The 288,358-nt window shown below is 41.9% G+C and overlaps 2 protein-coding genes and 1 long non-coding RNA gene across 16 annotated transcripts; 1 reads left to right on the top strand and 2 right to left on the bottom strand.

Moving 5' to 3' along the window:
- Positions 1-32,935: 32,935 nt before the first annotated feature.
- On the bottom strand, positions 32,936-46,167 carry IL1R2 (interleukin 1 receptor type 2). Its single transcript, XM_013954115.2, has 9 exons — positions 46,154-46,167; positions 44,192-44,322; positions 43,842-44,100; positions 41,249-41,423; positions 39,693-39,867; positions 38,203-38,268; positions 36,815-36,950; positions 34,428-34,573; positions 32,936-33,075 (listed from the first exon to the last, which is right to left on the bottom strand). Exons 1-9 carry the CDS (start codon positions 46,165-46,167, stop codon positions 32,948-32,950), a joined length of 1,230 nt encoding a protein of 409 aa, XP_013809569.1. The 3' UTR covers positions 32,936-32,947.
- A 7,142-nt stretch (positions 46,168-53,309) lies between these two features.
- Positions 53,310-73,809, top strand: LOC136991680 (uncharacterized). The gene is made up of 3 exons (XR_010883896.1): positions 53,310-53,386; positions 62,927-63,013; positions 73,614-73,809. It is a non-coding gene; the product is annotated as an uncharacterized lncRNA (long non-coding RNA).
- A 743-nt stretch (positions 73,810-74,552) lies between these two features.
- Positions 74,553-242,649, bottom strand: MAP4K4 (mitogen-activated protein kinase kinase kinase kinase 4). 14 transcript variants are annotated; one of them, XM_067294708.1, is made up of 32 exons: positions 242,541-242,649; positions 242,106-242,171; positions 163,765-163,821; positions 135,022-135,147; positions 134,125-134,235; positions 131,065-131,155; positions 129,370-129,500; positions 127,173-127,227; positions 124,675-124,753; positions 122,528-122,703; positions 121,752-121,824; positions 121,053-121,263; positions 113,597-113,758; positions 111,354-111,440; positions 110,487-110,699; positions 106,969-107,130; positions 104,703-104,933; positions 103,689-103,795; positions 102,619-102,770; positions 101,674-101,771; positions 100,232-100,407; positions 99,579-99,699; positions 98,192-98,383; positions 95,674-95,791; positions 95,234-95,404; positions 91,212-91,355; positions 85,404-85,538; positions 81,867-81,967; positions 80,952-81,101; positions 80,154-80,313; positions 77,903-78,042; positions 74,553-77,744 (listed from the first exon to the last, which is right to left on the bottom strand). In XM_067294708.1, exons 1-32 carry the CDS (start codon positions 242,595-242,597, stop codon positions 77,661-77,663), a joined length of 4,137 nt encoding a protein of 1,378 aa, XP_067150809.1. In that variant the 5' UTR covers positions 242,598-242,649; the 3' UTR covers positions 74,553-77,660. The 14 variants fall into 14 exon arrangements, with proteins under 14 accessions (XP_067150809.1, XP_067150813.1, XP_067150821.1 ...); XM_067294712.1 differs by having other exon boundaries at positions 95,234-95,401; XM_067294720.1 differs by having other exon boundaries at positions 104,703-104,927.
- Positions 242,650-288,358: the final 45,709 nt, after the last annotated feature.

Genomic DNA, 288,358 nt, shown 5'->3' with positions numbered 1-288,358 from the left:
GAACCTGCTGATACTGTCTGCCCCCTCAACCACCCGTGGTAACTATTTCCAGAAGGTCACTACCAACTGTACAAAGCACTGTCTTTTTTTAAGCCACTCTTCAGTTGCAATGAGTATCTCCTAATTCTAGTACCGTAAGATCTGGTAAATAAAAGTTTTGCAGTCATCTTTTCCACTGCCTTCAAAATTTTGTAAACCTAAGTCACATTCCCTCTTCCCCCCCACTAGCCACCTTCTTTCCAAACTGAAAACTTTCAGCCATTTGTATCCCAGCGTGGGACTGTTGTATCACCTCCTTCATCATCATTTTGCTGATACATAATTCTTTGGTACACCTGTATATTGAAGTATGGATACCAGACAATACTCAATTGTTCAGACAGTACTCACTATGTGACACTACAGGTTCACCAAGGTTTTATATATTAGCAAAATGATGCTTTCTGTTTTATTCTCAGTACATTCAGTTAGGTCTTCTAGTTTCCACTGCACATTGAGTTCTTCAGAAGACAGTTAATGATTACTCAATAATTCTCTCTTGAGTTATAAGTGGCAGTTCTGATTTAGAATTGTGTAGGCATGGTTTAGATTATTTTTTCCTAGATGCATTATCTTACATTTATCTACATTGAGGTTTATCTGCCACCTTTTTGCCTTCTGTCTCAGTTTTGTGAGATGCACCTGGAGTTCCTTGCTACAATCTTTATTTTCTTGAAACTCTGACTTCAGTCCCAGTCTCCTTTCTTGGGCAGTCTTATTCCCTCCGCCTCCTCCAAAACACCCATCTCCAGGCTCCTTGTCATCTTCTTGTTTCTGGAACCTCTGTAAGCACAGCTGTCTGTGAACCCCTCCCCAGCAGTCATCATTTCCAGTCTCTCCTCTAGCCTCCCACTGCAAGCATCTTCACCACAAGCCTCTCTCTATTCTCATCTAGTTCTCAGTTTCCTTTTCTCCAGTTCTTACACCCATTTCTTTGTCTGTCACTGCTTGTATACCTATCTCCTGCCAAATTCTCCCCTTCCAGTTCCTTTCCCCCTGCAATAATGGCTAATATCCGTCTCCCTATCTAGATGCCACTCTCCATCTTCCTCAAAAACATCTTCTCTTTATCAGATTCTCTGTTCTACTCACCTAACCTACTTTCAGTTATTCCTTCAAACTGCTCACCTGAACATGAACTACTCACTCCAAATCTAACTTTAACTGGAGGTAGTCCATTTCTCAGCCTTGTGCTCCATGTTCAGGCTGCCCTGGCTCTCATATCTCATGTCATGTCCCCCAGCCATGTCCCCCAACCTCTTCTCTGGGATTCATCACATTCTTTCTCTGCCTCATTCCTGCCTTCTGGCACAGGTTTAGTCCCCATGTGCTCATGCAGATTGCTTCCTGCTGTCTAGTTTCCCATAGCCGGATGGGCATGGCAGCTGAGGAGCAAGGTTTCCCTCTCTCATTAGTAGTGTCCAGTTTCTTTGTGGAGTAAATATAGGGAAAGTCAAGTTTTGTCCCTAGACTGGAGGGTATTATTACTCTACAGACTTGTTCCGTCTGTGCTCAGCACCGACAGCCACAAAGCAAGGGAGCATGTTGGCTGAAATCTTCATGTAGGCTGAAATCTTCAAAGTCATAAGTTGTTAAACCTTAAAAGTTTCTCCTGAACACTATATTGTGGGAATTTTACATTGTCCATCAGCTCATGGTATTTCTCCAAATGCACTTAGTAAATGAGCTATCAATACTGAATGTTTCATGGTTTATAAGTTTAAAAGTTCCTGAATTCTCAGTGACCAAAACAAGTGGGGCTGGATGAAGCCAATTAGACCTGAAGAATGGGGGCCCAAACCTAATGCAAAAAAGAAGAGGGGAAAGGAAGTATTTGAACTAGTTAAGAACTGAGGGTATGAGTGGAGAAATGCCATGTGTGCATAGCTTTATCAGAGAAGCAAAATAAAACACAGAAGAGAAATAAGTTAAAATAGACAGAAACAAAAAATTGTTCTGAAGACGTTATGATATCTTAGTCCAAAAAAGCCCCTGAAATATTTAAAATTTCATATGAAGTAGCAGATGAATATATAAGGGACAAAAAAGGGAATTTTGTATTAAGATAATAAAAAGAGAAGTGGAAATAATTGAGGTAAAGAAGAGAAAAAGAGAGCAGAAAGAAGGTGATGGCTACAAGAGGAACAGGAACTATTTTGGAATGTTCCAAAGTATTGCTGTAAAGTACACAAGATGTAATTTTCTGAGAAGCCATCAAAGAACATGCTTGAAGAGGAAGTAAAGTGTGTGCCTTGTGGCTAGCTGACCCAATTATTGATGGAAGTTGTAAGGAAATGACCTGATTTAGTAGACAAGAGATTTACTTTTATAAATCATATAATTGATTTTACTCCCATTTTAAAACACAACACAAAAGCCGTCGCTTCTTTGATGTAGGTATGTTTGTGCTTTCTGTTGGAGATAGATTGCTGGGGCATTTTTTCATAGCTACGGTGCTAAACAAGCCAACATTTTTGCATAAGTGTGTACTTCACAAAATCTTTACTAAAAATAATGGACTGTGTTTTCATTTTAAGTGACACATTGTGAATTCTCTTTATCTTATGGATCAGATTCTGGTACATTGTTCATTTTGAGTAGGTCAATGTTCTATCAATAGAAGAGCCAATTTCAAATATAAATATTTCGTACCTTGATTTTACAAGAGTTAGCTGTGATGGATGGTATCATTTAGTCTGATTCCAGGAGCAGAGAAAAAGTTCTCTGAAAAAGTTTCACCAGTTCTTCCTTTGTATGTCAGTGAGCATGAGATGAAAGTTACATAATTAAAACATAAACTATGATGGTTATTTTAATCTAGAATTCTCTTCCAGAATTACAGCAAACCACATTAAACAATACTTTTAAATAATTAAATGAGATTATTTTTGCACAATATGAAATCCAGCTGTTCGACAGAAAGGGATATTGTCCAGGTTATAACAGGCACTGCTTAAATCATGCAGTGACTTTGGCAATACTCAACAAATTTTGGTTAAATCTTGAAACGTGTGCCTCAAGTTTCTGTCATCATCCCATCTCTTATGCATCCTTTTCCTTCCCTACCTTATCCTTTTCCTCTCTCTTTCATGTGTTAGCACTTATTAACCCATGCATAACTTATAATTTAAAGATACTTATAAAACCCTTACAAGTTGGAAATTGTCATTTTCACTGTATGAGTATATCAAATTATGAGGAACTGAGATTGTTTTGAAGTTTCCTGAGATGGTGTTGGCTCTCCCTCTTTGCCCTTCTCTCCCTCATTTCCAGGGAATTGAAAAAATATTTAACAATAAAGGGATGTGTTGGACATTCCTGTCTTAATTCCTTGGTTCATGTGCAGCAGGAAAAAAGACAAGATACTGCCAAGCAGTCTTCCTCTGTTTTCAGTCTGTGCATATTTTTAGATTTGAACAAAGCATTCAACTTGAGAGCAACTCCCTCAGTGCCCAAAAAATTTCCAGTGTGCCTAAAAATTTCCCAAATTCTCACAGCATTCACATCCCCTGAAGAAATCCCATTAGTCCTCTTACAGCTTCAAAATTTGGAAAGTGGCCAGGAGTTTCTTATCCGCTTGTGCTCTATGGCTTTACCTCGACCGCGGATCCTGGGACTGCCCCTGACCTCCCAGTCACGGCTGAGTGCACTCCCAATCATAGCATCCTTCCTTCATGCAGCTGCCTCCACACACGCATTGATCTTCTCTTCACCATAATTCAGGCTTGTGAGAGAAAATGAAGCAGTCCAAGAAAAACCCAATTAACTGGTGAGAATATTTGCACCTCCCAGCAGATAAAGGTAGATGCCCTCTAAGAAGCCCAGCAAGCATCTCTGCTGTGCCTTGACAGCCCAGTACTGCCCAAGTGTACCATACCCTAGACTGGCTAATAACTTCATCATATCCTTTATGAAGGATATGAAGGATGAACGAGCAACTTGCTCTACATGAGAGCAGTGCTGATTCCACTTGACGTTATTCCAGTTTGATGCTGCTGTAATTAATGGTGTGCAGTTTTGGGGGTGCAAATTCTTTTTAGATGCAAAAACCTATCTTTGCTTCCCTAATAGGGAGTTACAGCTTTGTCCAACCTAAAAAAGCATCATGTTGCAGACTTCAAAGCTGCATTTCTTATCTTTTGCCATGTTCAATCCCTGCCCCTTTATCTTTTCTGTCATATGCATGTATATCTTTAACAACAAAATTAAAAACTGCTTTATAGACCTGCATCGCCAGTTATATTAACACAAAAAAATGAATGGGCCAGAGAACAGGCTCTCTACGGTCTCTCTCATTGTGGCTAAACTCTTTTTGCCCTCAAAATGGTAGCCTTAGCTTTACTTCTGACTTGGCAATGTCCCTGACCCAGGCTAGTCCCTATACCATACCCAGGTGTTTCCTATGAGAGCACTTACGAGTGCAAGTCAAAACTGTGCCAGGGAGCAAGCAAGTGGAAGGAACAGTCATTTGGACAGTGCTTGTGCTTGTGCCATGAACCTGTTTAATTCACTAGCCCATATTTTTGAATGCCGTCAGAGACGCCTTCAAAGAAAGGCTTTTAGCTTTAAACACCCCTATGTACAAGAGAATGAAAAAGAGCAATAGAGGTGTACTTAATTTTTAAGATGCTTCTGGTTTTCCTTCTGAAGTTTGCTTAATGCACATCAAAAGGATTTTTGGAGGCTGATAATCTGTAGCAACTGAAGCAAGGGCCTTGCCCTCATTGCTGCGAACAGCAATTACTCTCTGTGTTGTACCAGCATAAACAGTAACAAATAAGAAAACTCAGTAAGCAACACAAATCAAAACGACAACCCCCATCTGTTTCCTGAAGCTTGGTAATGAGCCAGGGGTCAGGTCTCTCTATAGTCCGTTTAAAAATGGAGTGGGAAGGGAGTCATTGGGTTTGGTATGAAAATGTCAGGAAATGATAAAACTTCCGTCTTACCACTTGCCCCCTGCCAACAGCTTTATACATCTTAAACGAGCACAGACAGAACATGAGCAAGACTTGTTATTACTCTTCAGAGGTCCTTTAATAGGAGCAATTAAGAAAAAAAAAGCATGATCAATTCAGTTCCAGACAATACAACAGATACTTTTGCTCCATATGTGACATAATGTGTTTCTCAGTCTCAGATTTCTTCCTAATGAAAATAGCAAAACCAAACCAAACCAAACCAATGAATCCCTTTCCCAAAGCAGTGGAAGAAATCTAGTGATGCCTGGTCCGCTTCTGCAACCAGATAGTACACTAGTCTCTGAAATTTCAGTAGGTTTGAATGAGATGCCATGTACAGAGCTGCCTCTGCCATATCAGAACATTAATTTGGCATGCACATACAGCAGAAATACCAAGTCCAAATCCTTAACAGAAGCATTCAAGACACTGTATTTTGACTGATCATGATTTCCCTAGTTAGATCCTGAAACAGCTATCTGAAATGAGTCTTTGGATTGATTTGACTTGCTGTTTGACATCAGCAAGATACATGAAAATTGTAGAACTCTGAATCATCTTAAAAGAGGGGTGTTCTGGAAACAATGTCAGATATAAAGGTTTTTGCATCACTAATTAAAAAACTTAACAGCAGTAGTCAAGAAATCCTGTATATTAATTATGTGAGCCATGGGTCTGTATTGCATAAGTGATTGATAACACAGCTTCATCTGATGTAACATCAACTTTTAACTGCATTCCTGTACCTAGCTATAGATAGAATTTTAAGTTTTCCTTTTTTTGTTTGCTTCTACATTTTGAAAAGAAACTTTCATTATTGCAGATAACTGGAAATTACAATATAAATGAATTAATTATAAATTATAATATGAATTATTGCATCTACAGGACAGACTCATGAACCGTTAGCTAATTACTTTTCTTGTTGAGTGTAATAATTTGAAGACATTCAGCATAATAAGCTGTTTCTTCACTACCAGCTCCTGGGCAGATATGTAGAGTAAAAAATTTTTGTAAAACTTTGTATGAGCAGTGCCCTGCTGATCAGAATCTAATCCTTGTAAAATAACTCATTTTGTACCTTGTAATTTTTTTCTACAGTTTTAACATTATTTTTCTCTTCCACCCTTTTAAGTGGGATTTATGCAATATACAGTACTTGAAATCTAACTTCAGTTCCAATATTGCCCACAGTGCACAACTGTGCAGGTTTGTTGAATATTCATCTAAAAATGTCTGAATATCTGAATCTTAAATTCAGAGAGGAAGGTAATAGGAGTTTCATGCAGGAAGGTTTAAGGTCAACTTGCTGGTATTTTCAAGGGGAAATTTCAGGTGTGACCAGTGCTTGAGCCTCACAGAACACAGAGTGAATGGTCTCCATCTGCCTTGTAGTAAAATAAGACTAAAAAGATGGTTTGAAACCTTTCTTGCATAAAAAGGTCCTTTTTGAAAGGATTCAGGCATCTCCAGATATCCCCTGCAAGAGTATACAATATTTCTAAACAGCCTGAACTCAGACTGAGTTCAAAATGCCTATGAGATGTCAGAACAAAGTCAGAGGCTTCTTTGAATCCAGCACATTTCCAAGAGCCCTCAGGCAGCCACAATGCAAACTCACATACTGAATGCCACAGCCAAACTCCCTTGAGTTAAGAGCAGCAGTTCAGTGCAAGTCTTGACAGGCTGAGCCAGAAATGTCATTTGCCTGAGAACAAAACTATTTCAGTATCTTTGAAAGTCCCTAAGTTTCAGCCCATCAGCTGATTTGAACATTGCAACAAAAAAACCTCTCTCTAATAATATGTATTTTTTCACAAAAGCTTACAATATATAAACTGTATCAGTAATATAGTTTTTAACATATAGTTCATATATTGAACTCTATATCTAAATACGGCCTATCTGAGCAATATAGACAGAGAAAACATCTATTACAGAAGCAGGTAATTTTAAGTATTTTTTTTTTAAATTTGACATATTTTTTGCTTTTTCTGGTGTTTCAAACTTACTTAGGAGTTTCCTTGCTAAAAGTTAAAAATAACTGAACATGACGACTATGCTCCCCTTGACTACACATAAGGGAGAGAAGCTCTGACAGCTCATAGACAGGCAGGAAGTCTTCTGGCTTTCAGAAGAAAAGAGTAATGTCAAGACATGGAGGTAAAGAATGTGCAGTCACTTCAAGGCCTCTAATGGCTGCATCTCCTCTCCACACCTGTGAATCCAGATAAACTGAAGAACTGACAAAATCCCAAATCATGGCCCTATTAGAAATAAGCTGAGAATTCCACCAGGACTCTTCACTTTTCATTTTGCAATACTCCCTCTCATTTATTTTCTTTCATATGCTAAATAAATTTGTTATTTTATCTGACATCTTCCAATGTCAGCCAAAAACTCAGGGTTTTCCTGCTGAAAATACTGGGGTACAATTCAGCGAAAAGAAGGTCTTACTGTTCTGCTGTGTCCATGTAATCCAAGTACCTATATATGTGGGTTTTGCTCACAGAAGGCCCCACAGAAGAAGGGGAGAAGGAGAATTGTTATTATGCTATGTTCAGCTTCTTTCCCTCTTTATGTTAACATTTGAGCACATCTTTCTATTCTACTCCAGCTAAAAAGCTGATGGTTTTGCTCTCTCCCTCCCCCATACTTTCAGGTTCAGATTAGGTGCTTCCTGTTAGACAGTTTGCGCTTGAAGTTCACTGATTATTCATCCTTGGAGCTTTTCCATACTGTTTCACAATCTTGGTTTTGCACTGTATTAACTGCACATCAAAATACACTCACAGCCCACATGGTGGGAATGCTCAGTGCTTAAAAGACCATAAGAGTCTTTTATCCTGCGTCCAGTTCCAACAGGATATATACACTAGCAAAAGCGTCATAGCATCCATCCTAGGTTATGTTAACACCACTTGCCCTCAAATCCATGTCTGCTGAACGTTGGTGTGGTCACACCGTCTCTGAGTCCTGTCAGCCGTCCACCCCCAGCCTGGAAACCCTGCTAAATGGCAGGCTCTGAGACTGAATCTTGTCCTTTTCTGTAGCTCTTATATTTTACCCATTTTCTGCACAGCTTGAACACGGGAAGACAACTTTCTGCAATGCCATGGTTCTGGGTCCTATATTATATCCCTGCTTTAGTAGAAGGAGCTGAGACAGAGGGGCAGACTCTTGGAAGAGCTCTGCAGGAGAACCTAGCATGCACTATACTCATCTTCTCAACAGTATGGGCATACTCCATACAGCGTGCAGAAACTGTAGCACAAGCAGCAAGGCATGAAATATGTGGAGATAGCTCATGGACCTCAGATTGCTAAGGAGCAACCACAAAATCTAGGCAGGTAACAAGGGGCTCACACAGTCTGCCTGGAAATGTCAGCCTTAGAGTATTTTGATGTCTACAGACCGCCATTAGAGACTTTCTCAGACCAGCAGATAGACTCAGTGTCCCTTCTTTAATGTATGTCCCTGCCAGGTGACATCTGTATTAAAACAGAAGGTAAAAAGTCAGGTCAGCACTGCCTTCTGTAGCCTTTGGTTCCAATTGAAGATATCTACCATCTGTGTCATTTTCAAGAAATATTTGCAGCTGTAAGGATGCCAAATCTTACAGGATTAAGGAGGATCATTTGTTCTGCCTTTCCTCTGTTCTCCAGCCAGTTCCCGGTGATTCTGACAACAGTTTCTAGTACTGCAGACATTCTAATTTTCAGCTTTTTGTTTAACAAAATATTACTCAGTGAGAACCCATGCTTTTGTTGCTGTTCTCTAACACAACATTGCTGGGCAGTCTGATTTTGTAGGCTTGCAAGTGGTGCTTTCTTGTCTTGATTTTATTTGCTGTGAGCCCACTGGGTTTAAAACAATTGGAAATGACAGTGACCATTCTAAAACTCTGCTTTCCTACAAGCTCTTCAAACATAATGTTTGTCAAACAGCAGCTAATTGTCAGGATGTTATATAGCAGATACACAACATATAAATTAAATTTGCAATACACAATCACTTTTTAATCTATAGTTTAATAATAAATCTAAAAAACTCTCTTATAAAACTCACTGACACAGGATTTGGAACTCTGAGTAAAGACACTGTTTCCTACATGAAGCTCTCTGTGGTCAGGAAATAAGACTTCATTTGTAGAACATGAACAAACAGAACTACATCAAAGATATCTAAGTTCTTCATCAATTTCTCCTCCAGTAAGATACAACCCACAGAATGCTGAGCTTTGGTTAACCAACTAGGTCAAAAAAGTCAACGTAAGTGGTAGATTATACAGGTTATCTTTGAAGATTCAAGAGATAAAGTTGTCTTGATTCCCCTGAAACTGGAATGAAAAATGGAATTGGAAACCCCACTAGATAGCTCAAACACTACCCACCATTCTGTGCTTCAGATTCTCATGGGGATGACACTGTTTCTTTCTGCACAGAAGTTTTGTAAGGTATGCTTTTATAAGGTGAAGATATTACAGTAATGGGACCACATAAGCCACAGAAAATAATAGTTTATAGAAACTGAAACTCTTTTGCTCAACATGGCAACTCAAAGCACATTACAGCCCCAAGCATTTAAAGTTTCCTGAGCAACGTGTGGTGGAGAAGACCACAATTTATGAAATGATTATAAACCTAGCTTCCAACTACTTTTGTCTTCCCCCTGCCTCCCATAATCATTTTGCCTGGTTTTGTGAAAAGACATCTATAACCTAACATACCACTAATCTTGTGGTCTTGACACTCAAGAGCCCTATGTCAGGGAGACACCTCAGTACTAGGTGTCTAGTAGGACCCCTATATATTGTTTACTTTGGAAAAGAAACCCCAGTTTGAGGGCTAAAATGATATGTTTCCTTTATTCAGATTCACAATATAGATGCCCAGAAGTCCGGAATTAATGGGAGCCACACAGCATATGCATATCTGAGTTCAGAGAAATCCTGAGAAGGTTAGTTAATTAAGAGTTCATGTACTTATCCAAAGCAGATTGATTGTGGTTACTATGACACATGAAGTAGTTCATATTTTCACCCTTACAGCAGAGTGACCTAATGGTAACTGAGAACCAGGCTATAAAGTTTTTTTTGTGAGATTGAACGCATATAGTCAGTGTCATAGGATTCTTCTGTGCATTGTAATAAAACAGCTGCAAGGTTATGCTATAATGACAATTTAAACATAGCCACATGTTTATGCTTTAAGCAAAACAAATAGGAAGTAACTTTCAGCTGACAGAATGTGGGCTATGTGAATGGGTGTAGACCTACAGCACCAGCCTATCCAGTGCATGACTTGGGGTTTCAGATGGTGCAGTTGAGGTTAGATCTTTTCTGTAAGATGGTTTCTGCAACACTTGTTGGTCAGCCTGTCCAATGACTATGAGAGACCATGGGCTTTTGCTCAAAAAAGTGTTTGTTTTAAATTTAGAAAGAAGAGTAGACTCACCTCTTGTTTTGTTTTTACTGTACAGGTGGACAAAAATACTATTAATAGCTTTCCTGTGACTATTCAGAGTAATGAACTCAACAAAGGAGTAGGTCAACAGCTCTCATTACTTGGAAGTGACAGTTAATTTTACCCCAGCAGAGCTTTCATTTTCTATCATTCTCACTATATAATTATCAGTTATTCATACAAAGTATGACAAACTATCTTTAGTCTGCTTTTCTGCATTCACAAGTCACCTACATTCATTTAGACCAATTAGATGTATATTCCTGTTATAATGCCTGCAGTGATGAGAAATAGCTGCAGAATACAAGTTCACATAGATACCTATATTCACTGCTTGCAGATCTGATCCCAAGTCTGTGATATGGAGAAGACATTCACTGAGTTCCAAGGGCTTTGGTTTAGATCCCAACCAGCAGTTGGAATGCATCGTAAAAAGCTTGTCAGTTTAGAAACACTCATAAAAATTAAATCAGGAGTAAAGCACACATATAATGTTGAATGTTTGACTAACATTGCCTAATGTGAAGGTCTTTTTATCACACGCAGAACAGGATGTAAATCTTCACTTCATTGTTTCTTTCTTGTGTTACAGGTCAAACTTCTAGTGAGGAACGTGGACCTGTAGCTGGTCTTTCAAACAAAGTTCATGACCAAAGCCTATGTCCAAAGACCTCTTTTACAAACAGCATATAACAAAGATTAAAATGTTCCTCCTCCAAACTTATGTGCGGTGTAGATATTGAAGCATACAAGCAGCATGCTGTCTGGCTATTATAACTCCTCTAAATTATTATTGTGTTTGAGGAAAAGCCAAAGCAGAAGAGAAAATGTGCTGATGATAACCCCTTCATTATACTGCATCATTTACTGCTTGTATCCTTTAGGAAGTCTCAACAGGAAACTAAGCCAGACATATTTCTAAGAAGCCCCAAAAAACTGCAAAACATAAGCCTTTTCATCTTATGATAACCAGGAAGTAGCACATTAAGTTGTTTTAGCCCCATTCTCTTACAATATCCAGTAAGTAACTGAACAAGAGTCAGTTTTAGGCACAGACTCATGGCATTAATATTTAATGTGCATTTGAAACCTTTTCGTGTCTCCTGTACACTGTGCTGCCTTCCCACTTTCCTTTATGTTGATATGTGCAGACTGGACAGTATCTTATGCTGATTTTTTATCTGTGTTTCCAGTGAAGCTAATCCTCATTTTTCCAGCAGTCACTGATTAAAGTGAGATCATAGATCTGCATTTATTTTGCATAGTATCTTATGGGTTAATAAAATAAAAATGCTTTAAAACTATCACTTGCTAGATCCAATGTGGCAGAAGAACAGAGAAATGAGACCAAATCCAGGAGTCATACAGCCCCTGAGACAATTCTCACTATGGTCAGCTGTAGATACTTATAAAAAGAATAACTGAATGAAGCAAATATAGAGTTTGTCTGGTTCTGATATATTGTCCTGTTTTCCAGTTAGTGCTTTATGTATCCACTGAGCAAAAGGTCATACCCAGATAATCATACTGAGTAGTTACTAATTAACTTTTCCTTCATGTTTTTTTCTAGTGGCCTTTTAACACTTTTATCTTTCTTGCCTCCACAACATCCATGGAAATGACTTGCACGTTAATCATTAAACATTAATCACATACTGTGATTAAAAAGGAACATCCTGCTGTTTTTTCTTAATCTGCCACCCAATCATTTAGCTGGCACCCTTATCTCTAATTATGTGAGAAAGAATGAATACATCTTTTTCTTCTCACTTTCTCCACTACCATTCATGAATCTATGGATCTTCTCAGGCTTTTCCAAGCTGAAGAGCCCTGTAATGAAGGCACCCCGTACCACTGATCATCTGTGACACTCTCTGCACCATATTTCTTTTGTGATGGGAGGGCAAGAACTATATGCTCTAAGATGCCACTGTGCCTGCTTTAGTGTAATGACTTAACAGTACATTAAATCATGATGATTTTAGTGTTGTTCCTTTCCTAATAATTCCTGATTTGCCTTTAGACTGCTGCTGATCACTGAACTGATGCTTTCAGAGAGCTATTCACAGCAATATCAATGTGTGTTTCCTGAATTCAATTAGCTGATGAAAAGCCAGCAGTTGGTATGGCTAGCATGGTTTTTCCTCAAGCGCTAAATGGCTTTGCATTTTTCTACACTAAATTTAAATCTGTCATTTTATCAGACAGTTCTGTAAGAAGATTTAATAAAATCCTTCCGTAGCTCTCTCACAGTGTTTTAAAGTGTTGACTATCCTAAATAGTTCCATAGCACACACAAAGTCTGTCATCTTACTATTCATGTCGCCTTTTCCAAGCAATATGCTGAAAACCCCAGATCCCAGCACAGATGTCAGTAGGATCCCCCTGAAAGCTCTCCTGGCAGGCTAGCTGCACCAGTGACCTGAACTACTGCATCAGATCCAGGCATGCTGCAATTTAAGTCAGCCAGTGTGATATGCCATCATTTTAACTTAACAGCACTCAAAGGAAATTGCAGACTAAAGTACTTCTATCACCAGTGGGAGGGAAAGATGATGCCTGTCTTCCAGTCCCATGTAGGAATCTGGCACTTCCATTCAAGAAGAAGAAAAGTGGTTCCAGGCAAGAAGTGATTAGACTTTCCAACTTGGCATGGGTTCGGTTGGAGATTAACTCTCTGTACTCTTAGATCATGAAGTTCTTGCTAGATCATGTTCTTGCTAGAAAGAACAAAGTAAGAGGACACATGCAATATCAGAAAAATCACAGAAATCACATTACCGTTGCATGTTCTGGAGCTCAGTGAGCAACATGATGATTAAGAAATTCTGGTGTAGATTATATTCATCCTGCAGCTGATATGCGTGAAAGTGTCAGGTTCGATGCTGCAAGAAGCACCAGTGTTTCATACTGTTTCACACTAGCCTATTTTAGCTGTTGCTGAAGCTACAGCTGTTCTGTTTCAGCAGTATTCCAGATATTACAGTTTACACATGAACTTCTCAGGCTAAAGAGGTGAAGAGAGTTGTGAAAATGCTGTTCTTTCTGATTGCCCTATCAGTACAAACTGAGAGGAAAGCCAAAAAGATCTGCAACAAGCCACACATTCCTAATGATTCCTTGAACTTGGACATGTACTGGAAAAGCCACTACCAGAGAATTATCTGAATTAGTTCAAGAGGCCTATAAAGTCTCGCTCTAAAATTCAAAGAATTTATAAGGAAACCAAAAACATCCTTTTGTCAAAGATATTGAAGAGCTGGATATTTCTGTTCTTTGCACATTGGGTTGCAAATGAAATCTTTCTGAGTTCACCAGAATGCCTAGAGAATATCTCTGTTCCTGAAGAAAAGCCCAGACTGAAGGGGCCATGCTTTACCTCCTTTGGAACAAAGATTTGAACCTGGCTCTCCCAGGTCCCAGGCAAAGATTCCTTCTGGGAATTAATCTGGCCAGAATTAACTCATTTTCTCAAGAAGTTTAAGTTTTAATAAATTGGAATTTTCCAAAGACTAAGGCTTTAATCAAAAAAATTCTCTTCCCCTCCAATTACACTGGTCCCTCCCATAACTGAGGAAAATTCACCATCTTATTTTACAAAGTTACCTAATTAAGTAATTTCCTTTCTGCCTTTTATTTTTAAAGCACATGCAGTCAGAACTGCTTTAATTTGATCCTGACTGTAGCAAAACTTACCCATTGCACTATGCAATCAAAAATGAGTATGGGAGGCTAAGTGCATAAGCACTGAAGTCAGCATCTTGTGGCTTTGCAGAGCCTGTTAAAACAAAAAAAAAATCCTTTGTATTTTTACCATTGATTTCATTTGACAGTGACATACAGAAGAAAAAATGTAGTGAGGGCTGATCTGCTCCAATATGAATTATCAAGACTTTAAATAAGCCACAGCAAACCCAAAGCTCTGGTATGCATGGGTATACCCATTTTACAGCAGGCAAGTCTTACCTGGGGTGGCAATTGCCTGTCCTTAAAAGAAGAAATCTTTCATTCTCTTGCTTAGCTATAACCTTCATGTAGTAGGAACTTAATAGTTAAATATTGCAAGGACTGCTAAAGAAGACTGGGAAGCTGCCAAACCCACATCATGGGAACATAAGTCAAGCAAAGGCTTGCTTTTCTGTAATCTTTTTGTCACATATCCCATTCATATTTGTAATCTGCTACCAGTGCAAATTCTCACTGTGCGTAAGCATGCAGGATAAGCACCTGAAAACAGTGGGACCTTTGCCCTCGTTTTGAGTGGAAAAAGGTTTGGACCCCGTGGTATGCACCAAGTATCATGAATTGCCCAAAACTGCCAATTCCATGCACAGACAACGTGGCAGCCTCTTGTGGGCCTCTCCAGTGAGTGGGAACGCAGACTTGCTTTCCAGGGGCTGACTGCATATGCAAATTATTGAGCCAAACCTTTAGACCCCTCCTACACAAGAGGAGCTTTGACAAGCTGTTCTCCAGCACCAGCGCTCTTTGTTCTGAGCCTTTTGTGCAAGAGCTTTGGGCAAATGGATTTACTGGAAAAGAGACCTATGAGCTCCCTTAAAATTCTCAGAAGCAGTGACTTAAAGGAAGAGCTGTCATAGGTCACAAGCAAATGCTCTTTAGGAAAATTCAATAAGGGGTTATTATTTGCTTTTTTTCTTCACTTTTGAAATCCAGACTCACGGCACAGCTCCCCAACACACAGAAAAATGCTGTGTGTCCCAGCAAAGCATGCCCGTCTTTCACACCGCTTCTTTTACTTACATGTCTGAGCTGCCTCTCACAGAAGTCAGTGAAAAGGCTCCCATTACCTGCAAGGAGAAGTTGATGGAAACCTTGAGAACAACTTGAGTTTTAAAGAGGTTTGAAGAGGTTCACTGTTACTCAGAAATACACATAGTCATATTTTGTAAATTACAGAATGCAGCCCAGATTCGGTTCGGTTTGGAAATTTCAGACACTATCTCAATAGAAATAATGGATAACTTGTGAGCCTGCTCCAGTGCAATTACTAGGGTATATAGACACTCTGCAAGCTACAGCCCACAATAATAATCCGTAATTGCTCTTGAGAATCTCAGGCTCACTTGGAAACATGTGCACAGTTTCTGCTGGAGACGTTTCAGCTGCTTTTTGGGAAGCCAAAATTCTCAGTCATCATTCATTACATGTCTTTCCTGACCTGACTCTTCTCACTTAAACACCTTCGCTTCTGGGTTCAAGTTGTCCACTCAGTTCATATACCCACTGAGTATTTAATTTGGAGATAAGTGGCATTGAAGTTAGGACAGTACTAAGAAAACAAAAAGCGGGCTAACTGAAAACCTGCGGTTATCTGCAGTTACCAGTCATCCTGCTGCCAAGCTGTTTTGCTTTCCTCCAGGCATTGCCTCTTTTCAGGATCTCAGCTTTGGGTATGAGTTTCTAAACTTTTTTTTTCATTCAGCACTAAATCCTATTTTGCTTTTTTAAGGTAACTCATTTGGACAAGGCTGTTTTTCTTGTGCCTGGAAAGCATCTAGCACAATACGAGCAGTACTGCACCACAAGGATTTAATTGGATATTACTAATGAAGCTGTCAAAGTGGCATCACCTTGTCTCAGTTCCTTCAGATGTTATGCAGCTTCTGAGCCCAAGAGGCTCCTGAGCTGTGCTGGATGGGGATGAGCAGTGCCTCAATGGCAGGCATTTTTTGTTCGGCAGCATTCAGCAGACAAGAGATTAACTGAAAGGGCAGCTGTATGCACTTCTTCGGAGGAGATGCAGGCTGTCAGAAATGAAGAAAGAACGTTTTATCTCTGTATGTTTCAGGAGTGAGCCAACTAGTCTTAGGCCAAATTCTCACTGAACAATCTTTTTGCACCATATCTTACATCATAGTTCTATTTTTTAAGAGAAAAGTTGATGAAAACCCTAGGATCTTCCCCAGCACGCTCTGCTGCCATCTGCATGGCTGAGTCAAACGCGGCTCTGTGCTCTCACACCTTACTCTTTCCGCTGTCTCCAGCAGGGTGAACACAACGCCAAGCCTAACTACTAATACCTGGGAAATTCACCCAGCATTTGACTTCTCCTTTGAGGCATTTCAGCCCTGAGGTAACCTCACTCATCTGGATGCCAAGCTTTGTGCTTGCAGCTGGTCCATTTGTGGTGCGTTCAGCAAGGACACACAGGGGACGGGTGTGTGGGCTGGTGGGGAGGTTTCACTCTCCTTGAAGGCTCCCTCTCCAGTTTTCCTCTTATAATGCTTTTCCAGAACAGCTTTTTTCAGCCTCTCAGTCCAATGCACCTGCAAGCACAGCATTTCTCTTCTCAGGCAGAGGGGAGTGTATGGTTTTCTTCATCTGCTGTCTTTGCACCATGAGCCAACCTCTATCGCTTGGACCTCTGAGGGAGGATGGAGGGAGGGGAGAAAAAATTCATCTTCCTTATCACATTGCAATTGTGTTTATCCCTAGGATAGAACTTGAGTTTCTTCCAGTTCTTCACTGATTTTCAACTTTGTCATGCAAAAGGCTCATAAAACAACTGAAGATGGGAAATAAAAAAAAGAGGAGGTGGAGGTGAATTTTATTGTTGTTTTAAAATTAGTTTTATTAGGGAAAGTTACTGCAATGATCTAATTAGCAAAGATATTTCTTATGCCTATAAAATCATTAGAAAGCTGCATATTTTGGCTGCAGCCCTGTACTTCCCAACTATGAATTTCAGACTTTTTTTTAGAAAGTTTTTAATTGCTTTCTCTTTTCCATTTCTTGCAAGCAATATGAGGAGATTTACACCACCCGCAATTCAAAATGTAAATGTGCTCATTTGAGACTAGGTACAAAATTACAGAAGCACAATAGAAGTCAAATTCAATGGAAGAAAATCCTTGAGCAACTTTTACGACTGCCTGATCAATAGAAGTGTGAATGTCAATAACCTAAAGTGTTTGTTAACTAAATGCTGACGCCCAAATTCCTGCAGCCAAAATAACCATTACGTAAATCACTCAAAAAACAAAGTGAGGGAAGAAACTATAGTGTTTTCCTGGTTAAAACAAATAGCATGCAGTAGAAGCTTACACAAAAGCAAAAATACAAAAGAGAAGGTTAAATAAAGGTGTTTTTTGAAAATGCAAAATGACAAAGTTGATTACATAGCTATAATACTACTTGACCATATAGCTATGTACTTGATCTGTGAACTCAAACTAGAATTGAATTGCATGTTTACACAAAATGTGGTTTTATGTCCACAGACCTAGACAGGTAGCATACAGAACATATAGTTATACTGTTACTTGATCTGTGAACCTAAACTAAAACTGAATTATATGTTTACACAAAATGTAGTTTTGCATCCACAGACCTAGAAAGAAAGCATACAGAAGAGGTGCTAATGTTAATTTTGCATATATATATCTAAATGCCACTGAAGTCTCCCAAAGAAAACTTCTCAGTTTTTATGCCATACTGAGCTCAGATATTCATCAGTGAAATGCAGCTTCAGACTACCAAAAGTATACCTGATATTTCTGGGAAGAAGTTAAAGCACATATCTATCCCTAGTCAGAACTAAAAGGAAAATTTGGACTGTTGGAATGCACTCAGCTCTCCCCTGCAGACTTAGCCTCATTTTTGATCACTTAAACCTTCTGGGGTAAGAAAATGTTTCCAACATGCCTTAATAGACAAGACTCAGATGGATTAATGAAGTAACGAAGAATCAAAACTCTCCCTAAATAGGGACACACACAAACAAAAAGTTAACTCTAAAGTGGTCTACAAAAACTCTGATAAAGCAGTGTGAACTACAGAAGCCTGTTAGGTAAGGACATGACATGTTGAAGTGATGTACTGGTACATTGCTGTCTGGGGGAAGAGGGAAAGATCTGGCAAAACCCAGGATGAGTATTTAATGTATTCTTAAAGATTTCATAGTTTTCTCCCTCATAACCTATTTCTATGCTTAATCTAGAAAACTTTGCTTTAACTAGAGAGTTTTCCCTAATGTAGAACTAGGTTTCCCTAGTACAGTACTTTAATTTTTATTTTTCCATGCGAAACTGAACAGATTACTTTTTGTCCTAACCCAGTGAACATGGAAAACAACTGTTCACTATCTTCTTGACATTTTGGAAGTCTACTGTTATGTTATCAATATTCTCTTAGTCTTCTCTTACATAAACAAACTCAGTTGTTTAAATTTGTTGCGAGGAAGTCATATTTTAGAAAACTTTTTTCCTGGATCTCTGTTCTGGATTCGCTCCAATTTATGTGCTTCTTTCACAAAATGTGATTGGGTGAAGTTTGAAAACTTGATGAGGTCTTCCCAATACAGAATAAAGAATTCAGTATATAACTCTCATGTTATATACCAAAGGATCCTGTTAATTCAGGTCAATACTAACTGTTTTTGTTGTAACTGCTTTGCATTGTTGACTCATTCGATTTCTGGTTAACTTTATTTTCCATCTTATTTGCAGAGCTGCTATTGCCTAATCAGTTCTCCCAACACCACAAAGGGTTTTTGTTAGTTATCTCATTTTTCCTTCTAAGTATGGTGTCCAGTGCTTTTCTCTCTTGGATTTATTCTCATGATTTTGTACCATCACTCCAACATACCAGGCTTACTTCAACCTTTGCTGTTCATCTTCAAAGTGCTTCCATCCTTACTTACTTTAATCTGAAGTATAAATTTATGAAGCTATTCCCTAGTGCATCTCCAACATCATTAACCTAAATGACTAGATTAGGTAGAATCAAACCATCTCCAGGAATAAAACTTGCAACATATCCTTGAAATATGCCCCCAGTTTGACAGAATCACTGGTGATTACTCCCTGAATACAGTAATATCCTTACATTCCCATCATCTCCACCATATTTCCCTAGCTTACTTATGACACTGTTCAAAACCTTTATTAAACCTGTGATATATCACAGCTACTGCTTCCTCTTTAACACTAAGCCAGTTATCCTGGAAAAGAGGAAACCAAACTGGTATGGCATGTTTTGCTCTTGGCAAATCCACCTTGTTTTTATTCAACTTCTTATCTCTTACATGTGTTATTTTTCCCTAGATACTCCTCAGAATTTCTTCCAATAATATCCCACCTGTCTGTCTTAAATCTATTTGGGGCTTCCTTCCTTAAAGAACTCTATTGTTTTTGTAGTCTCCTATTACTCAAATTATTGTCTGACCTCTGACTGAATTGAATTTCAAACAAATTTAATTCCTCTTGCTTATCTATTAGCTTCCTCTGCGTCTACAGTAAAAAGTTGCCACCAAGACATTCCCAGAACTTGCTGGATTGTCTGTGTCCTCATCTTCTGCTTTCCCAAAGTGCAGATATCTGAACTTTAACTGTATCTTTACTGTGAGACTCTATCTATCTGTTCTTTCCTCTTTTATTTTTACCTGAAAACATTGAACAGGTCTGCCTCTGTCTCTTTCTGGACTTCAGAAGGATCATATACAATCTGAATGTACAGTTCAAAACCACCTCTCTGTTCTTATCCTCTCCTGTACCTTTGTATATCAGCATTCCAGTATTCTCTAGCTATGTTATTGACCAGACAGTTGACACTTATATATTTCCCAGCGTATTGTGAAAAAGGGAAGAGGAAGAATTGTATAAAAGTGCAGAATAATATCACAAAGAATATAGGATAAAGCTATAGGGATAAGTACTATATGTTTTTTGTTGTTGCTTTAATAGAATCACTTAAGAAGGAATCTCTCTTTTTGGAAAGAATGGAAGATTAAATCATAGTTTAAAATCAGATATTAACTACTGGAGATCTTTTAAATGTTTATTTTGGAAACCTTTTTTAATGTGGAACATATTTAGCTTGCTGACACAATCTGTGAGCTGTAAATCAACTAACAAAAAGTATATTTCTCATTTACATTTCTTTCATTTTCTCTAATTTTGTCATTATGCATCAGGAATGACACAAGTAAATTAGCACCACAAGTTGCAGAAATCTGTGAAAATATTTAATCTGAAAGAACAGTCAGTCTAGTACCCATTTGGAAGGAAATCTAAGACATTTCTGGGGGGAAAAAAAGGAGTACAGAAGAGCAGCCAGCTGCCTGAAGAACTTGCCAAAACATCAGATTATCTCAGTGTAAAAGAAGATCTGAAGATAGGTAAGGACCAACATGGCTCAGTAAGGAACTCTCTAATGAGTTTCAAATGCAAAATAAATTGTACAAAAAGTGAGAACTAGGTTCAGTAGCTATGGCTACTGATAAATACTCTGAATCCATAAAACCAGAGAAGCTAGCAGACAAAGCTAGATGCAGCTAGTTTATTCCTTCAAGTGAAGCACTGGGAAAGGAGACTTAAGAAGGGCATGTCCTTCCCATCCTTCCCAATAGCTCCCCCTTCCAGGGAAGGAAGCGGAGCCACTCTGCAGTCAAGGAAAGAGGCCAGAAGAAAGCCAGGCAAGAGGGAGTCTGACCTCCTTGGGAAGCAGCAGAGCTGGAGCTCCACACCCTGCTCCCTGGGATGTGTCTTATATCAGCTTATATCAGCTGTTCATCGGCAAAAAACAAACCATGACAGTCGCAGGACCAGACACTCTCATCCCCCCGCCCTTTCCTCTGAGGGTTGTAGCATGCCAGGAGGGGTAGAGCATCCTGGCACGTACAGTCTGCAAGTTGTGGCACTCTTCTGCAGCTCACTCTAAAAAACAGCTTAGATCTGGTCTTTCCCCTTCTCAGGGGAGATCTTTCATGCTAAGTCTACCATGCCAAAGGCAGGAGCCACCAATACCTACAGCTGTGACAAAGTCCAGCTTTTCAGGCTTCTCCTTGGTGTCAAATGTCTCTGTGCATAAGTCTAAATATCCGCACAGGTCTAAATGAGACCTATGCACACATCACCCTGCAACAAGCACTTCTGAGTACGTATCAGCACCTAACCATAGACACTTAGGAAACTTCCAGGCCAAGTAGAAACACACCTGCAGGGTTAGACAATGCTGGAAATGAGGACACAGAGTTGTTGTTGTTGTTGTCTTGAACCTACAGACCAAGGTGTAGAATGTGCAGAATGTAGGCACGCTGCAAGCTCAGGGAGTCAAAGTTCACATTTAAAGATGACGGTAGTTCAGTCTATGGGTGTGGACGGCCTAGTGCAAGTCTAAACAGAGAATAATGACAGATGACCTCTGTCTTGAGATGTAGATGAGAGGATATATTTCAAAGCCAAAGGCAATCTCTCTCCTTTGTATCCCGAATGTGCAGAGATTTGTTGTATATGCATTGTGACACAAGATAACATGCAAAGTGCTTAATAGTTCCTTCAAAAAGTAACTTGAGACCACAAAGGCCTTCAGCGTTAGCTTACACCTTTCCTAGGAAAAGCATAGGTTTGTTCCCAGATGAAAAAGGAAAAGTATCTCTTTATGGGAATTAAGTAACTTGTTTCCAGTCATCAGCAGGCCAACGTTTGTGGAAAAGCTTTCCTTCTCAACTGAAGCCAGGAAAGCAATACAGAGATACTGTGTGAGAACATATGGTATGATTTCATATTTTATCTCCTGGTAGCCAAATTGCAAGAGACAGCTAGCCCAATAACAGGAAAGACAGGTGTGGAAAATTTCAGGGTGGAGACTGAGATATGAGACTAGATATGCGATCAGAAACAGCCTGGGACAGGAAGTCACAAGCTGTAGGGGAGGGGACAGGATAGGTAGGTAAAGTAATCAGGCAACGGGCAAACAGAAAAAGGTAACGCCATAATCCAGCATTTTGAATGGCACTATTTTTTGTGCCCACCAGCTATATCATGGTATACAACACAGTATCATTTCTCTAATTCGCCTCCTCCAGCTCCCTTTGACCCCAGCCAGGCCTGTCTTGAGTAACATACAACTTACCATTGCCCTACTCAGGCCTCTCAACTCAAGTGTCAGCAGGCTTCTGCATAGCTTCACACTCACTGATGATGCAAATGGATGTCAGTCTGAGAGGAAATATTTAATGTTTTAGCAGTCTGAGTTCATTTTTAATAAAGGAAAAGCTCTCTTAGGAAAGCATACACAAAAGTTTTGTGTTTAAACAACAGGAATAAGATTGCAAAATCAAGCCTTCTGAAATTAGGCAATATAAGAATTGAGGTTGAAGGCTTAACGCCACACCTTTGTTCAGACTCATTATGATACTTTCCTTAAATGTATTATATTTTTCCCCACCTTACAGGGCACAGGATAGACCAAGCCATGGAGGTGAATCAGGCCTCCACTGTAAATGTTCATTCACTGCAAAAGCTGGAAGCTGGCAAGGGATGCAGCAGGGGCTGGAGGAAAAGAAAGAGCAGACTGACTTTTTTAAGGAAGTGAATGTTTTCTTGGAGAATTAGGTTTCATCCTGAGCTCTCCCACAGAGCTCCTGTGGAGTAACAAACAAGTCATTTATACCAAATACACACAGATGGTCAGTGTGTGTTTTATGTACTTTAATGTCCAGTTAGATCATTAGCTCATTGCTTGTAAATGATGCAGCAAAGAGACTTTGAATTTATTGGCCAAAAAAGGTTAGCTGTGTGCATTACTGAATGGACACCTGGTTGTTAATGTCCCAGGTAAGCATAATGACACCGCAGATAAGTCTAGCTTTTGAATACCTTAAGAAAGCTTTCCTAAAATTTTTTCTTCTTCTTTTGCAGTATAATATCATCAGAGTTACTCTGTCATAAAACAAACAAACAAAAAAAAAAAAACAGAAAAAGTTTTCATAAGTTTTTCCTAGATGAAAATAAGGATAGCTGTCAAACACTCTTCCCTTCTGTCCTGCACTTTCATGTATTCATTATGAGGTACTGGAAATTGTTCCCCAAGCCCACAGTACAAACACAGCTTTGGAAACTAGTGTTTGAGACCTGACTTTAAACTTGGGGAGAGCCACAAGGTCCAGGCAGTGGGTTCTGAAAGGCCTTCTAGGCCCTGTGAGACTGCAGCAAATAGCTGGAAGTTCATTAAAATGTTTGGAAAGAGTACATCAAACTGTTGAAGAGTAAGTTACGAAAGCCTAAAATACTTCAGAGGGAAGCATGTGTCCACCAGGCTAATGACTTTCCAAACCAAAATGTCCAAGCTCTCCACTAGTGTCAGGTTTTACTGAAATTCTGCTGTGTCTGTAAATATAAAGGTAAGCAAAAATAAAGGTTTTTGAATGCAGGGAGGTCAAAAGATGGGCAAACAAATTACATGTGGTAAAAAATAGCTGTGCTAACTTTGAAATGGGCCTTTTCTTTAGTCAAAGCACGTACACATTAACTATTTATCCTATAAGGAGAAATTCAGACCAAGTAAAAAAAGCTGAAACTACATTAGTCACTACTTGACAACAGAGTGTGTTTCATATCAAGTGTGGCATTTGTTTCTCTACCTAAATTTAGCTCTCTCCCACATGAACTTGGAGTCATCACTCCTACAGTGTTTAAATGATATGGGAAATGCAGAAGTTTGAAAATACAGTAAAATCAATATCTGCATTAAAAATATTGCCATTAAAAACATTGCCATTATTTCACTGTAGTTCACAAAAGAATTGTGGTCTCTGATCACATGCATTAAAGCTATACTTGAGTCTCCTGGAAAGGCTGAATGACAGCATATAACCAGAAGTATCCATGGGTTACTGACATATTTTGATTTGTCTCCAAAAAGTTAGTTATGGGCCCAATTTCATGTCAGATGTACTGGAAGGAGTCAAAGGATCCCAGCTTCTGAGCTAGCCTGAACTGCCTCACCGCTGAGGAAAATACATCCCTGTATTAGGCAGTGAGGTCAAATTGACTGCATCCAAACACAGAGAGGAGCAGCCAGCCCTGGGCCATCCTGTTGCCTTAACAGCACTTGGGACTTTAGCTGACCAGAAAAAGTAGTTTGCAGCACTGGAGAGCTTGAGGCTGGGCCTAAAACGAAGGGAGAGTTGAGCCACGCTGGCAGAGAAGCTGCCCTGGGGTATCAGGGCTTTTCCCTTTCTCGCAAGAGGCTGCCCAAGAGATATGGGCAGGTGGGCAGAGGGTGCTGATGACGGTGACGAGAGTGGCACACAGGGTGCTCACGAAGAGAAGGGAAGGTGAGGTAGCTGTGCTTTTCCCTGAATAAAAGCCTATTTATTTCAGGCAACAGTGACATTATGATCCAATAACACTATGTCAGCAGGCCACTTGTTTTTAAAATCTCTTTCCCCTCCAATGCTTCTCTCAATGGCTGAGTAAAGCGCTTTGCTTCAAAGGGAAGAACTGGGTGCCCGTAAATCCAGAGACTCCAGAGAGTTGAAGAGAGAGCCTGCAAGGCTACCAAATTTTAGGCAAGGAGGTCCTGTTCTGCACCACACATTGTGCGCGTGGTCCCCTTGCATCCTCTTTGCTGAAATATATACTACAAACATAATAAATGAAAGGAAGATGCCACAAAAAGGAACCACTGAAACTGGACCAACTGCCTAGAGAGACATAGGACCAAGAATAATCTCTGTAAACTTTGTTTTGCCTGGGCAAACAAGCTGTAGCATGCCCAGACCTCTTCAAAGCACTGCACCATAATAACTTGTTTTTAAGAATCACAAAACTAAAGTGCCATGATCCCCTTTTTAAAATCATTGTCAAAGTAGCATTTAATCAGGTTTTTTTTAATCGAAAAGAAATGGAATGAATCAAATGTTAAATATTCCAAGCACAAAAATCTAAACTACAGAGCTGGTGACTGATGTATATCCAAAGTATCAGGCTGTTTCTGCATAACCAGACCATGTCCCGTACTGGGTAGGCAGATAATTAAAAACTTGAATTACTAGTTTAAGGGAGGGATCAACATTCTCCTTTTATAATTAAAGTGGAAAAAAAAAATCTAGACACAGGCCATAATTCTGAAATGTGATCTCATAAGCTATAAAGTATTTCTGTCAAACCTTCAGCACTCATGTTCAAGCAGCTGGCTTCCGTGTCCTAAAGCACTGAGACTTATCATTACTGCACTTTTTGCTCCTTGACACTAGTGACCTGACATTCCTGGTAGAGACTTCACTCCTGCTGCTTGCTTACAGTTTGTGAGAGGCTGCTGGCCTGAAGTTCTCAGGTACCCTCACTGGGGTAACATCACTCCATCATCATTCCCAGGGCACAACCAAGAGTGAAAGCCACATGAGTAACCATTAAACAGTAAAAATAAACAAGCAGAAAGTGACATTCATGTGACAGTGGAAAAGGACAGAACAACATGCAAGGGTCTCCTATTCTCTGCATAGTACTGGCACTTGAGTCATTCAGAGAGCTGACTTGTCTGCTACAACACAATTTTAATTAGAGCCTGGAGCACTCGCCCCAGCAGGAAAGCCAAGCCTCGTTAAGCGTTATTTTGCAAGGGTAACTGGCATCTTCTGGCAGTGTCTAAAGCAGATTAGGACTTTGGCCACGACTACAAAGACATATCCAGCAATTGTGTTCAGTATTTAATTCTTTTGATCCTACAGCTCTTAAAAGCTTGAAAGGGCAGTAAATAAGGGCACTGGAGATTTAACTAAGGAAATAATAATAATAATGCAATAACTAAACTCTTAGATGGCATTTTCTTATCTGCAGATCTCCATCCCTTTTCAATGGAAATAAAGAGCACAAAGTTGGAGGACATGATACAACCTTGCAGGAAGACCCCCCCTGTCATCACACGTATTGAAGCCCTTTCATAACTGTACCCAACTCCAAGTTAAAAATTGTTTCTTTTCCTTTCCATTTCTCCTGCTGAGAGGCTCTTCCAGGACCTCACTGCTGCAGTGATTAGCAGCCAACTTTTTTTTGGTTATGTGTTTTTTGTCTCAGTCGCCTCCATTAGCTGCAATAATTCCATTCTCTTCTTTCTGCTCTCCCACTGGATGTATTTACAGGCAGCTGCCATGGCCTGTCTTTACCTTTCCAGGCAGAAGAAGACAAGCTCATATCACCTATCCTCACAACACAAGGTCTCCATTCCCCAAGTGTCCTTGCTGCACCTCACCCCACCTCTCCCTACTGGAAGCCCCCTTCTTCCAGTAATCCTTACATTCTCCAGTGAAATTCATATTTCCAAATAGCACTTTATCTGTATGGTTAAAAATATATATAGAGAGAGCTTATACATTTTTTCCTAGCAAGAAGGGATCAGTCATATAGCTCTGCCATTTTTAGGTGGAGGTGGGAATGTCTGCCCTTTCTCTGCTATGCTTCCTCAGGCATTTTACTGGCTTAAACTCAGCAGGTAAACCATCAGCTGTGATTAAAGGCAGGGTGCCTCTTTCTATGCTGAACTGATAGCTCTTCTCTACTAACAGCACAGAGGCCCTAATCTCCAACATCTGTAGTCTGGCCAGGATACAAAGACAAGAGCTGAGAAAGCACCGTAGTTTGCTCATTGCTGCCTCTGAAGAGTGCTCAAGTTGGCTTCAGACCAGCCATGGCAAGTCAGGAAGGAAAAGAGTGGTAGTCAGATATGGATACATGTAATGATACTCTTTAATTAGCTGTGAGTTCAGTTGTGTCCCCAGCTTGAAAGCCACAAGTCACTTGAGGGTCTTTTTTTTTGTAAGTAAACAAACATAATATCAACTATTTCCAGGCATAGCCTGGCCTAACTAGCACTTATGATGAAGCATATTTGGGAGCCAAAGTAAGCAAACAGGATGATTCACTTATCCTGCAGCAAAGCAGACTGACAAATCCTCCAGGACCAAGGCAAAACAGGACCAATAAAGCCTTAAATAAAAAGTACTGTGCAAGCCCTGCAAGACAGAAATGCTGCATTGTCTGCAAAGAAATCAGAGCCCATCAAGACTTGCATTTTTGTGAAACTTAGATACATACAAGTGGAGTTCCTGCAGCACTGTTCAACAGGTGACAAAACAATAAAAACGATGAAAAAGAGGACTTTCACTTTGTGTCAGGACTGAGAGATTTATTTTTTAATCCACATTACAGAGGAGTTTACTGTTTACACTAGAAATTGTGGTCAGTTCTCAGACAATTTAGTCCTGTGTAAAAACCTAAAATTGGTAAGAGGGACACACAGTTAAAAGAGCCATACTACACTTTGTAGTTACAGATTCACTATTGGGTGAATTTCCCAAGTTCTGACAAGCTGGTTTGGATCCATGTGAGTTTTTGAAAGTTTCCCCTGGGTGCTTGGCTCACCATGTAAGGAACCACAAGAAAATAATGATACATCATACTTCTTGAAAACTGATTGGTGCTATATTAGCTCTACCTGATTTAGCAGTTTGCATCATGTATAGTAGTTAATGTACAGACTGCTACAGAGTATAAGGTCCAGTGTAATGAACACACTAGAGCTGACTAATGAGTCACCAAAGAAGGACAGAAGGAAAATATTTGTTGCCTTCTAGAGGCCAGGTGTTGATAATTAGCCAGTTAAGTGTAAGAGAAGATACCAGTGTTAGAAGGAGACAATGCGTCTTTAAGGAAGGGAAAAAATGCTTATTTTAATTAAGAGATTCTTCTAGAACATCAATCAATCCTGCAGGTAAATAGAAGAAAAATTATTATAGTTCAGGGAGAAAAAATAAATCTGTTCAGACCCTTTGGAAGACTTCAAATAAGATACCGGCTAGAAAGGTAACATTTCATCCAGACAGGATATGCTGTAAGGTATGCAGCCTGTGGTTTAATCTACACAGAGAGACTGAATCCTTGATGGACAACAAGTTAGGAGAGAAAGAGAAGAGAGAGATAGTCCCTATTTCATTTGGTATAACTACATTAAACATGATTTTCTTTCATTTCTTAACCTGTGCCACTTAAAATATTTGTTTCATCCATTTTAGTGAATAAACGCCCTTCTTTGTATCAAGTCATATGTGATTTTAAGGTCCTGGGTTACAACAAGGCCCTCTTCACCAAAAGCAAAGGCAAATCTATAAACTAAGCCAATGCTCCCTAGTATTATCCTTCCCAAGTAGTCATTTTGACCACACAGGTCAAGTGGAGCGCTGACACCACCAAGGGAGGAAAAACAGAACTGTCATCCAATAATCAATGGCAAGCAGGAAGAGTCTGGCAAGCAGCAAGAAACGGGGATGCATGCTTGAATGCAGAGCGCCCAAGGGAGATCGGCACAAAGAGCTTGAGGTGTTTACCGTGCTGCAGGCTATAGTTTCTACTGCCCTCCTACAATGGTACAGATAGGACACTGATATGGAATTTCCTGTAAATATGACTACTTTATATGTCAAAGGATAGTATCTTTTTTTAAAGTGGTGTTTTTATAAACAGTCTCTGTTTTTCCATTGGCAGTAGACTAGTTTTATGGTATACTATTAAGTAACAACATTTTTTCTGGTCTACTAGTGCTGCTTAGCATGGCCTGCTAGGAATACATGGGCGCTAGCTCCAGCTGAATGAACTGGCTGAAGGCTGTGGAATGGCTGGCAGCCCCTTTTGCAGTACGCATGCACCGAGAGCCCTTGGCTTTCCTACAGTCACATAGCAGACTTCCTCCTGCTCCCAGGGAGACTCTCTGTGCTTCAGCCTCACACACGCACACTGCAGGCCTTTGTTTTCTTCCTGCAATAGCTGTGGCATTTCTCCAACCCATGGACCATTTTCCATGAGCCACAAAAGTTTTTCCAAGACATGGACCAGACATTTTCAGCACATCTTGTACACTGCAGTCCGCAAGGCATACCTGGATGCCAGACTTCCAACCTTTTGCAATATTTTCTTTCAGCATGAGTCTGTGTCCTTGATCTGCACAGGGAGCTGCCAGCATGAGAACCATTTCCCAAAGTAGCCCAGCAGCCTCGATTATGTGAAAGGATGTCTCTGGGGTTAAACCTCTCTGATAAACTGCAGTCACATGTTCCATGACCAATCTTTCCCGTAACCAAGGGTGGATCCATCTAACTTTGTCTTTAAATTAGTAGTTTAGTCTGAGTAGCTATTGGAAAAAGACAGGCACCTCTAGAGGGCAATTCATCCCTTTTATTTTAGACACCAGAGATAACTGTCTTTCTCCACTGAGTGGAGAGGAAGCATAAATGGCTAGCTGGGATCAGCTGTATTCCTTTCCGGTGGTCAAAGGTTGGGTGAGGGGCACCCCACCCTTGGTTGTCTTTAGCAACTCCAAGGTTATGGGTGGACTGGGGGTTCTCAACTCAAAAACTCATTCCTTATTTTGTTTTGCTCTCCTGGGACTCCTGCTTTGCAGACTTGAGTCAGAATAATCATCAAATGCTTCACCAGCTATTCTCATATTTAAAGTGTTATTTCTGGCTTTCCTGGCATTTCACATGTTTCTTGTGCCTCCCCCCTTCCACCTTCCCAGCTAATAAAATATAAAATTTGTAAGTTTCTCCCTATCTTGATCTGCCAAGATAAGTTCTGTGCACAGCTTCTGTTCTTATTTCCGCTGCTCTGACATTTATGCAAGGGTTTTGTTTGGGAACCAGCATGTCTAGTTATCTGCTGCTCTTCAGATTACAGGTTTGCTCTGTTTTAGATGCTACTTTTGTTAAACATTATGCTGTCTGTTTGGCTGCAAAGCTGACATCAAGATCACATATGCTGTGCAGAACAAGAAAATGATTGATACCTGAACTCAGTTTTCCTTAAAAGAAGTATTTCCACAGAAGCTGTCACTGCCCTGGACACTACCTTGTGCCAAGACCACGGGACACCAGCCTGTTTCCTCCTGTAAATGTTTCTTTTAAGTTAGTGCAGATAGATAAGCTCTGCTGACCAAGTGCTACAGATCTACACAGTCTCATGAATGAGGTGGCCTGATCGCCTTTACATCGTTAATTTTTCTGAACACAAATGTTGTGACACAGAGCCTGAGTTCTTGATGTGAGATGGCACTCTCTGATTCTGTAATGCTTTTCAGGTCCAATCAGAAACTGGTAAAAATAAGTCCTTAGAAACTGGAGGTTGCCATGAGATTCAGGGCATTTTCTTCTCAAAGTGGGTTGGGACTAATGTCTCCAAACTTGCAGGGATGGCCCCACCCAAAGGGCTACACCTATGATGACTACCAGCATACCATGATTTTGACCAAAAAAAAGGAGACAAAAATTTTGATGTTTGGAAGCTGAATAAGAGTGACACATACACACACTGCTTTGGGGAGCTCATGCTAAATTCCTATTCCCACAACAAAAGCTGTCTGTGTTAGTCCAAGTTTCCAGCCACAGGCTCAAGGGGAGCCAATACTTCGAATCAGTAGCCAGCAAGACAAAGATTACCCAATTCTGCCTGCCCACAGTGAGCCAAAAGCCTCAGGGGACCCCAGATCAAGGACAGCCATGAGCGTAGTGGGTGTGGCGGGCCCCAAAGGGCCAGGCCCTTTGGCTCACCAGGATTTGGTCTGCCTTTGGTGTCAACGGGCACAGCTGTGAGGACGGAGTGGGAGCAGAGGTGGCTGGGGGATGGAGATCATTGCAGAGCGCTGCATTACCCCGTGACACGGGCGTCACTGTGCAGTCAGGGGCTGAGCTGGGACAAACACACCGCTTTGGGAATGGCCTGCCACCCCTGCTAACCACTTCACAGCTTCCCTCCCACCTGACCAGCATGCCAACACTTCATTTTGGGTTTTATTTTTTTCATTTTTCATGAAACATTCTCAAGAACAGTACAGACTATGATACATTTGTTTATAACAACACAGATCAATGTAAAACATTTACATCATTTAGATGACTTGAAGAAGTCTACCTACCATGGAAGCCTTCAGCATGTTAGTATACTAGTAGACAGAGAAGCAAATATCACTTACTTCTGAAAAGACAAACCTTTGTTTCTTTGCATTCCCATTGTGTTCAAGACACCACTGAGTATGTAACATCAGCTGTCTGTGTGCCTGAATTTTTATCTCACATTCACATTTCTTTCCCCTCCTCTAGTCTGGAGGAGGATCAGAGGTATTTAACCTTTTTATGGCACAAATATTCCATATACCAAAAGTTCTATTTCTTTTCTACCACTCAGTCAAATCCAACCCTGCCCCTACAGCCAGATGTGCTATAATGCTGTTCTTGGAAGATACAGAAGGATGGAAAGAATAAATCACCTTTTGAAAGGTTATACTTATTAACAAACTTCATTTGTTTTCTAGTTAGAGACTAGCGATTGCTGATAAAAATGAGCATCCCCAATGTACCTAAAACTTTCTTGTTTTTCTCATGTACCTTCCAGCAATAGTTTCCCTATAGTTTTCTTCCTTCAAAGAATGGATATCCAAGTGGATTGGCTTATTTCCACACTTGCAGCCACCTTTTTCCTATCTGCCCATAAAATGTGTATTTCCTTCTCATCTTCAACATCCTGCACTTGACAACAATAATTCCTATGGTCTTGTTTGGTTATCACCAGTGGTTACCAACTATTTATTACTCCCTCCTGATCTGCATCAAGACTGAAATCTAGTTAGATTAACCTAAATAGGTAGTGTTTTGCATCATAAGTATTCAATCTGTATACTTCAATTTAAAGGATACATGGTTCCTGAAACTGCTCCAGTTTTAGACTGGTGCAGGTTCATTGTTTATGAGAATCCATTCCACGCTTTTATATTCGTATCAGAGAGGAGAATCAGGTCAGTAATAAAAGAATTGGAAGCACAGAAGGGCAGGATTGCACATCATTACTGGTAATCTGTCAAATCACCTCCAAGAATAAAAGCTGGCATTAGTCAAATGATTCTCAAAACAGTAAAACATCCTCCAAATTCTTTTCAATGCAAAGATAATAACATATTACAGCTGCCTATGAATCTCTAGCTGTGAGAGGTCTGTAGATTAAACAGATCTGAATTAGCCAGTGTGCAACCATTACATTGATGAAGTTATCTCTGGGGAGGGATATTCTGAAATAGGACACTTAAGCAAAGAGTAATCCAAATGCTTAAAAAAAAAAAAAAAAAAACCACAGATTTTCTGTGGAAAAGTTCATAGTCGTACAGTTGCCACGACAACTGTATTTGGCTCTGGAAACAGAAAAAAAAAAACAGTTCTTTTTAGATTGAAGTGAAGCAAAGTGAGTCTGGGTGCATAAAAAAAACTCTATTTTCACTCTGGTGTGGAATAGTCCTTCTAGAGCAAGACTTCTCAAATTATTTTTTTAGGTTTTAGGATTTTTCTTTTCCTTTTTTTTTAAATTATAAGACTAGAGGAAGTAGAAAGGGTGAGAGCACCTCCTTTTCCCTACACTTCATGTAATCAGGACACAAATCTGGGATTTTAAGTGCTCCAAAATAATATAAATTGCACTCTAGTTGCAAAACAATAGAAGGAGGTTTCCTGCATCTAGGCAGCATTTTATACAAACTTATAACTTAGTCAGATCATGGAACACTTGGACAAGAGAAAAACAAGCTGATATACTTCCATCCACTGGGAAAGCAGCAGGCCTGGTCTGAAATGTCTCTCTGTCTTATGCGAAGGATATCCAGAATGAAACATTTTCTGTTTGCAGTTGGAGAACACAGCAGAGTTTAAACCTTTGCTATTGTATATCCTTTATCAGCTCTCTGCTTCCAGCATTTGTGTATGCATATCCCCATCAGGATCACACAGGCCAATGCGATGGGAATCATTGCAGTGTACCAGGACATGCCGACAGCTGGAAAAGTAAAGAAATGAAATATTTTCAAAAAACCTCTCAGGAACATAATTCTCTAAGTACAAGGGGGAGGAGGGGAAACCACAACAGAAAGGATGTCTGCCAATTAACCTTTCAGCAGGGTTGATCATCTGTGAGAGGAACAGGCCTATTGATTCAGCGCTTTGGGAAATGGGTTTATCAAGATGGGAGGAAGATATTGGAAAACAATAGAGGGCGAGAATTTAAAGTTCGGTCTTTTTGCGTACATGTGGCTCTTCCCAACCCCTGTTCAGAGTAACTATGGGCTCTCTGTCTTAATTTGGCCAAAGCATAAACACTTCAAACAGGAAATCAAAGCATCACTTGGAGTGCCCCTCACCTCTCCAAGTGGAGAGGGAATATGTAACAGCGAGTCCACTCCAAAGCTCCGTATGCAATTTTCTCATACAGCAAAGCCTATGAATCCACTAATGAACATGCCAAAACTGTGATCTTCTTCCTAAAATACATCTAATTTCCAAGACCAGTGTCAATCCACACCATTTTGGATTATACCAGCCTGTACTGGTTCATGAATTGTCTCCTTTGTAGTAATATCTGTGTAGCTCATGGAAGATGTGAGCAGAGTATCATCTAACTAAATGAGTACAAATCCCTCATCATAGGATGCTTCAGTGAGTCATGAGTTATAACTCGTAATGAAGACTGTAAAAGTTCGTGTGCCTTTCTAACATGATATGAGCAAACTCTAGTGATTCATCAACACCATGCAAAGAAGCAATAAGCATTGCTTCACATTGTTTTTACAGCTGGTTCTTGGCCAGTGGTCTCTCATATTGTAACATTAATTGCACTGAGCTTAGGGCTTCTTTTCCCATCACTATGAGACAAAACAACAACACCCACCATAATTTACACTTGTTTGGAGGCAGTCTGTGCATGACGAGAAGGAATACTCTGATCTTTATTCTGCTAAAGTCTTTTTTTCCCCCCTCCCCCCATACTCGTTGAGGCACTGGGGGATGTCTGGCCTTGTTGCACCCAATGGGAGTTTGCCACTAATCTCACTGGGGCCACCATTTCACACAGTATGTCTAAATTTTACCCCTATCCAATGAACAGATCTAACAGCACAGATCCTTATGTCTGCAAAAAATGTCAATAAGGGGTCTACAGAAAGTGTCTTCTGTGCACAGGCTATTCTAAAACACAATGTAGAGTTGAGTCTACAGCAACCAGTTTTCTCAGGCAATAATTCACCCCAGTAATACTTCTGACAGTATAAATGGCTTAGATGATAATTTAGCACCAGAATAATAAAAACTGATTATCACAGGTTTGTCTCTCAAATAAGCTGCCAAACTAGCTACCTTCCTGCTTGACCCTTGTTGGTAGTACTTGGTATCCATATCCATTCCGGGCCAGACACTTGAAGTCTGTATAAAAATCCACTTCTTTAACAGAATCAAAAATCAATGGCACTTCAATGAAGTTTTCACCATTTTCTATGGTTTCTCTGGAAGAAAAAGAAAAATAAAATTTGAATTCCTGTTATAAGCTAACTTTTCCCTATTTGATATGTTCATTCTAACAGTGCATAGTAGGAAAATGCATTGGGTATTTGCTCAGTTCTGAACCAACCCTTCTGTATTAGAGGGCACCCGTGTCTTCTATCCCAGTTGTTGCCAAAAATTTGAGTCTCAGTACGCAGTATCCCTTCTGCATTAATTGAATCTTCCAAGAAAAAATAAGAGCTGGATTTGTCTTGCCAAAATAAAGAAAAGGGAGGGTAGAAAAGCAAACAGAATTCTGTGTACCTTTGAGCTCTCTGCATAGCAAGGAAAGACAGACTTAATTCCTTCCATCTAAAACCTATTAATTTCTTACTATCACCTGGAAGACAACCTGTGGGGAACATAACCCTGCAAATGTTCACTCAGGAAACTGAACCACCATTCCTTTATAGCACATGCCCAAAACCAAGAGCCTAGTACAAGAAACTGTCTAAAAAGTTTCCAGCTTACTTTAACCTGATTGTATCATCAGCACAACTATTTAACAGGTTTTTTTTAGCTGCAGACAAACATTGCCTCTCAATAACTTCTCTAGCAATGCCTAAAAGATATCTAGCTGCTCTTTAATGATTTGTTCATAAGCCTGCTATGCGCTGTGGCAATGGAGTTCACTGCGGACTCATCCCAGTATTGTACCACAGAAAGGCAGCAACACAGCAGGGGGTGCTTTGCCAGCGATTTCTGCAGACAGTTGGTTTTCCTAGTGACATTCGACGTGTTTCACCTTAATGCCATTCTGAGGGCTTCCTGCAGAACTGAGGTGGTTTGTGCACCATAGACTCCACATGACCCCAAGCTAGAGTGGCCCCTTTTCTGGTGCAATTATACAATACTCTACTCATCTGAGTAAGAAACTACATGGGCTACTCTCTCCTAAAGCCTGCAGTGACTATAGCTATTCAGCAGTATACTTCAGGGCTCCTGAGCATGGGTTTAAGGCTGTCCCATTTACCCACATACACAACATTATAAATGAATGGTTTCAGTCAAGCTGCAGGGAATATCAACATACATAAGGGCTCAGGCTCACAATTTAGTTACCACGACGCCTCTGGCTCCAACTGTGCAATAAATTGGGCGTGTCCAGGTTGTTTTCTGGCACTGAGGCCAAATGGCCAAAAGTAGCCTATGTCCACAATTGTTAAACACTCTCACCCCTTAAAATTTTTGCCACATGTTTGCCACATCCCAAAGCCCTGTTTGGAATGGTTCCTGCCCCATGTTAAGTCCCAGTTCATAGCCAGGATCTGTTTGGGAAGGTGCTAGTTGGAGAGGAACTAGTCTAGCCATTAACACCATGGGCGATGATGTTCCAGAGCCCCAGAGCTTTTCTGGGTTTGACTATCAGTATAGGCAGAGCCACAGTGACCCAGATGAGGGTAACAGGCTTTGTGGACACCCTCAGACCTAGAAGTATGCACACAGTGAGTTAGTGATGCTCAGGTGACAGGTACTAAAATCAGATTTTCCCCCTCCTAGCAGAAAAGCCTTGAGGCATGCAGTTATGAAGCAACTCAGACTGTCTCTGCAAGACAGGGAGAGACAATGGATCAGTGCAACAGGATGTGGGACATCCTCCTTCCCCCTCCCACTAGCATCCCTCCTTGATACTTCCCAGGTGCCAGCTCTAGCACTCACTGGGCCTCTGTGAGTCCGTGTAGCTCACTAACACAGAAAAGAACAGTCCTAAGAGGGAAAAAAATAATAATTAAACAAAAAAACCCCAAACCACTGGATCGTTTTCTGTTGTCTTAGTGTAGTCAAAAGCTCAGTGAAGTATGTCATGAATGTGAGCACTGACACAACGGAACGGATGTTGCAGCTTCCCTAGAACGGGGCAAGGGGAGAGATAAGAGAAGGACTGGGGAGGATCAAATGCTGTCACTTTCTGCTGCAGTCAGCTCTTACATCAGCTCAGCTGCCCATGAAACTACTCCTCATAAGAAATCAAGTGTAAGCGGCTAGGATGGCCCATTTGGCTCATGGCAGCATAACATGAACAAAATCCAGAGATAAAGACTTGATTTCACTCCTCCTGAGGCTTTTTGGTTTGCCTGTTTGTTTGTTTTTCAGCTCTCACATTTACCTCAGAACTGTTCATTTCCCATTTCGTTACCTGACCTCCAGCTGCACAGTGCAGGTTAAAACAATGACCACAACAAAACTCTTTCAGCCTGACTTACTGTCGTTCGCCAACTGTAACTCTGCTTTGCTCATAAGCCACATCAACGATGGTGTTGTTTGCGAGCCATTCCACCTCAGTATAGACATATCTGCTCAGTCCAACAAACACTTTACATGGTAGAGTCATCCTGGAGCCTGTTGTAAAAAGAAAGATAAAAAAAAAAAAAAAAATCAGAAACATATTAAGAACTACTCTTTCTTTTGGTGAAAACCAAGATCTCCAGTGGGAGATCAAGTTCCTACACACACCAGCCACCACCACATTCAAAACTGAAGTTAACCCCTGATTGTTTTTGATCACCTACTCCTTGGCAGCAAGATGGTTCAGTTTGGCTATCCTACCCCCTACTATTCAAATTACTTTCCCGTTGCAACAATCAGTAACTCTTGCACTGGACACATTCATCAGGAGGCAAAACTGTGGTCCTATGGCCCAGTTCTTTCTCATGTATTGCAGTCAAAAGGGCCTGGTGTAATTTACTACTCCAGAGCTTGTTGGAGTACTTGCTTAACCAGCTGTGAAACATCATTCATGGACGCTATAGGCAAGGGCACTCCATTCGATACAGGACCTCCAGTGATAAAGTGATGGTGCAAAAAATTCAGGAATTTTGTTACAATTATCATAACTCTGAGATAAAGATAAAGAGTCTTCACACATTACATTGAAAACACAGGGCTCATTAATGCATACAACTTATTGTTATAGCTGCGCAGATGATGATAAAAGACATATAAACCACTCCAGGGAGCTATGCAGGCAAGAGACTGACTTGATAGTACAACACTGTTGGAAAGAAAGGTGTCAGTTAAAGCTAAGAGTTACAGGACACAACTCTATGTGTAGTACTCAAGTAAAAAAAGCATGATGCAAGATATACCTGGCATTTTCTGAGAAGGGGGAAAAGGAACAGAAATTTCTTGTCATAATATAATCTTCTAAGAAAAATAAAGACCCTATCAAGGTGCTTTATAACTAATCACAAGTGTCTGGGTCAAACATTAAAAAGCAAAGAAAAATGTTTCCTCTCAAGAGAGCTAGATGGCCTGCTCAAAGCTGTCATTTGATAGATCTATTTCAAGGAATATTGAAAATGGAAAGTTCTTAATGGGGGGGAAGCTCTGAATAGATCTAAGGATATAACATAGTTTTCTTGCTTTGTTAGTTGCTAAAATCTCCAGCAATTTTGCTTTAGCTTCTCCTACATGGAAGATAACATCCAGTCATAGACAACAAGAAGCAAAAAATCACTACAGCACAGACCCTCAGCTGATGCAATTGAGATGAACAGAACTATAACAATTTATACCAACTAATTACACTCTGAGAGGACCTGCTTCGATTTTTCTCTGATTAGATATTTCCAAAAATAACATTGGGCCTTACCAAGAGCAGCTGATGTTGTCTTTTGAGTTGGATACACAATTACTGGGGTAATTCTCTTTTCTTGTTCTGAACAGAGAGAGAGAACAGAGAGTCAGTGCTAGCACAACAGAAAATTTGGCCATCCTCCCAGAACTATAAATACAAATGTGCCACATTTCTCAGCATCTTTCATTTCTTAGTTAAGCATTTGATTATACCCACTGTCAAAGAGAGAAATTCCAACTTCAAGTCCAGACACAGGTGTCTGTGGAAATAGTGAGATAGGATCAAGCTTACATCTTGATCCTGAAAGCAATGGTCATATGGTCACCACAAAGAATTTATGGCAGATGAGTGAGTGTCTTTTGGAAGGAATGGTAACAGTAAGCACAAAGCACAGTCCTCTTCATGAGCAGTAAGTGTGGAGATCCTTGCACATCCATTCTCATACTTGTAAAAGTGAAAAGGCCAAAAGTTTAAGCAGGGAATGGATGTGTACATGGCAGTAAAAATTACACCTTTGACACTAGCACACTGGCAAGGTGCTCTTACTTCAGAAATTGTTTTCGCTAATAGGCATCAGTAAATAGCCACAGGAAACAGCACTCACAGGTCTGTCTCCTTGCAGAGTCCTATCTCTGCACTTGTGGTTTTGTGCTTGAGGGCACAATGCTCTGTACTTGGACCTGCTGGGTAGCAGAATATTGCAATTTAAAATCACATCCTGAAGATTTCTCTTTGTCTCTGCAAGTTACTGTATGTAACTAAGTACTCTGAAAGGTTATTGTAAGAAATCTGCAATCTGTGAGCAAATAAATTACATACTGCAAGCTGGGGGGCAGAACAATGGTAACTGCAAGTGAGGACAGGTGAGGAGGCTTTGACCCACCTTGTGATACCAAGAGGATAAAGATGGGTTCAGACCTCGTGGTCTTTGCAGGCTCTAAACTGTGGAGCCCTGGAGCTGCCAAAGCATCGTCTGGGCTGGGTGGACAAACTAGATGTGGCACTCCTGTCCTCTGGTGGCCAAGCTGCGCACTGGCACTGTGCTCACTGAAACACTGTCCACAGCCATACAGCCAGCAAGTCAATTTTGTTTTACTGGTTTGCGAAATAGTGGCTTTCCCCCACCCCTATTAAATATATTAAATGTTTTATTTCCTAAGCCCTTTGAAGTCATTTTCAGTGACCTCCGTGACACAAATTATTCAATTTAACAACCACAGGCACTTGCAACATTGAGTTCTGTCTTCCACAAATGTGCTGCTAAATCCCAGGGTAAGTGCAATGGTTAGCCAAAGTGCTGATCTGAGCTGTGTTGATGGTACAATGGGAAACTCTGTTGGATCAGTACCAACAACAAGCTCCTCCAGCATTCCACTTTTTTTGGCAATTAACTTGGCAGTGCTAAGAGATTGAATGTGAGTTCTCCTCCTGAGTTTCACTAACAAAGACCACTCTGGCAAGACATTTTCTTAAGTGCTATAATGTTGTAAAAGGTGAATATTTACCAACAGTCTCCAGTCGAATTGTCCTGGTGATTTCATACATTACACCTTCATATGGAAAGGACATCTTGCAGGTATAATAGCCACAGTCTGTCGGTAATACTGAAGTGATGATCAGAGTATTTGAACCTTCTAGTCTTACAAATTTTTCATTGTTATCTTCCAAAGGCAACGCATCCTGGAGAAATAACAACTAGTATTATGGCTCAAATAGGTGTGGGTCTTAGAAGACTGGTTACACTCTGTATTACCTCCAGGTGAAATCACTTATCCTTGTCTCTCATAAATATAAGTTCACTTATGACTGTGGAATCTGAGCAGCTCCATTTTCCCACCAAAGAGCAAGTTCTTCAAATGTGTAACCATCTCTAAAATGCTCTGAGGCATTGTATGAAGTGTGAAGAATTGCTATTTTAATATACATAATGTGCATGTACAACTTTTCAATAAAATGCATATTTTAAGACAGAAGATGCAATAGGCTTTTTCCTGAGTCCTCATAAGAGTAATCTCATAAGAGACAAATACATTTCAGTAATCATGCAGGTTTTCACAACACTATTACTTTCCCTACATGATCTCAAAAGCTGTGATAAATTCCTGCTCTGTATCACTAACACTCTGTTCATACACAGGTTGGAGCTCTGCTGGGAACTGTTACACTCCTTCGCCATGAAGACAGGGTAGCTCTTTCTGACAGTCATGACATGGACTATATTGTGGAGCGAACCTTTGACTTAGATATCTAAGTCAGTTATAGCCTGGTTCTGAAGGAAAACCTGAACAGAGAAACTTTGTTAGTATGGTATCAACCATAGCATAGGCACTACTGTATGAAACCACCCTAGGTGTTATGTCCTATGTTAAGAATGGTAGTTGCAAGAGGCAGAGCATATGATCATAGTATGAGTGTAAATGTAAGCTAAACCAAGGTATGAGGAAAGTATGAGAAGAATCCCATGCTGTCCAGTGCAAGATTAGACCGCTGTGGCCAGTGAAGTGAGGGATATTTGGCTTTTCAGGCAAAACCAGGCCTGCCTACCTGAAAAGTCATGGACTAGCAAGTCAGGCAAGAGACCAGAGTAAGCTTTGTGTAATAAATCTGTTGGCAGTACCTTCAAATGCTGTATTTTGACTGCTAATGAAGACTACACTGTCTGAACACAGTTCACACAGGGGACGCATCCAACAGGCAGTCCTGCTTTATGGGATTCACTACAGGGACCATAAAAAGAAACTCACTACCGAAGAGAAGGGCCTAGTGTGAAGTGGCAAACCCTGAGTCAGGGTAATCCAGCCTTAAAAATAGTTACACTCACTGTGAGAGCATATAATGTGGAGCATTTCAGCCAGCTCATGCATCACATCCTCCTAGAGGTCCTGGAGGACCTCTCTTAAAATTCACATCTGTCCCCAAAATCCCAGAATATAATGCCATACTGTCAAAATGTTAATGACTTGAACACTTCATACTCAAGAGAAATGGAAAGCAGAGATACATCTACCTTTACAAGAGGGATGGGATTAGGCTTTGCACAAAGAAAAATTGAAAGCTCTACCTTGTACCATTTGAGTTCCAGGTCTGTCTTATTTTGTGTAAAGTCCCACAGGTCAGGGCAAACGATATTTCCAGCAGTGAAAGTGAAGAGGACTTGGGGATAGGAGATCTCACGAGCAGCCGTTTTTTCCACGACCGTGAGGTGGATGGACACCTCAGCACAGTAGGAGGCATTCCTGCAGACACAGCAGGGGAGACATTCAGCTGTGAGCACACACCCACAACAAGCACTCAAGTTACACCCTTCAAATCAATGGCAAATGAATTTGAAACCCGACAGCTGTGAGTTAAAGCTGATTTGAAACTGGTAACTGCGGGCACTGAAGCTTTCTCTCTAGTAATTGAGGTGATGTGACCCAGGCCAGTGTATTCCTCTCTGCCCCTGTATTTCCTGCTGATGTGACCAAATCTGGACCACCCCATGGTCTGAGAGGTGCCCTCACTTCCACAGCCAAGCCCTCTGCCCTTAAATTTGAAGCCTCTATTTTGTGTCATTCATTTCTTTATGGCTCTATTTCTCTCCTTAGCCATTTCTAAGAGGCCAAGACTGAGGTCATACCAGCAGAGATGCTGGAAAATCATTGATACTGGTTTTGACACAATCTAAACATGCTGATGACACGTTTGCTTCAGAGTTTCAAACTGGTTTTTTTTGGTTTTGTTTTTGTTTTGGTACATCAAGTTTGCTGTGTACCCTGAGGCTAAATCATGATTTTAATTTTGCAAGGAGGGAAAAAAATGTGTCTTCCTAAGTAGTAGCAGGTGCATCATGAACATTCCACCCATTGCTTTCAAAGAAATCTTAACTGTAAAAATCCAAATGATTGGGACGTAAGGAACAAATAAAAACTTAAAGCATGTATTAAAACACATATACAGTTACTATTGCACAACTAATAGGCATTTCTGTGAGTATATGTTGTTTTCCATAGAAAAGAAGGGGTTCCTGCTTTGAAAGTTTAACAATAACTTTTCCTTCTGACACAAGGTGGCAATCACTTCCATTCCTGAGGAGGAACAACCTTCTCTTTCTGTTTAATTGCTTCAGTAACATCAGCATAGATCATGGGGGGGGGGGGGTAAGTTCTTAAACCCTGTCCTTTCTGACCTCTGAGAGCATGCCTCTGAGAAACGCCTTCATGCACGGCAGCATTTAACTTCTGCCAAGGGTCCCTGAAGCAGGGGTCTGTGTGTGCTGGGCTGAGACCCGCTGGAGCATTTCTCCATGCTGCAGGCAGATGGACTTGCACTACTGTGGAAGCGCTCTGTTGGGCTGTCACATACAGTTTGGGTTCCTAAATCCAAAATATTTGCTCAACAGAAGCAGAGATCTGCAATGTTTGTCTCTACCCTCATTTTAGAGAGTGTTGAAAAAATGGAGTAGTTGAGGAACCGAAGCAGAATAGTCCAAAAAAAAAGGGGATAAAAAACAACCCTTCAAAGTCTCAGGCAACCAATCCGTGCTCTTGGACAATGATTTCCAACCTTTCAGTATTCCAGCCTCACTATCGAAGTCTTCTCTTCTGCCCCACCACTGCAATCTCTGCTAAGACATGCAGAAGTACCAACTTATTATGCAGAGCATAATTTATTAGCTTGAGTTTTACCTGCCCTCTCTTCTACTATTGACACACCTCACTCATGAGGTATGCCTTGCCAGCAGAGAAACAGCACTTTATAGAGGCAACTCCAGATACCGAGATATGTTTTACACCATAAATCCCAGAACAACAAGGTGCCAGTTCCCAGGCGTGTACTGGAAGACTGAATGGAAAGCAGAGCTGGCAGGGGACAAGGACACAAGAAGCCTTCCAGAGTTAGGAGGTTCTAAGGTTCAGGCCCTAACAACGACAGTTATTTCCTTCTTCCTCAGTCCTCCACAAATGCAGATTCTAGTTCCTCTTTTGAAACTATAGGGCAGGCTGTCAGACTGTAAAACCTCAGAAATGACCAAGAAGGCTCAGAAAAGTTATGGCTCAAGCTTCACACTATTGTACTATCACAAGTCAAGTACTCTTCTAGTAAATACACTAGCTATCAGGTCTCAGGAGATCTTTCAGCAAAATCAAGGCAATTGAATTCTGTTTTTAAGGAAGAAAAATTAAGATCAGGGAAAAGGAACAGGAAAGCAGCAAGCCACTTCAAAACCACAGTGACCTGGTATATGCTTCATAATGCAATCTGAAATGAGAATGATACTGTTTGCTTCTCTAAAATTGTCAGGTAAGGGTTGCATTCTATAGAATTGTGTCTACAGTACATTTCTGTTTGACGCAACCTTGACTGACTAATAAATAAATTAGAACAAAATCTTATGTATGCTATTTCCACATGATATTGCAGTCAGAATGGCAATATTTGGTCAAGACTTATCCAAATGGTAATATATTTAGTAGGCACACAATGCATTTAACGGTTCTAACTTTCCACATTTTTTCTCTAATTAAGTTGGTGAGGAAATGATCTTATCCAAACCTGCTACAAGATAACCTGCTACAAGATATACAAGATAACTGGATCTTAGAATCAAGCTAAGAATGCATTTTAGATACAGTCATCTTTTTAGTGCACTGGATTTTCTTTTCAATACCTACCTTCTGCTGCAGATATACACTCCTGAGTCTTCTAACATTGCTGGTAAAAACCAGAGTGCATCTCCTTTTGCCCAAATTCTTGGATCTTCCTCTCTTCCTGATATCATGGTTTTTGAATCATTTTTATACCATGTGATATTAAGGGTCAAGGCAGAAAAATCCAAATGTTTGTATCTGGGGGAAGGGCATTTCAGAACCACAGGTTCTCCGTGCAGTTCATAGTAGTGTTTGAAATACACGGTGTGATCTGGGCATTTTTCTACATAAATCAGAGACATTTTTGTATTACTATTAGTCTGTCACATCAAAAAGGAGGGAGAGAGAGATAGAAAAATGAAGCATATCGTTACCTGTGCTTTCCACTTGCTGGATTCTGAAAGCAGAGGCACCCATTGTGCATGCAACCAGGACGAAGAAGAGCCCACACATTTTTTCCCAGAGGAAATAGGAAGGAGAAGACTGGGGGAAAGCTTCTTGAAATCTGCAGCAAAGTTTATTACAAGACACAAGATACAATTAAAATACTCTACATTAACTTGCATATTGTAATAGTTTTTACATCATTAAGAGTTAACTGCTCTTTTCCTAACTGCAGAACCTGGTGAGCTTTGGTTCACCCTTAGTGAACAGAAGGGCTTCTTCATCTCTAATTCATGCAGGCTGACTTGTGGAATAAGAGCATCTGGCTTGGCACAAACACAACAGTTCTGTCACATTCCTTTCATTCCAGGAGATGCCAACAACATACAACAAGATGCTGCTGTCCCCACGGCTTTTTGGTGCAACAGCTAAGGGTGGAAAAACATAGCTCTGCTTATTTTGCAATAAGGTGTGACTGAGGCACAGGCCATCAGATTTGAGTTAGCTGTAGCACAGCTAGTTTGGGTAACCATAGGAGCAAAATTGCAGCAGAACAAACTTTAGCACCCTACACAGTCACTTCAGGTCTCTCCCAAGGTTGTACAGCCCACACTAAAGCCTGTTTTGCTTTACCTTTCCCACTTCCAAAGTAGACAAGTTAGCATAGCTCAGGCTGCAGGCATACTTCCTCATATAGCCAGAGCCAAGTTTTCAAAGTCTTCATCCAAATTTTCTCTTGGGACAAAATACTTTGCCTCCCATGACATACATACATACCCACTTTGCTGCTCGTATGCAAGGGAGTTGTCAGTGTGGATGCTATTATCATCTGTGGAAATAAAAGATGAGGAAAACCCTGAACAACTTGTGCTAAAAATCTGATGCAGTGATACAAGGGGAAAAGAAACTATCCACTGCCAGTCATTCATTAACTATCATCTGTATTGGCTTAGCATGCACAGGACAGCTTCTGTGTACATCACTGAATATTTTCTGGTCTGCCACAAGATTTCAACTGCTGTAACTCAGTTGATTTCAGGAGAGTAAGTCCTGTGGACTTGGTGTATAACAAATAGAGACTTAATATATACCAAGTGCAAAAGTCTCATAGCATGTGTTTATATGTCATCTGAGTGTACAGCATGCAAACTACATGAAACATGCTATATTTGGGCATCAGTTTATGCCTTATATATAAAGTATTTATATACATATCAGCACATGACACACATGGCTATATGTATTATATAGGTAGACACATGACATATGGTCTTTCTACTTGCTGTAGCTATACAAGTTACATATAAAAATGTAAATTATATACATTTAATGTTAGCCTAACACTATGATTGCCCTGTAGGACAATTATTAAATGACTGGAGAACTACTTCAAACTGTATCCAAAAGCAGAAACATATTTCTCACAGTATGAATGCACTCATACTCATAGACACATAGAACCATAGGCATCTTCTGTGTATCCATATTGCTTGTATTTATAATGTGTATTTAGTCATAATTTCTCCCTATTCTGGTGGCTAAATTTAGCTGACATCTAATAGTTTGACTGTAATAAACTATTTCCAGCTTGTTATCGTCTTTACAATAACACAAAAGCAACAGCTATCTCAGTAATACTGTTTCATAACAACAGGTCTTCTCCCCTACTGCTAGGTCTGCAAACATTTCCAGAGAATTGGGATGGAGCAGTATCTCCTCTCCTCACAAAGCTGGTGCCATTGTTTGCTTCACTAGTAAGCCTCATTGTTCAAATGCTATCCTGTGATAGAGAACTTTTTCTTTAGATGGTTTGCCCTATGAACACACTTGGCTATTTTTTTCAGAGCTTTCAAGTCCCTCCAGTTTGGTATCTAGCAGTCTCCAGAAGCCCCTATCCAATCTGAGATTTTAGGGGTGGTTTTCATTCCCAAATTTCCATCACATTCACTTACCTGTGGTTCTGCATTCTTTCAGCATTAGTTTCTCCTGAAAGGATGTAAGATTAAAAATTGTTACCAAAGAGTTTATATAGAGTTTAACTCAATACAAAACGGAAATTTGTCTCTTGTTGCCCAATCAGATTTGTGTCAGAACCAAATGACATTTTAGACACACCTTTCTTTCCTTCCGCAGAGTGACAGTGAGAGAAAGAGGGGGAGAGCAAGAGAGAGAGAGAAAAAAAATGTATATGGGTTTCCCAAAAAAGGGGAAATGACTGCTAAATATGTGACTAAATTTCCCTTTTTTCTGACGAACTGTAGTTTGCATACACTCATATTTTCACATGACTATTTTACATTCTACCTAATATAAAACGTTCTCATGAGGAACAAAAGGTATCTTGCAGCTTATCTGGCACCTAAATAATCGCAGTCTTCATATATTGTCTTTAGTAAGTTTTCTTATGGACATGGATTTTCTTCTTTTGTGATTTCTCACATCACTTGTGAATCACAAATGTGTTGGTTTCTCATCCCTTCCATAACATCCACTTCATTGTCACAGTTTACATTAAGGCTCTCTTTATAATTGAGTGCAGAGAGTTAAAAGAGATGTAAGCAGATTATGGCTCATGAGAAGAAAGGGTAAGACATGGGTTATAAAGTGTGGCAATGTTGACCTCAGCCTGTCTAGAACAGGGCTACTGAGTGGAGAACTTAAGTTGGAACTGGACCACAAGCAAATTTTTCCCGGGTCTTGCCCAGATCCAGGTGCTATTTCCTGCAGGCAGCTCTGTACTTCTTACAGTTTCTTGATCTATCAGGCACCATTTGCCATGCATTTCCATCTGCTAGCCCATGAAGGCAATGCATGGTGTCCAACTGACCTGCCAGAGCTGGAGTCAACACGCAAGTCCCTGCTAGCAGACCTCAGTAAAACGTCCCCACAAACTTGGTAAACCTCAGCTAAGCAGCCCAGATCTGGAGCACCAGGGTCCTAGTCTGAGAGTAAGACTTCGTGGTGCTGTCATAAACCAAATAATGACTAATAAAAACAGCATAACTGTTTATCATGGTAACAATGCATGAACCCCTCATATACCATTTATTAATAAAACTCTAACATAAACCATGAACTGTTTATTTAACTGATAACAGCCTCAGTTATACTGGAGACCTGAAAATATTGCTTAAGAACTGAAAATTTGATGGTTTATGAGACAATGCTGCCGTCTTCTACACAGAGAAGAAACATAAAGCTGATGATATCTGTTAACGTACTGCAACTTTTGGGGATGTGTCATATGTTTGTGTTGCACTTATTCCTTTGCGCAGGCAATAGCCACCACGTTACAGCAATTTCAGTGAGTAAACAAAATGAAAAAAAAGTCACAAAGCCCCAAATTTATATCTGGAATTCTCTTTACAGTTTTTATATCCTGATCAACACAGTTGTTGCAAGGGTCACTGTAGCTACCTGCCCCACGGATGGCTGCTCTTAAGCAATCCTGTCAGCTATGAGCATGAAAGGCTGGTGAGGAATTAAAGTTAGCTACAGCCCTGTGGTGCTGCACGTTCTCTGTCAAATGAAAGGAATCATCTCCATTGATGCTAGACTGCCACATTTGGGGAAAGAAACCACTGGTCTGGTTTTCTGGAGCCACGGCACTTCATTCTGAGAATCTGACCTTATGAATTCTAAAATGATTATAGTTCTTTCTTTGACAGTTCAGGGACAGAAGGACCAGAGAGAAGGACTATCAGGTAAGAAGACCTATTTTATATTAGATCTAATTCAGGTTTTTGCTATATAATAATCTTTCCACTTATGCAACAGAGGTGGGAAACTCAAATGGTAACTTTGTACAACATCACAGGACTCAGACAAATTCCCAGCAAATAAACCCAGACCTTTACCAGATTCAGAAATAGCAAAAATGTAGGAAATGAGGTTTGATGTCTTTAAAAAGCTTACACCTACCTGCAAATTAATTGCATTCAGTGGATAAAGCCATCTGAAAGCAAAATGTTCAATGAACAGAATGAGAAATACTTGCTTTTCTGGTGATTTGTGTTCCACGTCCTTAACACCCACGTGCATACACACACACACATTGTCCACTGCAGCCACTTCAGCACAGATAAGGAACAGTCCTGACTTGCCCTCCAGAAAGCAAAGTTTTGGGTCTCCCATCTGCACACACCACCAGCTACCAATTTTCCTTACATTTCTACAAACCCAGACTCTTTGTGAATACAATCCCTTAGAAAATACAGCTGAAGCTTGCTAAAGGATTCAAAGTGAATTCATAGAGCAATAACGTGTGCTGTCCAGCCTTAGAAAACTAGCGTAAACCCAAGTATCTACAAAATAACAGTGCGGTTCCCAGATAATGTGATGTTTTCTGCCACACCTAACAAGGATCAACACTTTCAATCAACTTTCTTCAGAAGAGTTCCATCCTGGTTATCTTTTTCCCCATAAAATGTTCTGGTCACATGCCCCAGTCCCAGGACTTTAAGTTAGCATGTTATATCTAGAGGTGCAAAAGCCTTGTTTAATATAGCTCAGGAGGAAATGAAAGATAGAACAAGCATTTTTTTGGGAGCTTTGTGCTGAGAAAACCTTGTCACTTTGCGGTCTGTTATTATTGAGTATTTATAAACAGAAATACACAAGTCTAGCATCTATATATATAGACTCTTTTAGGGAACCTGGTGTCATTCTGTGGTTTGGCTGTGCAGCTGATTCATTTGTACAGCTCAAGATGCTGGAGCACAGCTGTGAAATTCCTGATTTGAAGACCAGGCTATTTCCCACATGTGTCACTCTTTGTTCATCTCAGTAGATAGCTATTTCCCGCATCAGGGCTACATGCAACTGCCTTGCTACATTTGGGTAGATTTTTCTTTCCCAGGAAATCCCACTAAAACAACCAAAATCCTGTATAATATCTAGCATTTTCTCAGTTCCTTACAACAGAAGCTTTCAAAAGGCTTTCACAAGTAAGGTCCATCTGTTTATTAACCCTTGTTCATGGAAGGGGAAATCTGGGCATAATAGAGGGAGGGATAAGACCATTTGTGTGAGGAATGGTTAAAGGTGCCAACTTTTTCTACTGACTCCTGGATTCTGCTTTCTTTCCTGAAGGAACTCATCAAAGTGGCTCTGTGGTTAATGCTGAGTATGGCATCCAGGAACTCAACTCACATGAATTTTGCTATTTATTCTGTTACTCAATTTGGCTGAGCCAAATTCACATGATTAAAAATAGGAGAAAAATTCTCTGGTTCACATAAGAATAAGGTGGTGAGGCATTAAGAAATATTGAATATTGAAAGCTGGCTGGCAAGCAGATGCAAAGTAAACCACAGCTATTGCACCAACACATGTTCTTGGGCTTATTGATATGGGCAAACCCGGTTTTGATAATTTATAATGTCCCTGTGCATAGTTCCCAGATGGGCTTTTGGGGACCACAGAAAGGGAGAGGGAAGAAGCTTTCCAGCTCTGAGAAAGACCAAGTAGATGGGACAGAAAGCGTAAGAGTAAACAAAGAAATTAGCTTGATATGCAGCAGACACCAAGAATACATGAATTCATACACTTTGCCAGAGAAATAAATCCTGTCATACACCAGTTGTGTCTAACTGTGACTGAGAGAGACTGGGGGAGGTGGACCAGCCAGATATACTGTTATGAGACAGTACTCATTTTGCAGCAGCAATGACGCCTTGGTAACATATTGCTTCCCTGCTACCCCTTGGTCTCCTGAGTCTTCATAAGAACCTTTTACTGCAAAGCCAACTGGTGAGGCTGTGAAGGAGCTGGAAGGGAGGAGAAGGAAAGCCTCTCTGTAGACATCAAAAGGTTGCATGGGACAAAGTAAGCACTTGAAAGCCTCAGAGTCATCAGCAATTATGCCAGAAGTACTTGAGGTGGGAGAAGGAGGCACTGACCACACGATGTTGCTGGCTATGGCGGGCACGCCTGACAGCACAGGCAGGTGGAAGAGCATCACCAGCATTTCTTGGAACAAGAGGGGTGTCAGTGATCTAACGTAATGTGGTCTCTCTCTCTTATCCTGTAACAAAAAGATGTGTCTACCTTCTTTGGTGTCTCACCTGCCCAAATCAAATGGAGTTTGAGTCAACAGAGGAAGATTGGCGGAGGAGATTCCCCCCCTGTCAGTCTTTGCCATTGGTGTACACATCACACCCATGTTTGCAATCTGTGCTTGGGACACGGGAGGATCTTTATCCTGACCACTACTGTTGCACAGGGGCTGCTGGCAGCTGATTACATTGTCTGTGCACATACACACAGCTGTAGACTGGCGCAATAAAGAAATGATTAGTAAAAAAGTGGGGTTTTCTGGCTTTTTATTTAAGTAAAAAAACCACCCTGACACACGGCCTTCACAGCACAGATGCAGTGTGGACAAGCAATGAAGGAGGATTGCTGCAAGATTGTTCTGAAGTTGAGATTGTTGAAAGTTGTAAAGATAAATGCAGTCTCTATCCCTATATGCTGAACTGGAGAGAATAATCTAAAGCACCAAGTAGTGGTAACCTCACCACTGCCATGTCTGAATGGCTCTCAAAAGTTACAAATGTCTCTTACTCCCCTTCCTTTCCTCACACACAAAATGATATAGATTCATATAGAATGACATATAGTATTCATGGTTTATCAAGCAGCTGGTTCACCAGTGTAAAGCCTCAAATGCTGATAATTACATATTGCAAGTGAAGTCAATAGGATTACAGCTGAAATGAAAACACAAATGCTTGTGTACTTCTTTGCAGATCTGCAGATGATGGCTGAGAATATAGGCAGACTGCAGCTTGCAGTTCAACTTGAGCAGTTTCCCAAGCTACCAACTATTCCCACTGCTCAGATGCAGTAAACCTACAATGTAAGTTCCTCTACCGTGTCTCCGTGCAAGGCTTTAGGCAAAGCTGCAGCACCAACAAGGTCACTGAGCATGTCTGGGCTGACCAGTGAGTGCTACTGATCCTGAGAAAAACAGTGAGCAGACAACTATGGTAGCTTTTCAAACCACAGGCAATGAGTCAGTAGGGGCACCAGGGACATGGTTTGACAGCTAGCAAAAGCAAACCTGAGATTGCTGAGCAGATATATTTTTTTTCCACTTCCAAAATCACAGTGTCTGCTTGCAATCACAATCACTCTTTTTATATGTGAAGCAACAAAACATGCTCTATAGACTTTGATGTGAAAAGTATACAGGGATCAAAAAACACAGCAGTGATTGTGAAAAGCCCACAGTCACAATAGATGGGAGAAGAGTACTCTATACAGTTGAAGAACATGAAGTCATATGGAGTTACATGAGCCAGAAAAACAGCAATAATGTAAGATTTCTAAACCAGTTGTGCTTGTTGATTGAAGTAGCCAATCCAGAAAACAAGGAAGGTATTTCAGAAGCTAAGCAAAAACAAAAACAGTTGAGAAAGACTTTTTTCATGATTACCTTTTTGTTAGCTGAACTTTAACTGGTGAGAAGTTACTTCACAGCTATGAAAAGCAGTGTCAAATATACATCCTACGATCAGGGAAAAACTGAGCTGGTATGGATCCTACATTATTGTAGGTGTACTGGGAGAGTAATGTTAATTTATTTATTTTTTTACATGGACCTGAATGAAATCTTTGTCTCACCAAGAAGATGAAGTTATTTACTTAATGGCAGTAAATCTTCTCATTTATCTTAGTTTTAATAACCTTCTGACACACAAGTGTATTGCACCCACTTGTTTTAAGAAGCAGGAAAGTGAAATACACTTAGTGGATACAGTTACCTGAGGTATTTCTTTCCTAATCCACCACCAAGATGTGTAATTCAGAATCACAGAAGTTGCGAGGGGCTAGGGAAGAGTCACAAAGCAAAACATGAAAGGAAAGATGGTAAAGAAATAAAGACACCAAAGTTTCAGTTGTACTTTGCATTCTTCCTTGGTTCTTCGTCTGTGTTTAACATCATGATGGTCAGCATTTCTGACCGGCATTAAGAGTTGCTTGAGAAAAAAATGAGACAAGATAGGCTTGTTCTGGACCAGTGATATAATGGAAGAATGGATTACAAATAAATGTGTAACAAATAAATAGATGCACTAGATAATGCTTCTCAGGGAAAAAAAAAAACAAAACTCGTGCATATTTGAAAATGGGATTTAGGAGAAATCAAGTCAACTCAGAAGGAAGAGAGAAAAATCCAACATCACCATTGCACCTCCAAGAAAGAAATTCAAGAGCAAGCCTAAAATCATGCTGCAAGATCATGTCTGCTTGCAACAAAGATGGGATATGCTTAGCCTTTCTTTTTATCTTCTTTTTCTCGGTTCAGTATGTGCATGTAGACTGTGGAATGCTGAATAGAATAAGATTTTGAACCATTAATTCAGGTTAATGAACACACTTATTTTAATAAAAGCAATTAACATCAACTAAGCTTGGAGAGTTCCATTATCTTCACAATGGCTGACCACGTAACAGAAGTACAACTACATATGGGGCAGCAAAATTAATTTTAAGTTGATGTCAGACTTTGAGTACACTGAGCTAAAACCTTCTCCAGCACACATCACTCTACAAGCTGCAAAGGGAAGTCTTCATTTTGGCAAACTCTGTGAGGTTTTTGCACATGATGAAGTCAAGACAATATTTAATGTTATTAATCTAGGTCACAGTGTGGGAACAAGAGAGAATTCAGGGAGAAAGATAAGGGGGCACACGGGAAAAACAGTACGTGGCAGCCAAAGCACACCACCCTTTTGCAACATGAGTAACGAACTAGCTGGTGAAGGCCAGACAGTTTGTTCCAGCTGCACGGCGGAGGAGGGAGCGATACGGAGGTATCACGGTCCGCCCCTGACCACAAAGGGTTGCATCCCAAAAAATAATTGCTGCTCACGGACTAACTGTTGACCTATGGTGCCCCCAGCCTCATTATCCCTGCTTACCATATTAAAAATCACGCCCTTTGCTGCATAATGATATGTAAATAAGGGGGGGGCATACCCCCAACAACCGCGCAAATGGCAATCTGGCCAATGAAGTATGTCTGCCGCGCTTCCACATCCCACCGTCAGCAACTATAAAACAGAGGACAGCTCACTAAAGTTTTTGGAAGGGAAGAAAACTGAACGGCCGACCTGTTCACTGGAGATTGCTGACGAGCGAGCCTCCTTCTCCCTCCCCCAAACAGGGACGCCTCTTTGGTAAGACTTGCGCCTCTGACAAACGTTGGACGTTACCCGGGAAAATATATTATTATTGAAAGCGCTTAATCATTAGTTTGAGCTCATAGAAAGAAAATTTGTAGCAGCAAGTGCATTTATCAACAGCAATTCCGAACCTGTTGTATCTGTCGCTTTAATAAAATCTTATTCTTTTTACTTTGCGAAACTGTCTCAGGGAAAGTCCTCACACAGGGGGGCTCTGGCAGGCAAACATAAATTATAAAGATAAGGAAGGGCCTTCCGTCCCTCCCTTTCGCACGACACACAGTTATAAGTTCCATGTTGGAAAGAAAGAGCAGAGGTTTCAGCAACAACAATATGGATTTACTACACGTTTTCCTTAGTCACAGTCTGGAAGACTTCACTGGGACACAGATAACTGGAAATAGAAAGAACCCAAAACAAGGGTTTACAGTTCACAGGAAAATTTGGGAAGCTTTAATGAAAGATTGCCACTTTTTTTTTTTCTCTCTTCAAAACTTCCCTGGATTCAGAGCTTCCCAGCAAAACTGAGATCTTTGTTGATCCTTCTGGCTGTAACTTTCAGGATCTGTTATCTCAGGGACATTATTTCACCAGTGTCCTGGCAGGGACCAAGCAGAACCCCGCATTTACTTTAAGGACAGCTCATCAAACCTGACCTTTTCAGAAGTGCTGAGCCATTCCTCTTGTGTTCACAGAAAGCTGAAAGATCTCAGGACCTTTACAAATCAGTATCTTGATTAAAATACAAGTTCTTATGAGTAGGCTTCCCAGGGACAGTGGTTTTGGCAGGATGTATGAATAATTGATACAGTTCTTGGCTTGATACCACAGTTACAGGAACAAAACAAAAATGAGGAACTGAATTTAACCATGTAATGCCCTAATGATATGGCAGTACTGCTTGGAAACTTTAACCACCACTGGCTTTCTTAGAAGCTGCAACTGGCCAGGTCTGCACAGCAAGAACACAGCACCCAGGAACAGGATACCTTGCTGCTGCTTGGCAGCTCAGAGCTGCTGCCTGTTTCTTGACATGTTTATGAAACTGGTCTGGGATGAAAGGTCTGTCATTCCATGTTCCACATGGAATTCACAAATTTTTTTGCTGTGTTTTAAAAGATCCAAGAGAACTCCTGAGAGAGAATAAGTAAGCAATCAGATAATGCTTGGCACTCCAATGGTAATTTTTAGATTCATTAGAGTCTCTTTCTCTCTCTCAATATATAGATGGAGAGGAAGAGAGAGAGAAATATTTATAGATATATATAGATATATCCATAGATGGAGATGTATAGAGGCTGCCACCTACTGAGAGGAAGGACATGTATTCCAAGTGCAAAAGTTCCAAAAAGAATCGAAGAAAGATGAGAAAAACAAAAGAGAAAACCAGGAAGTACAAAAGTAAGCCCAAGCAAAACCAGCAGATGTCTTGGTGGACACAGTTTCACATGAGTCTGAAGAGATTTTAGGTATTGCATCTAAATCTACACTTTGGCCCACCAGGTCTGGACAAACATTTTCCATCTCATCAGAATGCCCTCCTTCATAACTTGGCACTTTGTGAGGATGAGCCAGAGGACTTTAGACATAATTCACATTGCTTTTTGAAAATGCGTTACACAGTGCCGACAGTGTGGGGAGGAGGGTTTGATTTTTGACAGCACCAGTCAAGTTCCACTGTACATTCAAAACATCTCACAGATCTTTTATATTTCTTGTAGACCTTTTCAAGGTTGCAAACCTCCAGCAGCAAGAAACATGTTCTCACACTCTGCGAGTGTAGCTTTGTGCCCTGCTTTGCTGCATCAGATCTTGAAAAAAGAGCAGGAGAAAAGGACCCACTGATTAAAATCTCTGCCTGGAGGGACAGAGATCATCTGAAGGCTTTTGCTGTTTCGTGTTGATCACCAAGCTCAGTGAAAACCCTGGAAAAGGGTGACCTTGGTCATCATATCCTGTCTTTTGCTATCACAGACTGATGGCATGTAACTCCTTCCCCAATTATCCGTATAGCCAGACTGTTACAGTTTAATTCCATCATTCTTAAAGTGGAGGAGACCAAAACTGTGCTGGGTAAGACCTTCCCAGCACCTGTGTGTGGGCAGTAATGCTTCCTTGCCCACCCAAAATGCCCTGCCTTAGAGCTACTAATTTTGCAGACACATTATCTTGGTAGTTTACAGTCTATGTCAGCACCATTTGTGACTGATGTGCTTCCCACAGCAGCAGAGGTTAATGAGGACCCAGCAGCTGGCCCTGCCTTTGGCACAGCTGACTTTCAGCCCATTTCCACAATTTTAGGATCATTCAGTTCTCCTCCTCTCTCCTCCCAACTCCTTTGTTATTCAGAGTCTTTAGGACAGTCAGTCGTGAAAACATCAGCAAGCAACCCCAGAACCAATCTTTGAGAAATTCCACTCATCTTGCACTCCAGCCAGATATCCCCGTTTCAGCATTCACCTCTCATCTGGCTCATGAGTTACCTACAACTCTTCTCCATACTCCAGCCTAATAACATTTTCCTTGCTGTTCATCTTTCTATCCACAATATTTATTCAGATCTTCAAATAGGTAGGTGGCAACTCAGAAAGACTATGAGGAAAATGAGCACATCTTCAGAAAATTGCTGCTAAGAGGTCTTTACAGTATTCTCCCCCTTTACAGTCAGAACAGTCATTATTAGAGCAACACCAAACACTACTACCAATAATTAAGATGATTGAGACTTTTAGTCTGAATCGTGGGGCTGAACCTGAACCTCCCACAAGGATCCACCTACCCTCTTTTATAGCATCTCAGTGTCTCCTGCTAAAGCAATTCTTTTTGATCCAAAATGCATATTCTTTTCTTGCTCTTCAAGAAACAGACTTGGACAAGGAACCCCTGCACGGTTTCAGTTCTTGCTCTACTGCCTTTTTTCGTTGTTCCACACAAAGTGAAACAGCTACAGGACATTGGATGTGCTAGCCAGGGAAATAATCTGGCTGAAACTATTTGCCATAAACTGGGAAAAGTTTTGGGAAACTCAAAACTTTTTTACAGTAAAACACCAGCTAAAAAAAAGGCTACTTACTATAACACAATTAGTAGCACTTTAGTGAAGTTTATATGTATAATGAGAACTTGAGGACTACTTTAAAATGTGTTTATTTTTTATGGTTCTACTACATTAGAAAGTTCAGTAGCAGCAGTGCTGTGTGTTTTTTAGGTCAAGATCAGTTAATGGCTTTACTGGTGATATCATGCTTACTACAGGATGACAACATCTTGAAAGCCCTTGTAACTAAGTTCATGGAGCCATCAAAACTAGGATTCCCCTCTCAAAAGCACACTCAGACAATTTGTCTTTTCCTCTTCAATAAATTTGCTTCTTCACTTTCTAGAGTCATTTCCATAATAGAAGACAGTGATTTTTCTAGCATATCCTCAAGTCCTCACATGTTTTATAGCTGAAAGTTTGGTAGAACAGGAGAGGTATGAAATTTTCTGGCACTGCAGTCTGCAAAAGGGAGCTATGCAGTGTTTTCTTAATGATTTAAACAGCTACCATTTTTAACAGACTTCTTAAATAAGTGTTTCAAAACCTTGTAATGTTGTAACGAAGAAAGGCGCCTGGCAGAACCGTTCCTTGAAGCTGTACTTTCTGAGAAGATGAAGAAACAGCACCTTGAGGAAAGGATTCTGCCAATGTGTCAACTTTGATGTTTTTGTAAGAGGGGTTTTCATCAGAAGTTGGCGATTTCTCCGGATTTCATCAGGAGAAATAATTATCTAAAGAGACAGTGCTTTCAAAAGGGCTCATCTCTGACTCAAGATCTGTTGTGAGTAAGCTTGAGTTGCTTTGAGTTCAGCTGTTCTATGTTCAGCAAACAAAACACAGTGTTTACAAACCCTGTAGTATTTTATGCACATTATCAAACCCATTTCAGAAACAGATTTTCCTAGACAGGGGACAAGTTTCCCTGCATCAAAGTGGGTGCAAATTCATCCACACTCTAAGCCAAGTTCTGCTGTGCCTCTGACAAGTGTTCTTATCCATGTTTCACCCCACTCTGCTCAATAACCCTCACCTCTCTGCAAACCTGTCTGTTCTTCTTCCGGCACCCTGATCAATCATGCCCTAGGCTGCTGGATCATGTATTGAGATGGAGGACTTTATTACCCTTTTCTATTAAAAGAAGCTTTATTTTGTACAGAGGCAAGTTGCCTGCTGATACTTCTACAGTAAAGGGTAAGTCATAAGCAGAAGCAGTACCATGACACCAAAGACAGACAATGCATAAAGTTGTACAAAGCCAAGATAGACTGTTTTTACCAGAAGGAGTTCAACTGTATCATGCCAACTGTACCACTGTAGAGAGGCCTCTCAACCATGTGCCTGCTTCCCCCACAGAGGCTGCCCACATCAAAGCAAGCAGCTCTTATGATGTTTCCCAGCAATGTTCAGCCTTCATCACAGTATGTCTCTTTACCTTTCTTTCCTGCAAATACATATCCCACTGTGTACATATACACGCACATATGTATACCTTGCAGCCACTCAGGATAGAGTTAACTCTTTTGCCAGTAAAAGTCTTTGTAAGCCAAGAGCAAAAGGTGTTCTGGACCTTCCACACATCAGGAGGAAGACCAACACCATACATATATGTATAGGCAAAAGCTCCTTAGTGAATAGCAAAAGTGGCGGCAATCACCTCTACACCTTCTAAGGGCCCTTATGAACCTTCACAGGCCATCCAACCATGAGGGATCAGGGCCTGCAGCATCACAGAGAAATATCTGTGGTCAGATGGCGAATCTGAAGCTGTAAGAATATAAGAGCTGTCACAGTGGGTAAGACTGAAGGTCCACCTAGCCCAGTATCTGATCGCTGACAGCAGCCTGCAGCAGATGTTTAGGAAGATGCAAGAACAGGGCATGTGGAGTGTGACCTTTCCCCTCACGTTTTCTGGCAATCCACAATTTAGGTCATCCAGAGCTTCCAGAAAGGGTTGATACAGATCCCAATGACGTTTGGCTTCCAGGAATTTGTTGAAGCCCTCTTTCAATCCATGAATACTTCCAGCCTCTACCACACCCTGTGGCAATGAGTTCCACAGCTTAAATATGTTTTTTATGGAAAAATAATACTCCTTCTTGTACATTTTAAACATGCTGATGATAATTTCACTGGACGCTCTCTAGAGCCTGTAGTGTAAAAGCCAGAAAACACCCATTCTGTATTCACCTTTTCCATACCACCCCAGGTTTTTAGCCATAACTACATCCTCCCAGTGGCAACTCTTCTCTGTACTATTGAGTATTTAACCTTGTCACAGAGGGATGCAGCTCCAGGTTTTCTCTCACTCCTGCTACGCACCTGCATACTTTTTGTAATCCTATACCTCTCTTGAGGTAGATGGCCAGAACTGCACATAACATGGATTTTAGAAGGTCCATAACAATATTTTCTGGTTTGCTCTTTGTTCTCTTCCTACCTCAGTGCAGTCCCAGAAATCCAGCCATGTCTAGTCACTAACAACTTCCTGTTTGCCACTTAGGCTTAATACTGGGCAAAGGCACTTCATGATGGCATTGCATGTCCCTCTGTCATGCATCATCTTCATCTACCAAGTGGCTTAGCAAACAAGGGATGGCAGGTTTGCAAAGAGCAAAGTCTACATGCAGCAGTTCTTGTGTTGGCAGGCCATTGCAGCAAGCTCTACCCACAGACCTAGGAAAGTGGCTTTTGACATAAGGGAGATCTTCCTCTGCTGCACAGCCCATCTGACCCTCGGCACTACACCCAGTGCCTGCTAGCTGGGTACTCTGTTTCTTGACCCTTCCCAGAGGTAGGGCAACCCGATGGCTTCCTTTCTCATTGTCTTCAAATTCAGTTGCTCGCCAGTTCCCTTTTTATATGCCTGACTGCAGGGACCACAAAGTACATCAAGACTTTCTCCAAGCAACCAGGCAGAATTTTAAAAAAGCACCGGTTTTCAGGAGCAGTGGAGCTGCAGGAACAACTCTCGTAGGCCCCAGATGTCCTGTACTTTCTAGGGTGCACCATAGAACATGTGGATGTTTCCAGAAAATGTCCAGGAAGGTGCTGGAGCAACTCGTCATGGGACAACTGACCAGAATGCAGAGCATTTATTGGCAACCCACACGCAAGTGGGACATACTGAAATGAAAGCTATGTATATTGATTGCAGAACAGAGTGTACTGTACATACTCTACTCACGCAACCGTATGGAGCTCCAGCACAAATATGCAGCTGCAAATGTAGACATGCCTCTGAGAATGATCTCATTTTTGAAACCAAAGGGCTGTGGATTCACCCCTTGCACCATTTTGTGCCAAACTTCATGCTTTGCACTCTGGCGCATAAGGCAGGTCTCAGGTTTTCTACGTGAAAGAGGTAGGCATAAGGTACCCAGAGTTCATTGTGCAGAAGGCATCTGTACAGTACACAGATTCAGTAAAAATGCTTGTGAAATAAGACCCTGTGACTGTGTTTACTTAGGCAACATCCCTGTGCAAGTATTCATTGATCTGTTTTCCACAGGGGCCGTCCCAGATTGCGTGTAGCCTGCCCTGTTCCGGAAAAATTGCCACATACCGAGAAGCTTGAACTTGCTTCCTCTTTACAAACCTGATTTTGACAAACATGCTACTCTCTTTGACAACAAAATCTCGCCCTGTTTGACTTGGTCTAAATTTCAACCAGTTCACTCCCAGGGGAAGTCAGCAACGCTGAAGAGTGAGATGATGGGACAGCACCTGAGAACAATTAGAATCTGCTTTTGGAAATGTTTCCTGGTAAATACCAGGCCAAATGGCCATTAATAATTGCACCTGTCATAAATTTTAATATGGCCTATTGATGTATATTTTCAAAATTTTCTGCTGTCCTTGAGATACAGAAGTTTGGAAAACCTGGCTCAAATTACTAATTATTACTTCTTGCAGGATATCAGTTATGATCATCATTGCCTACATGTTTTTCCCTAACAAATATGACAAGGAATTTTTTCCACACTGTAGGATGCTTCCAACCTACATTTCTCCAATTTTGGTAGATTTTGGAAGTGTTTCCCTTTGATGACTTCAGTCATCTAAGAGTCTGCACAAAAGTACTGACAGCCAAGAAATGGCAGTTAATGTGAATGGCAGACACCTTAACATTGCCCTAAATATGACCCAGAGCATTGGCCTTTCTTAACAATAACCCAGCAGTGTTGGGGTGACCTACTGGAAAGCAATGCATTTCAGGATATGACAACACAGATGCCTAGTTTCAGGGCTCAGCACCCATCACAACATGGTGGGGAGAGTAGGAGAAGCGAGGATTTTCCTTAATAGCACATCAGTTTCAAAAACAACTAGTGCAACTGTGGACATGCAGTTTTAAGAAATAGAGGTCACTGTTTCCAGACATGATCTACAGGTGAGAAAGAAGAGTTATGAGCTCTCGTTATCTAGTCTGGATGGTAGCATAATCAGTTCAACATAACAGAATGTATCAACAGAAACTGTTGGGCTTTTTAAAAAAAATTATGCACCAACTTTCCTGTCTAATCATTTCCTTCCAGCAGCTGGAGCTGAAAGAATATCCTATTCAATAGTCATTCCTGCTGGTAAGGTTATGGGTATTGAATCAGTGACTACGCGCATCCAACTAGTCCAAGTCTAACTGTATTTTGAATGCAAGTACACTGGGGAAGAAAGCAGTAGAAGCGGACACACAGTGCAGTTTGTCATGTCAGTATTTAACTTACCTCTCCTTTCAGCCCTAATTCTTCTTTCTTCTTTCTTTTTTTCCTTCTTTTTGTTGGACTCTTCTCTCCACTTTGCCAAGTTTGAATACGTGATATAAAATTGATGTTTTCCAATGGGTGGTCTTGTTCTTTTTTGATCCACTGTTAGTTTTCTTTTTGTGAAAGATTTAATCAACGTTTCAACAAAAAAGACACCATGTATCATTTTGCCTGTCTCCAGAAATAATAATTCTCTTCCCCATCTGTGATCCACAATAAATATTCATTTTATCATGTATCCAGAGGTTTATCAGCAGTATTAGAGACAGGCAACTTACAACTTGAAATGTTTTCCCATTCAACGTTAAAGAAAAACATACACTTTGCATCAAATATGACCCTATTTATTTTAGAAAAAAAAAATCCAAGTTTCATAAAGTTTTTTACAGATCTCCTTTATCATTCTATAGGGTTAGCAGGGTTCAGTTCCTCTTCCCCAGTTTATACCATATATCTTGGTCTCTCAGCAAAAAGACAGCTGGTACCATCTGTTTGTGCAAAATGCTGCTTACACTGCTAACTTAACAAGCTCTGTTTTAAAATGCTTGCTCCCTCCCCTCCTTTCTCGTATCACACACTGTTCACTTCAAGGATGCCATGCTTTCCTTAAATATGTCTCAAATACATCACTTTTTAAACATAATTCCCAGCACTGATCAAATAAATAAGTTTCAGTCCATCAGTTTAATTAAGTCTCAGCACATCAGCACAGACGTGGGGGGGTTGTCCATTGACGTATGCACCTGCTCATGCACCCTTGTGCAAAAACCTTAAATAGAGACTCAAATCTAAACATTAGGCCTAAACAACTGCAAATGAGGGAAGTGACAGAATCTGAATCTGACCCTGTCCCAGAATTACATGTCTCAGCACTATCACCAGCCACGGGGAAACCTCCAACAATCAAGGCTAACCAGCTTTGCTTCTCTAGCCCAGCTCTTGTTGTGCAGCATAAACCATTCATACTATTCTCTCAATGAGGAAAAGTCTAGGTTTCTAGACAGGGTTCATTTAAGGTAGCATTTTCACTTTCTTGCAGCATCTAAAGTGTTTTTTTTTTAATATAATAAAAAGGTTTACATCAATTTTCTTTGAGTAAAGCAATATAAAACATGCGAAGTATCTTCCTGAAAATCTACTGACATTTACACTTGTGCTCTTTTAAGATTGACATATGAGCTCACAGTTGTACAGTATCTGAGAAATAACAGACATGCTAGTTGCTATACCTGGAGATCAGAAACTTAGCAGAGAACAAAACACAAGATCACTGTAGTTCAGGAAGACCTCTGGTAAATAATAGCAAAATGGACTACAAACCTTCTGTTTCAAATCACAAAAAAATAAAACTATTTAACCTATGAATACCAAGCATTCTGCAATAGCAGAAAGTATTAACAAGTGTTTGGTTACTTTAGTATGTTGTGGACAGCATTATCAGGTCAATACATCACAAGCTTGCCTTGCAGAATTAGGAATCATGTTCTTCCAAACTGGATGAATCTGACACTTAAATTTTGTTCAGTAGAAGTAGTTTGAAGCTTTTAAGTGTAGTAAAGTGAGAATTTTAATCTTCTAACATGACAAAGACAGCAGAAGGGGTTCCTAACACATTAAACCGATAGGACTTCAGACATAAACTTTGATTTTTTTTTTTTTTTTGGAAAAGATAGAAAGAAGAAACTGAAGGAGAAATTAAAGGGATGTCTCCAGCTGTACTCTGTGTCTTTTTAGGGGCTGTTCCTTGCCTGACTTCTGCAGGCAGCATCATCACTCCAACCCCTCAACTGGCAACACATAGGCTTAAAAGATCTTACACAGGTAAGATGGGGAAAATACAAGCTTTTGATGCTGAGCCACAGGTAAGTGTGCATGGGTAACAGTTCTCTCTTTGAGATTTTTCTGCCACAATACAAATCACTTAAAGAGAATGCAAGAGTACTATATTCTGTGTAAGGGACTAATACTGTCCATTTAAAATGTAATACATTTCTACTGAAAAAGGATTGTTCCCTGTTGTCCATTACTAAGAATTTACCTAAATTAATTGTCAAAGTACCTAGACAGCAGCAGCCTTCACAGATCCTTCCAAGAAAAGTGTTTCTACTTTAGGAAGACCACAACGGACATCCCAAGTGTGGGAATTAATTAAACTGCTTTCTAATTGTTGATGAATGAAATTTTATTTTTCTCAGAGGCCTTTTCAGAATAGGCTTAACTGGTAAAAATCTTATGAATTCAAAAATAAATACAGTCACCATTAAACCTTTTTGAGGCAAGATATATGAATTCACAGCCTCTTCATACTTGCATCCTGACAACACATACACACGGATAACAAAACCTCCACTCCCAAATACCTCTCAAGTCTCCATGGTCTGTGTGAAAACTCTCACTCTCAAATGGCAAAAAAATGTACTTTATCTGAGACATGAACCCCTCCAGGCTGTGGCTTAACTTAGTTCATCAAGAAAAAAAGGGGGAAAATACTGGCAACATGCAGAGTGGTCAAGATACTGCAAGAAGTAGAATTTGCCCATCTTGACTAGAAGTATTTACATAAACAACACCAATGTGCTTCAGCTGAACAGCAAAAGGCACACTTTATTTTTTTTACCTCTGACACCATCCTGACATCCAGAAGTATTAACCGCTGCTGCATCTGCAAACTGCAGATTTGTCAGCACCTCCCCACCTATTTTCATTGCACAAAACCTGCACAAGAACCTGTGCAGCCTGCCAGCAAATTCCTTCAGCTCCAGTCTTACTGGAAGCCAGATACACTTTTCTATGGGCATCTCTTTATGAGAATAGCACGTGCTGGAGCGAGATTAGAACTTGCAAAATGGGCTTGCTTAATAACGCCACATTTCAAATCCAAAGGAACTTCTAGGCCTTTGCATTCAGTGTTTGAGAAATGTCAGCATGGAAAATGCTTTCCAGAGAAAGTAGTCAAGAAGGCTATTACGAAATGTCATTAGTCAGGCCTCAGAGTTACCACAGCCAACCTGAACCCAAGTCACGTACATGAAGTTATAGCATTTGCTGATATACATTTTGTAAACAGATGGCCTATTTAGGAGCAAGAGTTGGATTTGGCCTGTTCAAAACCCCTTTTGCAGCTTCATCCCTTCATGTAACTCCTCTATTATTTGCACAAATTTCCATATCAGCCCAAAGCTGTGTGATTAAAAGGTAGAGTTTTGGCCTATCTTGGGGAATTTTGTACTGGAATGAGCACACAGTAATACACTGCAGTGCAGAAATGAAATCACAGTGCCACACAGAACGCATTTTTGCTAGAAGGAGCAGGAGCTGCATTCACTGAAAAATCTTCAGTGTAGAATTGCTTCAGCCCATCACATTGCAAAACAAACATTGCTTTGGGCAGAAACAGAAGTAGGGTAGTAGTTATTTCAGACACTCGGATGTTAGATCAGTACAAGAACTCTGGAGGCAAAGATATGAAGGATGGACCGAGGCATCAAGGAGGAAAAGCAGCTGCAGGAGGGAATGGAACTAACACCACTTTTCCACAGAAGGTTAATTTCACAGAAGCTGCAAAAAGCCAAACTTCTAAAACTTCTGAGATGTTAGGAGTCCTGCAGGCCCTAAAGGCATGATTCCCAGAGGGAAAAAAGCTGCTTCCCCTGAAGTGGAAGCAGTCAGGTTTGCTAAGGGACAGGTCTTTACTGTGCAATGGGATCTGATACAGAGAGACTCCCCTAACTGGTGGAAACCTCCTTGGAAGCCCCCACAGTACAGCACAGAGCATGCAGCCTCACCAGCTTAGGCCTGGCTTGATGCCCTGAGACTATGGAGCATGGCCCTATCCAGCACCCAGCCCCAGTGCAGCTGGCATGCAGCCCCTGGTGTCTCAGCACCCTTCCCTAGGAGCATCGAGAGAGGAACTTGACCTCACCATGAAAACAACTCCCAGTCCCTGGGAAATCATGCCTTCCCTGCATTCAGTGCTGTTACTGCAAAAGAATGGGAACAAGATCTGAAAGCCAGTCATTTAACTAACGGGAATAAGAGTGTGGTGCACTCAGTACTACTAGAAATAAAACTAAAACCGAAAGGGTGACCTGTTCATAGAATGGGAGCAAAATAAAAACAGCAACTTCACTTGGCTCATTTTCATGAGGAGGTCCATCTCTTTTCCTCCTGCTCCCTGTGGCTGAGCTGCAAGGTGGAATAGGTAAGGCCTGGCTCACAACAGGCTCCCCTGGCCAGTGCTTGCCAAAACCAAATCCCTCACCACGGTCTAGGTTGCCCTTTGCAACAGTCCCTCACAAGGAGAGCTGAAATTCCTTCTACATGATGCACAGGAGTCTCAGGGCACTTTACGACCTTCCACAGGGAGAGTAGGTAAAGGCCCAGGCGGACTTGCTGGTGTTATTTATCTGAATTAATTTTCATTGTCCTGAGGTATTTTGGAGTGCGGTTGACTTGAGAAAGGAGCAGAGATTTGCAGATTTCTTCCAGTTTACACTCTAATTTCCTACAGAATCCAGATTCATAGATTTCACTTCCAGGCAACAGTTCTGACTGGAAAAGGCATAAGGGAATGTTTTAACCATTAGTCCTTCCCTAAACCCTCTATTCTGACTGGTCTTTTCAGAACAAATATTTTGTTGCAACGAATCTTAACTGTAAACTGATCCCAGGAGATCAATATCTCGGATCAATTTCAATTAAAAAACACAACTGTGAGGCATTTTCTGTGAAAACATGAAAAACAGCTCTGAATAATGATCTGTCTGAATCGCAGCTACATGCACATGTGCAACAAGAAACACAGGGGATCTTTTCCCCCTTTTGCCCACATGCTGCGGTGCCCACCTTCCATGTCACCAATGCAAAGAATTTCTCTTTAAAAGCTCCCAGGCTGTATGTCATGGGAAAGCTTCTTTGTCAAGCAGAGTGGGTGGAAAAGTCTATTTCACACCATTTCCCAAAAAAAAAAAAAAAAAAGAAGAAGAAAAAAAAGAGAGAGAGAAGGATATGAGCCTTGTACTTCTATACAGAAGATGCATCTTTAAAGGCAGTGAATAAATCATCTTCCAAAGACAACCTTGAGAAATAGACAGCAGAAATGGCACAATCACCCTTTTTCCTCCTTTCACCCTAAACCTCTCTCTGTTCTGTTGACCGCACATTTTCCCCTTAGGAGACAACCAGCTTATCTCCTCTCTAATTAACAGCCATCTCCTGCAAGCTATCTTTCCTCTCAACAAGTCTGAGGCAGCCAACTGAACTCAGAGGCCTTGTTCTCCGTTCACATTTGGCCCACCTGAGGAAGGGCTTGTGTGCTTGGCAGAGTCTCTGAGTTATTGTTTTTTTCCCAGAAATATCCGTTGTTCTAACAAAAAATATCACCCCAGCCTACAAATCCTGTCTGGTAAACTCTTCAACAGCTGTCACACCGCCTCCCATATCCCAGCAAGGACCAGCATGTGTTGTGCATAACATTTTTCCACCCACTGAGCGTGCCACACTACTGGTATGTCTTTTCCTTTTACTGAGGGGCCGGGGCATGGGATCAGATGTAAATCTCCCCAGAAGTTTTCAGGCAGTCACATCAGCCAGCATTACTACTTGTGAAATACTACCCTTGTCATCCAGTGCCTCTTACCATCTGTCTTCGTTCTTCTCCACGTTTGTCCTTTTCAGACCATCCTTTGCCAGCACAGCTGTTTTGCTCATTCTGCCATTTCCCCTTTATTGAGGGCACCTTTGGCTCTTGCTGTTGTTCACAGAAGAAGCAGTTTGCTCTGGTAGAGATGTTGAGATGAAAAAGATTTGTGACATCTATTGTTCCACCTTTCATGTTTCTAAGTGAATTCATATGTTCATCTGTTCATTGACTTATTCATATGTGCTGGTCAGCTCGATCATTGCCAGTAGTTTCATTAAACCAAGAGAATTTGGTTTCTGCTTTGTTTTCAGATCCCTCCTCAACTTCTGTAAAAAGTGTTACAGTAAACCCGCATCAAAACTGGAGCATTTTGTAGCTAAAGCTGGAATTGAGCTCTGCTCTGGTGTCTCACATATACCAATTTGATTATTCCACGCTACCCATTGACCTCTGAAAACCCAACAGCCACATTGGATCTGCAGTTCCATGAGAGAAAGGTAGAAAGCAAACAGTTCTGACAGTGAAGGAGTAACCTTAGTGTGAGCTCACTTGCCTCTGTTAATTAAAAGAAATGGAGAACACAGCATCACTGTTATCAAGGGCATTGCTTGATAAAGTTTGGAAGCACTGCATTTTTGTGGAGGCCCTGAGGGTGCAGGCAAGACTGACCACTGTGCCTTGGAGAATGCAATGTGCTGGTCTGCAAGGCAGGACTGTCAGGATGGCTTCAGTCAGATAACCCATCTTGCAAGAATAGCCCTCGCTGCTTCGTGAGCATGAGAAATGAATGGCTACATATAGAGTAGCTTAAGAACCAGAACTAGGCCCACCAAAGCCAAAAATAAGTGAATGCGGCTTTAAAAAAAAAAACTACCAACAAACTTTTTTTCCAGTTCTCAGGGTGTTTCCAGTGGGGTTGCAAAGCTCTGCCTGATGACTTTGTGAGGGGATGCATTGCAGGGGCAGGGCGGGGGGGGGAGGGATTCACCTGATCACCACAGAAACCAACATCTCTGTTATTCAACCTTGGCATTCTTAGTAGCCACTGTTACAAAATAGGTGGTATTACAAAAGACATTTACCACCTCTCATGTCAAGAGTTAAAAAAGGTCAGATGAATGATGCTTGATGCCCTACCCCCAGAAAATCGGATTTCACCCTTCTGGCTTCTACCAGAGATCCTCCCAGCCCATGTAAATGTCTGTGGGCTTGTTGCTGTGAGCTCTTCTCTTCTAGGCACCCACCTGAAATACATGTGACTGGTCTGCAGCCCTCAAGCTGCAGCTGAGATCTGTAGGTGCTGTGGTCTGAAGGTAACTAAGGGCTTCTCACATGGGGCAGCTAATAAGGCACCCAGCATCTCATGAGTGAAAACACTGGCTAGCTGCATCATACTGTTTCAGTTCTTCATATACAGAAGTCAGAAGGGGCTATGAATTTTCCATCCGAATCTTTCTTTTAAATCAGAAAATTAATTTGCCATTTAATTGATACTTCTCATAGAAAACCTTCTCATCCTGTAAAATATATGTATTCTGATTAAGGAAAGTGAGAGGTAAATTTCCTTTAAGGTCAGTTTGATTGAGACAGAATATTATGTTTAATCAATACATTCTGAAATGCTTAATCAATGCCATAGAAATTACAGAACATTTTCTGATCAGCACTTTGTCTAATAGGACTCCCACTTAGCGCATGGGCTTTAGAAGTATACCTGCCCCCTCAAAAGCATACATGTCACCTAACATAACACATTTCCTTCAAACTTTTTGAGCTGGGCTATGGCCACTGACAGAGAAGCTATCATCTCAAAAAGTGTGGCATGTAGGGAGCAATGTGAAAATACATTCAAAATTCAAACTACAAGTAACATAACGACATGTTGGAGGTTGTTATAGCAGACAAAAAATATATATATTACAAAATCAGGAGTGAAGAAGTTAGTTTTGACCAAGTACTGTAATGTTTCACTTTGACTTTTCTGAAATAAAATGCTTTTAAAATTCCTTTCCAAAAAAATTCAAGTTTACATTCCTTATTTCAAGCAAGGACAACCAGAAAAACATAAAAATACTTCTAATGATAACCTTCCCATTTTACAGGAATGTAGAGAAGCTCATTAGTATTTGGGAATCATAAGTTGATACAACCTATGAGAAAATGGGCACTTTGGATGACACAAAATAAGACAGATATATCAGGCTCCAAACTAATTAATGAGGATAAAGAAAGTTTTTGAATGCTCATCCACCCAGTGAGGACCATCTGTTGTGCAGTAAATAAGGCACTTTAGGAAAAGTTCATAAATGTAATTAAATGCTGAGCAGTAGTAAGATGTGTCTGGGCTAAGGTTAAGTTAGTAACATTAGCCCTGGAATTTTCCAATTTTTCAGCTTTTTTTTTTTTATTTCTGTTTTTAAAGATTTGTATTACAACATGGGCTGGGTATGTTATGCAAGGCAGTTCGCAAACACACGCAACAGATGACAAGTTCTACACAGAAGAGAACACGTCATGACGAACGTGTGAAAACCTCCCATGGGATGGAGGTACCTAAACCAAGTGTGCACTTCCCTCAAGGACAGCCAAGGCATCTGAGCTGCCCTCACTGGGCTGGGAACCCCAAGCACCCGGGCAGCAGTGGCTGGGAGCCAGCCGTGACACCAAAGGGCAGCCAGAATAGCGCGAGGCTTTGGTGGCAGCACCTGGATCGCTGCCTCCACAAATATGCCTGACCAGACTGGGTCATTCATAGAGAGGTAGTGCTGGAACAAACCTGCAACTAATGTCCTTGCTCTTTTGCTCTAGCTACTATGTGATATAGGCAAAACTGACTTCTGTCTCGATTTTGGGTTGTCACTCGTAACATCTGAGTTTGTAAATTGGTACCAGTAGAAAGTTACTCTCCTGCTGCAAAGTCTTCGATATCGTCATTCGTAACATGCTGCCACATCAGGTCTCCTGATTTCATGAGCAGATTTCGGGGTCCCTTGCACTCCAACTCTGGCTCCAGGATTGCTGGGCTTCTTGTGGCTCGGCTGCTCACCTGCCACATTTTACAAGGGGCCTTTTAAAGCAAAGTGACATATCGATGACTGTTTGTCTCAATATTGTAAACTGAAACCTTCCAAGTTCAGATCTCTTGGCACTGGGAGTTGATGCTGGAATGCTGTTAGCCACTCCAAAGTGCGTATTCTTGCTCTGAGTTAGGGCCCCCAATTACCAATTTACCAAATCCTTATCTAATATGAAGCATGTGAGTAATTCTGTTGAAACTGGTTGCTGGGCTTACATGATTGATGGTAGGCACGGGTTTATACGCTTCACTGAATCTGAGTTTAAATGATGCCACTAAACAGCTGGGCAACATGAAATAAATCACTTCATAATATCCCTGGTGTTTTCACTAGTGTAAAACTGGGATCCTTCCCACCGGCACATCTTGAAAAGCACTATAAAAATGTATTTATTTGCATCACAAATAATAGATAAATTCATGCTTAACTTGAATTACTCAATTTAAAAATACGAGCAAAAGGAAAAACCATCACAGAAGTATAATAATGATAATTGCACCTTAATTACCCATAACTGATTCTTTATGCCCTGAAATAATTTATTCTCCTTTTATACTTGTCTCTGATATCCATTAGAGTCATTACAACTGCGAGTCTATAATTACATTCTCTGCATTTTAACATTCTGTGCTGGTTTGTGCTCTCCTCTTATCTTTCAGCTAATTTCATTACAGAAACACCAGGAAAATTTCCATATGAATTTTCCAGAAGTTCTTGTGATTTGATTTGGGCACGTTTAGGACTTAATGAAGCCAGTCCTCAGGACGGAGCTTTTGTGCACGCACACGACTCACTCCCCAGCCACTCCACATGGCCTCTGCATCACAGCAGGCTCCATCACGAGGAAGTCTGCCTCCAAGTCCAGAGCTGCATTTACAGATACTCCTGGCCCAAAACACTGTGTTTGCCTGCAACTTGCATCTCCCACCTACTTTTGATAAGCACTGTAAGGGCTCTTCTAGGAGAGGACCCAAGTCTGCTTTTCTGCCTCGTGTCCCCAGCAGTAGGAAACACGGGGCTGCCAAAAGCCAGGAACCCCTCCATGTTGCGAGTAAACATGCTCTATGCCATATACATGCATGTGTACACTCAGCACCAGTGAAAAATTCAGTAAATTCATTGCAACACAACAGAAGACTAAAAAGTCAATTCCCTCAATGCTTTGCTTTCTCACAGGTCTACTCTTGCTAATGGCTTTCTGTCTGACTTACCAAAGGTTAATACGTATGAACATCTGACCCAAGAAACCAATCCTGGTGGGCTACATTTTTATCACCTAGACCAAAAGTCAAGCAAGTCAAGCAGCACCCCAAGGGGATAAGTCGGTTTAATGGTTAAGGTGAAAGATTTCTAACTAAAACCTCCATTTTCTTACTACAACTTTGACTCACTAAGAGCTCCCAAACATATCATTTACCCTCTTCTGTCTTTCAGCTTCCCTTACTTGTGAGACTGGAGTCTTGCTAATTATACCAACGGGCATCTACTGAAAATTGTCAGTAATCGGTCTGTGACAAAAGCCTAGGCAAAAAGTATTTTACAATTCCTTCACTCTAACAGTTGTTTCATAGCCAGAAAAATATTGTACCATGGCTAACATGGTGTGGGCAAAATGACTTAGGAGATGAAAATATTAAATTGAAATGGAAGTGTGGTAGTGCCTTTTAATGGACAAATTATGTTGAATGACAAGTATGAGGTTGGGCAATAAAAAATTCACACAGAGGGTAGGTTCAATTCGAGTTGGAACAAATTAATCTTACTTTCCCATGCCACATATTTACCCCATAGAACCACAGCAGCCTGAGAATGAAACGTTAAACTCAGTTTCCTGTTATAATTTAACAAAGCAAAAAACCCTGTAATTTCCTCAACTGGAACGGGCACATTTTTATGGAGTCGGGGATCTATTTTCTTAAACAACAAAACACCTTCCTCCCTACTTTTCTAAACAATAATAAACTAGGGAGAACAAGATTAGGATAAACCAGAGAGAGGAACAACAAGAAGAAATAAGATGCTTGGCATTTCTAAAACAAACCTTTTACCCTTTATTGGAGAATATGTTCTGTGGAGCGACGTGATCATGGAGAGAAAATTAAGTGACTGCAATTCCCTGATGTCCTTTAATTCCCCCAACCAGTCATCTCCACAGCAGCTCACACTGCAATACTGGTGCATCAGACTGCTTTTCCATACCTCCCTCAGCAGTACAACATTGCAGTGATTAAAAAAAAAAAAGAGAGAGAGAGAGACAAATCAAAAGAAGACAGTTGTTTCCAAGCCTTCCCTGCTTTAATGGGCAAGTAATAGGCCAACATCTGGGTGCTGGAGCTCAACAATAAATTTGCACATACTGGAACAGAGCTGCAGCCCAAATTTTTACAGCTGCTCCACAGACACAGCTCTTTGAACTTACATCCTTTATATGCACCAAAGTGTCCCAGTAGGCAAGGGACCCGCATTAGATGAAGCTGAAATCCTGGCCACGAGGCATGTTCCTCATAGGGCAAAACAAGTCTTCGCATAGTTAAGTTCCCAGAATTGCTTCCCCGCTGGAGTACTTGTGATTTAAGGGCAAAGTAGAAGCTAGCAGCCAGTAAAACAGACCAGCAATGACAAGTGTTTATGGAATACTACAGAAGAAATACTGCACAATGCAGCCAGAATTTAGTGCTGATTTTTCTTCAGTGATGTTGGGAGGGTGCCTGTGTAACAGGCACAGCTTGTGGGCTCTGCCACGTCAGAGGCACTATCCGCAGTAACTGAGACAGATGCCTCGGCTCCCAGGGAGACGGTGACAGGGCACCAAACACTGAGGTGGAAACACATTTGCACTATGATTATTAGCAGTCTGCTGCCTTTGACCATTCTGATACAGCGAAGTCCCATGTCGAACACAGCTCTTGCTCCTCTCTCTGCCATAGGCTCTTTTCTTTCATTTGAAGTTGTTTCTTGTACAACTTTCCTCTTTTTTAGCAACATGACAGTCTCCATCCCAGACAATAATGTAAATACAACCTGAAGAACTAATGAGCTCCCTACACAAAGAAGGGTCCGCAGAGGTAAACTTCCCCCCACATAAATTCCTATACAATCCTATTTCTCCAGCATGTGTCTTTCAGCAAAGCAACCCCTGAAAAGGGCTGCCTCTGTATCTTTTCTGATTTGCAGTTAATTTCAAGCTCATGTTTAAGTGTTCTTTACTTTTCAGCACTAATATTTAACTTGCATTTCTATAAGCTTTGTAAAAATTTTTCCTAGTGGTCCCTTTAGTGTTTGATCATTTCTTTCTCTGGATGACTACTGCAGTTGTTAATTTTAAATGTGCACATACTCTTTTGTTGTGCAATTTACTCATTTCTGTTCTGTGTATATCCCTCCTCCCCTCACAAGATACTTCTGTGGGCCTGTCTCATCACTGCTATCTACACAAGTCCCATGGAGGAATAATACCTGCTTCACAGTTTCAGATTTTCTAATTTTTATTTCCTTCTTCTTGGGAATCAAAGAAACCGTGAAGATTTCCCATATTCTCCGTTGCCTCTGTTAACACCCACTATGAGGCTCACACCACAAACTTACCACTGTGATTGCTGGTTTCGGTTACATACAATAGCTTTTGCCCACAAAGAGGAACATCTCATACTTATCTCCGTGGGTGGCAATGGTGTTTGACGATGCTAAATATGTTCTACTTCAGGGAAGTCTTCAAAAGGTTAAGAATGACTGAAGAAAACCACCAGGTCTGGAGCAGCAACTGGACTGGAGCCAACAGCAGCCTGACTTGCGGTTTGTTGTCCTGCTCATTTTTTAAGCTCAGTTGCCCTCGGTATCTAGTACTCGCAGAAGCGGAAAGCTGTGAGGCTCAAGGATTTCAGATACCTTTGTCTATAGGAAGCAAGTGAAACACAGAAATATTTTTCAACTTACAACACACCTCTTGCCTTCTGCAGACGAAAACGAGAGGAAAGCCAAGAGGCCAGGAACACATACTTCCTCTTCTCCTAGCAGAGACACCAGCCTGTTCGGAAGGAAACGTCTACTGCTTATCTCCACTTAAGAAAACAGATACAGCCCATGGTGGAAAAACATGTGCAGAGGCCCACAAAAATCCAGACAGTGCAAACAGCTGCTTTATATCAAACCTGCTTAGTATTCAAGGCTTACTACTTGGAAGGCTTTGATTTTTATGGAGCCGTGCTATTATACCATGCAAAAATCTGGCTCAAGACTTCATCACACTCTCACAGCCATAAGTAATCCTAGTTGTTCAACATCACATGTCTCAAAGTGGTATGGTGGGAGGGAATATTCACAACACATCCAGGTTCTCCTTTATGCAACTTCTTGTTTCTGAACCACTGGGCTGAAAAAGTTTCCCAGCTTTTCACTTACTTTTTTTTTAAAAAGTAAAACTGTAATTCTCAAAAGAGCCCCAGAGACAGGGCTTTATGGGAAAAAAAAAAAGAAAGAAAGAACAACAAAAAAAAAGCCCTCAAAAGCCTGTGTTTATTGTCAAATTCTCTATAAAGTTATGAGATTTGACAATAAGGCTTTTGTTCTTACCATACATGCAACTAGGCAACATGCAGCTTGATTTCTGCAGTCAGAAGATATTCAAAATACTTTCCACATACAATAGGTGTCATTTTGACTTTATTTAAGGAAAAACGGGGAAAAAACAGTAATTTCCATAATACACAGAAGACAAGTTAGATAGCACTGCAAAAAAAAGGCTGAGTGTTTTACTTGTCACCAGTCTGCTTTGCAGCTCTACGATTAGTAATTTTAATGCAGTTTGTCATTTTGTATTACTGTTTAGCATCTTTATAATCAGCAGAGTTTGGGGTTATAAATCACAAAAAGTGTACTACTACTACTACTACTATGAAAAACTAAAAACCCCACAAAAATCACTTTCAAATAAACCATAAATATGTGATGCACATTAGTGTAACAAAACCATTTTTGTAAACATTTTCTCCAACATAACATGTGCATAAGATAAAAAATAAAAACACTGCAGTCATACAAGTTAGGGTTACTTTGACTTAAAGATACAGAAAATTATTACTTATTAAAGCTTAAAACTAAATCTAGGAGCTTTTCTTTTCTTCTTTGCTTACAAAAGCACTGTTTAAAGAGTTCAATGTTTGTTTATGTAGTGGTTGTGTAATACTGTTTTTACCTTGCCATGTTGCCGTGTTGGCACTTCCGCGGAGGCAAAAGCTGCCCTGCGAGCAGCCACCCTGAAGGTGATTCCCCCCAGGAGCCTCAGAGCGTCAACAGCATGTATCCGTCACCTGGGAGTCCCTACAGTATTGCAACATCTGTGCGAACAGCATCAACTTTTAAGGACTACATTAATTTTGACCACATAGCGCTGGAAGAATTAAACCACGCAGACTGACATTTGATCAAATCAGTTTCAGTAAACTATACTACAGGGCCACTGTGTGATTACACCCATGTCTATGATCACGTTGTCTTTCTAAATTCCCTTTAATTCATTATAGTACAAAGACTGACCCTTCTTCTGGCTGATCAACCAGGCCTGAAGAGAACACATCCTTCACCTTCGACACTATCCAGAAGTCATACGGTTAAAAAAAAATATTTCTAGGTATTCCTCTACCAGCAAATGTAAGGCTTTATTGAGTTTTAAATCTTTTGGTGTGTGTGGCGGGGGGGTGGGGTGCGTGTGTTTGTGTGGGTACGTGCACGTGCGCTTGTGGTATGCATTTACCACTCACTTTTAAACCGTTTATGATGGTCAAAGGAGAGTCTTCAGCAAAAATGCTGACGGGGAGTTGAGGAATTTACAGCAGATTAGATGCCAAAAGACGGGCTTGCAGAGCCTAAGCTTTGCACAGGCCGTGCTCTTGACCGTTACTTGATTGCGTGACCAGTCACTCAACCTATGAGTTTTACTGAAGAATGTGTGTTCAGAAAGCCCTACCTGTCATGCCATGAAAGAAAGTTAACCACAGCAGAAGACAAAGTCCAGGAAACACTGAGAGCCTGTTCACTGAATGAACAGCTTAAGGCAGCTGTCAACAAAGTACCCCACCAAAAGAATAATAATAATAAAAAAAGTCAAAACAAAAATAAAAAGATGGCTGAATCATGACACTGTGCATTATTACATCTCCAACAGATTATTATACACTCAAGGTTTCTCAAGTAATGAACATGTAGCCATTAAACAAATTATTACTCTGAAGACATTTATTACAAATGTCAGAACTTATTCATAAAATAAAACTGACTTAAAAAAAAAAAAGAAAGAAAGAAAAAAGCCAGAGCTGGGATCTTACATCTAAACACAGGTATACGCTGTTTTTATGAATAAGCAGTATTAACTACATTCTTAAAAGAGTTTTAGTGCATTGCATTCTTAAAAAAGAAAAACATCACCGCCCCAAAATGTTTCCTACAACATTTAACAGTTTATAGAACTAGCCTAGTTATTTTTACCTGCCTGTTACTAAGCCCACATTAGAAGAGTGAAACCTCTGGTTTTAGGCTAAATTCAGACTTCTACTAAGGATGAAACTGGTTTAAAAAAAATGCTTGCTTTCCAAATTGAGTAAGCAAATTACATTTATCAGTGTCTCACCGCCACAATGCTACCGCTATTGCCCCAATGGACCACTCTCTCCTCCTGCTGAAACTTGCTACACAATAACAGTCAGAAACCTTTCCATCTGGTAGTTTTGGTATTAAATTAGACATTAATGGTTTTCATCTAAAAACATATAAACTAAACCACCTCTTTTATTTTATGCATTAAAAACAATGAGGTAGGCACAAAAAATAAACATATGTAGTTTGGATTTTATTTCTTTTTTTTTTTTTTAATTCTGCGAGTGCAGACTGTGGTAAAACTGTTGTTGCACTTCTAGGTTTAAACAAAAATTAAACCTTTAACTGAGGCAGTGCTAATACTGTGACATAACCAAGACCTGGCCTAACACAGAATCATTATAGAAAATGAATTTTTTTTCTTTTTTTCTTTTTTTAATCATCTGCACATGTTTCAGGCAATACCTGGTACACAGAAAAAGACTAAAGTTATTGGCCAGGCCAAAATAAAACTGCAGAAACAAAAAAAACAAGAATTCCACCCCGACCCCTTCCCACCCTCCCTGTCCCCAAGAAGAAGTTATCCTAGTCACTGTGTCTTTCACATTTTATAAATATTAACTTCTTAAAACCTGCACCTTCCTCTTTGTCCACATATTGTCACATTACAAAAAAGAAATGTCAATTAAATACATTGTTAACATTACTAGACTAGATCTGCCCTCTGTTTCAGCAAGTCTGACTCTCAATACCACTTGTCACCTTCTCTTGCCTGCCTCCTGTCCATTCAACAGCATGGTCATGGTAAGTCTTTTTTTTTTTTTTTCCTCCTCTTTTTTTTTCCCCTCTGTTTTAACACTAACAAACAGAGTCCTTCAAAACCTAGGAATCCTGGAGCTGAAGGGAAAAAAAGACCTGTAGCTTTCTAGTGTGATCCCAAATCTCAAAGACATTGTAGCACCTGATGGCAATATCTTTACAGCACCAGCTGCGTTGCAGCCTCAGTTGAAAAACGAAAAGAAACCTAACACCAGTGACGCCTGCACACACATTGACCCAGAGTGCTGCCTTAGTGCAGGTCTGTACTCCAGTTGAAAATAATTCCAAGTTATGAAGATCTCCGACTCTGGATGTCAGCCACTCCTTGTCAAAGCCCGCCACTCTACCAGCTCAGAAGAGAAGTCCTGCCCAGGGTCATGAAATACACTTGGCTGCTGCCGCCCGACCGCACGGAGGCGAAGAAAACCTGCCAAGAAAAGAGAATCGGAAGTTCAAGCAACGGAGCCGTGACACGCCGAGCCTCCCAGCAGAGATTTTAATTTGCCTTGCCGTCCGTGATATCGCAGCACACAGCTGAAATACACAGTCATAATCTTGCCAAGAAACTGGGGTGGGGAATGGTACCTTGTCGTTGCGTTCACACAAGAACTTGAGTCTTTGTGCCCTTTTGTGCATGAACACGCCATCCAAGTGTCCAGTTTCCACTGATCGTATTTCAATAGCTTTTTCTCCCCAGCCCATAATCTGATTGGATCGAATGTACGCTTTGGAAACAAAACACAACACACGGCCAATTACTGCAGGCAGAGGGCAACATGGAGTAACTAAAAAAGCAAAGGACTCTCTCTATGCAATCTCAGTTACAAATGACCAGCAGGTACAATATCATAACTACACACACGTTCAGAGTGCTATTTTTGTCTTAAACATCTTCATGATGTCCAAAGAGTCCTGTTTTTTTTTAAATTATTATTAATTTAATTTAATTTAATTAATTAATTTAATTTAATTATTATTATTATCCCATGCGTTTTCCATGTTCTTGCCTGAGCATTCACAACATAATGGGAACTTTGCAACCTTCAATTAAAGGGAAGGAGCACCAAGTTTTGCACAGACCTTTTCTCCCAAGTTTGGTAAAGGGACAGGCTTAATTAGGTGTTGACAACAAGGGGAAAACAGTACTCAAGGTTTAAATAGACTAAATCTATCCCGTTGGGAATGTCCCCAGCATCCATTCTGCGTCTTATAGTGTTATTTCCCGTCTCTGGAGTCTGTCAGCAAAAACAGAGAAGGCAGAGAGGGGAAGGGAAAGCTAGAAAAAAAATTAGATAACATCCTTTAATAGGAGTAATACTTCAAAAAACTGTTTTCCTTCTTGAGAAATTCTTTTGGATTGAAAAATATTCTGTAAATTTTAAAAGAGATTTATATTAGCTCTCTAGGTGGAAATAATATTTTTTGTCATACTACTCTCCTTTGCAAACAGATAAAGGAAAACTCAGATACCCTTCCTTAGGGCATCACTAGGCTAAACAGATTAGTACCAGCAGGAGGAAAATAATCTGTTCTGGATAGCAGTAAAAGTCAAATAAAGGAGAAAGGTTCCAGGATTATGAAAAGGTATATTAAATAAGCAATTTGACAGATAGTCTTAGGAATTCTGCCAAAGATAGCATATGGGAACTTAATGAGGAGTAAACTGTTGCCTCTGATTTGCATTCATTTTTAATAGAAAAATAAAATGAAAATCAATTGATCTTAGTAATGATAATTTTAAAAAATAATAATCTAGCAGTATTCTCCTTTTTACATATTTTTTCATATTAACCTTCAATGAAATTAAACCAAATTATTTACTACTGTATAAAGTACACATATAGCATCCAACATACTAACTCGCTGGAAATTTATTTATTTTTAAATATGTCCGTTGTGGTAACTGGTTTAAATAGTTTCTTAAAATTGTCAGACGAGATCTCAGACAGAGTCAACTGCCTCAGAGCCATTTACTTCACAGGCATTTCCGGCCCCAAAGACCATTCTGGGCTCTACAATTTGCCAGTTCAATAATTCACTTGCTTTCAGAAGAGCTAGTCAAGAGTTAATCATCACAGGAGTGAACATGCTGTGCATGAAACCTCTTTAAATTTCCTCCTTTATTACTGTTTGCATTGCTCTAGCAGTTATCAGAAGTAACCTCCTAATATATGGATCCATCCCAAAGCAAGTAAACCCAGCATGTTTGCACAACAAAATGAAGCTTCAGCACTGAAATGGGGCAGCACAGGCAGTAAGGGTGTCTCTACCAGCCAGGGATCCTAGCACATACTAGTGTCCATAACACGTCTACATTCATTTTACCATGGTTCATTGCTCCTGCTCTCAAAACTACCTACTTTAAACTGAAGAGATTATGCTATTGTGTTAGGGCAATCTAAAATACCAGAAAAGCAATCTTCAGGCAAATTACAATAAATGCATTAAATTAGATATACAGACTGTTAACAACAAAGAATTACCCACAATAATATTCTACTCGTCTGCCACCTTACATGTCTTTATACTGGAGGGTTTTCATAACTTTGTTGCTGACTAGAAAAAATTTTATAGCAGCCCACAGAGTCCTGGTGTTTATTAAATGAGTTTGTTCATTCATGGGCTCCACAACATGTTTGTGTGGATTTTGTTCTTCAAAACTCAGCAGAAAACAATCCATATCATTACTCTCCACTTTGCCCAGCTGTTTTCCAGGAATAATGCAGCATCACTGCTTCCAAATCTGAAGTCAAACCTGATGCATCTCCCTTGTGCCCACATGCACACATTCCTACTCCCTAATTCCGTGTTATATTGATTCTCCTGGGGCACTTACCAACGGATGTTGGCATTTCTCCCCACTGCAGAACCACATCTTTGGTGATCCTTCCATATGTGTTAACATAAACTCCTTCATCCTCATAACAAACCAGCAGCTCCATTCCATCCGTGTTGGGGAGAATTATGATTGCATGAGGTTGGATACTACTCTGGATCTACAAAAGCAAAAAAGAAGACTTTTTTTTTTAATGCCACAGAGCCTGCTCTAGCAGAAAGGACTCTGTGACCTGTTATTTTGGCAGGTAGCAGAGCGGGGATTCACTCACTTTGGAGGCCCTAGTGCTCTGCTCCCCCTGAGCTAGACACCCTACGTAGAGCCAACGAAGAGAACTGGGCACTTTTCAGGCACAAATCCTCTCATCCTAAGGCAGACATCTAAAAACAGGTACGATGAACTGCTCTGTAGGAGTGCCCGTTCCTCCCAACTGGCAGAAAGGGCCTTTGCCAAGCCCATCAAATCCCATCAGTCGGCTGTCGTACCATTTTTATCGTCACCTTCCCTGCAGCCCATGCTGAGCATTTTCAGTGGACTTTGCCATTAAGCTATTATGTTGGCCCACTGCAGGCTTGACTGGGCAGCTCCCAGCCAGTGAGATACACCAACCCCAAAGACAAGATGGACAGTGAGCTGGAGAAGCTCATACGTTCAAATGGGCCTATCAGTTTGGACCCCTCCGCCTCATTTACCACGCGGGCAGCTGGCAGTAGTTCACAGGGGCAACCTAAGGTGTTGGTGGTCTGCAGGACGGGAGTTGTGGGAGCCAGAACCCCCCACCCCAGGAATAAGTCTTACATGTGTTGGTAGATAAATATCATAGACCGATCCTGAATCCACATCAACGGCATGGAAGCCAGCGCAGGAACCATAGATCACTTTTAGCCTCTGACCCTCTTCTACAGTTAGATCCACCAGCAATGGCTTATGTACCAATTCTCCAAATGACTGTAAGACAAGAATCAGTGAGGAGTGAGACTTACTTTACTGCTGAGCGCCTCAATGGGTTTCATAATTTAGCATGCTCTAATGCGCATATTGAGGGTTTATTCCTTCAGTGTGCCTCTGGCCTCCATCCAACAGACCAGCCAAGCTAACATGTCTTCCAAGGACAAGGATAGATTACTCTACACCCTGTAGCATTTCAACTACATAATATTATAAGCTACTAGGGGGAGGGAAGGAGTGTGTGTTACTTCAGTTTGTTTTTAGTAAGAATTGTTTTCCCCACAGTTCAGGGCAATTTAAAACTCCTTTACTGTTTACTTCAAATTGCACAACTGGCAATAACTAATTGTCTGCAAATCAGTTTGGTAATGATACCAGCCAGCTAACTTTGTTCTTGCAGCATGCAAAAAGTAACAATACTGAATATCACTTAATGACTAGTTTTGCTCACATGAAGATTTTTAGACTGAGTTCAATTCTCTCTGCCTGATGTTTTATTTATAGAGAGAGGAAACAACCGGTTATATTATTGTGTCATTTTGAGTCTTCTGATTGTTAGTTTACACTCAGTTTCAATTCAAAATTTTAGGTATACTGTTTTTTAGAACTAATGAGCTCCTAAATTAAAATATTCTAAAAAGTTCATGACAGATTTAGCAAAGAACTTGCAATACTGCCGTGATAAAGTGTCAGAACATCTTCGTAAAAGGGATAACTACAAGTGGATAGGTCAAAATCTTATATATGGCTGAAATATACTGTTACCTTAAAGGCCATAAATTTGTGGTATGGCTTTGGTGCCCATGCATAGACTTCCACAGAACTCTTCAATGCAATTACCAAGAATTTGATTCTTTCATATTTTACTGAAATTAGAAGAAGACAAAAAAGAATTTAGCAGTAATTCCAAAGTCATTTCAGTTACTTCAGAAAAGCAGAAAATGACAATGTTTCTCCATATTTTTATACTTCAAAGGTTTTTAGTAACAGTGTATTTTAGGATTTATAATTATAGGTAGTTAAGTATTTTGACATATTTATGCCAAAAAACCCTTCACTCTTGTCAGTGTCACCACATTTGGAATTATCTAGTCAGCACACACTTATTTACAGAGCATAAGATGCTGCTCACTCATCAAAAAAAGAAAATTCAGCTTTTAGTCAGAGATATTTCCTATAAAAGAAACCTATGACTGAGTTTCTCTACCCTGGCAGAGTTTATTGGCAGTTACAATCACTATACTGGCATTATTCAAAACATCAATGTATTTTGAGCTGATAGCAAAAATTCCCCAGAGGGAAGGAAGAAAAAAAGGGAACTGAAATGAAAGTTAGAAATGAGTCCATTTCAAAAGCAAAAGGCAAATTTGATAGTGGAGCACTTTCCTTTGTTCCCAAAGCCTGAGATTACTCATTAGTAGGAAAATAATTAAACTTAAGTAGAGAACAGAGAATAACCATTTTCATACTATGGAAAAGAAAAACTGTTACCAAAAATTTCACAGAGAAAGACTAAGTGGCTGCCAAAAAGGCTCTTTGTTAGCCAACAACTTAAAGGAAACAGGTAGCTAAGCAAATGCAAAAAAAGTTATGCCACCTGAAGTTTCTCTAATTGACCTTATTCCCTAAATCTGAAGTAAAACAGAGGAGCTCAGATCACCTTTACTGACAATTTTGTCTAAAGAATAGAAAAGTTTTCTGAGGTTTTAAGGAGTCAGGAGTTTCCCTAGGACTTTTCAGAAACAACACCCCAAAAGAAGATTCTCCAAGAACATATGAGACATTCATCAATATTTCACAACTGTTGTTTTGGGTTTTTTTTCCAGAAACAAAAGCAGCAATTGTACCATTTCGGCCACAGCAATGCTGCTGGGCAGTGTTAGTCCAAAGACTTGAAAAAAATCACACCATTTACCAGGGATAGTAATGTGTCATTACACAGCAAATAGCTGCAAATTCTTGAATATATCTCTGTTCCCACGTTCAGACAGCTGACAAACTAATAGTCGAGCAAAGCTCTGTTTGCTACTACTATTTTCAAGAGGGGACTGATGAAGTCTAGAAGTGTTGCTGGATCTGCATTTGCAACTGCCATCTGAATTGGGGAAGAATATATCCTGGGGACTTCCAGAATGTTGCATTTTGCTGGCCCATTTCCAATGCTCTTTTTCAGGGGAGAAAAAAAATCAGTATTATTTGGATACTACCTATTCAGCCTCAGGAGGTTTCTGCTATCTTTTAACCCCAAGTTTAAACAGAATACAATGCCTTTCAAAACCAGTGAGTAACGCTCTGCACCTCTACCTTCTACCGTTATATCTCCGATCCAAATCTGATTTTGAAACAGGGCAAGAGTAAAAATCTTAGTCTTGTGAGAACAACACTGCTTTAATAAACACTATTTTAATGCCTTTTAGATATTCTACTATCGTGCAAGTCTGTAGTTGTTCTCTCTTCGTAGGCAATAGGGAGACAAAGCTATTACTTGCTCCCTTTTGCTCTGCAGGGAAGGAAGAATACTGAATTATAAGTGTTAAAGGACTTGACGATTTTTCAACAGAAAAAAAAAAGTCTCAACCTCCACAGCTGTACTGACTGAAAAATACAGTTTTTGTTCAGTCTTGTCTACAAGACTTCTTGGAATTCTATTTTTTTTTTTTTTTGGTGGTGGTGGTGGTGGAGGGGGGTGTCGAATACAACCACCTTATCTGTGAAAGGAAACCTTTGATAATCCTCATTCTTTGCTCTGGGTACTATCTGGGAATGCACCCAAGTCTTAGTTTCAAAAGAGCAGTTTATCATTTAGAAGAGCCAAAAGTTGCCTGCAGCAACTGCGATCCATAAATACCACTTCACCCTGAGGTCTGAGATCCCTGGTGCATCAAAGAGACAAGGAAGCGAGCAGTGCCAGCTGCACCGCTGGCAGCTCCCAGACTGCAAGTGCAACTGTTCACAGCGCTCATCCCTCTTGGGATGAAACACAGGCCTCAAAGAGGCCTCCCACTACCTGAAGAAATCTGCTTTACATTTGTGGTTCACAGTAAAGCTCAGCACCAGGCTGCAGCCCAGTGTAACAAATCACTCTTCATCTGGAAAAGAATGCCCTTTGTAGCCCCGTCCTTCACTGCTGGAAAGCCTCCCTTAAATAGCTGTTAATGTATTGTTAACAGGCCACTTCATTATGCTGCTGACACCCTGGGGTATGATACCAGAGAAGTGCATTATAAATTGTTTTCTGGGTCAAGCTTTTGATTCAGCAGTGACTTACTGCGATATTTATTGACTATGCCCCACTAGCAGGTTTTTCCAAGAGCACATGTATGAGAGCACATGACTGAGCTCAGCCCGATTGCTGCTGCTCTGCATCGACTGACGCAGCCTGAAGGGTACTCAACTGACTCCTGGGAGAAACCAAAGCAAAGGCAACATCGAGGGTCCACTAAGATGCATTATTTCCAGAAGATGGTATCAGGAAACTGGAGCAGGAGAAAGAGCTCTTAGTTCATATCCCCACCTGCAGGGCAGTAGGCTCACTGCATGGTCTGCTGACTGGGAAAATTCTAAATGTCTTTCACTGGTGTCGGTGGAAATTTCTACAGATAAATCCACTTAAACGAGTTAAGATCATTCAAAAGCAGCCTGCCTAGTGGAAACATGCTTCAGCCCATAACTGTACGGGAGTGGATCTGAGAAGGTGTTAGGAAACATCATGAGGTAAGGCGAAGCAGTGAATCACTGGGAAGTTAAACATATGCTTCTGTTCCCAGATGCCCCTCTGAAGCTAGCACACTAGCTGGGCTTGCTTTCTCCTTCTCCTTCCCCCTCCCCTCCGCCTAAGATCTACATTAAAAAGCAGACATTTTATCACTCTGTTTCAATGCATGATTTCATCATGATTGAAGTTCAGAGAAATCCGTTAGCACAGAGAACAGCAACTGGTTGGTTGGCACGAGCCCCTCTGTAACCTGAAGGGTCTAACAGAGGTGGCTAGGTGTTATCAGCCCTCACTGTCCATATTACCACTCTCCTGGAAGCTACTTCCACCACAGGAAGGAGACAGAAGGGAATCTGTGCCTGTTCCAGTTCACAGCCCCACATCCCATTGCAAAACTTCTTCCATGTTCAGTTTAACCAATATGCTGGCATCTACTCTGTCACTTTGCCAGAAAGGTTCGCCCTTAGGACTAGGGAAGACAGCTAGAAAGAGAAACAAATCTTAAGCCCAGCAGCTACATGCACTGCAGTCCTCTGTCTCAGCCAGCTTTTATCCTGACAGTTTTGATTACCTCATTTACTACTTACCAACTTTATAGTGCACACAGCCTTCCAAGTCGCCCACAGTTGTCCAACCCTGTTTCTTTTCTACTTCAGGATCATTGTGAAGGATTTTATTTCTTAACCAGGACAAATAGTAAACTCGCAACTTGTTCTTCTTGCCTAGCCACAAAGTGAAAAAGATTGGTTTATCTCCACAGAAAGATAAATGCAAACCCCCTCCTGCCCAAACAAACAAAAAACACCTACAGAACAAACCAAAGTAACAATGAAGGGGAAACTGCTGCAACCAGAGAGATCTCCCTCAGCATTGATGTCCACAAGAGCTTTATTTGAGACTCCACCCAAACATACACTTACGTGATAATCAATGACAGAGATACATGGTAATACTACATGAACATAAAATGACAAGCTCAAGGAAATAAGTCTTTGGTTTTCTGGTTCTTAGGACTCAAATAAATTTTATTTCAAAAAGAGGTTATAAACCCACAAAAAGGACCCCAGAGATTCATGCACTGAGATAAATAAATTGTTACTGAGTCACAACAGCCCTTTTTGGCACAGAACTTCAGGAGAGCAGCACAACAGAATTTGAGGCCTAAAATTACCCACACAGCTATCAGAAGACATAGGACTGGTTTGAAAGGAGGAAGCAAAAGCAAAGAAGAACATGGCAACCAAATATATTTTATACATTCTTCACAGTTAGTGACCAGGCCATTTCCATCACTTAAGCCATCCACTGAGACACAAACAGGTCAAGTTTTATTAAGATTGTTTCTTATTCAAGTTTCTTACTCAAATACACCAAAGAAAAGTGCTAAATAATCTCAAAACATAACTACTTTACACCCATTCCGTTTTAAGTAAAAATGTACAGTATCTCAAACTGCAGCGAGAGAATTCCCCATTGCTCATGTAAACTTCATCAGCTTGCTCAGAGCTGACAATGGCTTTGTCAGCAGACTTTCCTTTGCGCTCCAAGGGGTGTATGTAATACTTATCAGGCTGCAAACCGAAACTCCAAGAGATGCTTCTTCTCCACAGGCTAGAGAATCTAAATACTTGCTCACATTGAGCTGTCTTCAACTGACATCGTATCTACTGTGGTCATTAAAATACAGCTCAAACTCACACTCAATACCAGAATGTCTCCTCAAATGCAGAACAAGGTTCACAATAAACTTTATCAGTGGTTCTTTAACAACTAACAGCCTACAAAGCATTCGCTGAATTAATGAGAAATAGGTCCTAATGCACATCCACAAAGCTTGCAACTGCTTTGCTGTACAAAGCCATTAAAGTCCTGCAGATGAAACCAGAGGCGAGGAAGAGAGATCTTTGACTAGGAGCCCCTAAACAAGGCTCCATGAGGTCTCTGCACAAGGAAAGGAAATAGGAGATGCTCTCAGGGACCTGACTTGTCAGCAGAGTAGCTCTATGTTTCCCTGTTAATGCTTTAGCAGTTGCTGTGAGGAACCTCTGCGACTGTGGAGAGTGTTTCATGGCCCCTGGAGCCGAGAGTTATACAGCTGACCTATATTACGCTCAGGGGAAATGGTTTGCTCTGCTTGCCAAGTGACAACAGTATGAGTCCACTCTGCAAAAAGCTGTGACCCACCAGGATGGTCCACCTGGCAGCCTGCCAGCCAGGTCCCATTACAGGGCAATGCTGTTTAATTTGCTTGCAAGTTTTCATAAAGTGCCTGCTGCCACACCAGTCCAGGGCTAGCTGCTCATTCAGGAGGCGATGGGAGCACGGCAGCAGGGGATACCTGCTACAGCAGTACACAAAGCCCCAGCGTTGAGAACTTCCTACTGCACTGGGCTGGATCCCCACGGGGGTCCTGGAGCTGGCACACAGCCCCTTCCCTGGACCGAAGAGTCTTGGCTGCGCTGGCCGGGATCACACAGCAGACACAGGCGCTCAGGAAAGGCACGCTGCAAGGGCTGAAGAAGCGTATGTGGAAGGAAGCACAGCTTGTGAACAGACTACTCTATTGACACCAGTGCCATCAATCTTTCCATTACAAAGATGCACAGTCTAAAAGATCTCATATGTGATTAGTCAGAGGAGGAAGGGCAGGAGGACAAGAGAGGGCAGTCTGAAAGTGAAAATCTGTTCACTGAGTTTAAATGTAAAGTGGAATTTGAGACCCATTTTCAAAGACTGGATCTGCTATTTCATTTTAAAAAGCCCCTCTGCTCTGATGACACCAAATGAAATGTGAGGCAACATCATGCTGTCCTTTGTTTACCACCACCACAAATGTGGAGCAGATCTGGCAGCAAGTGAGCACGCTGATTTCTTGTCTGACTTCATATTTATTGAGCCATGTTTCACAGAGATAAAGCTTCACCACCGCCACAGCTCTTGAAGATTAGGAAAAGGTACCAGAGCACAAAACAGCAGTCCCAGAAGTCCCACATCTGACTAAAGGTCCCCTCACAAAAGCACTGCAAAAGATGGTCACAAGGGACAGTTTGGGAAAAACTGGAGTAGGGAACAGTCCAGAGCAGAAAGTACTATAATTCTGGGCAAGGAACAGCTCAAAGAGCATAGGAGAGCTCAAGGTCAGAACTATGGTACTGACTGTTTGTAAAACCATGACAGCTCCCTATCCATTAGGGGACAAATTCTCACTCAGATATTTCCGTGGCTTAATCCTCCCCAGCAGCTTAGTCAAACTTTAAGACTCAGAACAAATAGCACATATGGAGTTTCCCCGCACGTGGCTTTTTTTTTTCCATGCCTCCTCACATGATATGCACCAGGGTGTTTCTCTCCAGAAACATTTTTCACAACAACAATAGAAAAATATCTCAAGTGTGTTCCCATTGTGTTTTAGTGTCTAGACCACAAGGAAAGTCACAAGACAGGAAATTCCTCTGCCCTTCAGCAAGCTGACACAAAAAGAGCACAACCAGTTAGTTATATAAACACAGCAATGCGTGTATTTCAACAAGTTATGCTGCTCTTAATATTTAAATTGGAGATGGGGGGTTGGAGGGATTAGATCTTTCTGCTTGTTAATCTATACCAGTCAGTTTAAGCAGCTCTCAACAACCCTTCTTTTTTGGAGGGTGGGGGTGGTAATTGTTATGGCCATGAAATAAGGAGAAAAAGCCCTCTGCTCCAGTCATTAAATAAGCTGATCAGACAGTGACTTCTATGAGAGCTCCTAGTTCTGGTTCTCCCACAGACATTGTTTCAAATGCAAAGTCCCTTTTCCTATACTGAGTTTTTTGTTTTTATTTTTGCTGTGGTTTTTAATTATTAAGCAGGAAGATTCCAACCAGTTCTTCTGCTCTGTCATCCTGTTCCACCTTCCCGAAGCGCCACAGTCATTCGGCTGTGCTTGCGAAACCCTCAGGGAGTCACAAATGGAGCATGTTCTGCATGCACGTTGTTATTTTGTTTTCCAATATTTTTATGGCTCTGAACATCTGAAACTGTTTTTGCCTCCTGACTGTCTAAACTGAAGAACTGATTAACTCATGTGCTTTAACCTGCAGAGCTGCCTTGTATCATGAGTTGTAGCTCAGTATCAGAAGCTTTGTTGTCCAAGTAAGTTTTGCACTGAAGAAATATACTGTGAAAAAAAAAATGATCTCAGCTTTATAAAATTAAAATACTGTGTATTAAAAGCAATTTTAGGTGACAATTCCCTCAAAATTCTAATGCACAGCAATTTCTTCACACGACGTGTGGCACCTTTCAAATCCCACCACCATGAGCACATCACTTCCTGAAAAAGCCAAGTGAACATATGGCCCACAGAGCAGTAACGAACTGAGCAGTGCTCCAAGCAGAATGATAGCTGTCACTTGCAGAAATCCTGAAACAAAGCACAGAGCGACAGCGACATAACCGAACTAAACGCCCTGTTTGCAGAAATACGATTATATTTCAACTTTCCCTATTTACTTGGAGAGGTGGAGCAACTTACATAAATAAAAAAACCAAAAAGACAGTAAGAAAAGTTCAGTACAAGGGTAGGTTAGGCTGAACATTACAGCGCAGAAGCCGAAACAGTGACACAAGGGAGGTCTGGGTATAAAAGGATAATGGTTTCCCTAAGCACGTTCCCCCAGGCCTGCCTCTCGGTGGGCAGAAATACCTCTTTCCTTCCATGTATTCTAGAAACCTCCCATAAAATGCAGGATAAAGGACAAAGATGGATGAAGGCATAAAACAGCCAAAGATCAGCCAATTTCTTAAGGGTTAATGTAGCGTGTCTCAGCAGAGGAAGCAATAGTTTTGAAGGAAACAAAGAGAACGGATGTGCCAGGGTACTCGGATCGTAACTGATGCAAACATAAATAAACCTAAAACAATTACACACGAGATTTAATCCCAGACACTTGTCATCTGTGTGGGATATGCTTCAAACCAGCAGGTTTTACACAAGCTGGATTATACAATACTTTTGTTTATGAGGTCTACTATATAGCAAACTCTATCAACTGATTCTTCTCAAATAGGCATTCATTTTTAACATACAGCTCTGTGTTAGACGTCAAAGGGACACCAAAGAGGATACACAAGAGGTTGGGTGATTTTTTTTAATCGTCCTTGATTCATTTTTTCTTTTTAAATGTTTTGCAGTATAGTTGTAGCTGAATACTGAACAAGCTCACAAGCCAATAAAAAAATACAGTTGTTTCAAACAGAAATGAAGTTCAGTGTTGATCATACTAGCATGGGCATGGTTCTTTGGACCCATAGCATAATACCACTAACAAATTAAAGTGCCTGGGTGTATGTTTACCAGTAGCTCTGGCAGACATAATCATTACTGACTACTCTGAGTCCCACAGAGCCTACCCCACAGGCACACAATAGAGCTTTTCCTTTCGCACAAGTGTTGGGAGAGCTAGAGAGCTCCTCTGATGGAGCCAGAGGGGCTCTGGAGCCGCAACAAAATGTTGACTGGTTTTGAAGAACAACACGCTTCCACAGTGTGAAACTCCACATAACATCCTCTCTCTCACACATAGCATAGCAAAGACTAAGTTCACAAACAAACCGAAACAAAAGCAAAGGTAAATGGCTGAGCTACACCTGTGAAGAAGGATTAACACTACACCACATCAAGTTGCTTAACAGCAGAATAACCTTATGCAATAACTCTCTGGAGTCTAAGAGTCTGGAACCTCAAGCTTTATAAAACACATTTTTCATCAGCACACACAAAACAAACGCAACCATCACCACCACCCTTCATCTCCTGTTGGTTAGTTGTCTGCTGTTGCATCCAGGGAGAGACAAGGCCAAAAACTGCAATCTGCCTTCTCACATCTGCAATCTCCCCCACATGCATACTGCACTCCTCTCTCTCTCACACACACACACACCTCCTCTATGCCATTCTTATTTCTCTACTTTGCAAGAACATTTCTCATTCTACTGATATAAATACACAAGATGTCTGTAAGCCCACGTAGCAAATCATGTTTTGATTAAAAAAAGGCCAGGTTGGAACTAATCATGCAAGAGGGAAAGAATGCCATTTTTACAACTTCACAAAACATTAACTTGTATCTCCCAAAGCTGGAACAAACAAACAAAGCCGGACATTTCATCCAAATCTGTGCAGCTTTCTGAATAGCCACCCCACGAGAGGAAGGACAACGGGCAAGCAGGCACAGGACGTTGTATGGAAAATGACTCATTTGCAGCAAACTGAAAACTCGGAGAGGTGAAATGAGGGAAAACCCGTTGACTTCAGTCAAGTCAGGACTTCCCCCTCAACATATAGACTGCCAAGAGAAGTTTTTTGCCATGCCATGCCTTATAGGGGAAAAATGACACTGAACAGTTAACTTTACCAGAAATTGTCACCAAGACATTCAGCCCTTCAAGTACATCCATTTGCTGGAATCGTCTTCGATTGATGAGTGGATAAACCTTCCCCTGACCACTTCTGTCTAGCAGCATCAGACCACTTTCAGTGCCCACTAACAAGTTCACTCCTAGATGAAACAACAGAGACCAAGGTTAGCAGGCAAATTTTACACATACATTGATGAACTAATGCTTTACATAGCAATTGTCTTGTTTCAAGTATGCCTAACCACTGCTGGTCTCACCTGCCTGCCAAACAGAAGACCTCCTGACGCAGAGGCTCCCTTAGCTAACTGCAGCCAGTGGCTACTGACACAAAATTGCACTGTACAAGACAGTGGAAGACTAGTACACCACAGGGATTTTTCTAGAGCACCAGGTTCCAAGCAAAAAGGCACATCAACATTGGAGGAGTGGTGAGGCATGAAGCGGTACCCCAACTTATATATTCTGAAGGTCTATAAGCTGTAACTGGCCTGGCTAATGGGATGCTAGACAAGAACATTGAGAAAAAGCAGTGGCAGGGGCTTGAAAGGACCAATGGGAGGAGAAGACTGTGGTCTTCTCCTGTAAAAGGATAGGCACAGGGTTGGCTCTCAACTTCCCAACAACCTGAAATAGCAAAATTCTGGTTATAACATCTTTTCCATTTAAATTGTAAAATTACAGCAATGATTTTAATCTGGTGTTTCCAAGTATTCACAGACTTCTTCTAAAGACCATGCAAACATAAATGAGAAAGGTCAGTAGGCCAGTTTCTTTATATAAAGATCCACACTTCCACTGGAACATTCTTTAAGAGTCCACAAATCCTTAGAATATAAAACCAATTACATTTCTGCAGTAAAAAAAAAAAATCTGTAAGAATAGGTTTTAAAAATTAATATATTATCACTATAAAATTTCATAACCATTTGCAATAATTATTACGGTGTTTCAGTTTAGGACCCCACAAATTGTGCAGAGACAGGTCAAATATAGTACAAGGAATGGAAATCAAACCAAATGCAAGGCTCGCTTTATTAGACTTTTGTGTTGCAATCATGATGTTAAACTTGTTATCCTTAAGCATAATAAAATAATGAAATAATAAAAGAGAAATTTACACAAAAGATAATCATAATTATATTGCTAAATGGCCTTAATCCCTAATCAGACAATTATTCCCAAGATATAACTATACTGGAGCCAATGGAAATATCATGCAGACTGATCACATAACAAAGCTCTTCTAAAGTTGTCCCAGTACATGGGAGTCTGCATCTCGGTACACACAGTCTGGATCCGTGGCAATGACAAGACACAATATTCTGCTGGTTCACTAACAGAAATCCCTCTGCTCTCTCATAATATCAAAAAGCGCATTGTTCACAAAGACTAAGATACGAGGAACTGACCCAAATGCTACCCTGCCTACCACAAGTGCAAACGGTTTGCAAAAAGGAGGGCCTTTTCACCCTAGCCCAGAAGAGACAAGGCATGTGGCTGACCAGCAGAGGAAACAGACACAACCCGCGGAGAGCTCAGAAACCATCCCGCTACTCCGCTCTCCCTCTCCCGCCCTCCCAGTGGGGAAACTTCAGCAGGTCCCTGGAAATTACTGCCTCTCCTTACTTGGACCCGCGTTTCACACCGCCCGGCTCCCAGCCGCTCCCAGGGAAGCAGTCTCAAATTGGGAAGAGGAGGAAGGAAGAAGGGCGCAGGCGGTGCACCAAGGCAGGGCCCCGTGCAGGGTGCAGCGGGACCAAACTAGCTGAGAAAGCGCTGAGTACTTAGTCTCGCTACTGCAACTCCCAGATGGAATAACTAAAGCTGTAAGTGATTCAGCTTTGATACATATTTTTGTATTTTTTCAGTGTGGTTTATAGTTCAAACAAAGCCACATGCAAACTGCTCCCGCACGGTCTCTTCCCCTCTTTGCATGCCAGGGCTCAAACGCTTCCTCCTCCACCCTCATCCTTCTCTGTTGGCTTTGCGCTGCAGTTGTTTCTGCTTCAAGTTTCTACACTCCCCTGTCCGCGATGCCTTTTCCTAGCTATATGCATCTCAAGATGAAACTAATGAGGTACTATGCTGGTGGCAGGCAGTACCTGTGCTTTAAAATGCAGGTATTGTCTTTACTCACAGCCAGCCAACTTCTTCCACCTCCACCCTACAATTAAGCTGTTCTGATTTTTCAAACAAATGGAAATGCTGCCTAAAAAAGGTACAGGTTCTTTGGGGAGACTGAGCTTAAAAATCTATGGTACTGCATCCAAGGCATTAACACTAACTTTCACAACTTAGTACTAGTAGAAATAGTATCACAGAACTAATGTAATCAGCAACCTACCAGATACTATGAACACTAGTAAAGGTAAAACAAAACAAAGCAAAGCAAGCCCCCTCTTTTTAGTAAGAAACATCAGCATGAAATGGCTTAATTTGCTGTAGGGAAAAAAAAGCTAAACCTTATCAAGAAATAAGCATGTGCACCAGCTTACACCACTGTCGGTCTGGCCTTAAATATTCAACAAGAAAGAGCTTTCTTACAGCTGTAAAACACCTCTAGGATTTTACGCTTATACTTTAGATCACCATAAAAGTCAGATATGTAGATCAAAGAAATATAAAACCATTAACACAAATTGCTAATGGCAAAACAAGGCAGATCAGAGAGACTATGAGTCATCTTTACTGATCCTATACATTTTCCTGCTGCCTTCACTCTCTCGCAGTCAGAACGTTTACATTTGCACAAATCTCTTCATTTTATCAGAGAATTATTCATATGAATGCATGCAGAAATTGCATTTGGGTAAAAATTCTTACCAATTAACTCTGGAAAGAAAGAAAAAAAGCAGCTAGAAAGACGATAAGGTGTCGGGGGGCGCTACTTAAGTGACATGGCTTTGGAGGCAAGAAGCATAGGACAACAGTGCTATTCTGAGAAACAGGATGGCTGGAAATAACCTGAAAAGACAGGTAAAGCCTTGCAAAGAGCTATGTAGATGTAAACAAGGAAGTGCACTCTGCTGCTATATACTCATCATTTGACTTTAAGGAAAGGCCAGCTCTCTTCTTCTTAGTCTTGAAAATGATATACATGTGCATTTACAATGTTTTCATTTTAGAACTAGTATATATATATATATTTATAATATACATGTATATACATAAATTTAATACACACAAGCATCATCTATTAACATCTAGATAATAAGAAAATTCAGGTGGCCCCATGGATTCTGGCCAACAGAGAAATCACAGGGCAGAGAAAAGCTTTCAACTGGGTGTTGCAGCAGTGATTCCACATTATAACAGGCAATAAAAGAACTGCCCTAAGCCTTTTACCAGTGTAGGATCCTGTCTGCATTGTCTGACACCGATATAAATTAGCCCTTGTGACCAGAAAGCCAGACATATTTAAGTCAGCTGACATCCCATATCCAACTCCTCTCTGCTCTAACCAGCATTAAAGAATCTAAGCCGTAGTTTCACACTGGAAAAAATGTCCCAGCTATCCTTCCCTTTTCCTTTGGCCTTCCTACATAAACTGATGACTGAGGTGGAAAGTTATCTAACAAAACACATCTTCGTCCAGCTCTGCAACAATACATTAGGAAGAGTATCAGGAAAAGGATATCTGCCAAAAGAAATTCCCTATGTGAACAGGCACTAGCACAAAGTGTACAGTGCAAAGATGACCACAAGCTCCCAAAAGCTGCAAGAGATGTACTAACAGGGGGCTAGAGAAAGCTGAAAAGAACATCCCAATAGGCTGAATCAAGTCTGAACTATGCCATGAGGAGTATGCATACAACAGTGGGAACCCATATCAAAGCAGAAGCAACGTATTTTAAAAATATAACAATCAGCTCTTACAATGAAAGCATGTAAGCAAGCATTGGATAATGCACAGAAACAGCTAAGATTTCAGAGGTTTGTTCTCGAAGACCTTATGCTCATACTAGCAAGTCTACATTTCAGTACTGCAGGAGCCAAGTGAGGAAGAGGAATTCATTACCCCATAAGGCAGCACACAGAATCTCAGAATTGAATCTCTTCTTGTATTTGCGAATCTCTGGAGTATCGCTCTGTGGCCGTGTGTTTGTAGGATTCACATTGACAACTGATCCTTTCCGTGTGGGGTCTTGCCTTATTGCCTCTGATCTCATTGCTTCACTAGAAAATCCTACTGAAAAAAGAAAAGTAAAGTGCATGTAATATCCCTTAAGTGCTAAATTCTGACTGTTTATTCTTTATACCAAACAATCCAAATCAGTAACTGAGAATACTGAGCAAGTCTTTCTTTTTGTAAGAAATGTAAATGGAAAAAGAAATAAACTATGCAATCCATTGCAAATCAAATAAAAAGCATGATGATAACATTTGTAAGTACTTTAAAGAGCCACTGAAGTCACTGAACCCTTTTTTCAATTGTCTTCTTGCAGCTACTTTACTTACCCACAGAAGTCACAGTTGTCCCACTAGATGGAGAAATCTGTAGTAATCTGGGGTCTATAAAAGGTGTAAAGGAGGAGGAAGATTTGTGTTTCTGGAGTGTGTTACTAGCGGACTGAGTCTGCAATGTAAATTTCAACTTTATTAATATTAATGACAATAAAAAGCAAGGATAACAACAACCAACATTTTTAAGTTACTACAGAATTGTGTTACAGAGCCTCCCCACTCTTTTATGCTTCCTTTAGAGATATATAATGCACTGTAGGCACCATACCTGAACATATGCAAACTGCACGTTACAGTGAAGTGCAGTTAGCTAAATTTTCATCCCTGTCACCTCAGCTGCTAGATAAAATTTTTAGGACTGGCCACTAGGATCAGGTATAAAGTGAGGGAATGTTTCTTTTTCCTTTTTTTTTTTTTTTTGACTGCTTAAATGCATATGTCTACTTTCTTATCTGCAAGCTGTCCACTACATACAATTTTTGCATTTATGAAGCATCTCCTAAAATAAACTAGTTTAATAAGCTACAAAATTTGATCTTTTGGCTTGTGCAACAAAACCTGAAACATCTGGGATCAAGTATTCACTTTTACGATGGATTATGTTTCAGTGTCCAGTACTGTTCTTTCTCCCTATTTTGTTTAACCTGAGCCTCTTGCCAGAAAGCTGCAGCAGGTTCTTCCACCTTTATCTGACATAGCAAAACATTAAACCTGTATCGAACAAAGGGGCTCATTAGTGTGGAAGGTGTAGCAAACGGTGATATGAAGCTATGAATATGTAGTGGATAAAATCACTGGTGCTTGCTTGAGTTATATGGTCTAAACATGAAAAAACATAAAGAAAGGAAGAAGACAGGTGAAACAATGAACTGTTAAAAGTGGAAATGGAACGACTTAAAACCCTTGCCAGTTTAGTATTATAGTGACAACACTGCACACTGAAGCAGAATGGGACAAGTAAAAATATGTGTAAAGGGTGTGCATGTGGGTAAGTTATACCAAGCAGAACTGGGTCTTTGCTCAGCTTTATGCAAACATAGTTAGAGGTACTTCTTCTTCATCAACTGATCTTCAACCTCTGATCTTTCTAAGCCTCTGCTCTCTGCAATGGGTCTTATGAGTACATAACTCCCCTGCACAGCTAAATAATGAACAGCTCCAGCACCACCAGCCAGGGCCACAGCTTCCACTTCCCAAGCTCACCAAGTTAACTGAACCCTGCTTATTCATTGCTTAGGTCAAAGTAATGAGCAAGCATATCTCCAGATCAATCAACTGATCTATATATCCTACAAGAGCGTGCTTTTAGAAAGATCAAAGACCAACGAAGCATAGCTGAAAATGAAATATTACGCTAGCTGAGTTTCCAGGAGGAAACCACCTCCCCCCAAACCACACACGCACACCACCCTGCTGTTACACAGTTTCACAAGCATTTTTAATACTGTGGTAAAAATGTGCACTGCCACGAGCTGACCCAGCTCACCACACCCTATTCTTGTCATAGCACTTGCATGCCTGCATGGCAAGACACTTCTACCCTTTTTATAAAGTTCACTCTCCCTGTACCACCCCTGTTTGCATATAAGAAAGTGGTTCTCCCTAAAGGCTATGCTGGCCACCCAGCCAGGAGTGCAAAAGTCACACCAGATTCCTCACTTGCTGCTAGAGGTAGTAACAGGCAAATTACATCCTTCATTCACAGGTGTGCATCTCCTCTGCTGCAAGGGGCTATGCATGCATGAACCATTAGGCACCACCAGAGCCCTGTGAGCAGAGGAAGGCACCAATGCCACGTCACACCCAGAATAAGAGAGAGCTCCCGTAGCAGCAAAGCATTGCTTCTCCACGCAGACGCAAGCAGTGCTGGTGGAGAGCCCACAGTCATCTTTACACGGTTGCTTTTCAGAATACAAACATACTTGAAAAAACACAAATTTTCATTTCAAAACAGCAACCACCCAGATTTGAGAACCCTCCCGGGCAACACCTGACATATTCACCCACCCTGCGTGGCAAGCTCTAAAAATCCCCAAATCCCTCTGTGGCAGCTTCCTCTCCCAAACAGTGAGTTTCCACAAGCAACTCCTCATAGATGCACAGTTACTAGCCCAGCCTTTAGTGACAAAGCCAAAATTAACCACTAATTTTTAGGAGGCACACTGCTTGAAATTAGACTGCTCCCAGAATAAAACAGATTTAAAAAAAAAAAGAGAAAAAAAAGAGTATTGGCTTGAAATTACAGTAGTCAAGTTTAGTTTAAAACAAATGCCATGCAATTAATGACTCACTAAAAGGAAGCAAAAATAGTAAACTGGCAAGTTCGGCGTGGGACTGCTCTAGAGTTAGGGGCTTCTTAAACAGAACTGAAATGTGTTATTTTGGGGGTGGGAACAAAGGTGACAGAAAAAAAAAAAGCAAGGGGAAATTGGCTGGAGTTCCTTTGCAAACTAGCTACCAGGCAATGCTGCTATAACCCTACGAAAGCAGCCAGCTGTGGTGTACGACGTACCTCATTAGTAGTGAGCTTGTCCTGGGGTGTCTGTGGGGACATGGTGGGTGTCGGCTGGCTGGAGGATGGGGAGGAGGAGGTGGAGGAAGTGGAGGAGGAATGGCTTTGCTGTAAGAGATCTGGCAAGAGGTGAATGCGACCGGCAAAGCCATTGCTCTCATGATGGCTGGCACGCTTTTTGTCAACTGTACTCTGCAGAAAAAACAGGCACACTTGTCTTGCTCAAGTGCTGCTTACAGGCCTATATCCCTAACAAGCTCTCTGCTTCTCTCCCTCACTCTCTTTCTACCTCTTCTACACTTCTTTTTTTTTTTTTAATAAGCTGATAAGTCCTGCCTTGATGCTTGGGTTGAAAGGGAAGGTGGGTAGAACTACCAGAATTCAGCACATTCCCAGCATCTCTGAAAGGCAAAAGCGCAGATGATGTGGTTGACTTGCACAGCCAGTTCCATTAAGAGAAGAGTAACTGAGCCGGCAAGTCTGCTACCGCAACACGGAAAAGCACACTTTGCGGGGGGGTGGGATTTCTTCCCCTATTGTTTTGTTTGAAACTAACTTAAATCCTACACAGATATGCATTTGGACCGTCTGGTGAATGCATTCAGCTAACTATTTAAAACAATAAGCATGAAATCTTAATTTTCAAACCAGTGGGCTCAGTTAAGAAATTGGCATTTGGTTGTGAAATTCAGAAATGCGATTACTGAGGAAACTCCTATAAGCTAACACGCTCATTAACAGATGAGCTCATTTAAAAGCAGGGAAGCATTATCTTTCACAGGCACAAAAATGCAACATTTCAGCATCAAAAGAAACAACACAGCACTCTAGCTCTGTCCACATTCTCTGCTTTGCCACCCATTTTGCCTCTCCATTCCCCTGTACTAGTTGTTTGGTGCGTGAGTTTGTATATGTGTGCGTGTGTGTGTTTGTGCGTGTGTTACCTGGGTGGTCAGTATGCCCTCAACTACAGGTTCAAAACAATGAGGGAAAAAAAAAAAAAAAAAGAATGCTTCCCCCCAAGCCTTCTTCCCAACCCCACTCCTGAGACCCATATTTCGTTCTATTGTAAAACTGAACTAAGTTTCTTGCCCCAGTTACTTGCTTCACACACCTGCAGCTTTTCTACCACCCTCTCCCATAGCCTTTGAGGTACTCTGCATGGTGCTGCCATGGGTGTCACGGGAAAGCAGGCAAAACAGTAGCAAGGGGTGAAGACTACTCTTTTCTTTGCATGCATCAAACATCTTGCTCATCTGAAATTCACTACAGCTATGTCTTGATAATACGAACAACAAATATAATGTAGAAACAGCATGGGTGAATGAGCGAGTGGGTTAATGAGCACAGAAAAGGTGCAACACTGCATAGGAAGGAAAAGCAATACCTGTCGGACAATTAAGGTGCCCTCCTTAGAAGGAGTCAAGGCTGGTTCACTCTCCACATCATCATGGACAATCATGGTTTTCACTGATTCTGTTTCACCGTTGCTCAAGTTCAACGTTGACCTATCAGACAGGCAAGAAATAACTGGGGTGAGATAATAGCATTTGTGTTCTAGCTTTCACTGCTCCACACCACGGCACAGTCAAAATTCATTTACGTTGTGTCCAAAGTGGAGTATTTAACATAACCTGCCTAGAAAAGCTCCTCTGTCAAAAAATAAGTCAAAAATTTGTTAAACACTCCTCCTTGCTTTATTACAAATCAAAGGGAGAAGAGGGAAAGGACACTATTTCTAGAAGTACCGTTCAGCGTGCTTTAATACATACCAATAAAACTTCCTTGAGGAGCTGAGACCCTCATTTTCCATTTGCAGAAATGACTTAAAGAGGCTTATTTGCTCACTTGGCTTCTAAATGCTCGGTTTGATTTTGAAAACATTACCCTCAGTGTTTGAAAATGTGACCATAAATGCTGCTGTCTTGTTCATAGATTGTTGCAAGCTGAAAGAACTAATATACAAGCCAAAATACCTAACCTTCTTTTCCTTCAAACCCTCCAACAAGGAAAACAAAAGCAAAATACAGAAGAACTAACACTGCTCGGACATCATCAGGTCCAGAAGTAGATTCATCTGCTCCTTCTTGTTCCATATCATCGTCTTCCTCATCTGTCGTCCCCGACTCTTCACTGGAGGATGAATAATCCGTCACCTTATGTGGAGGTCTCACATCTTCTACCGCTCGCAATTCCTTTGCCAGTGCAGTTAAATCCTGATGAGAGAGGAACAAGAAAAGTGATGATGCAAGCAAGAGAGGAAGACAGCTTGTAAGATAGCCCCACTGAGTTACCACTTAGTGCCGATTTTGCTCGGCAGTCCACTGCTGTTCCCATAGCTCCAAGCAGTATGTTTTTTTGTCTTATTCATTTCTGATGGTTACCAATACTCCTTTGCAGATAAATTAAAACACCTAAAGACTCAACCTAAGGAGTCCTTGCCCTATTAAAGAAAAATGTATATATTCTGAATCCAAACCATCTTGACTATGGCCTTATTTTATCCCATTATACCATCCAAAAGACTTATATAAGCACCTGGACCCACTCTCACACAATGGTTGACTGTCACAGTTCATTTTTCTTAACCTTGCAGGCTAATAGCATCCACCGCAAGGAACTCTGGGCACTGAGATAGCAAAAAGATCATAAGACTTACTGAGCTGTCCAAGGCACAGCATATTTGGTCAGCTCAGAAGTTCATCTAAAAGATCAAATTCATTAGCACTGGCTCACTCATATACAACCGTCAAAAAGTTTGGGACATAAGATGACTTTCTCCCTGCAACCTGAAGTGTGGGCAAAGCAGGTTTGCAGTGATCTGCTCTCAATTGTGTAGTTACATATTATAAAGCTAAAAACAGCTTATAGCAAATACTTCACACATTATACTAATCAGAAGTGAAGGAACAACCTCTACGTTTGTTTAAGAAAGTAGCTTTAACTGACAGATTTGTGTGCTAGTGCAGTAATAGGAAGAGAAAAAAGTTTTAAAGAAAGATGGAAATACTGTGAAAACCTACTGTGATACCCTTGATACAACAGGACATAGAACTATCATCATCTTAACAGCAGCCAGATTAAAAAAAAAAAAAATCAGAACTCTTTCACAGAAAATAGTAACAATTTAAGGTCTTACCACTTCTCCCTGCACCATTCAGCACAGCATTGATACATTCAGGTCAAATGCGTTATCATTGGTCCAGCCACAGAAAGGAAGCACAGAATTGAAAAAGAGAGAGAGAAAGGTTAGAAAGGAAGAAGATGAGAGAATAGAAACCAATTCCAAAGGCAGAGTAAATTCTCATATTTAAAGCTTTGTCACATGCACAAGCAATTGTATAGCACAGAACATACTGCTGGGCCCACTGATATGATGGCTGAAGCTCACTCTCAAAGACATCACAAATGGATGTTCACATTGTGTTTGTAGGGGCCTACGTAAAAACGAGCAGGGTTGGGGGACAGCAGATGTAACTTACAGCAGGCTTGATAGGTCTGAAGACTTCCTTTTTCTCTTCAGGCTTTTTGGCTGCATTTTCATGACGCTGCGATGGTGAACCCTCTGATTTTGATGATGCTGTGTGCACCAAGACCCCAAAAGGAACAGAACAAAACATGGATTCAACAGGAAGGTAAAATATATTTTCTTATTTCACTTTGGAGGAAGGAACATAGGTGAGAAGGTTTCAGTGTCTGATAGCAAGACATCAGTTTCACTGGTTTACTGTTAAATTTTTCCTGAAAGACTCTACAAAAAGCCATCATAGGCTGTGACCTGCACAGGTGCAGCTGACCTATGACCGAAGTCACAGAATCACAGAATGGTTGAGGTTGGAAGGGACCTCAGGAGATCATCTAGTCCATCCCCCCTGCTCAAGCAGGGTCACAGTCAAAATAAACTGTCATGCAAGTGTAAATCAAAGTGTTTGTAGATGCTGTGCTCATTTGCACAAGGGATTGGGTCAGCAGGTGAACCAAATTGTTTAACACAATTGAAGTCGCAAGCTGAAAGACCTGGATTCAGCATCCAAAGTACTCCAGCTTAGACCTGTCCTTAGCAGTCTGCATCCTTTCAACAACCATCAGGGGTGATATGCACAAGGGGTCAAAAGGTGCCTTTGCACATGTGAGGAAGGGAGTTACAGAAGCATGGAGACCAGGCTGTCTGCACATTGGAAAACGCAGCAGTAACTGAACATGAATCGGAGAACATTGAAATATTTTCATGATGATTTCTACATCTATTGTCTTTCCCGAGCAAGAGCATACAGCCAGGAGGGGTATTTCAAAGTGCTGAAGCTAATCTGGTTTTGGTACTGCATGCTCAAAGGTCTTTCGAAGTGAGGGTTATCACCCTTCATTATTAAATGTTGCATGACTCAACTAACTCCAGAAATGTTAAGAGGGGTGGGAGAAGGCCTTACATCTCATCCGGAACCGCTCTCCGGATCCACTCTGAGAGCCAGGATGGGAGCCAGGCTGGGAGCCGGAGTTGCTTGAACCTGAAGAACTGCCACTGCCCGGCCTTGGTACGAGCTTCTCCACCCTTTCCCACAGCAGACGAGGCTCTATATTGCTGTTTCAGGGGAGGAAGGAAAGTCTTTGTCATTCACTTCAGTTTCAGATTTCTGTTTCTAAACTCAAACATCCTTTCTCCTCAGTATTTTGCTAATAACTGATCTGAAAGAACACTCACAAACACTGAACTGAGAGCACCAGTGACACTTCACAACCCAGGCAGTGGCTCCCTTTGAAATAGCTACTACCTTACTTAGGATGGCAAAGAAAGTGTAACTGGGTATTAGCTGCTGTTTCCTATTTGGGACTGTGTTGTGTATCTAAGCCAAAGCAGACAATTCTCTCAGCCTGTATACAGCAGGTTTAAAATTAGTTCACATAAACACAAACCATGAAGCCAGCACTATCTTTCCCTCTCAGAATACCCTCAACCACCTTCCAGTAACCAATTCTGGGACTGCCTGTCCACTTTGTTCTGCTGCTTTGGAGACAGCCCCTTCCTCCCCCCTTCTGACCTCAAATGTTCTGTGTCATAGTTCATGGATGTTTCTGCCTCTCTTAAAGTCTAGATCTGGCTGGAAGGATGGAAAGTTTCTGAGAGCTCTTTACTTTAGATCTTACAAACACTTTTGCTGCCAGCAACTCCCACAGCAACCCAACACGACCTGTTACACCAAAAGGCACGATGTTCATGAATGGCCACACATTTTTTTCAGTAATCTTCAGGATATTTTGAAATTATTGCAAAAATTATAGGACAGACAATTCAAAGGAGAGGCAAGAAGAAATTTTGCCAGTGTTTGCTGGCATACATGATACACCAAGGAAAATTAATATTAATCACAACTGAAAAGGAATCCAAATTCTTCCTTTCATGTCCAATAGACAATGCCAAAAGCTCTCTAAAGAAAGCCTGGCTTCCCATCAGCCTTTTGCTTCCAACACAGGAAAGGCAAGGACATGTAGGCTTACAAACCTTGTGGAGTTTCTTTGACCTGCTTGGTTATTTTGCTGCCCACTGCCCTGCAGTGGAGAATCACGACGTGACAGGACAGGTGATCGGGATGTTGTTCTCACAGGTACCTTGGAAGAAAAATGGTTATGTTAAACCCATGAAAAGGAGAGAGAGAAGAGGAAAATTAAACCTCTCCTGCTACAGAATATATTCTTAAGATTTTAACAACACTTATTTTAAGTCCAAGTTAGTATCAAAGATCAGAATCAATAAACAAATACCCACAAAACCAAAGAGCCTTAGTTGGGATACTGTTCAGATTTTGAAGAGAAGTCCAAGTTTAGTCTTAATACTAAGTAGTACTTAATAGCTACCACACAAAAACACATACACACCCCCTACTCTCCAACTACTCAGACATTTAAAAAGAATATGGCGTTTTGACTGAAGCAGGGGAGGCACAAAGCAATTTGCTGAAACAGCATGAGAATTAGGAGAATAAGCTCAGGGGAACCAAACAAATGCCTGGGAATGGATCAGCAGAAGGCAAAGACTGGTGGGGGAGCAAAAATATACTCAGAAGAAGCAATTCCCAGTGGATGGGGGAGGGAGAGGAGGAGAAAATATATTGAATGTTTCCTTCTTGTTCAGTTCCAACTCAATTTTAAATACGTGCATGATTCATAGTTTGGGTTGCTAACAGATGAAGAAGAAAATTAACTCTGAGCAATAACCTCAGGGATATTTTTAATTCCTTCCTGAATATGGTAACAATTTGTTAACTTTGCATAATAAATTGTCTCTCTGCAATAGCTACATTCTATAAATAATTGCCAATTTTATATGAAGTTTCAATATTGTACTTAAGGTTGATTATCATTAACCCATTGACTGAATACCTACAGTATGATTTCCCTTCTAAAATACCAATACTGGCACTGTCCCAATGGCGTGGTCTTCCCAGTGCCCAGGCTATAACATCCTTAAATAAAAATAAAAAAAAGAATAGCACACATCTGTCTTTCTACTCCTTACCCTTGGAGGCACCTCGTCACTGTCTGATCTAGCCCAAGCCTTTTGGGTGGGGTCAGGTACCTCCGACTTAGAGTCAGAATTCTGATTTAGCACTTCACTGCGTGAAGGTGGATATGGGTCCTGGGAACGAAGATGGTGATGAGCAAATTTGGGAGAAGGGTCACTGAAGGAATGGGATCGCGAGACAGGGGAAACATTGTTCTTGAGAGATGCCAGATGGGACCACTGTACCTTACAAGAAAACAAAACATAAAACATTCAATGCGCTCAGTATAACTGGCTTTCCAATTAACACAGAATAAAGGCAGGTGGGGCAGGCAGAGACAAATTGGTTATGGCATTAGGTAAGCGTGGGGTGGAATCAAGCACTTAAAAGCAAGGCAAGCGCCCAAAGAACGTAAGAGACTGAAAATACAGCACATATGCACTTTTGTGAGATACGCTCTTCACATACACATACACTAGTGCCCAGAAGAAAAGGGGACCTAATATTTGCACGGTGAGGCTGGATGCAAAGGCCACTGCAGACAGAAGTCTTGTTCTGTTTCCCAGTCTTCAGTGGGTTTTGACCAGGTCTCGTGGCAGCACCAATGGGTTGGGAAATTTGAAGCAGATAACCAATTGAAGGGAAGTAAAAAATTAAAGAATGCCACCAAATGCCGCCAGATGTGCAAACCAATAGGCATTGATGTTATCTAATAAATCAAGGAACTAGCTATAGTTCCAAACCTTTGGAGGAAGATCATAACACAAAAGCCTTTATTCCATTACAGTCATTGCAATATATATACATATATATATATATAAAAAAACCCATAATATATATCGTATACAGTATATATATGTATAATGCATATTATACATATCCTATATATGTACCATATACTGCACATATAAACATATTTATACACAAACTACACACAAACACACGTACACACACACATATTCAATTACATGTACTAAGGAGGCACAGCAGTGACTCCAGAATTAAAAATCCATTGGGATTTCCACTGAAATCCATACTGATCCTTCAACCTACTCCCTCCTCATGCATAAACGCATGTTTCAAAATTAAATTCTGAAGCTGAGGAGAAGGAAAGGTCATAACTGAGGAACACACTCTTTTCACACCTAATAATTAAAATTTCGCTTTCAATCCCAGTTTCAGTAGGCTGGTTGTATTTGTTTTTATATGATCGTTATTTTCTCAATTTTTGTACACACAGCTGTTGAAGAGCCTGATTACTCTTAATCTGAGTAGAAGACCCAGACTTCAAAAGTAACTGGCATGGAGAGCATGAAGATACAAGTCCAATATTTTGAAATAATCATAGAGGTTTGAATTAAAGCCAGGAATTAATGAGTAAGAGATGAAGTTCTGTCCTGATTTCTCCCACTCTCCCGTCTGCTCAATCTTTCCTGTTGCCCAAAAGAGTTGCAATACCTAGTCACAATAAGGTAATCAGGAACAGTTTTAGCATGCACTGTCATCAACAGACTTATTTGGGATAAAAGAATTCTTCACGGACACAGAGGAACTATACTGTTTAATTTAATGTCTAAATAGCTCAGAATTTATGGGCTATTTGTAAATTTTAGGCAAAGGTTACTTTTTAAATTCATGCTCTTATTCCTATAAGATACAGATACCAAGCTCTGAAGGTTTTTATTAGGAAATAACACAATGATGACAACCACTTAGTTTAGTGGTTTCAACCTCTTTTTGATTTTTCAGGGGTGGTAGAGAGCTCTATTTAGCAAGAGTAAGCCTATTGACAACCAGCTTCCTTTTCTTAGTCATGTTTTGTGGATCTCTCTGAAGCAGCACTCATACTATATCATATCCAAACCCACTTATTTAGCTAGATTTTTCCCTAATAATTTAAAAAAGTAAGCTAGCTCACTTTTTTTCCTGAACATCCTCTTTGGTAGTAAATATTTTACATAGATCAAATTCTGAATTGTAAAAGCGTACTGCAACCGTGCCCAGTATTTAGCCTACCAGTTCACTGTTGCACAGATAATCATAGAATGTAACAGTTCTAATTTAGTTCTAGTTAATAAAAAAAGGAAGACCATCAGCTCATTAATAAAATAAGCAAAAATAGACAAAGAGCAAATCTACTGAATAAGTTGCTTTGCATAATAGTACTACTCTTTGCATAAGACTTCGTATATGCCAAGATCTGCAAATCTGAAGTCAAAGGAGACATGTTGGGACTTCTGCATTTCCTCCAGGCTCACCAAGATTTTCCTCGGCATTTACCTGGGGTTCCACTGGCCTCTGCAGGGCAGGCTGAGCAGGTTCTGAGTTTCCATTGGAAAAGGACTCTGATCTTGAAGGCACTGGTGGCTCCAACACTTTGCCCATCTGCTTAGACTGTGCTTCAGGGGAGCCCTGATTAGTTTTTCTAAACCTCTCCTCCACCTAAGCCAAAATACATGCAGGTTAAGCCCAGAGTCAATAAAATCAATTACAGTAGAAGTATGAGGGTGATTACCCTTTTTTCTTTTACCATAAAGAAACCAAATACATTTGAGGTTTGGCAGAATACTTATGTTTTTCCCTATAGCTTTCACCAGCTATGGAAAACACAGTGAACTGCACCAAAGTGGCAAGTATGCCAATATGGAAAATCCGTACTAGGCGAGAGGCTACAGGAGGCAGTAAGGTGTGAAGTGACTTGATGAAAGACCATTATGATGCTTCTGTCTGCACAGACTATCCACCAGAGTTTTCCTCAGAGACAACAGAAAAGGATAGGTGAAAATAGAAACAATTTTACAATAAAAAACAAACAAAAAAAATTTCCCCTTGCTATCCCTCAGTGTAGGTTACCCACCTTATTAAACTAAAGGGAAGTATGTTATTTGATAAGCTGAATTCCTGTGCATGTCTGTCTGGCAATGCAAGAACAGATAGGATACACTTCTCTTTCCGGTAATACTGGAGGCAGTTCAGCTTTAGGTATGAAATTGAAGGATTGGTCATCCTCTCTCTTATCAGATATTCCCAAAACGACGTCAAAGCACTGTACTCCGACCTCACAGACTGCAGAGAACAACCCCATCAACCTATTTCCATCTGGTTCTGAGGGATGTGTAGAAGTGACTGCATACTAATCTGGAGAGCTTTTCCAGGGGAAGACTAAACCAGAAAGTGCTCAAGTCCTCAGAAGGATGTCAGGTGAATTCCCCATACAGAACCCTCACCTCTTTCAAGTCTGCGGTACTGAGAACAAAGCAAGCAGTAAGGAGGGAAAAAGATGGAGGGAGGCTGCAGGCAGAAAGGAAATATCCTCCCATTTCCTAAAACAGTCTGTTGTTGGAATCATGGCAGAGCATACATTTCTGCCAGAGGAGCTACCACTGAGGAACATTAAACTTCCAGCACTTTGTATCAAAGCGTCAAAGAAAGATCAAACTGCAGCTAGGACTGATTTCATATGTTGAAATTCTGCTCATAAGATTAGTTTTAATCCTTGTGCCTGGAACATAAAACCAGTTTGGGGGTTGTTTCCTAATTGTTCCCTAGCAATGATGGTCTGGAGAGACTGGCTGTTTACACACCTGTGTCGGAAGACAGAGGTAGGTCTCCAGGACTCATTGGCTGGGCTATCTTTACAAATCCAACCTGCCTCCGCCTTCCAAAATTTGAGGACAGCAATAGTTTGCCTATGGGAACAAGCAGACAAGCTTCTGCCAGGTCTACATGCATTAAACCGTGTCTTGGGAGACACAAAAATAAAGGAGGTGAGAATCTTCATCATACAATCGTTTTCAGCAGCATGCTCAACCACCCAAATCCATCCTTTAAAGTTTAAAAATAGGCCAGACTCCTCCTAGTTTTCTTGTTATGCATAGAACAAGGAAATGCTCCAAGTCTTTCTGTCTGAAGGAGCAGGCTTTTTATGTCTCTAGCTGTAGACGATAGGTTTCCTCCACAAAGCACAGAAACTGCACCAGCTACATTTCCTTAAAAACAAGCAAGAGGCGGGAATGAGATAGCCAGGGCATTACTGGATAGAAACAGGCCCCGTTCCAGTCACCTGAGGCTCTGAGCTTCCTTCTGCTTCACAAAGCCAACATCAGAGGTCCTTTCTCTGGTATACCCTTTCCAACTGGAATGGGAAAAATCCCTAATCATCCTAATTGCTTTGCCAGAAAAACCCACTTTAGCTTATCATCATGATGATCAGCCTCTCAGTAGATGGAGGTTTTCTCTGGACAGGAGTCCTCCTGAAAGTCCAATTCACTGTTTTATGTCAAGAATTAGATCAGTGTTAATGTCTGCTTTTAAGATTAACTGGTGTCACTCCCACTGCCAAGCACAGAGATATTTTGGATACTTCTATCACACTTCTTGAAGGTAAAATATTACATAGCAATCTCTGTGAAGATCTGACTAATACCATGATTTTTCTTTGCCTTCACTTTATTCCTTTTAGCTAGCTCACTTATAACAGAAAAAGAGTATGACACAGAAAAAGAGTTGAGTTATTGGTTCTGCTAAAGGACACAACCAAACCTTCAGGAGCCTCTCCCCTTTCCAACTCTGAAAGGAAAATGGGGGAGGAGGGATGGAGACAGTTCTGCATCCTTCCAAGACCAGCCTTCAGAAACCCTGCTAATGGGCTGGACAGGAGTGCTGGATTGGCATTGTACTTTCATGGAGATGGGCCAAGAATTTGCAACAAGTACATGATGGCTAATTCCACGCATGCGCAAGCTGGACAAGTCTGAACTTCTTCCAGAAGAGAGAGATGTACCAGATATTTCACCCAAGAGGAATGGATGAGATCACAAAAACATGGTTTTTGAAGAACGTGGACAATAGCATCTATAAGAAAATGAGTTTGTGTTTACCATGTCAAAACAGCAATACTTCAAAAGCTATGAACAATTATTGGATAAAGGTGGATTGAAAACTATTTTAATCATGCTCAACAACCCCACGGATTTTTTTTTCTTGTTCCAAAATGTATTTATCTAGTTCCCACATGCTGGCAATGAAAGTCATTAAGAGCTTTGACCAGTACTGCCCAGTCTAGTGGTTTGTGGGCAATATGGTGCTCCATTATTGCTTAACGGAAACAGAAGAACAAGGCCACTGAAAGAGAGCCAGCTGTGCATCAAAGAGGCAATTAATTGCTTAGCAATGTTACCCACAGACCAGTGAAGACTGAGGACCACTCATCGAGACAAACAGCACTTTGATGAGTGCCTCAGTCCAAGAAGGCCTCAGAGAGTTTTATAAGAGCAGGATGTGCTCTCAGAAAGGAATACTTAACATTCCAAAAGTAAAGTGAATGAAATTCAGGTTTGTGTTCATGAGAAGGAAAGTTCCAAGAGCACGGGTGAAAGCAACAAATCTGTAAACAGGTGCTGCGTGCAAGCATCCCTCATGGGTTTGTGCTTTCCAATTGCCTCACAATTTCCAATCCTCAGGACTTGCCAGAAACACAGTTCACCAACTGCACCACTGCTTCCCAGGAAAAAGTGTCCCATGTGATCCTTCCAAAATCAGTTCCTCTCAGTCTGCAGGGTTCCAGAATTTCTTTCCACTCTTTAAACCTAAAAATTCTGCACTACAACACTTGCAGCAGAAGTATGCGAAGTACCTCTCGGGTTCAGAAACTGGTGATCGACAGTTATAAGTATTCCGCCCCTTATCAGTGACACTTTGGCCTCCAACTGTACTGTAACAGAACCATAATCCCTATGATGCCTACAGCCAGGGACAGAGGACAGGTAGCAGACCTCCTCTCCAAGCGCACAACTTACCTCCCGTGCTCTTTCAGTAGGCTCATAGTGGGATTTTGGCTCAGGGGTATGATAGCTTTGTTTATTTCTTTCCTGCTGCTGCTGCTGTTGCTGCTGCTGCTGCTGCCGCCTGTGATCGTGCTGCAGCGACAGGAGGTAGGCTTGCTCCTGCTGCAACTGACGCTGGAGCCGCTCCGCCTGCCGATGCTCCTCCATCTCTCGCCATCTGTATTCCTTTGAGAGAACACGCGAGCAATTCAAGATATGATACTGAACATATGGCAGACGTGTACCTATCCATCCCGTTAAAAACGCACCTTTCTGGTTGCTGTTGCATTTTTTTTGTTTATTTCGTTGTTAAAGCGTAACCAAGAGCTAAGTTGGACCGAAATGGCATGTGTCTTGTGTTGGGAAAGTTGAGAGTGTACTGCTAAGCCTGACATGATTGGAGAGTTATGTCAAAACTGATTTTTATTACAAGAAAAAAAAAGTTACTTATACTAAATCCAGTGTAAAGTTCATAAAGCAATGATTTAGAACAACACTAGGCCATTGTATCCCGGGGTAGATTTACATATCGTGTGCTTTTGATCTGCAACATAAGCACTCTAGTTCTTCACTGAATGCCAAGGTCTGTTCAGAAACTCGACCACCAAACCAGAACTGTTCCACTTTAACATAAAGCCTCCTCTTACCGCCCAGAAAGCAGTGTGACCATACAGCACTTCTCGTATGTGCCTGTCAGCCCACGACGCTAGCATAAATGGCCTTTTAATCAAGCTCCTTTGTTCTTACTGTTAGTGCAGCTGTGCCCAACTAAGGGAAGCCTAGGACTGGCCAGATAAATGGATCCTATAGCTACTGAACAAAACAGATACAGTGCTTTACCAGTAACATGGCCTGCTCCTGGAGCAGCTGCTGCTGTAGAATTTCCAAGTGCCGCTGCTCCTCTTCTAGCTGTCGCCTGATATACTCCTGTCACATAGAAATTACCCAGCAATAAATTTATTCAAAAGGAATGCATCAGAACCCCCTGGGTGGAACACCACACGCTACTTCCCCAGTTCAGCTTTAATGAGAAACGCACTTCAGGACTGATTTGTGCCTACAGAAGAATTTAGGAAGTCCTGTCACCTAAACATCGTATTTTGGCCCATCGGGTCTGAAATTTGGACTCCTGCAAATGTTGCCGGCGTGGGCCAGAGCTAATTTATGTATTTTGGAAGCGATTTCAAGAAGCAGCAAAATGCACTTGAAGGTTTTGGAAAGTTAAAACACAGCAAGTCTGACTCAACACAGCCAACATAAAGTCACATGCAAGTTGTATTAAACATTAGTTTGTTGCACTGGTGTGATGAACTGTTAGCAACAGCTAGAGCCAGGCTTAGTGTAGGCAGACCTGGTGCAAGCTTAAGCTTCCCCAGAGGGGCTCTGCCAAGTGCAGTTCAGTCCTGCCCTGCCGTCTCCCCTGCCGCCCTCACCAAAAAGCTTCTCCTGAGCAGACACTGTCAGCCTTGCTGAATTATGCGATGGTTATGACACAAACAAACATCCACCAGGAAACAGATATTAGACCAGACTCGTTTGCTCTTGCGATCTAGCCATCTTTTCACCTGCATCCTCAACAGGTCGAGACATTTGCCTGCTGCTTCACCTGACCCCCTGGAACAACTCAAACCCTGAAGCACCATACCCAAGCTGGTAACATCCTATCATGCAATTAATGGAAATGTGTAATATGTGCATGCGCACACACACAAGCACACGCACACACACGCACACACACATTTACAGTGTATGCATAAAGAAATTAATGAATCAGCGATACAGTGATGAGAGCTATAGAAAATCTTGTGACAGACTGATGATATACACTACATTGTCATTATACGCAGTCTGATCCATAGTTTGAGTTAAAAAAAAAATTAAGAGGGGGCAAGTCATTCCTTTCTTTTACAAAAGGGATAAAAAATTCACAGTGGCTCAGTTTGACCACATCAATTAACCATTTGTCATTAGTGGCACTGTGCGTAATTAGCATTTCAACAGATAAAATAGCAGCTGGGGGAATACCCGGTGTCTGCCCAAAAGCAAATTGCTGTGCTGTAATTGGAGATTTTTCCATATATTTATTCCCATTGGTTAGTCTTCTTTTGACTCCAAAAAATCTTTGAAACATACACATACACAACAAAAATTCCCTAGTAACATGATCATCAATGTTCTCAAATACTCTGATTTTACATAGGAAAAATTAAGCATGTCAGGCCAAAACCAGTATTCCTGAAGTTAATGGTAAATTTACAATCAGCTTCTAGGAGAACAGATTTTGGCCCTTTATTTGGGATCAGTATTTTGCAATACATGCACAGTAATTATTACCCTGATTAAAGTCTGTAAAGGATTTTAAAACATGCAGATTTCATGCATAAATATGGCAGTTGAATTTCACAGTTTCAAAGGTTCCTCACCTGTACTTTCAATGTTTCAAGGGCACACTGATGCAACTTAAGATATACTAGCTGCCTCAGTTGGCACACATTATAGATGATTTTAGACAGGCAGAGTAAGAGAGAGGAATTATATATTTAACTATATAAACTTAAGGAAGGAAAACCCTCTGCAGCTTAAAGGTTTCAAATTCAAATTCCTTTCAAATATTCATTTAAATTCATTTCAAATTCCAAATATTCAAAGTTTATGAACAAGCCTCTGACCAATTTGGGGTGCCAGAACCTGACATGAAGAGAGTTGTCTTTCTCTCAGAGGCCTTCTGAACGGGGGCATATCCCAAAAGAACTGCGGATCCAGCAAGACAAGCCTAGCACCAATTTTCAGCACCAGTGATTATTTCACCAGTTCTGCTGAGTTTTAGTTAAGCCCAGGAGTGCGAGCTGAATTTAGAGTAAGTATCATAACAAGAGCTCTTTTTCAAGGGACTGTTGAGGCTGCCAGAATTTTCCATAAAGCCCTACGGTCTATGTTAGTGCATTTGCTGTCAGAGATAAAGATGAAAGGGTCAGCATTAGATTGCCTCTAGGCTTCTTCATTCTTACTATTTTTTTTTTTTAATAAAATTAGAATTTAGAAGAAACAAACCTACTGCACACATATCGCTATCATGGACTCACCTGCTCCCTTTCTACCCTCCTCTTTTCCTCCTCTGCTCTTCTTCTTTCTTCCTCTTCCTTACGCCTCCTCTCCATTTCTTCCAGACGTCTTTTCTCTTCCTGTTCTCTCCGCCTTTGCTCACGCTCTTGTTGCCTTCGAGCTTCCCGTTCTCTTCTTTGTTGCTGCAGAAAGGGAAAAGAAACCACAAAGTTTTACTTTTGTTGTTATCAAAGAAAGAGGTGGGGTTGTTTTCTACTGGGAAGAGAAGGATTTACCAGGACTGGCAAGCTTTGCTACTGAGCAACAAAACTATTTAGGCAAGTGTTCCATCAGGGGACAATTTGTACCCCCCAAACTAGTATCCCTAAAAGCAGCATCGCTTATTCTCTTGGGTTTCTTCACAAAAAAAACTTTTTTCACGTACCATCTTCTTGGCAACCAAGGTGCAGAAGCTCACTGCTGCTTGTCAAAACCAAGAGGGGCTCAAGCTGAAACCTCAGTCTTTGAAGAACTGTTGAACTCTGGTATTAACCAAAGTGACTATTTTCTTGACTTCAACACATTGAACTCACAAATGTTGCCAAAAGGAAATTATTAGCCCTATTGAATCAGCTAAAACTCAAATGACAATCATCTGAGTTCTTGGTAAGCAGCTTCACTCTTAACACTGTCCATGGTCCGCTAAGAATTTGGTGTTGTTGGGTCAACAGTCAAGCTCGATTTAATGTACTGCCCAAAACTTTGCCTAACAGAGAATGAAGGCTGACCAACAGCACCTCAGCCCCTCCCAGAACATCAAAAGCACCTATATTTAAAACAAGAAAAAGAGCTGAGCTAAGCTTCTATGGTTACACAGATAAGCTTCCATGCATGATCCAAATGTAAACTTGTGCTGATAAGTTGTCCCAAGTCTGAAAAGAATCTGGAAAACAGCTCTAGAAAGTATTTTTGAAATTCAGAGAAGACATTTAAGATGTCCATACAGTTGTGACCAACTCTCCCTGCACTTCTGCAGAAGCTACCAGTTACTCCACCTACATCAAAATCCCAGGCAGCCTCCCACAGCTCCCTAAGTGTCAAAAGACCCAGCTGTCTCCTGTTCAACCATCAGCTGGGAATTTTTCTACAGCATCTACTTTCACTATAGATTTCTACAACATGCTGAAAATCATAAAAGAAATTTAGACAAAAAAAGAACAGTCAAATTTAATCTGATATCAAAAAACACAATAAAGAACCATACTGGCTATTTTTTTTCACATTTAGGTCAATGAAATCAGCTCATTTTCTGACTGAAGCAAAGCTGCCACGGATTTGTCAATCTTAAGACACTCCCAACAGACACTGTTTCCTCATGGGATGAGCTTTCTTTGCTCAGGATATTACCCTAAATGTTTGTGAAGTAACTAAAAGTTCAATAGCTTTTTCTGTCTTCTGGGATCAACACTGACTCCAAGGTAAGGTATAAGCATTGAAAGAAAAGTGGGTAAAACATGGTAAGAAATGGTAATACTTAAATAAAATGGGTTGCTTCCCAGGTCTCTTAACTAGCTGCAGTTTTGTGAAATATGCACCTTTCTTGAAGACTACTGTTTAAATGTACTCACTTTGTAACTACAACATTGTTCTTCCTTCTCTATAAAGTCATCCTGGGTTCACTACTATCTTCCTATGCCACAAGACACAAGTTCTTTTCTGCCCCATATTTTCTGTATGTTCTCAGAAACAAAGCTTCCATGCTCTTGCATCTCCTCTCCTAACTAAATACATCTGCTAGGTTTTTCTCTCTCATTTAAACAACTTCTCTTCAATGCATGGAGATATAAAAATAGTGAAAGTGCTCCAAGGCAGCTATGGAACACAGTGGATTTCATAGGTTTCACTGCTTCACTTCTTTCATTTTTAAGCATTTTAAAAAGATTAAGTAGGCACTTCTATTTCTGAATATACACATCTGTGTCAAACAATTTCTAAATTTAAGTCAATATATTCAGGTGCCTCTTGGCTAATCAAGTCTGACAGGCTCTTTGTTTAAGAAAACTAAGATGTGAAGTACAATAATTCTGTTGCCCTGAGGATGCAAGACACGACACGCTGCTGACTGGTTGATATGCACATTTATCAACTCAAACATTTCTTAAACATATGAAGCCTGTCTGGCTAACAACATTTTGTTGACATCGTTGAGTGGATACATTGCAAATCTTGGGATGGCATCAGTTTTCACTCCAAGGAAGATGGGTGGACTTTAGGTCATTCTGAAGAAACAAACTCATCACTGTTTGAGTCAATGGAGAAATTTTCAGTAATAATTATAAATAACTGAACTTAATAAGATAAAAAGAACAGAAGTTCTGAATTGACTAAGAGGGCTGATTTCCCAGGACATCATGAAATAATCAAAATCCATTCCACTTTAAAATAAGAGATTTTTAAGGAAATACTGAACAAGATTGCTAGCCCAATACCTACAATAGATATACTAATATCTATCAGCAAAAGAAGAAGAAAAAAAAAGGTTCTCTGCCACCAGCGTGTATTTAAGTCAAATCTCCAAGCGCAACTGTGCTACTGTCTGTGCGCCAAAGCACACAGAAAGATGGGGTTTCTCTGCATCACTTCTACCTTCGTGTCAGAAACCACTTCAGCCTTCTTGCCAAGTGGGTGAAACGTAAGGCACCTGGCACCGGAAGAGTCCGCAAAAAAAGCTGGACACGATCCCATCATGCCCAGACCTAGTCGTAAGAGAAAAGCTTCACTTCCTTTGAACGTGGTTTTTGAAACCTGAGCATTGAACTATTGGCTGCTAACAAAACGGAATTTGCTCTTAACAAGCACAGGGAAAGGAAACCTACTGCGACAAACATCCCTCAGGTCCTACTCTAAATTTTGGCAAAAGCAACGTCAAAACGGTTTAGCTGCAAGGTGCCACTGACCCAAGTTGGCTTTAGAAGCAGCCCTTTGGCTGACTTCCTGCCATGACTCTGTGGGCGCAAGTCACCTTCCCAACCACTTTTAGTAACTCTTCCATGAGGATATACTGAAAGACTGTGTCCTTTAGGTTTGCCCAAAGGAGGGGGAAGGAAGAAGGAAGGACATTACAATTTCTGGGCTGAATTAAAATAAATGTAAGCTCTGTTTATAAAACTTGCACTTCTACATTTTAAAAGTGTGTTTGTTAGATATTTTAATTCTTGTCATACACCATTAACCATTAAATAACCCTGATGTAAAATACTATTCCTGTACACGCCCATTTAGAGAGCAGGTACAGACCTGGATTCACTGAAATTATGGATGCCTATACAGATTTTCTTTAGTTGAATATGAGATTACCAATCTTCTTGCACATGTCAGATGAAAAAATTAATTTCAAAGAGCTAACTGTTAATCAGAAGGTAAGGGGAGAAATTCTTTACAGAAATTTCAGAAATGCTGAAAGAGAATTTTAATAGAACACAGTCTCAATTTTCTGCATTTAACAAAACATTACTATGTCCAAAAAAAAAAAAAACCCCACCAGAAAATATATTGTAAATGCTCTGGCTCCTTATCTGACTTTAGGGTGCATTAATGATAATCTCCCTAACGGTACTCTGACATCTCCCAATGGAAGACCATGCAGTAGAGCATGATTTACCAGGAGGGGGCAGTGCAACTACATATGCAGTTGGTATCCACAAACAATCCAGTTCATACAGTAAATTGCAATAGATGAATACAGACTTTCTAATTTTATATTCATAAAATACTATTACTTTGTCTTATATTCAGAAGGTTGATGCATACATGTAGTAATGATTCTTCCATGAAGAATTAGGTAGCCTGGTATCATCTTAGGAAGAGGACTGGAAAGACTGATAAAGTATCAAGAGACCTTTCCTTTGCCCATACTAGAAAGAAGCCAGAAGTAGAACTTCTTACTCAGTACTTCTTGCCTAATCCAAACTGCAGGCAATGCAAATGAAGTAGGTACAAATAATCTCCCTTTCTAAAAGAAACAAAACCCTGGCAAAAAGCACCTGTGGGTACATCTACATTAGCATCTTAGTTCAGATCAGGAGTGCTCTTCTGATGTGAATCATCCAATCATCTCCACTTGCCAGGTTTTGCTTCATATTTTGAAGCGGTCTTGGAGTGCCAACCACTCATTTTGGATGAAATTAAAAAGGCAGATGCATTCCAACCACAAGCAGGCATGCAATCTAGCTTACAACTAATCCAAAGCAACTCCTCCTGTCCAATAACACGTGTAGTGAAGTGTTTGGGTCCTCAGCACTTCAATTATTTGTGCTCCACAAATCTGTTTCTACTGGACTGCACTACTCGGCAATGGAGTTCTATCCCTACCGCTTCAAAATCATCCATCTTAGGTTCCTGTAACCAGGAACAGAGACATTATTTACTCCAATTACCCTGAACTGAGGAGGTCTACACAGAACAGGATTCCATCACAGCTAATTCTGAATTTGCCAAACCAGACTGATTTTTGCAAGGTGCAAATTCAAATGCCTTTCTATACCTGTCACACTGAGCCCTGGTGCCTACCTTTTACTGAACAGAAACACATTACAACAGCCTAGAACAAGCTCCGATTTCTTGTTTTAACCATCTAGAGCACTTAAAGTCATACAGCTGATATTTATGCAGTTAACCTTTATACTGATTCAAAAAAAGGGAGGAGGGGAGCAATCCCCTTCCACAATGTTTCAAATAATTTTCTGCACTTTGACTAAGTATGATTTCTGCCTCTTAAGTAATACAAAAATTATAAGATCCCTGCAACAACAGGCTTTGGTAGTCACCTACGTGCCTTTTTTTAAAAAAAGTAATCTTTTCTCTAATACTGCTGAGAATTACACAGTTTTTGGCAGATGTCCTAAACACCATTCCTTTAGCAGTCTCGATCAAAACTGTCTAGGCTCTGTGCCAGCATTGTAAGAACAAGCCCTCAATTTTAATTTAGGAAGGTGGGGGGAAGGGGGTATAAGCAACTTGTCCAGGGAGATTATCTAACGCATAAAATTCTTGTCACAGAGTGTCAAACAGGTTTACTCTACACAACCAAATATTACAAGAAAGCCACACCTGGTAAAAGTTTCAATAAACTGATGGAAGCCCAGAGATTCAATGTCTGATACTAATCTTAACTCACATCACCAAGCTTTTTCTTGTTTACTGGCTTCATCAACGCAGGGGGTGAGTTAAGGACAAAGCGACAACATTTCAATATTTTGGCCTTCAATTGTGTCACAACACTGATGTTATCTAAATACATGTCTATCACCGTCTATCACCCTTCCCCCATCTTAAAGAGAGTTTGTTTTGGCTGCTGTTTGTTGAGAATCACTCGGGTTCATGCATTTTGTCAACAGAAGATTCGGTGGACTAAATGCATTTAAGTGCTTGACGTGAGCCACTTTCCTTTTTTTATAATTCCCTTTAAGAACCACATTTCCCTCCCCCAACTTGAAAAAGAGAAGCTTTACAGCTCATCATTCATATTTACATCTCTAAGGGAATCAGGCAGAGATTACAAGTTCAATAAAAGATGAAAGGTTTTCTCTTTCAAACTTCATGTGGTTTACTGTGTAACTTTATTCACTAATATATCAACCTACAGTATGCACTGTCATGGGGTTGCTACAGTTGTTGGTTCTGCTTTGTATTTTAAGAGGCAGCAGGACCAATTAAACATAACTTTCAGGTAACTGTGTTTGCTTTTTAATTGCTCATTAAGTTATGATTTCTGCAACATTCAAAAGTTAACTTTCAATCCTGTGCAGCAAAGAAATGCATTTGTTGTTTCCCTTATTAACAGTAGCATCTCCTTTATTTTAAACAGAAATTCCAGATTTTTAAGATTGTATTGATCACTGAAGATAAAAGAGCTAGATAATTTAATCGTAATCCCCTTCCATGCCAAAAAAAAATTCCCTCTGCAGAACCTTAGAGATTATATAGGCATTTAAAAGAACTCATTGACTCCTATACTAAGCAAAATTTTGGAGGCTAAGCGATAACTTTAACTTTTGTTGCCTTTCATAATATTAAAAAAATTTAGTTTTCATATTGTCCCATGTTAACTTTGCCTCACCTCATTTTATCACCTTCCTCCTGCCCCCCCCCCCAAACTGCTACAGAGCCAGAGTCTAAAAACAAGCCTACAGCTGGAAGAGCAACAATGTTTATCTTGGCAGTCGCAGAAGGGTGAGGAAGAAACAGCAGAGAAATGGAGTTTACATGCCTCCCCCTTATCCCACCTCCTGCTCCATGTGTGGCTGAGTCTTCGCTACCAGTCCCTCCTTAGAGCAGCACTACATTTGCCTGCATACTGAAAAGGAAGCATAAGGAGCATAACACGGACCAAAAGGCTCTCTGGAACTTTGCATTAGTTGTTATGCAAATATGTCACATGAAATTTAAAGTTGGGATGCAAATCCACATTTGGTCCTCGTTGTGTCCTCATTAAACATTTACCAGCATTTGGAAAACTAGACTGGGTGTAGTTTTTCCATCATAGATGAGTGAACAGTTGAAACAGCAACTCAGAAAACAGAGGTCATTTAAGGACAACTGGAATTTGACCCTGTACTTCCTGAAGAGCCAGATGATTGGTTTCACTTTAGCTCTCATATCCAGTTTTGGCCTGCAAAACTGTTTTGAAATCTTTCTACATCTGAAACTTGCACTGAATTTTCCATTTATGTATACCTAAACACACACAAGATCTTACGAGACCTTATGAAAACTAGGACAAAACAATATTGTGCATGTACGTTTACTGATTTGTTTTTTATCTTCAGATAGTGTACGCAAACTGTGCATTTACCGTATCACAAAAGTATGATTTACTTATTTATAAATTTTACATAACTATAATTTTCACAGATTTATAAATCATATTTGTATTTCTTATTTATAAATCTGGGGGGAGGGGTATTCATCAGGCTACTATGGATGAAAGAGTAATACATCAAAAAATAGGTTTCCACCTACCATGAAGAGTGCCAAACACAGATATTTGCGAAAGCTTTAAAGTGAAATTCTAAGCATGTAATGGCCCAAGAAAAAGTCATCTTGGGGTACTGCCCACTTAAAAAAAAAAAGTCATATGGGAATAATTAATGTCTCCCCTTCTGTACAGCTACTCAAAGTCTAGACTTGTTGCCTCTTCTTTTGAACAGGGACCAAGACACAGCCTCCCCCCAGTACCTTCAAACAACCAGGCCTTGGCTCCCACTGCCTCCATAGGAGCTGCTGGATATTCAGTGCTTTAGGAGACTGCTCATATTTAAGTAGCCAGACATGGACTTAAGTGCTTTGCTTTACATTTGCCAAGGGATTCGTACGTGTTGTTTTCTTTCCTGAGATGTGCTGGGACTACAGGGAACTCTTTCTAAATGGGTGTGGGAATGGGAAAAACAAGTGGAACAGGGGCTCCTGCCACCTGAGCTCCAGCCTTCTTGCTTCTACCTCTTCTAGCCGTCTCCTCTGCTCCTTCTGCTGCTCGATGCGCTTTTGCCTCTCTGCCAGCAGCTGCCTCTTGTACTCCTCCTGCTCGCGGAGCTGCTGCTCCTGCAGCAGCTGCTGCCTCCGAAGGGCCTCAGACCGTTCCTTGTTTTCCTGCTGCAGCCGCAGGAAATCACGTCGGAGAGTTGATTCTCCAGGCACATTGACAATGGAACTGCAATAAGAGGAAGTTAAAGCCTCCCTTACAATAAAGCCTGATGGGCCATTAAATACCTTTTCCAAAGCAGGGGGAACATTAATAAAATATATCGTTTCTTTAAATTTTAATCTCGTTTCCTTCAGAATGAAGACACTGGATGCATATCAAATATATGCTCTCAGTGGAAGGTGTGAAATGAGGCCAAGCAAAATAAGGACCAACTCAGACATTTTGAAGCCTTTGACCAGAACCCACCGCCCAACCACATTCGCTGTAAATCTCCCTCCATTCAGAGCTCTCTGGCACTAAGCCATGTGAGGGGAAGCTTTAAAACCTTTAGCAGTCACAGAATAGGTATTCAAACCCTTTGGGTGGTAGGGTTTGTGTGGCTTGTGCATGCACTTAGTCAGAGAGAGAAATTTAGCGTGCTCCTGATTTACAATCATTGATTTTTAGACTTACTGGTGCAGATTGCCCAGAGCCCTCCAAACAGCAATTATTACCTTGGCTCTCCTTCTTGTTCAGGCACTTCCTCCTCCTCCTCCTCACTTCCACTGTATTCATACTCCGTCTCATCTAGCAGGAAAGAAACAATGGCCTAAGTAGGGCTTATCTCCAAACTTTAAGACACTTGGAACTTGTACTAGCACCTTCATGAACCAGTTCCCAGCCCCTGCAAAGACAAGATTCACCTCAGACCCTAGAACTCGTCCTGCATATACCAGCACACCTTCCTAGACACATAAAGCAGCATAGTGCTTTCCAGCAGACTTTCAGCAAGATCCCTGAATGATGCCACATTTTCAGTATAAGACAAAACACTTGGGAAACCCCCGCATCACCTGAATAAAGAGCACAGGCTGCCCAAGACATTCACTTCATAGCAATCGTGATGGGTTATTTCCTGTGTGTGAGCCTGATTTATGGCATCATTCCAGGAATGAACCTACCACAAAACAAGAAAGAGAAGGGAGGGATATGCCAATATCCTCCTAAACACTGTTTAATGCTTGTCTTGAAGAGGTAGTGGCCTAGGAGTGAGTAATTTTAATTTATCTGAAAATAAGACACTTGCAATTCATATGTTCTGTGTAGAAAGACAGAACAAAATGTAAAAGCCTGTTGATAGTCAAAACATGAATTAAAAAAGAACCTTTCAAGGGTCTGAGTTTGGGTTGTTTGTTTTTGGGGGTGGGGGGGAGGTGATTTGGAATGCAAAGCAGGACAAAAGTATGTATTTTTAATAAGTCACAAGACTTGACTTTTAGAAGCTGCATACCTTTCTCTCCTCTCTTCTTTCTGGTCCTGTCTATATGGTCCTTAAGCTGGATTCGGACTTGCCTTTCATTTGGTTGGTCACGTATAAACGGATGTTTCAAAAGTTGCTCTGTAGAAGGTCGCTGCATATAATTCTTCACTAGACAACCTTCTATAAAGCTGAAAAACTTTTTTGACCTGAGAAAGAAGGCAGGGGAAAACAAAACAAAACAAAATCACAGCTAAAACTCAGCTCAAACATTTTTTTCCATTCTACCCCAAAACTTAAATCCTTTCCTCTAAGAGCAACATGCCCCAGAGGATGGTTCAAGCACTGTCTGAAAGCGTGCTGGCAAACCAGACCTGAGCTTGCTCCGGCTGCACACCAGGCCAGATGAACATGGGGCGATGCACACATACGTGCAGTACTTTGGCACAGCATCACAGCGACGTGCCCTCTTTCACAGGTATCACTGCCCTGAAAGGCAGGATGCATTTGTGAAGGTGAATCACGCAAACCCAGCTGTGCTGCCTCTGGACCGGAGCTGGCTTGCGTCCAGCTCGCTCGGAGCACAGGCAGGGCAGTTCTGGTGTGTCTCCACCTGCCCATGCTATCTAAGGGCATGTCTCCTTCAGAAAAGCCATGAGGAAAGCTGCAAGAATCGCTGCCAACATTCCACTAACGCAAGTAACACCAAGCTACGTTCATACGCACCTGGGTGCAGTGAGTTAGGTTTGCAAGAACTTAAGATTATTTTAATACCTGAAAAGCCACACACGATTCTTTGCAAAACACTATGTGAGTGCTGAACAGGGCTGTTTGTTTAACATGGGCACCTGGGGTCATATTCTCACTGACACAATTTAAGGGCATTAACAGAACTGAGCGTACGCTGTAACTGCTGTACGTGGAAGAAAGTGACAGGGTACATAAGCTTGTTAAACTGGAGCACCACCTTGCTAAAATCGCACTTCAGTTGAACTCTTGAAAGTAGACCTGCCCAGATAAAAAACATTCAACAAGCAGAACGCCAATAGTGAAAATATTCAGAACCGTATTTTTTCTTCACTTGGCCTATTTTCTCATAACCTGCCATTCACTTCACTCGATGAAAACAGTTGAATCACAGCAGCCTTGGCTTTGGCCGGATTCACTTTCTGATTGTTACGTGCCCTCAAACAGTTGCCATCCTTGGGTGGCAAACATCTCCACTGAATGGTTAAGCGTAAAAACCAAAATGGTTTCCATCTTTTGCTTCATTTTCCTACTGTAACCTAAACAGTTAAATTCAAGGTAGCCTCACCATTTTTTGCTATTCCCCACACCAAATGTTATGCTTCCAAGCAAGAAGGTGCCAGAAAGGCACATGCAAATACTGTACATGCATCTCTATCCTTTAATATATGCAGAAAGCAAGTGTGAGAGAGGGAGCAGGATGCCCTGATAGATACAAGTGCATAAATAAGCCAATCCAGGCAAACACCAAGCCCAGCAGCAAGCCAGATTTCTATTATGTTGATACTTAATAAGCAGTCACATCACTTCATTATTTTGACAGGTTCACAGCATCCTGTGATCACATTCAAACGATATGAAACCTCTTTCTAGGGAATATTTTTGTTTCACACATGCCAGTTGTAACCAGTAACTGGGAGGAAATCCTCCAATACTAATGGATTCTTCTCAGCTGGCAAGAAGGGCACACTCAATTTCAATCATTTACAATAATTATAGTAAAAGCCTTCATTAGTTTTAATAGCTCCTTTCAACTTAACAACTAGAACACTATAGTACTGTTCTGTTTCTTTATTATGCTACATCTGAGAAAACATACTGCATATTAAGAATGCTGCAGGAGTTTATTTTTAAAAAATAAGGTACCATTTGTCGCCTTAATATGGATGCTGTTCTGTCAAGAAAAAAGCTTGTTTTTTATATTCCCAGGATTCAAAGATAAATTTTCTCTGGGATAAACAGAACTAAAATAATCAATGCACACTTTTTATTTTATGCTTTGATTCAATGGCACAGAAGATAACAACAGATTGATTTTAGCCAACTTCAAGGGCTTTACAGTTCTGTGGAAGCAATAACAAAGCAGCATGCTGTGAAATGCAAGAAAGCATCGTGATATAAAAAGGGGTTACAAACCAGAAACTACTACATACCATTTCTTGGATTTTAACCGTGGGGGAGGGTTTCTGGGTATCAGAAAGAGCGCTCTCATGGGATGCATGTCACAAAGTGCTGAAGAAAGAAAACAAAACCAAACAGAAACATACAGACATTTGCTTCGTTGCACTCTGTCTTCTCAAGACTCCGTCAAGACCATGGCTTCAGCTGCCATGAGCGTCCCCACCAAACCCAATCACTTATACAGTAGATACAGATAGGAACACAACTAAATGGAATTAAATGAAAATGACAACAATTTCACAGCTCGATGTGTGAAGGGAGACCCCCAAAAGAGAAAGAAATCAAGGCACAAGTTAACCTTCAGAATCAACCATGATGGGAACATTTGTGCATGGCCCTCCTCCACCTCAAAGTCATCTAGCTTATGTTTTGGTTAAGACGATGCCCGGAAAAGATCATGGTGGACAGGAAAAATGACACAGCTATCACCTCATACAAATTCATTTACTCCACCCACCCTCCTCTCCCATTATGCAAGCAAATGAAGCAGGACACCTCCTCAGTTCTACTCTCCAAACTTGTGGACCTTTTCTTTATTCCAAGACCTGCTGGGTTTAGAGCAATGAAGAGTCTGCATAAAAAAAAGGGTACCCTGCAGAATCAAAATGCAGACCTGCTGCTGCCAACAACAAAAGTCCCACTGGCTTCAGCAGATGCTTAATGGGAGTCAGAAATCTCTGCAGAGCTGTCCTTCGTCCTGCTCCAGAACAAAAGCCCCCACTGCAGGGCTGACAGAAAGGAGGTTACGAGCAAATCCTCCATTTGTACCATCTTTCTAAGCTTGACCTCTTGTACCATCAGTCTCAGCCTGAATGGGCACTGCAGGAAGTGATAATGTTTTCCACACAGCAGAAATTCAGGTGGAACAGACTGATGGGAAGGAGGTTCTGTGTTCAGAGATACAGGGTGATATACCCTTTGCACAGCCAGTCCCTGGATCCCTGCAGCTACTATCAGAGAGCCAAGGTTAGGGATGGACCTTTCAGAGCAGGCGGATCCAGCACACCAAAGGACAGCCCAAGATGAGAGCTGTTTAGGATTTACAGTGAATGTTTGCTTGCTTCCCAAAAGCCACTCCTGTGATTTTACACTAAGAGGGGCCAAACCAGAACCTCTGCTTCGGTTTGGAAATGAAAAATATTATTGTCCAATTCCAGGCTTGCAAAATCCAGTGACAGAGCTTTTAATTGAGAGCCAGCGAGGCAACACAATGTTCTGAACAAAAGAGTAAGACAGAAAGGAGGTCAAGTGGTAGCTCACTTAACATGGTGCTAGGTGAGGTACTCTGGGAGCAGCTCTCATATGGGCATGCATGCAAATGTGAAATTAGGAGGGAGGGGGGAAAAAAAAATAAAAGAAATCCAACCATCAGACCTTCTAAAACATGAATCAAAACAAGAATATGGTGCTTCATTTTATAAATTTTACATTTAAAAACAAACAAGCAAAATCAGTCAGAAGCTATAATTAAATGACCATTTTCTAGCCAGGAAGATGTCAATACTTCATTCTCAACTTGATCATTTCAAAGAGGGTTGTCAAGATGGGCTATTGAGTTGGGGGGATTATTTTGCTCATGTGCAAGAAAATGTATTAATTAACTCACTCTTAGGTATCTCAGGCTGCTATTTTGAAATAGAGTGCTCCATTTGGGGATGGGGGAAGCATATTTGCCTGTTCATTAATAAAGGATTTTCATAAAAGTTAACATTAAAAAACAAAACAATATGTATAATTTCTGTTTGTTTGCTTTGTAAATCCTCCTTTCCTCCTCGAAAATATCAGCTGTATGCTTCATTATTCTGAAGGAACAAGTATGAGAGGGGAAGAAAAAGCTATAGAGTTCTGCATTTTTGGTTTTCAGGTTTCTCTCAAAAATATCAGTATCAGCTCATGAATATTCTCAAGTAGTGAGCATTAAGTTCAATACTCTGTGTTGAAGATGAATTTATAGTTTAAGTCACCTCATTTCTAAGGAAGCTCAACACCACCCATGATGAGTTGAAAGAAAAGAAGAAGTAATGTTACCATTACGCAGATTGATGGAAAATCAACACAGAAAAGAGTGCTACAGAAGTATTTTTCATAAAGGTCTATTTTCTAGATGCCCCACTGCACCTCTCCCCGGCTGAGGTTTAAACATCCCAGGCAGGTCATAGACAAATTGGGACACAATTCCAAATTATAGTATATTTATAGGAAGGACGTTTAAAGCTCTCTTAGCTTCCAAATATTCAGGCTAGAGAAATTGAATTACTGCATTGTAATGCTTAAATACTATCTTATCTTTATCAAAAGCATTGCTATTTATGGGATTTTATATTTATAGTGCAGGCAAAACCAAAGAGAACAGAAATAACAACAGGACACTTTCAGAAACCTCAAAGCTAGGCTTAGATTACAACCAGCATCTCCTAAGTATATGTTTCAGCCTTAATCAGCCCACTGGAAAAGCACACATATCACTTACGGGGAGCTCCTTCTGCCATCTCAATGGCTGTAATGCCACATGACCAAAGGTCACTCTGCATAAAGAGAGACAGAGACCATATGTTAGTAGGTACATTTCCCCATTTAGACAGTAAAAGAGTACTACTTATAGAGGCCCTGTAGGTGAGACTGAAACCCAATACGAAGGCTATTTAAATAGTATAAGCTACTTTTTCTTCTAATAGTATCATAAAATGCTACTTCTCATATCATACATATACAGACAAACGCATGCGCATTCATACAGAGTATGCAAATGGTACTTGCTAATAACACATTTAAAAAAAACAAACAAAAAATGGTAGGTCTTTTTCAAGGTCTAAACCAGCAAAAATAAACAAAGAAACACAGATTAGTGGACTATACTTCTGAGTATTTTCTATTCCCAAAAATCAAATAATAGGTTTATATAGGGAAATAACCATCACTTCTAAACTTGTAAGAAGCCTCCATTTTGCACGATACTTGTAGCCAGAGCAAATGCTTCTTCCAAACCATCTCAGCTTTGCTTGAGACATTATGAAACAAGAATCCTTCAGTGGAAGTCTTTCAAGACATTACCTCTGGATATAGTCCCTGACTAGCAGTTAACTGCACTCGCTGCTGAATGACAACCAATGAGGGTCAAATATAGGCATCTGCTGAAAGACTCCTGGTGAGGAACAAAATCAAGAGACTCCCACAGCTTTAGGGGCAAAATGCTGGAGGGAGGTTGCTGAAAGGAGTATGGCCAGTCTTATGAAAGACAACTGTTCTTGAGAAAAGCAGTGTTCATTTCTGCTACGCTAATGATGATAATGATTAAAAAAAATTAAGTGAAAACTAATGAGTAAACAAGCTTTTTTGTACTATGAGCAGAGAAGCATTTCTAATGACTTGCAAATTGCATTTTCAGACCCAGCAAGGCAATAATTTCTCTTGGTCCAATCCATTCATTTAAGCTAAACTGCATAGCCTCATGGTCTTAAAAAGCTTTGAACCATGACTTTTCTAAAGGATGGAAAAAATGGATAACTGCTCCAAATCCCTGCAGATCCTCCCAGAAACAAAAAACAGGTGGGTTCAGACAGAAGGAATTTCTTTCTACTGCATTAACAAACATAATAGAGAGTTTTTTATCCTTTATTAAGTCTCCATTCCTTCTTAATAACTCCATCTTGCAAAGATTTAAAGTGCATCTTAAGTACAATGAGCTGATGGATGTAAAATGCCATTAAATCAAGAGAAATAGGCTCAGTCTTAGTCAAAGATGGAAAAACACCAATTCAAATTACCTGGCAATTTAGACCTACACAAACATACCGATAGCTAACATCACCATCAATTGCAGCAAACTGTATTCATTGTAAGAACTTGATCATAGGTTTTCTGATATCCTCACTGCCCTTCTTGGGTAAAAGTTGGAATAGTTGCATCAGTCTAAGTGAGGATTTTTTAAAGTACATTTTTACATTCTTTCTTCTTTTGTGCTTTCATAAGAGCAAGCTAATAAGCACTTTGAAGGTTTCAGAATGCTTTTATTAGAGAAATATAGCTTTAAACACATATATGTAATATTCTCAGGGTACTGCAAATACCATCAAGCCAATTATGGTTTTGCAGTAATTAGGTCTTTGGTTTGCAGCAAACTATGTGAAAAATAATCTTTCTTAAGAAATACTGAGATGGATGAATCTCTATCAACATTTATACAGTATTTAAGAAATACTGAGATGGATGAATCTCTATCAACATTTATACAGTATCTCAAAATCAGGTACAGGCATGGCATAAACAGTTCCTTCTGTAGTTCGCTTACTCTCCAGACGGTAGTTCTACTTAAGGCAACACCTAAAATGTATTGTTCTGAATTATTGAATATGTCCCAGTTATTGTAAACACAATTTAAAGTACAAACATCATACAAATTGAGAACATCAGCTTTTCCAGTTAAAACTCTTTTTTTGTTTTTTTCTGAGTACTTAACAGCACACTAAAGTCCTCCTTATGCCTGGAAGCTATGACAATACAAGTAATGTGAAAGGTCAAAATTTGGCAGTGACCCATACCTTGTACTCCTGTACAAGAATGTACCTATACAAAATAAATTACTCTTAGAAAGTCTCAAAAACTGCCATCATCCATGAACATTCATACTGCAAGTCTAACTTGTTTTACTCTGCAAACAGGACTCTTACTCTGTAATCATATGTAGCATCTGGATTTTCATCACAGGCAATAACTTCTGGAGCCATCCAGTACGGAGTTCCAATAAAAGTGTTTCTCCTGCCAACTGTCCTGTCCAGCTGAGCACTCACACCAAAATCCACTGCGGGTGGGAAAAGATTAAAATAAAACAAGAGGGGAAAAAAATATGCAGCAATTACTCTGTAAGATGATTTGGAAATAAAACCATGTAGATATTCCTTGTGGGAGGACCATGCTGAAGAGAAATATGATGATTAATATCAAGGCAGCTGAGTCCTTGTGTTTCACATGCAATATGCTCAGGCCACCAGAGTCAAGAAACACAGCAGCATACAACCAGCTCTTCTGGCCTCTCCCTGGCCTGCCTGTACAGCTTTCTCTTCCCAGAAGGGAGAGCACAGCTGCAAAACTACTGTCTTGGAGGCTAAGGAAAGACTCTTCCCCTTCAAAATGTTGGAGCCAAGAAAATTTGTCTATACAGAGGGACCCCCACCTCCCAAAGGTACTGCTCTTGGTGGGGGAGAACCACACTCGTGAACCATTCTCCTTTTTTGCTGTCCACATTTTCTGCTCTAAAATCGGGCAGCAAAAATAATCTGTTGCTCGGGGAATTGCTCTCTGCTCTAACACACAGAGCAGACGCATTGATGGGAGCAAAGGATGAGAATTACTCAAGAGGTGCTAACTTTGAGCACATATGCACATGGGTTCCAACAGAGGTGCCCAATTCATTAGGTGAGTGTTTTTCTCCCTTCGATTCTCCCCCCCTCCTAATTACATTGGTACAAAGGCAGTCACAACAGCAGCGGTACAAGCTTTTCTATACTAGAGCATCTGCTCTAACAAGGGCTGCGTCAGCATCACTAGATCTGTCATCTCAGTGACACAGACACATTGGCGCAGGCAAGCTCTGTGGGAGCACTGGTTTGGGAGCTACTGTGCTCCACTTCAGACCAGAAGGAGGAAAGCTCTCCAGAGAGCTTCCTCCTTCGGCAGCCAGGACGTCTTCCCATGCCTCATGCAGCATGAAGGTGTAATGCAAAACATACGGGATGTGGGCTGGGTGGGAGGGCTTCAGCAGGGTTCTATATTTAACCAAAAAAAGGTGGTGAATGCAGTGTGATACAAACACAGAAGGTTAAAGTGTGCAGTAACTGGAAGAGACACATTAGAGAAAAAGAGTATGTCCGCTTGGGAGGGACAGGTACAGGCCAGGGAAGAGAGTCGTTCCCAGCAGGTATTCCAGGGTGGGAATTGTATTTTGAACTTCATGCTACAGCTTCATTGAGAGTGCTGTCCAGATCACATATTTGTGTCCAGAACCTGAACAGCATGGTACTATTTTAATTAATGTTAAATACAAGAGCGATCCCCACCACTTCCTGAGTCCAAAATAAATGGAATCAGCATGAAGCCAGTCACACGAGGCTCAGTGGGAGATGCAAAACAATCTACTCACTGATTCTGGCATGAAAGCCAACAACCTCTAACAAAATGCGACAGTCCTGATTCCAGCATCCCAAAGAAGGAGGAAATACATGCAGGGCCTCGATTCATACAAGCGCAGCCACAGAACTCACGTGCTAACGAGCACGCAGAGCTCTTAAAGGATGAAATTAATTTGGGAACATCAAAAAAAAACAAAGGCTACGTGAAGCGGGAAGTGGACGTGCTTGCCTACTTACCGAGTTTCACTTCTGCATTCTCTGTTAGCAACACATTTTGCCCTTTGATATCCCTGTGAATCACGTGATGGGCATGAAGATGTGCCAATCCCTGCATTACAGACAAGAGAGGAAGGAGATGACATTTAATTAGCTCCTCGCTTAGCACCAGACTGTCTGTGCCCCCCACCCCCAAAGCCCATGGCGTGGTGCCCTGGGGCCACCCGCACAGCACCAGATAGCCAAGCCCAGGCAAAGGCCTCAGGCTGCGCACACAGGCATTTTGCACAAACGAAGCCCAACATCTGCACGGTGCAAACCCTTCTCGGCTGTCACTTGAAGAAAGTTCGGCCACCAGAAAGTCTCAGCACAACGGCACTGTAAATGGCATTTGCACTGGGGTATGTCAGTGACATCCTGACACGTGCGGGGTTGCCCTTAAAAGAACGGGAATTTAGTGAGGGAAGGGGGGAGGAGGGAGAAAGGAGGAAGCACCGACCTACATATAATTGATGCCTGTACTCCCCTGAGAAGGGGCGGGAGGGTGAAGGACTAGCATTTATGTTTGAGGGCAAGGGAATACTGACAACAGAACAAAGGCTCCGTTGCAAAGCTGCACTTCTTCAGACGCCATAAATATGAAGCCAGATAATTGTTCCTCAGCAGAGACCATGTCAAAAAAAAAAAAAAAAAAAAAAAAAAGGCAAGAGAGCAGTATACTTTCCAAAGGAAACAAAACCTCCTGGCATACGGTGCTTTTTGTTGAGACAGCACCTGGATGCATGCCCCAAAGCGTTAGCCATGTGGAGGGGGGGACGAGGAAGACATATGTTGCATTTTACTCTCTAATGTAATTGGTAGAACAATAGGCAACCGTCGTAGCAACTGCCTGTGTTTTGGTCTCTCCTCAGCACTCTGCTTGGAAAACTGTAGTCTCTGGTGGGATCGTCTTGCTTGTTCATGTTGCCCTCGTAGACTCTTAATGTTTTATGAAAAATAAAGAAATAGAACCTTTACAGCTGCAAAAGGTTAAGAGAGTAGTGGTTGCTGCAGAGAAATATTTTCTAACACATGTTCTTCATTAAATGGTCATTTACCAGTTTGCCTACATAACCATTGGGCTATTTTCTTTTTTTAAAATAGTTAATGAGCATGACAAATAATAGAGTCTACAGCTCCTCCCTGCATATGTCACAAGCTAACAAAACGAACAGTTAATGTCCTTGATACCATTCACTGGCTGTTAACACTAAGTGTGGTCTTATTTTTTGCAAGAACGACGGCTTTTCCACAGCTTCACACAGGATACTTTCTAAGGCCTTATGCTCCACTGCCCCAGCCAGGAAGATAATCATATATGTTCTCTCCAGAGAACAATGTAATCTAACTGAAAAAAATACATTCAGGTTTGTGAAGAGTTAGGAAGAGACAGGGGGTCAAATGTTTGATTCTTCTGCAGTCCCCACATTAGTCCTTCGAGGCCCCTCTCACCAGCACACCAGGACTCATTAGGTGCACTCTCACCCATGTCTCCACCTATAAATATCTTTTGCACTTTAACTCATCTAACTTTCACTCTATCACACAACCTCTGTTCATCCATCTCTGACATAAACTCAGTGTCAAAGCAGGTTTTGCAATGCCTCATACCAATGTGAATTTAGCACTCCTTTTTTTCCAGATATTCCAGTTCCTGCTAGCAAACAATTAAGGCTCCTTTTAAAAATGTCTAACAAGAATGAGAAAGTAGCTTTCAGATAACTCTGTTCTAAGGTAAATGATTTTTTTTCCTCTTCTCAGCCAGCATGACTTTACCTCCTTACTTAAGGAGAATTTAGGACAAATGCAACATGGCATGCAATACATCCAAAGTGACACAGGTGTTCTCAAATCAAGCATAAGGTCTGAATTGCAACAGTTAGCTTTACTAATATTAAAGCATGCCATCCATTTGATTTGAAATACAACCATCAGTCGGTATTCATGACAGCAACTTTTCTGCTTGTTAGTATACAACAATTTAAAATGTGCCAGCCCAAACACCAACAGCAGTACTCACTGCTAGCATTTGGAGTTAGAGCAGGAGACCACAATTGTACATCTCCCTCCCTCATAATCTCAAAAATCACTGAGACAGAACAAATGTGCAACACAGACAACAGAAGCATTGATTTATGTAAGAGCCATTGGTGGTTTCCTTTAACATAAAGCCTTTAGAACTTCATTTATGATGAGGCAATTGAATAGACATACTGTGTAATGGTACGGGTAGGAGGCAATTTGTTTTACAAAGAAGCACAAGGAAAACCATACCAGATTTACTGAGCACAGCAAACAAATGCCAATTCAGAAAGCACTTCAACTGTACCAACTGGAAATTAAATATGAAGAGTAATTAGTTAAAGCTTCAGTTTAAAAAAAACTGCTAAGTGGCATCCGTCTTCCTGAGAAACTTTTTCAGTGCCGTATGCTAGCACTCTACAGTGCTCAACCATATAAGACATATCTGTTTGCTTTAGATAGACTTCAGGAATATTCAGCATGTGAACACATCACAGCACAGAAGCCCTAACCATTGGCCTGAGCCAACAATCCCCTTTCTCCACACACTTCACTAGCAGCAGAGAAAAACGGCCGCAAGCACATTTGAAACATTCTGCACTCCATTTTGTTATGACACTCCTGCAATCTCAGCGTTCTAAAAGCAAGCGCCTTGTAGACACGCGGATGCTGTTTCTCAGCTTCTAAAAGGTAAGGGCACTGGTTCTTATGCTGGCTTCTCACAACACAAAGTTGCCACTTTCTGCAAGGCTGCTATTACTGTACAGTACAGCTTTCACAAACCACAAATATTTGGAGCTCCTGTCCTCACTGTCAGTTAGAAGGCAGAGTTAAATGACATGGAGCAGTCACCCACCTACTATGACGTGGAGCAGCCATCCACCTAATCCTACACACTCTTCGAATGATTATGTGGCTAAAGGGATAGGTCAGAAACAATTTCTTGCAGAACCTCAAGGCAGTTTACATCTCTGTAAGATTGCTCCTGTATTTTCAAGTGTAATGGACTATTCTCCTTACCCTGAGAATCTCTCTGGAGATATATGCTATCCAGTCTTCCTTCAGAGTATTCCCTTTCGTGTTCTTCACAAGGTCAGTGATAGAGCCTGCTCCACAAAACTCCATAACAAGCTGCAAAACAAATATCAGCATACAGTTCATAGCTGTCTAGAGAAGCAAAATAAGCAGGGTGCAGCAGCAATTTGGGAAACCCTCACGAAGCACAGAATATAATCTATTTTACGTTCTATGCCTGGAAAGTGGATCCAAACCAAATGTCTCCAGCATGTGTCAGACATATATGGAATATGTCTCACATTAGTTACCACATTTTCAAGGACTGATCTAATCACTGTAATTTAATGTTGGGAATCTGGATTTGCTCAACTATGCAAAATGCATTAGTAGTAACGGGAATATAGAGCACATCTGATGCTGAAGGAATCAAACTGATCACACCATTGCAACACATCTTATTTACAACTCCCACTTATTTATGGGAGACAAGAACATCCACTGGTGCCCATAAACTGCCAATTCAAACCCAAACTTCAACCCTCCAAAGGGTACAGGTGCGATGAGAACTGTCATGAGTAAAATTTTCAAGTGCAGGTTTATTTTTACAGCCACGCATTCTTACTGCTCAGCTCATCTGCCTTGCTCTCATGAAAAATGCTAACTATCCATCTGGGAAGCGAGGAAGAAAAAGTTACTTAAAGAGCAAATCAATTGCTAGTAGCAAATCTTGGTTCAGCCTTTCTCTTAAGGATGCATGATTAGCCTGTGTGATTCACTTATCTGTTTAGGCAAGCACCAACTTCTACTAATTTGTCTTTCCCTAATGAGATATTTCTGTCATCCTCAAATGATATCCGAAAGGGATAGGCTTATGAGAATGCTTGAGAACTATCTGCTTACCCACAGTTGGTCATCATGTCCTGGAGGACTTTTCTTAATGAAAGCACCATAATAAGTTGCAATATTTCTATGATGAGAATATTTCTTTAGCATATTAATCTCCAGTTTGATTTCTTCTTCTTCATCCTTTGGAACAAAACAAAAAGCATACGTTTAATACAGCACGTGCATCATCTACTTCCTCTTCTCACTCACACAAGTAGGTTTAAGAAAGTTCAGTTTATACCAGCATCATGCTCAATATGATTTGTGCCAGCAAAATCTATTCTTTAAGATGTTCTAAAACAAATCTTTATTTTCCCAACTTTTCAGCAGTTGAAAAAGCAAATAAAGGATGCACTGAACTTCAACTAGTAATGAAGCAGGACAGGATCTGTTTAAAAACCCTGTGCTTATAATACCTTAAACAACCATGCAGCCAACAGGCTTCTGCTTCTTTGTAACCCAGAGAACCAGGAAAAAATGTGAATTTATGTTGGAGGAGTAGGATTTCCCTCCTCCTCATTTTTTCCCCTTCAACTTCCTCCAACTTTTAAAAATTCAAATTTTCTAGTTCAAAGCCACGTGGTGACTTGGCGCAGTGCTGCTGCTCGGCGCGTGGCAGGGGCCCACCTGGGCCCAAAGGCAGCACGGCCGCCTCAGAGCCCCCTCAACCCACCTTCCTCCTCCTCCTCCTCCTCCTCCTCCATCCAGCTTGGCAGCAGAGGAAGAGCAAGTGCAGCAGGAAGCAAGGGCTGGGAGCCCAAAGCGTAAACAGGATGCTGCTGCACAAAGGCAGAGAGGAAGGATTTCCCCTGGCTCCCCCGGCCTCCGCCAGGCAACCCGCATAGAGCTGCTCAGGTGAGCAGCGACCTTCCTGTCCCCGCCATGTGCAAGGTGAGCTCAAAATAAATAGGTAAGTGTGTCTGAAGTGAGTAATGCTGTGCACAATTCCTTAAAAACAATCCATTTTTGCAGTTCCATTTTTGACATTCGGGTAAGAGGCGTGGAAAGGGCAGGATGCCGGCCACGGGCGCTCCTAGGACCTTCGGTGCATATGGGGATGAGGAGCAGGGAGGAAACCCGACAGACATCGCCCCTCTCCATGCGGCAATGCGCCTCCACCCACCCTCCTCTTAACACACCTGGGCCACAGGCACCCTACTTCAGCACTTCTCAAGCCAATGAATAAAAAAACAGCCGATTTACCCCTTCAATCACAATCTTTAATCACTCTGCAGCTTTCGACACCTTATATATCTAGGGGGAAATGTCTAACTTGACCTGACTCCAGGAAGAAACTCTCTTCTCTTGGGCAGCAGGCCGATAGAAACGGCAGCAAATATTTTGATTATCCTGTAATGTCAGAGCTGATTACATAAGAAAGGTTTAAGCCTTAAACTTCCTTGCAATCTGTATCATGCTAGCAATCAAATATCCTCTTCACAACATATGCCGATGTTAATACTAACTTCACGTTAACCATATACACTGGTAGAAAACAATTATTTCAAACAGACTAATACTGGGATGCAATGCTTACTTGTAAATGAGTATAAAAGAATTCCCCAAATGCACCAGGGATAAACTATTCTTAAATCTGTTCATGATGCTTCTTTAAAGGAAAATACTGTGCATTTCTGAAACATTGGCAAAGCAGTAAAACAATCTTGTAAATCAAAGTTCCCAGTGAGCCTGGGGAGAAAGCATGATCACCAGAACAGCTTCTTGAGCCAAAAGCTAACTCGGTGCTTCCTCAGCTGTTTCTACTGCCATTGCTGTTGTGTGAATTTTTTATTTCATCCATATGTAAAAAAATTTAAAAAAACACAGAAGAATACACGCTTGCACTAGAAGCAACCACGCTGAACTTTGTGAACTTCGACTTCAGACAAAAAACTATAAAGGGAATTTTGTTAACCTTAATAGTTCGGGGTTTGCTCACTACAAAGTTCAATATATATAATTTGATCAATCTGCTATTTTGTACCAAGTCTTTATATAAAAAATTATTTTCTGTCCTCAGCACATGAACACAATAGCTTTTACAATACAATGGGCAGGATGTCCTAAAGGCTGTTCATGCTTATCTACTATAACAACGGTCACAATTACAATGCTTGGACAGGATCTATTTCTGAAACAAACAAACAAACAAACAAAAAAAGGCATGTATAAATCCAGCAGACCGCAGGCGGTTAATGCTCTTTCAGTTTTCCCTTGTAGCTGTATCAAGGCACCTACTCCGTGACCTGCAGCAACCCTAAGCATCTCCCTTAGCTAAGAATACAAATGGTACTAAATTGCCATTTTACCTGTAGCTGAACATTTGTCCACCACACAGAAAAGTGTGGTGACCTATGGTTCAATCCAGCTTGAATACCAGCTTACAAAAATAGATGGATTCAGTAATTCTTGACAGATTTTGGCAGATTTCACTTAATGTGGATCAATAACTCCCTGGCACTGAGTCCTGAAGACTTTATAGTGACATGAACAATCATAAGGATTAATCAGTTTAGAGAGCTCTGCAGCATCTCTGTATTACATGAGTCATTAAAAATGGTGGCTTATCTAGAATAAAATTGTTCTGTTCGAGTTCCAGGTCCCTTTTGATGAATATTCCAGCCTTTAGTCTTGAACGTGTCAAAAAGCACCATTTCAACATTTTTCTAAAGTGAGAACCATCATTTTCCAATTCAAAATATTGTTTGCAGTATTTTATTTTCATTGAAAACCATTCAAAAAAAATTTTTTTTTGGAAGGGTGATACATTGTCTCTGAGCCACAATTCCTTCATGGTTTCAGCCCTTTAAAATTACAGATAATTTCCTTTCTTGATTCAAGGTCTGAAATCATCTCAGAAGTGTGGCTTCATCTGACCAGCTCTGTCACCCACACTCCTTTTTCTATCGGTGGAGAAAAACAGGTTTTTTTCCAGGGTACAACTGTTTTCATCCCAATGAGGACATCCGAAACAATTTGTGCCCTACTGGTGTTTACTTCTCTCCTCTAACCATAAGAGGAAGATGAGGTCATTAGCAAAGACACAGACACCAGTCTCGCAGATGTCTTAAGTTAGGCAAGGTGAATCCCACCCCAAAATCTCACCGGATAAGAACATTTCCGCACAGTCCTCTCTATTAGCACGTGCGTCGCAGGGAGAACGTACTGTGGACTGAGGGGCTACTCCTGTGTGCGGGGGGCCCCGTTACTGCTGCTGCCCTGGCGTCAGGACGCGCTACAGCCAGCCTGAAGGAAGGAAGCTCCCCAGCATAGGGGCCCTGCGCAACGGCCACTAACAGCCCCGCAGTTTGACGGGGCGCCAGAACCACAATGGGAAAAATTAAAACCAACTGAGGAGAGAGACTGTCATTCTTGTGAAGGAATACAAAAGTACCTCCTCTTTCTTGGAGGAGAGAGGCAGCTGGTAAGCCCTTCTTAGTGATTTTATGCAGCTGGCACCAATTACCACTTTAGGCCATTATCTGTGGATACAAACTCCCATTGAAACACTCTTTGTCTGTGCCTCTGATAGGGCTGTTGTAAAGTGTTTGCACTTACACATTCACTGTCTGCTTGTGACAGCATGTCTGATTACTAGCAATTTTTGCAGTAAGCTCTACTTCTGCAACAGTCACGTGATTAAATCAAGTGTCAGAGTGGATTTCCTCTTCGTTTTCCATGTATTTCCCTTCAGAGATTGTATGGACACACTAGCATCTTTAGGAATTTTTAAATACCATGCTGCTTTATCAAAAGGACTTTGTCCATAAAATTAAAAACTGCGAACAACATCCATGGAGAAATTCACCACCATGCAGTAAAATAATTTTTTGATCATTTGAATAACACATTAAAAATAAAACCACCTATCAGCATGCCACCTAGTGGCTCCCAAACAGCTTACACTGCAATATCCCAAAACATCCTCTCATGTCTCTGAGAACACCACATGCTTTTCCATTATTTAGTGTCCTCACTAAATATGTGATTACACTCTCTCACACAGAGAGCGAATCAGCTACTTGTTACTTCTATGACTTAAATTAGGATTTTGTAAGTGGTGATCTATCTGAACACCATGCCACTGGAGTACACACAATAAAAAATAAAAGCAACTAAAACAGTCCCATGTAAGGAATATTAAACTGGACAACTCAATTATGCAACTTCAGCAGCTTTTTCAAAAGCAAGCTTCTTGAATCATTATCACAAGAAAATCCTGCTTATTTACACACATTTTTAGAAGACGAGGGATTCAAAAGCACATTGGGAGCTACGCTGGTGGGAAGGGAGAGGAAGGAGCCCACAGCTCAGGAAGCACCTAAACCATTTGTCAGAAGCAGAGAGGACATTACCAAAGGGAGAGGAAAAAAAAAAATCACTCCATGCCCACCCCATTTTCATATTCTTCCCTAACCATCACTGTTTAGGCAACTCAAGAGACTAAGCTAAATAGCCCCCGATCTGTGCCAGCACTGCAACTGTTACGGGACCCCTACGAGAATCCAACTTTGAGAAACAGACCCAGGGGGAGGAAAAGGGAATAACGCTGTCTTCCAAGCTCTGCAGCACAAGGAGATCACTTCGGGAGCTGAGAGTAAGACCAAAAAAAAAAAAACAAACAGAAATGTAAAGGTACAGTGAGAAATTATCCCAGGCCGTGTAAGTGGTGACTTTCCATCCACAGCCACCTCGATAGAAGAGCTGCCTTAGCGCTGCGGCTACCTCAACAAGCAGCACATGCTCTTCGCTACTTTCTGATTTTATGCTCTTAAGGGGTGGCACAGATGGGGGAGGAGGAACAGGACATTTTCAGAAGATTTTATTTATCCTAGTAGTACGATGATGGGAAACATGAATGAGGAAACACAGCCAAGCAGAGATAAAGCAAAACAAACTTGCTTTTACCTTCATTACAGAACGTTATCTCTCCTGCCAGATAATTTATATGCTACTCTAAATCAGTTTGCAGAGGAATACAAATTGGTTCTCTCAGTAACTTTCCTTTTTGTTTCAAGAAATGAGACAGTGAAAAATCTCAGCCCTCCCCATACAAGCAACATTCAATGGTTTTAAGCTATAACCAAGGATTTTAAGAATTAACAACACTACCCCACTAACAACACTACCACTAACAACAGTGGCAATCCAAATATGCAGGAAAAGGGGGGGGTGAAGAGGGGGGTAGGAAAAGGAAACCTCCAAGTCTCCTTTTGTTTGCTTTTTCCCATGCTGCCCACGAAGCTCTGCCAGCCAGTATCAAAGGAACTGCATTGCTGGGAAAATGACAGCTGGTTACACTATACCTGGGATTTCAGAATAAGCTACACTTGCTAAGAAGCACTAGCTCCAGGGGTAGTTTCTGGGATCTAAGGATCTTAAAATTATTTGAGAATTCAGATACATGTGGAGCAAGACATAGCAGCATCTGTACTGCTCTGCTATGAGAGGGGAAAGGGAGCACTAAACCACGAGCACCCAGAATGGCGAAGAGGAAACGCTTTTGCCTTCAGAGGCATCAGGACTAGGACAACGCATCCTTTCTTTCACCATCTCCCCCCACAGCCCGTCCATGTGAGTTCGGGGCGGGGGGGGGGGGAAATCACACAAGCCACAAGAAACCCAGTTTGTTTTCCTTTCCCCCTCCTCTCTCTTTTCATTTCTGCTCTCCCCTTCCAAAAAATAAAGTCTTAGAAGGCACCAAAAACCAAACAAAACCTTCCAGGATAAATCATGACACCAACTTTTGCAAACCACCATTCCGCTTGTGTGTCACATCCTCTCTCCTCCCTCCTTCCCACACCCCAAACCTCTGGCTTTCATCCATGCGAAACTGAATCTGTCCAGGACAGGGAAAGGCTGAATAGTGCCTAGCACAATAGGTGACCTTTTCTGGTACTGGAATCCATAATATATACAGTCATTAATAAAGTTCTCACACACAAGGGGGAAGTTTTGGCAAAAAGAGCTGGGGCAGTACTGCATACAGCGCAATATTTAAACCAAGAGCTGTGGTACTCCAAGACGGGAAGGAGATTGTAATTTTGGGAGGAACCTAACCACAATAAAAATGAGATTCCAAATGCTAGGCAAGTCCCTGCCAGAGCCTGCCAAGGTAGGAAGTTCATATAAAGAAGAACAGTTTGCAATGCTGAGAACGCAACTTAGAGAAATCTAATCCTTTCCAGCACCACAACGGAGTGTCAGAATTGGGAATATGATATAAAATAGTTCTTAAAGAAAACAAATAGAGACTTCTTGGGAGGGAAAGCCTAAGCTGTTGAAAAGACTTTAATCAAGACATTCAGTAAACATTTAACAAGTTCATATACAGTCCCTCCTAAATCTTAACATACGAGAGCCTCTGCTTTGCTACTACAACCCATCTTTCTTGGAGTGTTTTACTGAGCTTTTGAGCTTTGTTACCCTCCAAACCAAAGACCTCATGCAAGTTTATTTCCCTTCTGTTTCTCTTCCCTGTTACTTTTTCACTCCCAGAATTCATTATACCTATCCGACTTCAGGAATAAGGTCCTTCTTTCATGTACCTCTTTCCCACAGGCTCTCCCCACCTTAGAACCAGCATGTTCATTTCTCTGCACTGTCCTTCAAGTCCTTCCTAAACATGTATCTCTCCAAAGGCCTGCAGACTGTTCACCCTTCAGTAAAAGCATTCACAGTGCCACGTGCTAAATGTTTCTGAAGGAACACTGTAGACATCCAGGAACTAACAACATGGGTGCTGACCTTCCCCCCACCATCGCTGTTAGGTTGCATCTCAGCCTCTGCCCCTTGTCTGGGCTGCCATGCAGAGGAAGCCCATAGCGGTCTTTACCATTTACAAGCTCTCTGCAGCCCATCTTGTCACTGCAAGATGCCCATAAGCCTCTGAACTGCTGCCAGAGTGGGCACATAGCCGAGCCGCCAGAAACAGCCGAACAGCAACACCCTGCTCTGGTGCCCTTGCATAGAGGGATTGCGAAAGACGGCTGTGATGTTTTTGCAAGAGTCAAAAATCTCAGTTTTGTCCAAACTGGCTAGGAGAACAGGGCTGCCCCTTCTTACCACGTTTGGTTACCTTCAGTTACAAGATTTCATCAAGCAGGTTAAAAAACACACTTCCCAATGCATTCAAAACAGAGAGAGCATTGTCTCCCTTTGGCACAACCCTCTCTGCTGCATGCTTAGGGCACCATCTGAAACAGAGAGAAAACGAGCCAAATTGTTTGCAACAGTGCCATCACTGCGGCTGTCGCCATAAAGCAACAATAAAGTTAATGGGACAAAAGAGCGTGAGGGACAGAGAGCTTTTAAGAAGGGTCCCAGTGCTGCCCGAAAGAGCCTGTGTAAGCACTATTGCGTGGACACAAGATGGAATCACGTGTACAGGAAGGAGCCAAAAACCACTTGAAGACAATAGTTGTTTGTTGTCTCCCCAAAACTACCTCCCCTGCCGATTGCTCCGACAACAGTATTTTCTTTCTTGCCTGACGCACCCTTGGTGCCTTTGCTGATCGCTGAATGAGCTGCGCTGACGGCACAGAGACTGCACTGCTACTGACCTCCCCTAATAAAACCCCAGGACACTACAGGCTTTTCAGAAGACAACCAAGAGAGCAACATCCTTAGGGCAAATCCCTTCAACCATTTCCAAGGCTGGCCCCTTGATCCTTGGTCACGATTACTTAAGAGTTCCCTGCTCAGACCGCATGTTTATCTCAACTATACAATTCAATTGTCCATCCTCGTCAAGCCTAAATTATTTACAAGTTATGCAACAAGCTAGCCTTGTACTGACATCTTCAGAGCTCCCAAAAAACAGGGGAGGTTTAGTACCCTTCTTACATTACTATTACCAATGTTAAAAATGTCTGTGGCTGTACAATTGTATATCTGTTCTCAGATTTTTGTGATCAGGGCAAATCCTTGCTAGCAGATATCAAAAATAAGTCTGCATACAAAGGAAACAAATGAAAACAATTTTGCTTTATACAACGCTCCAGGTTCGAGCAAAAACAGGAGAGAGAGATGACAGAGAAAATCACCTCATGCGGAAAGCACAAAAGTTGCATGGCATTTCTACCTCCAATCTCAGCATTCATTTAATGCCAAGGAAAGCGGCGTCTCCAGGGGGTGGCAGGGGCAGGTTTTCACAGTACTTGGCCCCTGTCCCCCCCAGCAGTGTCCAGCCCTGGCACACCACTGCTCCCACCTGGACAGACAGGTTTCCTTCCCAAAGGGGGCTGACACACAGACACCTCCTGCATGTGCAGTCCAGACATTGCTGGGCCACTGCCTGGATGTAGGAGCTGGGAAAGACTCCTGGGTCCTGTGGTTTTGATACAGCCAAAGAGAATCAATGAGAAATTAAAATTCTAGTTTGAAACTAAGCTTAAACTTTGAGGGGGTTGCGAAGAAGGCAAACATTTGACAGAGGAGAGAAAACAAAAGGCTGAAATTACTGGAAGGGTTGCTCTACGTGCAAAATACCACATGGAAACTATATTAGCAGCTATCTAAGACGGGAAGGTAAAATACACGTCAGAAAACGGCAGTTCTGGCATAACATGAATTGTCTTCTGGTATATATGTCATGATAACCTATAATTACATGAACAAGCTAACAAGTGCCTGACAGAACAGATTCATTCAGTATACAGCTTCACACCCCAACTGACCGACAAGTCCTGTACATGAACGGGAAAAAGAGACTTGTACAACCCCTCTTTCATTTTGTACACTGAATGAAACCCAAATGCTAAAAAGAAACAGTTTGCAGTCAGGAAACCAAAAGCTGTCACCTTGCACAGGTGAAAAGGAACAGAACAAAGAAGAGAAAGAGAAAGTAACCCCACTCTGGCATTTCCTCTGAGCTGTTTCATGTAGGATCCTTTATTAAAAAGAGATCGGGCTGGAGAAGTGGCTGAGGAGAGAAATGCAGAAGCTCCACCACACACCACCGCTTCTTTGTCCGACAGCCACAGCCTGGTTCAGGTCAGAAGCAAACACATGGTTTTGCAAAGCCGAAGAGGCAGACTGGTGCCAGTACTCCAAAATCAATTATATGGAAAACAAAGGAATGGAGGAGCATGAACCAGCACCAACACAAGTGCCAACAGCAAGCAGCTGGCAGCTACAAAACTAGCACCGTCTGCTTTCAGGAAACACAGTCTTCCCAGTGATGGTCACCCCTCCATAGGATGAGTCCAGTCTTAGGCGGACAGACCCATCCTCTTACAGGCGTCTTTTCCCCCACACTATATTGCAGGAGCCCAAGGCAATTACGCTCCAGGCTTCAGCATGACAATTAAGTGCCTAAAATTAGACAGAACGAATCCAGGCCTTGGCCATTAATGACATCAACAGTTTTCTCAAAAGGCCAGCAAACAGCCACTGGAGGCCTGAAAATTTTGTTTATTATCGACTTACGCTTCTGAAACCAAATCGACTGGTAGGTGCAACTACAGCTGCCCAGATTCCCAAAGTCTTTCAGGCTTTAATTAAGCAACCCTCCTCATTAAAATGTTGCAAGTGCTGCAGTTTTTCCCTCCACATATTTATAACTCTGTACGCAATACTAACACAATATTGCATTTTGTCAGAAAATGAATATTAAAAAAAAAAAAACAGAATTACTGCATTTTCATTGCAGCCCACCAACACACTCATATAAAGCAAAACACTTCACTTAGCACATATCCTATGAAGAAATAGATTTAACACTTCTTTTTAAAGTCGATCTGAGGTATACCTGCCAGACAAAACAGGATCTAGTACACAGCCATCAAATCTCCAAACATCTAAGGTAATATGTTGGCTTAGGAGCCAATAGCCATATTTAAAGCCTGCTGTATGTGCTGTCTTTAACCCATGCTCTCTTTTACCCACAAAAGGAAAGCTTTGAATTTTGGGCCACACTGTGGCCTCCAAAAAACTCCTTGTAAGCAAGGACTAGTGTGAGATCATGATCTGCTTTATTCAACACAAGGTTTCTTTTGTGAACTAGCCAAAATACGTAAATTACACAGGAATAAAATGAATTGTCCCATCTGTACATGTGTCTTACAAAGATGACTGAATGAAATAGTGAGCAGGCACAAGTCCTTACAAGTTTTAATCTCAGGTAATCTTTGCCTAAAGGTTAAACACTTCAGCTGCTCTGGTCCAATATTAGTCACCGTTCAGCCTGTGCAGGTAATCAGCACCCTTCTCCTGTGCCTTACATAAAGTACTGAAAATGCAAAATGACAATAGCTACCAGATAGGATCTGACATGTCCAAATGGCAGTTTCTCTCACAAGAAGAGAGGCAGAATGGATCACAGAAAGAAAACTGTGTTGGAAAGACAGCAGCCCACTATCATCTGTTTAAAATACAGGCTTAACATACATCATATGCAGAGACTGCAGGTGGCTGCAATGAGAAGAAAGAACACAGAAAATCTGAAAACATCAAAAGTGACACTAGCAAAACACTCTTGTGGCAAAGGCCTGATTTACACAAAGAGGGAAAGACACCAGGGGGACAAGATGACCCAAATTTTATTTCTGGGATGAAAATGAGACTGTACACAGAACAATACAATCATGGAGTTAAGGTGACTGGGCCCCAAATTTGCCACGTTACTTTTTTTTTCCTTTTAGAGGCTTGTCAAATTCCATTTTCTATTTAAAAAATTCCCCAGAAAATCAGCTTCACTTTTTCCCCCAATATTACAAACAAAGCAAACTTCACAAGCCCACAAAATGAAGTTTTACTCCCACCACCATCACCACCACCACTTTTCCCTCCTCACCTATACTGCTAGATAAGAACAGCTCCTCCCAGTAGCTACAGAGCAGAGGACCAATATCTGCTTTCTAGCTATAAGACAGACAGCTCTATAAAAACACAAAGAAATATACCATCCTCTGCCCTAGGTAAGGTTGACTAAAACTACTTGATTCTTACTAAATAAGAAATGGCTTGCTAGTTTTGATATCAGCAGTACTCCTGTACAGTGCATTTTTAGCCACAGGCCTGTGACATGGAGGGAGATGCTCTTTTTCCTGAAGAAGAAAAGTCTCCTTCTGCAAACGGCAAATGGAGGCCCATGACTGATGTCAAAACAGACCCAAGAATTTCTGCTCTTGCACACTCTTCAGCAGCATTCCTGAAGCCTACAACCAGCTAACATCTTTGGGCGTAGAAAAAAAACCCACTGAACGAGAGAGCTGAGCTAGTCTGTGGGAATGAACTCTGAGACAGAAAAGAAACAATTGGAAAAATATGGCCTGAGAGCAATTTGATGGAGCAATGATCTCTCTTCAACTTGCTTGTTCACATAAGAGAGAGATCCACATTTATAATCCTAAAGGTTTTCAAAGCAGGAAGGTATACTAATATTATATTTTACCTCTAGAATATGTTTGTACTCAGAAATTCAGCTTTTTTTTTTTTTTTTAAGGAAATCCATTATAGAATGATTTACAACTGACTGACAAGATGATGATGATGACTCTGTAATTATTAGGTCCAATCACTCAAATCACAATTTACCGGCAGACACACAAACTACTTGATTCACGGCTAGCATTTTCTTCAGCATATACTAGGTTCTTCCTAAAACAAGAAAGGAGACAGATAATCTCTATCAGTAACAAAAAAATCTGATTGCTCAAGAAAGAAATCCAGGGACATTTGCGAGGGGCAAATTTCATTTTATGTTTGTGCCAAACCCTTCCAGAGAAGGAAGGACAAACAGGGCTGTGACAAAAAGGCTTTTCCTTTATATTCAGATGAGAACAGCTGTTGGACAGGTACAAAGGTATGTCCAAGTCTGTGCACACATGATAAACGAGTTCTTTATCAAATCGGTTGCTGAGGTGTTTTTTTTTTATTTTTATTTTCTTTGGTAGATTTATGCTGACTTACCTACAGCATTTAAAACCATCCTGCATTGCCAAAACTCTATAAAGGCAGTGCACTTTAGTGTACAAGTAAGTGTGCTTGGCACCGTGCCACTATGTACAAAATCATTTTCATACAGCTGCCAGCAGAAGGGAACTATATTCTTGGACCAGATGTTTCTGTTGCCGGTGCTGCCAAGCACGCCTGGAAACCTCACAGCTGAGCGGTGCCGCAGGAGTGAATTAACAATGAACAGAGCCACAAGATGCTCGTGTCCATCTATCAGGAGAGACATTGCAGCCCACTTTCCCGGCCTCCCCCTCTCAGAGCAAGGAAGCTGCCGACAGCCAGCTCACTATTTACCTGCCTGAGAAAAAAAGCCTTTCTGCCTCTGTCAATATAAATAAAAGCAGCAAACACTTTCAGAAAATATTTCACCCCAGCTGCATCTATCCTTAGCTGGGCAGGTGACAAAGAGACCATGATTAACAACCGAGAAAATAGGACTGGGGAAAATAGAAATGATCCTAATATTACAGTACGAGTGTGTTTTTGCTGTGGGCTGTGAACAAGCTTTCATTTATTAAACAGAGTTTTTCACCTCAGAAATCAGAGCTGCTACAGCATCTCCCTCTCTAGCTTAAAAACAAACATCTCAGATCCCAGCACAAACCTCTCACTCTCGAGCTCAAACCCTGAGGATCCCCAGCTTAAAGATTTTGTGGCCAAAGCCCTGGGCAAGGTTGAGAATAGGAGTCCAATTCCCAATCCTGACCCAGACGCCCAGTGAAACTCCAGACAACTCACTTCTGCCCCGCTCCTGCAGAAGAGGGGCTCCCTCCTGCCCCACCAGCCTCCAGGCTTGGCCTGCAAGCCCAAGGGCCTTTTATGATTGTACCGCAACTAACGGAGGGCACCCACGAGTGCTACAAGGACAGAAATAATAAATCGGCTGCTTAAAATTGTGGACTTGCATACGGCAGGCAAAAAGTGACCTGAGCATGAGAAAGGGAGCCGGACACCCATGTGCTGGTAAGATGAAAATTAGCTTCACTCTGTCCAAAACCAGAGAAACAACTGCCTTGATCGTGCCACTCCCAATTAATCAAGACATCCGTAACAGTCTATAACACAAAAAAAAACCTGTGTTAGGAACAAAAGAGGTGAAAGCACACACATGTACATATTCACACTGGAGCAATGTCTGCGGTGACGAGGGGGAATACTGCTTGTTTGCTTTTGTGGCGAGGGGGTTGTTTGACTTCTTGCGCATTATATGTGACCAAACAAAAGGCAGACAGAAAGAGGAAGGGTATGTTTTGAGTCTACTGGAACCTGTTTTGGTCTCTTCTTCTCCCCACCTCTTAGAAAGGTAGTTCAGACCTGAGCAGCCTGCTGCTGCTGTAGGTTATGCCCAGAGACAGCATCCTCTCCAGCAAGCATCAAGAGCATGATCACTTATAGCTCTGCAGGTTGCCATTCCTCCTACCAAAGAAAAACACATGCACATATCTACATGGCCACTTCCCAAGTGGACCGCTTTATGCTTTCGTTTCTAGCACTCCTATTTTTCAAATGAAGTCACAAGCTAGTCCTCCTTCTTGTTTCCATGGTTAAAAACTGATGCACAGCATCTTGACAGTAAAACAAATGTACTTGTGGTGTATTTCATAGGAACCCTCCTATACAGTAAAAAAGCTGATCTCCTTGGAAAGAATATAATCTCAGCTTCCCCAGCCTCCAGTAGCCACGATGTCTCTTGTGCCAAATAGAGCTCCAGCCTGCTTAGTGATGCCAATCAGGTAGCATCTGCATGGGAGCTGCGCTTGCATCTAACATCTGGAGTAGTGCCTAATTTAAGAATAAATTCAAAAGTCATATGTTTAAAAAAAAATGGAGAGCCGTTCTTGTCTGCATAAATAAATAGTCCCCTTCTCAGGGACTTTTCCTTTAAAACAAAAGTAACGCTATCACTACAGGGTCTCTTGGGAAGATGATTCATAAGCAGGAAAAGGACTGTAATTCTATGCTCGGGCTACTTAACCTAAAAGATATTACAACCTTTTACTATGCTAGTCCCGTAACATGACGAAGTGACAGTCTAAGAAATCTTTCTTTAATCACTCTGATTTGAAACCAAACAAAGAGCAATTGGCCTAGCCAAAGGCATGGAGCGGGGGTAATTTTCCATTTACATCTGAACAAGGAAATCTGGTTGTTTGGAGAGCTTCGAAATTCGGGAGTATATGCTGTAAGGGCCCCAGATTTGCTCAAAGCAGAGTGGTCTGACAGTTATGCCCTGCACAAAGGCACAGGCTGCTGCAAACGTGCCAGCTCCAGTCCCGCAACCCAGGAAAGGACCCGGGGGGTCGGTTTGGAAATGTCGCTAAGCATCATGGAAGCAGCAGAAGTCCCACACACAGCAACCGGACCTCTCCAACAGCTGGGGAGAGGCAGCTAAGTGAAAGACCATGTGCGGCGAAGGTCAGCTCCTGCCAGACTACAGGCATCCAAACAAAGCCCGTCACAGCTGGCGGCTCCTTGCCTGTGGTTTCCTCTAGCAGAGTCCCTCCAACAGGCACATGCAGAAATCGCAAAGCCCAGTCGAAAAGGAAAGCCTCACGGAAAATGCTGGTTGCATTGGTTAGGCTTGTGTTTGCCTTTTTACTAACAAATGTCACCCCACTAGAGAAAGCCCATAGCTGTACTTTGGCTGGCACGAATTAAAAAAAAAAAAAAAAAAAAGAGGAAAAGGAAGAACAGCGAGGCTCTTACAAAGATAGTTAAATGTAATAAATGAAAAGAGAAAGTTCTAGGGCTTGGGTGTTTTTTTGCTTTTTGAAAACTCTATTCCCACATCAGCTCCATCTGTACTCTCAGAGCATCTGGAAGTTTCTGTCACAGTGATCAGTAGCAAACAGCTACCATTTGTCTTTGAATTGCAGCCATTACGTGCTTCAAAGTTCACACACCACAGAGAGAAATCGAAGAAGCTCAGAATTCTCCTTGGGTTAATGCTGAGCCTCCAACCTCAAGTACAATACAATAAATGACTACAGTGCGTGTGCTCTACTCTATATAAAGGCAAACCATTGTGGGGAAAAAAAAAGGGGGGGGGGGGCATTGCTTCTTTTCATGACCTAAAAAACTTCCTCACCAAAAGCAGGGTTGGCTGAGGGCAACTCTCCAACCTATTGGCAAACCTCTTCAAAGCAAGACACCCAGTTAAGGTTGTCTTTCATACAATACGGCCCTTATTCCCTCACCCCTTTCGGTTCATTAGTAGATACTTTCCCCCAAAAGCCTTACCTAGCTGCAGCACATACAGCAACACAACAGTCAAAACCGAGTTTTCACCCAGTCACCATAATGCTAAAATTGGGCATATGCACGCACATGCCTGCGCACACTGCCAGCCTGCACATCACGGCTCCTTCCTCTCAGGGAAGTGCAGAAAACCACAAAACCACGTCTGCTGTTACCTACCCAAAAGTCCTGGTCGTCTCACACCTGGAAGACCTGGTAAGGCCTTGTTTTAGCATTCACATTGTAAAGATGATTAAAAGACACAGGGTAAAAGGGGGGGAAAAGAACAAAGAAACGAACAAGTTCTCTGAATATGAAGGATGCAAGAACCACTGAACACCAACAAGCTGTTATTAGCATAACTCAAAGGTCAGTGTTGTGCCGCTGTGTACCAAACCTCAGGAGAAACATCTGGCTCTTCACATCATGTAGTAAGCAAACAGGCATCTCACTCTGAAACCAGCCCTCTAGTGATGGCCAAAAGCACAGCAGTCATGTAGGTACTTGTCTTTAGTGGAACAAGGAGAAAAACTTAGACAAAAGACAGTCACCATCGCACAATAATTATGGCTCATCAACCAACGTAGGTCAAGACAGGCAGCTCTCAAGGAGCTGGTAACAGCTCATGAAGCCATGCTAAGCAGGGCATTCGCAACTGTTTACCCACACTCTAAGTAGCTGTTTGTCCTCCAAAGGCTGATGATATATGGGGATTTTGTGAATGATCATGGATTAGGCCCCTAATCCAAAACAGGCATCAATCCATCATGAGTGGTTCTTAACTAAGCCCCTTTCAAAGGAAAAAATGTGGAAAATTTCCAAGACAGTAGGCATGATACTAAATGTCATTAATTTTTTTAACCTCAAAAACTGAAATCCAACTTTTTGGTCTATATTGTGACTTTACAATAGGCACAATCACTGCTGTCCACCAATTATACATCTCCTGAATATTCCCAAGTTTCCGCAACTACATTCATCCCCATGCTGCAGAGGAGACCAGTAAAAAAAACAAAAAACTTCAATCCTTAAGAAAAATTCCAGCCAGTTAAATGCCAGCCCATGTCAGCCCCCATCTAGATGCAGCACTGCCTCAGGGGTGCTACTGTGTCAGAAGGTCTTTCCTATCAAAGCTTATAACACTCTGTCCAAATCCTCCAACTTACATTCTCCTGCTTTGACAACCAGCTTTTTGAAATTCACCTATTACAGAACATGCTGCTTTTTTTTTTTTAATCTGCAAGTGGTAAATCATTAGATGCATTATATGCAACAATGTTAAAATGAGCACTATTTCCCACAGTGAAGTCTGCAAAAACATACATCTTAGACCACTTTGAAACTACTGCCAGAGAAAGTGGTGATTTAAGTCTTATCTAATTAATACCCGGGGGAAGAAAAAGCAATATCCACTGAATTAGCAATGGTACAAGTACAAAGCAAGGGCAGACTGGGCTTTTGATTTTGGAGTTCACTTAAAGCAAGGGCATGTCTTTCATAGGTAAACCACCTTTGGCTACCTAGACTGAACTGTTAACGGGCTGTTTTCTTTTGCCATTCACTAGCTAAAGCACTAGCTAACGCAGGATTAACCAGGTTTGCATGCCTGCAAATATAGGGCAGGGTCCAAAATGTGGTTTACTTAAGCCAGCCTGCTGTAGGTCACCAGATGACAGTCAGCTGGCAGGGACACCTCCTCACCACAGTTTTGCTGGCTCCACCATGAGCACTGAGCTTGCCATCCAGCGACTCTTTGCTTCTGACATTATCCTGAACACTGAAATCCAGAATCACAGTAAGTGTTATGGAAATGGTCCAAAGCAAAAAGTGAAGTAATTTCTGAGGCAAGCAAGCAGGCTAAAAATAGCTTGCTGCACAGTGGAAAGTATTAGAGGATGGGGGAATCCCTGCCTGAGAGCTTCAGACTTGGTTCTTTGTTCCTCAACCCACAGGTGTGGAGCACCACGCGGGCGCCTTCAGCGGCCACTGCGGGTGGCTCAGAAAGATGGGGGAAGGCGCTGGGAAAGGAGTTGCAGCCAGCTTTCCTCCGAGGTGCAAGAGGAGACCCTGCGAAGCAACCGCTCTGGGGGTGCGGTTTCCCACACAGCTTCGCGGCGAGCTGCCGCTGTGGGCCAGCACCTGGCTGCAGCCTTTCCTGCCCCCTGCCCTGCCTCAACCAGCCCCTCCGGCCCCACAGCGAGCTTCTGCTGGAGTGCAAACAGGAGAAAGCTAACCCTTAAAAAAAAAAAAAAAAAGGCAAATATTTCTTTGCTATTTGAACTTTCTGAACTATGGGATGAGACAAATGCCAGTGGTGGCGCAAGGGAAAGGGCAGGAGCGTACAGCTGGGAAAGGGGGAGGAGAGAGGCAGGGCTGCCCCCTCAACTACAGCCAGACATTGAATTGGCTCTGCTGTACTGTAAAACCTCATCTTCGAGGGAGAAGCAGACAGAACATAGGGAAAATCTCTAGATACTGTCACGTCTCTGTCAGGAGGAGGCATTGCTATCACAACAATGCCATCTGAATATTTATAAATAGGAAACGCAACTGTTCCTCCTGTCTTTCCTGTGTGTAGGAGAGAAATCCTGATTAATTCATATGGGTGTTTGTTTGTTTACATTTACATTTGTATACCAGGGAAAGAGACGGAGTTTGCTATTTACATGCTGATCCATCCATTTTTGCCAAAACGGTGCAAACGACAACACGCGAACAATTTGCATTGCAAATCAAGGATTTGCTATGTACATTTCCCAAACTGTTTTAACCAAAACTGAGGAGCAGCAGCAGCTCTGAAATAGGAACCAACATTACCCTCAGGAGCTTGAATTTGAGTGGAGGCTTGTCGGACAACACAGCCCTCTCTGATCTAACTCAGTACAACTCTGTCATCTTATAATTGACCCAAGGCTTCATAAAGCCTTTACACTTAAACAAGTTGTTTCAAACTGCCACAGCAGGAGAGCTAAAAAAGGAAAATTCAGAGCTGAAAAATGGGTAACTCATTTACAGTTTAAAAAAGGGTTTGTCTCACAGAGGGGAAGGGGAAAAAAAAAACCAACACAAATCCATGCGCGAGAAAAGGCTGCTAAGGTGACATAGGCAAGAGACGAATAAAACCCTCCTTAACGCTGCTGCCTTTGCCTCACTGTTTCCAAAGCAGTGAATCACCGCGGCCTCGCCGCCGGCAGCAGCCACAGCCGGGAGGACAGGTTAGCACAGGGGGAGCCAAGCAAACAGCTAGCAACCGGGATTCTCGCTTTCCCTTTTGCCTGTGGTCTGTTTTCCCAATTAAATTTCCATTCGCTAAAATATTCCGTGTCAGAGACGGATTTTCAGGAATCGGGTACATTCTCCTTTCTTGCTCCCACGCTCATGTCCAAGGCACTCCGCCAGGCGAGTAACCATTACCTGAAGGAACGCGGGCTGCTCTAATTTACACTGGGATTTCCACTTAATTCTTACCAACTCGTTTAACACTAGAAATCAAGCACTAAAATTCAGTTCAGAAAGGAAGAGCTACAGTGGAAAATATCCCTGCTCTGGTGAAAAACTGCAGAAACACTTCACACATCAACCAAGAGGCAAAAAACTTGGAAGCCTATTTCATTTCTGGAGCTGATCTCTCCACAGAGAGGCATTTGTGACGGCCTCCCCACCATCCTGTTGAACTAGGAGCAGAAGAGACCAGGATGCTCGACTCTCACCGTACCTTTTGCATCAGTGATGTGCTAGATGCAGGAACTACTATTTTAACTTGTGGACACGATGCAAAACCCAACGGTAACGCACTCTCCGCACAGAAACAGTAGCTGCTTCTGCAGCTGATTCTCTCACTTGGCAGAGACGCCACTCTCAAGTCAAAACATTGGAGAAGTAAAGCCTGACATGAAAAAATTAACTGGGAATCATCAGAACAAAAAGAAGGGAACCCTTCCTTCGCCAGATTCCCAGTCTATTCCAAAAAACACCCCTGCTTGAAGCAGGGTTTTATTAACATGAAAAAAAGGCAAGGACTTGAGAATGATGCTGAACTGTACATTTATTACGAAGCCCCAATCCTTGTAACACAATGACAACACCTTTGCAGCTTTAATTTAGCAGCAGAAAATGTTCCCTCTTTTTGTGAGGCTACAGAGAGCCCGTTCACAGGGCTTTAATCTCTTTTGGATTAAACCTAGCTAGAGGAGTGTACACAAGCCCCTTGCTGGAAAAGGGCTTAAGACATCTTCAGGACAGGAGACAAAGAGCATCTTCCCCTGAACTGATCAGCTAAACTAGTTTGCACAGCAGCTTCGTGGCTCTCCTAACGCTTGGCACAGCCATGTGCTTCCTACTGCATATTAAGAGATTGGGCACAGGGGAAGAAGACTGCTTTCCTGTCAGGCACAAGGGGAGCGTTAATCGTAGTTACAGATCAGCTTAGAGTACAATGAATTCCCATATCCTTCTGCATTAGCACTTTCCGCCATAATCTCTAGTTTTAGGAGCCGGGTTTTGAGACTGTATTTTAGCCAACAACTCCCTACACAATCACTCAAACTCTCTGTCTTGCAAAAGGAGCACTGTTGAGGGACTTTGAGCAAATATTTTTCTCTCATTAAACATTAGAGAACAACATTGCTATTTTATATTTTTTATATATATATATACATATACACACACGCACACACGCACATGTTTAAAAAAGGGGGGGGAGGGGAGAGGACATGGGATAAACTCAAATGCACAATCCTATCTGTAAGCCCATAAACGAAAGAAGGAACCAGAGGAAGCTTTTCAAATGCTTAGAGGTTGGTTGTGTGTGCCAACCTGCATGAATTCTTATAGCTGCAGCATTCCCATGCAAGCCGAGCATCAGAACTTTTTCTTTAAAAAAAAAAAAAAAAAGTTATCTACCTCCTCCTGCTGATTTACCACAGCACAGTGGCCAGCTGACTGCTAATGGACAGTGGCTAAGTTCTGCCTACCATTCCCAGAGCAGAGGCAATAAATTTCACCCTCTCTCTTCTCTACGCAGCCTGCCAATTTCCACATAACGTGTTGGGAGCTCATATCTTTGGAATTTCTCTCTCATTAAGCTTGGTTGAAGCCGGCCAGTGGATTTGGTGGAAAAGAGGGCAGCACGCAAATGCATTATCACTGAGAAGCCTCATTTCCTTAGGAAGTCAAGATAAAAATATGGAATGTCACAGCAAAAACAGGAGGAACCAAGAGGCAGGTGGAGTTTATGAAACTACAATTAACAACAGTCAAGAAAGATTGTGTTTCAAGCAGATATAACCACTCTAACATAAACAGCAAATTAATTCCCATACCTTTGATCCTAATGCCCAGGTCTAAATTTAGAGTGCACCTCTGTAAAAGAGTAGCTCACCCTGAAACTGTGATTTCCTGCTTGCCTATTTGGATAGCAGGAATATGCCCCAGCACCAGGTTTCAGCCTAGATACTTGCTAAAGTTAAAGCACAATGCTCTGTCACAATTCTCTTTGTTTTCATTCTGCCCAAACTGACAAGAGCACACATGTTCTAGCACTGTATTGACAGAGTTGTCTTGTTTTCCCTGAGTAGACAATATGTCTGATTCACCAGTGGTAAATTGAGCTGTGCTGTGTATCTGACAGAAATTATACAAAATGCAGCCCCATGCTTTTTGCTATTATCTGCACACAAAACATTTCTGTTTCACATCAAAACTTGAGTGTCTTCAGGCAGTTCTATCAAACAGCGCTTGATAACACAGTGGTAAAACACCTACGTCGGGGCTGCCTGCATGGACGCTCCCATCAGCTCCAAAAAAATGCTCCATCATTAGAACTTGAGCAGATTATTGCTCAAATTCATGTCAGTGCAGGCATGACCAGTAGGTTAAATATCATGATTGTGAAAGCATCTGCAGTCTACCCACACAGAACTTTTACCACTGCTCGCATTAGGGTCCAGATTTCCCTAATACAGATGCTAGCAGCCATTCCTTTGAAAAACATTTGAAAAATCACACTATCACTGGTGACTTTCCCAACAGTGCAGATCTCCAGATTATTGCAGGTACCAAACCCACATACTGCAGGAATATATGGGCAGGATTACAGATAAATACATGAGTACTGCCCTCTTGGAAACTATAAACAGTACTCAAAAGCTGTGATTCAAGCACCTGTCCTACTCATTAAAACAATGGTGATAGTCATCATTAGCTGGTCTAAGTGACTTACCCTTTGCTTCTGTGTGTGTCAGTGCAATTTCATTACCAGACCAAGGGAAATAAGTTTTTAAGAAAAAAGTCCACACTTGGCCAAAGAGCTCAAAACTTGCACACAAACCTTAATACATATCAGCATTCCCACCCTTCTGCCAATGGAAGTCAGCTGGGGCCTACATAGCATGCTGTCTTGCAGTATGCTCCAGGTACATAAGCGCATATTGGTCAGCAGTAACAGATCTCAGCGGCACAGTTCAGCTACGGAGTGTATCCTGACCATCCTCTGTTGTGCTACAGGAGGATGTTACCTGGTTCTCTCACAGCCAAGCTGGGCAAAACGTAAAAGCTGTCTCCCTAAAACAAGGAGATTCGACTGCACTCTAGACTACAGCAAAGCTCCCTCTATGCAGCCATAAATTCAGTTAGTACAGTCTAAATTATGTTACGATTTATGGGGCAGCGGTGAAACACTTTCTGGTAGACAGCAAAGAAGCCTTGCACATCAGACCTGGCATAAGCACACAGAGGAGGGGAAGGCTGAGACAATACAGCTCTCTTTGCACCTTCTTAATACGCTGATTCACAATCAGCCTTGAGTATGAAGCCAGCTCCTGACATCAGCTGACAAGCCATTGCAACAGGAATACTACTAAAAGAGCCACACTAAGCCTTCACAGTCAAAGCTCTTTTGCTGCTGACAGATAATAGATAGCGGTGAGGCAGCAATGGTGCCCTCAAGGATTTTTATGGCAAAAGGAGAATATCTGTTTCTTCCAGCTGTGAAGCAGTCATGTTCCAAAACAAAGCATGCTAATACATAATATAATTTATACACACACACACACACACACACACACACACATATGTCCACAAGGACAACTGACAATAGGCTGCACATGCAACCAGCTTTCCACTCAGGTGGAAATTTTTCACTAAGAAATTGCATGCTGGAAAAAGCAGGTATAGAAACAAGCATAAAGAACATTTTACATTTCCCCTCAACCCCCATTGCCAGTTTTTCCTCCAACCGAACAGTACCAGCGTGAAGGCGCTGGGGAACATCGCAACCCAGCACCTTCTAACTAGCTCTCTCCAGTTGATCCATGCTGCGCAGAGTTTCCCAAGCTGCTTCGCAACAGCCTGGCCCGACCTCAAGCAGCCTGACCCACTTCCTTGTGGAGCTCCCTCTCCAGCCTCCCTCCTGTTCTGCCTCTACAGAGCGAAACTTGGCATCCTCCCCCTTCCTGATTTTAGCTCCTCCAGCCTGACAGGCTTGCTAACTACCCCAGGACTCTGATTAACAGAGTGAAAACTTGCCCTTCATACAAACTGGTGCCAGCATTGGAACCAGTTCCAGGAAAACTCCAGGAAAGTTTCTTGGATTATGTCCAAAATCTCAAAACCGACTAAAGCCAGGTGTTAGATGTACTTGCTTTGCCGGGAGATAAAGTCACTGTTTCTAGTAGTCGGGCTATCTTCACTACAGGGGACCAAAGGCTGCCCAGAATTAAACATCCTTCTCCTCCATTACAACTGTGAACTGGCAGATTAAGCGCTGATCTGCCACACACGGACTATGGCCTAACTCTGACATTGCGAGCCCCCCACAAGGCTAGCTATATTCTGCTCTGTGTCCCTCTGAGGGCGGACAGCCTTCGCTTGGAGCGCAGCGTTGGTGCCTTGGTGCCCATCTGAGCAGGGTGTCCAGGAGAGAAACCAACAGCACAGAGCTGACACGGCTCCAGCAGAGACTGGCCCCACGCAGAGGTCACTCAACACAGCAAGACCACCGCAGCTCTTTTTGACCTTCTCCCAAAACAGACGTCACTGCCCAAGGGACCGTTCTGTCCTGCTCTGTTTTTCTCTGAACTGCCATAGAAAGCTCACGGCAGCTTTTGCGTTGACCCAATCTCTGGAACAGATCAGAGGTCAATCAGCTTCAGGAGAGACCGGACCAGCAGGGCTGAACACATTGTAAATACCTTTCCTATTTATTCCTTTTCCACAGAACAATTCTTTGTTTTGCCACATAGTTGTTTGGCCAGAGACTGCAGCATTTTGTACAGACAGGAAGCAACCTCACACTTGACAGACAAGCCATCAGGGTGCTAGTGAGAAATTCAAATTTTTAGGTACCCTAACCCATTTTCCACACTTCTTATTAAGAGGAAGGGACACAGCAAAGGCTCATGGCAGCTCTACTGACTTCAAGTTTGCTTTGGCTAACTTAGCAGTCAGGTATAACCACAGATTGATACAGAAATGCTTTGTTAGGAAGCTGTGCTAAGTCAGGTAAAGCAGCGTACTGTCGTCTCCACACTACCAAGTTAGGCCACATTCAGCTCCTTCAGACTGGCTTGGCCCCAGCTCTACTGCACAGTGCAGTGAAGATTTGCATTTCTCAGCCTTTTAAGGTGATGCATCCACATTTCATTTTTCCTCCAAAAAGATCAAGATTCATGATCTTCATGATTCATCTGGTTTTCATGGGGAAAAATAAATTGGGCTAAATTTCTGGTGTATATTATTTTTGTTCTCCCCTCATTTTATCTGCCTGTAAATGTGTGAAAACACATTCTTATTTATCTGCATTCTTTCTGCAGACCACTTTTGAGAAATCGTATGGACCATGGTTATAAAGATCACGGGTTATAACAACATGTAGGCCATAAGATATAGGCTCATAAGAATCAAAGGCTTGCCTGCTACAACAGATAAAAAGCAATCAGCAGAGTTGGGGAGATGCCAAAGCTTAATTCGGTAACTTTTACTGCCCAGGTACAGGAGATGTGCCATATTTCTGTGCAGGCCTGGAGGTTTTGGGTTGGGGTTGTTAATTTTGCTGCATAACATGTGCAGAAAGGGCAAGACAGGCAAGCACTAAAAGCAATCCAACTTCTTTCATAAATCAGCAGGATACAGTATCCAGTTGTTTACTTAGCACAATTTTACACAGACTAGACTGGACAAGTCATGAAACACTGAGCACAAGAGCTGAGAAATGCTGCTATTACAAAGGCATGCAGAAAACTTTCCTAAAGGATGCCAAGAGTGTGTGTGGGAAGAGGTAGGAGGAAGAAGCAGCAGCATCAGGGGTTATAACAGAAAGAGAAGAAGTGATTGCGTTTTTCCCTCAAAATTAGTTATTAAATATTTCAAACAGAAAAGCATCTCTGTTAGTGGAACACAGGACTGACACTGGAAACAACTCTGCAGCTGCACAGAAAGCCTCCAAGAGTTAAACAGAGTCAAGCTGCCTGTTTAGGGTGTAATGCAAGTTAACAGCTTAGATGCACACAGATTTGCCAAGTAAGCTTTGCTAAGTTTTAAATGGTTTTTTTGCTTCACAAGAAAATCAGTTCTTCTAGCTAAACAGTGACTGCCAAATCTTACAGCATACTTGTGTTGCATCTGATAATGTCAGCCATGGTTCACTTGGTGTGCTACAGTACTACACTACAGTATGTAGCAAGTAACTTCTGGAAACCTAACGGTATGGTTAGTAAGTGCCCTTTGAGAAGGGGTCAACCCTAGCTAAAAACAGTCTTTTCTGAAACAAAGCCCCATAAGGAACTGGGACCGTACAGTAGAAATATTAAAGACAGCCTACAAGAATCTCTCAAATAAGGCCTCCCCCCACTACACGCACGCAGCCTGAGATTAATCCACATATGTACATTTCAGAAAATAATTTTTAAAGCATGTATATGCTGATAGTTCATGTTGTTCCCCTTTTAAGGTCATTGAATTCATTCCAACAACAGATTAGCTTTCAATTGATGAAGGCTGGTGTTTGTTTTGTTTTTATTTGTTCTATGCTGAAATGAAAATTTTCACCCTACATGTGCTTCAGCTTCACCCTCAGAAAGCGAAAATTTGATCTACAAATGCAATTCTGTAAGAATACTTGTAGATCTTTTCTTAATTTGTTTAGAGAGGAGGGCAGGCAAAGAGACAGTAAAGCTTTATGCACGTCAACCACCCCCCCAACGTTTCAGGCAGCAGTACTAACTAGTCATAATATATTCAAAGATCAAGCTGATATCTTCAGCCCACGTCCTCTTTTCTCATCCTTACCACCATTCTTTTCAAAATTAAAATCAGAAGAGAAAAACCACAAGAAAAGCAGAGAAGGGTGAAGAACATTTCGACAGTGCCATGCACAGTTTGAGATACAATGTTTCTTCCAGCTTCTCTAGTTGGAGGTTATACTACCTCATTTTCTTCATGTGAACCAAAACTTCTTCGGAAAAGCATTCACCTTGACTTCAACATTCCTTCTTTTGAGCAATCGAATCTTTGCAGCCCACAATGGATGTCACCTTGTGATCCTGAGCAATGCAAGAATTGCAGAACTGGGCCTTGATAACTGAAAATTTGGGGTGTGCCCACACTGCTTGCCAACACATTAGATATTCTAATGCACTAGATGCTTGGCAAAGCAAGCACTGGATCAGAGCTGAGAAGGAAGAAAGTCTTCTGTCTGTTCCCAACACAGGTCAGACAAAACAATCAGATATCATCCACAGCAGCAATTGTATTTAAGCAGAAAGACATAACATTGCCAGGAAAACATTTATAGAGGTACAAGTCACCTAGAGCTTCAGTAGCTACTCATCAAAATCCCAAATTCAGTTTTGTTGAACAGTTTCCATTCAAGCCCCTTTCCCGATATGCATGTGCTCAGTTACCATTAGTCTGTGAGTGCAGCTCATATAAACATAGCTTTTGAAGCAGGGGGAGAATGTAAATCGGAGGCTGCAGTTCCTTCTGCATTTCTTTCAGGATGGTGCTGGCTGCGGCAGCCACTTCCCCTCTCTGTCTCCCCGTCCATCCCCACGTTCTCTCCTCCTACTCTCTCTTTAAGTTGTGGCAAACTAGAATGAGGATGGAGCTGCTTTAAAGGAGGCCTGCTAGCCAAAAGAGATGTTCATGAAACCACACCTCAAGGTACTCAAGCCATGGCTTGATGATTAACGCCATCTCTGGCAGCCATGTCAGTCTGAGCTATTCCTGCCCCACCGCCGTCGTCGCCTCTTTTCCAATCTCATGCCACCTTTTTCATAGTGACAGCACAACTGTTTGCAATGTCATGTGCTAAACTAGATCAGTGAACCAATCCAGGTTATAAATAACCAAGGGAAAGAGAAGCGTGAGGGTATTTTTAACCTGGAAGCTGGGCCTGTTTGCTGATCCAGTTCACCATCTGGCCCCAGGGGCAGTTGTGCTGGGAGGCTGCACAAGCGTTGGGAGGCAGACGGGGAACTAGTGGCCATGAGCAGCAAGAGAGGACAGCAATGTCCTAGGGCCACATCTGCCACTGAGAAAATGGTACAAGGAACATCATGAATGCCCAGTGTTAAAAAGCAGAGCTGACTTAGCACGACTTGGAAGAATTTACACCACGTTTTTAGCCTCCACAGGCTTATTACTTTGAAGCAAAACACATGAACCCCATTGGTAAAGAACTATGACACTTTTAAGTTGCATGGGGCTAACATGTCAAAACTCCTCCCTCTGACTGCCCTTAATCACCTAAAAAAAAAAAAGGGAGGGGGAGAAGGGGGCCTGTGAGACAAAAGATAGACGGTGCCAATACAAAATTAGTGTTTCAAAACCAGCCAAAAGTTACAGAAAGTTTCAAAACATAAGCCATCTCCTGCAACATGAGCTCAGCCATACTATACACAGCATTTTTCAATTGTTTTCCTTTTGCTCTGCAACCTCTCAATTACAACTGTTTGTGATTAATATATGCTATTAAAAACAGAGAGAGTGTGCAGTACAGCCAAGCTTAATGTTATGGAAGAAGCTTTTGTTCCGCACAGTCCAGTAAACTGCCTTATTTAAACTTATTTAAACTTATTTAAACTGCTTGCTGCACAATGGAAATAACTGCTGTGCAAAGCTGCTGTGCAAAGAACATTCACTTTAAGTCAATGCACCTTCATTCTTCTCCGTTTTGTCTACATGCTAACTGCAGTAAAATGGTATTGCCTCTTCATGAAGGCACTCTTTGAAAATCTCCAGCTGAAAATTGATTTTTATCAGGCTATCTTACAAAGCAAGAATGTCTTGCTCTTGGCAGACACAACAGCTTAAGTTAAGAGATCAGCAGTCACACTGCATATCGATCACAAGGAGATACGACTGAAGTCCTATCAGTCGACCTATCCCTGCCTTCTTGCTTCCCTCCTTCTCCTGCCTGTTTACTCATTACTCCCCATCCGCACTCTTAGGAGTCTGTGTCCAAGTCCATTTTTACTTGCTGGGGCCTATGCACACACCATCAAAATATAAAACATTCCGCAGTGATAACCCTGTAGGAGTTTATGCTTAATATAACCAGCTTGCCAAAGGACTTCTGCTTTCTGCAATACACACTCTGAGCATTAACATAATTTTTTCTCTAATATGAGGGAAAAATATGTTCCTAATATATTCCTTAAATATAAGATTGAGGAGTTCAGTAAGACGCTTAGTTCCAAGACGTGCAACCTCTCTTCGGAAGTGCACTACCAGTTAAACATTGTGCATATCACACAAAAGGATCTCATCCGATTTTAAATCTGAAGCTGTTGTGTTAATCTGCAAATGTAAATCTATATAACACAAATGGAATCAACAGGGAATAATCCATTCTTTTTCTGATCTGTTTTAAAAACTTACTTTAAACTGATTGCTTTTTTAACAGCATAACCTAAACTTAAAGGACATCTGAGGATTCAAATACAGACATATATCTTTTATTTCTTTGACTGGGTTAATTTCCCATCTTTCCCATCTAAAGCTCCCCAGTAAATCCCTCTGGGTCAGTTACAACTACTACTTTACACTGCTGAATTCTGCCAGCAATCTGCTCATCATTCCAGCAGATGTTTCTGCTTTCAGGCTTCTGGGAACTCTATTGGACCTATTTCCTTTGAATAAATGTATACCCTTTTTAGGCTGCAAATGTACCAGGGAAACTACTGTCCTCCACTTCAAGCAGCCTCCTCATCTCCTTCTTCTGTAAAGGAGATGCAAGAAGAAAAAAAGAAAAAAAAGGGGGAAGTGGGGAATCTGTCCTTTCCCCCCATTTCTTCTGAGAACTTTCTGAAAAGGAAGCGCTACACATGCTCCTACATTCTGGGACTAGCCAAAGCAATTTGTGTGCAGGGGCCTCTGGCCCTCGTGAACACATAGAAATCTCATAAAAGGCAGATGGGCTTGAGAGGTCAGGTCCTGCAAACAGCAAGCAAACATTCAAATGTGAGAACCATGCCCTTAAAAATAAATACGAGTTAAGCCATATGCCAGCCCTTGTTATTTAATTTTACCCTTATTGCTAATATAGCAGAACGTTTCTCTACTCACCTCCGTAACATCCATGACTTTGATGGCTGCCAACTGACCCGTTTTGACATGTCGACCCTGCAAAACAGAGAGAAGCATCAGCACCAGCATTTTACCACACCACTTCAACACATACAGAGCAAAACATTCGGATGGGAGCTCCTAACATGGGGTTTTCCCCATCCCTGCTGGACCCTTCTCTTCTGTTACCTCATGTTAAGAACAATAATTACTCCAGATAGCTAAAAAGAAGAAAGTTTCTTTTTAAATTGTTCTTACACAAAAGCTTGGAAGCTATTCTTTTTCTCCACATTGAAAGGATGATTAGAAAGATTAAACACAAAGAGCATGCTTGTGCAGCTTCCGTTGCGTTTACTTTGCAAAACTCATCATCAGTCCTGATAGTTCATTAACATTCAAGAATAATTATATTCCAAGAACTGCATGTTTTAATTCCAGGCACTGGTGCTTGGTACCTGGGTGATACTTTACTGGGTAAACACAAGCATGCTTAGGTGGTTGAAAAAGTACAGTTCTCTTTGGTTTGGTCTTCACAAGGCAGGAAGACGACAATGTCTCTCCACAGCCACCTCGGTACCCAGTGCACCCTGAGCCGAATTAAGAGACCCCAGGTTCTGCAAGGGGGAGCTCTTACCCTTCCCCACTGCCTCCCTCCCTTCCCCATCACATATTTCTCTGATGAGCATCAAACTCATTCTGGCGCTCGCCTGATCATACGATAAGCTTATTTAGATCACTAAAATGGCAGAAAGTTAACAAAGGAAAAAAAAAAAATCAAACTGCAGGGGGAGGGGTAGGTGCAGATCAGCAAATGGAGTTGGTTTGCTCTGCAGCCAGAGGAGAGCCAGGGCTGGCACATGGGGGAGCAAGTGGCTGGGAGATGGGGAGCAAGGCGGCCTCCTTCCAGCACTTCCAAGGTTAATTCAGCTCAGCTGACTCGTGAAACCATACCCTAAAACTTTTTTCTCCAGTATAATTTTACAGGCGGTTGGGCCATATAAATTAGCTATTTTTTTTAAATAGGCACTTAGCAATGGTTCTAGCATTAGTATTTTCCTGCCCTCCCCTTACCCACAGCAGTCCGCGCAGACTTCCAGTCAAACAGCCTGATCTCCCAAAACTTTTCCCAAACCTCATCTCCAAATGCCCTCCTCTGAACCAATCAGCTTTCCAGGAAGAGGCATACCAGCTACACCACTGGATTTCTCCTCACCCACAAAAAAAGAGTGATAAAAAAACACAACAATACATTCCACTAAAGTCATAGTTCCTCTTTACAGAATCTTTCTTCTCATTGATTTCTAAGTTTCCCAGGCAGAAACTTATACATGCATGTATTTTTTTGTTGATGGACATTAATGATATTCTTTTTCCTGGAGTAACTTCTTCATATCTTTACAGTTTTCTCAAGGTTGGCACCCCAGAACCAAAGCACCTCAAGCCACTGGTTTATTCAGAATAATCTAGGCCCATTCATACCTTTTCACACCCTCCATGTAGATAATGTCCAGTTATTGCTGTTGCATTACAAAGGAATTTGGATCATGGGCTGCATAAATCACAGATTCCATTTTCTTTTACAACTTGTAAGTGCTGCACTCTCCCCTTATTAATCAATCCACATGCTTTCTATAAATAAATTACTCTACTTCGGCTTCTGCCTATTCTGTAAAGTCTCTTTATTACATGCATTTCTTTTTATAGTTTGGTCTCAAGCTAGTTTGGAGTTCGAAACAAAGCTAGGGTCCTAATATGTGTGCAATGGCCAAGGCTGACCTTACCTTCACCTTACTTCTTTTTGAACCAAAGCCTTTCAGCAAGCCCAGGAGAGGTACAACTCAAGTTCCCACCTTGGACATCTGCCTAATGGCAAAAGCCTGTGGTCCTCTCCTTAAGAACTACCACCATCAAGGGAGGAGGAAAAAATGCATCACACCCTTGTGGAAAAACACCTCCTCTCTTAGCTCTACCCCTCTTTTCCACTGCTCTGTGGAAGGAATTAAAAGGCCCAAGAACACAGTGAAGCATGGTTTGAAGTAGAAAAAGAATATGCTAAAGATAACAGAGGAACAAGGCCATCTCGGGGAAAAAAAGCCCACAACACTGAGGAGGACTGAGGAAAAGGAAACTTTTTAAAAAACAGTGAGATCTCATTCAGCATTGATTCTGCAGAAAACCAGGGACGCTAAAATGGTGGCAGAACACACTCCGAATATAAAAAGTGACACACGCAAGAACGAAGAAAGTAGCGAGAAATCCACAGGACACCATTTGTTTTACAGAAAGTTTGCTTTATTTGTCATTTTAAATCTATGAACTACTGCTGGGCTTGCTATTTCCAGAGAGAAGCCTGAAGTTTCCCAGGGCACAGTTTCACGGCTTTGCTGGAGAAGACATTCCTCTCTGTGAGATTAGCCCACTCTGGATGACTAATGTACACCATCCCAACTGTCTTTCCCCTGCAGCTTTAAAGGCTCCTGCTGATGCCTCTGCTATTCTCTAGCAAAACCTGGGCCACAGCAGCTACAACAGAGCACAGCTACTGCTAGTGTTTCACTTTGCTGTTTCTACAGCGGGGATGGGAAAGGCTTCTCTATAGCCCTCCTAAGGGACTGCAAAGCAGGGGAATTGCAGACTGTGGGAAACGTGGGATTTCCAGTATCCCAGGCCAAATTTAAACCCTGGTCATCTTCAGAATATTGTTAAAAATTACTCCAAATACTCTCACAACGTATGGAGCACTTCAAATTCTAAGCATCTACAGTGTATATGGGGTGGGGGGGTTGGCATGACAAATTGATTCATATGTGAGAAGTAAAAGGACAGTTTGAAGCCACATTCATCTTATTAAAAACATTTTTAGAGGGAGGAAAGAAAGCAAACATCACAAGCACAGCACATAAGCATGAGCAGAGCTCTTGTTTGTTTGTTTATCTGCTTAAGAGCTCTGCTCAAGAGCAGACTTGTCAAACTATTAGCATGCTGGTACAACTTTGCTTGCAACATAAAATAGCTAAGTATTCCTGTTTTGGCAACTGCTCTTCAGATTTTTGTGCCCAGCTTTTGCTCTGGAAAGATTTGTCCATCTTTAAATAAATAAATAAAATCAGAAGTGGCTGAATGCTAGGAAAGCACTGCAGAAGTTATAGATGGAAGAAACCCTTCGAACTCAATCTATTTGAATTAAAACTTATTCAGATCCAACTCCCAAGGCACTTTATAAATGTGGTAAACATCAAGGCCCCATCCACACACCAACTCGGCAACACGACTGCCTAAAACTCCAGCGGGACAGCATTTTTCTTGCAGAATGACGCCCCCGTTTTAGTGCCGTCTGGAGTCGCAGTGCCTCAGGGCCTCCCGGGCTCCCTCACCCCCACGATACAGGGTGCGTGGAGCCACCCAGGACCTTGTGTCTCCCAGCAAATTGCCTGTAATTACTGTCCAACCATCTGAAAAACGTCGAGAGATTGCAAAATGCGACCCGCGCTAACTGAAAACAGCAGGTTCTTAAAATATTGCTAGATGCCAAATCTCAGACACTGGAGATCGCAGGATAACTGTCCCCTGGACAGAAAGTGAAGCATAGACATAAAATACTCAATGAGGACAGCAATCTAGATAGTGCCCTGACCTCGCTAACTGTAGGACGGCCGGCTCCAGCGCCAGCTGGCGGAGGCAGCTGCACAGTTTGCCCTGGGTCGCAGCAACAGGTAACGGAGGCTACGTCACCTCGGGAGCCAGGGTTTACCCGTGTACCAGGTCTTAGGGTGGGGGCCGTGACAAGAAGTGAGCACTGGCACCCGAGTGTCGCTTCCCCCCTCACAACATACCAACACATTCCCTCTATGAAGGCCGTGTTAAAAAGTTTATTAACCGAAATTTCCAGACTGCTTGTTGTTTCTTACACGTTCTCCCCTCCTACCTTCCCCTCTCTTTCTGCAAATCTATTTATATGAAAACATGTGTTTGTTCACCTCAGGAAGGCATGTAAGAATATTTTTAAGACAACTACTGCACGGTTCTATTTTTAAATTATCCAAATACAGGACTGGGATGAGCAGGTCAATAGAACTGAGGCTGCTTACCCCAAATCTTGTGCTGTTTCTTCTCATGTGGATGATGAAAATAGTCATTTACATATGGAGGATTTTAAAATGCAGCTCTTCTCATCAAACATGCTTCATGGAGAGCTAAACTCAGAGCAACATTTAAGTGGATCGTAAACTAGATACGCTATTTAAACATATTCCCAATCATGTCCAATAGCAACATGCTGTTTATTTCTCATCTCAGTGGGCTTTTTGCATGCTGAAATGCTATGGGGACAAGGGGAATCCGTGGCAGACTGCCAGGATCTGCAGAACACTATAAACTTCAATCCTACCCACACTCTCAAAACCAGTTAATACACCTACTTCTTGCCTCTTTCTTCCTCTCCACACAGTATTACTGTCAAATTTTTGTTTTGGAAAGGTTCAAAGGCAAGTACTGTTATGTGCTGAGTTTTGTTGGTGTTTTTTTTCCCCCTAAGATGCCTTAATATTAAAGAACTATGCAAATTAAATGAAAAAAAAAATCCTATCAGCTCATTAACCTTCTTGCCCCACTAATGACCCAAGTTACGTATTCCATGACAGTTTAAATCTCCTACTAACACAAGATTTCCATCCTATGTAATTGTGTGGTTTTGGGAGGACTGTTCCTGGAAGTCCGCTCCCCAGCTAAATGGCAAGAAAGTGGAATATGGGGCAACATCACAAATTAAGCAAGGAAGGCAGCATGCATGACTCATAACTTGAAAACTTGGCTTTTCCTGCTCCCTGCACACCATTAAGTCTTTGGAAGACCTCACCAACCTCCCCTTATCTTATGCTGAGTGTTACTGCTGCAAAGAGTAGAGCAATTGAGTCAAAAAAAAATCTACTAATTCACATTTCAGTTGCTACAATGTATGCATAAGCAGCAGGCTAGATTTAAACATGCTATCAAGTGAAAACTTCCTACTGTACCACCTCTTAGTACTGCACAATGCCCCACTGCCAAAATTAATTTTTCAATTTGCTTCTCATTTAGTAGATTCTAAACTCCTACCAGCCTGAGGCAATAGGCCATGCAGCAATGCTCTACTATTAGGCTGCACCATTGCAATAACTGATAACATATTATTTGAGTTCATGTTTACAATCAGCTCTTTTTGTCACTCGCCAACACAAAGAATTTCAGACCAACCAGCTCCACATTCTGAATACCCAGACTCCACAAGATGTTTCTTCCCACTCCACCCAAAAAGACTAGGTATACCCTGTAAAAAAGCAAGAATGTTTGTGGAGCAAACAAAATATATATTTTGATAGACAAAAAGAAAGAATGGCACAAAGTGAAAGCAACTTTCTCATTAAAAAGAAATAATGTTCTCAAGCAAGAAGTCTATCTAGTTGCCTTCACAGTTAAAATAATGCTATTCCTACTGATAAAGTGTTCTGTAACCTAAACAAATCTGTAAGAAGGGGATAATATTTCTCTGGCACAGAAGTTCTTTATAAAATAAAAATCAGTAAAAAAATTCAATACAAAGAAAGGTCTAGCAAACCACCCCAGAAACACGGGGGGGGGGGGGGGGGGAGGGGGGGGAAGGACCCAAACCAGTGTTCTTTTTCCCTTTTAGATGAATTCTAAATCAAAATCAACCAGAAGCTACTAAAGACACCTATTGCTCAAGTCAAAAGGCAGGACGGGGGTTCTGTGTTTTCCCTCTAACTCTTGACATCAAATGCCTAGAAAGCAAAGCAGAAAACATACTCTCTATCCTGCTTTGGATATTCACAGGCTCACTAGCAGTCTATTGAAGAAATAATAATGACAATTTGCTCATGCATAGTACTGCATTCTATGAAGTATGAAAGACGCACAATTACTATCACTATCAGTTCTGTACTTCCACTGACAGAGTGAAAAGATGTAACCTGTTAAAGTATGGAAGAAAAAGAGAGTCCTTATGCACTGATTTTGTGTTTCTAATACCAGCTTTATGATGGCTTTCCCACTCTGAAAGATGCTGGACATACATAACCAGAGGCACTTCCTTCTCCCAAACAGCTCACTGCCTAAATAAGCAAAACAAAAAAAAGCCTGGTGGGAAAACCAGGGCAGAGGGCCATACTCTAACTTTCTCAGGATCACAGGAGGTCCGTGGCAGAGCTCAGAATTACAACACCCATCTCCCAACTCCCAGCACCCCGTCCAGCAGTCCTCCTTGCACTGCAGATCAACAGGAAATGTTTCTGTCAGGTGGCAGAGGAAAAAAACCCACAAACACCTGGAAAACAATGCCAGTTCCCAGTAACATCTGTGACAGATGTGCCCAAGTGAAGCCTAACGATTACAGCCATTTCAGTCCATAGCCACTGAGAAATCTATTACCTGACTGAGCAATAGATGAAAAAATACTGGCAAAAGGAGAGGTTGAATGGGAAGCAAAGGGTAGGGAGTCTAGTAGCCATGCAATTTGAGACTGCATTTGGTCGTTTATTATCCAGTCACAACAATCAGGGTACATCTGGCCAGCCCAGCTACCCTTGTGATCTTTGAAGGCTTCCCATTTCCTGGCTCAAATGGCACCAAATGTTCCTTCAGCAAGTGGCGTCACAGCTTTCCCTCTTCCCTCCTCCTTCTTGACAACCAAGTAGGTAAGCCTGAGGAACTCAGGTCCATTAGCAACACCTGCAGCAAAGCTACAATGCATTTTTCACAAGGCCTTTGGGCCATTGAGATGTTTCCAAAAAGCATTCCTTGGTGAGCACTGTACCCAGGCCCTCTGCAAGCCACACAGGCCATCAGGGATTGCTGGGTCAAGCTTTAGGAGCTGGTTTTGCCCTGGAGTTTGACTGCTCAGCAGGCAGCTGCCTGGAGCTTTCCCCTTTCTGAATTTGATGTTTCTCCTACATGGACACTTGAGCTACCCAGGCTGAGGCCCCAGCCTGGAAAACACTCTCTTCAAGGGCAGTCCTCAGAGCTGAATTTCACCTCCTCCTTCCAGCCACCCCCAGATGATGTCCAGATTTGTTGATCTTCCCCAAAGGCAGCATCACCCATTTTCTCTTATAAGTGTGGAGTCCCTTTCCTCAAACCCTCTCCAAAAAGAGAAGAACTGTCATCTGCCTCTCTGTCTCTAACCTTATTATTGTTTGTGCTTTTTTTCCTTTTTCAAATATACCTAGATAACTGAGTTGGGACATTACTGAAAGACACAAGAGAAAAAAAGAAAAACAAAAAAAGGAATGAAATAACAGTAGAGGAATACCTCCCACACAGACACAGTTGGCTCAGAGCACACTTGGCTTCCTCTGAAAACATCAGCTAAAATTTGCCGCTTCCGGCTTTCATTCAAATCAGTTCTTTATCCTATCTTGAACACTTAACCGTTCATTATATCCACTACTCTTAACATTGATTTGTTTCTTCTGACCCCCCGCAACAGTTTCCTTTATGCAAAGTAATTTATTTCTGGCAATTATAATTAAAAACAAGCCTATAAAGAGGACGGAGAGCAGAATTCAGATCAAAATGATTAAAAGTGCGTGTGTGGATACAAAATGACAGATGCTACAGATATTTATGACCCTGTTGATAACCTCTCATTTTTATACCTAGGCAGTCATCTTAATCACAAAAAGCTCTCCCTTCAGATCTCGGCCACTAACTGAAAGCGAGGTGGGTCCAGTTCAGTGGCTGTGGCCACAGAGAGTCCCTATGGCAGAGCTGGAGCTCAACCGCCTCCACTGGGGACTCCTGGAGGCCACCAGAGCAAGCTCTCTGCTCCCCAAGCGTCACACGAGCCTCACAGCTCTCCGGTGCCGCTGCAGAGGGATGCTCCCCGCAACGTGGTGTGCACCGCACGTTGCTGCTGCCGCGCAACGAACACGGCCTGCCCGGGTCAGCGGGCCTTCGTTTACACGGGCAGAAGCACTTTCTTGCAGTTTTACCCTCCAAACTAAGCTCCTGAGTCTCCGGAGTAAGATGCTATTTAAATAGTTCACACGAATATGCAAAATGTGATCCTGCCGTTGGCAGAGCGGTCTGAAGCAGGGCTTCAAAACGGTGCAGGCTGCTTGGTAGTTAAGAAACGCAGCAAATAAAAGGCAGTGTCTTCCAATCCCTTCTCTCGAGTGGCATCAAAATAAGCCGAAATGAAAAGAGCCTGAGGCCCTTTCTGTTTGTTTGTTTGTTTGTTTTTAAAATGGACCCGCGTACTGACACTGAGCTCCTCACCGCTGGACATGCAAATCTCAGTGGGGCACTTCACGGGCACTTCACACCTCGTGAGCACCAAGGCCCTCTGCGAACTCGGACAAGCCCGAACCCATCTAACCCAGCTCGGAGCTGAGGCGTTTGCTCAGAAACCACCTCTGTACTAGGCATTTACCTTCCGAAACAGGAGGTGAGATCCCAGAGACTAACATGGTCACTTCAAAGCAGTGTTGCTACGGCAGCTACAGCATACAAACATTTACCAACCTTTTTAAAGCCTTAGTGCTCGACCCAATCACAAATCTTTGGAAAAAAGCTCAAAAGTTAAGCAGTAGGTACACAGAGCCCTGCCCTCGCCTCCACAGGAATGCGGTCCAAAGGAGCCTATGTTTTCTTGGGGGACGTCATCAGAGGTCCTATGCCATGAGAGAGGGAAAACCAAGCATACGCACACCTGAACAGTCTCATTTAATTTGGTCTACCATCAAAACCGGCCATGATAACAGCTGCTGAACCGGCACCGGCAACTTCACCTCCAAATCAAGGATGCAGCCAGCAGTTAGCTGCACACAGGTCGATAAAGAAAAAATAAAATAAAAACAAACAACTGCCAAAATCACGACATTGCAACCGACCCTCAAACAAACAGCAAGTGAAAGGTGTGCCTCATATGACAGCATTAGGCAGGCAAACGAAAGCACCCGTTGCCTGAGGATTTGAAGGATAACAACCATGTGTTATTGGCCTAAGCCGTGCAGTGCCCTCAGCTGCTGCCGCCGCTGCCACCCTACCCTCGCCTGCAGCTATGCCGCCATGGGGCCCAGCTGCCACAGACACTGTCCAGCAGCGCCAGGCAGGAGTGACTGCAACAACATCAACACTTTTAAGTACGCTAAACGCACCAGGTGCTGTCAGAGAATTATTTTGCAAAGTACAAAACCTCATTACAAACCCAAGCTCTGCCTCAAAAGAAAAGATGGGGAAAGGGAGAAAGATTAGCTCTACTTATTTCCCTTTCTAATATTCCTTTTAGTTTTGCTATTGTTCATTCGGAGTGGTCGACAAGGAGGAGCCTAACATACTACCACTTTCGCTTGTGCCCATTGAGAGAGGCCTGTCTTTTGTCTGGCTGCAGTATAAGATGCTAACAAACATATTTTATGGATAGGATTTGAAGCTGTAATTGGACAGCTTAATATTAATGAGGGGCAAGGGAAAGGAGAACTATTTTCATTTATACCATCCCAGTGGAACAATAGAGTTGAGCAGGGCAGGAAAGTTAGACTGCATAATGAGTTTTATTTCAACATGGTTAAAATAAAAGATTTCACATCCGTGACCTTCAAAAAAAAATCCAGAACATTAGCACTAAATGAGAACAGTTATTGAACTCTAAAATACATAAAATATATATAAAATGAAATTCCAGTCCAACTGTCAATACTCTTCCAGTGCTTCAACACACAATAAAGGACTGGAATTGTGTTTTAGGGCTTTTTGCTTCTCTTACCGAAGAGCAGACACTGGCTGATATTTCTTGCACTTAGCCAGTCATTACAAACAGAGTCAGTGCCACTTCTTGTTAGTCACATCTCCTGGTCATTACAGAGTAGGGAGTCATAATTTACTAGACAGTTAATGCCGAAACTAAAATGTGCAGTTTTCAGGGCTCAAGATATACAGGGAAAATACTGTAAGAGAAGGCATTAAGAACTATGAAACCAGCTAGTGTAGAAGCCACACAAACGAGGACTGTGTTTCATACCACGACCCTATATGTAAGAGCAACCTAAAAATATTTTCCCAACTTGTTTGCAAGAAGCAAAACACACGTTTAGCCTAAAGTTGTATGTATTTTAATTAAATGAGGGCTTGCATTGTAAGACTCTTTCCAGAATTTCTTTTTATCGTCTGACATTCTGCCAACTACATCTGTGATTCTAAAGCAAAAAACACCTTGTCCTTGAGACGCTGGCAAGTAGCCAGAGTCGTCCATAAACAGCTTTATGTCCACATGAACTGTGTTCAAATACCCATACGGTATTTTCAGACCTCAAATTATTTCTGCTTTGTCAGCATCAGAAGCTGACTCAGAAATCCAGCCTGTACTAACAAACTTTTCCTTACCAGCAAACAGCAAACCCTAACTTCAGAAGTCACCAATCCTATTATTTATTTAGCCAACGAGAGAGACTGGAGGAAAGGAACAAAAGGAACATGATCTCCTTTTGGTTGCTACCTGAATAGTATTTGGGTTGCATTCCCAAAACCTGTGGCCACTATGTTTGTTATTTGAAAGGACCACACAACAGAAAAGCCATTATGCAACATATTCAGATTACAGGTTAATCCACAGAAAAGAACAGTATTCATTAAGTAAATTGAGCCTGAGCATTCTCCGATTAATACTTTTTACCAGCTACTCAAGAACATACTTAGTGTCTCACAAAAACTAGTTAAAACATGTTCACTGCTCTTAAATAACACACCATGGGCCTTAACAGTCCAAGGCTGTGGCAAACAAAAAGGAAAAGAAATTTCTAGGGAGGACTTTCAGAACAACCACACTGTGCTTATTCCATTGAAAGTAGTCTCCACCCCCCCCCCCAACACACTTATGGTACAAGTATAACACAGATTAAACAAAAGTTATTTCACTGCAAAAGGATTTGTGAGAGTTTTAGTTCCAAATACTTAAGCCTTCTGTAAATATAGGTAGTACATACACTGCAGACTTTTTAGCATTTCTAATCACAATGGCACTTGGGAAAAATGAAACCTCTTACACACAAAAGTATTCGTGTCATGATGCAATACCAAATATTCTCGCAGACCACAAATCACTACTCTGGAGCAGAACTGTCATTAGATATAATAAAAAACCTCACAGCCAGAAAGGCCAAACTTATGGTTGTAAATCATTTAGTAAACTAGAATAAATGAGACAATTCAGTATTGCCTTGGACTCCTTAAAGAGCTCAGTAAGTCTTGATGTTCACAGAGGAAGAAACAAAGGAAAAACAAAAATAGAGTGTTTTCCTTTCAGCTCAAAGATGAACCCCAAAAAGGAGTTTGAAAGGTTGTTCAAACACCGCAGCAATGGCATCCCAGGTAAATATAGTGCAATGGCATCCCAGGTAAATATAGTGTGATGACAACCTGCTCTTCAGGTTTGTGGTGACCACAAAAGACAGGCCTGCTGCCAATGAGGAATGGGTACCAAAATTCAACTGGGGAGAATGACCAACATGTTCTGTAATGGGTTGTAATTGAATAGAGTCAAGAAGCTTGACTATAACAGCGAGGTAGTTGTGCAAGATCCCACATATCTTACATTTCTCCAAGAGCTGAGGCAGCTGGCTGCTGCCCTTGCCACATCTGGCCAGCCGGCAGCGCTGGGGCTGGCCCTCCTGCCCAGCCGCTCCAAGCCGAACAGCCCGCCACCTCTGCTACAGCCACACAGAGACCAACCCAGGCAAGCGACCACCGTGGGAAACCACCAGTAAGAGAGAGCCGTTTCTGCTTAGGGATTCTCAAGTGAAAAGACCAGTTAATCAAACTGGGAATTAAACCCCAAAGTTTATAATCCGACAAACGCAGATGCACAAGGGCTAAAGCCGTACCCAAGTTTAATCTCTTACCACTCTTTTTCACCACTACCCATTTTACCAAGAGGGGAGGGAGAATGGAAAGAAAAAAAAAAAGAAAGTCTTCCACTCATTTTAAAGTATCTGCTCAGTCACACTTTCCTAGGATGTATGCAAACCTATATACAGAGGAAAGTTTGGGAAATGCTGCCTTAAAAACTGCCTATCACCACTTCAAACTGGGAAATGATCATGTTAAATGCAATCAGGCACTCTGACCAAACGCTACCACTGTGACCTAAATACATTAGGTGGTATGGTAGTGCAGAACAGCAGTTCCTAGAATTAAGCAATCTTCCAATTAAGTGTCAGGCACAGAAAACTAAATTAAATCATCTGTGATGCTACCCAGCTCCCCTCTCCCCACATCAGGGAAAGCAAACAAAACACCCTTCATCATTCTGAATTCTGTAGCTAACAGCTGTATCATCCACAGGACTGGATGCCTGCGACTCTGGGGAGGGGTCTGCATGAGCCAGCTGTGCCCGTCCCAAATTACAGCACTCAGAGGAAAGCTAAAACAAAGTAATTATTTTTTAAATTATAATAAAACAGGATTTCTGAAAGTTCTGCTGCTTTTAAAGTTTGCCTTTCAAATTTACAGCCACTTGTCTAATTACTGAAAGAGCATTACAGTTTATTATAATCGTGTGTCTGCACTGAAAGCATCAGTATAACATGCTGGAATTGACTGCTCAATTACACAATGCACCGCTATTGCAACTGCTGTCAAAGTAGGATTCATAACAAGTCGAAGGGCTTGCCTTTCAAAACACTAATGAGAGTAGTATTTGGTATTTAAGCAGTCTAACTGAGCCAACGGACTGCTGAGAGAAGCACATATAAGACTCAGCTCAAAGTGCCGTCCAATGCGGGCCACATTTGAACACCCATGCACAGACACGCGCCTACTGCCAAGTGAGGGGTAGACCCTGAAACCCATAGCTGGATTATGGGGCTACGCATTACGAGTGTATTTTTTCTTTCCGGACTGTGGCACGATGCTCCAAACCCGAGCATCAGATACCATCGTGCCACCTCTGATATCTACCAAGTGACAAGACTGTGACGAAAAGCCTGGCCCCTGTCCCACCTGCTAGCCTTGTAGGGTACTCCAGTGCCTCAGCATGCTGCACAAATGCCGAAACCACCACGCACAGAGGGCAGGAGGATGCGGGGGAGCCGCGAGGGCACAGCCCTGTGACTCTTGGCAGTCCCGACTTGACCAAGAGGTTCTTCTGCACCAAGGTGGCTGCTCCAGCTGCGCTGAAGGGGGCAAGGGGGAATCTTGCACGCACGCACACACACACACATACATCCCAAAACATTTTTTCCATCAGCACTCACCTCTCATTGACTTCTCTAAACGACAGGAAGGCAGGCTCCTAACAAGTGGCTCTTTCCAAGGAAAGGCTTTTGTCTTCCTGACCCTTCAAAGAGGACCATGGGGGCACTCTGCAGCTATGCAGAGCCTGGCAGAAGCCAACCAGGTCTGTGCACACACAGGTCTGTCCTGGGGGCCTTGCTCTAGGTCAGGGCCAGAGGATGATTTAGTCAAAACTAAGCAAAAAGAAGAGGGTTCTTGTGCTGATCTTACTCTTCATCCAGATAGAGCACTCCTCAAATAGAGGTGCCAGGAACAAAAATCAACAAACGCAAATAGGCCCAAAGCCTCCAAAGAACTTCCATCTGAAATATCAAGAAAACCCCAAAAGGTTATTTGATATTACACTGGGTGTGAGTTCAAATAAACATGAGAATTCAAACCCGGAAGCATAAAAGATGCCCAGTACTGAAGAAACAAGGGAAGGAGCTCATATTTTCCACAGGTGGAAAGCTACAGGGGCTTCTCATCTGTTTTTGCCACAAACCCTAATCCCGCCAGACAAGAAGCAAGGTTATGAGGATCAAAGGTAAAATCATCCAAGGCTTACCTGGAAGATGAAAACTGAGGAGCTGTAACAACCGTGCCACCAAAGGGAGCACAGAGCAAGTGTTCCTAAGGATGTAACAGAAGGGCTAGGGCAGCGAAAACAACCAAATGCAAATTACTGGCAACTGCTACCACTCCGTTTTAGCAAAATTAGCAAGTGCATAATTTCTTTTTAATTAATTTTGATGACTGGTTATTTATTTTCATTTTTTATTAATGCCTCAGTAGATTATAAGCCATTTTATATACACATTTAAAAACTGATAATGCACAACTTCAATTTAGTCAGCTCATTAGTTTCAGAATTTCAGGAGAGACTGTTCCAAAACAAAAAGAAAAAAGAAAAAAAGAAAACATTTCTCCATTATGTGAACGAGCCAGTAGCTAAGAGATTTAATCTACTTAATTATACCATTCACCACTTGCATTTATAGTTAACATTGAAATCGGGGGGTGAAAATTCAACAAGAACTAGCAAGCAAGAAAAAGCAGACAGTCGATTTGACGGTTACACGAAAACGTTTGAGAACCACCTTTAGCTACAGTAAAAGCTATTAAAAATGATCACGAAAGCCTACTCGTATGAATTCAAAAGTAGATTGTTCCAATTCTCCAAACTTCCCCTTCATGTTCATTGCAGTCAAAAATTAACTTATTTTACATTATATGGCTCTCCCATGAATGTGTATACACACACACTCAACTATAAGTATATACTTACTAATGATAAGTTTTACTTTCTCTGCCTTAAGATAGAGACCATGCAAAGCTGAGACAAGTTTGTGCAAATATATTCCAAGCAAACAAGCTAGAAGATACACAATGTGCTTGAAATCAAATCTTATTTCTTTAAGGAAATTAACTTAAAAAGTAGGCCTTCAGGCTTGGTTTCTCCAGGCTATCATATGGCAGAGAGTTGACAGGCAGTGAGTCAGAAACATGGCAGAGAGGAAAGGCGAAAGCAAGGAAGCAGATGGGGGGCCCTTGCCCTGCTCCGTGCTGCTGCCCTGGGAACCGCGCTGTCCTAGGGCTGAGCACCAGGCACACATAAGGTAAACATTGACAACAAGCAAGACTGTCTTTGGTGGATGGGTTGATGGCAACAGAGTTGAAGAAATGACATGTAGAAGCCCTATCTTTCGTCTCTTCCTCCAAATCAAACCTTCAACACTCCCAGTGACTACTCCATTCAGCTTAGAGAACAGGATCTCAACGGAGAATACCTAATAAATTCAAGTATTGTTAGCATTTCATTTCCCCCTGCTAGAATCACCTCACAAACGATGAGCAAAGAGTTTCTTTCTTCAAACAAGATTACCTGATAGTGGATTGCATGTGATATTCAAATAGCTCCTGCCCTCCGATTCAGGCAGTAGTGAAGAACAATCAAAAATCAACCAGGAAAAAAAAAAAAACAGCTTCCTTCCTAACATCTTTGCTTGCTTTAAAATCCCAAGCTCAGAGAAAGAAATCTGTCTAACTGATATACCGCAACATAAGGAAGTGGCACATATTCCAGAAAGCTGGAAGGAACAGACATAGAAAAAGAGAGGAGGAAAAAGAAAAGAATAAAACAGATTGCTTCCAGTACCATTAGCCCTCACAAAGAATCCCTGCCTAGCGACTACTAGAAAGCCAACATAGGACAATAGACCATTATCACAGACAAGCTCAGGAACAGAAGAGATTAAAAGGATGAGGGAATTCCAGCATTTAGTAATCCTAGCTACCACTACAACTTGTGTATTTGCTCTTTACACAGAAGAGTCTCTCTTTAGAGTGCCAAATTTCATTCATAATGAAAAAAGTTGCCTGAACAATGTCAGTGATTTATTGCCAATATGAAATTAACTGAATTCAGTTTGTCAATGCCAGACTTAAAGAAGACTCATCCATTTAATGATGCCATTAGGGGCGGTTAACAGCACTTCTTTACACAATGGCTAGACATCGGCATTTTCAGGACTGCATTTTACCTGCACTTGCCACCACTTCGGCCCTGACTGAAAAACCAACATTCAAATACAGGTGTCTCAAACTGAGTATGTTTAAATACACACCTTTTTTTTTTTTGGAAAAAAAAAAAAAAAGGTCTGATGTTCAGAGATAGGGAGCAAACAAAATTCTGTCTTGTTTGTCTGCTGCAATATCCAAAACATGCAAGGTGCTTATGAAATCTACCAAAAGGAGACAGTTAAGCCCCCTTGAACTGAAAAGGTACAATAACAAAATTTTTTTAAATTAATGAACAAAAAAATCTATTATATATTTTTGCAAAGCTCTATAGCAGACTTTAAGCTCTCAGCCAAACTACTATTGAAACTAACAGCTGTGCCAGAGGACCTCCATACATATAAATCATTTGTGGAAAAAAATTCAATATGCATTTATCATTAAAGGAGTTGGCATCTCTAGCATTTTTCCTTCAATTCATACAAGCAGTGACAGTCTGACCCACACAGCACCTGTATTTCCTCTCTTACAACCACCTCCCTGCGTTTTTCACTTTACGGAGGTTTCTTTCTGCTCTTTTCAAGTCAGATCTTGCAAGGTCTGCTATTACAAAAACCAAGTGATAGCTTTCTGTTACCAGTTTCCACTTCCTCAGAGGAAACACCTTTACCTTCCAACAGGTAAATAGCATGCACTTGCATTTTGTCTATGCTCCAAAAGATAAAACATACCAACTATCTCTTTTTCCTGTTAAAACTAGTAGGGCACCTCTAGCCCTCCACCTACAAAAACATACACAAGTGCCAGAAAGGCCCTCCGATGACCAAGGGATAATGGATAAACTGGGACATTTCCAGGACCCAAAAGACCCAACAAGAGAGAGTTCCCAGGAAAAACTCCACTCATTGATCCCCTCCCTCCCCGCTCAAAATTTCCAGATTTTGCCACAAAAATTACCAGAAGTTCCAGAAACATTAAAGGAAGAAAAGCTCACAAGGAAATTACTGTCCTGAGCAACCTGAGGCACAATAAAGGATACACATGAATACACACATATTTGGAATATCTGTCACCACAAAATATTGTAAAGTGGGAGAATGTATGTAAAGAAGAGCGGATCGAAAGGAGATGACACATTTCCACTCCAGCCATAGACTTCCTGTGTAATTTTGAACAAGTAACTCAATTTCCTCTGTGTTTTTATCTATAAAAATACTAACTAGCTTTATAGTTGTGTTGTCGGGCATAATTCATTAATGTTTATTAAAGAAAGTGCTTTGATGTTCTTGGGTAAAAGCCATTACAGATAGATCACATATTAAGGAACAGCTAAATACTACCAAGACTGGAGCCTTATACAAGTTTTTAAAGATATACTCTGTATTGAGCTGCCATTTAAGACCAGAAAACCACAGTAGATGCTGCCAGCAGAAGGGTCAGTCACAGATGGCACCTTGGAAGATCTGGAGGAGCATGGCTGCTACCACAGAAGAGAGCAGCAAAGCAAGGGGTGCTGAGGGAAAACCGAGGAAGCAGAGTCCGACTTCCCTTTCCTCCAGCGAGCTGCCAAGCCAGGACTGCCGGTATCCTTTGGTTCAATCCATTTGGTCTAAATATGGGTGCCTGATGCCTTGTGAGACATCCCACAGCTGACAAAAAATGGTGTGAGACCTATCACAAATCTGTGCCTTTTCGGAGCAGATGCTGGGAGCGGGGCAGGATGCTCCTGAGCATCCCAAAAGAGGCATTAGATGCCTGTGCTTGGGGATGCAAATCAAGCCCTTCATGGGCTTCAGGACAATATCTGCGGCCTCCTGAGAGGCGGCTATGAAGTATCTACTTCAAGAAGCCACCCCAAGCCATATTTCCACAACTGGGTGCCAATGAGCCAGGCATCCAGCTGGCAGGATGCAAGGCAGAGCTGGTGCATCAGCCACACGGCTCTGCTGCACACACGCCTAAACCGAGGGCAACCTCTGGGAGAGGGGTGCCTGCAGGATCCTCCTGCAACCAAGGCCCTGCCCCACTCCAACACCCACTGGAGAGGAGCGGAGGCTGCAATGGCCGCTGGAAGCAGGCAAAATTCCTTTGATTTTGAGGAAATGCCTTGACACAGACGGAGCAAAGCACACACAACACACTTTTAAAGCACACACAACACACTTTTAACAATAGACACAACTTTCCAGCCTTCATAAAAGGACATGCCACAAGCAACACAACAATTTGGCAAGCAGTCTGAAAAAAGAGGAGTTTCTTTTTAAAAAGGCTACTGTTTACTATTTGTTCATGCGAGAAGAGATCCTTCCAGCTTTTTAAATTTTTCACTTTTACTTCAACACATTAAAAAAATTCTCCTTTTCTTGAAAAGGATGGCACGACTTGTTCACAGAGCGTATGCATTCTAACTTTCAGCTTCCACATATTAAATGCTTTCCATGTTAAATTTGGAAAGGCAGAAAGGGGTTACAGGAAGAATTATCACTAATTTGCTCAAAGCTCTTCAGTAAAGCAAAAGGGAATGAGCAGGTTAAGATCATCTCTAGAGCAAGTAGATATTTTATTAAAGAAAGATCTGTTGAATAAACATTAACAACATCATTTGGAAGTCTTCAAGAGACTGTAAATCCAAGATTTGCTGATGTAGAGGAAATGCAGATCTTTATCTACAAGCCTGAAAGCAAAGCAGAATGAAACAAATTTTTAAATTCCCTCTCTGTAGAGACATTTTGTCCTTTAGGACTAAGACTCCACTACTTCACTGCTGTCATTTCTGCACCTTGCCCTATTCGGTGCCGGAGCTGTTGATGTACTTTCAAGTCTAAGGTGTTCTTGTTTCCAAATTTAAAAATCACTCAATCCTCCAAAGATTCCATGTTTCAGAGGTGGTGAGAAAAGACTGCCTTTAGCACAGGCCAACTCCTCCCACACCTCTCAACTGATGGCTCACTCTATGCCAAATTACTTTGAAAATTCTGCAAATCCAAGAAAGAAGATTCTAGAAACACAAAGCAAACCCCTCACGGACAGCACTGCCCCATGGCAGGGCCCTGCCGGCCTGCAGGCACCCTCCCCAGTGCCACACGGGTGACATAACCTTGGCTGCAATTTTAAATCCTCCACTATCACAGCCCTGATCCTGAACAGCAATTTTTACAGGGCAGGGTGGGACTCCCGAAGAACTTCTTCTGAAGTAAAAGATTCAAACCTGTGCGCCAGCATTTATTCAACGTTATTATGAAGCACCACCAGATGCCTCAGTGTGGTTGACCACCCTTGGGACCTCTCAGTGGCTGGAGTTCCTCCTCCTCCTCCTCCTCCTCTGCTGTTCATCTCTAAGAGTTACAGCTATTTAAAGAAAACGTACCACACGTCCAAGGCTGAGGACTTGCCACCCTTCTTTCCCTACGAGGAGCAGACGTTCAGCACATCATTAATTAGGGCCTAAACTCCCCCTCCACTTTGCGCTTTATGTGCCTCTGATTCATTAGAATATTACTGAGGTACAATTCAAGATAATCATGCCATTAGCAGGGCAGTTTACAAGATTACATATAATGAGCATTGGTTAAAGGGGAAGTACGCAAGTGCATCATGAATTTAATAGAACGGTAAAAGAGCAACATTCCAATTATCTTCTCTGTACGCCAAGTTTCAAATAAAACCCTCTGCAAGGCTAACACTATAGCACAGTGGGGAGCAGCACAGTGGGCTAAAATTCAGTTTTTCTTCTCTTTGTTCAGAAAGGAAGACTAAGAACTTGGACTGGAAGGCATTTAACTATCTATTTGATTAGTCATTCAACACAATGATTAAGGTCACCAAAGCACCATCAAGCACAAATGCATACCTGACCTCACGTTACATGCAAATGTAAAGTCCAAGTGCAACTCCTCCCTGCACTCCTCCTTCCATGCTTTTCCACAGCTGGCTTTGACACCAATAACCTGCTTTACTCCATTTCTCTTAAACAATTATATTTTCTGCATTTTCAAAGAAGACAAGACCATTCCAAGTTTACAGTGAGACACTGCAGAGAATACGGAAATTACATGTGGAATATTTATAAATAATTATTGTATACCCCCCAGGTTATCTGTTTGGTATTAATATGTCCAAATGCCAACAATTAAAGCAGAGCAAGGGGGAAACTCATTGCAAAAATAAAGTTACTAAAAAAAAAGAGAGAGCAGAGAGGTTTTTTTGTTGAGTAGAACAATCAGCTACTTTCAGGTTTACACAGTTCACTCTTCTCTAGGCGAGTCAAGGATCAAAGAGGATCCTAAACCTGAAAAAAATGCTAGAAAAAGGAGCAGAGGTTGAGCGAGAGCCTGCCCTGGCTATATGGGTGGAACTGACAGACTCCCAGATCCACAGATACTGCAGCAGCAAGCCAGAAATTGAATTAAGCCATCTAGGGAAAGGCAGAGATGGGTGAAACTTCATAGCTGGTAAGAAAAGTCTAAGGCATGAGTAAATAAATCCTTCATACTGATGTTCTGCAGGTTATTATCGAGGTACAAACCAGCTAGAGGAATAAATGAATGAGGCTCAGTTTCCCAGGCACTGTTCCTGCAGCACTGAAAATACATATGATGTCACCAGCTCCCAAAGGGAAACGGCCAAAACTGGACAGGGACCATGTCATTAAGACAGCGGGGAAGGAAGAAACCTGAAGCCCACACAACTTCCCTCCCGACGATGTCCTGAGACTCCCACCCGGAGCAGGGTAATACGGGAAGCTGAAACCCTTCCTTCAGGAGCACCCTGCAGAGAGAGGAAAGGAGCTCACAGCACAGCTTGCTGCAGCGCTGTGGCAACAGAGGCAGCACGGATCTGGTTCCCCAGAGCTCACGCAGACGTATACGGATGCATAGGGGAAAACTCAGGAAGACCCAACGCAACAGGAATTCTCTAACTAGGAGTGCAAGGGAACTGAAGGACTCATTCTGCAGAGACATTGGGAAGAGATAAGGCCATGGCCTCTCCATCAGCTACCAAAGTGATCTGGTTACTGGGGGAAGCTCAGGCTGAACGCTAATTAAAGTTAGAACAACAGCCTGTTGGGGCTGAATGGATTTACACAGGCTCAGCGTGGGAGCGTGGCTCAGCAACAATTTATTTCTTATTTATACTGCAGTAGCACTCGGAGGCCTCAAATCACGATCAAAGCGTCATTGTACTAGATACTGTTCAACCACCCACATATACAAACCACTCAGCCCAAACAGCTTACAAGCTGATGCCCTGATTCAAGAGAGCATTTGCACCCCAGCTATTCAGAACAGCTGAGAGTTAAACCCTCTCCTGATTAAGGAAGAACTCCTAGTCTTCCCTGCACAACTGTCGTAGCAAATTCTGCTCTTTCACCTTACCATCATCATCTTTAACATTCAGCCCTGTAAATCCTCGGAGCCTGACAGCCATTTGGTAGGTTGGATGGGAAAACCCTATGGTGTTGCTAAGCATTAGTAAAAAGTTTTCCAACATATAGTCAATATGAAACTCAAAAAGAGACCATGATGTTAAAAAAAAAAGGGGGGGGGGAAGAAGAAGAAAATAAAACACTTCTTGGAAGCTTAATTTGAAACAATCCAACCTCTATTTAGGTTCAAGTTTACTCCTCCTCTTTCAAGGCTCAAAGGCTTCTGCGCCCAAAAGGTTATCATCTTTATCAGTTATGCTACATCTCCCTATAAATATGGTTTCCTCCAGACTGTCACAGTTCTAATCTATAGGATCTGTGATACTATTTATACTCCTAATGTATAAATGCTTAAGAAAACCTTGTGAGATTCCAAAGGAGGCAGTTTCTCAGGGCATTCTTCTGCTGCAGGACTGCTCTGAATACAGGAATATTTCTCAGCAACAGTTAAAAGTCTCGTTAATGCCAATTTCTCCCCTAGTTTAAAACGTTTGGTATAGCCCACCATAAAAGAAAGGATAGCATTTAATCAGATGAGGGGAACTAATTCCTCCCACCACCCTCCTGATTTCAAAGGCCCAAACAAAACCACATAGGACACACTTTCAAAGAAAACTTTAGGGAGAACGAGCCAGACACAAACTTTTGGCCAAAACAGGAAAAAAAAAACCCAAACAATTAGTTTAAGAGCGTACAATCGGAGGATCATAATAGAAATTGTTTTGCTACTTGAGTTACAACTTACACTAGAATCTGAATTTATAGTATTTTCTTAGCATTTGTATATATGCCTAAATCAAATCAACAGTTAAGCTTTGGGCTTATAGGATTTACTTTGTTATAGCATCCTACTTGGCAGGGTATTTTACAGCAGCAAGTTTACTTAGCAGTTCATCTGTAACCATGATTTACTTCACTTTCATTAGCTTAAAGACTAAAATCAGAAGACATTTAATTCTTTTAATTTAATATTTATAAATTAAGGAAGTGGGATCATGAGTACAGGGTTGCTAAAAGCCACTTCCGTGCCAAGGAGTTCAACAAGAAAAACTTGCTGCTGCCAAGGACATCACTTTCAGCATGGCTTCACAATTAACTACCACCGTGTTATGTGACTGGATCTGTGATGAACCCTGTCAGGAGGAGAAAAATAATATCTGCTTTTCCCCAGGCATGTTTCAGAGGGTATTCGGAGAGGTGCTGTGGAACTGAGAAGTAATTTGGTAAGGCTGAGGCAGAGTCTTGACTTCACGACTTTAGCATCTGCTACCACATTTATTGACTTCAAAGACAGATGGAATGGCTGACCTCGTATCACAGTAAGGAGAAATGAATCCATGTCACCAAGAAGAGCAAGCAGATTAGATGACGGGCTGCACAGAGGCCTTGCTAATAACAGCCAGGAGCTCAGCAGCAAAGTGGAGGTTCCCCAGCTTTGTCCCTTTCTAGGGGAGCAATAAGTAGCTCCTCACCTCTTCCCGGTGCTCATGCAATAACAATGCTCTGTGCCCACTACTGACAGCAAAAAGACAGACAAGCAAATAAAATAAAATGATGTTATTTCAGCTGCAAACAATTTTATTATTACTAAAAATACTGTCATTTAAGGATAGTCATTTATTTTGTTCTCTATGAAAACAAATTCTGTTTTTTGAGGATAACATAAGAGTAACCTAAACCTTTTGCAAACATAGCTCTGTGAAAGCAGCCTCATTCACCCTAGACAGATCAACACAAAATTTTTTATTCCTCGCTTGACTTCACCCTTTCAGTTAAAGCTGTGGAAGTAGGAGGGTTGGTGCTGCTTACAGGAAGAGCATCTTTTTTAACACGTGGGGAACCCCAAAGTTCTAGTTTCCCAGGAGTTATTTTTCTGAGCATAGAAGATCCCTTGCAGAACATCATGGTTAATTTGATCAATTTCAGTAATTATAAAAAGCAGATTTGAAAAAAGAAATACTGAGAAGTCTCCAGAGAGGAAAGCAAGAGTGGTGAAAACACACTTTCAAAGACGTTTACTGCCTTGCCCACAAAAAATGAGGGTGTTTAGCAGAAGGCTTTTTTGTTTGTAGCTTCAACCAAGCTGCATGAAGTTAGCTCCTGTCCTTGTTTGGATGTAAAGGAGGCAAAGCAGGGAAGCCACTGCATGGGCAAGAAGGAACAGGCAGAAAATGGGCAAAAGCATTTGAGAACATATGTAAAAAGCAGGATACGGATACAGCGGTGACTGGAAGTCCAAGTCTGTGCCCTAAAACCTAGTGAGTCCTCACTGTCAAAAGTGGTAAGTCTGTCTACCTTGGGTAAACTGTACTGCTGCAAGTCACAGCTTATTCCTGTGCTTCTCCCCACTGCCAATGCGCCAGCGGTTAACACCTTACTCAGACAAGAGCTAAGCAGATGTCTGCGGGTGTGCTTAAGGATACAGCTAAAAACTGATCTAACGGCGAGTTGCTGCCCCAAGGAGCAGACTCCCAATTACTCCCCAGCCCGTGTCTCCGACGCCAGCCATGTTTCCTCCCGGCTGCTCCAAGGCTCAGCCATACGAGCAGAAGTCTGTTCAGGGAGCGAAACCAGCAGAAAACTGAATCATTTTTTTTGTAGTATTAAGGAACAGGTGAAGAAAAAGAAAATCAGCACCCACCGCTAGGACACAGACATAGATTGCTGGAGGGGGCAGCACCATGGGACAACAGGTTACACAAAGTATCTGCCAGGAACAAGCTGACAGATAAAAGTGCATCAGTCTTGGGGCAAGGGAAGGACTGGATGATCTCTTGAGAGTCCTTCTAGCCCCTACTTGTATATGAGTTGACTGACTAAATATCTCCGTATGCATATACACATACAAACATACTCACATATATACGTATATGTAGATACACATACACAAACACATTATTTATCCATAGGCAAGGGAGGGTGTCATGCTTAATTTCATTACTATGGTTTGCAGCTGACAAATCTTACTTAAGAAGGGGCGAGGGGAATCAAAAACCCTTCAGATTACCTACACTTACAAAAAAAGAAGAAAGAAGAGCAACACAAGTCAGCACCATATGTCCTATACCTACAGACTGCGGTTAAAAACTTCGGCCTGTTACGTAAGGCTTTCGAGTCCCATTTTCTGCAAGAAAAGAACAGGCTCCCACCTCGAGCCAAAGGAAACCTGCCTAAGGTTAACCTGCGAGTTGTTAAGTAACCCAGGCCAGATATTCAAAGGAGGCACAGTCCCATGCATTCGATTAGCGCGTTGCATACACATGAACGCGACAGCCAGCATCGCCCTGGCAAAGGCCCTGACTGCGGACACAGGCACAAACCTCAGCTTATATCCCTGTTACACAGGAAGGAGGCAGGGAAGCAGACTGTGTTTTGTCACCCATCCCCAAAGAAAACACTCCTTAGAAAAACTCACCGCCCCACACTTCTGTCTCCCCTTCCCCCTTCACAGCAGCTCGTGGCTCGTGTTACCAGAAGGGCCAGGGTGGCGTCAGGGATCTCGGAGCTACAAACCTTCCTGAGGAAATGCCACTGAAATGGTATCATAAGATCCTGCGAGAACAGAGAATAGATAAGACCATATTCTAGGAGATAACTACCCATTTGCGCTACAAACATATTTTCTTCTACAATAGCCAGACTTTCACTCCTAAACCGCTGGGTAATTTTTTTCCCATAAGGAAGGTTAACCTGCTATTACGAAAGCACTTACGGAAAGCGTACGCTGGAAGCGCAGGAGTTTGCTGAAATGGCCCAGATAAATAGGATGCCCCCTGCGAGTCGATTCGAGTGAGCGGGCTTGCATGGGGCTCTCTGAATCACAGTCCGCGCTGTGATGCGCCAGCCCTCCGCTCCCTACTCCGGCCTCGCCTCAGTTAACCTCCAGTCGCTTGAATGCCTGTCTCATCTGCAAAACCTTCTTCTTCCTAAAGAAAAGCACAGCAGCTCGCTGTGGCTACCAAACCTATATACTAAAAGGAGGCTCAAGCACCGCTCGGATTTTACTGTGGCCGACTCGGGTTATAATGCAGCTCAGCCAAGCGGAGCACTCCTGTCTTCACACAGGCGCTACCTAGACCCAAAGCATGTTTTTTCAGATGGCCGTGACATCAGTTGGCTCCCACCACAATGCTGGCAGAAGCGTGTTATAATTTTGTTCATCTGTAAGAATTTTATATCAAGCTTAAGCACGCTTGCTAACCACACTTAAAACACCTACCAAAGTGCAGCCAAAAATGACTGAAGCCCTTCAGCTGGCTAAGGGGCACCATAGATAAGTAAGGAAGTAAAAATATATGCTGCCACAGACAATGAAAGCCTATCCAAAATATTTCAAAACCAAGCAGTAGCATAATAAACTTCAATAGGATTTGTAAGTCAGTGCATGAAAGTATTGCGTTAACAGGAATGAAAATACAAACAGCAATCTTGTTTTCAAGGCCTGCACAGGAACTTCTCAAAGAAAGAGGAGGGGGAAAAAAAAAAAAGAAAGAAAAAAGATTAGCAGCAAGGCCTGACATTTGCTCAAGTCAGGAGAGGAAGTCTGAGATTTTCAAGACAGACTGGTGACTGAGACAGAGATGGGAGACGCATCAATACCACAGCGCCATCAGAAACCTCTCGGGCTGCGATGCCCAAGCAGTGCAGGACTGCAAGGTGTCAGGACTGCCGGAGTGTCCGGGTGGCGAATGCTGTGCTCTGGCTTTGCGCTACCCACCCCGCTGGGCTTCCTTTCCCTCAGTGACACCCGAAAACCCCTGCCAACTCGGTCCTTGCAGGGGCCTGGACCAAAGCGGCTTCTCCATAGCAGGAGGGAGGAACTTGAAGACACGGTCCCTCCTTCCCCCGGAGTGGCAGCACACAGGGGCCCAGGGGGAGCTGTGACCACAGGTGCAGTGGTGGTGGCAGGGAAGGAGACCCCGCACACAAGGGACAGCAAACAGAGGGAGGTCCTCGAGCCACCATGCAGCACACCTCTGGGAGTAAAGTCCAAAAGGACAGGTCACATCCCCCCAGCAAGAGCAAAATGGGGAGGGACAGGAAAACAGGGAGAATAAAGCAACTGCTGCCCTCACCAAACTTGACTGCCTCTGTGTCCAGAAGCAGAAATATTTATCATATTGGCAATAGTATTTTTGTCAGCATCAGCACTGTAGAAGATTCAAACAATACCACTCAATGTTATCACTGCAAAGTAAGAAAAAAAAAACACTGAGCAATTTTTCAGAAGACAGATACTATGCACACTCTAAAAAGCCAACTTTCTCTATGCCCCCTCAAGAATGAAAGGTCACGTGTCACATCTGACAGTTTTAGCTGTAGGCCCAGCACTCTGTGGGAATGAATTCAGGAACTTAACTGAGAGACTAAAAAATTACTGTACGAGCCACAGAAAAAATTACTTCAGTCTGCCTCCTCCCCTCCAAAACCAGGTATTTTATCTGGCACAGATTTGCTCCTTTAATAACATAAAGACAGTGGTAAGAAGAGTGTGTGTAATAAATTTACCCATAATGAAAGCAAAGCACTCCTAAATATCAGCTTGGGCCAGTCATAGGACAAGAAAACGCAGTTCACTCTTACCTCTCACTGCCCTGTTCTGAATATACATGCCTTTCAAAGCCTCCTATGGACACAGACAACCGCACATGCCAAAAACTGAACTCTGCAGTGTTGTATGATGTGGGTATTAGAGCGAGGCAAAAAAAAAAGACCACCAGGAGCCATTTCAAGCCCCACCACAGAGTCAGTGACAGCACCTTGCAGTTCCAGTAACAAAAGCACAAAAGCACAAAAAGAGAGGGATAATAATGTGTAATATTTGTAACAGTTGGCTCCAGGCAATATCAGAGGTTAACAATTATATGTAGGATTTTCTCTTCCGACTGTGTTATTATAAAACATTCAAGCTTAGCAGGCTGCTTCCCCCCCCCCAAATGTAAAGCTTTGTATAAGAACTGAAAACTTTGAAAGCAAGAATTTGCAAGAAGTTTAGTCAAAACTTTAGTGTAAAAAGCTCTGAAAGATGCCCATTTTCCTTAAAACTGTGGTGGGTTTAACTAGTTGTGAAAATCCATAGAACTGTGTAAGTTCATAACCTTCTCAAAATCCAGCAACCTGGACAGAAGCGCTGAACAACAGTAATGGAGATACTCTCTACTCCAGAGCACTGAAGGAAGTTTGTTTGACCTGTGCTTGAGGCTATGTGAAATAGCTCTGCCTCGCAAACTCCTCCAAGACTTGGAGGCTGTGAGGGAAGGCAGGGGAAAGAAACGCCCATTCTAATAAAAAGACAGTAAATAGGAGCTTTATATAACATCCATTTAAGTATGTCTACTAAAACAACATGGGAAAGGCTAATCACTAGTGTAGTCTACCCTTTTTTTCTTAATCAAAACAAAGCAAAGATGTATCCTAACTCTTAGAAAAAAAAGGATTAAAAAATGCACAATCTAAAACTTGTGTTCTTCAGAGACTTGCATCTTTTGCAAGATGCTGTAAGCTCTGCTGGTTTTCAGCCAAAATCTGAGATCAGTGATGCCAAGAATTCACACTTTGTTCCCATCTCTATTGTTCCCAGCCTCCAAAAGATTTTAGACGTTTACCAGGTGACTCTGTGCCCAGCTCCATTTCTTTCCCGATCCCCCCACAAAACAAAGCCAAAAAAGACCTGCACTAAACAACTGTTAGGTTGTGTTTTAATTCCTCTTCCTTCTGCCCATTAGATACAGAGAATGTAGGTCAAGAATGTGCAGCAGTCTCACTCCCTCCATAAAGATTAATGGCCGAGCTCACAGAATTAATACCTGATGCACTTCTGAAATAGCCACACAGCTTCCAATCCTTACACTTGTGATAAGTGGAAAATATCAGAGGGAGTAAGTTCAAGTTTGAATAGGCCTAGGCGTCTTGTTTCTGCATTTGCCAAATGAGAGTTTAAAAAACAAGCGGAGGAACAGCACAGGCTAAACCCCCCCAGGCAGCAGCGTGAGCCTCAGCCCCAGAGAGTGGCTGCGCTGCCTTCCCCGCAGCTAGTACAAGGTGGTCAGAAAAGTGGCCAATAAAATTAGAAGCCAGCTGAGAGGATTTGTAACATGAAACCGTTAGGCACAATACTGAAAATTTTCCTGTCTGCTGAGAGGAGGGGAAAAAAAAATGCTGGAGAGGTCATTAAAGACAGATGGCTCCTACACACAGTTGGTGAGAGCGCGCTCCCTGCCCCCACGCAAGCTCTTCTGAAATACAGGCACAAGTATTACCATGGTGTCTGCTTGCAAAGGTAGACTGGAGGTGGCTCTACCGCCAGCAGAAAACGCAGCTGTGACCAGCAGTGGCATGCAGCACCCACCGGGGAACGAACCGGCACGGCCGAGAAAAACTTGAGCACCAGCCACCTCCGACAGCTCACCAGGGGCTATTGCCTCCTGCACACGGGGCAAAATGGAGAGCACATCTTAACCAGCAGGGGAGGGCGAGCACAGAATGGCCACGAATGATTTTTGCATTTACCCCCCCCCCCCCCAAAAAAAAACACCTTACAAAAGGTTTCCTGGATGGGTATCGGTGATCTGTCAAAAAAGGAAAGAAAAGCCCTAGCAAAACCATCAGCTACGCTCATTAAAATACTAAAGATGTCTGGAGAACTGCACTTTCTGTAGCATTAAGTCATCGGGAACTTTATCTTAACTCCAGTGGAGATTTCCCTGTCTTCCTTCCTCCCTCCACCCGAAGCTGAATTTAGCTGCAAAAGAGAAGACTGGAACATGATCAATAATAAAAAAAAAAAATTAGCCAAGGGTCCACAGCAGGGTGAGGGTGGAGGAGATGGGTTGGGAAGGGGCTGTAAGGATAAGTAAATCCTTTGCTTTGCACATGTCTTGTAGTTATTTATCCCCTCGCTGTGGTCACGTGAACTGAAAGAGTCTGCAGGCAGAACAAAAGGCCTTTGCTAGGAAGCCTACAAGGAGCCCTTTAAGAATTTCTGCCCAGCACACAAGTATCTTTCCAATTAGTCTTTAAACTGTGACACCAAAATAAAAAAAATAAAATAAAATAAACTTTTATGCAACAATGTTACCCCTTCACCATTCAACAAAAAGTAACATGGCTGGAGGCACACCCCCCCCACCCTCCGGGAGAGAAAGCTCCTAAATCCAGGCAGGTTGTCCATCTCCCACAGCAAGCAAGAAATCAAGTTCTTCATTAATTTTGTTCGGTTAGCTTGCTAATTTAAAGGACAAGATCCCTCCTCCACATTACCTTGAGTGGCACAGCCAGTTATTTCAGTTCCCCTGCTATAAAGAAAACAGCACTACCCTCGGTCTAACCAGAAACAAGGCTGTAAAAAGCAGATATAACTTTATCCTGGAGGGGGGAGCTGGAAGGCCCAAGGTGCACAGTGAATCCTTGCGCACAGACAAGCACGCAGCCCCAGTGCCTGGTCCCCGGTGCCCCTGCACCCCTGGGGGACACAGCTTCAGCTCGCTCCGGTGCCACCACCCAAACCTCCGGTGCAGGGGCACTCCACGCCGCAGCCTTTAAGAGGTCTCCCTCTCCCACCGTTTCCTCCTTCCCCCCCAAATCCTAATGACTAAGGTCTTAAGCCTCTAAGTTGCCCGAGTAACTCCCATATCACTTGAGCAAGCCATCTGATTTGAAAAACTCCAAAACGAGTAAAAAAATTGCAGAATCAGGCTCTAAAGTGGAAAATCAGCTCCCCCGCTTAACCACATTAATCCTCTCCTGCCAATTCTTTTTAATTGCTAGACTGACAACCATGTGGTAAATTCAACATAGCCAAGTACATGTCATTTCATTGGTGTTGCCAATTTCCATCTTGCTGAGACAATGACACATCAAAAATAGCTTTCATCTGTTTATATACTGCATGCTCTGTAAACCATGTCCCCAACTGCTGGTGAGGGGGAGAAAAGCCTTTTTTAATGACAATAATCCCTACCCTGAAAAAAACATAAGATTATTCTAAGGACTCTCCGAAAAAATATGAAAAACATATTTTGTATTTTGGCAAACCTTCAATGCATCCCATATTTCATTTCAGATTATTATATTCTGAAACTGTTACTGTATTGAATAGTAACCATTCTTGGTCTTCACTAATAAAGTATTCATAACCAAAAGTTTTTTTCAGTAAAATACTGGTGTCTGAAGATGATGAAAATATTTAGAAGACAGAAGCAAATATGTGAAAGCATTTTTGTGCATCTTCCTGATTTTAAAACTTTTTTTTTTTTTTGCAGATCCAAACAGATGCCAAAAACAACATACACAAAATTTCACATTCTTTTTTCACATTTTCAGTTGGTCTCCTTGGAAGACATCAACCACATGAGTCACATCCTTTTGTTCACGTCTTCCTGGGTTATTCAAATTTGATGAGCTTTCTCTTGGTGGAAAAGATAATTAGAAAAAGTCCTGCTCCCAACTGATCCGATAAACATCTGAGTTTGCATACATAAGAATATACTGTGAAATGTTTATTTGTGAAATTTTTGCTCTGTTCTTCCCATCTCTCTCTCTATATAACACAAATGGTAAAAACATCTGAAAGCACAGAACTCCATATATGAAACTTTGAGAGCAGATGTACAAGCAAATCCATAAACTTAGAATAAAGAACCACATTAGAAAACTACTGCAGATCACCCTACAGTTGAAAAACTATATCCAACATCAGCCATCAAATACTGTGTGCCAACTAATGCCTAAAACTTGCTCTGGTTCTTTATAAAACTAATCCTATACTTCATTCAGAAGCATGAAAGTAACTGTAAAAATTTTAGAACAAGATTTCTTTCACAGCTAAAAAGAACATTTCTAAAGCTGAAATAGCTATTTTACTGAGGACCAAAATTCACTGTTAACAGACGAATTTTAATCAGAAATGTACTCTCCTGACTAGAGATCACATCTAAATGTTTCAGCAAAAATGGGAGGGGAGTCACAACTGAGACTGCAGAAGACCTCAAGTTTCGTGCCTTACTTACAGCATCCTTATGACAGCCTAATTAATCAGAAAAACGTCTCTTTCCAACTTACAGATTAAAACAAATACCAGTTTGGTGATTGCATGCTTTTGAGCAGCAATGTTCCCAATGGAAAAGAGACTGTTTACACTAGCTTTATACTGTAATAGACGGACACCAAAAAGTCATTAATTAGGCGAACTACATCAGTAGTTTGTCAAAAGGAAACAGAGACTACAAGTGTGCCTGCAATGCAACCTGCAGGTCATCAAACTGCAGAAGTGTAGGTGTAACTTTGCTATCTTAAAATTAGCGAAGATGACCACCGGCAAAGACGAAGCTGTGCCAGCTGCAGAAGGCTCTCTGGTACTCCTCCGCAGCTGGATAAATCCATGCAGAAGGCTACGCCACTGTGTTTCCACCGCTACTTACTGGGCAGCAAGTACTTTTTCCACATACCTAGACTCATTGACATAGGATGCCACTGAAGTCAAAGGTATAAACATGGTTTATACCATAATGGCTATTAAGCATAATGAATAGGATGCAACCTTAGGCTCAGTAAGTCAAAAAAAGAAAACAAAACAACTCCCACAAACCATCAGTTGCCAAAGTAAGGAAGGTATATGCCATGGGAGGGATCTCTTTCTCTATCTATATAGACAGATTATATGTTATTATTATAGTATATCATTACAATTATATGATATAAAAATATACAGAGATAGAGAGATTTTATATAGATATATATTTAATTCTTTTCTCCATTATTGCCTAATATTAGAAAGAAAAACATAGGTTTATAGACCTGTTGTCTGATCCAGTATGGAAGCTCTTAGGCTAGTCTAAATATATTTAGATTTTTGTGTAGAAAAAGCTTAAGTTTTGACCTTCAAACATGCTTTTATGTCAAGAATGGCAGCTCACTGGTACCTTAAAAAGTAGGTCCCAGCAGTAACTGTGAACAAAAGGGTGTAATGCTGATGTAAAGGCAGTAAGCAATGGAGAAAGTTCCTGTGTTTTGTCTTTACCAGGATTAATAAGTTGGCTAAATGAAGTTGTGTAGCTCAACAGAAAAAGCAGATTTTTCCCTCACACCACAGGACCCTTTTAAGATGTCTCCTTTTTTATGGAAGAAGCTGCACACTAATAACAAAGGCTCCCCTTCCTCTCCGAGATAGCACAGACCTAATTCTCCAGAATGGTGTCAGAGATGCAAGCCAGCCTACCAGCTTTTGGAAGACAACCTCAGCACTGAGTTTATAAAAGTTCCTTTGAAACATTTCTCTGAATGTAAAAACATTCCCTTGGGGAACTGTCAATGCAGACACGGCAGCATTGTGTTGTATATGGAACCAGATATTGATAACCACGGATATTAGCTACTAGGCTGCACACACGGACCAAATCAAACAAGTGGAAATAGGAGAGAAATATGTACTTATTAAGATTAAATTCATTTTTTAAAATACTATCAGCAAAAGATTGGTTTGGGATCTAATGCAATACACTCAGTGATGGTTGCTGGATTCCTTTTGCATTTTATTTTCTCTCTCTTTTTTTTTTTTCTTAAGAAAACGTATTCTGCAAGAGGAAAGATATTCACATATGGTTAAATTTTAATTTGGTTAGTTATATAAACTATATGTCACTATAAAAATTCTCACCAGTAGTTTCAATTCCATAATCACAAGCTGTTATTCACTTTCCATGATTACACGTTCTGCCCTTCTAAAAAGTACCTCCTTCCACTTCAAACATGGGTTAAGCAACTCACAGATGCATTTAAATCAGACCGTAAAAGAACTTATGAAACCTTCTGAGTAGAAAGTATACTAAATATAAGCCTTTGTCATCATACTTCATCAACTTGTCATCAACTTCCATCATTTACCTAAGGTAACATTGTTCAAAACTGAGATATCACATAAGAATGCTACATAAAAAAAGATAATCTCTCAGTTTAATATTTCTTAGGTTAGTCTATGAAGAACTAAGCAATTAACAGACTTTTTAAAAACAATTATAAAACTTTAAATGAAAGCTTTTTTAGAAAAAATCCTCATCCTAAAATGCCATAGAGCAAACACCCAAAATGCAGTCTTCCTATAAAAACACAAAACATGCTCTTAGCATAAAACTAAAGGTCTTCATGAGGGTTTTTTTCCAAATTTAAAAGTAATTAAAATGTATTATATGCAAATATTAGATGGGGCTTAGCCTGTGACTCAATTCTCATGTCACCTCCAATCAAAGTGATGAATCTTGCTCCTCAAGAAGAAATCTGAAAGCTATGGGTAAAAAGATTTACTACTGCTAACTCTAATTAATCCAAACCCAAATGCTTCTAGTTCTTTGGTGCAGAAAATAAACTATAGACAGATTTCTTCTATTTGCAATGCATGAAATTCAAACAGGAAACTCCTCAAATCTAGGATTACAGAAGTGTGATGAATAAATTGGAATAATTTGTCCCTTTAGGTCCCTAGTCAATAAAATGATTTGTGAACGTAAACTTGAGAGCATGCCTTTATTTTCCTCAGTGTCAGTGCCCTAGTATATCCATCAAAAACTGTAAGATAACTCTTCATACTGCAGTCTTCTACATGCATGGGCCTAAAGGAGTGCTACGGAGTAATCAAGCTGAATAAACTTTGCAAGGAGAAATATAAAAGAGAAAGAGACTAAAACTGCCACTTTTAACAGAAATTATAGTATTTAGCTAGTAGTGTCTGCCACAGGAAGGTACTTTCAAGGGCTGGTTAATGCATGTACCCAGTTCTGAAGAACACAGCATATGATAAAAATATTTCCTTTTTTTATTTTTAAGCTACAAAGGCACCCCAAATAATACACTTTACTGACAGCCTCAACGTGTAGCAATCAGCATAGCTTAAATCACTGTAAATAATCTCCAAGGAGAGCTATAATGTATAGTCATTCCCGAAACAGCAAACAGGGGTTATGGGGCAAAGAGCTTACGAACGTTAAGCACTGCCATCTCAAAAGAGCAGCTTCCAGCTCCATCCAATATACAGCACATTTGCATATGACCCATTGCTGACTCCCAGGGCTGGGGTGCTGATCCCACTAAATCTGGGAATTACTTTGGATTTGGCCAGTATGGTCAAGAGTTGACTTAGATATTTAACGCATACCTACCCTTCATTGCAAGATTAACCTAAAGAATTATTATTTCGGAAAGACCAGGAGAAAATACAAGTGTATGGCAGCAATGCTTTGAAAGAACAGTACTTTTCAAGAAATGCCAAAGCACAGAGACTTACAATCATTGAAAACCGAAAAAAACTCAACACCCCCTGCCTCCAAATCTAACACAGAAATCTTTTTTCTATGTGCTGGATCTATCCAGTACACAGCCCCAGATTTCAGCTGTACTGAGACAAGTATTTTATCCATGCAAGCTTTCATTCAGTCTGCATGCAAATCGGCATTATGATAAGGTATCACCACACTCCACTTTTCCTTGTTTTAGGCAACACAAAGGCAGGATGCAAAAAAGAAGTTGCTGCAAGAACAACTGTGCATCTCCCATTTCATAACTTCTGAGCAAACAAAAGCAACATACTTAACTTGGTTTTTAAGTACTTCTGTAGGGTGGAGAATATTTTCTCATTTCCATTAACACGCTCAGTAACCGAGCCAAGAGACAAGCTCTTCCCAGTCATACTGTGACAGCTGAAGGCCTCACTGATCCCAGCTGTCCGCTGTCCACCCCTGCCTCTGCACCACAGCTCACCCCAGGAGACCTTCCCTTCTTCTCAGCTGCCACCAAGAAAGCACCTGCAGCAGCACAGCAGCACCCATCGGGGCTCATGTGCCAGCACTCGCAGAGGTGCCTGGCCATCCCCTCATGTTTCAGTTTGTGAATTGCAAGTTCATTAAAAAGGCAATCACAAATGTCAGCTCAGCTAGATACTTTGCCAAACATTTGAGTGCAAGAATTCAGCCAGGAGCCCAAAGGTCTTTATCCTGCAATCCTGCATTAGCCATTGCAGTTGAGTACCAACAGCTCTCAGAGGCAGACCTGCAACTTCCCCTTGCACGGCAGTGCGATGCTTCGGTGGAAAACACTGAAGCACCACAGCAGCTGAAAACTGGAAGCATATTAATTTTCATATCAAAACAGAGGCTACTCGCCACATTATTCATTCAATTAAATGGAAGATGTTTTGAATTTAAATGAAACTATAGCAGAAATTTCATTGTGTCACTCAAATCTCATTGAAGAAATAATTTCCAGTTTGCTGCAGGCAAAGGATGCAAATATCCCTGAAGAACCATAACAAGCAGGCTAAGGAGAGGTTGGTAGAAAAGGCTAATGCCTTTTGCCCTCCTTTACACACTTAGACGAGACCGAAAGAATTGGAGGAGTGCAGTTAACCCAGACTTGCCTTCCTATAGCCTTTTAGTCACCTCTTCTCACAGAAAAATAGCCTCATAATAGCAGGGTTTAAAAAATAAAATGTAATAGGGATACTGCAGTTCTTTGTCTCATAGATGTCTAACCATTTTTTCCTCTTCTGAATTCTGCAAACAAGTAGAACTTGACAGAGATACATTAACACCCACATGATTCATGGTACAAGGCAGAAAACAGAGTAAAACCATCATTAAAAAGATAAAGAACAGAAGCCAAGGGGACAACTCCTTTAAAAAGGATTTATCTAAGAGGTGCTTTATTAATAAAATACGCAACACAGCATACCATAATGGAAAATCACTTGCACTGCGGATGGTCTTGCAACACTGAGATTTATGCCGACATACTAAAACTGCCCATCGATAGCACTGAGTTTTGCCAGTGGGCTGAGTCCATCCTCCAGTTTCCCTGGCACCACAGTGCTACAAGGCAGAGGTCGGCCAGCCTGCGACCGCGGGTGGCACCCAGGAGCCAGCAGACACCCCTCGCCCAGCCCCAGCCCACGCAAAGCACGAGTGTGGCTGCACACGGGGCGCAGCCAGCTGGGGAAGAGCGAAGAGGAAGCCCTGTCATGCCCTTCAGCAGCGCACTTCATGTGGCAGAAACTGCAAAAAAAGGAAAAGCAAACTCCGTAACGTGGGGAAAAACAAATACAGGAGAATTTCTAAAACTCACCTCCGACTAATGTGAATGATGGTGCCCCGTGGCCATTGTTTTGTTGTTGTTTTTTGTTTGTAACTTAAAACTTGTTATCACTTTTTGTTTTTTTTCCAGAGAAACCCATGAAATATCTAGTCAAACAGGAACAGAACAACTCTGCTCTGTGTATGAGGATTCGCGGTGCTTTGAACTGGGCTGCACAAAACAATTCTCTGATTGCATTCACAGCAACCAGCACCAACCCTCGCTCCCGTCTCTTGGGGTGTGCAGAGAAAGCACAGGGGAAAGCAGGGTAATGGAGGGACCAGTCTCCGAGCAGGAGTACAATATGATTTGAAATAGTTCAAAGTCTTAAGCTAAAAAAAGCTTTAAACTTTTTTTTTTTAAAAAAAAAGTTATAATGTAAGTGTGGTGGCTCTTTTAAATCCCTAAATATACTTTCGCAGAAGTTGAACTCTCACATCGGGAACTAAACGGCAGCAAAACCAGGACGTTCAGCTGCAGCACATGACCGCTTCAGCACAGACCCGTCCCACCGCTTGGACGCTTTCCTACTGACTGGCCTCTCCATCCTGTTCCCCCCTGGATCCCCCAGGACCAGGAAGGGGAACCACTTGCCGCTCTCCTCAGCTCCAGTTTGGGCTGCAAACTGAACCAGCACTGACAGGGGCAGACCACTATTTTTAATTACACAGCTGGGATCACCTGCTCCCTAAAGAACTCTCTAATTGTTCTCAGCTTTGCATCCCATCCCCCTCTCACAGCAACCAGGTTTTGCACATCTCAAAACAACAGCCCTGAGCTCCCTGAAACATGAACACATCATTTCTGGAGTCTTTTATTCCACTTCTGTTTTTTCCAGTGTCAAAAAAGTCTAGACATAAGTCCTGAACAAGTCATCAGAGGCACCATCACAAGCAAAAAGTTCAGCACAGAGAACATGCACATCTTCCACAAAAGAAGTCTGTGTAATTTTAATATTAATTTGTATTTGTCCAAGAGTTGTTTGCCAAAACAGCCATACAACTGGTCTAAAACTTCTAGAGAATGGGAAAAGTTAAAAGCTCTTTTCCTCAGGCGAGGGGGGAAAGACAGGCTATGCAAAGGCTGGAGTCAGAGTACTGCAACGCATGATTCAGCTGCAAAGCACCCAATTGTTCTAGGCAATATATATGGCTCTGTGAGAGCCATGTGTTTCTTTAACGTGTCTTACTCAGGGAATTTTACAGAATACAAGGAAAGGCTGAATGAGAAATCTCCGACACTCATATCTGGAGTTTCCAGACAGTGACAGAAACAGAAGCCAGCTCACGTATTACTGTTTACTTGTGGGAAAAGATAAGGGAAGAATTGCATCTGACAAAGCAAGGAAACGTTCTAAATACTAATACTTTAGCGTTCTAAATACTAATACTTATAGCACAAGCGTGCTTCCATTTGAAAACTGAAAGTGAGGACACGTCCATGCAACACCCCCCAGGAGCAATGCAGCAGCGCTGTGGCACCGCAGGTGGCACAGGTAAAGAGGATCTAAAGGGAGGCTCTCCCGGATGGCTTCAGAGAGGCCCTTCCCTGGCCAGCCCAAACAGCAATGCGGGATGGCTTCGGCAAGGCAGGGGCGGCAGTACTCCAACTCGCATCCTAATTCTGCCCACGACTCATCCCAGCCTTCACAGTAAGTCACTAAATTTGCCGCCTCTCAAATATCTACCCCTTTCTACCACGAACCACTGTTCTTCCCAAAACTCACATAATGGGTGCTACGCCTACCAAACTAATCCTTTATGAGAGGCAGTATTAGTAAAGCACTTAAAAATGAAGTGCTGAGCAGAAATAAAATAAATATATGGCAAACACCACCTCAGTTTATATCAAGGGTACTTTTACAAACCCTGTGAAATTAACTTTTTTTGTTTCTTTTTTTCCCATTAAAACGGCCACTCACACATTCAAGGAACAATTCATGAATATTACTCTCCCATTTCCCTCTCCCCCCACCCATTTTCCACTAGCTGTAGAGCTAGTAAGTTAAATACATGAAGAAAGTTTCCACTGGAAGTTTTGGTTTCTGACTTCATTTAAAATTTCATCATGTTCAGTCTATTTCAAACATCCCCAGCCATTCCAGCGCTGCAAACAATACCTGTCCATAACTGGAAAATGAAGTGCTTAAAATTAAGTACCTCTCACTTAGGTCAATAAAAATAAGAAGTCCAAACACAAAATGTTTGGCATGTACCTTCTAATGCTATGCTTTAAAAGCTTCTTATTTTCACAGAACCGTAGGGAGAGACAGTGCTTATTAGTGTCCTCTGCCCTAACATTAATTATTCGCAAACCCTCTCCTATTACACACCCACGCTGGTGCAAGCACGTCGCTCTGCTACACGAACACTATGAAGTTATTTAGCTACCCTCTGCACTACCCTGCTGTCTATCATGTTATCGGGGACACAAGGACAAACTGACAGTCCCAACTCTGATCTCCCTAACTATCTAGAATAGCTGCCAAGCCTCCTTCAAAAAGGTGGCTGCACATGAGCTGCGGGCAAGATATTCCTGCTTGGAAAATCATTTACAGCTGCACCTTCAGGCCACATGGTTTCACAGCTGTATCAAAATAAAAGCTTGCACTTTACTCATTTAAAAATCACATGAATATATAAAGTCTATATAGACAAGCACATGTGTTCACCACATACTCTGTGAGAATGGAAGCGTAAAGATATATTGCCCCACTGCTACAAATAGAAAGCAGCACAGGTTTACACAACTGTATTTTTACCAACTTACCAGAAGAATATTCACGCATAAATACAACCGCCAAAATTACTAATGAGTACAAAAGCCGGGTAATCATTTTTCCAGATTAAATCCATCTGTCTGACAGAATCCATCTGTCAAGGAGCTTATTAAGACTGAAATAAGTCTTTTATCGGTCGGGTCACCCAGATCCAAGCCTTATCTCTGTCACCTTCACGCTGCCCCAGCAGCGACCTAGGCAGGGTGCGGAGCACAGCCGGCCTCTCTCCATGCTTGCTGCTCCCCCTGACATCTCCACCAAGGAGAAACACTGAAGGGGGTCCTTTTTTTTTGGTTTTGCTTAATTGTGTTCATACATTTCACGCTCAAAGAGAAAAACTGAACTCTGAATAAGTCTTCTCCAAAAACAGGAAGGACCCCAGCGCCACCGCCACCAACTTCGGCGGTCCCTAAGCTTTCAGAGACAGTACAACCACGTTTCTGTGTCCCCATGGCTGCAAAGAGAGCCGCTGAAAGCTAGCGTAAAAGGAGGCAGTAATGCCCTCGCGAGCCCACAAGGGCACAGCCCCAGCGGCAGCCAAGGGAGAACTGAACAGTGCCCCGCCAGTCTTCCCCACTGCTATTCAGAGCCTGGCAGGCTGCAAGAAAGCCAAAAGACTGCTAAAGTTCAGCTTTGTTTTCTGCTTGGCACAGCCAGGAGCGGCGGCAAGGGGAGGCGAGAGGACTGGGAACATTTATAGGAGACGGGGCTCCCAAAAATGGAAACGAGGGGAGGAGTGTCTAAGCAGGGACATATTCCCATCACAGATGCCAGAAAAGAAAGGAAATGGCCAGACAGGGCAAAATAAGGAAAAAAAAATGATGAAAGCCACTTAAGCAAGGTTACACTATGCAAGAAAAGAAAGGGACATAAGATCAGTTAATTTGGGAAATCACTGAAGGGAAACTACAACAGCAGCAGCTACCAGGCTGCAATTTTTTCAGCCTGTTTAAATAAAAGATATCCATCAACAACATGTTACAATTATATAAAAGACACAGCTCTTGCTCCTTTGCATAGATACGCTGTGGGTATTTGTTCTTTCCAAATCCTACAGCAACTTATTCCTGTGTTTTATAAACTCTGTATAAAAATAAAGAAATATATGTTTACAGGCTGATACACTGTAGCAGACAAGAAACAGCAATAGGAACAATTAAGTCAAAACATCACAATGTGGTGGCATATCCATGTTTATTGTTCTTGATCTTTGCTAAACAAGACTAAAAGTATGCTTTAGAAATAGGACCCAGCACTGCACATCATAAAGAGAGACTCAGCCAGAACACCAAAAAGCCATTGCCGTAATTGCCATACTTTGCAGACGAACTGTATCAACACCACCACATACTCTGTGGAAAAGAAGAGGAGGGTATAATTGCTTTGATTTTAAGCATTGCACAAACCGGGATGGGGAAGAGCAACATAAATCCCACCACCCCGCGGCGTGTGCCTCTAGGCCATCATGGTAGTGGACCATGAGGACAGCGCAGACAGGGTCTACAGCAAGGAAATCTGTAACGTGCAAATCAGCCCTGAACCTGGCCAGCGTTTTCTATAGTTCAGTGAGTGTTTGCACATGTCCTTAAAACAAGATCCTTATATCAAGACAACCCATGAGTTTTTACCCCCAAACAATTCATTGTCCTTCCCATATGGAAATACTGGCTGGAATGGACCGCATCCAACATAAGCACATGCACAGGAATTGTATGTGAGCGCACATGTACGGGAGAGAGAAAAGAAGGAAGAGACTCTCTCTATATCAGGGTTGGGGTAGACAAACAGAAAAGGCTTTCTGTGAAACCCCACTGTGAACCAGGATACACATCTGAAGTGCCAGGATGGTGTAACACCACACCTGACCCATTTCACCCATTTGACTGGGTTTATTTTAGCACAGCGAGACAAGCTGAAAGGAATTTGTTTGCTTTAACACAGATATATTATCACAGCATCTCACCCACCTGTTTAGGAGGAAGAAACTCAAATTTATGTTCAACCAATTTCAGTTTTTAACTCATTTTTTTCCAAAATCTAGATTGAAAATCAATAGGACATAGTCAAATTTCCATACACTAGGCCATACTGTATCTAAAAACAAAGCCACTGAGGGCTCTATATTTTGTACCAAATCATGCAGTTTTCCTTCTTGCATTTTCCACCTCCCGAAAGGAAATAAATGGAGATACTAGACAGTGAGATGTGATGAGGGAAATAATCATCATTGACTATGTCCTATAAACAAGTATTTGTTTCCATAATTTCCACAATACTAATCTACCCAGATATCTCAGGAATCCAGAAGAGAATTATTGCCTTTACTGGTACAAGAATTACTTTTTTGGTTCCTTAACTATTGAAGATTAATATTGAAGATTAACCTGTCTACAAAACCTACCTTTTCATATATAAACAAATACATAGCTCCTCATTCTAAGCAAGGGGCAGTACATTCCTCCAAATCACAATGCTTTTTCAGCTTTTGACTATGCTGTTTAGGCTGGGTTAAACCCGCCTTCTGCTTTGGAGGACACGTGTCTGGTCCAGAAACGTTTTACACTTGCATGTGAAATACTTTCAGGTCTCCCTTGGAAGCCATTCGTGCCTTCCCCACCCCCCAACTTAAATAGACAGGTTCTTCACCAGAAGTGAGGATGACAAGGCCCCATTAAAGTTTAATCTGCACCGAATCTGGTAAAAAATAAAAATAAAAAAGAATTAAAGTCAGAATTCTCAACAAGGGCTTTTTGTACTAGACTTACTAAGGGCTTGTCTACATGGGAAAGTCAGGGTGAAGGAAGCTACAGTGTGAATTTACAGCACACTTGCTTTCAGGGGACTAAATTAGCTTGCACAACAGGCACCCTTAGTGCACACTCAGCATCCACAGGGGGAGTTAGTGCATAGCAGCTAGCATGCTGTAAATTCACACCCTAGCTTACTGCGCACTAACTTCCCCTTGCAGACAAGCACTAAGCTGCTGAAGACTTCATTTTCGTAAACACATCCATTTTTTCCTCTCAGTGGACTAGTTCTGGCAACCTCAGGCCTTCGCCCTACTCAAGGAAAAAAATTAGCAGGCTAAAAAGGACAAATACTCCTTCTTCTGGTAAAGCAAACTGCATCCACATGCAAAAGCGCCTTAAACAGCACACAGGCACGCCAAAGACTTCACTATTAAATTTGTCTTCCCCAGGTCTAGTCAGCGCCCCCAAAACCAGCGCAGACAAAAGCCAGCAGCACAAATGGCACCAATAATTCCCTTTAAGGTCTCCCAGGCAGACAATTGCTTTTCAAATTCTCCCAGGTTCTGCCTGTTAGAGCAATATGAGAAAGACCCTGAAAGCAATATAAAAATGGATTGCGCCTCATTATTGTCCAAGCAAGACAAAATCTCCCAGCGCAACCAGAGCGGGGACACTGAGCTGCCTCCGCTCGAGAAAAGGTCTCTTCCAGGGCTGCAAGTCAGAATGGGTCGCTTTTCCATCAGTTAATTAACGAGGGCTTTTTTTCTCCTGACTAAACCCAAATTTGTAAGTCCTTCCTTCTTAGCAGCTGCCTCTAGCACTCTATCCCATAAACTTCCCCTTCTCCCTTTACAAGGTTAGCATATTCCACATTAGTAAGATAATGACTCAGCTTTGACCAGACACTGACACCCCGATACAATTGTTTAAGAAATTGTCTGTACCGAGTGGGGATTTTCCTGCTCCCCACTCATCCTGCTTTTAGTGCTGCTGTCTGGTGAGCCATATAAATTCATTGCAGTTTTTCGGAAATCTCAGCTAGGAACACGTAGGCACCTTAAAGCAGTAATAGATTAACCCAGCATCGTTCTCTAGGAAAACAAAGCAGCTTAGCAAACACCAACTTCATCCTCTTGTCTGTCACTGTTTCCGACCACAGATTTCGCTAAAGCAATCAGACTTCAGACTTCTGAGGCATTCACAGCACTTGTTTACCCAAAAGACCATTTCAAGGTTAATATTGCACGGAGGAGAACAGAGAGCCTCTCCTGAATCATAACTCCAATTTTACTCGGTTCTTACGTTTTGTGCCTTACTTATATATTGATAGTTAGAAGAAGAAACAAAAAAGACAAGGTGCAAGTTGAAGGAGTTACCATTTGCAGTGTTGGATTCTGTAGGACAGATGGATTTAATCTGGAAAAATGAGACTACCAAGAGTCACATTTGTAACCAACTACTGACAGAGCAGAGCTGCAACAGAGAGACCATAAAAGCTACAGGATAGACATAACTCTACATGTAGTTTTCTTCCTCTTAAGGACTACTGCTGAGGTCTCAGTCCCATCTGCGCATCACCTCCAGGCACGATGCCACCAGGCAAAGTGCGCTGGCGAGGAGCTGGAACTATTGTCAGCAAGGGTGGCTTACACTTCCAGCTTCTTAAACCTTAAAAAAATTAAAAACTTTCTTTCAAATGAACAAATAAATAAATAAATAATATATGTATGTGTGTGTATACACACACACACATGAACAAGGAAGCAGATCTCTCGACTTCATTCTACCTCTTCATTTTTATTTCAGTGATTTTAGGATACAGGCTGTAAAGACAGAAAAGTTGATCACCCCTGAGCGAAATAAAGACAGAACTTAAACGCACTGGAAGCACCACAGGGCTGTTGGCCTGACAGTACCTGCACTCAAACAATACCTCATAGGAGACAGTTTTCTACTGAGTATGGCCTCCTTCTTTTAAGGCAAGTCAAACATTCCTGTGTAATTATCCACAATAAAGATTTACCCTTATCCGCAGACAAAGTTTTCTGAGGTGGCAGCAAGTCATATGCTCTCGTCCTCCCTAACATACTGAAGCTACAGGGCTCCTAGGTTTCCCTCTGACAGTAAGGCAAAACTTGATATTATCTTTTCCAATACCAAAACATTTTCCATCAAGAACTGGAATACAAATTTTCTACTTTGGCCAGTTTGCTTGCATCTTGAGATACAACATAGCAGAGCCACAAGAACATTTAGTTTTCAGTTGAAATTGTTCATAAAAACCTCTTAACTCACATCAACCAGAACTACTCACAAACTCATGCCGAATTTGACAAAATAAGCCTGAACTAAACTTTAGAATTTTTTTGTTATAAAATGGCAATTTACTTCTCCATTTGTCTAAAATTTGGGAGAGCTTAAAAACAAACAAAAAAGAGGCAAAGGATAAATCCCACATTTTTCACACAGCTTTAATGTCTTTTCCTCGCAACACCTTTAGCTCTAAATCACCCGCAAATTAACCAAAATCTGACCTCACACCTCTGCTCTGCAGAATACAATCAGCCTGCCAGAAAGTCCAAAGATGAAAAAGAGCTTTCAGGAAAGTTGTTCAAAAACATTACTGCCTGTTAACATTCAACATTATATTTCCTACAAATATTGTACCAAACACAGCAGTCCCATTTAAATGGGGAACATGCTGTTCCACTAGGGAGGGTGACCATAAGGAGAAGCACTCCAAGAATAAGCAGAAGCTTTTTGAAGCACTCAGTGGAAAAAGAGGATCTAAGCAGCTTCCATACAGTTTTCAGCCCTTCTACCTCAAGCTATAAGCTAATCAGAACAAAAGTAAATCTGATCATTGCATGCATCAGAGACTTTCAGACTTCCCAGTGCAGAAACTGATATGGACAATTGCTCTTCCACGGTCTTCTCTGGATTTAAACAGAAGCCTGAAGGTCTGGAATAGCTAGGAGGCATAGTATCACTAGAAGTACCTTTAAAAGAAGCAAAAACAGACTACAGATCACTACCAATCTCACACCATGGCTTTAGGATCAGAAAACCAAAAGTAGGAGAACATTAATCTCAGCATTTTGACCCAACCCCAAATGTTCCAGTTCCCCTTTAGTCTTTAAAACAGAACCCTAAAAGAAATTTTGCAGTATTAGTTGGGAACTTCTCCTGGAGAGGTACTTTCACATCTCCGTCAGTAAGAGTTCATTCCCATCAGTCCTCCCCTCCCAGGACATCTGCAGGCAGCCCGCATGGGAGACACGGCACCGCAGCAGTATGGGAGCGCTCACCACATGCAATCTGCACTTCAGGAAACAAGTCCAGCCCTCTGAGGAACCAACCGTTTTGTTTGCAGGAGTTTACTCCTATAGAGCAAGCTGCGCTCCTGTTGGGCCTCTGGCAAACAAACCTGGACTAGTCCACATTCAACGTCTCACCCCTTACTTTCCTGTACGGTGCTAATGAATGGGGAGAAAGGTCTAAGAAAAGGGCTTACACTTTTTCAACAATACAGATAAACAAAATAGAGGAAGGCTGAATCCCAGCTAGAAGCATGCAGGGACAAAACTACTGATTTGGCATCTCCGAATCTTAAATTTTTCCCACTTTGTAGCTTCCAGTACCAGATGCATCCACACAGAATTAAAAGCAGATATTCGGGGTTTTATTCCTTTCCCTCTTTAAATTGCAACTTCTGCTCTGGGAAGCAGGGTTCCCGTGGCTCACCACCTATTTGAACTAAAAGACTGTCTTTTCATTCACAAATGAAAAGGAAAGCTTCCAAGCAAATAAGCCAGGTCAGGAAGAAAAAGTCTTCCACTTATTTCTACAGTTCAGAAGGAAGGTGGCAATTCTACCACAAAGCAACCCTTCCAACATTTCTTTAGCAGCCTACAGAAATGCTCAAATTTGATTTTAAATGAAGGACTCCCAAGAAAGCAAGGGCTGGGGAATGGGCTTGAGTACTGAGCGGGTGGCAAACATCCCATTCCTTGTAGGAATATGCAAAAAATAGAAGAAGAAAACAGATATGGAATTTTGAGTGAAGAAAAGAAAATAAACAAGAATGGGAGTGCAAGAGTTTCACTTCTGGGTTTGTATTTTGCTGTTTTTAACCTTCAATTTAAAATGTCTTGTATGAAAGGCTTTCATATCATACAGACTAGTATTGTGAAGATTACAATAAGGACCCTTAAAATGCAAACAAGAGCAGGGTTTTGTTTATGCTGACAGAGCAAATTGAGCAGACCAAAACCTATCTTCAAATATTTATTTTCACATTGTGAATGTCAACATTCTTTTCTGTCTTCATGACAAGTGGGTAACGTGCAGTAACTGCACACAGCCAAGGTCAAACACATCCCTTCAAGGTTTAATTTGGCTAGATACCACTGGAGGCCTTATTTGTGCAAGCGTGGAGATATATCACCAAGCATGAGACTGCACACATTTCAGTGAAGTTTGGCGGGGACGACGGTGTGTTTATTAGTGTTTTAAATTATAAACGGGTGAAAGATTAATTGCTAAAACAGTAAGGGGGCTAGAGCTGAGGGGAGGCTCACAAGTGCCCTGCAGCAGGGTTCCTCTCCCCTAAAGCACAGTCACCCCCCACACACACGCCCTGACCCCACAGCCTAAGGAGGGAGGGGAGGCTTGTGTAATGAAAGGACAAAATAAATATCTAAGGCATTTAATTGCTATTTTTTCTACATTTAGATTTCTTTTATGATAGAGGGGTCATAGACCAAGACCTTCCTGGCTTGAACCTACCATTCTTTAGAAGGCTTTCCAAGGAGAATGGGTGTTGAGGAGAATAAGTTCAGAAAGTGTTTTGTAGTCGACCCTTTGCAAGGAAAATAAATAGTCATCTAAAGTACATGCAAGTGTTTGTATTTTTCCACAGGGGGGTCAATAAAACAATTTTTCAGCAGAGAGCATGTTTCTGTGCCTATTCACAGTGGGGATGGGATTTCTGCACACTAAGGATTTCAAATGCTAAACTGCAAGTGTTGTGAGAATGCAAAGAATTTAACTGCAATGGCTAGACCTCAACAGGGCTGTTTGGACGGACAGCAGCAACCTATTAGAACCATAAAGGCTGCAATTAATTTACATTAGTACTGATTTTTTTTAAGCCTCGTGTAAAAGAGATGCCTAGCATTTGCCTTTTTTAAATCTTTCCACCATAAAATGAAGGAAATTGTTCCTAGAAGAGTTCAACATTAAAATCTGCATTCAGTATCAGATTCTTTTAGCAATAATTAGACACTTCTGCTGATAATCTGAGCTTAAGCAGACATATAAACAGTATGTATTAAATGTATTATGTATTAAATACAAAAACATTGCACACTGTGGATTTTTTGGTATTTCTGTTTTGCATAGATCAATCCAGAGAACACACAGGTTCCACATGCCACAAGTGCCCCCCACCCCCACTGATTACACTTTGAGTTGTACTGTTTTGAGATGCTTCATATTAGACATTAGATCAGGATTCAGAAATCCAAAACTTTTCATTTTTTTTAATTATTCCTTCTAATGCTCAATCTGGGTGAGTTGCTTAACAAACATAGCATCAAAGCAATCCTCCAGTCATTAATTTTAGCCAATACTCATTTCAACCAACTATGGGTCAAATCTTTTTGTCTTCAGCTGATCCATCAGTGAAATCTTCACTGAGCTACCTTTGTGAGTCTCCAGTCCCCTTTTGCTAGACACTTTGCTATTGACCAAAGTTCAAAGAGGGGTATTCTGGAAAACAAAAACTATGTTTACATTTACACTCTTCCTCCAGCATATAATTCATTTTGGGGGGAACTTCAGAGCATTTTACAAATGCACAGGCACACAAACTTCTCACCCCCCCTTTGCAGCCGACTGGATTGCCAAACAGACGAGCTGCAGATGAAAACCAGTAAGGATGACAGTGTGGTAACCAGAAACTCCTAGCAGGTATTTTGTCTTTGTCTCTGAGTCACCTGTCTGAGCCTTTCAGCACAGGGTCATTGCCCCAAGCAAATCAAGTGAGATGTGTAAAGGAAAAAGGGAACATTTCAAGACCTTTTTTGTTAGCTTTTTTTTTTTTTTTTTTTGGTGTGTGCGTGTGTGTTAATCATCTTATTTATGAGGGGTAGTCACTCCACCTGCAGACAAGATCAGCGCTGGCTTTTCTCCTACTATTACTATCAAGCACATCTTTCAACAGCATTTGCTGATCCATCATATGAAAGAGCAATTAGTAAGTCAGATAGGGGAGTGCAGCACTAAGCAAATCCCAATTTGCGCAATTTTGAGCGGAAACTGCATAACCAACCTGCACAAAAGGTTGGATGTAGAAGAGGCACATTGCAACATGTGTTTGCAAATCAGACACCCTGTGACAGAAGCTCACATACAAGAACACATATTTACACACACACACATTCATGTATGACTAACATCATGGTAGAAACCTAGCTCAAATGGTTAATTTTTTTATTTTTTTATGTTGTTAGTATCACAACCACGTCACCATCTGCAGTTACTGCATTGTGAAACAATCCACTCTAGAAGAAATTTTTGACAGAGACAAGCCAGAAGGGATGCCAAGGATGCCTTAAGCTAACTAAGCACAGCAGATCAGAAACCCTTGTCCTTAAAGAAAACACAGACGTGTTTCTAGGAATGTAAATAAGGCACCTGCACATTCAGAAAAATGGGATTACTTCAAAAATATGAAGAAACTATGAAGCTCACCCAACTGACTTTTTACATGCTTTTCAAGGAATATTCAAGGCAAGCAATGAGTACCGCATCCAGTCTAAAACTCCAGAAGTGGAGCGAGGCCATACAAAGCCACGTTGGGTCCAAACAGATGCTGTACTGTTCCAGGCAAGACATGAAGGCACCTAAGATTGAAGCGTGAAGCTCCAGGCAACGCCGAGCCTGAAGCACTCAGATTCCCTCAGCTACTGTGGGAGAAGCTCTGGGGACCACCCTGGAGGGCTCGCAGGATTCAAACAGCTTAGCTGGAAATCTGACTGCAAAATAGGCACGTTTCCACACACGGGCAGAATTTGGGATGCAGGTTGTCTCTGGGTGGGCCACCTGATATGGGTGAGAAGCCTCACACTTCAACCTGTGTTTTAACCTTCAGGGTTAAAAGCCAAGTTAAACGGCACAGTATTTACAAAGAACTGCAGCGAGGAAAATCAACAGCATCACATCTAGAGCCGTTGTTCATGGTCTCATACACAAAACCTTTAACATTGACAGGTCATGCAATCCTGTTAGTACTCTCCATTTCTGCACTGTATTCCCCAAAACACTGCACAGTCACACTTAGTCCTAGAGGAACAAATTATGATTTTTGATATCCTCATAGCCAGAAGGTGTCTAAGTATCCTGACCTTCTGTTTAATAAATACTATACAATCCTTTTTATACAGAATCCAGTATCTGGCATTTGGCTAAATGACACCTCTTCAAAGTTCACAGTAAAAGGAGAAAAATATTACAATAATCTGCTAGGTTTCTCCAATATCATCAAAAAACCTGGCCAGCATCTTTGGCTGCATCTCTCTGGCTCACCTGTTTAGAACTCAATCACAAAAACACATGCAGCGCTCCAGTGGGGAAAAGGGATTTAAGAGAAAGACAAACAGTATCTGCAACTCTCCTGCTTTGCTTTAACCTACAGCAATTATGCCTCTCCGCAGCAGGAATCCAGAATGTGTCTTCTCCTGCATACACTTGTCCTCCTCTTGCCTTCAGTCCCCCCCACGCACACACTTGCTCAGCTGCACACCTGAGGGATGGTTGGGTTGCAAAGGGGGGAAAAAACAGAAGACATAAGGAGGGAGCATCCCCAGTTCAAACAAATAAAAGGGACGCACAGCTGAAACACAATCTCAGGGAAAAAACATATAAAAAAGTTGCACGCCCTTGCTACGGCCTCAGGGTAAAGCTAAATGATATGCCCAGTTCTGCTGCGGGTTTTACATGTCGATTTAATCTCCCATCAAGAAACAACAACAATAAAAAAAAGTGAATTTGGTATTGCGCTGGCCAGTACATCCGCTATCGCACGGACACGGGGCAGGTCCGGGAGGAGGCCGTGCCACCCCGAATCACCAGACCCACAACTCCCCGCACACGGCCGACCGCACTTCCCCAGCACAGAGACAGGCCAGCTCGGGCACCGGCTGACCATCGCATCTCTGGCGAATTAGCCAGAGCGCAGCCGCCTGCCAGCTTTGTGCTGGCTGCCAGAGGAAGCAGATACCCGACCCAGCACAAAGCCCTGCCAGTGGGGAGAAAACCTCCTTAAAAATAATAATTAAAAAAAAAAATTTTTTTTTGAACCAGCGCAGTGAGTTTGCGCTGCAACGATTCAGCACTTCTGCTCCAGTATTAGAGCAGAAAAAAGCTTTAAAAGCGGCTTTTGCAAACTGCCGGGTCTCCAGGTACGGTTTCACAAGCGCTCGTTTCCGCAGCCAGCCCAGCATCCCCCCTCCTTCCCGCCCGCGCTGATACGGCCTCGCGCGGCTGCACCGTGATCTGGATTCGGTTTGCCGCTGCGGCTGTGTCAGCGCAGCCAAAGGGACAGCGGTGGGCAGCGGCGGGGTGGTTCGAGCCAACGCTTCTGCTGAAAGAAATGCCTGAGACACAGCCTTGTGGGGAAGAGGGAGGAAAGGGATTTTTTGCCTGAAGCAGAATTTCTGAGGGACACATTTCACCAACAGCAGACAGAAGAGAAAACCATTACCAAACCAAAGACCAGGGGCTGCATTTTTCAGGCTCCCCTCCAAAGAAAAGCGTAACAGTGGCAGTGTCTGCTTACAAAGTTCACAACTTGAACACTGCAAGGGTAAAACCTTGAAAGAAAAAATAAATGTGAACCCAAGCAAAGCCAATCTCATCTTACAATAAAACCTTACAACTGAACTGTTCTCTGCCCTCCCTCCCCTCTTCTAAACTTGTTTGGATTATAATCATTTCCAAGGTAGGTGCCAGCTTTCTTCCATGAGAAGCACCTAGCACGCCACAGGTGCTACGTAACTCACAGCTTAGAGCTTGCACAAAAATAAGGTAACACCACAGTGTGCTGCTTCTTCTGTATGCATTCATAATTCTTATTCCTTACTTAGCATGTTCTTGGCATTCCTTTAATTTTTTAATGTTGGAAAACTTCTGCTGTTTTCAAGAAAAGGAAAGCCGGAACAACTTGAATTTAAAGACTGTGAGAAGACAGGAAGCCGTGGACATGCACGTAGACTTTTGAACGCAGTAGCTGATCACAGCAGAGGGCACAGAGTATGTCTGTGAAATAACAATGCAATCTATTATTATAATTATACTTGGAATTTATAATGCTGAAAACCCCACACAGATAAACAAACAAACAATCTCATCATTATGAGACTCAGACATCCAGCTCACCCAGCCAAATCAGACAGAGTGGATTTGCATATCTAAGAAACAGCTGAATACTTGAGAGTCAGTATTGTACCGTATTTCTGCATGCCAATTGGATTGAACTAATATCTATCAAGTACAATTTTCTTTAGAACTCATCTAACAGCTGTGAACTTGATTTGGAAATTACTCAGGGTAGACTAAAATGACCCTCCTCATCATTTTCACAAAGCAATCTCAGCTAGTGAAATTATGGGGGTGGAGGGAGGGAACACATCTGTCCTAATTTAGGGAATCTAAATGCTAGTTTCAGCTAGTCACCTTTTGATCAGGGTCTAAGGCAGGTCAGATGAATCATCATCTTCCTCTCTCAACTGTAGAGGGAACAATGTCTTGAGTAAATAGGTATGTCTTAGACATTAATTGCAGGTGTCTGAAAGTCAGAAGTGAGGAAGATAAGGTGCCAAAATTACACTACCATATTTAGAGAAGTAAAAATGGAGAGGAACCAAAGAAAGAAAGGGAGGGGGAGATAAATCATTGGCTCTTCACAGGATGAAAAGGCATACAAATACGCCGGGCAGATATGGTGTTCTTTTCAATATTCATTATTTTTCCACCCTTCTTTTGCGCTAAGCGCAAACACTTTGGGAAACTGCCCAACTTCACTGCAAATTGACGTTGTACCTCTATATTCAGCTGCATTTCTGTGGGTCAGCAATCTTTATCCATTACTCCCATTAAGGCACAGTGTGTATTACAAAAATAGCCACATTTAAATAAGCACGGTTGTGTAACATTATGCAGCAGAGTTCCAATATAACTCGGTTTATTCTTGCTAGCGTGGACAGCAGAGAGAGGTTATAATCACGTTAGGAAACCTCTCCTTTAACCCTCATAGAGACCTAAAGAAGATAAGCCTTGTCCATGTTTGAGCTTTCTGCTCTGTTTTTCTGTTTTGCTTCTACTGTCAATAAAGGCAGAAATGTGTATCACAGCACATTTAAGTCAACCCATAATTTGCGGCAGCATCCAGAGCTGATTAGTTCTGTTGTATAATCAGGTCTCCTTGATACATTAGGGGACTGCTGTTCATGCAATAGGAACTTGCTGTGCCACTGCCATGAGAAGCTGGGCTAGCAGCTCCCTTTTTCGCCCTGTTTCAACCTGGTCAAGTTTCACATAAAGCTACTGATTGATACAGGAACTAAAAATGCATACATATATGCAGATGTCCAAGGGACAGGTGCCACAATTCCATATATTAAGGGAAAAAAGCATCAGTTCAGAAGTCCTGATTTTAAAGTCTGCCAGAGCAGTTAGCATTATAACCTTAATATGTTAACATGCATGATTTATACTATTCTGATGTGCAATACACCCACAGTGTCTCTTGTACACTGAAAAATTCATGATAAACTACACAGAGGAGACCAAGCAGTGAGAGCTCTTAGTCAGAAGTTGCATGAAATGCTTGAATAAGAATATTCCACACGTATGGCTTTAATTCAGCACAGTAATTCAACCTCTCTGCACTTCTACTACCTTCCTATTCTTCTTGCCTTCCTTTTGTTCACCTACCTTTTGTGGAGAGGCAAAGCTGTAGTCCAAATTAACACTTAACATGATTTCATCGTTCAAACACTTGTTAATATTTTGCTCAATGTTTCCAAAAAAACAGAATAGCTAAAAGCACAGTACAAAGGACGAGGCCATTCCAGCAAACTTTCATTTGCTTTTTCCTATTTTCTAGCCCACCTGAGTATTTCACCCCCAGATTTAGAAAGAAATTGTTTTGGACTCAATTTACTGCAATTTTGTAAAAGAAAAGTTTAATAGAGAAAAAACGTTTTCTAAAAATACAGCAAGCAACTAAAGTGTACAATAATTAAGCATCCCGCCACTGAAAAACCCTACTCCACAGTACTCTAATAAAGTCACATAAACGACTTTGGGACTGATCTTCTAAGTACACCCATGTGCCAGCAAACTGCTGTCTGTACTAACCTTTGAAACTTTCTGAACCAAACTTTAACACAAGAAGTTGAACCCAGAGCTCTGTCCCTATTCAAGGTTCAGCAGCAACCGAAGGTCATTCTGGTTCAATTCTGGTCTCAATACAATAAAACTTAAGAATTTAGCTGAAATAAAAAGAGTAACAGTAACTTAAACTAATTTTTGGTCCTCATTCAGTCCATCTCCCTGGCTAAGGATTTTGGATGAACAACTTAACAATTAACGGAGTTTTTTGCTCCCAACACATCACTGACTAACACATCACTAAGCCAGGGCAAGCTACAGCCTCTTTAGGAAAACAGTTACAAAGACTTCTCCCAGTTTATCATTTTTAATTTAAGTTGATTAGATTTGTGATTTGGGAGTGGGAAGAAAAAGAGATGAAAAGGCAAGTACAAGGCTCCAGGTCAGGATTAACACCAATGGCAGCAAGTCAAGCTAAAGCAATTACTTTTCAAACCAGCAACCTCCCTTGGAGCAGACATTGAAAGTCACTGCCTGGTATTCCTGTTTTCTCATCATCGCTTCCTCTGAGATGCAATGATTTAGAAGGAAAAAGGAAATAAAGCAACACTTCATCACCATATACCCATAAAATGGCACACCCAATTCTTACCCAACTAAAAATCCTCTTAAGCTATTCCTGACAAGCCAGGTAATAGCAGGCAACAGAAGCATCACCTGCATGTGTTTCTGAGGAGGGGAAAAGTAGAGAGACATTATTAATAGTGTTCTTTGATTTTTCTCCTATTCTGTGAAAGGAAATGATTTGTTCTTAGTTGATATACAAGAGATGGTTTGGACTTTATAAACTACTCAAGCCATACAAGCCTGATAAAGGAGGCAAACAAGCTTCCCATTCTGATCAAGCACAATATTTACAGAAGTATTCAACTCCCTCTGCTCCTCAGTCCCTCACTGCGGGTAAAACTGATAATCAACAGCAATTTATCTGTTCAACCAGGCCTCACCTGTCCCGTCTCACCACAGACATTTATACCCTGGACACAGGGCACACAGTAAAATCCACCCTGACAACATCTCTACATTCTTTGGATTAAACTAAGTTTAACCCAGGATAAAAAGTCCACCGTCAACTTCTACAGTTCGCTTGTCACTACCCAAGATGTTCTCAGATTGTCTAATAAAACCTTAATCTTTTTTCTCCCCCCAAGCATGCCAGGTAATTTTCCCATAGAGAAGCACTAGCTTCTGGCACTAGCTATATATAATATTCCATTGATCAAATGACAAGGACATCTTGAAAATATGCAGCACTGTATCACGTGTCCACCCTCTCCCTGAACTGCTGAGGTCACTCCCAGCTTTCAGAGGAATTACAAGCTTCTAAAAGTTGGACCTAAGGCAGAAGCAGGCTCCCAAGAAGGCTGTGCCATATTCCTGCTGTGTTTTGTCTGTAAATGCCAAATAGGAGAACTTCTCAGAAAGAACCAATCAATAGTGATTGAACAAAAGTTAGCACAAGATCTACTGAGCCAAATACCAACACTTTAGACCCTCAAAAACCTCTGCTCTGCTCCACCTATGACTTTCAGTTGAGGTGCCCAGGCATTCTTTTTTTTCCCTGAAAGTCTCCTGTCAGGGATGGGTCTGAACTAAGTACTAGCATCCTGGGCTCCCCTCTCCCTGGTGGAAGAACTATCACTAATTCACAATCCTTCATCCTCTTTTTCACTGTAACATATATTTCAATATTCTTAGATGTGCAGATGTAGAAGTGACTTCTTAGAAAACACTGCCTGTGATGATGTATCACACAAAGCCATATCGTATCATCTTCCTCATAAACCAGTCACATTTATTCATGCAAAGTATTAGAGTTTCAACATGAAGCTTGATAGATTCTACCAAGATTTCCCTGTAACACAGAGCCTGGAGTAGCCTTCAGGGAGCAGGAGATCACAGATCAAGTCTCAGTGGAAGAGCTTGAATCCAAATGTCCAGCTAGCCAAGTGCTCTAACTAAAGGTCTACAAAAGCAACACCTGCACTCCCCATATTTTGTTAGTGCTGGTGTCAACTGTTTTCCTTCAGGACAGAGTTCAGGGCTGTAAGTCCTAAATGGAAAGAGTGCTTTTTTGTAGCCCAAAGGTAAGTCTTGAACTCTGGTTACAACTCTGTTGCACACAATTCTCATCAGCATTTTACTTGCATGCACACATGACCCTGCAGTCAACAAGCTGTTTTTGTGAGATCCATCTCTAAGACATCTGCTCCCCTAGAGTCTTATAGAGGTACCCAATTTGTGCTGACGGGTTCCAGCAGATAGCAAGACACTGCGCACAACTTTGCCTAGAGTCTATTTGGGATATAACCCAAAATGGAACAGACAGCACATCACATTATGAAAAGAGACAAAACAAATTACGGGGGCTCACATTGCCCAATTATCCCTCCCTCAAAAACATACCATATTCTCTGTGGCATCATTAGTAGCATACTGCCACCTCCCCCATCATATGAGGGACTTTTTTCTGCTACTGCCAACCCAGGTTGGCATAGGATCAGCAGGGAAATGATTCATGGGACACCGAAACGTATTTTACTCTACTTGCTTCATAACTGGAATTCTACCTGGACTTCCCAATTTATCAAATCAGTGGCTACTGTGCTTTCCAGGCCCGCAGGAGAAGGCAATACACAAAGAGAAAGGTGGAGTCTGATGACCAAGAAGTGATGTCCTGTTTTCCAGTTCCTCCTCTTCAAAAAGCATTATTTTCCAACACCACTCTGCAGCAAATGTAGCCCACTTGAGATAAGAGACCCCCACAGGGGATCAAGCAGCAGAACAAAATGCAGACACCCAACTACCAAACAGCACAGGATGCAGCCAAGGCCCAGGAAGTCTGCAGCACTCAGACAAAGCAGCCCATGGTGCAGGAAGTTCTATAAACATGGGATCACAGAGTCCAGGGAGCCCTGGCTGTGACCTTAAAAATGGATTTCATGAGTGATTCAACCTTGACTGGTTTTGCACTCATACATGGGCTTGGCACACTGTGGTCAATGTGGTTACTGGATGACTATTACCAAGACGAAATTGGCATCCTTGAACTCTACCTCTAATCAAGGGCAACAATCAGCTTGTGCAGACATCATGTATTATGGCTCTTATGAATGAAAATTAAACAGGCCAATCACAATACTTCCAGGCACCAAAGCACAGATAAATAGAAGATTTGCAAAAATCAATTCAAAAAGAGTTCCTATTGATGCACATATCTACATTAATATATATTTTAAAAAAAATCCTCACTCCTTCAGGCATAAGTCAAACATTGTGCAAACAGCCAGACACTGTATTTTAAAAGAGTATTAAGCAAGTGCAGCTAAATTCACAAGGCTTCTTCAGAAGTGCTTGTCTGGGGTATCCCTGTGAGGTTGGGTTGACATTGCCTTCTCAGAGGAAAGGAGAGCTTGCTTGAGCAATTTGCTTAATGATGAATCTATTTTAAGAGCAGTGACACAGATCTTTGTTTTGTCAGCAGATGACTTGTATAACAGAGATGAATTGACAAGGAGTTAAACAGGCATTGGGCAATGCCAAGGTGGTGATGAACATCAGCAGAGCCAGGTAATGGAGGAAGATGGCATCAACAGACTCTTCCACCTGAGCTTAAGCTTTCACCACCAAAATTGTAGTCAGTCAGAAGGTCATCTGGGACCAACATAAGCCCTAATGCAGATATAGCCTAATCAGCTATATGAATGTGCCATTATGATCTATATCCACAGCAGGAGCATTTTTACCATGGTTATCTATCAGAGTAGAGTTCTCTCAATATATATCAGGTCTCAGAATAAAGAACAGGGTGAGCCAGAATGCGTTAGTAAGAATTTCACCAGCATTTTGTATTCAGCAAACAAATCCTCTACCCAATCATACAGAAGCTTCCCTGATGTTTTCTGAGAAACGAGGAGCTGCCTGACACCTCTGACTGCCTGAGGCAGTAGATAAGAGTGAAATGGCTGAACCAGTGACTACAGGTGAGCTGCCTGCTCAATTAAATCTAAGAAGTATGAATCACTCCATCCCCAGTCGTTATCAAAAAGAGCTGGGGAGTCTGAGGAGAACAGAAGACATTTAGCCTTGACTAGCATTGTTAGACACTTGCCTGATCTTAACTTGACTGATCATTTATTACAGGTGATTAATATGCAGCTGAGCTCTTGGCAAATGAAGAGAGGACAGACTTCACTGGGGCCCTAGGACTGAGGGAAAATGAAAGCTGGAAAGCAGCTAGAAAAGACAAAGAAATTCAGGAAGCTTGTATTATATTTTTTGTCTGCTAAGGTCTTCTGTTTTAGCTGTCTCCAGCATTTCAGGAACCTAAAATACATACGACCTTATGGAAAACATACTTAGGCTGACAAAGTGCGGGGAATATTCTGGGGGACAGAGAATTCAAAACTCATGAAAACTAGGAAGATGCCATTAGGGAAACAGTTGCAGAAAAATATCTCGGGAAATGGTCTTAAAAGGGTATCAGGAAGGCTCTTTCAAGAGACAAACATTTGCAGACCTGGTCAAGAGGAGAAATAAGGGAAAGACTTTCAAGTTAACCACAGGTCTATACCCCTATCTGCTTGAAAGTATTTTTACCAGCACTAGCTTGCACTGGAACATGTTGATTCCTCACAAAAAAACTTTCCGCTCAGCACACTAATGTTTACAAAACATTAGTCATGGAAAAATTTTCTTGGGTTTTCTGATTAAACCAAAGGGGCAAACGTACATGACCTTGCAGCAACCTGAGCAAGAGCCTTTTCTACCCATGCAGCTGGTCTTTGAGTTGGGCTTCTCTTCTAATTTTCAATGGAGTTTGGTTTCCTTCTCTGACAGGGGCAGGAAAGCTGCTTCCCACACAGCTTTGAAGACTAACGCTGAAGTCTGTCAAGGCTATTAAACCAAATATGTGACGGTACTGCAATTGCTCACATGGGATTGGTGCTTTTCCCTTCAATTTGTGTTCTTGCTAGGAAAGACAACCATGCCATAAATAAGCGAATCAGGTTTTCTGCAGGGTGGAATTTTTTCCCCCCTCTGCAGTCCTGAGTCTGCTAGACCAAAGCACGTGAGTGATAAAACGGCAGCAAGAACAGACCAGCTAAAACAGCTACAAGCAACTGCTTACGGCTGGGGTTTTCTCCCCTTTACCTCCCTCACCGTTCAAAATTTTGAGAACGACCACGCACTGCCTAACATAAATTACATGGGGAGATGCAGTGGGTCCATCCGCTCGGCAGAAGTGACCTGTGTCAGAGGATCCCGGAAAGACAAGCTTACAGAAACTCCCGAAATGCAAACGGCCTGCTGAGCGCAGCTCAAAAGCCGCGAGCAGGTGAAAGGGCTGACCTTTGCTTGGCCGGGAGCAGGGGGAGAAAGCAAACAGGCAAGACATCCGAGGGCCCTCATGCAGCCAAATATCCTCTAACTGTAGCTGTGCAGGAGAGGAAGAGACCAAACCCTCCTTTAAGACACACAGGGGAGTATCAGCCTCTCTTCATCCAGAAAAAAAAAAAAATCAACTAATTATTAAAAAATTAAGTCTCAAAGAAAAGAGGAGATTCAAAGAGGGGACACCTGGCCCCCACCGCCCTGTCCTCCCCACCGCACCATCCCTCAATGCATTGACTGCTTACAACACTAAAGCAAGTTGCTGCTGAGAGCAGAGAAAGAAATGGTTCATTAGAAGCAAATACACACACTCACACTTTTAATAATAGATTTTTAATAAAATGTAGGAAGCAGCAATAAAACTAACTTCATGCTAATACAATAAACTTAATCAAATATTTCTGATGCAATAAATTTCAGGACCAGAGCTCTCTGTGACACTGGACCTTCTAGGGTTAGAAACTTAGCCTTATCACCAAGTCTGCAGGGATTGTTCTGCACATCACCAGTACGAGACTATGTCCGATTATAACCACGTGCTCTTTCCAATGTGAAATAGGATCATTGTGGGGGTGGGGGGATGAGGGACAGAAAAAAGGGAAGATGAAGAAAAATGACAGAATTCTGCAGGCTTAAAAATCAAAAGTAATTAAAACCAAGCAGAATTCAAGTCTACTATAGATTTATCAAATATTTAATACAAAAAAACCCTTCAGCACGCCACTGTCAACTGAGCTTGAGAGAAATTTGCTTCTTTCCTAGCATATGGCTTAATCTGTTCCCAGGATGCATTTCTTTGCTCAGTAATTTTAGTTTAAACAGCAATGAACTGTGGATGTACATTTTAGCTAAATAACTGTCTTCTTTAAACAGACCCTGGGTAAAAGGGGCATTAACCTCCTCTCTCTCCGCCTGTTCAGCACCACTTATCACTGACACAAATGAGTATCTTTTCAAAGCACACCCTCTAATCCTTCTGGTGCCGAAATGTGAAGCTCCAGCAGTGCAATGCCCCTCAGAGTGGTAAATCCCCCCCCATCCCCTCGCTCTAATCTTTAATCAGTCCCAGCACAGAGGGCATGAAACAGAACAGGTTAAATTCAGCAGAGCAGGACAAACAGGATCTGTGTCTGAGGGCAAAAACATCTCTCTTCTGAGTTTGTTCTAGCAGTACAAACACTTAAAGGGGTCAAGTTGGAAACGCGTTGTAATTTAAACTCTTCCCAAGAATTCACCCCCGTTTCAGCAATTCCTGCATAAGACAGGCCCAGACCAATGGAGGGAAGTAAGCGATTCCCAAGTACTTAAGCACCTATACTATTATTGAATTTGCCATACAGGAGCAATTAATAATGATTAGAACCTTTTGTCTACTTAGTGCACTAACAAGGTCAGTACCAGTCCCTCTAAGAAACAGATTTGCCCATTTGCCTGGACTTCCGGCTATTTTTCATTGAGTTAGTTCTTTAAGAAATACACAGCTCTAAAGTAACAGTATAGCAATGTATACCTTCCCTTAATGTCTTTTCAGCTTCCTGGTAATGTACACATACACACCACATCTAAACAATTTTCTTCTGGAATCGGTGCAGCTCCTCAACAAATGAATCTCTGTCCAGATGGTGTTCTCAACAGAAACTCCTCTAAGTACCTCGTAATACCTAAAAAACAGACTTGGCTCAATCCTCCCACAACTGTCACCTCCTTGCAGATCAAGGGGTGGGGGAAAGAGAGGTAATCTTAAAAAACAGCTTGAGCAATGCACGCAACTGCATCTTTCCTGAAAAAGAGGTCAGGTGATTGCATTCAAAGTTGCAGATACTCAAGTCGGCAGGTTCTGCTCTTTCTAATTTGTTGTCTGCCGTTACCAAAGGGACCACTGCTATACCACCCAGCATCTGAAAGACTGACTAAAGATACAGCAGCACCTAGCATACATATCGCTGGAGAGGATGTTCTTCTTCATCCCCCACAGCTCATGTTGTGGCACAAGGCCACAGACGCCTTTGTGCACACCTACATTCACCCACAAGGCAAGGAAAAGAGGTAACTACTTTTACTTCACCTGGCAAGCTGGTAAACTGTGAGTATACAATATGCCCAGTACTTCCCGCAGCTCACCCACCCCTTCACTTCCCGATGAGGGAAGGAGAAGTAGTTCTCGGTTAGCAAGGTATGCACAAGGGCATGCAGCTCCCAAGACGAGACCATAAATCCTGCCCAAGGAGGGATGGCCCCCTCTCCGTTTGTGTGGAGAAAGCGCGATCAGCAAGGAAAACAGTGACTAAGTTCCAGGTTCAAAGGGCAGGCACTCGACATTGAAAACTTATTCACCAAATGTTATTAGCATCCCAACGAATTAAACAAACTATTTCTTAAGGCCTTGAGCCCCACACAGTCTCACACGGGGGCAGTCACACAGGCTCCTGTGCAGAAAAAGTGACTGATGCTGTAACAGTCCAGTCCGCATGGCAGCTACAAAAGATTACGCTGAAAACAGAACCATGGGAACAACCTGCTCTTCTTCCTCTATCCCCTCCATCTCTACAATTAGTTTACCAGTTATAGCCCTATACACTGTCATTCAGGGTTTATAAAGCCACTAGGCACTTCCCTGCAGTTAAAGGAGAAGGAAAGAAAACATATGCTAAATGTCTTACAATATACTGCACAGAGCATTTATAAGCTCTGTCAAATTTTGGAAAATCAGAAGTGTTGAAATTTTTAAAACAGAATGGCTTAAGGAGGGAAAAATGATGCTGCACTTCTGATGGCAGTGAGGGTAAAATGCACATGTTGCAGAAATTGCACAATAATTGAAGAAATTTTAGAGAAGGTTATTAACAATTAGTTGTGTTAAAATCTAAACCAGTCCTTCTCCTTTTACCTATCAAATGTCTGACAAAAGGTCTTTTTCTCCTGCCACACCCAACTTCAAAACAAGTATCAGCTAAACTATGGTTTATCTAGCCCAGTATCCCAGACATTTTCCTCTCCTGAATATAGCTGCAGCCACCCCCAGATTAAAAAGATTCCTTAAGCAGCTGCATCAGAATCAGCACTGAAATGCCTCAAGAGCTTTTGCTTAAACCCACACTCAGAAAAGTCATGACTGAGCTGATTTTCACAAGTCTGAAGAGATACAAAGTGAAATATTTTGCTAAAATTTGTTCTGCATATGCATAAGAACGCTTCCCGCTAGAAATGCATTTTGCAAAATCATGCAAAGAAACAGCATGAAGCCTTTCTCCTTGTGAAATGGCAAACCAATTTGCAAAGGTAGGGTTTAAGGCTTGAGGGTGTAATTCAGAGCCGACAAGGTCCTGTGTTTTATTTTGGTTATTATAAACAGGCCTGTGGAAGAGTTTTCCCGAAGTCCGTAAGATACAGGCCCTAAATACGTATCCACAAAGTGATTAAAGGCTTTCCTCTGTTTCTACTCTGCATCAACACTAGTACTGAGTAGCTTTGTAAGAACCCCCCCCCCCCCCAAAAAAAAAAATCCCAACAAAGTCTACTTGGTGATTCAGCAGAAGCCTGTATTTCTGCAACGGATGCGAACCGTGCAGAAGTGAATCACCTTCTGCCCGTCCGACAGCTGGGCTACACCTGGATTACAAAAAAAGTCACCAAACGATAGCAACCCTTGCAGTCAGCGAGAGGTGCAAGCTTCGCTCAGGCGGATAAGCCGAGACCAGCTATAACAAACCGTTACTGCCCGTGCTTTGTCTGGCACCAACGGTAATGAGCAGCAACCCTTTTTTTTTTTTTAATCGAGTTTGTGGCAGACCCCCCAACGGTTTGCCATCACGGGCTTAGAGGAAAGGACGGTTTTTTAACCCTGCGCTTTTTATGAGCACGCGGGCACCAGGGCTGCTGCTGCTGCGTGAGCGAGGGAGCTGCACATCACCACACCTTGCCAGGGCCGGGGCATCCTTTCGTCCTAGCGTCCGGCGGCTGCTCCAGCAAGCCGAGCCCATGGTGCCTCCTCGCCTCCCCTCCTCCCCCAAAACAGAGAAACAAAGGACTCGCAGTTCAAGTCTGAGGGATCTGGGGTTTGGTTTATTACATGCTTAACGGAGCACTGAATTGCTGCTGGTTATTGCCTAGTTTAACTGCTCACCTTAAAAAGAGAAACATGAGTAAACAAGCATGTGTCATGAAAAAGCCCCTGTCCAAACAGGAGCCGACAAGAGAAAAAAAATCCACGTTTTTTACGACTGTTTAGTAGTAGTTTTGCATTCAGACACCAGCTGAGATGGTAGCAAAGACTAACGCAGAGAAATCCCCACCTTGTCCACCGCCACCTCAGGGGGCTTGTCTCACTGTGGATTTAAAACATGCGAGGTTAGCACACACTAAGTACTTGAGGCTTTAACTACACTGCCTTAGTCTGTGTTAAGGGCAGCAATGCCTCGTCTAGACAAAGACTTTCAAGGCGCTTTAGTTAGTATATACAAACCTCACACCTTAGAGCCTGCCTGCGAGGAGCGAGCATCTCTGAAGAGCTCCCCCTGCACGCCCACCACCTCTCGCCCACGACGCTCGCCAAAGTGAGACGGCCGTGGTCCCCCAGCCCAGCCCAGCCCAGCCCAGCCCAGCCCAGCCCAGCCCAGCCCAGCAGCTCCATGAGCAGGGGGTAAGCCACAAGCGTTCGTTTCTGACACAGATTTTCCCAATATCTAGTAAAGGGGGAGTTTAACAGGCTTTCTCCAGGGGAAGCAGGGGTAAGAGAACAGCAAATTAGTTCTCTTTCTTCTACCTGCTCATCTATTTTTTTGATGCTTGTAAGGATTTCAGACCTCTACCCCGAACCAAAATATAGCTGAAGTCAGCCCTGAGGTTGAAAACTTGTTGAGGACAGAGTAAAACTGACCAAGCCTCATTTCTCTGGAAAGCCAGCCTAAAAAGAGACCACAACAAAGGTCTAAAGAAGGTACAGAATGGGTGGAGAAACACGTTAATTCAGTAACAAACAAACCTCATACTGGCAGAACTACAGCCATATACCACAGGTCACAGCATTTAACTATATTCCTTCTGTTGGTTACTTACATGTATACCAAAAATGCCATAGACAAGCCTAGAGGAAGGATTACAAGGGATGAGTGTAGAGTTAGAGAAAAGGAGAACTGCAGGAGGAGCTCACCCACATGAGGATGAGTATGAGGGAAGAGAGAGAGAAGAACAAAACAAACCACAGAAAGGGAGGGAAACCTGCTATCACCTAAAAAGGGACAAAATGAGAAAAGAAAATTAATTCTAGGAGAAAAGATTAAGTCAAAAATGTTAAAGATAAAAGGCACTTTTGACAAGCAGTATTTCTGGAAAGAACACTTTTTTTCTCCTAAATTTGATGTGAGAACTTTGCTTTACACCAGAAATGTGCAGACTCTTTGTCCATGAACCTAACTCCAAGCTGCAGAACCAGACTGTTATCCAATTTAGTTCTACTGCCTTCCACAGATGGGACCAGATCCTGGACAGGCATCAAAGTATTCCTAGCTTTAGAAAAATAGTTTAAACCAAAGCAATCTTCACCTAAACGCTGCAATAAGAAGGACTACTTCTATCATGATCTTACTCCATTGCACTTCTTTTTTCTCTCAAATGATATTTACACCTCCTAAATTATGAATTTACATACTGTCTGCATAATTTGTTAAGGTTATAATTCCTGCCGGCCTAAAACAGCAAAAACATTTGAAACATTTCCTTCAAATACTTGATTTCGTGATTTGAATGTTTTGTTGACAAAAAGTTCGCCTCAGACTCTCACAAGACTTTTTCTGACATCATGCAAAATTGTTCCTGAAACTAGGTGGTTTTGCTGATGGCTGTGATTCAGGCACAAGTCCCTAGTCATTTCAGTGCGCTGTTTCTATCATCTTTCAAAACTGTCCAGTTACTATTAGAAGAAACCCACAGAATTCAGCACAGTAGAGGCAAACCTAATCTGCGCATCCCAAAGAAATTCAGGACTAAGCATCCCCCATCTTCCTCTCAGGAGGAACACCATCTCAAGGTCAGGTTATGAACATGGCTCTCAGGGAATCACTTTGTACTGTTGCTGGATACACAGTGCACAATCCGCACAGGAAAGAAAAGAATAGCTATTAAATTTTTACTAGGTGAAATGCTTACCAAAATAAACCTAGTCCTTTTCACTCCTGGTTATTATCATAACACATATGGTAACTGACTGCAATTAATGGAGCTTTAAACCAAGAGTTCTTGGATAGAAAACATACTCTCAACTTTTCAGCTAACCTTCAAAAAGTGAGTTTTTAATGTAGTTCAGCAATGCAAGGGGCTTTATGAGATCCCTTGTTTATTGGTCACCTCTCACTCTATATTACAGCGAGCATCAGTTGATGGCAGAGGTAGGTTTGGAAAGGCCCTACCAAGTCAGCACCATTTACCACCACTGATACAGAATTTTCGAGCTGTCAAAACTCTGCAGATCAAACCACTATCTCACAGATACTGTAAAAAACACATCGTCTTCAATGGATTTTCCTGCATATGAGCCACTTCATATTACTCAACAGTTCTGATGATGGCACACACAAAAAGAATCTCAGTTCTTCCTCCCCAAGTGTATTCATTCTGCAAGGACAACTGATTTAAAAAGCAATGCAACATTTTAATACCCAAGGCTATTCACTCCCGTGTCTCCAAACTGCTGTGGAGGGAAAGCATCTACGAGTTGAGATGATGCCACCTTTACAAATTCTGTTCAGATTTCCTTTCCCCATCTTCTCCTAATTTACACAGGAGGACTACACCCCACTTTATGGTGCTACTGCATCAACAGATTCTCCAGTGAGTTGAGGTACCTCCAATAGAGGTTGCTTTTAGTACAACTCTGCACAACATGACTAAGCAAGGATCCCTCTCCCTCCTGGAACAAATTAACCAGTATTTCCCAAGGCATTTTCAGAAATCTGCTTAACTTCCCTTCTTCTTTCTGACACAGGAAATCATGCCAGTAGGGAGCACAAAATAAAACCGCCCTCACCAGCTTCCCCTTTCCCATACAGCCCAGTGGAACCATGCTGTATACATACAACACATATCTGCTTACAACAACAGCACGCACACACATGCTACACACTTTGGTATCAAAAAGCTGAGAGGTACAGAGCAGCAAAAGAGGAGGATGCTCCAAATCCACATCCGGGGTGCTACCTTGAAAGTGGTAAGGACTTGATCTGCGACTAAAGTGCCAGTGTCAATGACAGCTGTTTCACTGCACACTTTTCTTTTACTTGCTCCCAAACAAATACAAGTTCTGCCACTAAATCCACAAGTAGGCACCTCCAAAACTCAGCAACTTAACCAGAAAGAAGTCTGGTCAATAACTAATACATTTTTACTCCTGAAGAGGAAACCAGACCACTCTTCCATTACCTCAGAGGAAACCTAAGGAAAGGTAGCATTATTCAGGACTGATTTACTGCCTCAAGCCATTCAGAAAACCATAAAGCCAGTGGCATATAAGACAAGCAACTCATTCACAAGAGCTCTTTGAACTTAAACACAAATAAAATTAGGTCAATAATAAAGATTTTCATTCCTTACCATATAAGACTTCTACAAAGGCTAGGAAAAGTTTTTCCTATCCCCTCTCCTAACACTCAAGTTATTTAGCAACTGAAATTTCTTTCATATGACTTGAAACATTTTCTCAATATTCACTTGTCATCACTCCAGAATTTAACTCTTAGAAGGCACCTAAAACACATGGGAATGTGTATAAAGTGTCTTCCACAGCCCCCAAGGATCAGTAAAATCACAGGGTTTTACTTCATTTGACTTGAGTGAAAGGAAGGAACTAAGTGCACCTTTCCTAACACTTAGATTAAATAAGGTTTTCAATAATTTGTTATTCAAAGCATTCCAAGGATTTGTAATAGATGAAGAGGAGAAAGCTTGTACTGTCACTATTAATAGACTGACACTCTTCCCCCACAAGACTACACCAGAAACACAGGCGAAGGTGACAATTTAAACAAGAATGGAGCTATGTGAGCTCTCCCAAAAGTCAGCACCTGTACAACATACAGCATCTTACAACCATACACCTGAATTGTTGGGTGCATATCAGATGTGACGTATGACACCTGTGTACAAATATATTCTAAAACATCTGCAATAAAATAGGGAAGGACTTTTACATCAGAGACTTCCCTGCAGTTCTCAATAGGTTTTTTTTTTCATCCACCTCCTACAACAGTAGGTCATTAACTTTATCTTTCAAAATAACAATGGATTGCAGGATAAGCTAAAGATATAGCATCACCTTGCATTTTCAGTTTAACATGCATGATTGTGTTACTGTGGTTTTAAAATTTTATTTATTTGCTTTCTAAATCAACCAAGAGCTCTTGTACACAGCCGAAGGCCCCTGAAGCTATCACTGTAATGTGATATCTGCTAATAAACACCAATATACCAATTTTAAAGGTATTGGCACTGCTGTTTAGTCATGGTAAAATATCCTAGTACCTGCCCCACCTCTGTTACAGACAGCAGTACAGTTAAATGTGAGCAATTCTGTTCAGAGCTTTCTGCAAAAGTCATATAACCATATAAACCTCACCAATTATAAGATGGCACGTAAAAGTTCTACTACAAACACAAGTAAAATATGCAGGGGTGCCATGAGGCTCACAGTACAACATCCACCTGCCCATCACCCAAGGACATTTAGCCCTTCTTCTGGGCTGCCCTTAAGAAACTATACAATCAATACACAAAGTCTACCCCCTCTTTGGACAGGAGAAGTGTGAGCTGATCTCAGCTATTATTGAGGTGAAGGGATCTCTTCTGATTCAAGTACAGACCTTCACGTCAGGAGATTTGGACTCTGTTACGTATTTCCTGAGTGGCTGGGAGTAAATTACATCAATGCCAGGCTGCACTTCCCTCCCACATTCTCATTCAGAAGTAAAGCATATTGGGTAACTTGAATATCAGAGAAGAAGCACACGTGAGCTTCACTTCCTTCCATGCTTATAATGGAGACTACCATTCAATTGATGCTTCAGTTTAACAAATGGTGTGGAATATGAAGTTTCAAATACTTCAACAATGTCTGCTGTGGTTGCTGAAGGAACATGCACTACACTGCCTCAAAAGAAAAAAAAAGAAGTGTTAATTAGAGAAAAGATTCTCAGATTTGCAACAGATTGAGTTTTAAAAATAAGATTCACAACCAGATTGAATTCAGTCAGCTGAGCTCATGCCTACAGAGAAGCAACACAATGATATGGCTGGGGAAAAAAATAAAACAAAACAAAACAGGTTTTGGAGTGAAAGGATACCTTGCAGAGAAACACACCTTTGAAAAAAATAGCTTGAATGTCAGGCACTTAATTACAACTCTTATCAACATCATCAAAACATCATCAATGCTTATCAACATCATCAAGTATTTCTCTAATTCTGTCCTGAAAAATAGTAACCTAGAATAAATGCATTCTCTGTAGAAGTGCAATTTATCTATACAGAAGAGAGCCCAATGCTTACTACTGAGGGTGCAGAGTGGAGATGCCTTTGCACACTGCTAGCTCTTCCCAGCCAGATTCCCAAGAAGTTCTGCAAGAATAAACCCACCTGTATTTAAGTCCTCAGTCTTTGTACAATAGTGCAGAGATTCTGAGGGAAAGCACATTCACTTCTTGGTAAATGCATGCAAAAAGAGGTCACTTATTATGAGTCTTTTGGGAAATGGGAAGCCTCCCTTCCAGTGATGGGAAAGGGGGGTTATACGCTTTGTTCACTTTCACACATCAACTTACAAAGGTGCTTTCACTCCTACTATATATTCCTCAATGAAGGTAGGAATTACTACATGCATGGTTTAGAACAGGGTCCATCCGTCTAACCACAGACATCTAGAAGATACACATCTCTGACCTGTTCATCCTAGGTTCCCATTATAACTAATGGACACAGAAAGACTCACGTAAAGAGCAATTTATCTCATCCTAAGGTAGGTACCTCCATAGGCCATTCATGTGACTTACTTCTCTCCACTATGAGTCCTAGAGCGCGTAGCTCAGGTTTAGACATCAGAAGGACAGTATGCAGCCCAGCTACTTAAGCACCTTTCCAAAACACAATCCAAGTCCACCGCACAGAAACAAGCTGTAGATTAATGACAGGACATGTATATTTGCAGCACTCACTACAGAATGCATTTTTCACATATCAGGCCACTGTAAAATAACTGGAGACACACAGCACTATCAGTTACTGGAAAAGCACAAAAGAAATGCAATTAGAGCTTCCATTCAGGAAATACCTCATCATTATATTCAGACACTGCACCAGTTCCCCCAAGAATTGTTTGGATTATTACAGTAGCATATGCTAGTGGCACTACAGTTAAGGGTCCATCAGCATTTCGATTTTCTCTAAGTAGCCCTACCTGCAAGGGTAACTCAGCCACATTGTATTCCCTCTTGACTACCACCTTGTACGATGGGTACAGTTGTGCTTCCTTTTAGATATTCAATAGAATTTTCCTTGTGATGTACAAAAATGAAGAAAAATAGTGAACTGCAATAGTGTTGGGAGCGGCATCCCCAGACTTTTTAACATACATAAAAGCAGGTATAGCACAGGACATTTCACTATAATACATTAAGGCCCAGGGACCATAAGCTTTTCTTTCCTTGTTTTGAAAATGAAACAACCTAACATCATTAGACAGCTCAAAGTGTAGGGGGCAAGTTTTTAAGACAAGCTTATTTTGGTTTGAGTTTACTGTTTAAATTAAAATCATGAACTTTTATCCACTGTCATCCCCTACAGTTACTCTCCCAAAATCCTTGGAAGAAACAAGTGAAACTATCAGAGCTTAACTGAACACGGCTGCTTTATTTTTAATCCTTCATGTAATTTTTAAAACTTCTAAATGCAAAAAGCTCATACAAACTGCACCAATTTTGAAGTAAACCAGCAGGTGTAGCCTATAGCCTTGGTAATACCCAGGGAATTAATAAAAGTCAGATTTGTTGCAACAGAATATTTCAGGCAGCTGCCCGACATGGCAGCTGCCATTCTTTTATCTACCAAAAAAATGTCCCTGCATTTCACCTGTCCTCCTGCGAAGCTGCCAGGTGCAGAAACCAGAGCCACACTATGGACCAGTCCATGCAGTGGACTGCTACAACATAAAAAGTAACCAAACCAGTCAAATCTAAAAATAATCTGATTTTCAGAACTGCTGAGAAATGGCCCATGAAGTTAAGGGGAACTCTGTAGGCATGTTAAGGAGAAAAGCCATTTTGGGAGGTAATTTAATGCAACATTAGGCCCCACAGCCGCATTGCCGATACCAGTCCACAGCGGTCCCTCTTCAGCGGCAGAGCTACCTGCCTCCAGGAAGCATTTGCCTACAGCCTATTTAACTGTTTCAATCGGGAGTACGTATTTCATGATTCATTGCAGTCCTTACATGGACTCTTATCAGCAGCTTATGGGACAGCTCCAAAGGGAGGTGACCGAGACACACCGGATAAGCACTATGATACCAGCATAACTGCCTCCATGGTAGGAGTTTTCCCACATCAGTTGCTTTATTACTAGACAGGCCGATCAGGACTTGTCGGCACTTGCGGTGTCCTGTTTGTATAGCTGTAATGACAGTTACAGTGGCACAGTAACCAGGGAAGCGCGGCGTAGAGTGGAAAGAGCTATTTTGCCAAGAGTGGTATACAATCCCCCCCGGCAAAAATCACCTCTTCTGGCACACGGACACAGCACAGCCAGGTGAGTTGAGGGAGCTCTAGCCAGGCTGGGTTGCACTGAAATCAGCACAAAAACCTGTATAAACAAACCTTCCCCCAGCATGCATACGCCCAAAGCTTGGCTAGCCAGTGAAAGCAGAAGATTCCTGAACTGCCATGGGTCAAACCCAATGTATTTTAAAAGAGCAACAATGTGTGTTGTGTTAGTTAAGTAAAGATTTCTACTGACAGTGAAGTTAACCTATTGCTTTTTCTTATATTAAGCACTTCACTGATTCCTCGCTACTTCTTGTTTCCCACAACTATGAATCTTCTACTGATTTGTGCTTGGTGCTCATACCCACTTCTCTGCCTTCACTCTCTCATCACCTCAGTAAATTCACTTTCGCTAGGGCTGTTTTTCTCTAAGTTGATCACCTGTCTCTTCCTGCTCACTTTCCAACCCCACATTTTACCATAGACTTGGTCCTTCTCTAGTATGATTTGTTCTGGAAGATCAAGCAGGAGGAGAGCATGTGAATACCCCAGAGATAGGTCAACACCTTTCATGCCCAATCCAGGGAGCTGCACAAGGCATTTCGAATAGAAGTAGCTGCACCAATTTCTAAACAAAGTGCGGGGAAGCTGGCTCTATCCATACGTCCATCTGACCCCACATGCGTTAGAGGTAGCAGTCACCTGCAAGGGTGGGCATCTCCATTTCCCAGTCTCTGGGATTTCATCCTCCTTCAAAATCAACACTGCCGAGGTCAAATCTTAGTTATTCCTTACACTCAGAACAGCAGTTTTTGCTCTGCTGCAGGACAGCAAAGCCCGGCAGAGCAACAGACTGTTCTGTCTGCAAAACTATCAGGTCTCCAGTCCGTACTTGCTTCGCTTTCAGAAAGCTGTCCTGCCCTTCTTCAAACACTGAAAACAGACACTACAGATGTTCAGACTGCTGAGCCCCTTCACCACCTGAGAGGAGGTGTGTCAAGCCTTGCTCAAGATAGGATCGGGGGACAGGAATGAAGGCATGAGGTGGAGGCATCATGAACTACAAAACGGCATAGGGACCACTTGGCAGCGCTCTGCAGATTGCAATCCGTGTCCCATTTTGTGACTTTGTCAAGTCTTTCACACTGCATCCAAGGCAGGAAAAATACTTTGAAAGTAATATGGAGTTGCAATGGTAAAATCTCAAAACTTCCTATATTCAAAGTCACCTCAAGATTCCTAAGCAGTGTGCACAGTTGCTTTTTTTTCCCCCTTCCCCTTCCTGTAGTTGACAACTTCTAGAGCCAACACTGTCTTTTTTGAGCCCATGCCGATTTGAAAAACAATCGGAGACCCAGAATGCTACAAACATCAGGTATTTGATAAGAAAACGCTTGCGTAAAACTAGAAGATCCCCTCCCAAATCCACCTCTCATTCAAGTGAGTTGAATTCTTTCCACCATCTCCAGTGGGAGTTGGACTGGGACCTAAAATAACGCTGTAGATAATCATCTACTGTAACTTTTGACTACAGTGAAACCCACATTGTGCAAGTCAATGCTATTGAGCTTAAGTGTCAACATCATCCAAAGGCAAGGAGAAATACTTCTGGAGGAGCCAGAGTGTACAGTCAGAAATGTAAAAAGGGAACAACAAAAATAGCACTTTCCTCCAAGGAAAACAGATCTTGAGAAAGTAACTATACAACCTACCAAGCTGAAATCACAGCTGCAGCAGACAGCACCACTTAAAAAGAAGATGACTAGAATATAATGTGTATACACAAATATACACTAGAGCACATGAGAAAAGTCAGACATCATTCTAGTCCAGAAATTTATACTAAAAAATGTATACACCGAAGGCAGGGAAATGCAAAGGCTGAGCACTTCTTGTAATGTTGAATTCCCTTCGGGGACTTTCCTCTCCATCATCCCCTAGAATGCCCCCCTAGGAGGGGAGGCACAGATCTGCTGTCATCACAGAAGCAAAACCCTGCATTTCTTCACAGTCCCACTAAGGCCCTGGTGCCTGCTCCCCTGCCTGAGCATGAGCATTGATACCCTGTCACTGAAAATTCCACTACCAACATTTATGAGGGAGCAACAAGGGAGGAAGGAAAAGGAAGGTGTCCAAAACATGTCCATGTTTTTCTCTGCTTCTTTCTTCAAGGTCCCTAAACTAACAAAAATCCCTGTTCTAGGCCTTATGAATTAAGCTGGCATTCCTGATGCCTGGCGTGAGATGCAGAGACCCCTTCACGGGGAAAATCATCTCCCTTTGCAAGCCTGGGGGAATGAATCTCCTGCAGAAGACAGGCGCAACTGGGGAAGCTGGGCACTGGGAACAAGTCTTCCAGAAACAGCTCAGCTAATATAATAATATGAAAAAAGAGTTACCAAGAGGAAATGCACACATACAAAAAACAGGGAGAGAATTATAAGATTTCAACTGAAATTTAACCCAGATCAGGTGAAAATCTACCCACAGAAAGCCAAAAATTTTCCTAGGAGTCAGCTAAGTCTCTGTGCTATATTTTGTTACATCCATCACCTCGAAGCTCTGCACACATCCAGGTCCCAAAGTGCCAGGCCTTGTGCTCATTACTCCAAGATTAGAGAGTCCCTGCCCCAAGAGCCTGCGATTTGATTTAAGACAAGATACAAAAAAGACATTTTGACAAACAGACAGATGGACTGGGGGAGGAAGAACGAGAGGGACATGTGTTTACCCACAATTAGCAGGTTGCTTTCTCTTTTTCCTTCTTTTTTTTTTAATAAAAATAAATATCAGTAATCCCCACTGGCCACCTGCCTAGCTTTTGTATATTTAATTAAAAAGGATTTGGGTGATGGAGAACTGTTCAAAAGTTCAGCAGTTTGGGGGGGGGGGGGGGAAGAGAACAACGCTAAGGGAGAGACTACATCTAGCCTCGGATGCAGAGGAATGCCAGTATTCCAGCCACTATTTGGTCCTTCCTGTTTTTTCCAAAGGCAAACTGTCACTTTGTGACAGAATCCGCCACAAAAAGAGGAGGAGGAAGGGAAGAAGATCAGTTTATACTTAAATAAGCTGGTCTGGACCAGTTCCTGCGAGCCAGTGACCTCACTGATCCTGAATACAGTTTGTCTTTATAGTGATAAGACTGGAATTGTATTCATGTTTAACAAAATCATTTCAATCCACAATGATGTCCGTTTAGTAGCGAGAGAAAGAAAGGGGGGGGGGGAATCAACTGACTTAGCTCAGAATACCAAGCACTGTCCCTTCTCCCTACCCCCCAAAATAGTCACCTTGTAAGATAGAAAGTCCATTAAGATAAAAATAGAGTATCCTTAGCGTGGGAAAACATTTATCCAAGTTTTAATTTATTTTCAAATCAGCATTTAAATGATCACATCTTACATCATTTCCTTTTATGAGCCAGCAGTTAGACAATGCACATCATTTACATGCAGTTTTGGAAGGCTGCAACGTAAATCAACAAAAGAAGCCTTCACTATGAATTAACCATTACAAGGCTCTTAGAAAGCCACACCAGCCTGAGTTAAGGGCAATTAGGAGTATCATCCCTAATTCGGATCTTTCTGGTGTGTTCCTGTTACGCCTCAGAAGTCGCACAAAAACATTCTTCCCCCTAGTCATTTCTGCTACAACAGAATTACGATGTCTATCTGTGAGACGTAACAGCACACTCAGAACAGCTATTTTAAAGTGTTATCTATCTTTAAAGGCACGTACATATGTACGCATACACACACACACACACACACACCAAAAAAGAGAAAGTGACTGAGTTAACATAATTCAGTTCCATAGCAAAATTAATAAAATAGGCATCTAGAATGATCAGATGGTACAAATTTTAAAATTTGCAAATTTCTAACCAGTGCCTTTAATCCCCAGTTCTTTTTTTGCACTAAAAAAGAGAAGCAAACACTCGGTCTGAATCTTATCTCAAGGTAAACTTAGGGAGTGTTTTCATTTTGCACGAGCAAAACTTCAAATTAGCTTACTACTGTATGTGAAAAAATAAAGTTTAACCGCAACAACGCTAAAAATGCTCCTTCACTCTTTGCAAAAGATCAAAAAAATAGTTCTTAAGACAGTCAATCACTTGCTAAGCTGACTACAAGTCCCAGTTACATTGAAGTGCCCTGATAAAGCGTGATTGACTCTAGGACAAGAGGACACTCCATGCACGGCCTTTGTTTCAAAAGATAGCAACTTGGGCAAAAAGCATGATTACATGATAACAGTGGTTTTCTGCCCAATCCCGTGCCATTCGGACCATTCCCAGCTTGCATCCCATTAGCTAAATAGGGTATATCGCTACTCTGCCTTTGTTGTTTGGAAGAGGCATTAGAGGCACGGCAAGGTGACCCAGCGCCAGGTCCGCCGGCCGCAAGGAGGAAACGCGCTCCCAACAAGCCTGCACATGCCGTGGCACTCTTCTCAGCTGACACCAACCTGTCGGGAAGAAATTCATCTCTCAAAACTGCAGAAACTCAGGTGGCTCTTCAAAACCCACGTTCTTTTAAAATACACACTTAGAGGGGTTCTGTGGCCGGGCATTTCTGCATCAACTCAAAGGTGACCCCACTGGCTGCCTCTTGCAAAGCTGAGCCACTTGCTTGCTAACTTAAAGGAAATACTATTAGGAAAAGCTTAATTCTTTCTTTTGTGTTATCATGCTTACATTTTGAACTAACTACAAAAGGGCAAACAAATTCCAGGCGAGGTGGACTTTCAGTCCTGAGGATTTCAAATTATCTGCTGAGGAGCTCTGCTCCGCTCAAGGACAAATCAACCAGCCCCCTCCGTTGCCCCTTCCCCCTCCACCAGCTGGAGGTACATCCACGAAGCAAAGAGTTTCTGTTCCTTTTAGGCACACGGAGCCAGGGAATCTCCAGCTCATTTTTTCCCCTGATTCACCACTGAGTAATCAGCTCTTCTTGAAATGCAAGGCTAGCCTCTCCTGTGTAAAGCAGAGGCATAAGCAGGGTTAGGAAGGCAAAAATAACATAAATTCCATGGACCGTCACGGAAGCAGCTGAAAGCTTAATATTTTCGAATACCTTATCACACAGGTCCCAGTCGCACAGTGTAGTCCACATAGGCCAACCCTTTTAATGGCATGAAAGCCCAAGAGTGTCTACACTGTTCTGTGTCAAAGAATGAGCCCACTTGCGCTATAGAACTGCATGTTAATTTAGGTGCCAAACAGCAATTGAGGACTGCCATCATATTTTACACACATATATATGTATATACACACACACATATATGTATTATATATCTCAGCTATTTTTTCTTCATGCAGAAACATGCTTTCAATGAGCTCAACTAAGGCAAAGACAAGAAAGCCCGGCGTATTTCTGGCTTTTCAACAGGTCAACGCATTCTTCTTCCTCCAGTTCAAACTGAAACTCCCTAGCAAGACAAACGACCTGCGGGACCATCGCTGATGTGCATAAGCTGGACAAAGAGCTCACGTCATGCCCTCCGTTGTCCCCACGGTGGCAGGGCGCCAACCAATCCCGCTCCCACTGCTGGGATGACATCACCACTGATGCCGATACACAACTGTGGAAGCACCTCAAACCAGTGATGCCTGGCAGGTTGCAGAGTACGGCTTGGCACACGAAATTCTACGTTGCTGGTCATGCAGCATTACCAACCAGTTAAAAGGAAAATAAAAATGTTCGGGAAAAGGTATTCCAAGCCTAGGTTGCTGGGCAGGAGGAAAGTGGAAGGCAACAAGCAACCACAGCTAAGAGTTAATCAGCTTTTTCCCTCGGTCCTGCAGTTCCTCCAAAAGCCCACAAAACATACACACATATTTTCATCTTTACATGTCTCTGGAGTATTTGCCCAAACAGAACAGTGGCTGAGAAAAGTTAAATACTATTGCGGAGCCCACTGACATTTTCTTTTCATTACATATTCTTCAATGAACAAAGCAGAGCTTTAATCACAAAAGGATGTTTTATTTATGCACAGCCTTGTAACCTGTCCACACCTTAAGAATATGTACTAGGCTAGCACAAACGTGGACAAATGCATAATTACCTGTGCAAATCCAAACTTACACACCTGCCCAATGTACTAAGGTCTGAAAGGTTCTATAGCAAATCAGTATTGAAATATTTCTTTTATTGCTGACACCCAAGCCAGCACTTTTTCATCTGACAGACAAGAGGAAACATTTTCACCATTTCCTACACAGTGAGGAAGGGTAGGGGAAATCTGATGGGACGTACACTAAAACTAGTGCCCTGACAGAAACTATCTGTTGCTATCTGTGTCATCAGAGTAACACGACTGCCCCTTACACCTCTGGTGATCATTCACTGTTCCAAACTGATAAATGCATTTGCTGAGTCTCTTTTTTTTAAAAAAAAAACAAAAACAAAAACACCTTTCTGGGAGAATTCTATCCCATTAATGAAAATGAAATTAACAATTTCTATTGTCAAGACAGTTAAACCAACAAGGAGTTCACTAATTAAGTCAAAGCATTAACAAGTAAGCCAAGAAACAATGCACCAAATTGCAATAATTAACAGGAGAGTTTAAAGTTACACATTCACACCCTACTTTTTTTTTTTTTTTTGTAGGAAGGGTTCAGGTGATGCAAGCTCTGGAGCAGAAGGATTACCAAAAAAAAGGTCTAGCCAAGGTGATGCCAAAGTGCAGCTTCTAATCAATCTCCCCACCTTCCTCCAGCCTTCTGAGCCACATAGGTTTTCCAGCTTTTTGCAAACAGAAGCAGCCCAGTTATTTTATTTCTAGTCTTAAAATGCAACTCGCTTGCTGTGGAGACAGAATGCTTCTCCATCATGAAGGCTGCAGTTCACTGCCTCAAAACAAACTGACATGTGCTTCATTTGCAGAAGACACACGGAAATGCTTTCTTTTAGCTATTCAAGTTGCAGGCAGCCTTTTCTTGCCATTATGAAAACTTAAAAATTAAACTGTCTTGTTTATAAGCAAAAAAAAAGCCCCCAACCAAACAGCCATATTCAGTTACTTTCAGTTCTCTCTCTTTCCCTCTGCAAATTTTCTTTGCATTTTTACACAATTTAAGGATAGATCCTTCTGTCTTTAGCCAAGTATTAAGACTGTGTGAATAATTAGTCATCCTGGTAGCTACCAGTCACTGCAAAGTCATGCAATCTCAAAATTTGTTTGTTCCACTGACTGAACACTGGAAAAAAAAAAAAAAGTAGGCTAGTTTCACACCCACATGGACACTCTCCTATTTCTATTTTTTAAAGTCATACACTTGTCAAACAGGTTATTCTGGGATTTCTGATTTTCAGAAAATAATCTTCCCTGCCTAGATTGCCTTCTGTCACTTTGCCCCCCCACTACACCCGCTGCACAAGGCATAACAGCAAGCTCTGATGCAGTATCCTGGACTGTACAGCTCAGGCACTTTGAAGGTTTTCCAACAAGGAAACCGGGTGACAATTTTAATGAAGGCCAATGCCTTTGTTTAAAGTCACCGCAGCAGCAGTAACTTCCATGAGGACTTGTGCAATTTTGAATAAGCCCAAGGACCTATTTATAGGGCTCTGCACCCACTCCTGACAGTGTCCACTTGGTTTGGTCATTTATCGGGGCGGGGGGGGGCGGAATATTTCATCATTTCAGCATGGGTACTTTGGAAAGCAGTGTATGGCCCTTCTCTCTGATCCTTTTCAAAAGCGGGAGCCAAGAGGCTGGCAAACTTGTCACGGGCAGCAGCAATGACAGGGACAACATTTTTATTCCCCCTAACTCTTCTGCTTGCCGGGAAGGGTGGCTCGCCCTCATCTGTGCACTCAGCTCGACAGAGGAAACGGGTACCGTCTAGAAAATGCTAATAACGAGAGGAGAGAAAATCTGACACGAACCTTGTAGACTTGCCCATATGTGCCATTGCCAACCACTTCCACCAGCTCAAAAATCCCAGCGGGGTCCTGGAGGGGGGGAAGAGGAAGAGGGGGGACAAGGGGGAGAGAAGGGGAGCGGGGTTACATTTTTTCCCGGCGGAGCCCGCGTCTGGAGGCAGCGAGCGAGGCTGGCTGCTGGCGGCGTGCAGCTGTTGCGCCCTGTTTTTCCACGCACATGCCAATACATGCAAACAAAGGAAAGCAGCCTGGGGCCGCGCTCCCCCCCGCGCCCTCCTCCCCGCCGCCCCGCGGGGCTCCCCCCCCGCGGCCCCGGCCCCCCGCGCCCCGGCCCCGGCCGCGGCCCCGGCCCCGCCGCTCCCACCGCTCCCACCGCCGCCGCCCCGCCGGGGCGCGCCGGCCCCCGCCCCGCCGCCGCCCCCCCGCCCCGCCACTCACCCGCAGGGACGAAAGGTCGATATCCACCAGACTTTTTGCAGGAGAATCGTTCGCCATTTTCCCGTCTCTTCCTTTTTATTTTTTTCCCCCTTTCCTTTTTTTTTTTTGGTGTTAAATAATAGAGACACCGCCCCCCCCCCCCCGCCAAAGAAGATGTGAATTGCGCGAAGCTCCTCTCCTCCTTGTTGCCCTTCCCTTCTTCACTCCAGCCCCGCCGGGTTGAAACTCTTCAGCATTGGGAGGGGTTGGAGGGGGGGGGATGATGGTTAGATAGATGGATGGTGGGAGGAGGGGGGGGGAGAGGGAGGCGAAGGAGGGAGGCAGGGGAGGGGGTGCTGCGGTCCGTCTGTCCCCCCGCGGGGCGTGCGGGGCTCTGGGCGGCGGCGCCCCCGCGCCCGTCGGTGGGTCGTTCGGTGGGTCGCTCGGTGGGTCGCGGCGGCGGGCTCACACCATGTCGCGGCGGCGGCGGCAGGAGCGGCGCCGGGGCCGGGAGCCTCTGGCAGCCTCGCGGCGCGCCCCGCGCCCGGGCATGGCAAGGCACGGCACGGCCCGCGACGGGGCGGCGCTCACGCCAGCAGCCGGCGGCGGCGGCAGCAGCCCCGGCCCCGCTCGCACATGGGGGGCTCACGCCCACCGCCGCGGCCGAGCCCGCGCCGCCTCCCCCGAGCCCCCCCCGCGGCGCTGCCCTCTCATGAAACGGCGCCGGGCACCAGCAGCGCTGCGCGTCCCGGCGGCGGCGGGGCAGGGGCGCTGCGCCGGAGCGGGGTGCTGCAAGCCAGACAAAGATAACCGGGGAGGAGGAGGCGGAGGAGGAGGAGGAGGAGAAAAGGGACACAAAATACACTGCGAGCGCAGAGGGAGCGAGACAGAGAGAGAAAACAGCTCCCCCTTCCCTTCTCCAACAGGAAAAGCCGGCGGAAACGCACGCGCACCAAAGCACTTCTGGGTAAATTCGCGCAGAGAGAAAGAGGGACGAGGAGGAGGAGGAGGAGGAGGAAGCCGCCTCTGGGAGCGCTGCCGGGGCGCTGTGCCGCTGCCCGCCGGCGAACAATAGCCCGGCGGCGGCAGCGACGCCCGGGCCGGGCCGGCGGGGCGGCCCACGCGTGTCCGCGGCGGGGCCGTGGGGCTCCGCGGCGCCCGGCCCGCTGGCCCCCGACCTGCCGCGGGGCTCCCCGGCGTGCCCTGTTCCCCGCGAGGCCTCCCACGCGCTCGGCCCACCCGTGGGGCACGGCGCGGGGAGCCGCAGCCGGCCACTACTGGTGTCGCAAGGCACTTGCTGGAAATAGGAATGGAAAAGGTGCTGGGGCGTGGATGGCGCTGCCCCGCTGCCTGCGGGCGAGGTGGTGGTGGTGGTGGTGGTTTCCCCTCCCATCTCCGGTGAGATGCCCAGCAAAATCTCGTCATCCCTTTCCCTTGCCAAACCCTGCAGGCCCACGGCAAAACCCTTCCTGCCTTCTCAAAGACCTCAGAGAAACAGAGGCGAATATTGGCCTCCAGGATCAGATCCAACAAACTCATTGAGGGCATTTTAACAAATCACTTATTGATAGCCAGAGCTGTCCCAGGCCCCATTCTTGCGCAGAAAGATCCACCAGCAGAAACTCAATCACGTGGAGAAACCTCATTAACCTCTCTTGAGCTAGTCACATCAGGCGGTTGCACCCAGGTGTAAACCTTGGCAGGATTTATCTCTCATTGAAGTTTATCACACTGATACAGCAAGAATGCTACCTGTTTTCAAGAAGTCGAGTTATGTTTCCTGTGGGAACCAAGGTTTTCCTGTCTCTTCTACTTTAACCACAAAATTACATAAACATAAGTATCAGAGAAACATATTTTTAAAACAAAGCAAACCTGTTGAGCAGAAAATATAAGAATAAATTATCATAACAGTTTAGTGGTGCACTTCATTTTCACTTAAAGTATAGTTACAGAGAAGGCAAACTTAGGCCTGGACCATGCAACTGTTTTTGTCCAGACAGAAACCTACAGTCCTAAGAAGGCAAATGATTTCAAATGGGCCTGATGCTGGGTCTGTCTGAGTGTATCTACACAGTACTAGGATCAGGCCTAGGTATGCTGTAAGTTTTAAAGTTAGCTTTCCACGGAGAGTTATTATCAATGGCTTAGTTTGTGTTACTTGGCTCATTTAACTCTTTGTCTTTTTTATGCATAAGAATAGCCTTGGCTGGTCAGACCAAATTGTCCATGTCTCGAAACACATCCTGTCTGGAGATGTAGCTACTGGTGAATGCTGAGGGAAGAGCAGAAGAATAGTGTAATGGCCTCGTGATGCTTCCCTGCGGCATCCTCCCAGCTGCGTGCGACTCAGGGAATTCCACAGTAAGATTTGGTGTCACTGTGTTTGATGGTCTTTGTTTGAATTTTTCTTCCATTAAATTACTTTGTGAATTCATATGGCTTTTTTGTCCTCTAGCAGCAAGTTCCATAGGTGAACTACTTGTTTCAGGAAAGACTATCTTTGTTTATTTGCTTTGAACCGGTATCTGCTATTTTGCAAAAAAAACCCTGCTGGTTCTTGCGTTAGAAGAGACAGAGAACAATCATTTCCTATTTATTTTCTCCATTACATTCATGTTTTTATAGATTTAGAGATGCCATGAATGGAAGCCATTCCATACTTCTGACCATCCAGATTGCCCTTCCTTGAACTGTTTCTGCTTCTAATGCCTTCTTTTTTTAAGAAAGGGGAATGGACTTCCATACGGTATTCACAACACTGAGGGCCCCATGCAGTGTCATGGCCATGTCCTTGTCCCCAGTCCTTTCCTAACACTCTAGTCCCTTTTTTTCACTGCTGTTGAGTATGAAATGATGTTTCCATTGAACACGTCTGTTGTAATTGCACAATCTCTTTGTTAGTGGTCATACTATCTCAGAAAGTGTCACTGTGTACTCCTTGATGCTACAAAGATTTCCAAGCCCAAACTCCAACCTGCAAGATTTCCAGGCCCAATACGTAACACCTTTCTCATGCCCCTGAAAAATAGAGTGCAAGTTTTGCAGAGCTGAGACTCTGAGTCCAAATATATCTTTTCACAAATACTCCTTTTCACATAGCGATGATGTACCTCCACCATAATGGCTCCTCTCTGCTTTTGAGCTTATATTTTACTACAGTAAGTTTTGTTTGTTATTTGTTTTAGTTATATGTTTGTTTTAGTCATAATGCTAGAAGACTGATAGAGAAGCAGAAGTGCTAATGAGAAGATAGTGATTCACTGAACATTGTTGCATCCCCTAACTTTAGGGAAAAAAAGTAATTTCATAAATTAGTAAATGCCACAGGACAGCTTCCTGCTAGTTCTCAGTGTGAAGCACCACAGCACCTGACCTTCCTTTTCCTTCCTACACAAGCTAAGAAGATAAAAGGGTTGTTTTCTTGAGGAAGAAGTCTCTTTAGCTGCAGCCAAAACCACTCTGTTCACATGTTCATGTTCTTCACCAGCACAGTTGCGCTTGCCCAGTTTGGAAAGTCTAAAGGTTAGAAGACCAAACCTAACACCACTGGAAAGAAGATTGACAGTCTGTTTGAACTCTTCCTCACAGAGTTAAACCAGCCCTCCTGAAGGAGACAAGTGACATGGCCGTCAAAGACCGTAGTGCAGATGAAATCCAAGGAAACTTAATTTCAGCCCTGTGGATAGTCACCCCACACACAGAGCAGAAAATGACTTGTGTCTTCTAATGACAAATCAAGTACAAGCATCAGAAAATCTGCGTCAGCTCCATCTGTTCAGGAGCAAAGCAGGAGAAAGCTGCAGAGTCAGCCAGGGTTTTTGTGACCCTCAAGACCTCTGTTTTCTGTGCTCACATTGGCAGAGGAACAGAGAACCTATAGTTTCCTGAGCAGTTTTAGCATCCTTGAAAGAGGGAGGTCCAGCTTCCCTTCTCCTCTGGCCATTCGTTCCTATCCTATGCCACCTTGTCCCTTGTCCCAGCATAAGCGTTCGTACAGCTCTGCAATGAACCAGGACTTGCTCATGGTAAAGACAGCCCAGCAAAGGAAAAGAAAAATTTAATTTTAGTTTAATTTAATTTTAATTTTAGCCATGCTGGTCTCCTGCATGGCTGCTTGAACTGCTGTGTTGGCAAAAGGGAGGGCAGCACAGAGGCAGAAACAGTGTATAGAGGAGGAAGTGTGACTATGGCATTGCCTCTTCGGGTGGTAACTGTATGGCTTTTGCCAGTCTAAACTCTCAGTGGACCCATAGGAGTAGAACTACAGAAACTTCTTTCCTTACTGGAAGACACACTGTGGAATAATTGGGGATGGGGGGGGCAACAACATTTATGTTCTGGCCACAAAATAAATTCCTTGCCCTTTATTTTTTCCAGTTCTTTGAAATTGTCTTTGTTTTATTCTGTTCTACAGTTAGCGCACTGGGGCCCTGATCACTGACCAGAGATCCAGAGGTCATCAACTACGCTAGCATTGTAAGAGCTTAATCATCAACAGTATTCAAGGAGATGAGTAAAGAGGCAGGAAGTTCTGTATTTTCATTTTGTTTCTGGTACTGATTCAGCATGTAGCCTTGGGGCATCTCATTTCCTGTCTCCCCTCCCTTTCACTATTTCAAAAATGGGAGTGATTTTGACCTACTTGACAGTGTGAAGTGTTAGACATGTGCCCCATCGTATTTTTTAGGAAAATGGTTCTCAGCTTTCCAGGAACCTCCATAGCACAGGCTTGAACTAGTGTGAGGAACGTCAGAGTAGCAAGCGTGACTGAGTGAGGCTTTGCACAGTCCAGCTTTTCTACTACAAATGGACTTCCAAAAGCTGAGGGAGGTTGGGTGGTTCTTTCAACCTGTTCTCCCAGTGCTGGTTAATACAACGTGTGGCAGGAGCAGATCAAACACAGAAGGATGCGACACAATCAGCATTCCTGCAGCATATGCTCTTCTCCTCCTCTGCCACGTCTACCACTGCTATCTCGCATGTCCAGAGCTCTGTGTGCACACACACCCAGACTCTTAAATGTCATATAGGTGGCTGTGTTCCCACTGCTCTGGTTGCTGCCGGTCATGCACAGCTGCTTCCCACCTCCCTTGGCTACTGCACCACCTCGCAGACTGATAGAAATGGGCCACACCTGACGTGCAGACAAGGCTGTGGCACGTAGCAGGACCCCGGCACTGGGAAGCTTGCTTAGATCTCTCTGTTTTGATGTAGCTGTAGGTGACACCCAAGGCAATCTCTGTCCACTCCCCTGGCTTCCTCGTGTGTGTTAAAAGACCCAAGGTAGTGGATGTAAAGGACTGTTGCAACACAGGGGATGCCTGAAGAACGATTCTGCTAGCACAAGAAAAGTGGCAAAGAGCAGCAGAGCACTTTCCTAGGCCTCTCTGAACAAGCCAGGATGGCACCCTACCATCAGTGCTATTGGCTTTAGCAGTTCCCCCTTCCCCATCTCCTGCCAGGCTCCACGTCTGTGCTGTTTGTTCAGCTGTGCCAGTGCAGCTCCCCTGTATTGCCATCGGATCGCTGGTCTGATCTGAGCTAAATGGACCCCACCTTTTTTATTTTTTGCAGGCTTTGCTTTGACTTGTATCAACTCCCTGCTTTGAAGGAGTGGCGGGCAGTAATGCAAGAGCGGGAATCCCTTAAGCTGGTATTAAGCAGAGGTCATGAAACTATGTTCTAAAAATTATTTTGAGTAAAAGAGTTGCCTCAAATGGGTGAACAGAGAGACAAGGTAACCTTAGTCTTGTAATCATTAATATCACATCTGTGCAGCACTAGAATACCCAGCAATAGTAACTTGATCCAGATCATGAATGAGCATATGACAACGTTCTTTTGGAATTAACCAGAGCACATAATACAGGGTTTATGTCACATGTATGCTTTTATTCTGGCTGTGGGGAAGAAAGACAGTATCTGGTCAATCTAAAACTATGTGATATGAGGAGATGATAACTGAAATGGCATGAAGTTTGTCAGGACAAATGCACTCCCAAAGAAAGCTGTGAACAAATCTGAACCGGCAGAGTAAAGTTCAGCAATTTGCATCACATAGCTGGGGCATTTTGAATCTGCTTCTAAACATGTCCACACAGGATTTACACCCCATGGAGCTGCAGCCTCAGCAAGGAGGCTGCTCCCATCCCGGGAACAGAACAGGACAAGGAGGGGCGATTGCATGCTGCTGCAGCCTTTCGCTGACTCCACATCCCTAATTGATCTGCCCAGACTGTGAATTCTCAGCACGGCCCAGGATCTCACACATCATGTCAGACCAGGTATTGTCAGTCCTGCAGCCAGGCTTAAAGCCTGCAAAAATGCGTAAGCTGGCATAAAACAGTTGTAAACTTGGGCTAGTACAGAAGACCTCGGGTATATTTTCAGACCCTGTGTATGCTCTAAGTTTTAACCAGCTATCTGTCTCTGGACTGGCTGTGTATCTACCACATTTATCTCATTCAGGAATTACGTGGGGATTCTCACCCAGAGTTTCTGAGATCCGTGCTTTGGGAGGATGACCAAGCTAGAGAGCAACCTGCTCACACCACATTTGTGTTTTTTGGAATAAGAAAAACTGCTCTACTAGCATGATGGTGGCTCTGGCTTTCTATGGGCAGTGCTTGTGTAAGGATCTCCCAAGCTCTCTCCACCATACACATGTGCACATGCTCTCCACCTTTCTGCCTGCCCTCTGGTTCCTGTCCCTGCACTGTTTTCCTGGTTGTGCTGGTACCTTTCTTGTAGGGCTCTGCAATCAACCAGATCAGGGAGCTGATCAGAGTTTGCAATAATGCCTTTTTTCAGATTTTCTTTCATTTTATCCGGATCAGTTGGGCTCACAGTGCGGTGAAAGAACAGAAACGAGCAAAGCAGTGGGCATGGAGGTGGTTGGGTTGCTCTTTCATAAGCCTCCAACTTATATTAAGAGAGTTCGAGTTGAGTTTGCAAGTCTACCAGGCTCTTGAGCGGAGAGGTGGGGATTAATTCTCATAAATTTCATCCTTGTTTTGACATGGCCATGAACACAGTCTTTATGTACCACGTACCGAGTTAGAAATGCCACAATGATATGATGCAAAGCACTGAACCTGTACGGACTCAATTCTATCAATTCAGATGTGTTAATAAAATTTGGAAGGAGTCATTTTGTGCCAGAACATCTTCTGTCAGAGCAGGTATTGTCAGTTCTCCTGTAGCCAGCTTAAACCTGTCAAAAAAAGCATAAAGTTGGCGCAAAAATATTTCCGTATACTTGGACTAACTGAACAGAAAGGAGATTGTATGCTTACATCTGGACCAAATGGATTCCAAAAAGCCCACATGACGATAATAAAGATAAAGTGGAAAGCCCACACGATGGTAGTAATGATCCTGGAGCCACGGCCTTAGTTGGTGCAGAAGTCATCAAGACACTAAAATGGAGCCAATATACTGTGGGCTTCAGGAGGAAAGCTGAGAGCGCAAATTCCCACGATGCACCTGGTCAGAGAGCAACTGCATTTAATCCTATAAATTTATCCCTGTGTTTAACTTCATGCATTGTGCAAACTCCCTGTGAATTCATAAATCTTTGAGGACTGTGGCTTAAGTGAAGTAAATTATAGAAAATGAAATTAAAGTATAAAGCATACATTTTAAACAAATATTAAGGCTACTGAAGTCTGCCCTTTGAAAGCTTTCATCTTCAGTTTCCAAGTGACTTTTATTTGAAAGGGGGGATTTTGAGGGGGGGATTTTGAGGGGATTTTTATTTTGTGTTGTATTTTATAATGAGTAGGGAGTTATGTTTTGAAAGTAACTCTAAAAATGAAGAGTGAATTATCACCAAAATGCAAAAGAAAAAAACAGCATAGGTGAGCATTAGCTGTCCTTTCAAATGAATATTAAAACCCCTGGTGCTAGGAAACTTAGAGCAAAAATGATACCACATAAGGTTTTTAACAATTAATACATGGTCCTAATTGGTTTTGTTTGCCTTTTATTTTATACAGCATGAAGTCCACAGAGGCCATCATTTCGCGAAACTCTGGCTTTGTCAGTGAAGCTAACTTAAAACGTTCCCTCTCCTCCCTTCCCTTGCACCTCGTACCTCAGAGCACTGCTCTCTCAGTGAGCCACTCCTATTGCCAGAGCAAGGGTTTGCAGGGCTGAGCTGCATCATCGAGTTAAGAATAAAACTCCCCAAAAGAGGTGAGTTTTAGTGTGAATCCATTCTTACGATTTATGGCATGACCCCACAGACTGCAGCAGCCTGCCTGAGGAGGCTGTGACGGTGAAGAGGGAGAAGGAGGTACTGGCAGACTGAAACAGTGAAATGGCATTGGAGACTTCTTAAGTTAACTCTGACACCAAAGCCAAGATCGCATGGAGCTGCTGCTGACAGGTCAGTAGAAATGCCAGGGAAAGGTCTGTGGGAAGAGACAAAGCCTTCAGGCATCACCATGCAACGTATAATTTAACAAAAGACACCCACTGGTCATAACAGATGGTTGAAATGAAAGGTATTAGTCACCCTTGCACCAGTGGTTGACACAATGCAATCCTCCAGGTATAGTTTTTTTAAACAAAATGTTGTCATCAAAATATAGTAAAAGGCTGAATGTTCTAGTGCATTGCTGGTTTTGGTGATGTGAAGCAAAGTATTTTAGCTACAGTCTAGCTTGAAAAAAAAATTTTTTTTCCCTTTTCTTTCCTTCTGGATCTTGGTCTGTGATCTGGTTTTAAGAAAACCAAATATCAGGGATGGTGTGACACAGCATTTTGGTAAGACTCCTCAGTGTAACTGTTAGGGATGAACTTCATAATCAGTACAATTATTTTATCTTCTGAAGTGTGGAGGCTTTGGGGGATCTTCTGATTATAACAGAAACACTTTGAAAAAAGCAAGCGAGTCTGGAGAGAGCTATCATCTCAGGATAAAACATGTGGGATCCACCTGTCCACGTGTAGCATATATTTTGGATGTCTAGATCTAAGCTGATCACCTTAACTTCCTTTAACAGTTGACAGGAAGAAGGAAGCAGTTCCAGGGTACAGTTCATCTCATCCTGAAAGAGACAGCTAAAAGAAGTCAGAGAAATGGGATCTTACCCCGGATGCAAAGAGGGGTCTGGCATGGCTGGTTTGGCTGTCAAAGTCCCCAGTGTAGACATCTTAAGCTTGTGAGATGAATCCTGTGCAGCTGGTCAGTGCTCTTCTGTGCAATGCCAGTTGTTGAGATTTTCAGCTGTCCACTCCTCCATATTTTGGAAGTTTTTACCGATTTGACTGGCAAAGTGAAGTTGAGGGCATAGATTCTTAGCTGGTGTGAACTGCTGTAGCTCTTGTGAAATTAAACAAAAGTGCTGTTGACCAACTTCTAAAATTTAAGATTGGTGTATTTGCTACAAGCATTTATCATCAGAAACAAGTATGCCATTAGGCAATGGTGATTAGGCAATTTGCCCTTAGCTCAATTAACCCTGAAATGGAAAAAGAAGGAAAATTTATACAAAGAACAGAAAAAACAGCGCATGATTTCCCAACAGCACTTGAGAACTTGTATTGCTACTGTAATCACTATCGTTCCTGCACTCACAAACCCAAACTGAATCCTTTACTTGGACTAGGTGTAAATACATAGGTACAAATGAGCTGAAGCCATAGACCACAGGGCAAGAGAAGGTCTCAGTTCGGAAGAGAGCTTAAATACTGAAGGCAGTGGAATGATAATGGCATGCAAACACGCACTTCTGAACAAGGGCGTTACCCCAAATCAGATCCTAAGTATTTGGCAAGAATGCGTTGCAGAGTTCCCCAGAACGCTGCCAGATGTACTCAAATCCTGTCTGCAATTCTGTTGTTAATCAAGTCCTTGATTTCCTCCAGGAAAGAAAGGATATCTTTACACTAGTGGGGCGATCTGAAATTTTGCTCATTAAGGATGAATGTTCGCTCACCAAACTAGTTGTCCCTTGCACTTGAATCATGACAAGATTGAGGATAAAAATCTCTGCAGACAGAATGATGTTGGCCTCCACAGAATCATGCCAGCACAAAAAATGGTCCTTTGGTTGATCATGCATTTTTAGCAAGGTGGAAACTCGTGCAGCAGGCAAAAAAAAGGCCCAGTCTTGGTATTCGTTCTGCTCTGCTGGGAAATAACATGTATATATATTTTCATAGTATTGAAAATGTAATAGAAAGTGGCCTGGATTAAATTACTGAGTTTTAAATAAGGGCCAGTTACCTTAGAGTCAGGCGTTCCAAACATTTTGTAACAATTAGTCACTTTCCTCTCATGGCTAAAATAACACGGGACGGAAACACCTTTTTCCCAGTATAATTTTTTGATGATGAAATTTTACAGTGGCAAGGTAACTGGCATGATATTTAAATACAAAACTTTTCTCTGCATCACACAGCAGTTTCCAACATGTTCGCGTGCTCCATTTTACAAGACAGTAGATAATATATACATTTAATATCACTTAAATCTTATATAGTTATTTGAGATCTCAGAGCACGTTAGAGAAAAAAAGATTATTACTTTATACAGCTGCAGAGAAATCGGAAGTCATGGGTTCTTCTAAAACAGGCAGTCATTTTGGGTACCCAACTAGAAACAAACTACTTGATTTTCAGTAATATTTAGCACATCTGTTTCTTGGCAGTAGGCTTTTCACACTCCTTCTCAATCCTAATTGTTGTCTTTTCGTAGAACCTTTGCAGCAACTTCAAGGTCAAATTCTTAGACTGACCATGCTATCAGACCTTACTATACCTTCTGAGAAGGCCTTTCCACCAGAAATCCAGGACATCTCACTGGAACAGTGACCACAGGCCACCTGCTCCTACAGTCTAACATTAGTAGAGAAGCAGAGGAGTGTTGGTGAGTCTATTTTGGGGGGTCTCAAAGGGAGTCATGGATAGAGATCTCTGGAGTAAAGGGTATCTTCTCAAGCTATTCATGGGAAGAAGAGCCAAAACAGGACATTCTTTTGGAAGCCAGGCCCAGGACCACACTGCACCCTAGCACCCCTCACACTCTGGCCTTCACTTAGGCATAGTGTGCTTATCCAACCTAGCTTCCTACAGTGCATGCAGGCATCCTGCTGCATAGACAAACCACCTCTGCCAAGTTATCATGCAGTCTTCTGTCCAGATCCTGCCCAGATGTGTGCCAGCTAGTGCAAAAATGGACAAGAGTTTTATGCTGTGTTTCCTCATCGCAACTCAAAATCCAAGGCAAGACAGGTTGTGTCATCATGCAGTGCCCTTCAAGCATTTGACACTTCAGCACGGGGCCTACCGCTGCCAAGGACGTACATTATCTCCTTGCTGCTTGCCGTTGCAGGTCAGGACTTGTCTATGAATAAAAAGTTCAGTCAACGGCATGCTGAGGTGCAGAACTTCTGCCCCAGTAAGATGCTGTTGATGAATGTATACAAGGGAATCTGGACTTCCAGTTGCAAAAGAGGATTTAAGACATCTCCTGCCTGAGCCATCTTGTCCTGCTTGCAGTTTTTCACACATTCCCTCTGTGCACCCCAGAGATGGTAGCATGGACTGATCAGCTTATCTGTTCCTTAGACTGTCTTGGACTCAGGGATGGCTCTCAGCAAGAGTCCCAGCCACACAAGGAATCTTTAGCATTGGGTTTGGGGTCTTTGGCTTTGGCCCACTGCAGTAGATGAGGCCCCGTTACTCAAAGTGCTCTTGAGATGTACCCTTAAAACGCTCAGTGCTGGAATAATAAAGGTTTTATCCTGCTCCTATGATTTTTTTTCTACAAATTTTTAATCTTCACCACTCTGAGATTTGCCTGTCCTTTTCAGTTGTCTGTTTGTTTAGCCCTACTTCTAGGCAAGAGAGATTCATCAAATTTGACTACTCCTCATGGTGTGCAAAAATTTACACTAGATGACAACAGATAGACTTCTGCACAAATATCAAAGGTAGGAATCATTCTACATATCATTATATGTCTACAATGTAGAGGTCCAAACTTGACCTCTTCATATAATCTCCACTGATAATCAGCAGAGAAAGAAAGGCATTATTCATCTCATCCTGAAGTAGGCATGTAAAATAGGTCACATGAATCACTTTCTATAAATGCCTATTTCTCTGTATTCACTCTAAAGGCAGTCTAGACACATAACTCAGATATAAATGGTTATATTGTAAATGTCCAGAGTTAGATGGGATGAATCCCACATTCCTTGTCTGGTCTTCTGACTTAATGCCCTATGGAAAGACTCTTTTTTTCTCATCTTTTACCTCCAAATCTGGCGTTCATTTGTCAGCTGCTCAGGTGTCTCTGAGCATCTGCTAGAGAAGGGATAATTTGTCATTTCTCCTAGGAGTAGTGCACCACTCCAGATGGTTGATGGCAAATACAAGTAAGGGCAGTGGCACTTGGCCACAGAGCATGAGATCACAGCAAGTGGATCATAGACTCACAGATTCACAGAACAGTTTAGGCTGGACGGGACCTCTGGAGATCATTTAGTCCAGCCCCCCAGCTCAGAGCTGGGTCAGCTCAAGCAGGCTGATCAAGGTCTTGTCCTTTCAGGTTTTGAATATCTCCAAGGATGGAGACTTCACAGCCTCTCTGGGTAACCTGTTCCAGTGTTTGATCACCTATACAGTAAAGTTTTTCCTTATGTTTAAAAAGAATTTCTTGTATTTCAATTTGTGCCAATTGCCTCTTGTCCTGTCACTGAGCACCACTGAGAACAGCCTGGCTCTGTCTTCTTTACTCCTCCCATCAGGTATTATACACATTAGTAAGATCCCCCTGAGCCTTCTCCAGGCTGAACAGCCCCAGCTCTCTTAGCCTCTCCTTGTATGGCAGATAATCTGACCCCTTAATCATTTTCATGATCTTCTGTGGGACTCGCTCTGGTATGTCCATGTCTCTCTTGTACTGGGGAGCCCAGAACTGGACTCAGCACTCCAGATGTGGCCTCACCAGTGCTGAGCAGAAGGGAAGGATCATCTCCCTCAACATGCTGGTGATGTCCTGCCTAATGCAGCCCAGGAGGCTGTTGGCATCATCTTGAGCTATTGCAACAGACAAGGGCAAAGGGCAGCTGCCAGCATGACTTTATTTTGGTTTCCAGGAATACCAGAAGCATGTTAAAGAGCTGCAGCCTTTAGGTAAGTCAAGTGGGACTTGCTAGGGAGGAAGCTTCACAGGGAAAACGTATGTGTGAGAGGGCAGGTAGTGAGTTCATAAGGAAGACCACTGTTCTGGTACTGACCTTCAACTGCTGCTGCAGGGTCAGCTATACATGTCATTGTTCTGTAGTTGATGGGTTTGGGGCAAGAAAGGGGCAGCCAGCTCTCCGTACAATGGGAAATTTGCCCTGTTGCTGCCAGCTGAGAAAAAAATGAAGTAAGAGAGGAAAAGTTGTAAGGGAGTGGGGAGAAAAGGTGGTTGGCCAGGCACAAACAGACTTGTCCTTGTGTAGGATCTCCATGGGAGCGAAGCCACCACCATTTATGCAGATGGCATTGCATGTGGTAGTTCCTGCCCAGGAGCCATATTTGTCAAGGCCACTGCCACACTTGTTTGCAGGCAGATGGAGACTCCTTTCAAACATAGGATCCTGCTGGAGCTACTTGAGTTGGGTGGAAGGGGCCCAACCACCCTTGCCTGGACTGCAAAGGACACAAATTTACCATGCCGATCTGGAGGGTATTCTCCATTTTAGCTTTGAGGTGATATTGTGTACAGTACTAGCAAGCCTTGAGCTTCTCTTAAAGGTCTTCAGGATTCATAAAGACAGGGCACTTATTCCTGCAGAGACCCTCAGGAGCAAAATAAAAACAAAGGATCAATGTCCACCACAAAATTTCTGCTCTCTGAAACACTTCTTGCCCTATGAGTGGTTCACAGTATGTATGGGCCAAGCTGTTTGTTATCTAAAGTGCAGGTTTATCTAAACAAATACAAATACCGCATACACGTAGCTTTTTAGATGTTTTGGTGGAACACTGGATAAGCTTGTGACAGAAGCTAGGTTTGTTATAGTTGTTATAATGACCTTCGGCAGGTCATTTCATCTTCCCTTGGGCCTTTATCTTTCATCTCTCTGAGGAAGGGATTATGGAAAACAATGAATGGCTAGGGAGCACAGTGAGAGCTCTGGCAGGCAGTGCTGTGAGGATGCTATTAATCACCAAGGTGCAGAATGGGGGGACAAGGTGCAGAATGGGGGGATGGGAAAGATGACACGAAGGCTGCCATTGCATGGCAGCCTAAATTGATCTGACTACTGGCTGCTGTGATATAGACCTTCTCCCCGACCAGGTGGGCCCATCTCCTCCCTCTTGGCCTGTTTGGCCAAAGCACTAGCAGAAATCAGTTCAGTGTTTTGTCAGTTCAGAGTCATGAAATGGCTCTGGGGAGGGCCCAGAGAGCACCAAAGGTGGCACAAAGACAGGGCAGAGAACACAGGCAAGAGCAGGGAAGGGCTGGATCATGGCAGTTCACAAATTAGGTTGGTTGAGGCTTTTGCAGAACAGGAGCCAGGAAAAGACAGTCTTAATTCTTCTGCACACAACCTATTTGCCAGGGCTTTTTTAGCTATGATTAGACTTTTGTAGAAGGTTTGTACGCCTGAATATGAGTCACTGAAGAATGTTGCTGGGAATTTTTTTTCAGGTTTGCTCAGTCCACTGAAATGAGTCAATTATAAATGGAGATAACAAAAAGTGTTCGCTGAAATAAAAAAATGCCAGCATTCAGCAGGGTGGCACCCCTGCTTAGAAAGCACACATTAAAATCGCAGCAGGCAAGGCCATTTTGGTCTTGTTCAGAAACCTGCAGGAAACAACTCCCACTAAGCTGTGGTTCGACTCAAAGAGAAAAGAGAAATCCTTCCTATGTAACAGGAAGCCTGCATGGGTTCAGCTGGGTTAATAAAGCAATGCTGCCCTGTCACATCTGGAAACCCAGGTTGGGAAAAAAAAACCCAAACCAATTAGCTCCAACTGTCATTACTATAGTGGTCCTAAATCAGTCCCTAGAGAGCTATTGCATCAGATAACTGCATCGCACGATGACTGCCTATATGCTCTACAGCATTTGCCACAGATGGCAGTCACCAGCCAAGAGAGAGGGGTGCCCATTAGCAGATAGGCAGACTTCAGCTAGAAGTGTCTCCCTCAATCCCAGAAAGGTGGTAATGGCAAGGAACCGAGCTGTTTGCTAGCACCTTCCCCCCGTCCCATGCCAAAGAGGTTGTTGATCAAATTAAAAAAAAAAATCCTACAAAGTATTCTCCCCCCCCACAATGTAAAAGCACCCAGACAAAGCCTGAGTTGGTAACCCTCCCTTATTCCAGGTGCTAAAGCTCACTGTGTGCAAAAAAGCACCGTGAGAGACTGGCTGGATTCTCTCAGTTAGCAGGTGTTGGGAGCCTGCAGGGATCTGTGGGTTAATTAATCCTGACTTACCAGGGCTGGGGAGGCTCATTAGCCTCCACCCTAAAAATGAGGAAGACAGGAGTAGCCCTTGGGGGGGGAAGGAAGGCAGTGTTTGTGGGGATGGAAGCTGAGGGAGAGCCAGCTCTGGAGAAGAGGCTTAAGGTGGGGTTTATGGATTCATTTTTCATTCCTTTTCTCTTAATAAAAGCAAAGTTTGGAAGAAGTATATTTTTACACTTTAAAACAAACATGTAATTTGTCAATGGTTAGCAGAAGCTCCACTAGCTGCAGTGCAGAAACCAAATGAAATCTCCTCAAGCTCTGCTGCAAACCCCGGCAAGTGCTTGCCCTGGTGCACTTTGGTGTTTCTTACATTTGCTCTCTCAGGCCTTAAACAGGGAATTTTTAAAGCTTGCAAGGGGGAGGGAGGATATTTGACTTGTTGTCAGGGCTTGTGAGACCACATGCTTGATTTGATAGCATTTCTGTGCTTGCCTGCCTTTGTGTCAGAGGATATACATTGCTTTCTAATCAAATTCAAAATGTCAGGAAAGGTATCACTGGCCAAAACCTGGTTGACTGTGGGGGAGGGAAAAGGGAATGGAAACACCAAAGGAGGGGGATGGAGCCAACTGTTCAGCATAGCTACAGCTTCAAGCATCTCCACGATTGTTTGCAGTTCAAATAACTGGCTGATGGCACCCACTTGCACCTTCCTGCTCAACAATACCTCTCTCTCTGGTCTTTCCTCCTCCTCCTCATTGCCTTTGAGGCATTGACACCCTGACAAACTCAGCCCTCCCCAGGGAAGAGGGTGAGGTTTTGCAAGGAGGGCTGAGCCCTGCAGCCAGGCTGCTTCTGCAGGCAGCTGCAGTGCAAGTCCACGGCCACCTCTTCTCCTTGACCTTCCTCCTGGCTCCTCCAGGTACGTCCCAGACCAGCTTCTTGCATGATCCCCCTGACAGCTGGGTCCCAGGGTGGGGAAACCTCAAGCCCCTGGCACAAGGGGAAGGGTAACCAAAGGAGCACCCTGGAGCAAGGGGAAATGGGAATGGGAGCAAAACACAGAGATCTGGTATGGAGGGAAGCAAGGAAATGAGGAGCTAGCAATTCCTTCAGGGCATCCCTGCAAAAGAGGTCGAAGGGTGGCAAGGATAAAAGCCTGTGGAGATCACCTCTGTCATGCGCTGGGCCCATAAAAGCTCTTCTCTGTCCCAGTATATTGGACTCAGACCTCTCGTAAATAATGTGTTCTCAAGGCAAACTCAGGTCAAAGTGAGCCCTTAATGATGGTAACAACTGCCTGTGATAGAACTTAAAAGAGAGGAATAATACGCGTTTGTCTTTTAGCAGGAAAAAAAATGTGTGACTGGTATTCCAGAGAGGATTACTAGGCCCCAGGCTATGAGTTGTCCTGTTTCTCAAGGAGTAAATCAAGAGAAAACTCCCAGTATTTCATTTCACGTGAGAAATGAGAATGATCTCGTTCCCATTTGAGACAGTTTGCTGGGATGCCCCTTTCCCTCCTCCGGCATCTGCAACCAAGATCTGAAAACTGCAGAAACGATTAGGGTGGTGCTTACCGCCCAAGGATAATTTGCAAATTCCTCCTTCCCCCCCCCAACACGCATCCCACTGAAAGCTGGTGCCTGTAGTGGATTCAATACTGAGCCACCTAGTGGCATTTGATAGAAATTGGTGTAACAGGCAACATCTGGCTACAAACTGAGAAAGAGACAAGAGGCTGAGAAGGAGGTTTAATGGCAGCTTTGTGGTCCGTCCATGGCTTGTTGTCCTTGCGCCGAAAGCCCGTTTGTTGATGGCAGAGTAGGTTGCCCTGAAGCATCCTTCAGGGCCTGGACCAAAGGCTGCGTTTCAGCTTGTTAGCACATCGTAGGGGGCGCATACCCCTGCAGCCACCCTCTCCAGAGACCCAGCTCCAGCTGCCTTCCTCCATTCAGAGCTGAAAACCCTCTGAAAACCTCACGTGTAGCAAATGCCTTAGATGAACAGCAGATCCTCTCTTCTGTATAGATGAGGCAAAGGGGACTGTGTAGGGGGCTTCATGGGGTCATGAGCATAGGAATGGAAAAAGGGCTCATTGTGAAGAGCTGGGGAAGGGGACACTCTGTCTGGTGCCATATCCCTCCAGGCACTGCTGAGGGGGAAGGGGAAACCATGCCAAAATTAAGAAAAGCCAGCCCTGGCATATTGCTCAGAGTGATAAACTGCTTTGAAAGGGACATCTGGGTCTGGAGAGTAGCCATCCTGTATTACTAAGTTTTGAAACATGTGAAACAAAATGAAATTGGTCAACCTGACTGCTACTCATTGCACCATGCCAAAGAATAGCTTGATTAGTTACTTGTCTCTTCTGCTTTCTCAAGAGGGAAACCTAAATCTGTAAAAATCATAATTCATTCCCCCTAAAATCATCACACACCAAAAAAGGCAATTCCTTATGTTTGCTTTTGCCTTTTCAAGTTCTGTGGCTATGAAGTTTTAATCATTTAAATATTTGTTTTTCATGAAATGATGCTAAGATGCTCACAAAGTCCTCACTTGCCAGAATCAGGGGTTAATAAAAGCACCAAACATCACAAGACTTTCATTAAAATCATGAGGATTCAGAGTGTTAATATATGTAACTTTGTCTTACAGATTAGTTTCAGCCTTCTGAAAGCCAAAGTTTCCTTTCATTTTTTTCTGCAGAACATAACTCAAAGTATCAAAAAGCCAAGTGTGACTCAGGTTTAAAGAGCAAGATACATAATATACAGAGGCAAGAGTATGGCAAGAATGCTATGATTGGACATATCAATCATTTCTATGGCAACAGACAAGGATATAACAGTAATGTAGAACTGAGTGATCAGAGGAGATTGTGCAAAAAAGATCATCATTATACACTACCAATACTTTACTTGTTGTAGAGATAGAATCAAAAAATACAGAAAATCATAGACAAAACATCAAGAATTTTTTATATTTTCACATCTATATTTTGTGGTAGCAAAAAAAATCTTTTGTGCAACAATTGTCTCCTTGTTCTTCCAGGGTCCATATGACTATAAACAAAGGATATATTTTGTCAGGGTGTATATAATATAATATGAATGTGTTTGTATGTAGAGAGGCAACGAGATTGAATCTTAAAAATACCCACAAAGCTTGTGCCTTTTTATTCTCCTCAAATGAAAAGCATAATATTTAACACAAAGATTTATCATTTCCATATTTTTCTCATAAATGTATTGATTTCCTCTCTTTTTAGTCAGGAAACTGATTAGTGGGTGTGATTTAGCTTGCCTAAGTTTTAGTGCCTACCTGTGAGGAATTGCCTGAACTCCAGTGGAGGTCAAGGGAGCCCTAGTCCATACAGTCAGAGGCACCTGGCAAGCTGTTCTCCTCCTGAAGTAGCCCCTTCCACCTTGTCAGCTGAATTGCTGTCTGCACTCCGCTGACTGTACTGTGTAGATCCCCACCAACTCTAACAGGAGCTTAGACACCTTGCTCACATGCAGACACTTGCACTTCAGACAGCCGGGGCACAATTTGGCAGCTGACCTGCAGGTGTCTGATACCATTTAACACCCATGCGGGCAGGTGAGACATCCCCACAGGGCTGGCGCGAGACCTACGGGAGCCTTCTGGAGCAGCAGCTCAAGACCAAGCAGGATGCCCTAAGTCATTTCCCTTCATCAGGGAGTTGTGGGTGACTGACCCCAGCACAGGCAGTGCCCTCACCAACCAGAGCACAGCACATTGCATTCATGCTGGCCTGAGTGCGTGACAGTGGCAGGCTCCCTCAGCTGCCTGGTGAGCATCAGACAAGACGAGGTAATGAATCAGGTCCATCTGGGAAGTCCAGCCAGCAAGTCAGGATCAGTGGGGGACAGGGTGGGTACAGGTACACCTACAACATAGCACTGTCAAGGATGAGGCACCTGGGTCAGAGCCTGCATGGAGATCCTGGAGCGAGGGGTAGAGGGTGCCTGAGTGCTCCTGTGGGAGGCTGGTCAGGGCCATTAAGACTTATTAGTGCATGCAGGGTCCTGACATCCTAAAATTAGGATGAGCTGAATCCTTACCCTTGATGTTTGCCGTGCAGATATCTGCATACGAGCCTGTTGCCCAGGCTTCCTTTGTAGTAGATGGAAAGAAACAGGCACTGCGGGGGGTTGTATGATAATACAACTTAAAGATGTATCCTAAAGATGTATTATAGGAAGAGAGAAATTATGCCCTGGAACTACCTATATCTCTGCACTGACTACAAAGGGAATCTCAGTGTAGATGGGTATAAAGTAAAATTCTCCCCCAGGTCAGATGAACCCTGTCTGATGTGTCTTTAAGAAGATCCAGAACGGGCACAGATGGCAAGCACACAGGGGTGTAGCCTGGTAATGTGGAGTCTTCTTATCCACTCACAAACGTTATCTCTATCACGATATTGAAGACAATATTAACACAGATTTCTCAGATAAAGCAATGATGATGTCATGAAAATGTTTAACATCTGGCTGAGTCCTTAAAGGTTATTCTGTTTCCTCTACCCAGAGATCAGAAAGGGCATTTACTGCCATTCACTGCTGTTCCCAGTGGGTGTATCCTTGCTGTTATTTCTTTTTAGCTGCTTCTATGTGGCAAGGCGATGATGAAGTACTGCTATAGATTCCTAATGTCTTTTATTTTAGAGCTGGGGCTGGAGGACCAACAACAAACTCACATGCAAAACAAAGATATGTAGAGGGGGGATCATCAGCAGGCTGACGGCTCTGTAAACTGGAGCCCTCCCTTGGTGGGAAAGCACAGGCCATGGCAGCACAAGCCATCTCCTGTCACCTTCTAGATAACTTCCAAACCTGACCTTGAAGGAGAGTGCTACAGCCTTAAGTGTTTTCCACTTTTAACATAGGTGGTAATTAGTCCTGCATGCAGTGGTAACTTTGGTGATCCTGACAGCTCCATAACAGAACTGGAAATGAAAACATCAACAATTAGAAGGTACCACATGCATCTTTTATTGGAGAAAGCAGGACATGATTGTTTTGAATTAAGATACAAAATAGCCTACTACACAAGGCCAGACAGAGTTCTGCAAGTCTCCTGTACACCTGTGTATAAATACATACACCACAGAACAGATCATAGAATAACTTAGGTTGGAAGGGACCTGCTTAGGTCCCTCTCATTCACTTGTCCCATCCCCTCACTAAAAACAGGGGTAACTCATAGCAGATTGCTCAGGGCTGTGGTTAGTCTTGTTGTGAATGTCTCAAAGGATGGGGCTGCCAGAGTCTCTTGGGGCTGCCTGTTCCAGTGCTTACCCACCCTTCACTGAGATGTATTTTCCTTTTATCTGATCAGAATTTCCTTTGCTACAATCTGTGCCTGTTGTCTCTTGTCTTTTCACTGATGGAGTCTGGCTCCATCTTTTTTATACCCTCCCATTAGGTAGTTGAAGACAGCAACTAGCTGCCCTCAAAGCCATCTCCTCTTCAGGCTGAATAAGCCCAGTTCCCTCGGCCTCTCCTCACACACCACCTGATCCAGTTCCTTGATCATCCTGGTAGCTTTCCTCTGGACTTAGCATAATTTGTTAGTGTCTTTCTTCTGTACTGGGGGGCTCAAAACTGGACATGGTATTCTAGCTGCAGTGCTGAAGAGAGGGGAAAAATCACATTACTCAGTGTGCCAGCTAAATTCTCACTAATGCAGCCCAATATGTGCTTGACCTTCATCACCACAAAGTCACACTGCTGACTCACATGCTCAACTTGTCCCCTGGGACCCCCAGGTCCTGTTCTGCAGAGCTCCTTTCTAGCCATGTGGCCCCCAGCCAGTCCTGGTGCCTGACATTATTCTACCCCAGCTGCAGGACCCTGCATTTCCCTTTGCTGAACTTCATGATGTTCCTGTCAGCCCATTTCTCCAGCCTATTGAGGTCTCTCTGCAGGGCAGTCCTGCCATCCTGTCCATTAACTGTTCCCCCCAGTTTGATGCCATCCACAAACCTGCTAAAGGTGCACTCTGTCCTAATGTCTAGGTCATTAAGAAAGATGTCAAACAGTATTGGCCCCAGTATTGACCCCTAAGGAAGGTCACTAGCAGCCAGCTCCCAGATGGACCTTGTACCCCTGATCACAAACCTTTAAGCCCAGTAATCCAGCCAGCTTCCCACTGCCCTTATAGTTCACTTATCCAGTACATATTTCAGTAGTTTGTCTATAAGGATACTATGGGAGACTTTGCTGAAGGCCTACCTAAAGTCAAGGTGAAAGATATGCATTGCTCTCCCCTTGTTCATGGAGCCAGTCATCTCATCATAGAAGGCAATCAGGTTGCTCAGGCATGATTAGACCTCGTCAAATCCATGCTGGCTCTTCCTAGTAACCGTCTTGCTCTTCGTGTGTCTGGGCACAGCTTCCAGAAGGATTTTCTCCATAATCTTTCCAGGGACTGAGGTGAGGCTGACCAGCCTGTAGGTCCCTCATTCGTTCTTCTTGCCCTTCTTGAAGTTGGGTGTGCCATTTGCCTTTTTCCAGCCATTGGAGACCTTCCCCAAGATCACAGCCTTTCAAAGATGACAGAAAGCATCCTTATGATGACATCAGCTGTCTCCCTCAGCACCCTTGGATGCATGCCAACCAGTCCCATGGGCTTGTGTCCTGCCCATCTTCAGGCCAAATATCATAGCACATACATTTTACAATTCCAAAACACCACACCAACCTACAATTCCATATTAAACAGCCAGTGCCAGGAAATGTAATCTTATAGCTGTGTTTTTTCTAGAGAATCTTTCACATCTATGTAGTTCTGGCCTGGGCGACTAAACAGAAAACCTGATCTCCATACTGCTGCTTTGCATCCAAAAGAGGCAGTATTTATGGAAAGATATGAGCTGATCTTTTCTTTCCTAAAAAGGATTGCAACCACTATCCACCCTGCTCTTAGAAACCCTGCAGCCCTTAAAGTGAAAATTAAACCCTCCTCCCTCATAAATGTCTCCAAAAACAACATAACACTCCCTATAGAATAAGGAACTGAAAAACAGGTCTTGAAGGTCTGCTGTTTCTTCTTCCTTAGTACATTCTGCTAGTGTAAATAAGCTACTTCTTGCATCAAATCCTGCTTCTTGTTCACTCACAGAGGGTGGGATGTCATGCAGCCAAACTGAGATGCAGATTTCTACATCTGAGCTTGTTGCCTGGATCCCTACAGTTAATGGAGAGAAACAGGCTTTCCTAGCACACAGTTCTTTTTCTCCTGAGGTAGATATCTAAAACAGGTCGGATGTTTCTCATCCTTACTAGAACAGAAGATAGAGGACCAGCTCAGATGTAAATGTCTACACTGAAGGTGTTTAATGTTAGTTGAGATGAATGTTACCTGAAATGCGTTAAAAAAGTAGCACAGATCTCTCAGAGTATGTTCCTGGCTCCTGAACCGGACCTCCACGTAACCTCTTAGTCACCAGAAAAATCCCTTGGGAACAATTAAATCTTCTGATATATTACAGCAAATCCAGGAAGGAAGCAAATTCTAAGAATTCTCCCCTGAAAGCATCTATCCATTAATACCAAAAATGAGGTGTTAGCTTGATTACCTTAGATGATTTCAATGCCTATAGTAATTCAAGAGGAGAAAGATTATTTCTCAGACATTGACAATTTGTAAATAGTTTTTAAGTGTCGTAATACATTTCTGGTATTAGCTAAGCCTTCATGTCGACTATGCATGTCCACTGTATACTAGAAATTACCTTCTTCACTGCCTTGTGCATGATATAATGATTTACTGTTAGAAAATACATGTAAACTTTTTAAATTGTGGATGTAGCAGCACAGGATAGAAGACAGTGAGGAATACAACCCCTTGCTCACACCAAACATGTTCAGAAGTTGAACGTAGGGATTAGCCTAGATACTCCCTACAAGTATTGCATCAACATTATGTTTGCATGGTTACTCCCCAGTCTCAGAACAAACAGTAAGGAAATAGTGAATCAGACCATAGAGATTTCCAGAAACTTGAGCAGACAGATTGACTGAGGTGCTTGTGCAATGAATAAAAGTACTGTCACTTCTCCTCAGCCAAACTCATTCTGGAGTAATTTACTGATTGCATGAAGCACCTGTAAAAGTTTCAACATTAGGACATTTGTCATTCTGCTAGAGCCTTGAAGTTGAAAAAAATATTCTGTCATCAGATGAATGCACAGTACATTCAAGAAAGATTTCTGCTTCAAGACAAATAATTCTGAGATTAACTGAAACTTGTCCTTCCATTAATGATTTAAGCCATGTCTACATCCCTAGTTCATTATAGGTCAAATTCTGTTTTCCTGGTTTGGGTCATCTGTTAGAAGCAAGAGGGATTTCACTAGAGAAGGTAATGGTGAAAGATGGAGGTCTAGAACCAACGATACCAGACAGTGAAGGGTTTCCATTGCGCTAACAAGTATCTTGAGGTGAATCAAAATTGCCTCAAATTATAATATGCAAAAAGATAAAAACACGTTAAAATATTTAAAACAAAGGCAAATGTTCTTTTTTTTATTATATGAAGCTACTTAAGATGTTCCTGGTTTTATTTCATGGCTTTTAATAGATTACTGTCAGAGGGCTATATTCTGTGCTGCCCAAAGTCTGGGGAAGTCAACTGAGTTATAAAATATGGCCCCAAATTTTTAGTTACATATTTATTCTCTGGTGGATCAAATGCAGCAGATTCAGCAGCTCCCCTCCTGCCACCAGGGTTAAGCTCAGAGAAAGTAAAAGCAGCTGTAATCTATACCTTTCAGGTATGAAACATTTCCTCTAAAATTAAAAGGAAAACACAAAACAAACAAAAAACCCTTTATCTCTATTCTGAGATAAATCTATCTGTGAAGCTAACACACCTAACGAGAGAGGAAAAGGTGCCAGCAGTCAGGTGTGACCTAGCTTTCATTAGCTATACCCTTATCTAGCTGGGTGGAGATCCAAAAGAAACAAAATCTTTCCATTTAGCTGTGTCATTATGGGGTGAGGCGCTCTGGCTTGGGTGCACTGAAACTCTGACAGTGGGTTCAGTCAGGCACAGCAACAGCTTCAGTTCCTACATCTCTTTCCCAGCTTCTCACATGGCCTCACTTTCCCTAGCTTTCCTCACCCCTGGAAAGTGGTTATGATATACTCACAGAGGAATGTCCCTCTGCACCCTGCCAGCATACCAGCGCGTTATGGTACCACAGTCCACCACGAGCATCCTCCCCGACACCACCTTTGGTCATCTGACAGCTGGGGCATTTGATTCAGCAGACAAAATTCCACTCTCGGATATGCACTCGCTGCTCCCGATGACTCCAGAAGGATTTGCACATGGGTTACTAAATGAAGATTTGCTCAGAGGAATTTAAAAAAAACACAGCTTGCAACATAATGCAAATGCAGCTTCAGCTGTGACAGAAAATATGTCCATTAATCGTTTCACAAAGAGGAGTTTAACTCATAGAGGAATTTACCTTATAGGTCTGCTTAAATCGTAAATAAAAGATTTGGGTGCACCATGAATATAACTGTAGAATTCAGTTAACTGCAGCTTCTAGGTTAACATAATGGTTTATCTCTTGGTGATTAGAAGCCATGCTGCAAATGCCGAATGTGTTATGAATTTAGCATGAATTGTCTTCAGAAAAGTCAAACAGGAAGCACAGAGGTATGCAATTCCCCAACTGTTGACAGGGAAGTTTCAGCCCTACAATGATGAAGCATGCTGCTTAGCACTCAACAAGAGTGAACAGTCAAATCCAAGAGCTTGCAGATATCAAATACTTTGAAAACATCAAATAAAATATTTCACAAACAAACCATGGTTTGAATATTGTTCCAAAGTATTTGGGCAATACTTTGAAATATATCTATTTAAAGACAACTGGGATTTTTGAACATTTCACTCAAAAGGGGCCAGCTTCATAATAAGTATTATTTTTATCTGTTTCTACCAAGACAGTATAAAAATTCTAACACTTAATATGTTTAGCAAAGCAATGCTGCAGCTGGAAGCAGCACAAAGGAAATAAAAGTTTGTTGTGTTATCCGGGGATTAAAATTGGCAAACGTATTTCACTAGCCTGGTTTTCCAACAGAGTCACAGAGCACAAAAAAGAGAGGCACTTACTGCATTAAGGTATCTCCCTCTGTGAGTGAAGAGCCTGTTCCCTACAGAGCACTTAGTGGTTCTAGTGGGAGACCTCACATAAAGGGACATCTGCCACTTCTCTGGACAACTGTGCTAGGAGGTCACACATCTTCCAGTCAGAGTGCAGAGGAGGCTCTATCATCTAGTAAAGACTTATCCCATAAAATAAAATCCTAGTTGTTGATTATTGCAAACAGTTCACAACAACTTTCTGAGTTGGCTGTAGGCCAGGCTTCACCGGCATATACAAAGATTTCTAATCGCCTCCTACTACAGCCCCATTAGTGCAACTCTATGTTGTAAATACAGAGTTTCTGGAATAATTTTCTGAAGCTTTTCAGATAGCATTGAAGTTTTGCAGTAATAGAAAATCTGGACCATATGGCTCACTCAAAATGGCTCACCCTCTTCAGGCCAGAAGAATAAAGGTAAGTCCAACTCCAAACCTTGCAGCATTTTACAGCCCTCACATAGCTTGTGGAGAGTGTGGAGCAGGGCTCTGGACATGGCTTGTTGGTCCTAAGCTGCCTATTTCAGTGGGAGCCTCTGGACTGACTTTAATGGTAGTTATATATGGCTCTGTACGAGACGTGGGCTGAGTCCAAACCACAGATGGGAAGTCTGCAGCATAGCCTCTAATTAGCCCCTAATTGAAAATTTTCTCCAACAGTCTATCGATAAGAGTCATTATCAATAATGGGATCTGGACAGCTGTAGCTCCACTGGCACTTAGGAAAGATTTTCAATAATCTGGAATACAGGTTGTATTTTGTATGCATAAATATTGAATGCAGAAATGTGACTAATGACAATGATGTATGGGAAAATGTTTGCCATGGGCTTCAGCCAGAAACGTCTGTGAAAGAACATGCATATTCCTAGCTAAGCTGAACCTCACACTGATGTGAAAAACATCTTAGAAATGAACACAAGTTAAAATGGAATGAACCTGGCCAAGAAAACAGGTAAATTCTGTTTCCAGAAAGATTATTATCTCCTGTGATAAAACAGGAAAGTCTGGTCCAGAGCCAGCTCCGGGGTGTGAGAAGATCTGAAGCTCAGGCACGGTCCAGGACAAATATGACCTTACTCTTCTCTGAGGTTGCAATTCTGATCAAGCGCCAGTCAGGTTTTCGTTCTTGTTTAGGTTTTGCCAGTCAGATGTTAGCCATATCTATGTTGTTCCCATCCAGTGTTGATGGTCAAAGATGGTGGCACAAGAGGTGCTACTGAGTGGTGCTACACAGTGAAATCCTCATGAAAAAGTAGATCCCAAGTAAAGTGTTTCAGAAACTTCTGACAGTATTTTTCTAACACAGAGTATGCTCTTCACATCTGTGGTCCCGCAGCTGTGGAAGAAGGATGTCACAGCAATTGCCTCAAGACACAAAGACTGTCAAACCAAGAATGGCCTTTCCCAAACTAGCAATGTGACTTGCCTTCCAGTAAGAAACTCGTGGAACAAAACAGAAAAATCCAAACGTTTTCCAGACCTTCCAAATTCATCAGCCTACTGTAAAGATCAGTGCTCTTTTTTCCCATTTGGTGGAGGACATAAATCCAGCCTCTATCTCCAGGGAGATAAGTACTTCAGTTGAGCTGGCTTGCATACCAGCATGGCATAAGGCTATTTCACCCTTTAATGTCGTTCCCTCCCTGAGGCTTTATATCCTCCCTTATCACAGGTCTTTCCCACGGTATCTGCTGAGCCATAAGGTTCTCCAACTTGCTATACACAAAGAGCTTTTCACTAGTCCTAGTGTTTCCTTTACTACAGTAGAGACACTCTTGTCCTCCTCCATTACAAATAATTCCTTTCTGCCACTCCAAGGCAACAACCCTCAGCCTCTGTCCTAAAAATGGCCTGGCATGGTCAAAAGCTTCTTCCTTCATCACACTGTTCATCTGGTGACATGAGAGAAGCTGAATTACAACATGATAAAACCTGTTTGCAACAGTCGCCAAAGGTAATTCTGTTTTGCTTCCTTGTTTGTGGCACCTTGACAAGGTCAGGTCGAACCATCTGGCAATAGGTGACTAATTCAAGGTCACAGAGTGAGTCAGCAGCCACAGTCTGACAGGATTCAGGAATGCTGATTGCCAGGTCTTACAGTCACCACTAGATAATGCTTTCCCCACAGTTGCCCTAGCAAAACTCTCATGGGTGAGTACAGCACAGAAATAAAAACTATAATGAGGATTTCCCACTGCAATACTTGGCAAAGTTGAATTGCTGCAGATCTATGAGCCTTCGTTCAGATCCTCTCTAATTCCTCTTTTGAAACCCCATTACCTCCATCTGTGATTCCTTTCACATCAATCAACCACTTTTACTTGATGGGCTGTTTTTTTGTTTGTTTTTGGTTTTTTGCTAACTCTGATAGAATTTCACCAACTGAATTTTGTAGACTGTTTCATTACTCACATTTTGTGTGCAAACAAATGCAGCTTTTATGAGGGAAAACCACAAATCAGCGCTTTTTTTCTGAGAAAGCAGAGAAGTTCTGAATTTTACCCAAAGCAAAGCAGTTTCATTGCAAAAAGCAGTATTAACTAACAAAGATACTATGGAATCACATAAAAATGATTCAGAAACATTGCCCAGAAAACCCTTTTTTTCAGCCACAGAACTGATTATTTTGCAGCTTCCATTTCAGTTGTACTCATGACTGAGGGTCAAATTCAGCCTGATGCTGACGAGTGACTGAGACGTACAAACTTAACCCTCTGAGGGCTGCTGTGAGCCTCCCTGTCCACTCCAGGTGCAATTAAGCTCCAGTGGCAGTGGATAATCATTTTGCCTTCATAAGTCATTTGGTATGGGCAATAGATGGATGAATAAGTATGTAGGCAGACATCCTGGTAAAGGAGCAACACCCAGGACCATTCCCCATCAGTAAGGCCAGCTGGCATGGAACAGCCCCATGCCCATTAGATTCAACTCCCTTAACTTGCAGACAGGGTATCTACCGAGAAGTAAACTAGGCCTGTGCTAGCACACATATTTTTTAGAAGAGTGTTTCTCATCCAGGGCCAAAACCATGCCAGGGACCATACTAACAACAGTATAAATGACCAAGTGCCAGCGCCTGGGAATGTTCCCTGTTACTGTCTAATTAATTAATATAGACATAGGGGGTAAATCCACCAAAAGACAGCCTCTTTTGTGCAGTGGGCTTAAGGAGTTACACAGTCTTATAAACACACACACAGAGCTTGTTCTCATCCCTTCATCACAGGTTAGGGCCCCCTCCTCTGAGCCAGCTGAATTGCTTATCCACAATTTTGGGGACTGGAGGGGAGCTGGGAAGGTTTCATTTAGATCATTTCAGCAATGAGCATGGATCACAATAAACCCTTGTGATGGCCCAACAGAGAGGACATTGAACTGAAGCGTGGTGGAGCAAGAGAGGGGCTGGAGCAGAGAGAAGGCCAGAATTCCTCAAGACAGCTTTGCTGCCAAAAGTGCTGTGGAACGGCGCTTACAGACGGATCTGCAACAAAACGGTCTGGCGACAGAGATACAGCTGCACAGGCTTCCCACAGGCTGGAGGCACTCACTCTGTTCCTTCATTCTTCTCTGCAGCAAACCTAATTATAGCCCAAATTATACATATTCTAGAATGAGAGGGACAAATTTCACAGTGTGAGCCAAGCACTGTTTTTTTTATTCTTTTCTTTATCAAATTACTGTCTATCTTTAGGACTTGCAGGACTTGGTCTATTCATCCAGCAAGCTACATATTTGTTTATTTATAAGAGATGCTGATATCCAGAATAAAAAGAAAAATTATGATGTGATTGTTTTTGAATTAGTTTTCTCTGATGACATAACTTTCTTTAGGTGTTTTTGTTTCCAGACATTGCATGTAAAAATATTCTTGGTCATTCCAGATTACATGGAAGTTTTGATTTATAAATGTGGCAACTTCAAACAGCCTTGACAAAAGGCTTTTTTTTTAATTTGCAGAAAAACAGTCTGATTACAAGAACTCCACTCAAGAATCTTCTAGCCAGACTTGATTGTGAATTATAGAATTACATTTCTTTCAAAAAAGCAAAAGGTAATAGAGATCCTGTCACATGTTTTAGTAGGAAATACTATTCTGAATACCCACCAGAAAAAATAATGTCATCTTTTGGTCACAGGAAAAGATCATCCAGCATCCTGCAGTACTGCTGCTAGTTGTCATGCCTTGTGGGAAGAAATGGGAAGTTGAGACTGAGGTCAGAATTCCAGATGAAAAACCTCTCTTTGAATATGACTGTGTACCACTTCCACCATTAAACCTCTTTGATTACACCCTCGTGTGGTAATCACATGGTCATTTAATTGCTTCAGAAAGTAGATCTTAACTAATAAATGTTTTTGTATGCTGCATGCCTTATGCTTGGCCATACACTACACTTTTCAATGTGTAAGGAGGGGGAGATACATGTTTGACAGGTACTGCCACTTTATTTTGATGATTAGGGGACTGGAACATCTCTCTTATGAGGAAAGGCTGAGAGAGCTGGGCCTGTTTAGCCTGGAGAAGAGAAGGCTGAGAGGAGATCTTATCAACGTGTACAAGTATCTGAAGGGAGGGTGTCGAGAGGATGGGACCAGACTCTTTTCAGTGGTGCCCAGCGACAGGACGCGAGGCAACGGGCACAAACTGAAACACAGACACTTCCATCTGAACATGAGGAAAAACTTTTTCACTGTGAGGGTGACAGAGCACTGGAACAGGTTGCCCAGAGAGGTTGTGGAGTCTCCTTCTCTGGAGATATTCAGAACGCGCCTGGATGCGATCCTGTGCAATGTGCTCTAGGTGACCCTGCTTGAGCAGGGGGGTTGGACTAGATGATCTCCAGAGGTCCCTTCCAATCTCAGCGATTCTGTGATTCTGTGATTTTACGGGTACAGTGACAAATCCAGCTGGAAGTGTCCAATATGATGTACGAACACATTTTTTCCTCAAGGATGACTCACAGTCACAGTGAGCTTGCTGAATTTTGCCTTTACTCCACAGTAGCAAGCATTGCATGGATCCTACTGTTCTGATTTGCTGTCTTTGTGACTGTTGCTCAGGGTAAGCTTTTCTCTTCCTCCAAACCTCAGGCTACAGCTCCAGCAAACTTTGCACACCATCAGCCCTTCACTATTGCAGGGAGTAATAGTGAAACCTGGTAGTTTTGCAAAGATTTGGTCTTTCTCCCTGTGTCTCCTGCCCAGAGGTGAAGGAGAATTGTAAATCTCTGGCACTACTGACAACCATGACCAACAATGCAGTGTTTGGAGATGAAATCTTCCCTTTGCCCTTCAAGCACACAGTAGTGCAGTTAGCTCTGGGAACACTGTTTCTGTCCAGCTGATGCAGAGCAACAAGATTTTCCCACCTGAACAAATTAGAGAAGTTAGTTGGTAGCCAACTACAAGCTCATCTAATAGAAGCTTCATCCTAAATGTAGCCCAGTCTGGATTCAGGACAGGATATAGCATAGAAACAGTTTGGGAGTTAAGTCAGCTTAAGCTAAGAAGCCCCAGCTAACAGCTTTCCTCCCACAGACAAGGATTCAGATTACTCAGCAGCCTTACGTTAGCACAGCCTGGCTGCCAGTCATATGATCCAACCCAGCACAGGAACAGCGTCAGGCTGTTCACAAGTCACAGACTGGCCATCCTTGGTTTAGATAAATTGGGTCCTATCAATGCCTGATGAGCAGACACCCATCGTCCTCCCCTGGGAGTCCGTGCTGATACTGTCAACAATGAGATACTGTTTCTCCAGCTTAGGTAAGTGGTAAAAGTCCTAGCTGCACTAAAATAGTGTGAGCTGGAAAATGTATGAAATATGTATTGGTGTGAAACCACACTTCTGTTGTTTGTCCTTCTATTTTTTTGCATTTCCCTAAGAATCAGTCCACTTAACAGTTTTATCCTGCTCCGTACGTGGATACTACTGAATTGGACTTGCGTGTCAGCAATGCACTGATGTAAAATAGTTTTATCTCCCTACAACAGTATCATTGCCATCAACTTTTTCCAGAGTCTTGAGAAGAGCAGAAGGAGATAGTTACAAGTGAATCCTGCAAAAGGAAGATGTTATACTGTTATGTGAAGGGAAGAACTCTAAGGAGTTTGCTGCTGACTCTGGTTGAAGTTACAAAACCACAACTGGTACATTGGGTCAGCTGCTTGCAAGGGCTCTAAAGGGTCCTGACTGATGCCAAGTTCCCGCTTCCTACCACTCCCTGTCATTTCCAGTTCTAGGATACTTCCTCCCTATTCTGATAGATGATGACCTGTTCCCCATTATACAAGTTTTTGTCAACTCCTGTCTAGACTAAAGCAATGCCATGTGTACAGGCAAGAAGCCACGAGCCCTTAGGAAATTTCAGCAAGTACAGAAGGCTGCTGTACTCCTCCTCACCAGCACAGACTACTGCAAGTACCCTGTTTTATTGTTTTCATATAATACTGAGTCCAGTTGAAGTCTTGTATCTTCAGAGCGCTCAGTGGCCTGGGCCTCAAATTCACCTGAAGTTCCTGTATGAAGACTGTGATGACCAGCTGTGTTGCTCACTTGCAAGAGAACTTACCATAATGATAAACCTCATCTTACGGGGAACCAGCTCCCCCAGAAACAAAGAACAGTACCAACCTCCTCATGTATCTTTTGTGCCATGTGCAAGACCTGTGTTTTAAACCTTGCTTTTTTCTAATCTACACAAATAGCAGCATGTATATTTAAAACAAAAAACTCTACCAAAAGAGAACAGTACACTGCATACGTAACTTTCACCACAGGGAAGGGACAGGAGAGAAAACGTATCACCCACGACACATGTTAGTCATGTAATCAGTAGGCCCATAACTACCAAACTAGTAGGCATGGCTTAGTGATCTCAGTAAAACATAACAGAAAGTACAGCTGATGCTCATGCAGCCTATGTTTGGTAGTTTGTAAGCTTTTATGATTATCACATTCTCTCTCTTGAGCTGGATATAAGAATGCTTGAAGGTCAAACACTTACTTTAGTAAGCCAAATAGGTCTTCTCATCTCTCATTTTCTGTAAGTGAATGCATGCTTGTCCTATGCGCACAGAAAGCTAAATTCAGAGCTATCAGCACTGTTCCAACAAGGGCTTAGGCAATCCAAAGTCAGCAGCCCTCCTGTATGTAGCAGCCAGTCAACTGCACCAGTTCCCAAGTGGTAGCAACACTTCTGACTTAAGAATCCAGATATTCTGTTCTATCTTCAAATACTTGTAATGTCGAAGTATGGTAACAAACCTTTTTTCTCCTTGGCCCCTTCATACATAAATGCAGCTGTGACCAAAAAGCACAAGCAAAGGTAACCACATAGGATCTGAAAAAAATGCTGCAGGAAGGAAAACGCATTCAGAGTTGTTAAAATAGTTTTAATACACATTTAGAATGTTAGCTAAAAGGAACGTGCTCTTTTCCATTCTAAAACCCTAGATATCTAGCCCAAAGTCACATGGAAGCTCTCAAAATATATCCTCCCTTCTGCCTGTTATCCCTGCAGGGGGATAGGGGCAGTTCTGAGAAATGATCTTAAAGCCATCAGGGCCTCATGTTTGCTGAATTAATGTCTCCTACTCTAAGCTTTACTATCATGTTCTAATGATGGATGGGTAGACTATGTGTAGTAAAGAAATAAAGGTCAGCATTATTTCTGATCAAAGGAAAAATAGTTTGTGCTCCTTGATCTTGTGTTTATGAGATTTTTCTCCACTGTATCAAAAGACAAAGGTTCACTGAAGCCATGAGTCTACCTGAAGATTCTACTGTTAGGACCTGAATTTCACCATATGAACACATTTCATCAGCCAATTTGATACATATATATATATGTGAGGAACAAGCATAGCCAAGAAAGTGACAAAAAATAAATCTTTGTGTTTCAAGAGGTCCAAAGGCTTGAGCAAGCAAAATGGCACAATCAAGTGCCATTCCCTTCAAATAATCTTTGAACTATGATCACCACCAAGAAAGAAATATTTCATAACATAAAAGATACACACTGACAGAAAAGGCAGATAGGCACAAGAGAAGCAGAAATGGCTTTCCTGGGGTAACTCTGTTCACAAATTGTTATGCTGATAGCTGTCCTAGCTGTACTAGCTTCACAACATAATATAATGATCAAAGATGGGCTAAATTCTGTTCAGATCACTCCAGTAAATGCCTTGGAGAAGAGCCTTTGACAGAGAAAAGTAAACCGCGTGCCATGACTGAAGCTGTCTCATAAAGCTTGGATTCTTTTGATGAAGAAGCAATGGCAGGAAATGTCATTACATGTTGGGCTCAAGTTTGCCAGTCTCACACCATTATCACTGAATGGTGACAATATCCTCCAGCACAGCAGGGGTTACTAGACTTCTTCACTACTTCAGCACAGATTATGAAAACACAATAAGGCTAAAGAAACCAATTCATGAATAAATGCCTTAGTGGTACTATACTGAAGGTCAAAATCTGAGCCTAGTCTATAGTTCTATTGTATTTGGATATCAAAGTAGATATCTGAAGTATGCATGAGTATGCATGTGTTCATTCATTAATAAAGGGTTATTGCAGTACATTTTTTCCTCATCCTCTTTTTCCCCCCTAGCTCAGGACTTTCTGTAATGGTGAAGTCTCAAGAAAGATTACACTGATGTAGAATGATCAAGTCACACTTAGATAATGATGATCAGGCTTTCAAAAGAGCTCAGTTTCCATGTAGGCACCTACATGAAGCAATCCAAATTTTGTTGAGACTTCATTCAGAAACACTAAAAATTGTATCTAAATAATGGTTGAGGAGTTCTAGGTACTTACAAAAAGACAGCGACGAGGGCCTGAGCAAAAAACATGCAAGCCTCAACTGCTTCAGACTACCAAAAACCAGTGTAAACAACAGTGCTTGAAAGCTACATTGACTTTGCAGTAAGACTAGCAGCACCACTGATGAGGCAAGTACTAAACTGGCCATAACCTAGGCATTTTATTCTTTGTGCTTCATATGCATAAGAACCATTGCTTTGGGGAAATACATAAATAGGTTGCTTTTCTCTGGGCTACAAAGACTGTGGTTAAATCACACAGCTGAACATGTAAAATCTTACAAGCCTGCAAAATGCTCTTTCACTGTGAAATATAGAATTAATGGCAGTACATGTGAGGACTTAGCAGACAAAATCTGATGTTGTGTGTGCTGATTATTTCTGCACTTGGGCAGAACTTTCCATGTCCTTATATTTCAAGCATCTGTTAGAGTTCAAAGCATGTCCTTTACACTTGTGTTAAACTGCAAAAAAATCTTTCTACTGTAAGAGCTCAAGCAGACTTTCCTGTTATTAACAAAACCTGGATATTGCACCTAATAGACAACAAGGTCTCTCTATTTATCCAGATATATTTAATTTATTAGAAGCAGTCATCTATAGTATTAGGTGTTTTTATAATTAAAATGCACAAAAGAACAGGATTAACTGGCATAACATGAATGGCTACCTAGCCAACAGACAGGACAAAATACCACATTTCATAATATTACTAATAATGAAAAATTACCTTAGATTTAACCATGCACAGGTTCTTTCCCATCCTTTTATCAAAGGGCCAAGGTTTTTTAGCATGCACTAATAGTTAACAAATTGGGTTTTTGGGAGACTGAAAAAGCTTTGTCATATACGTGCACAAATGATCTTCTTTTCTTTCAAACTAGCAGGCAGTGAATACTAACACCTCTGTCATTAAGGTGTTCATCCATCCCTTATTTGAAGTTCTTCCTAATTCCTTTGATTTCTCACTGAAGGTGATAACCCAGTCTTTAATTTAAGAGTCAACTCTTATTTCATTCATTGCATGAGTAAGAGAAAAGCTGAATCAATCAATCAAACCTCTGTAGAACAACACTAAGCAGAGTAGCTCTTGATTAAACATCATTTTCAAAGTAGAATTCGGCCCAAAGAAAGCTAGTATTTTAATATTAATTAATCACAGCATTAAAAAAAAGTTCTAAGACTGCACTAAATTGCTCACCTGAAATGAAAGCCGTAGATGTGGCTTCATTTTTTGCCTGCTAAAGTATGACACTACTCAAGCCATTGTTTGTACACTTCTAACCCAGTTAAGGAGATGATGTACAAGGAAGAACAATACTACAAAGCTTTGTCAATGGCTACTGGTATGTTGTATTGTGGGTGTTACAGTGCCTGGGTAGAGCAGGGTTGCCAGCAATTTATGGGAGTTTCTCGGTAGACCCCTTACCAGAAGCGCCTGGAAATTTTCAGCCAGGCTTCAACCTGCAGGAAAGGATGCTTCAGCTTGTTACGGTTTTCCTGTATTATACTGCTTGGCGTGCTAAGACCTGTTGATGACGGAGAGTCCCAAGATAGAAATGGAAAGAGAAAAAAAATCATTTGAATGGTAAGGAGTGGCTGAGTGTTTCAGAGATGGAAGATTCATTCAAGAGAAACCTGGGTTGGAGACCTCCCTTCACTGTGACCACCAATTAAAATTAAAGAACCTCGTCAGAGTGATCAAAGGTCAGGGAAGAAGCTGTGAATACTCACTCCTCCAGAACAGCTTAGGCTTACCTGCAAGGCACAGGCACCATGGTCCCTTTACCATTCAAGTGCTGGAGAGCACAGCTCCTGTGCAGTCCCGGTGTCCATTTTCCTCATCACAGTCAGGAGGAAAACAAAGGGATGCTGATACATCCCTCCAGGTCACGTCCCAGTATGGAGTCACATTATGGCCAGGGGTCCTTCCCATGTATTTAACATGGGTAAATATTAGCTGTATGGAAAACAATATATGCAATAGGTGTTGCATAGAAAAGTAATACTGCAGTAAGGTTGACTCTGCTTAACATTTATGCATTTTCAGTTGGTCAGGCTACATCTCCACACAGACTGTGGCCACGATTGTGATAGTAACCTCCCTTTAAGACACAATTGTTAAAATGAAGACTGTTTCGCACTTTTTAGAATTGCCGAGTAATGACTGTACATAGAGCAATAAAGTATTTGTCATGAGGCTTACTGCAGTTCATGCAGAAGTTTCTTAACAACTTGAACTGTCAAATACCAGACTGCATATAAATGGATTGGATGATCAAAATAATTCCAGGGTAACCTGTAAAAACAAAACTTTTGAAACCCATTTTGTAACTAAGAAATATGAAAATTAGAAAAAGACAAGATGACTGCTGCAGAAGCATAAAAAAGTGTGCCATACGATTGTCTGAAGTCATTCATATCTGAAGTCATTCAAATAGGTCGCTTGACTATGACAGCAAATTAAATTATACTGTTTTCCAAGATTCATTCATAGCTAAAAATCATATATCTTGCAAAACAAAAGCTTGTGTATTTCCAGCAATAGGTTAACACCTCTTTCAATTCAGAAAACAATTAAATATTTGATTTAAACTTTTTTTTCTCCATGGCCCCAGAGGCTTCAAATAATGGAAAACATTTTATTGGAGTAATCCATTGTCTGCTTGATTATTTTCAAGACAGCTGTGAAAATACATTCATATTAATATAAATTATGTTATATGTTGTGTATTATGTATTATATGTTATATATTATATATATAAATATTTGAAAATGTAAAAGATGTACTAAAATTAAACATTTGAATTTTGAAAATATAGAATAGCTTGTGAATTCTAATTTGGGGATATGCTATTCAATAATCAGAAATTCAAATAGATGAGTACTTCCAGCTAATTTCCCAAGTTACTTACCATAGCAAAGAGCTTCAAAGATAAATTATCATTTCGTCTTGAAAGTTGTATAGCCAAGGCTTTCAATGAATTTTCCTCATATGTCAAAAATATTTCAGAATTACAAGAGAGTTTTATCATACTTGAATATACTGAAATTTTGAGGCATGGGTCCACAAGATATTGACCTCTGACCGTAAAACTGCAAAGACCTTAAAATGTTGTCCAGGTTTTCTTTTAAACACACCAGGTTTTGTAAACAGATGTTTCTTTTGTACAGCAGGTTAGGATTCCCCAGCTGCAATTTTAAAGTTTTTTAAGGTTGACAGCACGAGGATGATGAAGAGACATTAATCTTGCATACTATGTTAAAGTTTGTTACAATACAGTTTTAAAATCAGAATCACATAATTTTATATGGTCTGAAGTTTATAACATTTCTTCATTCACTGAAAGGTAAATTACAGCAAGTAACTGAGGAGAAATTATTTGGGCATTAGCGTAGTTCTCTAAAAACTCATTTTGGCAATATAAAAAGAAATGAATCTGTGGTATACATTTGCTCTCAAATACTTATCTCCACATTTTTATTTCAGCAAACATGATTTAGTTATTTTCTCAAAAAAAAAAAGGCTGCTTATTCTGGAAACAATAAGCATTACTGAAGGTTTGAAACATGCTGAAAGTCTGGACATGGATCACTTTCATGAGGAATACTGCAGACTGAGAGTTTCTGAAGAGTTGGTGCACATTCCTAGGGAGTCTTTTATTAAGAACAGTCTGAAGTCTCATCTTCAAACCCTGGCTATCTCACTCTTTTACAGCTTCTGGAACTTATTAGATCTGGACTGAACTCAAAGGCAGCAGTAGAAAGTATATTTTCTTTTATAAACAAATTTTGACAGATTGCAGAAACCTGTTAAATGCTGTTTCTGTCAAGACTCAGCTTCAAATAAAAATGAATTTCATCTTCTACAGGAGAATTGCTTTATAGACTGACTAAAAAAACTCCAAGGATGTATTGAAAATAATAAAACATATAATAAAGCACTGTTTGAATTGTCTGAGGGCAAGAAGACTGCATTTGAGAGAAAAATATATGATGCGCATTTTCTAAAATGCCTCTTAAAATAAAGTTTTGTCTATTATTTTTCCTGTGGTTGTATTTTCTGTGCTGGAAGGATGGTTGCACCACTGCTGACTGGAGTTGCAAGAACTGCCTGAGCAGGGTGACTGTTAACGTTGCCTGCTCCCACACTTTAGATTTGAATGTTCAGCAGTAGCGTTCTTCAAAAGCAAAGGGCAAAACCAATCTACATACCCTGAAGTGCAAAAACTTTGTGCTCTGCAAGTGAACTTCTACTAAGTAACCAAGCAACCATATCCTGCATCTCTAACTCGCATGATCTTACCAGAGCATCTTCTTTGGCAAATTTTACCTTGAATCATTTGTAGATCTTCAGTTTAAGTTTCAAATACGCTTATAAGAAAACTGTGAATGAACTACTTCAGTGAATAATTGTAGGTCTGCTGATCACTTAATTTATGAATTTTGTAACCAAATTTTCAACTGGGAATGTATCTTCTGCAATAAATCAGGTAACTTTAATTTACACCATGTATATCTTTTGACCTACATTGATACAGTTTTTTAAACTAACAAGTAAAATGTGAATGTTAATTATCTGACTATATCATCGCCAAGTTTTGCTTTGCTTTATCCATAAGGACCATAACATTTGATTTGAATAAGTAACCAAAACAAAGTCAAAAGAACATTTTGAATAACATATACAACTCATGACTGCCTTTTGGTGACTGAATACTTGCATTAAATGTTTGCTTCCCATGAGTAAGTCACATGGGAATTCTCACAGGCAAATATTATGTTAGCAAAGTGCAAATCATTACATATTCATAGAAAATAAATATGAAAGGATTACAACCACAGTTAAATAAAAAATCCCTTTTGTATGCAAATAAATATTTATGGTATGTGTTCACTTGACTCTAGTCCTTGCTCCTACAAAACTCCAATAGTACTAACCTGAGGGCCAATCACGTTACAAATAGCACACAGTTGAAATAAGAAGTTTGCAGTGGCTGAAATGTTTTATGTAAGCCATCTGAGGAATGCTGAGCAATAAGGAATGTATTTGTAAGTGTCAGGAATGGCTAGAGTATAACTCAAGAGCAAGATCACAAATCAGGACCATAAATCAAGGATGTCGACCTGTCTAGAGACAGACTGTCTGCTCATGCTCCAAAACTCCCCAGAATTCCTTCAAGTCAATGGAGAACTGTAGGAAAAGCTACAGGGTCAGAGTATAAGCATGCAAGCTGGTCAAAGGGGGATTTCATACTGAATGTTTCAAAATGGTTGATTTTGTAATTATTCCAATGGAAACATATAGTGTAAATCAGTGTAGAAGTCATCTTCTCATCCTAATTCCTATCAGTCTAATCTGATTCGCTAAATTTGGAAAAAGGAATATACTCTCATTCTGTCAGAGCAATTGTTCCCCACCTGTATTTATCCTGGCATTTGCTGCTTCTCTCTCAGCTCTAAAACAATGTGTGTGCCCCAAATTATATAAATATATATGTATTCTAGCTATATCAGCTGGTCTAAAAAAAGATACTATTTCTCCTTATAAAGTTTGTCTTGATTATATGTTTATACTGTTCTAGCTACAGCAATGCTACCACTAGAAATATAAATGAGTATTCTGTTTATCTGAACAAAAGCCAGCCATAGGCAACTCACAAGCACTTAGGCCAATTAAGAAACAGCTCTTGCAGTAGTCACAGAATCACAGAATAATTTAGGTTGGAAGAGACCTCTGGAGGTTGTCTAGTCCAGCCTACAGTTCAAAGCAGGGCTCTGGTAGATCTGAACAGCTCAGATGGACCCTGGGATTTTCACGTTTCATTATACCTGCAATGGTTAAGTTGTAATGCTTTTAAATCTGTTACGATATTTTGTCTATCTATCTCTACAATTTCTTGTGTGTCTTAGATATCAGCATTAGATGAAGATACTGTTTATGTAAATATAAGCAAGGCATAAAACATGCTATCTCCTGTTAAATTTTGTAGTCTTAAGGATGAAATGAGATCTCTGAAAGGAAAACAGGAATATAAGGCTTACAAATATGTAATTTGGAGAGCAGTTATACAACTATGAAAAGTTTTAGCTTTCATCGTATAATTTCTGACAGTAAATGCACAAAAATATTTCTTTGATGTGCCACTTTGGCCTGAAAAACTCAAATGATGGGATCATTTATGTAATGCATGCTTTACATTCAAAGAACAGTTGAAACAGGATTTTATTTTTCTAATAAAAGTCATTCTCAGAAAAGATTAACTGTTAACTGCACTGTCATATAATTATGTCACGCTCTTATGACTGTATATTGAAGCTCTTCAGCAAATACTTTTTAAGAAAATTATTGCTGAATTTAGCTATTTAAATGAAATATTTTTACCTGACCTTTTTTAATTTATTTTTTCCAGTGCTGTAGAAAACAAATACAAAATAAATAACAAAAATATTCATTCTACGTGATTTTTTTTTAAGTTAGAAAAAAGAATAATGGATACTAAAGCTTTTTGGTATGCAGTACTTTCATATTATAGAAGTATGTTTTTCAAAGAAGAAATTTAACGCATAAGCAATAACTACTATTTACTGAAAGCTTCAGATGCTTCAAACCAGAAATCCACACTGTTAAGTATTTCTGCTGTCGTTTCCACAAGTTGCATAACATCCTTGCTATGGCTTTTTAGGCAGCTTCTAATTCAAGGAATATATTCAACTTTGAACACATCTCTTTTGACAGTGAAGATCTGTATTTATTCTGGTGTGGGAGGGAGCTGTTTTCTATCTTTTCAAAACTTTCACAGATGGACTTTACCTTGAACATTTTCAAAGCTGCCCTTGATCCCATTCCTTCCTTCAGAACTAATTGATTCACTCCGTAAACATTCCTGATGTACAAATACAGTCAAAGATTATTTGCAGGTGGTCTCCTAATCAGGCACAGAAACTAATGTCAGAGCTGCTGTTTTATTCACCAGCCTCTGAGATAAGTTGAACTTTACTGAATGACTCACTACTGCTTTTTATATAAAGAAGAAACACTTTGTTTCTGTTCAAAATAAGGTAACATGCAAAAATACATCCTAATTATTTCACAGTTTATAGCACAGCTATTAATAAGAGATTAATCTATTAAACAGAAAGTTAACTCCAGTATGCATCCACAAACACAAAGCACACACACACACAAAAAGAATGAGGGCAGTGCAGGAAAATATTATTTAGACTTGCAGGAGCAAATGCTGTATCTTCTGCCAAGCAGAAATGAACCAGTTGCTTTCTGCTGCAAGCATTACCTCAGCCACTTCTGGACAGATAGGCAGTTAGCTTTTATCCATATCTCAATCTTCATGAGTCACTGGGTAAATTGTTTGGCTGCCCTGAGAGGATCTGAAGAGACAATATAAAAGCAAGTGTCATCAGCACATGGTGAAAACTGCGGTCCACAGCTCCACATTAGCTCTCCTGGAGGAACTGCGTGCACAGGGAACACGCAGGGCGACCAGCAGAGCCCCACGGAAGGTATTCGCACCACAGTCTCTCAGGAAAAGAGGAACAGAGCTGCTCAAATAGACCTTGCAACCATCCATGGCAGGACCAAAAGCAGCTAGAATCACTGATAACAAAGAATATGAAGAGATCTGCAAATATTATCATGGTGCCCTCATTCTTCATCCTAAAGGAGGTCATTAGTCAACACTGCAGGACTGCTTCTGGACAACATCTAGGATTAAAATTGTACCAACTTAGCCAAAGACCTAAGTATTTCATTTACTACAGGTGGAAGTGTTTTCCCCCCAGTCTCCCCACCAGACACTCTAGAAAGAGGTGATTTGAGATGGTGTAATGACTGGAGGGACTGTCAGTGATTGTCACCCATCTCAGCCAGTAGACCCTAAGCCTTTCTAATGGCTTCATATCTTTTGAGAAATCTTAATCTTACAATGATCGCATTGTTTGAATCAGTTCATTCTAGTCTCGACAAACCCTGATTTACATACTATTTTGTGTTCCCAGCTCTGTCATTAATGTTTAATGCCTTAATTCAGCCATCAATCCCCACTCAGCAAAATGATTAAGCTAAGTAATATTTAAAGTTAAGCATATTCTTAAATGCCTTGCTGAACTGAAATGGTCAAAAGCACATGCTGATATGCTTTGCTGAATTGTGTTTTCATGCACAAAAGCGTTCATTTGCCTTAGGCACTAGAAGAAAAGCCTTTCTTTTACTGATTTGCATTCATGATTGAGTGTGCAGCTTGTGAAGGCCACAGAGTTTTCTGTAATGTGAAAACATTATATTCAAGAGAAGGTGATTGCAGTCCTGTTTTGTTTTTGCTGCTGCTCCAAATATCATGACATAATCAGGTATCATTTTTTGTATTTTCTAAATTCTGTCAAGTTTATTTATTTTAACCTAAAGTTTGAAAAGTAGCAACTACTCTGAAGATCTCTGTTCACAGTAAACTGATCAGATCAAGGTGATATCTGATCATTGGCATTATTGGGATCTCAAAGGAAGGAAGTAAATCTTTACAGAGATGTCATTATGTCCCTGGTAGGTCATCTAGTAGAGATGCAAAAAAAACCAACAAAATGTAGTGATTGATTTCTCAAAGCAGAATATCTACTTTTTTCCACCAAGACTCTTGCTTCAACACTAAATTCTTTAACTTTTCTTATTGAAAATTTAATAGTATGCTGCTCCAGGGCCTTGCTTTGGTGTTTTTATTTGTTTTCTAACTGTTCAATCTGCTTCACCAATTTCTTTCAGCAGGAGAATGAATCAAATAAATACCTCAGAGGCCTTTTCAACTCTAGGGAAACATATAATTTATTATGTAGACTTAGTTCCACTGCTGCTGGTAATGGTGGAAGCAGTACTGGATTTACTTGCTTTCACGACCATGTTTTATACATACTTTAGTTTAATGGTGCTATAGTATATAGTGCTTAAACATCTTATAAAGTGTTTATTTTAAATATTTTAAGTATTTGAGAGATGTTAGAACTTTACCTTTCCTGTACAAGACAACTGTCTCCAGCAATAGTTCTTACATGTTCCATATACCTCTATGGTAAAGAATAACTCACAAGGTATCCATATTCCCTTTCCAATATGGGGGGAAGGGTAAACTGAAAAGGCAATTTTGTGCTAAAGAAACTCACTACAATTTTTCGGAAACTTCTGTAACCTCAGATAAAGCTTGATTCAAGTTTGTTCTCATAAGTGGTGAAAGTCAGAGGAGAGGAGCTGCTTTAGTGTTTCTTTTAATCAATTCAACCATACCTAATTTTAGGTCAAAATTGTATTCAGCTGAAGCGCATGTTCACTAAATACTCTTTCATTCCATGCAAGAAGAATGCCCATGACAGTAATAAACAGCCTTGCAACTTTCAACTTACGCAAGAAGAAAGATTTACTATAGCTTGACCTACTGTACATCCATCAAGTCCTATCTGACTAGATTAAACTGAAGAAGCAGATTTCAGGTTTTCAATCAAATTCTACTAAAAGCTTGGTATTTAAAATCAGTTTCCCCCTGAAATGTATTAGATTTACTTGAAAGGTTAAAGAGACATTTTCTGAAAAACTGATACCTCCCTAATCAAATAAGAGTAGACTGTTAAGATATGAACAGGACACACCCATGTACCTCATTATTGTCATCTGGAAATCAGGCGGGGAAATTCTGTGTGACCTACTTCTGCACATCCTAAGCCATGGACAAAAATTGGACAGTTTCTTTGTGTGGCATTCACTTCCTCTTGTCAATACTTTTCTGAGTAGTAGGTGTTGTCAAGGGACCTATTAATCTGTGTGATTGCCCTTGTTTTCAGTCTGTCACCACAAAAATTGTCTGCTTATCATTTTTTAGTTCTAGATAAGTTGTAATTTTTTTTTTTTCTGCTAAAGCCTCTTTGAGCATTTCCTTAAGGAGCTTCACCAACGTTGTGGACTTTCAGATAGGCCCAGAGTATCAGCTGTTGGCAGTGAACCTTAAAAACTAGAACCAGGCCCAAAGGCACATGCAAAAAGGTAAGCAAGTCAGTTGTTGGAAACTGGAGATAAGGCTTCATCTTTCTCAGGTACATGAACCTTGAAGGCACTGCTATGATTGCAATGTGTGTGGACATACCTGAATCAGCAGTAAGTGAGCCAGGCACAGATGCTGCTGCAATCTCACAGGGGCAGCACAGTGCTGAGCATTTACTGGAAAACACAGTTTGGAAGCTCTATAAATACTTACACGGTAAATCTACACAAGGCTTACAGTTGCTGCAGTATGACTGCTGCTGGTTCTTAAGATAGCTGGTTTAAAATAACTTGAGCAAGTTTTCACTATACAGTATTTACAAGAGTATTCATGGTGTAAGCTGAATGTCCTGCAGAGAAGGCCAGCAGACTGGAAAGATACAGTATCAGAGAACAGCCAAGAACAGTTACTAAGGGAAGCTTCCATTGCTGGTTGCAGAAATCTTATAAAAAGTTCTGCTAAGAAGTTTCTGTGTTACTTTTGCTTCTTCCTTTGCCTAATGAAATGTCCCTTAAAAATGCAAATGGAGTTTGGCTCAAGTGCATGGAGGTCTTTTTGTCTTGTCTATCAACTGCCTGGATTGATATCAAGCTCTGAAATGCTGGCTCGTGCAGCTTTAACGTCATGCCTGTCACATAATTAAATTTCATGTAAGATTCATAAACCATTTGATTTGAAGACGATAGGTTATTAAGCACATTTATTAATGACGGATTGTACTGGTTACTGAGTGTGGATACTGACTCACATTTTGGGCAGCCAGTTTTCAAGGCTTTGGTTTGGGGCCCTTTGAGTGAACAGGCTCTTCCCATGGGGTTCTCAACACTGTATGAGGCTTTGCAGATTAAAACCAACATATATTATGCATGACATCTGTGTGCGCTGCTCCTTGAATGCGAGCGACATGGAGAGGCTAGAAAACCAACAACCCTCTACAATAAATTTGCCTTTTCTCCCCCCCCCCCCCGCATTTAATATTGCTGTCTACCAACATGTTGGCTTTGGTTGTCTTGTCATAAGAAATAAAGCAAATCTGTCTGTGTCATACCTAGGCTTTCAGCAACTAATTAACATTAAGAAGCCATGGGAGTTTCTGAGAAGCGCAACTCTGATGTGATACAATCCCATCCACTAGGAAGCTTTTAGACGCTCTGGCCATACATAATTTATTTTTGTCAGTCACACGGTTGTAAAACTCCTTTGCATAATGGATAGTTGCAATGGAAAACTGCTTACAGGGTTTCAGTGGAGCAGACAGCCTTTTCATCTCTCCGTGTCAAAGAGAAATTAAACAATTATGGGAGTTCACAGCACTCTTGTATAAAACTCTGAAAATGTTTTAAATGTG

Source organism: Apteryx mantelli, chromosome 1 (genome assembly GCF_036417845.1).
Source record: "Apteryx mantelli isolate bAptMan1 chromosome 1, bAptMan1.hap1, whole genome shotgun sequence".
NCBI lineage: Eukaryota > Metazoa > Chordata > Aves > Apterygiformes > Apterygidae > Apteryx > Apteryx mantelli.
The sequence above is the reverse complement of the archived record's forward strand: the minus strand, read 5'-3'. Positions and strand labels throughout refer to the sequence as shown.

Coding starts and splice junctions, on each gene's coding strand:
- IL1R2 (XM_013954115.2), bottom strand. Junction 44,101..44,191: donor CCAGCAAGTGGAAAGCACAG/GTAACGATATGC, acceptor TGATTTATGTAG/AAAAATGCCCAGATCACACC. Junction 39,868..41,248: donor TGGAACTCAAATGGTACAAG/GTAGAGCTTTCA, acceptor TTATTTCTCCAG/GATGCGTTGCCTTTGGAAGA.
- MAP4K4 (XM_067294708.1), bottom strand. CDS start 242,597: ATGGCGAACGATTCTCCTGCAAAAAGTCTGGTGGATATCGACCTTTCG. Junction 131,156..134,124: donor TCTCCAGAGAGATTCTCAGG/GTAAGGAGAATA, acceptor TCTGTAATGCAG/GGATTGGCACATCTTCATGC. Junction 100,408..101,673: donor TCAGACCTATCAAGCCTGCT/GTAAGTTACATC, acceptor CTCTCTCATCAG/GATTTAACTGCACTGGCAAA.